Source organism: Podarcis cretensis (genome assembly GCF_951804945.1).
Source record: "Podarcis cretensis genome assembly, chromosome: 16".
In the NCBI taxonomy this organism is placed as follows: Eukaryota; Metazoa; Chordata; class Lepidosauria; order Squamata; family Lacertidae; genus Podarcis; species Podarcis cretensis.
Window position 1 is genome coordinate 35,371,619 of NC_137186.1, and position 253,881 is coordinate 35,625,499.

General features: G+C 46.4%; 1 protein-coding gene across 1 annotated transcript; it reads right to left on the minus strand.

The window, feature by feature from the left end:
* Positions 1 to 36,351: 36,351 nt before the first annotated feature.
* MMP17 (matrix metallopeptidase 17) lies at positions 36,352 to 190,201 on the minus strand. Its single transcript, XM_079956778.1, has 10 exons — positions 189,176 to 190,201; positions 85,788 to 85,920; positions 76,683 to 76,809; positions 62,511 to 62,794; positions 58,595 to 58,771; positions 57,829 to 57,928; positions 52,863 to 52,945; positions 44,350 to 44,502; positions 39,110 to 39,367; positions 36,352 to 37,093 (listed from the first exon to the last, which is right to left on the minus strand). Exons 1-10 carry the CDS (start codon positions 189,305 to 189,307, stop codon positions 36,768 to 36,770), a joined length of 1,773 nt encoding a protein of 590 aa, XP_079812904.1. The 5' UTR covers positions 189,308 to 190,201; the 3' UTR covers positions 36,352 to 36,767.
* Between the last annotated feature and the right edge of the window lie 63,680 nt (positions 190,202 to 253,881).

Sequence of the window (253,881 nt, forward strand, 5' to 3'; positions counted from 1 at the left end):
GGAGGAGACTCTTGAGAGTCCCATGGACTGCAAGAAGATCAAACCTCTCCATTCTGAAGGAAATCAGCCCGGAGTGCTCACTGGAAGGACAGATCCTGAAGCTGAGGCTCCAATACTTTGGCCACCTCATGAGAAGAGAAGACTCCCTGGAAAAGACCCTGATGTTGGGAAAGATGGAGGGCACAAGGAGAAGGGGACGACAGAGGACGAGATGGTTGGACAGTGTTCTCGAAGCTACCAGCATGAGTTTGATCAAACTGCGGGAGGCAGTGGAAGACAGGAGTGCCTGGTGTGCTCTGGTCCATGGGGTCACAAAGAGTCGGACACGACTAAACAACAACACTTGAGAAGAACGCGATTGACTATAACCCCATTATAGGAGACAGCACCTAGGGGCAGAGGACCCTTTGCCTCCTCAATAAAATATTTGAGGGGACCAGTCCCCCCAAAGTTGATGGGCTTCACCATTGAAATGATACTGTGATTGGTGATGTTGGCCTGTGATGTGGTCTATTTTATTTTTTTTAAGTAATATTTATTAAGTTTTTAACAAGAAAAGAGTTACAAAACAGTAAAACGAAAAACACACCAAAAAAAATACAAAAACCAAAGTTTAACATACAAAGAAAAAAGAAAAAGAAAAAAATAAAGATCCCTCTTTCTAATATCACTCATTAACTTATTTTCATGACTTCCTCACACCTCCCTTTTTTGTATTCCAATTAAAAATTTGTTCAGCAAATCCATACCCTCTTAATTTACCCTTAATTATTTATCCTCACATATTATAATTTCATATTTTCATCTAATATCAATCCATTCTTGCATATTCTTAGTTTGCCTTGTTGCTAGAACCACTTCGTTTCATTCCAACGTCATTAACATTCAATAATTTTACAGTGTTTCTGTAAATAGATTTTAAATTTCTTCCAATCTTCTTCCACCGACTCTTCTCCCTGGTCTTGGATTCTGCCAGTCATTTCCGCCAATTCCATGTAGTCCATTACTTGCATCTGCCATTCTTCCAAGGTGGGTAGGTCTTGTGTCTTCCAATGTGTCCTGTGATGTGGTTTAATCTATTAACAAAAAGGGCTGTTATCTGAAGAATCTGAAAGGGCTGTTATCTGAAGAATCTGTTATCTGTATCTGAAGAAGTGTGCATGCACACGAAAGCTCATACCAAGAACTGACTTAGTTGGTCTTTAAGGTGCTACTGGAAGGATTTTTTTTGTTTTGACTATGGCAGACCAACACGGCTACCTATCTGTAAAAAGGGCTGTGTGTAGCTTCCAGGATATAAAGCTGCTGAAAGCAGTGTGTGAGAAGTGTGAGAAGGGGAGAAAAGTGAATCCCTGCGAAGAGAAGCAGTCTGCAGCTGAAGGCGAAGGGGGCAAGACCACACATTGGAGAAGGACAGGCTGCCTCCACTCAGGGAGCTGGAGGTGCATGCGAGTGTGCAAGGAAGAGCAGCGGAAGCCTGCGGGGGTGCCAGGAAAAAGGGAACCAAAGCTTCGGCTGAATGTGTGGTGGGAGAGGAAACTGTGCCAGTGGGCCTGGGAACATGCTGGCGCTTTCCCTAATGGGAGGGAACACCCAGGAGCATAGCAAGGTTTTTGTGCCTGCAGAGCTGGCTGAAATAAAAACCGCCAGTGATTTTGCCCCAAGATGGCCTTGTGGGGTGGAGAATGGCCCCAATGCTAGGTGCAGCCACCTCCTCCCAGGATCGGAAGGGGGCAAGAGTCCTTGGGAGTGTTACCTGCCTTGGCTGGGCCCAGTGCCGGATTTATGTATAAGCTAAACAAGCTATAGCTTAGGGCCCCACTCTTTTGGGGGGCCCCAAATAATTTAAAGGAAAAGAAAACACTGGGTGTACATTTCCAAAATATAAGATAAAAAATAAATAAAACCTACATACAGCAAGGGACGCGGGTGGCGCTGTGGGTAAAACCTCAGCGCCTAGGACTTGCCGATCGCATGGTCGGCGATTCGAATCCCCGCGGCGGGGTGCGCTCCCGTCGTTCGGTCCCATCGCCTGCCAACTTAGCAGTTCGAAAGCACCCCCGGGTGCAAGTAGATAAATAGGGACCGCTTACTAGCGGGAAGGTAAACGGCATTTCTGTGTGCGGCTCTGACTCGCCAGAGCAGCTTCGTCACACTGGCCACGTGACCCGGAAGTGTCTGCGGACAGCGCTGGCTCCCAGCCTCTAGAGTGAGATAAGCGCACAACCCTAGAGTCTGTCAAGACTGGCCCATACGGGCAGGGGTACCTTTACCTTTACCTTTTACATACAGCAACAGAGTTTTGTGTTGTGTATGGACCTTGTGATAAGAATAAGTCTTAGATATATAATAAATGTTCATAAATGTACCAACCCCTACATACATTAAGCAAAATAGAAACATCGCCACCCGCCCCCACCCCCCTAATATCTCAACAAATGAAACTGATTTGTAAAAATGTTACATGGAAAAAATACGAGAGACATTACACGTCTGTAAAACAAGAAAATCTTTAATAAAATAAAAATAGAAATAAATAAATAAATGTACCAACCAAGCACGTACATTGATCCGCACAGGAACACCGACCTGAAACCATTTTTGATTCCCAAACTGACCAAATGTTTTCTCTGCAAGGTCAAAGGAAAATGGAAAAGCTTCCCCGTTGTCTTTTCCTTCACTAATCTTGTCTTAAGGGTATGTCTGTCTGTCTTTGAATAGGGGGAGCCTGTGACCTGGCTCAGGAATTAAGTACAAAAGATTGGCCAGGCTACCCAGGCAATCCAATCGAGTAAGCATTAACAAGTACTCTGCCAGACAGGAGGTAAACAATGCACTCAGATTTCTCTTGAGCTACACCCCTTTCTGGTATGTGGGGGGTGGTCTTGGGTTACACCCCTTCTGTGATGCAGGTATGATGTATGGAGGGGTGGTCTTGAGCTCCAGGACAGGGAATTTAAAATGTCTATATAAGGGCTGGCACACCTTTGTTCTGGGTTCCCCCTCCTTTCCTGCATGTGAGGGGAGCACCCTGTTGCAACAGATAAATAAAGATCAGGCTTACTTGTTGCTGTTTAGTCCTTTAGTTGTGTCCTACTCTTTGTGACCCCATGGACCAGAGCACGCTAGGGCACTAGAGCCACTTCCGGCCTGCCCAGGAGGTGGGGTTGCGGGCTTCACGCCCACCCCCACGTGAGCGGGGGCTGGTTTCAGCCCCCGTGAGAACAGGGGAATCCCGGCTGGGTCTGCCCCCCCAGCCAGCCAATCGGCTGGCTGGGGGGGGGGTGGCCTGCCCTATTTAGGGCTGGTGCAGAGGGAGCTCGCCCTCTTTTCACCGGCTCGCCCTCACGTTTTCCCACCCTCCCTCCCTCTAAGTAGGCTTTAGGTAGGTCTTTGACTTTGCTATGGACTTCAGTCTGTCGCCACAAGGGGCATGGTAGGAATTTTTCCCAATTGGCAATTTGTAGCGTTTTGGTTTTTCACCTACCTCGTAGCAACTCGTCACAACTTTTCGGCATTGCGGTAGGCATTGGTAAGAAGGGGTTAAGAGGATGTGTGTGGGGGGAGGAACGCCATCACCTCCCCCCCAGTGAGCAAAGGGTGGTCCGTTAAAGGACTCCGGGGGGCGTGGCCCTGTCCGAAGCCTCTGGAGGTGTGGGCCAAAGGCACGCCCCAGAGCGGTGACCCGGGGGAGCTCCTAGTCGACGTGCCTCGGCAGGAGACTCCCCCGATAAAGTGTTAACCCTTCCCCGTGTCTCCAGCAAATGGGCTGGAGCCGGATAGTCGATAGGACCAATGCCTAAGCCAATGCCTCTCATTCCTGAATTCAATAAAGTTGTGGCCTAATTCGCCCAATTAACCTTAATTATGGTGTCTCGTGTCTTTATTTATCCTGGTGGGGGGCGGGAACTCGCCACGCAACTACTTTGCTTCTCAATATTCTCTGGTTGGCCTCTGTTATTTTCTCCTACCAATAGGGAACCCATAAGGACTCTATATGGGCTCTTGGATACCCCATAAGGGAAAAAGGGCACATTTTGTTTACAACAACCTATTGGGTCCATAAATCACCATGTAGCATATATTCAACACAAAAAACAGTGGCAATTTGTTGTTGACCAAGGACAACTCGACATATAAAGGGCCTCATTACCTTCAGTAGCTTAGGGCCTAAATCTGGCCCTGGTTGGGCTCCCTGAAGTGTTCCAGAGAAGTTGGGAGTAGGCAGAGAGAGAAATTTCTGGCCTCCAAGGACAGGAGTGGGGGGTGGTCTGGATCAATCTGTTTGGAAGAAGTTTCCCTCCAACAGGGACTGGGCACAGCCTGGGCTTTGATACGCTTCTTAATTTGCTTCCACTGTGAACGGTGTCAAGATCCAATGAAAGAGGAATTCTGTGTTAAGCTACTTGAACAAAAAACTCTGTGGAAACCCCAAGCCAATGGATCACTGCCTGGAGGAGTGGGTGAAGGGTTTGGTCTATGGGGGCCGTTTGCTTTTCCTGCAGGGATCTTTCCTGCAAGTTAGTGTAGCACCCTGCTTGTGGTTAACGCTTAGCTGGACTGAAATATTCAATGCAGCAATAGAGAAATTAAAATAATAATTTATTTGTCAGACAAATAAATATGAGGCACAGTGGTATATGGTTACCAAGCTCTGGCCTGGCCTCCTGCCATTCTGGCCAGCACTTATATTTCCTTAATCCAGCCCCCTTGCTCCTCCTGTGGCTGCCTCTGTCCAATCAGCCTGGTTGAAATTCCTATTGGCTGTTTGCTAGAACCAATCACAAAAGATACACCCATTTCCTTCTGTCCTTTTATGGGAATCAAAAAGCTATATATTCTTCTATCTATAAATGACAAATAAGTAGTAATATATCTTACATGTGTCTCAACAAGGAACCTTAATTACCAGCTCACCTCGCCCTATTGCCCTCCAAAACAGATGGTTAATCTTAAATTTTTATCTTAAACAGATGTCAAGGATCATCATTGAAAGATCTCCTTCTCTTGACGGTCTTTTAAACAAAGGCCTGACAACCAGTGCTCTAATGATGTTTCCTGCTTGGCAGGGGGGGCTGGGCTGGTGGCTGATGGCCCCTGTGATCTCTTCCAACTATATGAAATAAGAATCTAGCATAAGGATTTAACATTTCTTAGCTTCTAATTCCTTTGCATAATTACATTTAAGCCAATATATTTAATACATAACATAAATAACCTTTTAAAAGGAAAAGAAATCTTAAAAGGATCTCAGTTTAAGAAAGAAACAACTTTAGAAAAAGACTTCCCAAAATATTCTCTTCCTTTCTGCCAGCTAGATGCTTTTCCATTGCTCTTGACCTTTCAACCTTAGGAAAATATGGCTCAAGTTTAATGGGAGGCACATGGTTTTATTTTACTATTTACCCACTCTTAATTATGTTTATCTCTGCTTTTTTTATCTTCTGTAATATGTAGGGTCAGTGTAACCTTGGCTGTCAGCCTGTAATTCCCTTTTTATGACTTTGAGAATTGTTTTCTGCTATAAATCAGGGGGCCCCCTTATCCAGGAGAATAAACATCTTGCCAAGGTTCTTAGGCAGCTGCTCTTCTGCCTGGCATGAACATTTGAAAATCTTTAAGCTCATTTTAAGATACAGGCCCTGATCAAAATATAAGCTTGATAAAAATGCAGGCTTATGATTAGATGCCTCATTAGCAGTGGTATTGTGACGCTGCTAAATTGTGCTTTTTTACATGTTTCTCATGGTCAGAGCTGGTGAATTATTATCATTTTATTAAAATTGCTCAGATAATCATTGTGTGTAAAAGTTGTCTTTGAAATGCAGATGTGACTGGAGTGTGTGCCCAGAAGAAGGAAGAGGCCTGGAGGATCCCTAAGGAAATAGAGAAAAATAGTAAAAGGAATCAGCACCATGCTGGGTTGTCTTTATTAACATTCTGATATTTTTCTATAGGAGAAGTATTTTTGTTAATAGTACATACGGAAGCAGGTGTGTCTTTCAAAAAGCGAGGTGATGAGTTTATGGGGTGGGGCAGATTCCCCCAAACTCTTAAATGTAGTAAATGTTAGAATTTAGCTAATATTTGGAGTATTGAGGAAAGGTGCCGGATGCTGAAATTAGCAGTGTAAAAATACAAACTATACTGGTTTTCCGTGTTCAGGAAATCAGCCGATACAGGTGTCATTAAGAAACAAAGAGAGCAGAGTTCTGGGCCATTAAAGGAGATTGACAAGGCAAATACTATCCTTCCCCTGGCCTTGGGAGTGGGCAGAGACAAAAGAGGTGGGAGGGGGAGGTTGCAGGGGGTATGATGTCACCACAGGAAAAAGTGTCATTTTCAGAAGGTTTTTGTCAAGGCTAAAAAGAAAGGTGAGGCAGAACTGCATGCAGGCTGAGTGGGAGAGGCTGTACCCAGAGCATGGCTGGCTTCTGCTCTTGAGGTGTAATGTTCTGCACTCCCCCTATCAAGGCTCAGGTGTATATACAGTGGTACCTCGGGTTAAGAACTTAATTCGTTCTGGAGGTCCATTCTTAACCTGAAACTGTTCTTAACCTGAAGCACCACTTTAGCTAATGGAGCCTCCCGCCACCGCCGTGCAACTTCTGTTCTCATCCTGAAGCAAAGTTCTTAACCTGAGGTACTATTTCTGAGTTAGCGGAGTCTGTAACCTGAAGCGTCTGTAACTCGAGGTACCACTGTATATGTAAATAAAGCCATGCATCTTAAAGACACTACAGTCTCTGCTGCACTGTGCCTTATTTTTCCAAAGGAAACACAAACCCTGGTTTAGTGCCAAGACCCTTTGGAATTGGCGTAGCTTGTAACAATATGTTTGAAATTATGTATTTTGTTATATTTATTGCTGAAGCTGTTATAACAATTTTAAGGTCTTAGACATGTAATAAATGTTCATAAATGCACCAAGCAAACACGTACATAAATATATAAACCACATGTCTGAAACTCTACAGAGAAAAGTCCTGAACAAATTGACCTCAAATATTTCTCTGCAAGGTCAAAGTGGGAAACCTCCCCATTGTCTCTTTCCTCACAAATCCTGTCTTAAGGGCACATTTAAGATATGAATAGGGTGTGAGCCTGTGACCTGGCTCAGGAACTAAGTATTTATCATTACAAAAGACTGGCCAGGCTCCCCAGGCAATCCAATCAAGTGACCATTAAACAGGTAACCTGCCAGACAGGAGATAAACAACACACTCAGATTTCTGTTGTGTGATGTATGTATGATGTTTCTGGGGGTGGTCTTGAACTCCAGGCTGGGCAATTTAAAATGTCTATATAAGGACGGACACACCTTTGTTTGAGGTTCTCCTTCTCCTGCATATGAAGGGGGCACCCTGTTGCAGCAGTTCAATAAAGATCAGGCTTACTAGCTGCTTTGCTTCTCAATATTCTCTGGTTGGCCTCTGTTATTTTTCTCCAACCAGTGGAGAACCTGCAAAGGACTCTACAAGGGCTCTTGTGTACCCCATAAAGGAATAAGGGCAGATTTCCATTTATTACAAAGCATTTCAAACCCTGGCCTGCTATGGGAGGAGGGGCGGAACATTAATTTAATAAAGGTATTATTATTGTTGTTATTACTATTGCTATCACTGTTATTTCAAGAGTTCAGCATTGCTGACATGGAAATTCTGCTTGCAATCGTGTCAACAAAGTCTCTGGAGGATCAGTCATGGGGTAAGGGCTCCTCCAGACTTCTATTTGCCCTGCCTCTTCCCCCCAGGAAAAGCCACGGATTAGTGCTGGATCAAGAACAAACAGCAGTTGATTTTTTATTTTTTTGGCAGATTGCTGTTTGTTCCAATTTAGCACCAAATTGTAGCACCCTGCTTGTGGTTAACGCTTAGCTGGAATGAAATATTCAACGCAGCAATAGAGAAATTAAAATAATAATTTATTTGTCAGACAAATAAATATGAGGCACAGTGGTATATGGTTACCAAGCTCTGGCCTGGCCTCCTGCCATTCTGGCCAGCACTTATATTTCCTTAATCCAGCCCCCTTGCTCCTCCTGTGGCTGCCTCTGTCCAATCAGCCTGGTTGAAATTCCTATTGGCTGTTTGCTAGAACCAATCACAAAAGATACACCCATTTCCTTCTGCCCTTTTATGGGAAACAAAAAGCTATATATTCTTCTATCTATAAATGACAAATAAGTAGTAATATATCTTACATGTGTCTCAACAAGGAACCGTAATTACCAGCTCACCTCGCCCTATTGCCCTCCAAAACAGATGGTTAATCTTAAATTTTTATCTTAAACAGATGTCAAGGATCTTGAATTTACATCATCATTGAAAGATCTCCTTCTCTTGAAGGTCTTTTAAACAAAGGCCTGACAACCAGTGCTCTAATGATGTTTCCTGCTTGGCAGGTGGGGCTGGGCTGGTGGCTGATGGCCCCTGTGATCTCTTCCAACTATATGAAATAAGAATCTAGCATAAGGATTTAACATTTCTTAGCTTCTAATTCCTTTGCATAATTACATTTAAGCCAATATATTTAATACATAACATAGATAGCTTTTTAGAAGAATAAACCTTTTCAAAGTAAGGAACAGTTTCCAGCCTCAAAAATAGAAAGAAAGAAAACCTATCTTCTCCAGCCAAGCCAGTTGCCTTTTTCACTGCTCTTGACCTTTCAACCTTAGGAAAATATGGCTCAAGTTGAATGGGAGGCACATGGTTTTATTTTACTATTTACCCACTCTTAATTATGTTTATCTCTGCTTTTTTTATCTTCTGTAATATGTAGGGTCAGTGTAACCTTGGCTGTCAGCCTGTAATTCCCTTTGACTTTGAGAATTGTTTTCTGTTATAAATCAGGGGCCCCCCTTGTCTAGGAGGAAAAACATCTTGCCAAGGTTCTTAGGCAGCTGGTCTTCTGCCTGGCATGAACATTTGAAAATCTTTAAGCTCATTTTAAAATACAGGCCCTGATCAAGCCTTAATAAAAATGCAGGCTATGATTAGATGCCTCAAAATTGCAGGCTTTCCAGTGAAAGCAGTAGGGCAAATGGCTTTAGATACCTATTAGGTCCATAAATTACCATATAGCATATATTCAACACAAAAAAAACAGTGGCAATTTGTTGTTGACAAAGGACAGCTGGACATATAAAGGGCCCCATTACCTTCAGTAGCTTAGGGCCACATCAAACTTAAATCCAGCCCTGTATGGGACAAGCGTAGAGCCACTTGGACTGATGCTTTCTAGGTATGAGACAACCAGAAGTGTCCCTAAGAATACAGGACTTATTGCAAAAAAAGAACAGGAAACAATAGGAATGAATGGCCATACTGGAAGGATCAACCGGGTCTCCAAAGGTTTGCTATTGGGACCTGTGCTTTTTAAGTTGTTTGCAAGCGAGCTGAACTTAGGGGTGAGCAGGCCAGATTTGCCAGTGACACCCAACTGTTCGAGGTGGGAAGAACAAAAGAGGGGTGGCAAGGAGCTCCGAAAGCATCTCTCCAAACTGGGCAAATGGGCGTTTAAAGGGGCTTTAGTGAGATTTAGTGCAAGCAAGTGTACAAGGATGCACGTTAGGGCAAAAAAAAAAAAAAAATCCTAAAGGGGTTTGCACTGGTCGTGACTGGCCAGGAAAGAGATCTTGTAGTGGCGGATAAAAACAAACAAACAAACAAACAAACCTTTATTTTTATTTTTTTTATATAATATTTATTCAAATTTTGAAAGTTACAAAAAAGAACAATAAAAAAGAAAAACAACAAAGACATAAAAAATACACACAAACAATTAAAAAAGAACAAATCAGACCTTTACATAACTTTCTTTCCTTTGCTTATTTCCTTGACCTCCTCACACCTCCCTTTTTTGTATTCTAGTTCAATTAGGTGTTTCAGCAAATCCTTTCCAGCTTTGTTTTTATCCTAATAATTTATCTTAATATATTGTAATTCTCGTCTTTCACCAATTAATAAATCAATTTTAACCTAATCCTTTATATCATTTCTGCTAAAACCACATTACTTCATTCCAACAACCTTCTAACATTCCTTAATTTTACAATGTTTCTGTAAATAAACTTTAATTTTTTTCCAATCTTCTTCCACCAACTCTTCACCTTGGTCTCGGATTCTGCCAGTCATTTCCACCAGTTCCATATAGTCCATCACTTTCATCTGCCATTCTTTCCAGGTGGGTAAATCTTGTGTCTTCCAATACTTCGCGATGAGTATTCTTGCTGCTGTTGTTGCATAACATAAAAAAAGTTCTGTCCTTCTTTGGCACCAATTGGCCGACCATGCCCAGGAGAAAGGCCTCTGGTTTCTTCTGAAAGGTATATTTAAATACCTTTTTCATTTCATTATAGATCATCTCCCAGAAAGTCTTAATCCTTGGGCATGTCCACCAAAGGTGAAAGAATGTACCTTCAGTCTCTTTACATTTCCAACATTTATTATCGGGCAAATGATAGATTTTTGCAAGCTTGACTGGCGTCATGTACCACCTGTATATCATTTTCATTATATTCTCTCTTAAGGCATTACATGCTGTAAACTTCATACCTGTGGACAAACAAACCTTTATTGTCACTTCACCACCTGTGTGCAGTGAAATTAAATGAGCCCCACCCCCAAATACACTCAGTCTTGTTCGCTCTCTGTGTGCCTGTCAGAAGTCAATTGCACCACTATTTTTTTCCATTCAGCAGCCCAACAGCCCACAGATAAAAACTGTTCTTTAACCTGTTGGTGCTGCTGACTATACTTCTGTATCTCCTGCCCGAAGGTAGGAGATTAAAAAAGTGCTGGCCAGGGTGCGAGTCGTCCTAAGAATTTTCTTCGCTCTCCTGAGGCAGGGGTCTCCCGCGATGTCATCTAGCGAACTCCGAGGACAGCCCATGATGTCATGTGCTGTATTCGCCACCCTCTGTAGGGACTTCCTGTCCATGGCTGTCATGATGAAAATGTCAAGCATACCTGCAGCAACTGTGGGGGTGTGTGGAAATGTGGGGTTCCATTTTGGGGGTTGTTAGGAAAAGGGATTGAAAATAAAAATTATGAAAATCTGTGGTTTGACTGCTCTTGGAATACTGTACTTAACCTTGGGTTAAGAACTTAATTTGTTCTGGAGGTCCGTTCTTAACCTGAAACTGTTCTTAACCTGAAGCACCACTTTAGCTAATGGGGCCTACCGCTGCTGCCGTGTGATTTCTGTTCTCATCCTGAAGCAAAGTTCTTAACCCGAGGTACTATTTCTGGGTTAGCGGAGTCTGTAACCTGAAGTGTCTGTAACCTGAAGCGTCTGTAACCCAAGGTACCACTGTATATAGTTCCAGTTGCCCCCACCTCAAAAAGGCTAATGTGGAGCTGGGGAAAGATGCAGAAAAGAGCTACCCAAGTGATCAAGGGCAAGGGCGTCTTGCCCATAGAGGCTAGTGGCACGGGGAGCCAGGGCGCCAAGTTCTGTAGGGCGCCAGGGAAGAGGCGGAGGCTGAACAAGACGCCTCCCAGGATTAGATCGCCGCCCTCGCCCACCTCCACCATGCTGCGGTGAAGCAGCGCCGCGTCGCGCCGCACCCAGAGCCTCCTTCTGCCATGGTCACAGTGGCACGAAGCGGCCAGCTGAGCCGGGAGGTGCCACGTCCAGCCTTCACCTCTTCCCTGCCATAGGAGCCGCCCTCCAGCCGCTGCCTGCCTCCTCCAGCCCCGCCGGCAGCGCCGTCCTCCCTAAAAAACTCTGGGAAATAGGGGGTGGGCACTGGAGAGAGCTTTGCACCCACGGCACCAGATATGCTTAAGACAACCCTGATCAAGGGCAACTCCTCTGTGAGAAAATGTTATAATTCTTTGTATTCTGATAGTTCTTGTTTTTTTAGTTTGTGCAGTAAATTTAAAGGTAAAGGGACCCCTGACCATTAGGTCCAGTCGTGGCCGACTCTGGGGTTGCGGCGCTCATCTCGCTTTATTGGCCAAGGGAGCCGGCGTACAGCTTCCGGGTCATGTGGCCAGCATGACTAAGCCGCTTCTGGCAAACCAGAGCAGCACATGGAAACACCGTTTACCTTCCCGCTGGAGTGGTATCTATTTATCTACTTGCACTTTGACGTGCTTTCGAACTGCTAGGTTGGCAGGAGCTGGGACCGAGCAACGGGAGCTCACCCCGTCGCGGGGATTTGAACCACCGACCTTCTGATCAGCAAGTTTGTGCAGTAGGAGGAGGCAAATAAGGAATATTATTGAAAAAAGCATGCATGGTGTGGAGTGCAGAATTGGAATAGAGGTTCATCTTCTCCCTTTCACAAGACACCTGGGGATATCCAATGAAGCTGAATGATGAAAGATTCAGGTGTGGGGAGCATACACCAGTCCAGGAAAACCAGTATCAGGAGGGAACTGTCGTATGCATGCCTCCCACCCAGTCTGGTGTAATGGTTAAGAGTGTCGGACTATGACTTGGGAGGCCAGTATTTGAATCTCCACTCAGCCACAAAGCTCACTGGGTGACTTTGGGCCCAGCTGCTGCCTCGCCTCCAAACCTACCTTGCCGGGTTCTTGTGGGGATAAAACCGGGAGCGGAGAACCATGTACGCGCCACCTTGAGCAAGAAATAAAATAATAAAAAAATTAACAAAATGGTGTGCTTCCCAGAGACATCTAGAAGGCTACATATGTGGAGTGGCGGGGAAGGTTGCCGCATTAGATGGGCTATAGATGTGATCTTGCGGACACTGACTTTTATCAACAAGCACAGAGCCACTAACATGAATACCACCCACTGCCCATGTATAAGATAACCTCCAACATTTCTCCAATGAAAATAGGGACGTCTAATAATAATAATAATACCAGAGGGTCTGCTATAGGATTGCTAGATGCTTACCCCCCTCCACACAGACACCTCCCTTTGCAGCAGTTCCAGGCAGGCAATTTTAAAAATGAGATGTTTCAGGACTCTCTGAGAGTTCTCCCTGCCTCTTCTGGCTTTTGACAGGATGATTTACATAGCCATAAAAAAAGAAAAAGGGGAAAAAGCCACTGTCACCTGGGGAATCTGAATGCTCCAGCCCATTGTGTCTACAATGTGTAACTTCCGGCTGTTGTTGTGCCTCAGAGAGGACTTTGCTAGAACAGTTTGGACAGAGGCGGAAGAGATCATCTCTCACTGATTTGCGATGGGGCTATTTATTTATTTATCCTTTTCAGAGGAGGACAGGTGTGTAATAGGTCACCAAATGTTTCCTACTCTTGACTGTGTAAAGAATTACAATGGGAAGAATTGTCCCTAAGCTAGTGATTAGGATACATTTATGGATGCCCAACCAAATTTAGAGATAGTTTATTCACTGACTATGACGGTCGTGGCCAATTATGTTTTACTCAGAATGAAGCTGCTGAGTGACATTAATGGGCTGTTGTTTTTAATGGGACTACTCCTGAGTAGGGCTAACACTGAACACCACTCTTTGTATTCCTCCCTTCAACCCGAAGGGTTATGATCATCACTACAATCACTGTAATATACCACCCAGTGACTAACTGTGTTTTGAGGTTTTTTAAAGTTTCGGATAGCGCTTACTGTACATATACAGTGGTACCTCGGGTTACAGATGCTTCAGGTTACATACGCTTCAGGTTACAGACTCCCAGAAATAGTGCTTCAGGTTAAGAACTTTGCTTCAGGATGAGAACAAAAAATTGTGCTCCGGTGGCGCGGCAGCAGAAGGATGCCCCATTAGCTAAAGTGGTGCTTCAGGCTAAGAACAGTTTCAGGTTAAGAATGGACCTCCGGAACGAATTAAGTTCTTAACCCGAGGTACCACTGTATGTTGAATTCTGTATCAGTTTGTGCATTCTGTGTTGATCCCTGCTTCGACTGACTGAGAAGTATAGTTATTTGTATATCGTTGTCATTAATTTGAATATACAAATTTATATACTGATATATATATATATATGGGACGCAGGTGGCGCTGTGGGTTAAAGCCTCAGCGCCTAGGGCTTGCCGATCGAAAGGTCGGCGGTTCGAATCCCTGCGGCGGGGTGCGCTCCCGCTGCTCGGTCCCAGCGCCTGCCAACCTAGCAGTTCGAAAGCACCTCCGGGTGCAAGTAGATAAATAGGGACCGCTTACCAGCGGGAAGGTAAACGGCGTTTCCGTGTGCGGCTCTGGCTCGCCAGAGCAGCGATGTCACGCTGGCCACGTGACCCGGAAGTGTCTCCGGACAGCGCTGGCCCCTGGCCTCTTAAGTGAGATGGGCGCACAACCCCAGAGTCTGTCAAGACTGGCCCGTACGGGCAGGGGTACCTTTACCTTATATATATATATATATATATATATATATATATATATATGCACACACACACACACACATATACAGCAAACACATTTAGAGCAAAGAATACAAAAAATGATACAAAATGTGTGTGTGTGTGTGTGTGTGTGGCGGTAGAGCATGAGACTCTTAATCTTAGGTTTGTGGGTTCAAGCCCCATGTTGGGCAAAAGATTCCTTCATTGCAGGGCAGTTGGACTAGATCAGTGTTTCCCAGCCTTGGGTCTCCAGCTGTTTTTGGACTACAACTCCCATCATACTTAGCGAGCAAGACCAGTGGTTAGGGATGATGTGAAGTGTAGTCCAAAAACAGCTAGAGACCAAAGCTTGGGAAACACTGGACTAGATGACCCTCACAGTCCCTTCCAACTCTATGATTCTATGAATTCATATCTCTCTCCAACCATCTATAATTTTATGTATTCTTTGTATATATACTATACAGAACAATATTATTAATACTACTAATAATATACAAAGTTATATATTAATCAAATAAAACTTATCCAAGCACTTAATGAGGAAGAATACAGAAAATGTGTGTGTGTGTGTGTGTAGGAATTTTACATCGTGTTATGTATTTTTGTGTGTGTGTGTGAATAAATTATCCAGAATAACTACAAACTCACATCTGGTCACAGGACAGGACATAACAGGGTATTGTATCTTAAGTTCTTAGAGTATCTCCATTGAAATTAATGGAGCTAACTTAGTCATGTGCATAAATTTCAATGGACCTACCAGGAGCGTGACTAATGTTGGACACAGTACACAAATCAATACAAAATTACAGTGTGTGCGTGCGTGTGCAAACAACCCACAATCACTCTTGGCATAGTTTAATAGAGTGGCAGGTCAGGACTGTATAGGCAAACAACTCCTCTTCTTCTTCCTACATATAGATCCCACCTTTTTGCATATCCAGATCTCTCTCCTCCCCATTTCATCCCCACAACTGTGTGGTAGGTACTGCTGACTGGCCCCAGGTTACCCGGTGAGATTTCTGACTTAGTGGGGATTTGAACTCGCCTCCCAGGCCCTCTTTGGGCCCTCTAGCCACAACAGTAATTCCCCGAGTATGTGCCACAGAAGAACTGCTAGTTCATTATCAAGCAATTAGCATTCAGCTGCTAAGAGAACCTGTGAGCAAGGCATCCAGCCTCAATTAGTGGCACTTAATTCCCACTGAAATGAATGTGAAAAGTTAATCATTATTAGCTTACACACCATCTATTTCAAGTGTGACTAACACTGCAATCCTATGCAGACTTACCTGGGAGTAAGACTCACGGAAATCAGTGGGACTTGCTTCTGAGTAGACATTCAAAGGATTGTGGTGCAACTTAGCTTGGACCCAACCAACGATGGTTGACCATTATTTCTTAATACCACTACTACTAATAAAAAACAGTGGTTGACCATAAAAACATAGGATGAGCAGTGATGGTTCAGCACACCCTCCAACATTTCTGTGATGAAAATAGTGACATCCTATATAATAATAATAATAATAATAATAATAATAATAATAAATAAATAAATAAATTTATTATTTATACTGCACTCATCTGATTGGGTTGCCCCTGCCACTCTGGGCAGCTTCCAACATATATAAAAACATTAAACATTAAAAAACTTCCCTATACAGGGCTGCCTTCCGATGGCTTGGGGGTCAGATAACTCCATACCCTCCAACATTTCTTTGATGAAAATAGAGACATCCTAAGGAAAGGTGAGACATTCCTGGATCAATTTAGAAACCGAGATGGTTTCTGTAAATCTGGAACTGTCCTTGAAAAATAGGGACACTTGGAGGGTCTTGATCAGGCCAAAGATCCATTATAGTCCAGCCTCCTGTTTTCATAATGGCCAGTCAGATGCTTGTTGTTGTTGTTTAGTCGTTTAGTCATGTCCAACTCTTCGTGACCCCCTGGACCAGAGCACACCAGGCACTCCTGTCTTCCACTGCCTCCTGCAGTTTGGTCAAACTCATGCTGGTAGCTTCGGGAACACTGTCCAACCATCTCGTCCTCTGTCATCCCCTTCTCCTTGTGCCCCCCATCTTTCACAATATCAGGGTCTTTTCCAGGGAGTCTTCTCTTCTCATGAGGTGGCCAGAGTATTGGAGCCTCAGCTTCACGATCTGTCCTTCCAGTGAGCACTCAGGGCTGATTTCCTTCAGAATGGAGAGGTTTGATCTTCTTGCAGTCCATGGGACTCTCAAGAGTCTCCTCCAGCACCATAATTCAAAAGCATCAATTCTTTGGCGATCAGCCTTCTTTATGTTCCAGTTCTCACTTCCATGTTTATAGGAAGTCTAAAAGCCGGACCCGAGTTGAGCACTCTTGTGATTCTCAGCATCTCATATTTAGAGGCTTAGCGTCTCCAACTTATTCCTTACTAAGGCTCCATCTGCTACAGTTTCCGGAGTGGAGTCAATCCTTCTGCTCAGGGCACTCTGAGAATTATAGCCCTATTAGGGAAACAGTTATCTCCTAAGAACTCTCAGCGCCCTTAACAAACTACAGTTCCTAGGATTATGCGGTGGGTGAGGGAGGGGAGCCATGTCTGTTCAGGGTGGTATGTGTAGGATTGCAGTCTCAGTGGTGCAGAAAAGTGGGTTTCATTAAGGGTAGGGACGCGGGTGGCACTGTGGGTTAAACCACAGAGCCTAGGCCGTGCTGATCAGAAGGTCGGCGGTTCGAATCCCTGCAATGGGGTGAGCTCCTGTTGCTCGGTCCCTGTTCCTGCCAACCCCCCGATAACCAAACAAACTTTCTACAAGTAGAAAACTAGCAGAACAGTACATCTACTCTGTCTATACTTTGCAAAACAGGAGCAGACAGTTGCTGCAAGTGCAACAGGCAGGGAACATTCAGTTTTTATAACTTAAGAACTAGTCTTGTTCTCAACCAACTAAGATGGTGGTGGAAGAGGAGGTGTTGCTTAGCAACCAGGCTGGGTTTACCTTTACCTTTACCTTTTTAACCCACAACCATTACACACCCCAAATACTTAAAAATCATGTCCAATTCCCATTTCAGAACTGGTGTTAAAGGCACAATTTGTAAGTACCTCCGCTAACAGAACCCTGGGGAACGTCTGCTGTAGATAAAAGAACGTTTAGAAGATCACAGTCATCCTCGGACAGAAGAGGAATAACTATACACCTGGCATTAGCTCACCTTTGTTCAGTGTGAATCAGAGGCATCGCTGCTTAATTTGTGGGATAGGACACGTTATGCTCAACGAGCCTGTGGTAGCTTGTTACCCAGTTATATAATACAATCGGTGACATAATGGAGGAAAAGCGGGGGGAAATGTTCATGGAGCATGGGACATCATTGGACATCCATGATCTTGGATGAGTTCCACTTGGGACTTTTGGGGGCTTCATGCAAGCTAAGATACTTCTGTGGCTGTTGGGTGACTCTTCTTTGGCTAGGCTAATAGTTATGGGAGGAGGTGCTGGTTAATGTTTAATTTCAGGGATGGAGCATCCTCCAGATATTTTAGGACTTCAGGTGCTATGAGTGGCAGACAGGGGCAAAACAACCTCACACCCTCCAAGATTTTTCAGATGTAAATAGGACATCCTATTCCACATTGGGACGCAGGTGGTGCTGTGGTGTAAACCACTGAGCCTTGGGCTTGCCGATCAGAAGGTCGGCAGTTCAAATCCCTGTAACGGGGTTCGAAAGCACGTCAAGTGCAAGTAGTTATATAGGTACCACTCCGGCGGGAAGGTAAATGGTGTTTCCGTGCGCTGCTCTGGTTTCGCCAGAAGCGGCTTAGTCTTGCTTGCCACATGACCCAGACAAATGTTGGCTCCCTCAGCCAGTAAAGCGCGATGAGCGCCGCAACCCTAGAGTTGTTTGTGACTGGACTTAACTGTCAGGGGTCCTTTACCTTTTTATTCCACATCAGGGAGCTTCTGCACTTGATCTCGCTGCTCACGTCGACGTCATATACACATCTACACTAGTCACCTTGAGCCAATTACAACCTCATCAAGAACATACCAGAGAGGAAATCTGAGTGAACTCAATGGGACTTAGTTCTGAGTAAAAATACTTGGGGATGCAGCATGAGGCTGCACAGTCTGTACCCAGTTACCTGGGAATAAGCTCCATTGAATACAGTAGGACTTCTCAGATGGCATATTGCATTTTTAAAAGCTCCTTTGGATTTCCCCCCAATAACCAAACAAACTTTCTACAAGTAGAAAACTAGCAGAACAGTACATCTACTCTGAGGTGCTAGCCTGCTACTTGTAGTAGCTTTTATTTTTTTGTCTATACTTTGCTTCTCTCTCTCTCTCATTTAAAAACGGCATCTTCAGCCCACATCCTGGTGCAATCCAGCCTACCATTTTGGGATTCTACCAAGAATAACCTGCATTTTCAAGGTGGCACTACAGCACCCTGCTCGAGAAAGACCTGTAGACTCAGCTGTGTTTCTCAGTGGCCCAGTCTTGTCCGCTCTTTGCAACTGTCCCTCTGTCCCTGCAAAAAAGCCAAAATTAAACTCAAACACTGGGGTGGTTGCCAGTTTACAAAGGAAGTAGCAGCTGAATACGCAAAGCTTGACTTAAAGCCTCTGTTTAGCCTCAGGGGCATCAGTCAACAAATATTTGAAGAGGGACAGAGCACCAAAGACAGCAAGGATGGACAGTTATATATGCAGCAGTAAGTGAAAGGGTTGAAAGAGTGCATTTCTAGCTCACAGACAGTATCTGAAAGACGGGTCGCTGTCTGCTATACTCCAGCGTTGTTTTATGGTGATGACTCCCTGTTTGTGGAAAGGCCTCACTGGTTCATCTGCTCTTGTTGTTGTTATCAATAATAATAATGGGCATGAATAATAATAATAATAATAATAATAATAATAATAATAATAATTGTTATTTATACCCCGCCCTCCCCAGCCACGGCTGGGCTCAGGGGGGCTAACAAGCAATAATAAAAACAAGTTGAATGAATACAACTTAAAAACAAAATTAAAATACAACATTATTGAAACATTAAAATATTAAAATGCAGCCTCATCACAGGGGGAGAAAGAAAAAAGAAAAAAGAAAAAAGAAAGGGGAGGGAAACAAATTGGCTCCAAGCCAAAGGCCAGGTGGAACAACGCTGTCTTTCAGGCCCTGCGGAAAGAAATCAGATCCTGCAGGGCCCTGGTCTCACGAGGCAGAGCGTTCCACCAGCCCGGAGCCAGTGTTGAGAAGGCCCTGGCTCTGGTTGAAGCCAATCTAACTTCCTTAGGGCCTGGGACCACTAGGGTGTTGCTATTTATGGACCTTGAGGCTTTCCGTGGGACATACCGGGAGAGGCGGTCCCGTAGGTACGAGGGTCCTAGTCCGTGAAGGGCTTTAAAGTTCAAAACCAGCACCTTGTACCTGACCAGGTACTCCACCGGGAGCCAGTGCAGCTGGAAAAGCACTGGGTGAATATGCTCCCATGGCAGAGACCCCGTGAGGAGCCTCGCTGCTGCATTCTGCACCCGCTGGAGTTTCTGGGACAGCTTCCGTGTAGAGCGAATTACAGTAGTCAAGCCTGGAGGTGACCGTCGCATGGATCACTGTGGCCAGGTCGGGGCGGGAGAGGTAAGGGACCAACTGCTTGATGCGGCGAAGGTGGAAAAATGTCGCCTTGGCTGTTGCTGTAACCTGCGCCTCCATGGAAAGGGAGGCGTCAAGGATTACACCCAAACTCTTAAGAGACATTGCAAAGCGCTCTCTCTCTCTCTCTCTCTCTCTCTCTCTCTCTCTCTCTCTGTGTGTGTGTGTGTGTGTGTGTGTGTTTTAAGGGGACCATTTCAGACTATTCGATCCTAAGGATTTCCTAAATCAGAACTCCTTTTCCAGTTAAAGATACTTGTGATTTATTGTTTGTTTGGCTAGTTTATTTGATATACCCACCCGGCCACCCCGATTTGAATTAAAATCAATGGGAATGGAAACAATTTTGGAAAATAACTGAAGCTTGAAGAGGGATGATTTGTAACACAAGGGAAACAAAACGTGAAAACAAACAAATCAGAATTTGCTGAAATTTATAAAAGCAACCAAACCCAGAATTGGCTTAAAATGAGAAATCGCATCCTGGGTGTTGAATTCAGGATGGAGAGGTTTGAGTTCAAATCCCCAGCTGCATTCCCTGGGTGACCCTGGATCACTCACTGCCCTGCCTCTTAAGCCAAGATACCTCCCCACAGGCTGAGTTCACAAGTCCCATAATACTGCACATGTATTTTCTTTCCTGGGTTGTTAATCCGCGTTGATGGTGACACGCTCCGGCACCTCCTTTTTTCAAAAGACAAATAGCATTGTATATGTCGTACTACTAGCACTCAGGGCCATTCAGTGAAGCTGGATGTTGGAAGATTCAGCACAGACCAAAGAAAAGAGAGGCACCAATTTTGATGGTTTTAAAAGAGGATTTTATTTCCAAATTTATATACTGCTTGATTGCTCGCTTTTGTTTACTGTATTTGTTTTTTAAATCCTCTAAGCAGATTGGACAAATTCACCTGACCCGGTAAAGTTTAGACAAATTCATAGAGGTTAAGGCTATTGATGGCTACTTGCCACAATGGATATGTTCTCCCTCCCTTGTCAGACACGGTATTCCCCTGAATCACATGCAGGGAGAATAATGTTAAATTCAGGTGCTGCTTATAGAACCATTGCAGAGTTGAAAGGGACCCCAGGGTCATCTAGTCTGACCCATTGCAATTCAGCTTTCTCATGGACATCTGGCTGGCCCCTGTGAGAACAGAGGGTTCGATCCACTGTTCTTTCTATTCCAGAGATGACCCACTGGAATTAATGGGTGTGACTAACCTACGAACATTCATTTTGATGATTCTTTGCTGAGTAGAACTTAGTTGAATACAACCAGGAGCGCTGGACTCAATGGGCCCTTGGGCTGATCCAGCAAGGCTCTTCTTATGTTCCCTGACTCAAGACTGAGACAGCTTCACTGAGTCCTAGTCCACTTTAACAATGTGATCTAGCACCACCCTGCATGTCTGGAACATGGAGTCTAGGAATTTAGTAAGGGAGGGAGGTTTGTGTGTGTGTGTGTGTGTGTGTGTGTGTGCGTTCGTGTGCACGTGAGTGTGTGTGCGCATGACAAGCTTCTGACATGACAAGCAATTTGGAGAACAGAGGACCTCCTTTAAACCAGATGATCCAATTTGTCTCCTCACTCCAGTGTCATCTTCTGGGAGAGCTGCAAATTCAGCTGCAGGGCCGTCTTACCCATAGGTGCTAGGGACGCAGGGCACCTGGGTGCTGGGTTCTCAGGGGCGCCAGGCTGAGACTCGAGAGTTGAGTCTGTGGAAGAGCCCACCCGTTGGTGCACCGTGACAGGCTCTTCTGCTGCAGGCGGCTTTGTGCCGCGGGCTTGGGGGTGACTAAACCAGTGAGACGCTGAGATGGCCGGCCAGCCGGCTCCGCCCTCCTGCACGCCTGGGACTGGGCAACTCGGGGGGGGGGTTTGCACCCCGGCACTGCATATGCTTAAGACAGCTGCTCACAATATGCATTTGCCAAGAGATTTTTCTCGATTCCAAAAGGTTCTGGAAGGCAAAACAGGAGCAAACAGGTGCTACAAGTGCAACGGGCAGGGAACATTCAGTTTTTATTACTTAAGAACTAGTCTTGTTCTCAACCAACTAAGATGGTGGTGGAAGAGGAGGTGTTGCTTAGCAACCAGGCTGGGTTTACTGAGGTACCACATACTCTAATTGCTTGCGTAGTTCTGAGGGAGTTTTCCTGTGTGTATCTGGTTGATAAACACACTACAGGGCCTGAGGTTAGAAAGATAAAACCCCTCTTTTCTTTCCCACAGGAATTATGCAGGGTCCCCCCCCCCAACTGTTATTAGGGTATATTTTCTCTCTGGACACTATGTTATTTAAGGGATTTAGCTCATGATAGGGGCATCACGAGTGACCTGTGTAAACAGGGACAGATGTAGGGCTTATGCCATTTTATAGAAGAAACTGCACATCTGAGTATTCCAGCATATTTTTTTTATTTTACCTTGTTTACTCAACTCCTCATCTGGTTTAACCTTGACATTTCTTAAAGGCTTTGTTTTTGTTGATCTGAGAGGTGTGGGTGGGAATTGTGCATATGTGTTGGAAATCTGCTTTGATGCAACCAAGTTAATATCTCTCCAGACAGTTCATAGCCTCCAGGGAAGGCAGAATTTGTCCACTCTCCTTTAGTGAGTCAGTTTCATTGAAATGTTGAGTCAGTTTCTTTCAAATGTCACCTGCCAGGTTCACAGTCTTTCTGACACACAATAGCCAATAGCCAGGCTGATAATGGAGCACAAGGTCCTGTTTCAAAAGCAACAGAGAACGTTTGCTACCCTTAAACCTCTGCTGTGATGAGGCAGGAAAAAGTTTGACCTGACTCATGCCCCTTGTGAACTAATTACATCATTAAATTAATGAATTGGGTACCAGCCTGGAGGTGTCCTTGATCTCAGGAATTCACTAAGTGACGTGGGTTGTACAGTATGTACCCAAGACAAGGCTTCTGGATCCTAAAAGATGAATAGAGAATCACAGGATTAGAGTAGAGAAGAGGCTGGAATATCTGAGAAGCGCCATGCGTTTAAAGCACATGTAAAGGTAAAGGTACCCCTGCCCGTACGGGCCAGTCTTGACAGACTCTGGGGTTGTGCGCCCATCTCACTTAAGAGGCCAGGGGCCAGCGCTGTCCGGAGACACTTCCGGGTCACGTGGCCAGCGTGACATTGCTGTTCTGGCGAGCCAGAGCCGCACACGGAAACGCCGTTTACCTTCCCGCTGGTAAGCGGTCCCTATTTATCTACTTGCACCCGGAGGTGCTTTCGAACTGCTAGGTTGGCAGGCGCTGGGACCGAGCAGCGGGAGCGCACCCCGCCGCGGGGATTCGAACCGCCGACCTTTCGATCGGCAAGCCCTAGGCGCTGAGGCTTTTACCCACAGCGCCACCCGCGTCCCTTTTAAAGCACATGACTTCCCCTCAAAGAATCCTGGGAACTCTGGTTTGTTAAGGGTGATGGAAATTTTAAACTGCAGTTCCTAGGACTCAAGGGGTGTGTGTATGTGTGTGTGTGTAGCTACTTGGTTCAGTTTTATGGTGTGAAAAGCACTGGCAGTAGGAACCGGAGGTAGAGCAGTCATTCTGTTTCAAGAGGGCTGTCTTCTGTTTCAGGGATAGGGAAGCCTTTCCCAAGCTTGAGGGCAGAGCCAGAGGCAAAATGTGTGCAGGGCCAGAGGTAGGAAAAGGGGGATTGGGTGGAGCACATGGATGCCACTGTACCATAGTCAACATCCCGGTCGTGCAAAAGCCAGAGGTTTCGATGCACATACACCTCTCCGTCCAGGCAAGAAAGAAGCATTCTCACAGCTTGAGAAGCACATCCTGGTCAGGAAACAGAACTGGGAGGTGGGGGGGCTGGGGAGGAGTCCTGCGGGTCTGCAAGAGAGGCCTAAGACTCTGTTTGTAGGGCTGTCATAGAACGGACCTCTGTTTATAGGAGTTCTCTATTGGAAGGTGTATTGGACCATCACAGTGCCTGAAGACAGGTCATGTATCCACAGCAGTGACCAGAGGAGGAAAGACCTCTGGGAGGACCGCAGAGAGAATGTCAGGAGTCCAGGTTCCCAGTTTGATAACACAGTAAGCATAGCTAATTAAAAAGGAGGATTTATTGCAAAAACAAACAGGTAGCTCCGGACGGCTCTAACAAAGCCTCCAGCATCATTACTCAAGATGACCCTTCTGAAGACTCCTTCCAGCGTCTCCAACAGATATTGAACTTATGACCCTTATGTCTCTTGTTTTGCTTCCTGTCTAACAACCCTCCCATTTGCCAACTCCTCGGACTTACTGGATCAGCTCCAACCTCTTCCAGTTCTGAGAGGCTGTCTCTGAGTTTATTTGCACCTGATTGTGCTTCTGGCAAGCTTTGGCTGTGTTCTAGCCTGCTCTCAGCTCCTGCCTTATCAGCCTCTCTGTCAAGGTCAGGAAGAGCCGAAGTCTGCAGCTGCTGGCTCTCCCCTGTCTAACATCAAAGCCTCTCTGTTCCTGGCTGCTTTCTGCCATTGGCTGCAAAACTTTGCTTGGAGCTGGCTTGTTCCTGACAGAGAAGAAATGCCATGGTGCATCTGCGGGAGCAACGTTGTTGCTAGCCTGTTCCTGCTGGCACCCTGTCCTGCTCTTCTGCCAGAGTTCCTGCCCCACCCGACTCCCCGCCTTGGACCCAGCTACTGCTTTGACGGACAGCCTCCATACCACACCATCGACTCGGACTGGACTCGGACCTCACCTCTCAGTTAGCCCCCGGGACCAGCACACGGAGTTTGCGACACAGGGTCAGGCAAGAGGCAGGGTCAGAGCAGTTCAAGGTCAAGTTTGGCACCAGCAGTGATCAGGTAGCAGGCAATGCTGGTCCTCCAACAGCTCCTGCAGCCCAGTGAGCACTCCACACCTCATCTTTAAAAGCTTGGTGGGTGGGTCATGGCAGCTGTTGGGACATCTTCGTTGTTTCCATTCAGTTCTGAACATTGCACCTGATTTCTGAACTTTGTGTTGCTGCCAAGTAAGTACCATTACTTACCTGAATAAAGACTTCTTACACACAAGAGCTCTTGTTGTTTGTGCAAGTATGTTATAGTATGATTGAGTAAGACTGCTTGGCTATAACAAGGCTGCTGCATCAGGTATGTTCAGACCATGCCCTGGGACCCAGGGCTGAGTTGCACTTCATCTAGTTGAAACACGTGATTTCCTCCAAAGAATCCTGGGCATAGTAGTTTGCTTCTCACCAAGCTAAAATTCTCAGCATACTTAACACACTATAGTTTGCAGGATTATTTGGGGAAAGTCATGTGCTTTATATGATGCATATACAGCCTTCGAAAGCAATGTCATGCTCCTGTGTGATGATGCGTTCGAGGAGAAAACCAGAGGTTACAAGGAGTTGAAAACTCTGGAAAGATAAATGGCCATTCTGTCATCCTGACATCATCCCATCAATTTTGTGTGACCTTATGAGAAATTAGGCGCCGTGGAGAGAAGGCCACCTGCCACAGGTAGAATGTAACCAGAGTTATGTCATCTGCAGAGATTTTATTTTGCGATACCACCCACGAAGCAGGTCATGACGAGGCTGGGAAGGGGAATGTGGCCCACGATCACAAATTACAGAGTATGAGGATTCTGATTCACAAGGACTTTAATCAGATAACAAAGAGGGAGCAAAACAGCCCTGCCCTGCTCAGGATAAATATTTTGAGCAGACTTTGGGGCCCCAGGAAGTCTGGGATGTTCAGTCACTTCCAGTATTTATCTTTTGTGTGTGTTTGCAGTTCTCTTTTTAAAACAGCTGCAATAGAAACCCTAAGTCTTCTTGCTCCTGGGGTGCTCATCCCAACCAATCAGGGATTGCTCATTAAGAATGATGGCGTCATGCTTTCACATAGCCAATCAGAGCAGATGGTGCTTCCTGCCCTCACTCTGAATGTAGGATGCAACATAGCCAATTACATCTTGTTATCTAAAATAACAATAATCCTGTGGGAGGTCTTTATTGTTTTGTTTGCTACTATGTTGTGTACTTTTTGTGTTTTTATATTGTAAACCGCCCTGTGATCCTCGGATGAAGGCCGGCATAGAAATGTTTTAAATAATAATAATGTTCACATCCTAAAGCCTATTCAGAGTGAGGTCAGGAGGATTTTTTTGTTTCGCAGTCCTCCCAAAATGGGGTGCGCGGCAGAAAGAGGTATTCCACATAGGTAAAAGCTTTTTGAAAAAGCCACCCACCTGCTTCCTCTCATCTCTATTGCAAAGTCACTCAGGTAGTGACATCATTTGTATAGCCAATTAAGAGCTATTTTATGCACTACAGTGGTACCTCGGGTTAAGAACTTAATTCATTCCGGAGGTCTGTTCTTAACCTGAAACTGTTCTTAACCTGAGGTACCACTTTAGCTAATGGGGCCTCCTGCTGCCACTGCGCCACCGCCACACAATTTCTGTTCTCATCCTGAAGCAAAGTTCTTAACCCGAGGTACTATTTCTGGGTTAGCGGAGTCTGTAACCTGAAGCGTATGTAACCTGAAGTGTCCGTAACCGGAGGTACCACTGTATGGTGTAGTGGTTACTATCAGACCAGGACCTGGGAGAACAGGGTTTAAATCCCTGCTCAGCCATGAAGCTCACTGGGTGATCCTGAGCCCATAACTGCCTCTCAGCATTACCCTACCTTACAGGGTTCTTGTGAAGATAAAATGGGGAGAAGGGGAACAGTGTACACGATCTTCAGCTCCTTAGAGAGAGAGAGATGGGATGGAAATGCAAAATCTATTTATTTATTTGCCTTAATGATGGACTTCCATTGTTTTCACCACCACCCCTTTTCTGTCTGGCAACAGGAGAAGGGTGGGGGTGGGAAATGGAATGGCAAATGACCACTTCCTAGACCTTATGCATTGTTGTTATTTTAAGCACTAAATAGGATGATAAAAGATAAATTGGAACCAACTAGGGAAGCTTGAAATCCATGGCAACATCTACAAGATTTTCTCATTGCAAAATTTAACAGGAGCCCAGACAACAGGCCAAAGTGGGGTTGTATAATTTAAGGAAGAGTAGCGGGGAGCAGAAACACGTTAGGAAGTGATCTAAAGGCTGCTAGATTAAGCACTGTAAGATAACAACTTGGCTGCTGTCAGCACTGGCACTTAATTGACTTTGGGTTGCTAGACCTGTTTGTGGCAGTGGTGATGAGTTGTCATCTTGGAAGAGTGATCCGAGCTGTCGTGACAGAAATGAGTACGTCACATCCATTCCCTCCAGCATTTCTCCAATGAAAATAGGGCCATCCTCTCAGGGGTTGACCAAACCATCGAGTCCCTGGATTCCTTTAACGGAATACCCTTCACATAGGGATGGCGAGAGCATTCTCCCATCCCTATCACCTGAACCAGAGCCTATCCGCAACTTTACAAGTTGTGACAATTTGCTACATGACAGGCGAAACCCAAATGGCAACAGCCAATCAGCCAAGTGGGGAAAATTCCTGCCGTGCCTCTGTCCCAACGACAGACAACACATGACAGCATAGAATCGTCAAGCGCAACAAGCCCTAAAAGCAGGGAGAGGTGGGTGGGTGTTCTGAATGCATGCACTGAAAGAGAAAGCTCTGGGTCACGTTGCATGGGCATAAATAGGTCCCTCAAACTGTTTGGACTGTGTCCCATTGGCCAGATTGCACCTAGCTTCGAGGGACCTACCAATTGGGTGTTGTGGCTGACCAATCATACCCACTCACAACACAGGGTGTCGGTTTTCCAGGTCTCGCCACAATACGTGCCCTCATTAAGGGAGGACCCAATTTCTCTTCCCCTGTACAGACATTTCTTAAAAGAACAGGCAAACGCCACACTTCCCTATACAGGGCTGCTTTCAGATGTCTTCTAAAGGTTGTAGAGTTACTTCTCTTCTTGGCTAGGGGTGGGGTCATATAACTCCATATCATCCAAAATTTATCCGAAGAAAATAGGAACGTCTTAAGGAAAAGCGGGGCATTCCAGAGTCAAATCAGAAACCGGGACAGCTTCTGTAAATCCGGGGCTGTCTCTGGAAAATAGGGACACTTGGAGGGTCTGCTCATCTAAAACTTGGCACATCACACGCACACACGGGGGCCTTCTCCAGTCACAAATGGTGGGTGGGGGACCCTGTTAAAGACGGCATCTTTCTTCAACAGCCACCGATGGTGACACTGGCCCCAAATCCAAATTTTGTCATAGCCCAAGGCTTTCCAACCAGTGCCATTCTCTTGCCCTGCATAATGGTTTCTAATGAAGTTGGAATCTGCACACTGTTGCACAACTAACTGATGAGTAAAAGTGGTGAAGTATCTGCAACATTAGCCTGACAAGGGAGGGCCCCTGCACTGCAATGCAACATCACCACGCAGGAAACGGGTCTCTCATGTCATGAGCCTGACATCATCTTGCCACGAGAGCAGGCCCAGGTTGCTGCTTCACACTCATCGCTGTCCAGAGGCACCAGCTTGTGCGGATGATTGAGGGGCTGGCAACTGTAGTGGAAATGTGGAAGACAATTGTATTTGAGGAGTTAGGTAGCATGTCCCTTTCCCTTTAACATCCCCAGTTTGATTCTCGTGTTTCACACATCTGTCGGGAGTTTCTTGGGTTCTTCTGTGTTGCAAGTGCTGTCTGGATGTCCGGCTGCAGCTAGTGGGAGACTCTCAGCCGCTCTGTATTAGTTCCATCTCAGGGTCCTGGACTAATCATGAGTAATTCCAGGTGCACTTGATTACATCAAGGCAGGCTCTAAAAGCCATAGGTGGGAGGGGCCTGGTGAGCTTCTGCCCAGATCAAAGGACCTGATGCTGGGAGACTTATGGTTGCGTTCTTTCTCCTGCTGCTCTACCTGGGGCTCTGGGCAGCTGAAGGGGAGATTGGGTAGCCCCTGTTGGGTATGTTTTATGTATGCCTGCTGTTTATTTGTTAATAAAACTGTTTTGGTTCCCCTTCCACCTCCTCATTTCTTTTGTCCTGATATCCTTGGAAAGAACTGCTGCATTTGGCAGCACAGCTACATAGTGCTCCTGATGTCAGGCCGTTGGCAACTTGGGGTGGAGCTGAACATGGCGGCAGCGCAGCTTCAATGGCCAGCAGCTCCTCTTCCGCTTCCTCTTGGTACCACCTTCAGTGAGAAGCTGCCTCTCTGTGGCAGCAGGAGAAGGAGTCGGTCACTGGAGCCATGCCATGCTCGGCTCTGTGCTTTTGGGACATTGGGGGAAGGCCAGCACCCACCACAAAAATATTTTTTTGGGGGGGAGCGAAGGGCTTGGCCCCCAGGAGCTGGGGCCCCTGCTTCCCATATAGGCCCACTGGATGCCTTTCTGAGACCCACAAACAGCAGCTGAGTGTAGCAGCTCTTTCCTCTCTTGTGAACCTCAGCTGTTGGTGTTCAGAGGCATGCTTTCTCTCCTCCTAGATAAAGGTAAAGGTAAAGGTACCCCTGCCCGTACGGACCAGTCTTGACAGACTCTAGGGTTGTGCGCTCATCTCACTCGAGAGGCCGGGAGCCGGCGCCGTCCGCAGACACTTCCGGGTCACATGGCCAGTGTGACATCGCTGCTCTGGCGAGCCTGCACCAGCGCAGCACACGGAACGCCATTTACCTTCCCACTATAAAGCGGTACCTATTTATCTACTTGCACTTTAAGGGTGCTTTCGAACTGCTAGGTGGGCAGGAGCTGGGACCGAACGACGGGAGCTCACCCTGCCACGGAGATTCGAACCGCCAACCATACGATCGGCAAGCCCTAGGCACTGTGGTTTTACCCACAGCGCCACCCGCGTCCCCCACTCCTCCTAGATATAATATGGTAAAAAGGTAAAGGTAAAGGACCCCTGGATGGTTAAGTCCAGTTAAAGACGACTATGGGGTTGCTGCGCTCATCTCACTTTCAGGCCAAGGGAGTCGGCATTTGTCCACAGACAGCTTTGCGGGTCATGCGGCCAGCTAGACTAAACCGCTTCCAGCACAACGGAACACTGCGACAGAAACCAGAGCGCAAGGTATTATAAGAATTTTAAGGTCTTATATATATATATATAATAAATGTTCATAAATGTGCCAAGCAAACACATACATTTATATATGAACCACATGTCTGAAACCCACAGAAAAAGTCTTGAAATCATATGACCTCAAATATTTCTCTGCAAGATTGAAGGAAATGGGAAGCCTCCCCATTGTGTCTTCATTTACAAGTCCTGCCTCAAGGGCACATTTAAGATATGAATAGGGTGAGCCTGTGACCTGTGACCTGGATTCAGGGATTTAGTAGTTATAATAAAAAAAGAATGGCCAAAACCCAGGTAATGCAATCAAGTAACCTGGCAGACAGGAGATAAACAACACACACAGGATTCTGTTTTAGACGGCCCCCTGTGATGTATATCTGCTGGAGACCACCTCTTTCTGTGATGTATGTATGGTGTTTCTGGGGGTGGTCTTGGGCTCCAGGGCAGGCCATTTAAAATGTCTATATAAGGGCTGGCACAGCTTTGTTCTGGGTTACTCCTCCCTTCTACGTGTACTGAGTGAGTACCCTGTTGAAACAGTTTAATAAAGATCAGGCTTACTAGCTGCTTTGCTTCTCAATATTCTCTGGTTGGCCTCTATTATTTTCTCCTACCGATAGGGAACCCACTTAAGGACTCTATACAGGCTCTTGGGTACTCCATAAGGGAAAAAAGGGCAGATTTTGTTAACAACAACAGAAACTCCATTTACCTTCCCATTTCAGCAGTACCTATTTATCTACGTGCACTGGCATGCTTTCAAACTGCTAGGTTGGCAGGAGCTGGGACAGAGCAACAGGAGCTCATGCCGTCACAGGGATTCGAACCGCTGACCTTCTGATTTGCAAGCCCAAGAGGCTCAGCAGTTTAGACCACAGCGCCACTGGGACTGGCAGCTATTGAGAGCCTTACTCTCCAGGAAACTGAGTGGCAAGCCTTTTGCAGAATGGGGATAATCATATGAATGGATGTGGAGGGCCTCTGGGCAAAGGCAAATTATTTTCACACCCTTTCTTTGCATCACATTCCAGGGGCAAAGGAAGGGTGTGAAAATAATTTGCCTTTGAAAAAGTTCAGTTTTCCCCTCATTGTTGCATGTTAAATGCCTCTTGCAAGCAGCCAGACAAGGTTTGGGAGCCCCACTCTCCTCCTTTGTGTTGGACTGCACTACAGAAAGGTCACCCAGTTCCATGCAGAGATTTTCCAGGAGGCCTCGTTGAGTTCCCCCTTCCCCCAGATAACCAAGCTCTCTCTTGAATGTTTACCTCATTAAAGTGCAATGCATCTTATCAGCACTCTTGTTAAGTGCATTTTCCAGGAATCCTTCCAGCTGCACTGGTCGTGCTGATTCCGAGAGTTATCGATTGACAGTTAGAAGCCCAGGTCTTCCTGAGGTGGCAAATCATACGAACACGCGAAGAGCCTTCCTGGATCAGACCCATCCAGTCCAGCATCCTTTTTTCACAGGTGCAGAACACAGCAGCCCTCTCCCTGCTTGTGATTCCCAAGCAACTGGTATTCAGAGAAATCCTGCCTCTGACAGGCGAGATAGAACAGTTGCTTTTTTAAGGGTTCTTGGAACTGTGAGAGGTCTCCTAACAACTCTCAGCATCCATAGCAAACTACATCTCCCAAGATACTTTGGGGGAAGGCCGTGCCTGTCAACGTGGTAAAAAGAAGGCTTTAACTGTCTGGTGTGGATGTGACCAGGTTGCTTCCAAAGCAATCTGTTCATTGAGCCTTCATTCTGACTTGAGGGGAGGTTAGAGGATGTTGTGTCAGGCAGACGTGTGCAGAGGAGGGCAACCAAGATGATCAAGGGTCTGGAAACTTAAGCCTTATGAGGAACGGTTGAAAGATTTGGGTATGCTTAGTGGGTGGCGCTGTGGTCTAAACCACAGAGCCTAGGGCTTGCTGATCTGAAGGTCGGCGGTTCGAATCCCCACAATGGGGTGAGCTCCCATTGCTCGGTCCCAGCTCCTGCTCACCTAGCAGTTCGAAACCAGGAAGTGCAAGTAGATACATAGGTACTGCTCCGGCGGGAAGGTAAACGGCAATTCCGTGTGCTGCTCTGGTTTCATCAGAAGTGGCTTAGCCATGCTGGCCACATGACCCGGCAGCTGTACGCCGGCTCCCTCGGCCAGTAAAGCGAGATGAGCACCGCAACCCCAGAGTCATCCATGACTGGACCTAATGGTCAGGAGTCCCTTTACCTTTAGCTTGGAGAAGAGGAGACATGATAGCCATCTTCAAATATCTGAAGAGTTGTCAGATGGAAGATGGAGCAAGTTTGTTTTTCTCCTGCTCCAGAGGGTAGGACTCGAACCAATGGCTTCAAATTACAAGAAAGGTGATGTCAGGGAACTGACATCGGAGCCAGAAGTGGAGGCAGGGCTCCCAAGCGATGCCGGAGAAGGGCCAAGCAGGGAGAGAGGGAACTCATCGGCTGGGGAAGGAAATCAGCGTAACACCAGGGATAAAGGGGGGCGGTTGGGGGAATCAGAGAGGGGTCTCCAGGACTCTTCACTGGAGACCAGCGGGGAGAGCACAGGTCCTCCTCTGCCCACACCTACCCTGCGCAGAAGACTTCCGCGCAGGGAAAGTAGGCGTAGACTTGGCGTCAAAGAGCTTTTGTGCTGGAAGAAGTTTAAGAAACGCCCACTGACGGATTCTGCTAGCGACTGAACAGCCACGAAGTGAAGGGCTGTCCAGGCAGGAAAGGTTTAACCAGGGTACCTAGCCAGGTGTGGTGGCAACTTATGCACGAGCAACCCCCATACATTCATTACAGGTGATTTCAACTAAACATCAGGAAGAACTTTCTGACAAGAGCTGGATGGGCTTTTCTTGGAAGATGGTGGACTTTCCCTCTTTGGAGGCTTTTTAAAGAGAGGGTGGGTGGCCATTTGTCACAGATGCTATGATCCCTGCATTGCAGAGGTTGGACTAGATGACTCTCATGTTACCTTCCAGTTCTATGAAGTGGCATCCCACACTTACCAGCACCTCTCTCTGTCACTTCTTCTGTTGCAAAAAGTCCAATCTTTTTAGAAAGAGGATTTGTTGTGCAGGCAACAATAATTGTGCACCTTGAGTTTATCATTATGCCACCTGAAAATAGTGACAATATGGAAGCAGTCTGTTTCTCTTTGCCCTGAATTGACCCCCTTTTTCTGCTTGGGGGGCTTTTGGAACGAGACTTGTAAAAGACTTTGCTCCATTCCATTTGGAGCTGCAAAACTGACAGCACTTAGCAGCAAGCCAGATGTCTCAATGTTCTTCCCAAGTGTCAATTCTGCTAGTGTAAAAGTCAACTAGCCAAGAAGGGGATGGACAAAGCTGTTGCTTAGCAACCAGGTAGAGTGGCGTGATCTTCACTAAGGTAGACCATGCTCTGATTGGCTGTGTTGTTCTGAGGGAGTTGTCCCTGTTTGTTTTAGCACAAATGTCTTCCTGCTATGTACAAGGCCTGAACTAAGAAAGACAAAACCCCTCTGTTCCTTTCCTTTCAAGTTAAAAGCTGTTATTGCTCAGGTTGCTCAGTAAAGCATCACAGGATTTCATTTCCCTCTGCAGTCTGCGTTCAGTGACTAACCCTCTTGTTGTTGTTGTTTAGTCGTTTAGTCGTATCCAACTCTTCGTGACCCCATGGACCAGAGCACGCCAGGCACTCCTGTCTTCCACTGCCTCCCGCAGTTTGGTCAAACTCCCGCAGTTTGGTCAAAGTTTGGACTAACCCACTACCACCTGCTAACAAAATCTGTCAGGTCTTTAAAAAAAAAAAAAAAAGCACTACAGCTGGCTGTTGAGATGAGTCTTGCCAAAGTTCCTGAAATACTTACCAGCATGTGAGACTTGCCTGACCATACATTGCGTGGAGGAGCAGAAGGGAGCAAAGAGGCCAAAATCAAACATGTAGGCCAAAATCAAACATGGAAGCGAGCTGGATCACAGAACATGATTCTGTAAAGAAAAATACTACTGTAATTTATTTATTTGCTTGTTTGTACTCCTTATTGTGGGGCAGTTGCCCTTGGTGATATATTTTTTGTGTGACTTTGCATTTTGCTAGTCTATCACTACCCTGTCTATCACAAACCCTGTTTGTTGAAGTGCCCTTTGTACTGACATCTAGCTCAGGGGGAGGCATTGCCTGTATGTTTTCTTCCTGCCCTGTGGAGAGCACAGCGTACAGAGTTTACAGAGAGGGATAGAATCTCTAGTCGGGGTATAGTCAGCGCTATTTTTCTAGAAGAAGAGGTGCCAGAACTCACCACAAACACCTCCCTCGTTCTCTTAGAACAGCAATGGCACCCACCTGAAAAGTGCCTGAACTGAGTTTGGGCTGGGTTCCAACTAAATTTCAAGGCATATTCTGAAATTTCAAGGCATATTCTGGCATCTGGTGTTGCTAAGGGACCAGTCACATTCTCTCTCTTCCCTCACACGCATCCAAACCCTGTTAGAAACTGAGATATGAAAGCTGGGAGCTAAACGACACCTTAAGCTGAGGTTGTGCTTGCAGCAATGGAATGTCCAGGCGCACTTTTTTATAGCAAGAATACAGTGCTGAAAATGAATGAACTGCAGCTAAAATATTATGTTCATGTGGTCTAGTCCTTTGCCTGCCCACCCCCCTGATATTCTTAAGAGGGTCTCTTCTCCAGTCTTCAGAGAGTAGCTAGAAGTGGGCAGGCAGAAAAAGGTCCCCCTTTCCTTCCACTCTGCAGTTTTAATCTGAAATCTTAGGCACAGTACTGCATCCAGAGCTCAGAAACTGCTCACCCTAATGAAATTCCCCATCACAAAAAGCGCCTAGAACAATGGGAGTTTCGAACACTGCTTCCAGAGTTCCAGATTCAATGGCACAGTGGCAAATTTCAGTTGTGCAGTTGAAATTGATTTGGTGCTCTTCTGCAGCAAACCTTCTCCGCCCTCAAAACCAGTCTTTTTGAAATCCAGAAAGTGACTGGAAAAGCCATGGAAAGTGTGGGACAACGATTACTGGGCACAACAGTGTCTAATCTCCCTGCAAACAAATCAGAATGAATCTTCAATAAACTGTCTATGTTGTCCAACCTCCATAGCAAACTTTGCGGGAACAAATCAGAGTGGATGTTCAATGAACAGCTTTTGCTCTCTCTACTGAATTGGGTTGTCTTTGCTGCCCCCGTCTGGCAAGAAATGAAATTTTCCAGAACCCCCTTTACCCTGGTTTTGAAACTTGAGGCGTCAGTTTTTTTAAGGATCCAGCTTATTTCTGTGATCATAAGTTGTTTAAAAGGACGCGGGTGGCGCTGTGGTCTAAGCCACTGAGCCGCTTGGGCTTGCCAATCAGAAGGTTGGTGGTTTGAATCTCCGCAATGGGGTGAGCTCCCATTGCTCGGTCCCAGCTCCTGCCAACCTAGCAGTTCAAAAGCACTTCAAAGTGCAAGTAGATAAATAGGTACCATTCTGGCGGGAAGGTAAACGGCGTTTCCGTGTGCTGCTCTGGTTTCGCCAGAAGCGGCTTAGTCATGCTGGCCACATGACCCGGAAAAACTGTCTGCGGACAAACATCGGCTCCCTCGGCCTGTAAAGCGAGATGAGCACTGCAACCCCGGAGTCGTCTGCAACTGGACTTAACCATCAGGGGTCCTTACCTTTTAAAAAGTTGTTTAAAACTGCTTTTAATATTATGTTTTAAAGTTGTGCAATACCCTGGGACTTCAGAGGGAAGGACAGGTCATCAATAACAGAAATAATATTGAGTCTACAGGCTGAAAACACAGGGAGGTCAATCTGTGTTTCAGATTGCATGATGATTCACATCAGCATGGTTGCATGTGTTTCTGAGTAGCCTGTGCTCCATGGGCAGAGATGGGGCCTTGCTTTGTCTAGACAGCTTTACGTTTACAAATCAAAACACATCAAAATGCAGGATTTCTCAGGAAAGCTCAGGGTAGGTGTGAATTGTGGCTACAATAATGCATGCATAGTTTCTCAAGCCAGAGTTGGGGATGCACTGGTTGGAGGATTCCCAGTCGCACCTGAAGATGCCAGGGATGGCACCTGTGGGCTTCTGCACTCAAAGCATATATCCTACCACTGAGCTGTTGCCCTCCGCCAGCTGCATCTGTGATAGGAGCCTTTGAGGACGTCACCACTTTCTGAAACAGATGTGCCAGGGCTAGATTTTTGGTCTCAGTCCTCCGCCCGTGGAACCACAACCACATTTTTGTAATGGTGTCTTTACCCCTTTCCTTTTCATGATTACCATGCAAACAGAATTGGCCACCAACGTATCCAGCCTTTCGCCTCCCACCCCTGCCCACTATAACCAACAGCGGTTTCCTTCTTGATGTCTTTCAAATGTCCAAAGCAATATAGACCTCTAATGAATATTTCCGATGGCAAGATGAGAGTTTTTATTCTTTTTTTTTTTGGGGGGGAGGGGGCGGTGTGGTGGGACAAGGAAGTGAGGGGACAAGGATGGCTGGGGAGTGAGAAACCCACAGATGCTGCTGTCGAAGCTCATTAACTTAAAATAACATTATTCTTTTTTTCATATTTTTTTTTTTACAAAAATAACCAGAAAGGGGAAATAAAATAAAATAGAGGCTGTTCACTTCTCATGGAGAATCTGAAACATTTTCCTTCACGTTCCTAGGAATGTTAACTGTGTCGCTCATTTTAACGGCGTGTTGCATCCTGTGATTTTGTTCTTTGTTTTGCTTTATTTCTAAAAAACCCTATTTCATCCCTTTTATTTGCATCCCTGAATTGCTGCGGTATGTTCTGGTCCACCTGACACCCTCTGTCATAGCCATCTCTGAAGCTGTGCCGCTGTCCAAAGGCTGGCCAAGGAGAGGCCTACGCAGAGTCTGAGAGCTGAGCCGGATGAGGGCCACCCAGGAGACGAAGACGTGCAGGAGCAGACTTCGCTCTCGGAGCGGCTCTCGTCGTGGTGACCCTGTCTGGACCGGCCCCCTGTCCTGCTGCTCTCGGCCGGCTCAGGCGAATCTGCCTGCATGTCGCTGCACACCAGCCAGTCTCTGGCAATGGATTGTGGGTAACCGGGCTCAGCTTCCAAGTCACTGTCCATGACTTTCCAGTATTCTTTTCCCTTGAAGAAGTAGGTTGCTCCTGGAAAAGGAAGCAAAAGGAACCTAAGAAGAGCCTTGCTGTCACGGAGCAAGTCAGTCAGTAAATCACACAGTTCAAAGCTGGAATTAACTCTTTATTAGAAGAACATGATTTTCACAGACTCGGCTGGGTTTCAGGCCTAATGAACACAGCAGCTCATACCCTGTAGGTCCTACGCCATGAAATCAGTTGCTGAGATTAGAAGTCTGCCTTCCTACAGCCATCTATGTCTCCTTCCCTCCAGGGCTTCTTCCAAGCTGTCAGAGACTGTGCCTGAGTGCAGTCTGTCTTTGCTCCACCCATTTCATCCCTCTTCTGGTTTTGGGAGTCAGAGGGAGAGGGGACCTTGTTGCAGCAGGAGGAGGGACACTTGTGACTCTTCATTCGCCTGATTCATTTCTGCCTCTTGACCTCCCTCCTCCCACTTGCCTGCTTCAGCTTCTGATTCTCGACTGCTGTCTGCCACGTACTCCCCCAGCTCACTGAGCCCTGTTACCCTTTCAGCTTCCGATAGCTCCTCTTCCTGGTCTTCTCCACTCATCATTGTCCCACCACTGCTTCCCGGGCTCTGAGCTTTCTTCCCTTCATGGTTCCCCAGCTGGTTCCTCCCATCATTCCTCTCTGCATCCAACAAGTCCATGCCACTTGCTGGACCTGATTCATCTAGTCTGGTCTCCTGTTCTTGCAGAAGACAACCAGATGCCTATGAGATGTCCACAAGGAAGACTCGAGCAGAACAGTGCTCACTCTTCCCTTGTCCCTATTCATTCATTCCCTTTTCTCAGAAACATGCGGACTGGAATCTTACTGTCTTTTCAGTGAAAGGGCAATAGCCTTGTGTGCAGAAGGCCCTAGGTGCAACCCCTGGCACATCTGGGCAGGGCTGGGTGGCACATCTGTCTGAAACCTTAGAGAGATGCTGCTAATCAATATAGACCAGCCTTTCTCAGCCTCAGGTCCTCAGATGTTGTGCAACAACTCCCATCACCCCTAGCTATCAGGACCAGTGGTCAGGGATGATAGGAGTTGTAGTCCAACAACATCTGGGGACCCGAGGTTGGGAAAGGCTGCTATAGACAATAATAAGCTAAATGGTGGAGTATATGGGAATTTAAGAAGAGTCCTGTTGGATCAGGCCAAAGGCCCATCTAGTCCAGCATCTTGTTCTCACACTGGCTGCCCAGATGCCTATGAACATGCTCAGTAGCCACAGAATGCTAGCTGACCTCTGGGTGGGGAGAAAGTTAAGGGGCTGAGCATGCAGGATAGAATGTTGGTTGACCCTTGGGAGGGGGAATGGAATTCAATATCCTGGCAATGGGCATGGCTGGTACCCTGCATCGATGTGTTCCATGCAGCAACCTTTTGTTGTAGGCCCTGCATGCATATTTGAAATATTGCAAATTTTTCAGTTTGAGTTTGAATTTGCAAACTGAAGGCAGACGGACACATACAGTGGACGCTCGGGTTGCGAACGTGATCCGTGCAGGATGCATGTTCGCAACCCGCATCTGTGTGTCTGCAAATGCGCGGGTTGCGATTCGGTGCTTCTGTGCATGTGCAAAGCACGATTTAGCGCTTCTGCGCATGCACGACTGCTGAAACCTGGAAGTAACTCGTTCTGGTACTTCCAGGTTTTGGCAGTCCACAACCCAAAAAAACACAACCTGAAGCGGACGCAACATGAGGTATGACTGTATTTCATAGGTTCCATTGCATAATTATTCTCCCTCATACTAGGGCTGCCACCATTTAACCTGGCATCCTATGGACAGTCGGCCATTTCATGCGTCCATGGATCAAAACAATTAGGCATCAAGAGGTTTGCTGTGACCAAAGCAAAAGCGTGTGCAGCTAGTTACACGGTGTTAATTATTTTATTTTAAAATACAAGTCGGGAGGCACACACACTCGTTCTGGCCTTTATGTTGTAGCATTCTGAGCACAGGGTGAAGCCTCGCCAGCTTCATGTACAGCCCCTCCCCCCACCCGTTTGATCCAGTGCTTAACACGTACCGTCAGACCACCGCGTGGCATCATCCAGCCCACTGGGGACCCCCTTCCACAACATGGTCTCCAAAGGATAGCCAGGATCCATCCTCCGCTCGTGGTCATCATAGCACCAGTAGAGAGTGTCCTTAAAGAAATAAGTCTTGTCATTCTGGGCCCAGGAAAATGCGGCGTCGATGCCTCCCGGCGGCAAGCCAAAATCCGAGATGGGCCGGGGGTAACCTTCCTCCACATTATTGTCCTTGAAGACCCAGTATCTGTCCCCTGGGGAGAAGAAACAGACAGGTAGGTAGCAATGTCATTCCTACTTCACAGCACAGAGCTAGCTTCTAAAAAAGAGAGAGGCTGTGGTAGTCTTTAGGTCTGAGTTCACAACATTCCAGGAGGAGCAAATGCCCAAAAGTTAAGCACATGCATGCACATGCACACCCCACTTGCTGAGGAGTCTGTTTTTATGAGGATGTGTGCTTATGTCTGTGCTTTTCTACTGATGTTGTGTGTTTCTTTATTGGCCAGGGGGAAGACATCCTTACTGGTGCATGAAGGCAAGCATGTTCCCTTCTCACAAGTTTCTAGTTAATACATATGTGAGTTTAAACCACAAGAGGGCACTCTTTGTCTAGCAATCCAGCAAGCACTTGTTTGTAAGTCTCTTTAAGTTAACTTCACCCCTAAAAGCTGAACTATTTCATTTGCTGTTCTCTACAGAGAAGAACTATGCTATTTCTCTCCTCAGCCACTCATTGTGCAGATAGTTCCTGCATGAATAAAGCCTTTGAGCTCCAAAACCTGTGAGTGATCTTTTCAATTTAACTCACTCAAGCTGTAGGTATGGTAAAACTAGAAGTATCACCTTACTCTTATATGCCCACTCGGCTGCATCAATCTGCAGAACTGCCCTGCTACAAGTGCCACACAATGTCCATTTCACACTTGTAAGGAGGCATCTACTCTTTGGAACTCCTTGCCAATTGACATCAGGCAGTCACCTTCAGTGTACACTTTTATTCAGGCAAGCCTATCCATATATATGTTTTAATCTGTCATTAGTTATTTTTTATTTTAATTATATTTTGAATTCCTAACTTTCTGTTTCTAACTCTTTCAACGACAATTTTAATTTTTTAATTTTTTTTTTAAGCACTTGAATGTTTTTTGTACAAGCGATATATCAAATGGTTAAATAAACTGAACTCAGCCTTTCCCAACTTGGTGCCTTCTAGATGTTGCTGGACTACAATGCCCATCTTCTCTGACCAAATGGCCATTCTGGCTATGGCTGATGGAAGTCCAGCAGCATCTATGGGGTGCTAGGTTCGGGAAGGCTGGAGGAACTAAACACATGTCCTCTAATGAGTTTCTACAGTGTGTCCTCCTCCACAGCAATATTTTAGAATTTATACATTATGAGATAGTAACTGCATTTGGGCATAATGCTAGACCATGGTTTAGCCTCTCCACAGGATCCCACTTTCCGTCTCTGTTTCCTGTAGCCACAAGGAGGAGATCAGAAGCTTCTGCTGTGGTTATCCATTAGCTGCAACTTGGCAGGTTTTCCTAAACTGTGGTTAATCTTAAACATCCTTAATATCAGCTTCATAAACAATGGCTTGGCTTGTTTTCACTAATTAGCCATAGTTTATTGTCCAGATTCAAATGACATGGCAAACTGTGGCAACTCAGAAATGGAAGCAAAGCTTTTTGATTTCAGCCTTACAGCCAAGGGAAGTCTAGGCTTGTTCCAAACAAGCCCATTAACTGGAAGAATGTTCCCAACTCGCTTAATGGCCACCCTTTGAGATAAATGCATTGAGATGGAAATGGGAAATCCATGGCCCTCCAAATGTTGTTGGAATACAACTCCCATCCTCCCTGACCAGGGGCCATGCTGACTGAGGCTGATGGGAGTTGGAGTCCAACTCTCTAGCCCTGCTGTTAGGTAAGCAGAGTCTACCTAGACAACTTGGAGACGTCTGGAGGACTGAAGGTCTGCTGTAAATTAAAATGCTGAGGCTCTTACTTAGATGATTAGCGGGAGATTTTGGAGTTGTGAATCTAAAATAGAAATAAGTAGAAATACTTTATTGTCACTGTACCACTTGTTTACAGTGAGATTGAACGAGCCCCCCACCCCCCCATCTCTCAGTCCTTGTTACACTCTGTGTGCTGTCGTACGACCACCAACCCAGAATGTCAACTGCAATGTTGCTGTCTTCCATTCAGCAGCCTCACGGCCCACGGGTAGAAACTGTTCTTTAACCTGTTGGTGCGGGCAGGAGATTAAAAAGGTGCTGGTCAGGGTGTGAGTCATCCCTGAGAATGTTCCTTGCTCTTCTGAGGCAACGGTCTCCTGCGATAACATCTAGCGGACTCAGGGGACAGCCCATGGTATAGTGTGCTGTCGGGACTTTCTGTCCATGGCTGTCAAACCAGCCTACCACACAGTAATACAGTATGAGAGAACACTTTCTATCGTGGACTGATAGAAGGAAATCATCAGTTGCTGTCTAACATTGTTCTTTTGCAAGACCCTAAGGAAATGAAGTCTCTGTTGGACCTTCCTAACCACCTGGGCTGCCTTGACCTTCCAAGTAAGATCTTCACTAAGATGGACTCCCAGGAATTTAAAGGAAGAGACTCTCTCCACACGGCCTCCACTGATATACAAAGGGGCTAGCTCCCCTCTCTTCCTCCGAAAGCCCAACACCAATTGTCTTGCCAATGTTTAGGTGCAGATTGTTCTCTGAGCACCATGTGGATAGCTTTTGAACCTCCACCCTGTACGCAGATTCGTCTCCGCCTGTAATTAAACCCATTATGGTGGTGTCATCAGCAAACTTAATAATTGCAGTAGATGGCAAAGAACACCTCCTTCTTACCTTCATAGACTAGGGCTAAGACTACAGTATTGTCAGGTGTGGAGGAAAGGGAAAGGTTGGGGACCAAGGAGACTTCCCAAGGCTGTGTGTGTTTTGCCTTTCAGTTCTTGCTGGTTGTGGTTGTCCTTTCCCGATTAGCCAGTGGAGGGCAGCATTGCTCAGTCAACAAGCCAACACCAGGCTCTCCTAACAATATCCTTGACACATGTATAATTCCATGTTTGTGTCGTGTTTCCAATAAAGAGGACTAATCCCTCTCCCCGTCAACTCCTGCCATGCCATCTGATTTCAAGGGGAAGAAGACAAAGATGCAATTTCTTATTGTGTCAGTGACTTTACGCAGAGGCTTTCTAGGTGAGTGAACTGCAGGGAGTGTGCTCACTTAGCAGTGGAGCACACATTGGCAAGCCTGCGTGTAATTGCCAGCCACCCTTCTCAGATGCTGGAAGAACAAGGTGTCTGGGTCAGAAGGAGGGGTGGGGGAGAAGTTTGGTTCAGTTTGCACTTAAACCTGTGTGATTCATAAATGAACCAAAATGCAGCAATCCTTTGAAACTTGCACTTTTCCGAGAATTTTGCAATGCAGTTCTCTAGCCAAGTGTCATGGGCTGGTGGATGCAGAGGAATGGTATGAGGAACCAGCTGGGAAACCCCCAAGGGAAGAAGGTTCAGAGTCCTGGGATTGGTGGAGGGGCGATGATGAGTGGTCAGAGGCAGAAGAGGACTCGGAGGAGGAGGTAGCAGAAGAGGGAACAGGGTTTAGTGAGCAGGGAGAGTCTGTGCCAGAGAGAAGTCCAGAATCAGAGGCAGAAGCTGAAGCAGAAGAGGAGGGAGGCTGAGAGGCAGAGGGGAGTCAGACTAGTGAAGAGTAATGGGTGTTTCCTCCTCCTGCTGTGATAAGCTCCCCTTCTCACTGGTCTCCCGGAACTAGAAGAGGCATGAAAAAGGCGGAGGAAAGGTTGACTTCAGGCAGGAACTGTCTCTGATTGCTGGGGGAAAGCCCTGGAGAGGAGGGGAGTTAGATGGCTGTGGGAAGGTGGGGATTTTCGGTCTCAGAAACTGATCCATGGGGAGTACTGGAGACGAGCTGCTGTGCTCATCAGGACTGGAACTCCACCAAGTCTGGGCAGATGCTGTTCTTGCTAATAAAAAGTTAAGTCCAACCTGAACAGTGTGATTTACTGATTGGCTCACTCCTGTCATGAAAAAGGAGGTGTACAAAAAAACGATATGTACTGGAGTAAAGTGCACACAAAAATGCATATATGAATAAAAATAGCAAACAAAACTGCATTGCACTAGAAGAGGAGGAGTTTGGATTTGATATCCCGCTTTATCACTACCCGAAGGAGTCTCAAAGCGGCTAACATTCTTCTTTCCCTTCCTCCCCCACAACAAATGCTCTGTGAGGTGAGTGAGGCTGAGATACTTCAAAGAAGTGTGACTAGCCCAAGGTCACCCAGCAGCTGCATGTGGAGGAATGAGGAAGTGAACCCGGTTCACCAGATTACGAGACTACCTCTCTTAAACACTACACCACACTGGCTCCTGGGGGAAAATTGTTTTGGGAAAATGTGTAGATTAGGAAAAATTGTATTAGAATAAATTTGCAGTAAAATACTAATGAATTTGCAGCAGGATATATATATATATATATATATATATATATATAATATATATATAATATATCACAAATTGATGTGGACATGTGAAGAACTGAACCTAAGATGGGAAAAAACAAGAAAGTGAAACTTACATTTTCGCCCCATCCAGAGTCAGAAGGAGTTGGTGAAATGTTGGCTGGAGGCATGTGGTGACAACACCCGGCGCAGGCCAATGATGTCATCAATCCATGTCAAGCACTATTGGCCCCCCAGTGATGCTCTTAGGACAGGACTTGAGGGCATTTTGGAGTAAATGAAGTGATGAACATTACCATCTAAAGTTAGAGTGGGGAACCTTTGGCCTTCGAGATGTTGCTGGAGTCCAGCACCCATCATCACTTCCCATTGGCTGTGAATGTGTGGAATGCCACAGGTTCTCCACCCCTGATCTAAAAAGAGGCTTCCTTGCAAGACCATGCATTCCAAAGTCTAAAATTACCCAGGTGAGCCACAGCTCACCACAAGACATTAGCAACATGCAGCTGGGAAAGCCCAGGAGACTACTAGAGTGATGTTCAGCCTGATCATCTGGAATCAAATCAAAGCTTGTCATTTGAGACAAGTAATTTTCTTCCAGCTGCGCAATCTGTACTCTAAAGCTTAGAGTTGAGGCTCAAAGAGGCTTAAACACAGTGGGGGAACAAAGAATCTGGGAATGCCAAAGAGAGGGTCACCTACAACTGTGTCAAATGCTTTCTCTTACCTTTGAAGAAGACAATCTTGTGGTCGTGGGTTCTCTCATAAACAGCATCCACGCTGTCCAGGTTCAGAGGCAGCCCTCGCCAGAAACGATGGATCTGAGCTGGCTGGAGGGAGACCAGATGTTTGTTGCGAGTCAGTCTCCAGAAGTATTTGCCTGGATGAAGAGGCATTGGTTAGTAGGAGATTGTTATGTACTGAGTTGAATAGGATCCAAAATGCAGCAGTCTGATTGGTCCTAGAACAATAGGATCCAAAATGCAGCAGTCTGATTGGTCCTAGAACTATAACATTCAGAATGCAGCAGTCTGATTGGTCCTAGAACAATGCAGCAGTATGATTGGTCCACAGGAGACACCCAATCCAGCTCCAGGTGGAAGTGAATCCACAACCTTATTGGCCTACAGGAGAATCCTGGAATTAGCCAATCACATGCAGCGCATTGTATAAATAATGTATATAAAGCAGATATTTTGGGGAAACTTTCATTCCTCCTCACCACTAGGAGCTGAATAAAGAGCATGAAATCCACACTCGACTCCAAGTATATTTCAGAGATGCAACTCTTTCTTCCCCAGGGGCACTTCTTTTTCTCCCTTGACAATTTTTTATTTTTGCAGCCCTCTGAACAACAGCTGGTTGAAGGAAGCTTGTGGAACTTGTGGTCAGAGCCCCAGCAGCCTTTGTGGTTTTGTTAGCATTCACATGGAAGAAGAAGAAGAGTTTGGATTTGATATCCCGCCTTTCACTCCCCTTCAGGAGTCTCAAAGCGGCTACCATTCTCCTTTCCCTTCCTCCCCCACAACAAACACTCTGCGAGGTGAGTGGGGCTGAGAGACTTCAGAGAAGTGTGACTGACCCAAGGTCTCCCAGCAGCTGCATGTGGAGGAGCGGAGACGCGAACCCGGTTCACCAGATTACGAGACTACCGCTCTTAACCACTACACCACACTGGTAACCTCCTGTTCGATGTACATGCAGCAAAAATCCCATGGGAGGCGGGAAATGCTTTGCTAACTCAAGATGGCCCTTGCAAGTCTGTATTCAAGGTGGCTTGGCTCCTTCCTGACTTCTGCAATTCAGACAGGTGGTGACGTAGTCTTTCAGAAAATTGGATCCTAGCCTAATAGTGCAGAAGGCAAAAGGGGGGGAGCCCACACCACAACCCCCTCTCTAAGCTCTTCAACATCTGCAGGGTGGTTCATTTTTTTATTTTTAAAAATACAGTTGTAAGGATTTATTTCATCAGCTGGTAATTATGCACCACTTTGCATATTTGTTTTATATGACACGGGCTGATGCATGAATAATGCATTGGAATGCAGTCTGGATAGCAGCAATTACAAATTCTTTGAAGATGGTGGGGTTTTTTCTTTTTTTAAAAGGACAGGAAAATTAAAACCTCAGCCTTCGAATTGGGTGCCCTTTGCATGTTTATGGGAAATGCATGCAATTAGATCGAGATGTTCTTTGCATCCCTAATGAAGCTTTTGCTACAAAAAGGGCAGCTTCCCAATATTTCTGGGAGAAATATCGCCGGGTCATATCGTTCCTCCCCATCCTCCCCCTCCGAAAAGGTATTAAACACCCAAAGTTCAAAGTGTTCCAAAGCTAATTTGTCATAAATGCTGTCAGGAACACAGGGGAAGTGTAGCTTAGCGGGAGAGAATATGGTCTGCATGCAGAAGGTCCCAGTTTCTTTTCTGGATAACCTAATCCAGGTTTCAGGCTCTTTCCTACATAGAGAAGGGCAGGAGGAGCTCTGCAGGCAGCTGACTAATTAAAAAGCTGCCAAACTTCAGAAGAAGACTATTATACTCTTTTGATGGGTATCCGTGCCCTTTCTTTGATTGCCTCCCTTGGGTCAATTTCTAGAGTGCAAGACGTACGGGACATGGGCCTGTCCTTTCATCACTTGCAAAGTATGATTTACGTGGGTGGCATTTATTATTCCTCCTCCCAGAGGAGCCAGCAAACTCCCGGCCTCACCATCTCCATCTGCAAAATGGGGCTAATAGTGCTGCTGTCCATTTCACATGGCTGCTCTAAGGATGTCAGGAACTGGGTGGTGGCTGAATGCTGAGGAGTGGGGCACCCGGAGAAGTGGGGGTTGGAGACTGACTTGGAAGAAGGGATTGGTGATCTGTAGGAGCCTGTTACAGCTGGGAGACAAGAGTCAGAGACAGGAGAAGGTGCAGGACTGGAGAATGAAGAAGAGGTGCAGAAGGAGAAAGAGATAGCTCAGGCTGATATAGAGCCAAGGGCTTCCACGCCTCCTCCTGACCCCACCTCTCCTGCCCCACTGTCTCCCAGGACCAGAAGAGGAGTGAAGAGGGAGGAGCAGAGGCAGTTTACAAGCAGGTTGCAAGCCAAGGTCAGGGGTGAGGCCTTTTAGTTGCGGCAACTGCCTCATTGGCTGCACATCTAGGAGAAATTGGGAGACATAGGACTGATGGACATGCCTTTCCCTAACCTGACAATAAAGATTATATTCCTCACTCTGGATATTTCGTGCCTGTCAGCGCCATGACAAAGGGCTACTACTGTAATACTGAACGTGAAATGTTCTGAACGCTCCATAAATACTAAATATGATGATACAGTTGTTGCTAATGATATTATTATTATTATTATTATTATTATTATTATTATTATTATTATTATTCTGGGGGGCGGTTCAGGCGGCAAAACGTAGAAATATAATGCGGGTTATGTCAGGCTGTCAGCAAGTCAGTAGAAAAGTGACGCTTGCTAGTATCCTATTAGAATGATAGTACACTGGAGGCAATGCATCCATGTAGGTTATTGGGGCAGGAAGAGATTAATATACTTCCGGAGGCGGCGCGAAACAGCAATGGCGGTCCTCTTCGTGCTCTGAAGAGGGGCTCCGCAGAAAAGGGTCGTTCGCTGCGGCATAGCGGCGACCCATCAAGAAAAACCACGGGCAGAGTGAGCTCGTGGCCGTGGGACTCGGCGGGCGCCAGAAGCCCCCCCAGAAACGGAGAAGGAACCCCGTAAGGGGCTCCGGAACGTGAAAGGGGGAGCGGCGCTGTGACTTCATCGCTCTTTCTGCGGGAAGCAAAGCCGTGCGGCTGCTGCTGATGAGCGCCGACCTTTCTTCTTGGAACATCAGATTTGCAACTACAACCCGTGAGTAAGGGGACTTAAAAATTATCGGGACTAAAGTATTTAATTTGGCTGAAAACGGGAAACGTAACCAGGAAGTCCGTTTCCCGACTGTGCTAAAGAGATCAAAGCAAAGTTTGACAAGCGGGAAGCGCTTTGAAAGAACTATAAAAAAGATTGGATTATCGTGCAGACTATTGAACTTTTGGCAGGGATTAAAAGAGACAATTTCGGAGTATCTATGCTGATTTTCTGACTGGATCTTCCTTCTTCCTTTGGGATTTATAAATAATTGAAGAAACCAAATCTGTGGGCTGCCAGGGTAAAGAAGAACTGTCAAACTGTCAAACTGCTGATATTGTTTTTAAGGTTGAAAGTGTTGCATGTAAACGTTACACCATAGAAGAAATAGGGAAACTGTTTCTTGCACCCTCTCTGAGACTTTGTATTAAGTTGGGGAAAGCTTAATGCTAAAAAGAAACTAAAAGACCTTTTAGAACTTCAGTTGTTTCTTCTTTGGATTATTGGGACTGTAAAGAAGGAAAAACCTCTTTCTTTCGGTTGAACTTTATTACTCCCCCTAGAGGACTTTCGATTTATAATTCTCTGGGAACTATATTTTGTTTTGATTCTCTGCTGCCTGGTTGTTTATACTTTGGAACTGTCTCTCTCATGGGAACACATACAGTATGACCTTGATACACAGACGGGATTGGAATGAGTGACGCAGGGAAAACAAGGCTGGCTAAAATAAAGGCAAAACAATTGGTACAAACAACTTTGACTTCCCAACCACGTAGATCATCTGTCCCAGCTGTTCTAGAAATACAAAAAGGGGGCTGTTGAGCAGACATCTACAGGGGATATGGCTTCAGGAGGATCTGAAAAAGTTTTAAATCAGATCCTAGAACAACTGGCTCTATACTCAAGGGCCACAAGAGGAGAAGGAGATAGACCAATTTTTGAAAACAAATGGTTTACCAAAACTTGCCCAGGAAAAGAGAACAATCCTGAATCATAAAATAACACAACAAGAAATAGAGGGTGCCATCCAGAATATGCAACTAGGCAAATCTCCAGGTCCGGATGGGCTTACCTCCAAGTATTATAAGATATTGAAAGATTATTTGATACAACCATTAATGGAGGTATGCAATCAGATTTTGGAGGGGAAGAAGGCACCGGAATCGTGGAAAGAAGCCTTCATCACATTGATCCCTAAAGTGGAAACTGAAAAGACTCAACTTAAGAACTACCGTCCCATCTCACTCCTAAATGTGGATTACAAAATTTTTGCAGATATTTTGGCAAGTAGATTTAAAAAAGTATTAAATGAAGTAATTCACAAGGACCAGGCAGGCTTTCTCCCAGGAAGACATTTGTCTGATAATACTAGGAATATTATTGATATTTTGGAACTTTTGCAAACCAACATTAATACAAAATCAGTGTTAATTTTTGTTGATGCGGAGAAGGCCTTTGATAACATTTCTTGGAGGTTTATGAAGAAAAATTTGGAAGGGATGGGAGTGGGACGGGGGTTTGAAAATGGAATAGAGGCAATTTATTCAGAGCAGAAAGCTAAACTGATAGTAAACAATGTGGTGACAGAAGAATTTAAAATTGAAAAAGGAACACGACAAGGTTGCCCCCTATCCCCTCTGTTATTTATTTCTGTTCTGGAGGTGCTTTTGAACATGATTAGGGAAGACCGGTTGGTACAAGGAATACAGGTCGGAGTGAAACAATTTAAATTGAAAGCTTTTGCAGATGATTTGGTTTTAACACTACAGGAGCCAGAATCTAGTACGAAGAGAGTGTTAGAATTAATTTATGAATTTGGTCGGGTAGCGGGGTTCAAACTGAACAAGCAAAAAACCAAGGTTTTGGAGAAAAATCTGACACCTTTGGAAATAGATGGGTTTCAGAAAGAGACAGAGTTAAATGTTGTTAAAAAGGTAAAATACCTAGGGGTAAACTTGTCTGCCAAAAATTTGAATCTATTTAAAGATAATTATGAAAAATGTTGGTCAGAAATTAAGAAAGATTTAGAGATCTGGTCAAGATTGAAACTTTCCTTGTTGGGTCGAATTGCAGCTATAAAGATGAATGTATTGCCGAAGATGTTATTTTTGTTTCAGACCCTACAGATCGTGGACAGAGTGGAGTGTTTTGGGAAGTGGCAGAAAGATATTTCTAGGTTTGTCTGGCAGGGCAAAAAGCCCCGAATAAAATTTAAAATATTAACGGATGTAAAAGAGAGGGGGGGGGGTTGCCCTGCCAGATTTAAGGTTATATTATGAAGCTGCGGCTTTCTGCTGGATGAAAGATTGGTTACTCCTTGAGAACACTGACGTCCTAGATCTGGAAGGGTATAATAATGTTTTTGGATGGCATGCATATTTGTGGTACGATAAGGTAAAGGTTCATAAAATGTTTAAAAACCATATTGTCAGGAAAGCTATATTTATGGTCTGGACAAAATACAAAGACTTATTGGAAGGTAAGACCCCGAGGTGGTTATCACCAGCGGAGGCCAAGGTTCGAAAAAAACCCAATATGGAGGCCGGATGGCCGAAATACTGGGAAATAATAGAAAAAATTGGAGATAATTGGAGGCTGCAGAGCTTTGAAAAATTAAAGAATAGGGTGCAAGACTGGTTTCATTATGCTCAAAAATTCAAGAGGTTTTTAAGTCAGACAAAAAAATAGGATTCCAGGTGGAAAAATAGAAATTAGAGACAGAACTGTTAGAACCTAAGACCAAGGCACTTTCGAGAATGCATAACTTGCTGCTTAAATGGAACACCCAGGATGAGATAGTCAAATCAGCCATGATAAAATGGGCTCAGGATATTGGGTACAACATTATGTTAGAAGACTGGGAAAGGTTATGGACCACTGGTGATCTGTAGGAGCCTGTTACAGCTGGGAGACGAGAGTCAGAGACAGGAGAAGGTGCAGGACTGGAGAATGAAGAAGAGGTGCAGAAGGAGAAAGAGATAGCTCAGGCTGATATAGAGCCAAGGGCTTCCACGCCTCCTCCTGACCCCACCTCTCCTGCCCCACTGTCTCCCAGGACCAGAAGAGGAGTGAAGAGGGAGGAGCAGAGGCAGTTTACAAGCAGGTTGCAAGCCAAGGTCAGGGGTGAGGCCTTTTAGTTGCGGCAACTGCCTCATTGGCTGCACATCTAGGAGAAATTGGGAGACATAGGACTGATGGACATGCCTTTCCCTAACCTGACAATAAAGATTATATTCCTCACTCTGGATATTTCGTGCCTGTCAGCGCCAACTACTGTAATACTGAACGTGAAATGTTCTGAACGCTCCATAAATACTAAATATGATGATACAGTTGTTGCTAATGATATTATTATTATTATTATTATTATTATTATTATTATTATTATTCTGGGGGGCGGTTCAGGCGGCAAAACGTACAAATATAATACGGCTTATGTCAGGCTGTCAGGAAGTCAGTAGAAAAGTGACGCTTGCTAGTATCCTATTAGAATGATAGTACACTGGAGGCAATGCATCCATGTAGGTTATTGGAGCAGGAAGAGATTAATATACAGTATATATAAGATCTAGAATACGTGGCTCAGTTAATCTCTTTTAAGAACCATGATAAGTTACAAAGAACAAATGGGTTGTCTTACATTGAATGATGTTGACTGCCTTTCCATGATGTGCATTTAGCATTTGGATAGTGTTTGTAGAATTATAAACAGGTGAATTTTTGTAGTGGCTGTTTTTCTTAAAAAATAGAATATTTTATTCAAAAACATTACTCCTAATAATCATATATCATCGTCATCAGAAAGAAGACTACAATGAAAGCAGAGGTGGCTTGGAACGAATGCTTTTGCAGTCAGAAAGCATCTTAGCCAAGGAACCATTGGAGATTCTCCAAATTTTGACTGCACAAGAGCTCTTGTGGGAGAGCAACCGAAGACGAGGCTGTACCCAAGCTCCTCTGCTTCTCTTCCTTTTTTCACTCCCGGACACGTCTTGCGAGCAGCTGTTGCAGAGTGTGATGCCAGATGGGTTGCATCATTAAGGCACACATAGCTGGAGTGTTAGGGACTTGAACAGAGTCTCAGGCTGGGGAGACAGAAGCCTTAGGGAAGGATCGGAAGGGGCCTCATCCATCCTAGAACAAGCATCAGGGCCCGACCAGGGCTTGCTGGTACTGCCATGGGGCTCCTGTGGCTGCTGCAACTCTTGCCTCTGCCTTGCTCATTTATGGCAGCAGCTGGCGGAGACTAGAGAGGTGACCCTTGCTTAGGACTCACACACTAGAAGTTGCCACCATCATTACACCATCCCTGCCCCTATATGCATACCAAGTCAGACCATTGATTCTTCTACTCAGGGCTGTTTACACGGGTGGCGCTGTGGTCTAAACCACTGAGCCTCCTGGGCTTGCTGATTGGAAGGTTGGCGGTTCGAATCCCCACGACAGAGTGAGCTCCCGTTGCTCTCTCCCAGCTCCTGTCAACCTAGCAGTTTGAAAGCATGCCAGTGCAAGTAGATAAATAGGTACCGCTCTGGCAGGAAGGTAAACGGCATTTCCATGCACTCTGGCTTCTGGCACGGTCTTCTGTTGTGCCAGAAGCGGTTTGGTCATGCTGGCCACATGGCCCAGTGTAGGAATGATCACTGGGTGCGGAGCACACTTCCCACCCGCAGGCAGCCTCAGCTGTCTGCACGCGTGACCTTGGGGTGTGGGGCACACTCCCCCTCACAGATAAAGCCACAGCTGTCGGAACATCTTGCCCTCTGTCTAACCTTTTGCGGTCTCAGTAGTCTGCGGTGTCCTGTCTGTGACCTTTGTCTCTGAGACCTTTGTCTCCTTCGTCATACACTGTGCAAGGGGAAAATGACACGGTGGAAACAGGTGCCAAAATAGCTTTGTACCACCCCACGATCTCGGGACTGGAAGATGTGTAAAGGTCATAGCCCAAAATGTATCTGCCTGGGTTTGCATATTGTGTCAATAAAAGGAGCCTCCACAGAGCTGGCCGGCAGCTTGCTTGCAGCTCACCTGTGCATAGCTCACCTGCATTATCAACTCGTGCCTCATGTCCTTCACTTCAGCCCAGAAAGCTGTCTGTGGACAAATGACGGCTCCCTCAGCCTGAAAGCAAGATGAGCGCCTCAACCCTACAGTCACCTTTGACTGGACATAATTGTCCAGGGGTCCTTTAGCTTACCTTTTTTTTACACTGACTGTCAGTGGCTCTCCAGGGTTTGAGACCTCTCCCAGACCTGCCTGGAGATGACAAGCATTGAACCAGCTATGATCTTTCCCCAACTAGTGTGGCCTGGAAGCAAACCCAAGCAGCGTGCTGTTTTTTTTAAAGGAAAAGAGCCACATGCTCACCTTTGAAAAAGAAAGCCTCTCCTCGAATCTGAGCCACTGCGTCAAAATGTGTGTTGCATCTGTTGGGCACGTCTCTTCTGAGCCTAGTGGAACACAAAACAAAACGGCGTTGCTTATCATTCGTGATGTCATAGGTTCTGTCCAATCAGGCAGGGCTACCCAAAGCTGTCAATAGCTAGGGTTCCCCCCTGCGGAACACTTCTTTATTGCACTCAAAAATGAGTTTTAGTTTCTTGATTATCTCTGAGAATAATGGGCATTCTCTTTGCTACTGCAAGAAAGCCAAGGGCATCAGGTCTAGGAAATTCAATCCCTGGCATCTTCATTAAAAAAAAATCAGGTTGTTGTGATTTAAAAATAAAATAAAAATGGCAGATGAAGATGATGGACTATATGGAACTTGCCAAACTGACTGGGAGACTCTGAGACCAGAGAGAAGAGATGGTGGAAGAAGATTGGAAGAAGTTTAAAGAATATTTGAAAAAAATATGTTAATATTTAAATCTTAGAATAGCTTTGGAAGTGGATAGAGGCTGTAGGGTTAGAAGTAGAAGATAGCATATTTTAAAATAGTATTATTTGTAAGTGACAAAATGTGAAGATTTTTATGGTAAAAGTAAACGTGATAAAAAATGGTTAAAAATTAGGATATATGTAACCTGCTAAAGATGAGGTAAAATGAAAATCAGATGGGGGGGACTTGGGGAAGCTCATCTAACAATGTTTAGAAAAAATAAGGATAATACAAGAATTTGTTTGCATTGTTTGTTTTTTCCGTTTGTGTTGTTTAGTTGTGTTATAAAATGAATATTTTTTTTTGAAAAAATAAAATAAAATAAAATAAAAAATCCTTTGTCCTGGAGATCCACAAATCTGAGCCAGAGAAACACCTCTCAGCTTTTTCTAATATGCTGCATTAATTAGTCTACCAGAAGCTGCAGAGTGGCCCACTTTGGACATTTTACATCGTATACCTAGTTTACGCCCTTTGGATCCGCATCTGTTCCAGTGCAAGAGATTTAGCAACGCATTTGATTCTGAAATCAGTGGGATTTGAAAAGGTTTGAGTTTGTCTGGATCAAATATACTTTGGAGTTCTTCTGGGTAAGGCAGAAAGTAGGAAGCCTCAACAGTAGATGGAGCCAGAGCCAATGACAGATGGAGCCAATTTATTCTACTTTTGTCAGCGTTCTCCTCCTTGAGTTCTACAAGGGCAACACTGAGATGAAGGAAGCTAACAGGCCAGCTCCAGGGGACCGAGGTGTCTTCAGACCCCTTGAAACCTCTGGGCAAGGGGCCAGGCTCCCTCAATGTTGAGGGGGCGGAGGAGGCAGCTCCCAAAGGTTGGCCTGCTCGCCTGTCGACCTCCTCCATGTATTGTCACATGTCCACTGAAGGTCCAGCACTGTGGCGTGACCCTCTGAGGAGCCCCGCGTGCTGGTGCCAGGTGTGTGTGATGTCACACATGTGTGATGGCCTGGGACTTGGGCTTAGACTCGGAAGCAGAGGAGTCTCAGTCCGCACCGGATCCTTTGCCTCAGGCATCATCTGAACCAAGTCTGGGGCCTGATCCTGAAGAGTCCCAGTCTGCACAGGTTCCCCTGCAACAAACACCAGCTGGGCCGAGTCAGGGGCCTGAGCCTGCCCTGGCTCCAGATGTGGGGATTACCTCGTTGCCTTCAGCTGGGCCATCACTTACAGCTGCTCCACTACCGGTTTGGTCATGGGAGGCTGAGGCGGCCCCTGAGTCTAGTAACCCACCGACGTCTCCCGAGCTGCAGAGACTCAGGTCTGAGAGAAGGAGAGACCTGAGTACTCGCAGGAGGAGTGCTCGCCTTTGGGTGAGACAGGGAGGTGAGTCACTGGGGGATCAGGACTGGCCGTTACCTCGACAAAGATAAAAGGCTGTCGGACCCCGCCCCAGGTTACGGGAGCAACATTGCTGTTTGCTAGAACCTGCCTGAGACCCTGCGCCCGACCTAGCCTGGTTTCCTGCCTGGGCCCTGTTGGACTGACTCCTCACGGAATCCTTGAATTCGGGACCGGACCTGGACCGCATTGCTCGGGTTAACCCTTGGGCCCAGCACAACATGCACAACAGCCCCCTGCATAGCTGTCAACCTTCCCTTTTTTTGTGGGAAATTCCCTTATTCCAGCGCCATTTCCTGCTGCTATCCCGGATTGTTATATATCCCATAGACCGTCCCTGGGACAGGTGAGGCTGCTGATTCCTTATTTTCAAATCTGAAAGTTGACAGCTATGGCCCCCTGCAATGTTGTGTACAACTCAGTTCCTCTGGCTGGGTGTAAGTAAGTAGGCAGGTAATAGGAGACTGGTTGGGCGCAAACTAAGGCTGCTGAGGCAGGGCCCAATTCACACCAATAGACCAGCCTCCATTGCCCTATCTCTTATGATCTTTGGAGAATCCCACATGACACACAAGAATCATAGAATCGTAGAGTTGGAATGGACCCCAAGGGTCATCTAGTTTCTTGTAGCTTGAAGCCACTGCTTCGAGTCCTACCCTCCACAGCAGGAGAAAACAAGCTTGTTCCCTCTTCCAAGCCCTTGAGATATTTGAAGATGGCTACCCAGCTTCTCATAAGGCTTGGTTTCCAGACCCTTGATCATCTCAGTTGCCCTCTTCTGCAGACCTTCCAGCTTGTGCAGGGCTTTTTTCCAGGGAGAAGTCATGGGAACTCAGTTCTGACACCCCTCAGGTGGACGCCATTACCATTCTTCTCCGCGCAGAAGACCTACCATTTGCTTGTTCTTCCTCTTTGCTTCAGACATAGACGAATAAACCTTTAAAAAATATTTTTAACCTCTCTTGCAGGCCTGAGCTCATTCTGAGCTTTAGCCAGCCTGACCTTCCCCTGCAACTGTTGGCTACTTGTGTAAACTCCTCCTTTGTGATTTCCCCTTCCACTTCTTATGCATGCCCTTCTTAGCTCATCTGTAAGCTCCTTATTCATTCACACAGGTTTCCTTAGATCCACTTTTTTTTTCTTGTTGGAACTGTCTGCATTAGGGCCTTCAATATTTCTCCATTTAGAAACTCCCCTCCATCTTGGACTCCTTTCTCTTTGAGTATTTCTGACTACAGGATGTCACTCAGTAGCTCCTTAAGCTTTTTGAATTTGGCCTTCTTAAAGTCCAGAGTGCATGTCAGACTACAGTCAGCTTTCCCTTTCCTCTGTATCATGAAACCCAGGAAGACACAATCACTTCCTCCCAAGTTTCCGAGTACAGTGGTACCTCGGGTTAAGAACTTAATTCATTCCGGAGGTCTGTTCTTAACCTGAAACTGTTCTTAACCTGAAGACCACTTTAGCTAATGGGGCCTCCTGCTGCCGCCATGCCGCCGGAGCACGATTTCTGTTCTCATCCTGAAGCAAAGTTCTTAACCTGAAGCACTATTTCTGGGTTAGCAGAGTCTGTAACCTGAAGCGTATTATAACCTGAAGTGTATGTAACCCAAGGTACCACTGTACCTTTATTGAACCCCCCTCCCTGCAAATAAACACCAACACCTCCCCCTAGATTTATTTGAGCCCCTCTAAACTGTGCCAGCCTTTCAGCCACCAAACTGTGCGAGCGGAGAGATCGTGCAAATTTCAGGTGAGGAAGGGCACCGATTAAAATTTCATGTATGGCGAGTTCCCCCGAGAGTGATGGCGGACGAGTTTTCCCTGTCGTGCTGAGTAAGCTGCTGTGATACAAGGTGACTTGAGGACATGGAGAGGGAGCTGAACTTCTCTCCACCCTGCTGGGGAGCAATTCATTTTGTCAGTTATTGAAAGGGTGGGCTCTGGTTCCCCCAGGAAAGAAGAGCCAGGAGATGGCGGTCCAGTCTAGAACAAGAGTAGCAAAACAGTAGCATGGGTGGGGAAGGACCATAGGTCAGTGGGAGAGCATCTGCTTTGGGTCTCAGGTTCAGTCCCCAGCATCTCCAACTCATGCTGGGGAAGCCTTCTTTCTGAAACCCTGGGGAGCAGTTGTCTCCAACCTGATGCCCTCTAGATGTTTTGGACTTCAACTCTCATCACCTCTAGTCACTAGCCATGCTGACTGGGGCTGGTGGGAATTGTCATCTGAAACATTTGGAGGGCACTAAGTTGGGGAAGGCTTGTCTAGAAGGCACTCAAATACCACTTCAGCTGGAGAGAAGTGGGTTCAGATGTAATTATTTTGTTTATACCTCACTTTCTGTGGGATGTGGGTGGCACTGTGGGTTAAACCACAGAGCCTAGGACTTGCTGATCAGAAGGTCGGCGGTTCGAATCCCCATGACGGGGTGAGCTCCCGTTGCTCGGTCCCTGCTCCTGCCAACCTAGCAGTTCAAAAGCACATCAAAGTGCAAGTAGATAAATAGGTACCGCTCCAGCGGGAAGGTAAACAGCGTTTCTGTGTGCTGCTCTGGTTCTCCAGAAGCGGCTTAGTCATGCTGGCCACATGACCCAGAAGCTGTACGCTGGCTCCCTCAGCCAATAAAGTGAGATGAGCGCCGTAACCCCAGAGTCGGTCACGACTGGACCTAATGGTCAGGGGTCCCTTTACCTTTACCTCACTTTCTAGGCAAAATGGGCTCCCATACCATGCTCATATGCCTCCTGAGTGATCCTGCTCACTCCTTCTCTTGCCTCCCACCCACATGATTTCTATCGTTCAAGGGGGAGGATGAGAGGTGGGTTCTTCATCATGTAGGGAGCCTACTTGAATAGCCGGGAAGAGCTGTAGCTTAGTGGTAGCACATCTGCTCTACGTGCAGATGGTCCCAGGTTCAATCCCTGGGAGGGGATTCAAATTCAGAATTTCAGTGTTTGCAAATGCGGATTTTGGAACTCCCACTCTTGCACTTCAAACTCAAAGTTTGATTTGAGAATTCCAGTTCTGTGCGCCACGCTTGCTTCTTTTCCACCGAAGAAGATGAGGATGGGTTGTTGACTCCTGAACTCAACTTACGGAACAGTGGAGCGATTCTCCGGTAAGTCTGGCAAGATGGGGTGGTCCTCTGTTTTCGATATTTCAGGTTTGGCTGTTGGGGACACAGACTCCCTGACCCCTGTATGCAAAGACAAGGATGCATTAGACCAGCAAGGGGTGGCTTATCCATCTTGGGGCAGAAGTAGAGAGAGGTCAGGCAAGCAGACAGACTGCCCAGCCAAGTTTTTCATGGGCTGGCAGGTCCCCTGCCTTACCATAAAAGCATGAAACCCTGTTCTGAGGAGAGTCTAGTTCTCCAGCTGAATTTTTCTGGGGGCGGGTGCCCTTCAAATGCAAAAAGAAGGAAATGCAAAAACTCAAAACAAAACCCAGAGGCTGGAGGAAATTTGTTATCCTATCAAATGCCATAGAGCCCAGGCTGCAAGCCCTATTGGTGAGGTTTTGATTGCATTTGGCCTGCTCTCTGTACCACCTCCTAGTGACTGAAGGAGGGAATTGCAAGCAGTTTAGGGTTGGGTTGAGCCGATAGTGTGGGCAAACTCATGGACCGCAACAGCAAAGAGGTCTATCAAACAGGTACCTGAAAATAACAGGGTGGTGTATAAATATCAGATCAGTGCGGAATCCTCTTGGCTATGTCAGGTGATGCCAATGAGCCAATGAGCCAATGGCATGCCACCGGCTGCTATATAAACCTTCTAGATCTGCTATGCTCCTCCAGTCTGGGCCATTCATAATTGACATGTGCACAACTTGACATGTGCACAAACAGACCCAGGCTCACCATAGAGTTGCCATATCCGGACTTTGTCATCATAAGGCAGGTCATACTTCAGGGGATCTCCGACGGGGCCCTGGTAGTACGGCCTCATGATCGACTCTATGGCAGAGATGTGGGTCAAGCCAATGGCGTGGCCAAACTCGTGGACTGCCACGGCAAACAGATCCATCCCATGGGTATCTGAAACAAGCAGGCAGGGAAAGATGCGCAAATAAGTAAATAAATGTATAACTGGTTGCCCTTCCCTTCCTTTTGCAAGCATACACATTGCAAATCATATGCAATTTCAAACAATAGAGTGGAGTTTCTTTCCCTTCCCTCCGAGTTTGTTTATGCAACAGTGTAAAATATAGAGGAGAAAAATTGTCAGCAGGGTATCTAGAATACAAAAAAAGCAACAAGATGACGGCGTCAATCAGAATGCAATCAAAAGAAAAATTAAGAAAGAAATAGAAATGTGTTGAAGAATATATTGTACAAAATCATTCTATTAGAAATCTCTGGATAAGTATAGATTGAACCCATTAAGTTAAGAAGCTATGTTTTTAATAGATGAATGATCATTCTAATGAACAAAAATGAACACAATATTAGAGTTGTTCTTTTTTTAAAGTAACAAGTTGGATATCACGTATGTGGGTGAAGGAAGTCACATGGGTATTTGGGTAAAAGGGGAGGTGGTTACAGGTGTGGGGAATTTGTAGAAATAATATATTATATGTTATGTACAATGTTGAATGTGTATGACAATTAACATGTACAGTCATACCTCGGTTTAAATATGCTTCAGGTTGAGTGTTTTCAGGTTGCGCTCCGTGGCGACCCAGAAGTAACGGAACAGGTTACTTCCAGGTTTCACCGCTCGCGCATGCACAGATGCTCAAAATGATGTCAAGCGCATCCACAGAAGCAGCTAATCGCAACCCGTGCATGCGCAGACATGGGTTGCGTTCTACTCAGGATGCAAATGGGGCTCCAGAACGGATCCTGTTTGCATCCAGAGGTACCACTGTAACATGAATTATTATTTTTTTTAATAAAAAAAAATAGCTTGCTATATCAGGCTAAAGGTCCACCTAGTTCAGTATCCTATTCTCACAGCAGCCAACCAGATAACCTGGGAGACCAGCAAGGAGGATCTGAGCACAAGAGCAATGCTCCCCTCCTTTTCTTGCGAGGAATCCTATTCGGAATAAGGGAAGCGTTGATAGCTATGCTCCTGTGGCTTCCAGCAGCTGGTACTTAAAGCATTGCTGCCTCCACCTGTGCAAGCAGAGCAGAGCTGTCATCTCTAAGAGCCACTGATAGCCCTCTCCTCCATGAATTTGCCCAAGTCCATGAATATGTCCATGCCATCTAAGAAGAAGAAGAGTTTGGATTTGATATCCCGCCTTTCACTCCCTTTAAGGAGTCTCAAAGCGGCTAACATTCTCCTTTCCCTTCCTCCCCCACAACAAACATTCTGTGAGGTGAGTGGGGCTGAGAGACTTCAAAGAAGTGTGACTGGCCCAAGGTCACCCAGCAGCTGCATGTGGAGGAGCGGAGACGCGAATCCGGTTCCCCAGATTACGAGACTAACGCTCTTAACCACTACACCACCTCCTGGCAGACTGATTTCCATAGTTTGACCATGTGGTGCATGATAAGTACTTTCTTTTATCTGCCCCAAATCTTTGGACGAAACAGAAAATGACAACCTCCTCCCAGTTATAATTAAATAATAATAATAATAATAATAATAATAATAATAATAATAATAATAAATTTATTTATACCCCACCCATCTGACTGGGTTTCCCCAGCCCCTATGGGCGGCTCCAAACAGAATAATAATCAAACATTAAAAACTTCCCTAAACAGGGCTGCCTTCAGATGTCTTCTAAAAGTCAGATCGTAGTTTATTTCTTTGATATCTGATGGGAGGGTGTTCCACAGGGCGGGCGCCACTACCAAGAAGGCCCTCTCCCAGCTCTCACCTGGGAGCTTTCTTTTCCTCTCTCTTACCTGGAGAAACTGCCTCTGACTTCCCTGTTTCTCACTCGGGGTCCTTCCACCATCTACAGTACCTGCCACTCTCATTTTATTCCCTCTCTGTCCTTGCCAACAGGCTTTGGCTTGCAAAGAACCCAATCTTATTGTCAACTGCAAGCTGCCAACTAACAGTACACTGCTAGTGCAACATCTCCAGCCCGACTCCTTGGCTGGACAGCTCCACTGCTGCTTCAGCAACTCTTACTTTGGACCTGCTCCTGCTGCTACAGCAGTTGACCCACTGGAAGCCTTTCCTTTTCTTTCTTTCTTGTAAATTAATAATAATAATAATAATAATAATAATAATAATAATAATAATTTTTATTTATACCCCGCCCTCCCCAGCCAAGGCAGGGCTCAGGGCAGCTAACAAGCAATAATAAAAACAAGTTGAATGAATACAACTTAAAAACAAGATTAAAATACAACAATTAAAATATTGAAACATTAAAATATTAAAATGCAGCCTCATCACAGGAGGAGAAAGGAAAAAGAAAAACGAAAGAAGAAAGAGGGGGAGGGAATCAAATTGACTCCAAGCCAAAGGCCAGGCAGAACAACTCTGTCTTACAGGCCCTGCGGAAAGAAATCAGATCCTGCAGGGCCCTGGTCTCATGAGGCAGAGCGTTCCACCAGGCCGGAGCCAGTGTTGAAAACGCCCTGGCTCTGGTTGAAGCTAATCTAACTTCCTTAGGGCCCGGAACCACTAGGGTGTTGCTATTTATGGACCTTGAGGCTCTCTGTGGGGCATACCGGGAGAGGCGGTCCCGTAGATACGAGGGTCCTAGGCTGTGATATACATATATCATTTCCAACAGTCATTTAACATATTTTCTTATCTTATACAATGTTTTAGACTTCCATCAACCGCATCTGAAGATTTTTCAGTCTTTGTCACTTAATCTACATTTCTTAATTTCTCTATTACTTTTAATTGTCCTTAACTAATAACTCTTCATAGTCTTCATTGCAATATTTTGCATAATCCTCCTTACAAAACCTCTTGCAATCCTACTAGTGTAATCTGTTTATTACAATTGCTTTTCAAATAATTCTAGAATCTACTCCAGTCTTCTAACAATCTCTGGTCCCGCAGGTTTTGAATCCTTCCTGTCATCTTATCTAATTCCGCATAGTCCATTAACTTCATTTGCCACTCTTCTTTCGTCGGTAATTCTTCTTGTTTCCATTTTTGTGCCAATAATATTCTTGCTGCTGTTGTTGCATATAAAAACAATTTACTGACCTGTTTGTTAATATCCTCCCCTACAATGCCACGTAAAAATGCTTCTTTTTTTAAAAAATAAATGTATATTTCAACATCTTTTTCATCTCATTATATATAATTTCCCAGAACCTTTTCACTTTCTTACGATCCCACCACATGTGATAAAAAGTTCCTTCTTTTTCTTTACATTTCCAACATTTGTTACTTACTTTATACAGTGGTACCTCGGGTTACATATGCTTCAGGTTACATACGCTTCAGGTTACAGACTCCGCTAACCCAGACATAGTGCTTCAGGTTAAGAACTTTGCTTCAGGATAAGAACAGAAATTGTGCTCCGGCTGCGCGGCAGCAGCAGGAGGCCCCATTAGAATCATAGAATCATGAGTTGGAAGAGACCACAAGGGCCATCGAGTCCAACCCCCTGCCAAGCAGGAAACACCATCAGAGCACTCCTAAAGTGGTGCTTCAGGTTAAGAACAGTTTCAGGTTAAGAACGGACCTCCGGAATGAATTAAGTACTTAACCCGAGGTACCACTGTACATTTTATACATGTATAGAGGTCCGTCCTCCTTTGGCCTCCCCCTTCTTCCCTCGACGCTCATGGAGGCAAACAGGGCACTCACACACATTTCCACAGCTCTCTTACCCTGACGTACCTGATGATCGGAAAGTCCAATATTCATCGTCATCAAAGTGAGTGTCCCCGGCGGTGTGGTGTTCCCCCGGGAAGAAAGCATGGGCGACTGTGCCGCCAGGACCGTCAAAGGGGTACCCGTCATTGTGGTCCGTTTTGGAGAAGTCAATCTGGATGTCGGCATTGTTGCCAGCCACTTCATGGAAATTTAGCGGCGTGATGTCGCTCCACACCTTCAGGGCGTAGTACATGAGGGCGCGGACTGTGTCGTGGCCCAGGTGAGATTCCTTGGGGAACGTGCGAACTCTGGGATGGAAAAAGGCAGCCCATGGTCAGAAAAGAACAGCCCCAAACTAAATTATACTCAGGGTAAGGTAAAGGTAAGGGGACCCCTGACCATTAGGTCCAGTTGTAGCTGACTCTGGGGTTGTGGCGCTCATCTCGCTTTATTGGCCAAGGGAGCCGGCGTACAGTTTCCGGGTCATGTGGCCAGCATGACTAAGCCGCTTCTGGCAAACCAGAGCAGCGCACGTAAATGCCAATTACCTTCCCGCCAGAGCGGTACCTATTTATCTACTTGCACTTTGACATGCTTTCAAACTGCTAGGTTGGCAGGAGCAGGGACTGAGCAACAGGAGCTCACCCTGTCGCAGGGATTTGAACCGCTGACCTTCTGATCGGCAAGTCCTAGACTCAGGGTACTCAGGGTAGACCTACTGAAATTAATGGACCCAAGTTAGTCTTGTCTGTTATTTTCAATGGAAGCAACCCTGGATACAGCCCCCTTTTTTGGGTGACCGTGACACATTTGTTATATATATATATATGTACAGTGGTACCTTGGGTTACAGACGCTTCAGGTTACAGACTCCGCTAACCCAGAAATAGTACCTTGGGTTAAGAACTTTGCTTCAGGATGAGATCAGAAATCGCGCGGTGGCGGCAGTGGGAGGCCCCATTAGCTAAAGTGGTACCTCAGGTTAAGAACAGTTTCAGGTTAAGAACGGACCTCCGGAACGAATTAAGTTCTTAACCCAAGGTACCATTCTATTTATTAAAGATTTCTTAGTTTACAAAAGTAATGTGCATTCTCTCTCTCTGCCCCCCCCAAGCTGCATTTTCTACAGATCAGTTTCATTTGTTGTGAGACATTAGTGTTACCTACAGTGTTAGGTTAAGAAGAAAATAGGGGGAAGAGGGGGAGGAAGGAATGGTGAGTGGGGTGGGTTCGGGTAGCAATGCTTCTATTCTTCTACTTATTGTATGTGTGGGGTTTTGTGTACTCTTACTATTCACTTGTTGTATTTCCTTGGTGGTGAGAGAGGTTGAGGGTGGTCTAGGGGGTGGTTGGTTGTCTTTGGTTGGCTATAGTGAGATTTGTTTTTGTGTGTGAGTGGGGTATGTGTGTGTCTGTTTGGATCAAGTTAGCCAGATTGATTCGTATGCTGTTGGTGGATTCTTGTCGTTGTCTTGTTGGGCTGTGTATGTGATAAAGGGGAACCATACCCGGGTGTAGGCGTCTTCTTCTATTTGTCCCCATGTCATTTTCAGTTTATTGGTTAGTTTTTCTAATAAGTCTGTTTTCCATCAAATGGTACAGTGGTACCTCGTGTTACATACGCTTCAGGTTGCATACGCTTCAGGTTGCAGACTCCGCTAACCCAGAAATAGTGCTTCAGGTTAAGAACTTTGCTTCAGGGTGAGAACAGAAATCGTGCTCCAGCGGTGCAGTGGCAGCAGGAGGCCTCATTAGCTAAAGTGGTGCTTCAGGTTAAGAACAGTTTCATGTTAAGAACAGACTCCCAGAACAAATTAAGTACTAAACTTGAGGTACCACTGTATTTGATACCATTGGTCCATGTTCACTCCTGACAGGTCTCTCCAGTGTCTGGCTATGAGGCTTCTGGCTGCTGAGAATAGGTGGGACCATGACACATTTGTTTACTTATTTTACTTTGCCCACCGACACACAACCTTGCAGCAGTCATTCCACTGGGTGGTAGCAGAGGAAGGAAGAAAAGGCATGCAGGGACACCTGCAGCTCTGCTGAGATGCTAGGATCATCAGCTGTCACCTGGCGCCAGCCGTTCCATCAGGGTGCAGCAGAAGCGAAAAAGGGAAGCAGGGCCACCTCATCAACTTTGCTGAGACACCAGCCACTTTTAGCTCCTCCTCTCCTTGAAAAGTTTCTGATCCCAATTGGTTATTAGAAGAGCTTGTAATGAAGATGTGGTACCTGAAAACTGGTACACAAGTTTACCTATTTCCTCCTCTCTCCCAATCCATTTTCCTTTCATGCTGTGACTTTTTTTTTTAAATGAGGGCAGAGACTGTCTTACTACTGATCTTTGCAATCCACTCTGGGAAGGTTTTCTGGCCAAGCAGTGGGGCAAAAACTGTTTAAATAACTAAAAGAAAGAAAGAAAGAATCCTAAGAATGAGAGTGTTAAAATTACCTAGGTCTGCTGCTTGTTTGAAGAAAGCTTAATTGATTAATTTGATGAGCTTTCAAGTGAGTGAATAAATCTGCATAAATGTGTGTGCAGTTTTGAAGAGGAAAAAGAGAGAGACACACGTGTTTTGTGTGTTTTTAAGATTGTGCATGTGAACACCCACACACCCACACACACACCCCTCATTCCCCCATGTGACAGTGAATGGCAGATGCCTCTTTTAAAATGGAGCCCTGCTTCCTGCAACCTTTGTAAACACTTACATTTAAAGTAATTAAGATTTGTTTTGAAAAAAAAGTCATCTGATGAATTAGAGTGCTTTTTCATTTGCTTTAAAGGGTTTTTAATTAATCAAGCCAGTGAATTAATTAAAGGCTGCAGCTCCAATTCAAATTCCATGCCACACCCTACTGTGATTTAAAGACAAAGAGAGGAACTCAGGGACCTGTAGCCATTGTTATAGAACCATGGAGATGGGAGGAAACTCTGAAGCACATCTAGCTCAACCCTGTTCAGCGCAGAAAACCTGCAAACTGGCATCCCTGACAGATGGATGTCCCTCTTCCCCAAAGGGTTAAGGGCTATTTTTCTGGAAAAAGAAGTGCTGGATCACACCATGAACTCCTCTATTGTTCTCTTAGAATGGCAATGGCGCTGAAATATACTCAGAGTCGAGAGTGGATTTCATGCTCTTTATTCAGCTCATAGTGTGAGGAGGAATGAAAGTCCCCTCAAAGTATCTGCTTTATATACATCATTTACACAATGGGCTGCACGTGATTGGCTAATTCTGGAATTCTCCTATAGGCCAAATCAGGTTGTGGATTCACTTCCATCTGGAGCTGGATTGGGTGGCTCCTGCAGACCAATCAGACTGCAGCATTGTTCTAGGACCAATCAGACTGCTGCATTCTGAATCCTATTGTTCTGGGACCAATCAGACTGCTGCATTTTGGATTCTATTGTTCTAGGACCAATCAGACTGCTGCATTTTGGATCCTATTCAACTCAGTACATAACAGGCGCCCACCTGAGAGGTGCCGGAACTGAGTTCTGGCAAGCCCCGGCTGAAAAAAGCCCTGAGCCTCGCTCCCTCCCTTTGCTTCTTTGATCAAATCCGGACCTCTCCACAACTGGAAGAATCTGGAGCCATTTTTCTTTGGTGCAAGAAGCAACTTTGCTTGTCGGAAATACAGCGAAGTAATTTTCCTGGTTTTTTTTCCTGTTTCTTTTTTAAAAAAATGAAAAATGACTGGTTATCTACAGGCAACAGTCTCCTGCTGAGACCTTTAAGATTGAAACGAAAGGGGGGAGACGGAGAGCGGTGGAGGATTTGAAGTGAAGAAGGAGAGCAGGAGAAAGCGAGCCTGGTCTCTGGAGGGGCAAGCGGTGTGGCGCTCTCAAAACCAAGCGCAGCTGCTGCCTGACAAGAGCAGCAATTAGCCTGAGAGAGTCCCCTTGTGTACCAGCCAATGCCACAGGCTCGGTCTTGTTGCGATAGAGCTGGTGAGTCCTTTTCAAGAAACCCGCAACTTTCAATTTGGCCTGAGCGAAGGCGACAAATCCAGTTATCTCCCAGTGCCACGGGTCTGGAGCCAGTTAGCAGTTGATTTGCGCAAAGTCCCTTAAGAATCCGATTGGACAAATTCATTAGTTGGAAGCGTGTTCGCTAATGAATCCCTGCAGGATACAGAGAGGATGGCAGAGGCTTAGTTATCTCTCTGTACAGGTGACGTGTGGCTTCTTCTGTTGCTGTTTGTGAACGTCCCTGCCCAACCGAACACACTGTCCAGCTTCTCAAAAGCGGGGCTGTGCAGATCAGAGTCTCTCATCCAAAATAAAAAGGAAGTATATAGGAGTATAGCATCTAGATCAAGGGAAGTAATAGTGCCACTGTATTCTGCTCTGGAGTACTGTGTCCAGTTCTGGGCACCACAGTTCAAGAAGGACACTGACAAACTGGAACGTGTCCAGAGGAGGGCAACCAAAATGGTCAAAGGCCTGGAAACGATGCCTTATGAGGAATGGCTAAGGGAGCTGGGCATGTTTAGCCTGGAGAAGAGGAGGTTAAGGGGTGATATGATAGCCATGTTCAAATATATAAAAGGATGTCACATAGAGGAGGGAGAAAGGTTGTTTTCTGCTGCTCCAGAGAAGCGGACACGGAGCAATGGATCCAAACTACAAGAAAGAAGATTCCACCTAAACATTAGGAAGAACTTCCTGACAGTAAGAGCTGTTTGACAGTGGAATTTGCTGCCAAGGAGTGTGGTGGAGTCTCCTTCTTTGGAGGTCTTTAAGCAGAGGCTTGACAACCATATGTCAGGAGTGCTCTGATGGTGTTTCCTGCTTGGCAGGGGGTTGGACTCGATGGCCCTTGTGGTCTATTCCAACTCTATGATTCTATGATTCTATGATTCTATGAAACCCACTCACTTAGAGGTTTTTATTTCTTTACGGCAGTGGTGGCCACTGTGGCCACACACCTTCCTGGTGAACCTTCCAGGGGCCACACGGCAATGGCGAATGAAGCCAGAGGCAAAAGCAGGTGGAGCAATGAGTGTGGAAGTTACTTATAAGATAATAATAATAATTTATTATTTACACCCTGCCCATCTGGCTGGGTTTCCTCAGCCACTCTGGGCGGCTTCCAACCGAATATTAAAAACAATACAGCATCAGACATTAAAAGCGTCCCTAAACAGGACTGCCTTCAGTTCTCTTTTAAAAGTAAAATAGTTGTTTATTGCCTTGACATCTGAAGGGAGGGCATTCCACAGGGCATGTGCCACTACTGAGAAGGCCCTCTGCCTGGTTCCCTGTAACCTCACTTCTCGCAGTGAGGGAACCGCCAGAAGACCCTCAGTGCTGGACCTCAGTGTCCGGGCTGAACGATGGGGGTGGAGACGCTCCTTCAGGTATACAGGACCGAGGCTGTTTAGAGCTTTAAAGCGCTTTAAGGGTCAGCACCAACACTTTGAATTGTGCTCAGAAATGTACCTACTTCTGTGCAGTAGGCTAGTTCCCACACACACACACACACACACACACACACACACCACATTTCTCTATCCAGGTGTTATAAGAGTTTTAAGGTCTCAAATATAGAATAAATATTCATAAATGCACACATATCTAAATATATGAATCAAGTGCCTGAAATAGTATGGGAGAGAAATCCTGGAGCCATTTTGACTCTCCCAGTGACCTCAAATATTCCTCTGCAGGAAGGGAGGCAAATGGAGAAAGCCTTCCCATTGTTTTTTTTGCTTGCACATCCTGCCTTAAGGGCGTATTTGTGTATGAAAAGGGTGAGCCTGTGACATGGATTCAGGAATTAAAATATTAACCATCACAAAACCATCTGCTGTAGATGCCTCCTTCTGTGATATATATATGGTGTTTTGGGGGTGGGGGTGGTCTTGGGCTACAGGGTGGGCAATTTCAAACGTCTATATGAGAGCTTGCACACCATTGTTCAGGGGTCTCCTCCCTCCTGCGTGTGGTGAGTGGGGACCCTGTTGCAACAGTTCCTTGAATAAAGATCAGGCTTACTAGCTGCTTTGCTTCTCAATATACAGTCATACCTCAGGTTATGAACGCTGCGGGTTGCGCATTTTCGGGTTGCAGACCACGCTGCACCTGGAAGTACCGGAATGGGTTACTTCTGGGTTTCAGCACTTGTGCATTGCGCAGAAGCTCAAAATGACATCACGCGCATGCGCAGAAGCACCGAATTGTGTCACGTGCGTGCGCAGATGCGGCACTTCAGTCTGCGAACATGGTCTCTGTTATTTTCTCCTACTGACAGGGAACCCACTTAAGGACTCTATACGGGCTCTGGAATACCCCATAAGAATTCAAGGACACATTCCAGCCAGGCAAAAGAAACTCGGGGGAGTGCAAGGCAGGGCTGGTGAGGGGTATGGTCTGGGGGGAAGAGTCTCCAGGGCCACAGAGAGAGAACCAGAGGGCCACATTTAGCCCTGGGGCTTGATGCTCCCCACACCTTTCTGGAAGATCTCAGCAGGCCTTTTGAGACCCTCAGGATTCAGTGGGTTAGGCTTCCATGCCTCTGAGTTCTGTGCCAACAAACAAATTTTTAACAGCTTGGTGGCCTTGATTTCTGCCTCCGCAAATCCCCCTTCTGCCTGCCCTTCTCCCTGGCCTTGTCACACAAAACAGACAAGCATCCGCAGCTCACTTGGCAGTGGCATGTTGACAAACAGCTCCAGCTGCTGACCTGGCTTTTTCTTAAAATGGCAGCTTCTAACAGCATACGAATCAGTATGGCTAACCTGAATCAAAAACACCCACCCACCCCACTAACACAAGAAAGTTCACCACAGCCAATCACAAACAAGCAACCGCTCCCTAGGCCAACCCCAATTTCTCTCACCACCAAAGGAACACAAGCAAATAGCAAACGACGCTGACACAAAACCCCACACATACATTAAACAAATTAGAAACATCGCCTCCTTACCCCACCCCCCCTCGCCTTTCCCCCCTCCACCTCCCCCCCCTTTTCTTCCTAATGTAACCCTAATGTCTCAACAAATCAAAGTGACCTATGGAAAACGTAAATTGAAAAAAGAGACACTGCGCATACCTTTGTAAACTAAGAAAACTTTAATAAAAATATTAAAAATAAAATAAAAATGGCAGTTTCTTGAGCAACACTAGTCCCTGGGACATGAGACATGTTTGGGATGGTGGGTTTGCCATGGATGTGGCACAAACAGGCTCTGTGGAGGGCACAGAGTCGCACAGGAATGCAATTGTGAAGCGGCAGGCATGCTCCCCTGCTTTGTGTTGCTACCTGGTCACACCTGGCTTAGCTCTTTAGTATGTCCTTCAGGACACTCAGCTACTTCAGAGATTTGACAAAAAGCAAAACAAAACAGATGTCCAGAGCAACTTAAAAAGCTCAGGTCTGATGCAAGAAGACACCATTTTCCATTTTCTACCTTTTATCTGTCACACGTGGCACTGTTTCCATTCCACTGCAGTTCACCCCCTGCTAAAAAGTATGCCATTCGCCTCACTGCCTCACCTGAGCGAAATGACGCAACTTGCATACTTTTTGTAACCCAATTAAGTACATGACGTAAAAGACGTTGCCATTAAATTGTTCCTCACTATTCATTTCAGCGCGAAGGAAACGCAACGCAAGCAGGAGGGAAACAAAACCAATTATGGACCAAAAGCAACAGCAGAGGACGTATTCGCTGGATTGATTCCCATTCGGGTTTGTGGGATGAATAAGCAAGCACTGGCAATTCCTGCTCCCACATTCCCATTTTTAATAGAAATCTCTGACATCCCGAGATCTGATTCATATGTTACCCAGCTGGTGTGGGTGCTGCTTCCTCATCTACGTATCTCAGAAATAATGTGGTAACAAATGAGTTGGCTTGAGAGCTGAAACAGAAGCTCAGCGTGAGGTTTTCTACTTCTGGGCGGAACAATGTTTAGACGGAAGCAGGGGGATCTTAGTGGTTCGAGTGTTCTCCTTGGGGCCACCAATCTTGGATCCAGCATCAGGGGTTGGCGCTGTTGGGCCCCAGTTGGGGGCACCCCCCCCATGCCTTGAGTCACCTGCCTTGTTGCTGCCTGTTTGCTTGCGGTTTCTCCATGGCAAGCAGAGAGAAGAAGGAGCAGGTTAGGCTGAGACCGGTGACCATAAGGTCACCCAGGGAGCTTCAAGTCTGAGTGGGAATCTGAACTCTGTTCTCCCAGGTCAAACTCCAACACTAACCATGGCACCGTTTGTACACAATCGGGTCCAGAGGGCGAGGCAAGGAGAAAGAAGAGATGCACGGCAGGTATATCCATTTGGGGCACTAGTCCAGCAACTTCTGGGGACGCAGCTGGCGCTGTGGTCTAAACCACTGAGCCTCTTGGGCTTGTGATCAGAAGGTTGGCGGTTCGAATCCCTTCAAATCCCATTGCACTTTCCCAGTTCCTGCCAACCTAGCAGTTTGAAAGCACGCCAGTGCAAGTAGATAAATAGGTACCACTATGGTGGGAAAGTAAACGGCGTTTCCATGCACTTTGGTTTCTGTCACGGTGTTCCGTTATGTCAGAAGCAGTTTAGTCATGCTGGCCACATGACCCGGAAAGCTGTCTGTGGACAAACGGCAGCTCCCTCGGCCTGAAAGCGAGATGAGCGCCACAACCCCATAGTCGCCTTTGACTGGGCTTAACCGTCCAGGGGTCCTTTACCTACCTTTTACCTTATCAGCAATTTTAGCTCACTCTTGTCTGCTCATTTTCCCTCAGCAAGCCCCCCCTTGCTTTTTTTCGGGGGTGGGGGGAGTTGTTTTGGGAATATCTCCCCCCCCCCCAAAAAAAACCCCCAAGTCTTTGGGCTTTCTGGGGATTTTTCAACATTTTTCTTTCAAAATCCACATGAACACCATTTTGACAGTGCGATTCCCGGACGTGCCTGGGAAAACCCAGACATATGGCAGCTTAAGGGTTAATTCTGTTAAAGTCACTTAGCCAAGAAGTGGGTGGGTAGAGGTGCTGCTTAGCAACCAGCATGATCTTTGCTGAGATAGCACATGCTCTCTGATTGGCTGTGCAGTTCTGAGAAGTTTTCACCTGCATGTTTCGTTGAATGTCACTCTGTACGTTTAAGGCGAGACTTTTGCTGTTCTCCTTAAATCATACACTGTTTTTGTTAAGTTTCCTCAGTAAAATGTTACCAAGATTTCTTTTCTCTGGACTCTCTGGTCTGCATTAGTTAAGGAACTTTGCCAACATGCCAGCCACTGGCTCTACCTATCACTGGCTCTGTCTGGCTCCACCTACTTCTTCTCTTTGGCTACTGCCCTATATGTCCCAATGGGCTTGCCAAGCACAACTGCATTTTGTAGTACCTTCACATGTAGCAGGAAGCAGCAACTGAACCACAGCTCCCTCCTCTGTGTGTGTGCAATTTGTTCCACAGTTAACACAATAGAAAGCAATTAATATTAGCATTAATATTCTCCCTGCCCCCCCTGCCTAGTAATGCAAGCTGTCTCCCGGGGGTGGGGGGGTGGGTGAGCGCTGTTGCTCCTTATTGTGACTCAGCAACCCTCCACCCGCTCTTTGCTGTAAGCCTAACTGGCATTTGAAAGCCGGCTGAGAGCCAAGCCGTCTGCGGGGATTGTTTTGGCATCAAAAGACCACGCAGAGTCGATGACTTGAAAAAACACAGAGCTCTTCCTTTCATTGAGATTGACAGCAGCCGGGTTGAATCGCTGTGTGGGGACGCTGAGTCAGCTCACAGGCCTTGCTCCTACGATTGCTGAGTCAGCTTGCCAGTCTGGGTATAACCAAGTCCCCGCTCGCTTCTCTGAGCAACGAAATATGACAGGCAGGGTTATGCCTGAGCAATTTCACGAGAAAGGAGAGAAATCTTTTCTCCTGCCCTCTCTGGCTCCAGCATACTGACTTCCCTGCTGATCAGAGACCATCTTCCTTTTCTAAGCCCTGCTCCTAGGAAATTAACCACCACACATCTCTTTGTGTGGGATGCTTTGTTAAAATGCTGTTTAGAGCAAGCGGCTAGATCAAAGTGATTGTGTTCTGGGGCTCAGCGTCTTCCCAGGGTTTTTGCAAAGGTGACTTTTCAGGTGGTGAAAAGTCTGAGCTGCTCCAGACTGATTTTTTATTTTCCACAGGTGTGTTCTGCAACATGCCATTGATGCAGTGATAGTGCAAAACAGTGGTACCTCGGGTTAAGTGCTTAATTCATTCTGGAGGTCCGTTTTTCCCCTGAAACTGTTCTTAACCTGAGGTACCACTTTAGCTAATGGGGCCTCCCACTGTCGTCGTGCGATTGCTGTTCTCATCCAGAAGCAAACCTCTTAACCCGAGGTACTATTTCTGGGTTGCAGTCCATGGGACTCTTGAGAGTCCCATGGACTGCAAGAAGATCAAACCTATCCATTCTGAAGGAAATCAGCCCTGAGTGCTCACTGGAAGGACAGATGCTGAAGCTGAGGCTCCAATACTTTGGCCACCTCATGAGAAGAGAAGACTCCCTGGAAAAGACCCTGATGCTGGGAAAGATGGAGGGCACAAGGAGAAGGGGACGACAGAGGTCGAGATGGTTGGACAGTGTTCTCGAAGCTACAAACATGAGTCTGACCAAATTGTGGGAGGCAGTGGAAGACAGGAGTGCCTGGCGTGCACTGGTCCATGGGGTCACAAAGAGTCGGACACGACTAAACGACTAAACAACAACACCAACACTATTTCTGGGTTAGTGGAGTCTGTAACATCTGTAACCTGAAGCATCTGTAACCTGAGGTACCAATGTAGTGGCAGTTTTATAGTGGACATAGTTTGTACATTGGCCATATCTACACCATACACGAAAACAGCAATGATACCACTTTAAACAGCCATGGCTTTCCCCAAAGAATTATGGGAGGTGTAGTTTGTTCAGGGTGCTGAGAATAATTAGGAAACCCCTATTCCCCTCACACAGAGACAATTCCCAGAGTTCCTTGGCTGTTAAACCACACTGGGAATTGTAGCTCTGTGGAAATGTAGCTCTTGGCAAAATGAGTAAAATCAACGGTTTAAAGAAGACATTCTAAACTAAAATTATAGATTAAAATAGGCATCAAATTTATTATACCGTCGTACCTTGGTTCTTGAATGCCTTGTGACTCGAACATTTTGGCTCCCGAACAGTGCAAACCTGGAAGTGAGTTTTCCGGTTTGCGAACATTTTGTGGAAGCCGAACATCTGACGCAGCTTCCGATTGAGTGCAGGAAGTTGCTGCAGCCAATTGGAAGCCGTGCCTTGGTTTTCAAACATTTTTGGAAGTTGAACGGACTTCCGGAATGGATTCTGCTTGAGAACCAAGGTACGACTGTACTGGGTATCCAGTATATTCTGTTCTTGTTTAACCATTATATGTTTGTATTCTGGTTACTAATTTTATACAGCCCTTTTTAAAAAATGTGAAAAATACACATCAACTTTACTTTCCCTGCCTGAACAGAAAGGTTTTGAGGAGGCACCGAAAAAAATAGAGGGAAGGCACCTGCCTAAAGTCAATGGGTGCAGGAGCTGCCGCAGTAAAAGACTGGTCCCTTAAAAGTGCAGAATAAATATTATTTGGTACTTGTTTTTAAAGTGCCAGTTGCACAGTTCTAAGTGCCTGAATAGGCAGATGGCTCCATGTTGTTCAGCGCACACAAGAACAGAAGACTCAGGAATATACCACTGGACAACATAAAGGAATATTCACGGAGGCCTGTTTATTTTTTATTACAAGCTGGGAATCCCTTTACGATTTCTGAGTCACTCCTGTCGGGCTTCACCAGCAGCTGATTTTTGCAAGCGGCAGCAGGGGGCGCTCTTGCCACACGGAGGTCCCAGAACTAAAGAGCATGAGCTGCAGAGCTTGGAGTTCCAACCTGCCTTTTCCCCTGGGGACAGCAGAGCTCCAACTACTGCGGTTGTTAAAAATCCAAACAACAGAATAAATCAAACGCAAAACCCCACATTTATCTACTTTCCACTTGATCTCGGTTCAACCTGTTGCGGACTCTGGTAGCAATGTTCTTCCCGAGCACAGGAGGGCCATTAAACGGAATTTCTCTCCTGAAAGTAGCCAAGTGCTCCTGCAAGATAAAGCTGCCACGATGGCTGCCGCCAACTGCTTGGGAACCCCAGTGGGGAGAGTGCCATTGTGCCCATGTCTGGCTCGTGGGCTTCCTAGAAGCAATAGTATACCACTTTATTTTTTAAAATTATTTTTTATTAAGGGTTTTCTTGTTTTACAGTGTAAGTGTAATGCCTCGTATTTTTTTCCCCCATGTAACATTTTTACAAATCCGTTTCATTTGTTGAGGCATTAGGGGGAGAAGAAAAAAGAAAAAAAGAAAAGAAAAAAAGAAAGGGGGGTGGAGGGAGGGGAGATGGATGGGGGTGGGGTCGGGTAGCGGTGTTTCTATTATGCTTAATGTATGTAGAGTTTGGTGTCAGCGTGCTTGTGTTGTTCACTTGTGTTCCTTTGGTGGTGAGAGAGGTTGGGGTTGGCCTAGGGTGTGATTGTTTGTTTGTGATTGGCTGTGGTGGTCTTTGTTTTCGTGTGTGAGTGAGGTGGGTGGGTGTTTTGGATCAGGTTAGCCATATTGATTTGTATGCTGTTGGTGGATTATTGTCATTGTCCTGTTGGGCTGTGTATGTGATAAAGGGGAGCCATACCGGGGTGAAGGTGTCTTCTTCTGTTTGTCCCCATGTCAGTTTCAGTTTATTGGTTAATTTTTCTAGTAGGGCTGTTTCCCATACTATTTGGTACCATTGGTCCATGCTTACTCCTGACAGGTCTCTCCAGTGTCTGGTTATGGTGTTTCTGGCTGCTGAAAGTAGGTGGGTTATGAGTTCTTTGTGGTGTAAATGGGCATTGTTGTCTTGGAAGATGTTTAGTAGGGCCAATTCTGGGGTGAAGTCTAATACTTGCTTAGTTATTTTACATATTTCTTGTATGGCTGTTGTCCAGAATAGTTGGATTTTGGGATAGTATACCACTTTAAACAATTGTGGCTTCCTCTAAAGAATTCTGAGAACTGTACTTTGCTAAGGGAGTTGTTAAGAGACCCCGATTCCCCTCACACAAGCTACAATTTCCACAGTGGTTTACCTATCAATTGCTCTTCCCAAGGAACTCTGGGAATTGTAGCTCTGTGAGGGGAATCAGGGTCTCCTAACAACTCACAGCTCCTTTGCAAATAGAAGGGGAAGAAATGGAGGCAGTGAGATATTTTACTTTCTTGGGCTCTGTGATCACTGCAGACGGTGATAGCAGTCACAAAATTAAAAGACGCCTGCTTCTTGGGAGAAAGCGATGACAAACCTAGACAGCATCTTAAAAAGCAGAGACATCACCTTGCCGACAAAGGTCCGTATAGTAAAAGCTATGGTTTTCCCAGTAGTGATGTATGGAAGTGAGAGCTGGACCATAAAGAAGGCTGATGGCCGAAGAATTGATGCTTTTGAATTATGGTGCTGGAGGAGACTCTTGAGAGTCCCATGGACTGCAAGAAGATCAAACCTATCCATTCTGAAGGAAATCAGCCCTGAGTGCTCACTGGAAGGACAAATCCTGAAGCTGAGGTTCCAATACTTTGGCCACCTCATGAGAAGAGAAGATTCCCCAGAAAAGACCCTGATGTTGGGAAAGATTGAGGGCACAAGGAGAAGGGGACGACAGAGGATGGGGTGGTTGGACAGTGTTCTAGAAGCTACCAGCATGAGTTTGACAAACTGCGGGAGGCAGTGGAAGACAGGAGTGCCTGGCGTGCTCTGGTCCATGGGGTCACAAAGAGTTGGGCACGACTAAACAACAACAACAACAACAACAACAACAACAACAACAACTTGCAGCATCCTTAGCAAAGCACAGTTCCCAGAATTCTTTGGGGAAAGCCACAATGGTTTAAATTGGTATGATACTGCTTTAAATGTGTAACTGCAAAATTGGCCACCATCTAACGTCCCCCAGAAACAAATCGGAATGTGTGCTCAGCAAATACCGAACCTCCCTGCAGGCTTTTTTTGGGCAGCAAACGAACAGGGATGAACGTTCCACAGACAGGCTACCTTGAATTGCCCTTCGATCAGCAGTGGCCCCATTCAAGTACGCAAATAACCACGGACGGCTGAATCAGCCCTTGAGCCATTCCTCCCCACCGGCACTGCAAGTGCAAAAGATTTAACAGCCAACCTCCAAGATAAGTTCCTTTTGTTCCACTTGGTTGCTGACTGAGCATGCCTCTTCCTCCTTGCCTCCGATTCAGCGAGATCAGGGAGAGAGCACCGAGGTGTCTTCATCAATTTTAGCGTGGCTTCATCTATATTTCAAAAGAGAAAAGTCACTCAGGCCGGGGGGATGGGGAGAGTTTCTGCCTTGAAACATCAACATCAACAGTGCATTTCCATAACAGCCATTTCAGATATGAAACATACCTCCCCACCATGCACTATAGGTAAAGGTAAAGGGACCCCTGACAATTAGGTCCAGTCGTGGCCGACTCTGGGGTTGCAGTGCTCCTCTCGCTTTATTGGCCAGGGGAGCCGGCGTACAGCTTCTGGGTCATGTGGCCAGCATGTTTAAGCCGCTTCTGGAGAACCAGAGCAGCGCACAGAAACACTGCTTACCTTCCCGCCTGAGTGGTACCTATTTATCTACTTGCACTTTGACGTGCTTTCAAACTGCTAGGTTGGCAGGAGCAGGGACTGAGCAACGGGAGCTCACCCCGTCGCGGGGATTCAAACCGCCGACCTTCTGATCGGCAAGTCCTAGGCTCTGTGGTTTAACCCACAGCGCCACCCGCACCCCCACCATGCACTATACAAAGCAACTAATATAGGAACGTGGTAAATATCCACTGATTCATGTAGCTCACTATTCCCTGCACTGGTTGGCAGCATTTCTTTCCAGGATTTCAGACAGGATTCTTTCATAGCCTGACCTGGAGATGCTGGGGACTGAACAGATGTCCTGGTGCAGAGCCATAGCTTTTCCCAACAGAGAAAACACGTGTCTGAATTTGCATATACCCTACTGTAGATGCAACAGGAGTATTTCAGAACTGTTTGCTCTGGTTGCTAATAAGATATCATCTCCTAAAGCAGCCTGGAGGAGTGTTGTCTAGCAATAAATATAATATGCAGAAAAACAACTCTATTCAGAAGTATGCAAAACCCCCTGAGTAAATCCATAATATAACTTGTGTTTGGCATTCATCTGCTGCTCTTTTCTTTTCCTCCTGTTAAGCGAGTTCTTATTTTATTTGAGTGTGTATTTTTTTATTAAAAAACCCCCAGAGCCTGTGTTTATTATTATTATTTGAATGCCCAGGTGCAGATACCCCCCTCCCCTTCCCACCCCCAGAAGTCAGACAACATATCAGGTAAAATGCAGGACAACATACTTGGGATTAAAACGGCCACAGCTTTCTTAATTTCAAATGTAGGAAAACCTTGGCTTAGGCATTGGGCATGTATCCCTCTCATCCCCCTTGCTGGGGTCTGAGGCAAGACAGGGTCAGTCGGGCGATATGGGATACTGCAAAATGTTTACACAGCTGGCCCCCAATCCACGTTGCTGAGGGGAGTTCTGTGACCCACCACCGTATTCTTGTGGTCTGAGACTCCCCTCAATACTCCCTTTAATGGGGCCCTGGTATTGCTGCTGCAGGAGGGGTGCGTCACCACAACACCCCTTCTATTGATTGACGGACTAGACTGGATTCTGTCCAAGGCCTAAAACCGCCAAGGTGTGATCATTGCTATGGGGAAGGCAAAACCTGCAGAGCAGGGCAAATTCCTTCCCGGCTCTGAAAGACAGCAACCATCATCCGACCGCAGCAACATTCACGGACCTGGAAAGGAGAAGGTTAGCCTGTAGAGAAAGAAACCGTTAGAGGGAGGGCTGGGTGGGTGATGCTCCGAGCCGGCTGCGCTGTCAGTGTCGGCTCCGTCCTTTTAAATCTAAGGAGCAGACCAGAGTGAAGCCTGCGCTTCCACGATCCGCTCCTTTAGCTCAGCCCCCTGGCCCGCTGCGGATTGGCTGATTCAAATATGGAGGTTCGGCGGGAACCCATAGGCCTCTGCCCAGGGATCAGAGTGATGGCCCAACAGCACGGCGTGGCTTCAGGTGGGTGGTGGGGCTATGTGCTGGGCCGCAAAACGTCGCCCATCGCTGGAGACACGGCGAGCGTCCATTATTAAATTTGTATACCACCCTTCCCCTGAAGATCTCAGGGAAGTTCACAGCATAAAAATACAAGAAAAAAACAAGACAAAATACATAATGGAAAAGGAACGAAAACAAACGAAAACAATAACCCCCTTCCCTGCTCTACCACCTCCCACAAACACAATTACAGTGGTGCCTCGCAAGACGAAATTAATCCGTTCCGCGATTCTCTTCATCTAGCGGTTTTTTCGTCTTGCGAAGCAAGCCCATTGACGGCTTAGCGGATTAGCGCTATTAGCGGTCTAGCGGCTTTTAGCGATCAGCTGAGAGGCGGCTTATCAGCGGAACAGCTAATAAGCGGCTTAGCAGCTTAGGAAAGGGGGGAAAAAAGCGAAAAAAACCTGCGGGAACTCGCAAGATTTTTTCGTCTTGCGAAGCAACCCCATAGAGAAATTCGTTTAGCGAAGCGCCTCCAAAACGGAAAACCCTTTCATCTAGCGGGTTTTCCGTCTTGCGAGGCATTCGTCTTGCGGGGCACCACTGTACAGTAAAAGGATATAGGATATTAATCAGCCAAAGGCTTTGCTGAAGAGGAATGTTTTCACCAGGCACTTAAAGGTCTTTAAAGAAGGCACCAGGCGAATCTCCCAAGGGAGAGCATTCCACAAATGGGGAGCCACTGCAGAAAAATCCTGCGGACCTCTCACGGAGGAGGCACATGAAGAATTATATATTTAGACATGTCTGCTGATATATAGAGTTTTTTTTAATGACATTGTTTGCTGTAATTGTTAGGACCGTTTTTCATTTGTATGGTTCATAAGCTGCCTTAAGTATGATTTATCATTGAAAGGCAGCGTATTGATGCAGAATCGATCAGTCTTTGCTCCAACAGGAAAGCGAACATATCCAAGATTTATTTCTGATACCCCAGACCATGGCTTGAATAATGGTCTAAACTGGCGCCCCCCCCCCCGCAGTCATCGCAGACTCCTGACTCATTATGCATTTATAAATGATATAATTACTGCGTGAAAAATGACTCAGAAATCTGCAATTTCATAACATCAGAACTTGTGGACACTCAATGAAGCTGAATGTTAATAGATTCAGGAACAGATGAAAGGAAGGACTTCATCCATGGAGGAGAGGGCCTTCTAGGGTTACTGGCCATGATGGTTAGGATATCTCTCCACAGTTGGGAGGCAGCAATGAATGCTTTCAAATGCTAGTTGTTGGAAACCACCGGAGCAGAGAGGGCTCTTGTGCTTGGATCCTGTTTACGGGTTTCCCACAGACATTTGTTTGTTCCCTGTGAGAACAGAATGCTGGACTAGAGGGGCCATTTGGCTGACCCAGCAAGCTAGTCTCATGTTCTTAAGGACTGGGAGATCTTTCCTCCTTACGCCTCTGAATACCAGTCAGTGAGGACTACGAGGAGGGCAGGCTTTTCATAGGCATCTGATCGGCCACTGTGAGATCAGGATACTGAACGAGGTAGACCTTTGGTCTCATTCAGGAGGGCGCTTCTTATGTTATACCTGAAGGAGCATCTCCACCCCTATTGTTCAGCCTAGATACTGAAGTCCAGCTCTGAGGGCCTTCTGGTGGTTACAGGAAACCAGGCAGAGGGTCTTCTCAGTGGTGGCACCTGCCCTCCCGTCAGATGTCAAGGAAACAAACATCTATCTGACTTTTAGAAGACCTCTGAAAGGCAGCCCTGTTTAGGGAAGTTTTTAATGATGTTTTATCATGTTTTTAATATTCTGTTGGGAGCCACCCAGAGTGGCTGGGGAATGATTTAATAAATTATTATTATTATTATTATTATTATTATTAGTAGTAGTAGTAGTAGTATTATTACACTCACTGTTTTTCTTTACATAAAGTTATTATTAATAATAATAATAATAATAATAATAATAATAATAATAATGATTTATTATTTATACCACGCCCATCTGGCTGAGTTTCCCCAGCCACTCTGGGCGGCTCCCAATCAAGTGTTAAAAACAGTACAGCGTTAAATATTAAAAACTTCCCTGAACAGGGCTGCCTTAAGATGTCTTCTGAATGTCAGGTAGTTGTTTACCTCTTTGACATCTGATGGGAGGGCGTTCCATAGGGAGGGCGCCACTACCAAGAAGGCCCTCTGCCTGTTTCCTGTAACTTGGCTTCTTGCAGTGAGTGAACCGCCGGAAGGTCCTTGGTGCTGGACCTCAGTGTCCTGGCAGAACAATGGGGGTGGAGACGCTCCTTCAGGTACACTGGGCCAAGGCCGTTTAGAGCTTTAAAGGTCAGCACCAACACTTTGAATCGTGCTCGGAAACGTACTGGGAGCCAATGCAGATCTTTCAGAACCGGTGTTATGTGGTCCTGGCGGCCACTCCCAGTCACCAGTCTAGCTGCCACATTCTGGATTAATTGCAGTTTCTGGGTCACCTTCAAAGGAAGCCCCACGTAGAGCGCGTTGCAGTAGTCCAAGTGGGAGATAACTAGAGCAACCCCCAAAGGTTCACACACAAGATACGTGCGGGGAATTGCTTCGAGTTTCCTCAAAAGGAAAAACAAAAACAAAAACAGGCACATCCTGCCATTTCCAAGCTGCTCTTTAAGAGAGAACAGATTACATGCTCTCCTTTAAATTTAAGTGGCGTGCACTTCCAATTTCAACGAAAGCGCGGGCCAACCAATAAAAGCAAACTGTTCCTTCTTTTCGCTCCTGGGCACCTTGGTGCATCCGATAAGATGGGGGAGAAATAATTACATGAATTTAATTAGGAACTGAGAAGGAGAGTCCCGGCGATGTGGCGATAGGGGAGGGGGAGGCGGAGGAAGGGGGGAGGGGAAGCTTGAAGAGCTGTTCAAAAAACGGTGGCTGCTGTTCAAAGCCTGAGTCACACAGAGCTGCCCTAAAAGCGTCTCTGCACTTGGCAAAGAAAGAGGGCATCATAATTAGCAGGTTCCTTCAAGCTTTTTCCGAAACCAGAGGGAGGGGAGCCCCTGGCCCAAGAGCTGCGAGCGGCCCTCACGTCCTCCCTGTCTGGCCCTCGGAATTCTCCCCAGGCCCTGCCTTTATAACCCAAATGGGTTTTTGCCTGGCTGCACTGTGTCCTTGAACTGTGGATGCTTCCTGCTCGCCTGGATGGAAGATAGCAAGGTCCGTGAGGTTGTGTGCATAGAAAGTAGCCTACTTAGAACAGTGGTGAAATGTACTCCCTGTTTGCCCCACCCACTTCTGCTTCTGGCTCCTCCCACCAGTGGCATACGACCCCCAGAAAGTTGCCCAGAAGGGAATTTTCCTCCCTTGGGGAGGAAAAAAGCTCTCTGTTCCTCTGAAACAGAGAGCCACTTTTTTTGCTGTGGGCAACGTGGAAATCCTGCGTTGAGAAAACTAGGTAAAGGTAAAGGGTAAAGGGACCCCTGACCATTAGGTCCAGTCGTGACCGACTCTGGGGTTGAGGCACTCATCTCGCTTTATTGGCCGAGGGAGCCGGAGTACAGCTTCCGGGTCATGTGGCCAGCATGACTAAGCCGCTTCTGGCGAACCAGAGCAGCGCATGGAAACGCCGTTTACCTTCCCGCTGGAGCGGTCCCTATTGATCTACTTGCACTTTGACGTGCTTTTGAACTGCTAGGTGGGCAGGAGCAGGGACCGAGCAACGGGAGCTCACCCCGTCGTGGGGATTCGAACCGCCGACCTTCAGATCGGCAAGTCCTAGGCTCTGTGCTTTAACCCAGAGCACCACCCGCACCCCTCCTAGCCTTCTGCAAAAATATGCACAATTTCCTGGGGAAGAGGAGCTACCCAGCAGCAGCAAATAAGTACTCAGGCCTTACGGTGAAAGGTGAAGGGGGTTGTTTATACCTGTGGAATGAATTCTGAAGGACGTTAGCAGTTAGAAAAGGATGCTTTCAGGTAGAGAGGGGGAAAACCAGCGGTTTTCCTGGGCTCCCATGGCAGTGAAATGAAACCACCTTTTCAGGAAGACAGCATAACTTGAGTCAAGGGGTCTACTCTGAGTAAAGCTTAGATGGCTACAACCCATTAATATTATTATAACATGAGACAGAGCTGTTCTGCCTGGCCTTTGGTTTGGACTCAGTCTGACCCTTATGTTTCCCTCCGCTTATGGTTTTGATCTATGGGCTACTTTTAAAATGAGACTGCATTTTAAATTGCACTTTAACATGTATTTTAAATTGTGTCCCCCCCCCCATTATGTTTTTATTGTAATTTTACTGGTGTTAGCGGCCCTGAGCCTGGCTCTGGCCTAGGAGGGCGGGGTATAAATAAAATTTATTATTTCTTATCATATTATTATTATTATTATTATTATTATTATTATTATTATTTGGTAATAACCACAATGCACAATCTGCCCCCCCCCCTTATGACTTTGTCACAAAGCTGTGGCTTGTCTTTCACCTAGCTCATTTGAGCTGTGCTTAAGGTCAACTTTGATAAAGTCGTTAGCAATCTGCAAAGCAATTATGCTGGGGAGGGGTGGGAAAGAAATAAAGCGAAACAGGGGCAGGAGGGTTTTTGGAGGAGGAAAAGGCATACCAGATGTCTGGACGGCTCACGTGTTTCAGAGGTGGGAAGACAGGCAGAGACATTGCGGAAACCCCCCACCCCAGAAGCGTGAGAAGCTGGCGAAATAATTGCCCGCCTCGGGTTGTCGGCCGCACGGGGCAACAAAACACCTGAGCCATGTAATTACTTCCCCGGGATGGCAGGCGAGCCCGTCTGCTTCTCGCACGCAGGGATCCTTCCTCTCCCAGCGGAAGCTGCCAAGAGGCCACGAGAGCAGCTGCGGAATGAAAGGGTGAAGCTTCTGCTTCTGGTTCCCTTCTGGACAGACGGCTGCAGTGGGGCGGGTGGGTTGGGGGGCAAGCCGACTGGCCTTGCAAACTCTCCTCCAGCCTTTGCATAACTTTCATTTCATGCGAGTCATTCTGAACATATGTTACCAGTAACAGCCTTTCCTCTTCTGACGGGACGAGGTGGTGTTTTCCAAGGAATGCCTGCACTGTTAAGCTTGCTCACATCATGGCGTTTCGGTCAGAGTGTCGGACGAGGGGCCTGGGAGAGTAGGGTTCAAATCCCCACTCTGCCATGAAACTCCCTGGGTGGTGACTTTGAGCCAGTCCCTGCCTCTCTCTCTCTCTCTCTCTCTCTCTCTCTCTCTCTCTCTCTCTCTCTGCCCAACCTACCTATCAGGGTTGTTGTCAGGATTAAGAGAGAAGGCGGGCGGAGAGAACCACATATGGCACTTTGAGCTCCTCAGATAGAAAGGCAGGATGGAGAAGTGCAATAAAAGATACACGGTTTGTATCCAAGCTGATTGTATCTCCCCTTTTCATCGTTTGGTTCTGCTTTGCAATGGTCTAATAGAAAAAAGACAGTGATGCAACCGAGAAATTGCACAAAGCAAATGAAATACCATGAAAATCCCTGAAATGAGAAGTAATCGACTAGAAACATTATCTTGTGGAAATAAACTAAATAATAAAAATCAAAAAGCTTAAGGAAAAAATTAGAAAAAACTAAAATAGAACAAAGCCTTAACGGGATGCCGGCTACAAACCTCATTTCACAGAACTATTCAGTTTCCTCTGAAGGAAATAGAAGAATCATAAACTTTAAATGACCAAATTTTTAAAAAAGGGTAGAACCCCCCCCAAAAAATTCTGAAGTATAATCCTAGCTCGACCTAGATAAAGCCAAGTGCATTAATAAAGGATTGAGGACTCAAAAGTACAGTTTCTAACCTTTTTCAGTATTAGAAATTGAATTGTTATCCACAAGATAATATTTCTAGTTGATTACTTCTCGTTTCAGGGATTTTCACAGTATTTCATTTGTTTTTTTGCAATGGTCTAAGGCAGGGGTCAGCAAACTTTTTCAGCAGTGGGCTGGTCCACTGTCCCTCAGACCTTGGGGGGACGGCGGGCCGGACTATATTTTGAAGAAAAAAAAAAGACGCAAGAGCACCATGAGCCCCGGTGACTGCTTACCTGTGTCTTGCGAGCGGCAGGGGCTGGTGGCAGCAGCGGTGGTGGAGGGATGATGAGCAGCCTGTGAAAGGGCTCCAGAGAGGGGCTGCTTAAAATGGCGACCACTTGAGTGCTGCTGCTGCTGCTGCTGGCACCAACAAAGCCCAGCCCCCTTCCTCCTCTAGTCACGGCGGGGAGAAGCCAGGAGGAGGGAGGGAGGAGGCGCCACTGCCGTGTGAGGGAGAGGGATGGAGAGGGAAATAACACACGCACTGGTGATCCACACGGCGATTCCCGGACCGTCTGCGGGCCGGATCCAGAAGGCAATTGGGCCTGATTTGGCCGGTGGGCCTTAGTTTGCCTACCCATGGTCTAAGGAGCCAATTGCCATCCAGATGTTTTGGACCGCAACTCCAACAGCCCTAGTCATCACCTTAGTCATCAAACATCTGGAGGGCATCAGGTTGGCAAAGGCCAGTCTACGGACAAACAAACCTGCACCTGAAATCTGAATCTACCAGACAGATTCCCACATTGCTTTCGTGTGATGTAAAAGCCGTTTCCAGAACCAAAGTGCTTATTTCTATGTTATTTGCTTCCTGAAATAAAACCTCAGTTGCAATTAATATGGAAATGAGTGCTAAGCTCATTCTGCATGCAAAGGATATGGTCAACCACTAAGCCAGGGTCTGCTAGCATGGCGCCTGGGGCACTCTTGAGGTCTTTATCCGGTGCCCGTGAAGTCTCTGAGCCCCCTGACACACTGCCCCCTTGGGTCCTAAGGTGGTGTAACGGTCACTCCCCCCCCCTTGCTTGGAAAGCCGAAAGAAGTTGAGAAGAATGATGCTCTTCTGTCAACTCTATGTGCTTTTCAAGCTCAGATGAATTCTGTTCAGTCTGACTTTTGCCTAGATTCCTTGGAAATGCAATGAGTTCCATCTCCCTCTCTTTCTGTCTCTCTTTCTTAGGGAGGTGGGTGGTTTTTATCAAAGGAAGAGGAAGTGAAATGACCAGATGGGGTGGCACTCACAAATACAAATGGGTCCACCAGCATTAAAAAAAAATGGCACCCACTGCATTAAGCTATGTTGGACACAACAAATGTTCTCCTCCCAATTCTCTACTCACCTAGAATCCCAGTGGTTTCAAGGCCACCAAACTGCTGCATGGCCACAATGGCTTTGGTGAGCTCTTCCTGTGCCTGCAGTTTTCCTGTGATGGGGTCTGGAGGGGGCAGGTAGCCAAATTTTGTCAGCCAATCCTGTTAAAACCAAAAAAAAAGGAGAAGGTTGGGAAAAGAAAGAAATGATTCAATACGTCAAAGGGTCTCTTTAGCTGCACCTCACCTAGTCTCTCTCTCTCACACATACTCTTACATGTTTACACTTGGCTTCCACATTGAATGCAGCATCCCTCGTTAACAAATGGATGTGTCAGAACAGATCTATGTACATTACTTTAAGTAATGGAATCTGATGACCTTCATGCATCCCGGAGCTGACATTTAATTTTCCTAACCAGCTACAAAACACTTTTGATTACATAGACGAGCAGTTATAGGAAACTCGGGGTTGCACTTCCATCTTGTTGCTAAAGGGGTCCATGTGCGTCTCGGTGAGATAATAGCGAAGGGGAAGGTGATGTTCCCTTCTCCCACTCCTGCTCCGGGCAAGAGACAGGGGTCTTTCAGAAACCCAGGGAAGGAGAAGATCTACTGCGAAACTAATGATGCCTAATCCTGAAGGGGCCCCAGAAACCATTTCAGTCCACATTGCTCAGGAGAACCCACCACCCTCTAGATCAGTGGTTCTCAACCTGTGGGCCCCCAGATGTTGTTGGACTACAATTCCCATCATCCCTGAGCTCTGGCCTTGCTAGCTAGGGGTGATGGGAGTTGTAGTCCAACAACATCTGGGGACCCACAGGTTGAGAAAGGCTACTCTAGATCTTGTTGGAGTGCATCTCCTATCACCCCACTGGGCGCGTTGGCTGGGGTTGATGGGTGATGGAGTCTAACCTTCAAGTGGAGGGCTTCAGTTTCTGAACCACAGGCCAGTCTGGGGCTGGCAGGACTTCTGCAACCACACCCATAGGTATCTGGCTTGCTTCAGCATGCCCACCTGAGATATTAGGGGTTGTGGATGTGATTTCTGTGGAGATACCTGTAGCATCAACAGTTTTGGTGAGAAGCTGAGGGTTGATTACGGTGGGGTCGACTGCTCTTCCTGAATGAGCAAAAGCAGAGGCTTCCAGAATAAGCAACCCCTCGCTACTTAGCAAAAAAGGTTGATCAAATGTTTACTAGAGGATGAGGATGCTGGATCCGTGCAGCACAATTCTAAGGGGGTGAAATGCACTCAATCATTTTGACAATTCACACCCATCTTCCATCTGCAGAGGAAACAGAAGGTTTGGTGGTGATTGGGGTGACAACGGTCATTGTTCTTGATCAGTACCTAAGAAGTATCGAAATATCGAGCTGTTAAGGGCTGCTATCAACCTGGGGCTTTTAACTGGGTCAATACCCCATTAAGTCCTCTCTCTTTGCAATGATTAATGTTGAGTGTCAACATCAGGTTAGAACAGCAGCGCTTGACCGCTTCATGTCTAAGTCACACCCCAGGAGACGGTTGGGACAGCACAGCAGAAAATTCGCAGGTTCTGAATTGTTCTGATGGGAAACTGGCCTCTGCACGTCTCCCTATCTTGGCTTCCCTTTGAGTTGCTTAGTATTTTGATCTCCGCCATCCATTGCAGCAATGCAGTGTCTGGGGGGCTACTGTAAGTGGTAGGGCAGAAGGCAAGGAGCACAGCAACAAGCGGAGCCAGAGACAATGACTGGAGGAGTCAACCAGTTACATCCCTCACCCCTTCCCACCTGTTGAGTTCTACAAAGGCAATATTCAGACCAAGGAGGAGGAAGCCAATGGGCAGTGCCACACCCTAGTAAGGGCAGAGCCCCATTTACCCTAATGGACTACCCTCCAGTGCACCACTGAGATTCTGATGCAAAAGAGAGCATGAGATAGATTTCACTAGTGTTTAGTGATGTTCCTGCAACTTCACTGTGAATCACGTTATATACGAAAGGCTATTTTAAAAATAAATAAATAGTTGCCACATGGCTCTGTCAACCATTGGCTGAGATGCTGTGATGCCACAGATTGTTCCAACTGCTTGTGGGAAACTGCAGTAAAACATAACTATGTGTGAGTGCCAGTTAGCGCATGAAGAGGTTTGGACTGCAGGGTTAGATTCCTAGACTCAGATAGGTCTTCTCCAAGTCAAGCCTTCTCTTCCTCTTCCCTCTCTCTCTGCACCATGCAAGTGACCAAGGAAGATGTGCCTAAGCAAACTCCAAGCTTAGAACATGTGTCTATTTCTGTATTTTCTACCCAAGAGTATTCTGCCTGTGTTCCCCTTGCTGCTGCTTAGATAAATGCATGAATCTGACCTTTGGGACACTTTGTAAGCAAAGCATTTTAAAACAATGTGTGGTCTGTTGCTACAATTATAATGCCCTGTGCTCGACGATGTTGGGGGCTTGAACCAGGGACTTCCCCCACGCAAGGCAGACGCTCTAGCATTGACCCATGATCCTCACAAGAGATATCACAATTGGTATTGAAACTGGGAACCCCCTTCCCATGTTATCGCTGGAGACATTCTTGTAAGTCTCCTTGTTTGTTTGTAAGCTGCTTTGGGTTGCTTTGGGCAAGTTAAAATGGCTAAAAATATCAATTAATAGTAAATTCAATAATAACAGTAAGTTTGCCGATCATTTGCATCCACCCATCTGTCTTGTTTTTGTTTTTTAAAATCAGTTATCCTTCTCTTTCTTTTTCCTTCATCCATTCGTCCTTCTCCTTTCTTTCATTACATGCACCATACCTCTTTACTTTCATCTTCTACATCCATCCATTCTTCCTTGATTCATTCATTTATTCTTCCTTCCTTCCCTTCATTTTTGCATAGCCATTCCTTCTTATCCAAGCCATTCTTTCTTTCATATTCCCATTCATCACCTCCCTTCCTATACAATCCATCCATGCTCTTGTCCCCTCCAATCTCCCATCTTGCTTTCTTTCCTGATTCCATTGGCAACCATTTGTTAGGAGCACGTCCCCCTGAACCAGCCCCTGGGAAAGCAACCTCTTCATCGCGAGGCAAGTATGGTCCAGGAGGCAGCCTGCCCGATCCTTGTCAGCTCCCTGCTGCAATTATTTGTTCCTTTGTACAGCAAAAGTAGCTGCGACAGAAATGAGATACACAATTTGCTGTTGATGGGTCCTGAAGAATCATCTCAGACATGCAACCCTACATTGGCCCACCGATCGCCAAGTCTTGGCAGAGCGCAATTTGGTTTTCTCGACATCTACGGAACCCATGTCCTTAATCCTCTAATTGTTAAGGAAGCTTTGGTATGCTACAGAATGGGCTGATTGTGGAGCATTTCTGGAAGGAAAATCATTGCAGGAACCTCAGCAAAGACAAAGACCGCACGCTCTTCAAAACAAAGAATGTGAGAGATGAAAAAGCATTTATAGCAGGGTGGTGAACCCATGAGTCAAATCTGACCTTTATGCCTCTCTATTCATGCCAAGCGAGGAGCGAGGGAGCACTGGCTGGGGGGTTATTCAGTGATGGGGCTGACCTCAACGTGGTGTGATCGAAAGGCAGCCTGGCCTCAGGAATGTGCCCTTGGGAGTGCAAGGAAGGCAGATGGAGCCCTCAGCCTGGCCTGCATGGAGCCTTCATGGTTACTGGCCACTTTTGGGGATGTGGCTGTGAGACCAGGATGAGCTCCAGGGCCCCGAGACCCCTGGTGGCAGGCAGACAGGGAAGGATGGGAAGTTGGGATGGAGCCTGCCAGGATGTGCCTGGATGGCAGCAGCCTCCCCATGGGCTCCTGGTGTGTGTGTGTGTGTGTGTGTGTGTGTGTGTGTGTGTGTGTGTATGTTAGGATTGGCAATGTTTAGATGCATCATCCAAAATCGGTTTGAAGTCCACATCATGTCAATGGTTTCATAATATCTGACATGGTGATATATCATGAATCATAATGTGTGTGTGTGTGTGTGTGTGCGCTATGTAAAAAAAATTGTGTTATGAGAAAAAACATGTAGCTGGTCATCCCTTCTCTCATGATTCCTGCTGCCCCTGTTGCTCTGTACTACGAAATAACAGCTGTTAAAGGCAAGTAAATATATATATATATATATATATATATATATATATATATATATATATGAGTTTTAGACCCCTAAGTACTAGCAGTTGCCAGGACATCACCCCGTTTGCCTCTACATAGTTGCATCCTTATGTCAGACATTGTGCTATATTAGTATATTACGATGTTTAGCTGGTGATGTACCACAATGTTGGAATCCAGATATTGCCCAGCCCTAGTCCCTAATGGCACCATGCTGTTCAGCTGCTCCAAGCAGCTTTAAAGTGTTAAGAATGAAAGAAAGAAATAGTGATTTGATCTTATCGAAGCTGGTCTTCAACTGATAGGGATCATGTTAAACCTTGCATTGCTCCAATGTGGAAAACCCCAAACCCTCAAATTGTAACAGATTGGCTGAAATCAACACCAGAAAAGGGACATATAATGGGGAAACTATTTGTATTAATTATCAAAATATATTAATGGAAAGACCGACCTCGTTCGTCAAATACTGGAATGACAAAACAGCAGGTTATGTGTCTCCTTATAATTTATTCACTGTAATTTAACTTTCCACTAAAATGTACTTTTCTGAGATGATTTATCCCCTCTTCTTCTTCATCATCTTTCTACTCTACTGTGGTCTAGCGGAATAGGATTGGCTAATCCAAACAGACCCAGATTCAAATCCACGCCCGACATCTACTCAGTTCACAGCATGACCTGCGATGTGCTCATCACTTATCTCTCAGCCTAACTTACCTCACAAGGATAAAATTGGACTCTTCCTTGTATGCATGATATCTAGAAGCTTAGTTTCAGTGCTTAAAAGAAAGTGAACAGGTGAACATATTTGAGGAAGGAAAACCATAGTTTTATAGAGGGTGAGATGGTCTCTAAGATTTGTGGGTTCTAGACTGTGTTGGGCTTTCATACCAGGACCTTGAATGGGCTGGAAGCCAACTAGTGATGAGGATATATTCTGAAATGTAACACAACAGTCCTGTGAGGTAGGTCAGACTGAAATTAATGAGGCTGCAGAATCTGAAGCAACTGAAGCTTTTCAATCGTCTTCAAGGGCAACTGCGAGCCAGCTGCACATTACAGCTGTCAAGCTTGAAGGTTACAGCAGCATGGCTCAGTGTGCTGACCTGTCTCCTCGACAACCTTATAATGGAGGCCAGTGGCTTGCCCAAAGTCACTGGGGCTTTGATCCCATGTCTCCCTACTCTAAATCCACTGCTCTAGCCACCACAATGTCTGGATCCAGAAGCCCGAGTTCACTGTAAGGTAAAGGTAAAGGGACCCCTGACCATTAGGTCCAGTCCTGACCGACTCTGGGGTTGTGGCGCTCATCTCGCTTTATTGGCCGAGGGAGCCGGCATACAGCTTCCAGGTCATGTGGCCAGCATGACTAAGCCGCTTCTGGTGAACCAGAGCAGCGCACGGAAACGCCGTTTACCTTCCCGCCGGAGCGGTACCTATTTATCTACTTGCACTTTGACGTGCTTTTGAACTGCTAGGTTGGCAGGAGCAGGGACCGAGCAACGGGAGCTCACCCCGTCGCAGGGATTCGAACCACCGACCTTCTGATCGGCAAGTCCTAGGCTCTGTGGTTTAACCCACAGCACCACCTGCGTCCCTGTTGAGTTCATTGTACATCCTAGCATATAACGGCCTCCTTTCAACAGCCTGTTTGACATGCTTCTTCTTCCAGTTCTCAAAACTTCCTCCAAGGAACCAACAAAAATATGCAACTTGAAAATAAAAAAAATTCAGATGTTCCAGCATTATTGCTGAACACTAAAAAGTTTGGAGAGAAAAAAGCTGTGCCATTGTTCCGGTGCTCAGAAGAGAATAATAATAATACTAATAAAAGTCAGAAGTGCTGGGATAGGCAGAAATGTCTGAGATATTTTCCTTCTTGCAGAGACCTCGCTTTGTGCCGCTCCCTGTGGTAAACACAGCTGGGGCAGAATCCCACTGCGCCTTCAGGTGCTGAACAAAAGGCTGCCTTCGACTGCAAATGTCTCTGGAACCAGGGTGACATTTGCGGCTCGATCCGATGCTCATTTTTCTCCAGGGGTGCAAAGCCTGTGACCTGTGGGCCATTCTTGGTCCACCAGAGGGGTCAGATAAGGCTTGCAAAGTCTTTGAAATAAAAAATCTCCACCCACCAATCAACTGACTTCACTCCGATGGACGGGGTTTGAGTCTGGGGTACAAAGCTCAGTGGGTTACAGCATCTGCTTCACACGCAGCAGCTGCCTGTTTGAATCCCCTGCATCTATGGGTAGAACAGGAAGAGAGACCCCTGCCTTGAAACCACAAATATGAGAAAGACAAGAAATCTTAGGAAGGCCAGGATGCTCTGTGTGTGTGTGTGTCACATTCACATACAGTGGTACCTCGGGTTAAGAACTTAATTCGTTCTGGTGGTCCATTCTCAACCTGAAACTGTTCTTAACCTGAGGCACCACTTTAGCTAATGGGGCCTCCCGCTGCCGCTGCACGATTTCTGTTCTCATCCTGAAGCAAAGTTCTTAACCCGAGGTACTATTTCTGGGTTCGCAGAGTGTGTAACCTGAAACATCTGTAACCCCAGGTACCACTGCATTGATCCAAAATGCCCAAACCTTTGCCTGCAGGACTTTCATGTATGGTCAGATACGAGGCATGCTGTTGGAGTTACAAGTATCTGAGCGACATTTGCCAAGTGTGCATGGGAATTATAACCCCTATCGTTCAGCCCAGACACTGAGATCCTCCTCCAAAGGTCTTCTACTGGTTCGCGCACTGTGAGAAGTGAGGTTATAGGGAACCAGGAAGATGGCCTTCTCAGTAGTGGCGCCCTCCCTGTGCAACACCCTCCCTTCAGCCTGGTGTAGTGGTTAAGACCGGTGGCCTCATAATCTGGTGAACTGGGTTCAATTCCCCGCTCCTCCACATGCAGCTGCTGGGTGACCTTGGGCTAGTCACACTTCTCTGAAGTCTCTCAGCCCCACTCACCTCACAGAGTGTTTGTTGTGGGGGAGGAAGGGAAAGGCGATTGTTAGCCTCTTTGAGACTCCTGAAGGGGAGTGAAAGGCGGGATATCAAGTCCAAACTCCTCCTCCTCCTCCTCCTCCTCCTCCTCCTCCTCCTCTTCTTCTTCTTCTTCAGATATCAAGGAAATGAACAACTATCTTTTAGAAGACATCTGAAGGCAGCTCTGTATCGGGAAGTTTTTAATGTTTGATGTGTTAGTATGTTCTGATATATGCTATGAGCCACCCAGGGTGGCTGGGGGAAACAAGCCAGATGGGCAGGGTATAAATAGTAAAATTATTATTATTATTATTATTATTATTATTATTACCTGCAGCCAGCCAGTATAGCATATGGTGTCCTGGTTAGATTCAGTCCTGGAGACCAGGATTCAAATCCCCACTCAGCCATGAAGCATAAGCTGTCAACTTTTCCCTTTTCTTGCGAGGAATCCTATTTGGAATAAGGGAATTTCCCTTAAAAAAAGGGAAACATTGACAGCAATGCCATGAAGCTCCCTGGGCGACTTTAGGTCAGTTGCTCTCCCTCAGCGTCACCTACCTCATAGGGTTGTTGTGGGGACAGAATGAAGACGAGGAGGAGTACCATGAGTGCCACTTTGAACTCCTTGGAGCAGTCTGGTCTCCTTCAGATGTTTTGGACTACAATTCCCATGCCTGGCTGGGGCTGGTGGGAGATGTGGTCCAAAACATCTAGACGCTGCCCGGTTAATCAGGGCTTAGCTAGACGGACAAAGAGCATGAGATGAAACAAGGCAGCTTCGTGCCGCAAGTTATTGAAGACCTACAGCAATGTTGAAAAGGAGAAGAGAGCAGCTTTTGTTATGAAATGCATTTGACAGCATTCATCGGACCAAAACGGGCAGCTCAGGTTTGGATTACAACCGTTTGTGGGTCTCCCAGCCGCTGCTTATTTAAAGGAGACTGTTCCCTAGGTTTCCCCTCCTGGTGTTCATTATTGGCACTGTTTAGTTTTGAAGCAACATTAAAAAAAAAAAAAAATCCTGCCAGGATGTAGTTTAATAAAGCACTTTGATGACCCCGGGCTCAATACATTTTTGCAAAGGCGGGACTGTCAATGGAAATGCTATAATTTTGAAACTGCTTGCTTTAATGCATTTTCTGTCGGCACTTTCCCCCCGCTGCTTTTTTGCGGTGGATGATGAATTATTGAAAAACACGTTTTCAAAGCAGAGCCTTTCAACCTTCAAAAACAGAAGAAAAGATGACCCCAAAAGAATGACCCTCCCTGCTCAGGCAGAGTTAAATCAGCTTGTTTTACTAACTTGAGTGAAGTTAGAAATTACTTTGTGTAACTTTGGTGTACACTTAGAATTTCTCGCCTTGTCAGATGCAACGGATGGTGTACCCATTATGCAGAATGAAGGGATGGACTGCAGGGATATACAGAGGGGACATATTCTTAACCTCCCCCCCCCCAATGTAAAGCACTCCTTGCCTGTAGTAAAATAGCACATTGCATTTTTCTATAAAATGCACGCTTACCGCATGCTGGATGATTTATTAATTTTTATTAACACAGCGGAAAGATTTTTAAAAATCTACCTCCCATTTCAGGCTGAAACAGTATAATCTAAAAGTTTCAGCAGGGGGCTGGTCCACTGTCCCTCAGACCTTGTGAGGGGCTGGACTATATATATATATATATATATATATATATATATTTGGGTGGGGAAAGAACGAATTCTTATGCCCCACAAATAACCCAGAGATACATTTTAAATAAAAGCACATGTTCTACTTATGTATAAACACACTGATTCCCGCACTGTAAAACACCATGTAAAAACACCAGGCAGGCCCCACAAATAACCCAGAGATGCATTTTAAATAAAAGCACACATTCTACTTATGTATAAACACACTGATTCCCGCACTGTCCGCGGGCCGGATTTAGAAGGCGATTGGGCCGGATCTGGCCTCTGGGCCTTAGTTTGCCTACCCATGGTGTAGACACGGAGTCCTCCTTCATGCTACACTTTCAGGTCCTTTTTGGAGAAAAAGACATTTGTTCCTGTCAGTAGAAAAGGTAGTCTATATAAGCTTAGAGACCTCTTCTTCAAGAGGTCAGATTTTCTGACACTGGTGCTTTTTGGGGAACACAGATACAATATATCTCTGTGAATGCACAAGGATTTGAATGAAAACCCTGTACACGTTGATTTTTACAGCTCTACTGTTGTGTACCCAGATACACAGACTGTATACTTGGCGTATACAGTTCACCGACTGTACAAGTGTACAGCTCAATACAGAAGGGGGTGTACGCACCTTTCATTCAACGACTGTACAAAATGGGTATCTGCACACAAACATAGTCATGATGTACACTTGCACAGCCACTCACATATAATGGCCCTATCATCAGTGTACCTCTGTACACAACAGCTGAGCCGTATAAATGAACCAGTGTACACCCCTTCATACAAACATTTGGACATGGTGTAGTCCAGCAAGTGTTCAGTGTCATATGTGAACAACCTTAGACCAACTCTAGATACACACAGATTGTACGCTTGTTGAATGCAACATGTAAACACACCCCTCAAGTCACAACTGGTTCACATCTGGACCAAACATCCCAAGTACTCTGGTTCTCAAAAAGAAGCAAATAAACTCTATCCTGAATAGGGTTAACTGTGTCCCTGAAGGACCAGGTGCAGCATAGGAGTAATTTTGGACTCACATAGAGATGTCAGGTTAATTCTGTGTCCAGGGCAGCTGTCTACCAGCTCCATCTGGTACACAGGCTGAGACCCTACCTGCCCGCGGACTGTCTTGCCAGAGTGGTGCATGCTCTAGTTATCTCCCACTTGGACTACTGCAATGCACTCTATGTGGGGATACCTTTGAAGGTGACTCAGAAACTGCAATTAATCCAGAATGCGGCAGCTAGACTGGTGACTGGGAGTGGCCGCCGAGACCATATAACACCGGTCCTGAAATATCTTCATTGGCTCCCAGTACCTTTCCGAACACAATTCAAAGTGTTGGTGCTGAGCTTTAAAGCCCTAAATGGCCTTGGTCCTGTATACCTGAAGAAGTGTCTCCACCCCCATCGTCCAGCCCGGACACTGAGTCCAGCACCGAGGGCCGCCTGGCAGTTCCATCGCTGCGAGAAGTGAGGTTACAGGGAACCAGGCAGAGGGCCTTCTCGGTAGTGGCGCCTGCCCTGTGGAACACCCTCCCAGCAGATGTCAAGGCAATAAACAACTATTTTACTTTTAAAAGACAACTGAATGTGGCCCTGTTTAGGGACGTTTTTAATGTCTGATGCTGTATTGTTTTTAATATTCAGTTGGAAGCCGCCCAGAGTGGCTGGGAAAACCCAGCCAGATGGGCAGGCCATAAATAATAAATTATTTTTATTTTATTATTATTATTTCCATTTCTTTAAAAAGCAGCTTTTCTGTTTGTCTGGCCCATATTCTTTAAAGTCCTTGCAGTGCTGCCCAAGGAAAGCTACTGAAAATGACTGCTAATTAGAAGGATGCCTAAGGAACAGATTCCCTTCCTTCCTTCCAAGGAAACCTCCTTTCTGGGGAGTTTCCTCTCTTTCTTCATCAACTTGGGCTCCAAAAGCGACTCCGCACCTCTCTAATGAGCAGCCGTCCGCAGTTCACCGGCCGATTAATTCATTAGGAGGAGAAACGGCGGCTCTGGAACAGGCCCAGGTCCTAGTCACTGGACAAAAGGGGAGGCTTCATTAGCAGGGGCCGGAGGAGTTTGCTCAAAGCCTGACATCTTTTATTTGATCTGAGCTGACTCCAAGAACGGGATGGCGGCAGGGGTGGAAATGTTCCTGCTAATGAACTTCCCCCGCCATACCCCAACCCCTTTCCAAGCATGCGGTGACTTTAGAAAACAGTGACAATGCAAGGGAGGGGGGGGCACAACTGGCACCTCTTGTCTGCCGTGCTGCAGAAAACAGTCTCTGATGATGCTGAAGATTCTCCTAAGGATGCAGTGATGAGAGGGGAGAGCCTAGTTTCTCATTAGCTAGCAGACGTGGGTGCTACTCATTGGGTTGGTCTCTATGTGAAAAGGATATGTTTGGCCAGCAAGCTTTCCCATCTGCTCTGCCCCCCCCCAATGCCTGGGGCCTTTATAACCTGCATGGGAGGGAGCAGTCTGGGAGTTTATTCCAATGCATTCTAACATTTCTTGGGGGGCTTTTGGGGAGGGAGGGGAGGGAAAAGGAACTTGCATTTTCTTGTGGCAAGAGAATGGGTGTATTTTGACATGAGACTCTTTTGAAGACATTGTTGCGGGGGCTGCTTTACATTTTTGTAAGCTGCGTTTTCTTGCTTCAGTGTCGTATATTTGTTAAACTTTGTGAGTTCCCCATGGGACATTTTTATTTATTTTTGCAAAAAGGCATAATGGTTAGAATGTCAGACCGGGACCTGGGAGACCAGGTTCAAATGTCTACTCAGCCAAGGTCACTGGGGGCTGGCAGATGTTGAACTACAACATCTGGAGGGCAGCAGGTTGGTGAAGCCTGCATTGGAGGGCAAACCATAGTTCAGTAGGAACTGATTTGCACTCAGAAGGTCCCAGGCTCAACTAGCAATGTATGCCATTCAGGTTTGCATTTGCCATAGGCAGAGGTGATTCCGTGCCACTGCAGTTTGGCTTCTGCCAAAACCTACATTATCCATCTCATTCTGCTGTAGCAAGATAACATAACTTTGAGTCCCTTAATTATGTTGTCATCACATTATTCCACCCCATTCATTTCAATGCACAGGGGACACAGGGCAGGGCTTTATTTCAGCTGCAACTCACCGGAACTGAGTTCTGCTACATTTATGGGGTGGCACCTCTTTGTAGCGTATTTGCAGCTGTATAGCGGCACGGCACGGCACACAGAGCTTGGGGAGATTGGGTGAAGAAGTCCCCCCCAAGAAAAGCTCAACAACTTTGGCTTCGCCATTTATGTCTTGTTTGCCAAAGTGTGTTCTCCTTCATGGAGAGCACGTGTTGCGGTGGGGGCCGAAAGGACACTCCAAAGTTGTGGGGCGGGCTAATTGATCATTGGCTACTGTTGTGATTGGGCTTCTCTTGTTGTTGAGAAGAAGTTAATGTTGCCATTTTGTGATAGACAGCCAGAAACGTTAAAACTCCCTGCACGAAGCGTAGAGCTTCCTCTTTTCGCTCTGTGCATCGGATTGCCCGCCCCCCCTATATTTAGGGTTGTTCGTGTTGACCTTGATATGCCTGTCATGAGGTTGTCTGCTCTTGGGGCAGGGACCCAGTAGGAATTTTGTCCATTTGGCTGATTGGCTGGTGCCATTTGGTTTTTGCCTACTGCGTAGCAAATCGGCACAACTTGTAAGGTTGCGGATACGCATTGGTTTTGGTTTGGTTGGTTGAGGGGTATGGATTGGCTGTGCCTGCCCCTCTAATGCTGCTGCTGCAAGGGTATTCCATTAAAGGAATACAGGGGCTCACCATTGCTTTTGTCCGAACCCTGTCAAGGGGCTAGGGCCACGCAAGAGCCCCTGGTTGCATTTGGGGAGGGCTGAGGGCAGGTTCCCTGCTCCGTCGCTATCCCTAAAATGTATTCCCCTTTTCTGACTTTCACAGGTGTGCAAAATGTCAGTATGTCCCCACCGGGGGCAGATAGTCGCAACCAATGCCTAAGCAACCACTCACTTCTTTTGTATTTTAATAAAGGTGTGGCCAAAATTATGCCAAAAACCTTAAACAAAAATTCTGTGTGATGTGTGAGTTATTTGGGGTGCCTTGAGGACCTTGACACGCAACTGCAAGCGGCAACAGAAGTGAATACCAATCGTAGCCACTGGATTTATTTATGTTCTGGATACACCAGGATTCCCCTGTTTCTATATTTATCAGGGTTCTCCAGTATCCCTAGGACTGACCCCCCAGCTTTCCCAGAGGAAGCAGGCAATGGGGAAAACCCTTCTCTACCTGAGACCTTGCTGAATCAGTGTGGACAACAGCAGGCTAGGGATGGATAAATAGTTCCCTTTGGGGCTAGGCAGTTTCCTTTTCTCAGTGCTGCAGGTAGTTAGCAATCCACTAGTCATCAGCAGTCACTCGGACAAGAAGCAGGCTGTTCTGATGACAGCCCATCATTTGTAATCATCTCACAGCTGGCAAAGAGAGAGAGAAGGGAGAGAGATTCAGAATCTTCCTTCGAGATCTCTCTCTCTCTCTCTCTCTCTCTCTCTTATGCTCAGCCTGCCAAGAGTCTCCCTTCTTCTCTGCATCACTCTAAGCCGCTCAATAAGAGACCTCGCAGTGACAATTTGTTTCTGTAAAAACAAAGGCAAAGTGACCTGGTCAATAAAGCTGGAAATTGCCAAGGCCATGTTACGAATGGCATGACCGGGCAACTACCAGGTTGCCCAACCTTTGCTGTTGTACATAGGAGTACAACTGGATCTTGTGATCTCGCCAGCTCCTCACAAGCTGCATGCCACTCTGGTTGCTATGGTAATCGCTTGTTATTATTATTATTATTTAGCTCAGGGGGAAAAAACCATTCAGGAGCTGGATGGAAAAAGCCTTCTCTGCCTGCAAACATACTACTTTCCTCCTCATCTAAAGGCTGAACTAGTCAAATCAACTTTTGCCAGCTGAGGTTCCTCTGGGGTAGAGATCACCGGAGAAGGTTTTTCCTTAAGAAATATCTATGTTTAAAGGCCGTGTTATCATTAAAAGGAAAGAGACACCAATAGCAGAGAAGTGTTGTGCCAAACACAATATATAAACTTCTCATTCATTTCTGACACTGAGGCAGACCATTGGTCTATCAAGCTCAGTGCTGTCTGCAGCAGAGCTGTGGAGCCTCTAACATATGGGTCAAACCCAGGCCTCCCGGCCATTTTGGGCCAGCCACCTGACACCACTTTCATGGGAACATTTGCTAAAACAACGAGGGGGAAATGCTTCATGTTACCAGTGCCTTGCTGCTTGCAACGTCAAAGCACCGGATCGCGAGACATCATCTGCCCACGTGCCAAATTTGTCCTGCGAGGCATCTCCTAATAAAAATATTGTGCAGGGTGCCAAAACAGGTTCCCCAACCTCCAGGGTCCCAGCCCTACCGGGAGATATTCTCCTGCCCCAAGCAAAGCTGATGAGGAAGGCTAAAGTTTTACTCACTAGCCTCGCCAGAGCAACAAAACGCTCACCATGGCGAGTGGAACAGTGGATGCCTGAACTTAAAAGATGCACAAAATGGGCAACACAAAGGACCCTACATGCTACCGACTGATTATACTGAACACTCCTGCTGCTGGCAATTTCTCTCTCCATCTCCCCTCCCAACTTCATGTGCATTTAACAATACACACTCGCACTCCCTCTTTCGCTAGGTTAATGAGTTGCTTTTAAACTCTGTGACTTTCCCCCTTCCCGACTCAATTAGCCACACATTTAGCAGTGTGGCAATTCCCTGCTAATGTAGGCTAATCGCCTCCATTGTTTGAGAGGACTGTTTGTTTCCCATCAGCCTTGATCGCTTTGTTCCCTGTGGCAATTTTCGCACAGACCCATTACTGCTCCTGGTGACACGGCAGCAGCGGGGCTGCCTCCCAAGAGAGGAAACTCACATTAAAATGCGCAGAAATTTGTGGGATGCTTCCAAACATGAAGGGAAGTGCCTGTGTGAGATCAGGTTTGTAAAACAGCAGCTTGGCTATGGCGGGCCAACAATGGTCTGCAGGCAACCAGACAGAGAGAGGTCAAGTTTCTGTTTCTTCCAAGCTGTTGGCATGTTAAAAGTTCCTTGCTCTGATTGCGCATGAGTACCAGGCGACCCTTGTAGGTTTCTTTGCAAGGCTGCACTGCAAGCCGTACAAAATGCAACAGGGAAGGATGTGGCAGGATATCAGCTTTGAGTGCAGAAGGTCCTAAGTTCAATTCTCAGCAGGTAATAATAATAATAATAATAATAATAATAATAATAATAATAATAATTTATACCCCCCCTCCCCAGCCAAGGCCGGGCTCAGGGCGGCTAACAAGCAATAATAAAAACGAATACAACTTAAAAACAAAATTAAAATACAATTTTAGGAAAGACCCCTTGTCTGAAACTCAGGTGCTGAGGAGTGCAGACATTCCTTATTTTGATGGCCTGGTGGTCTGACTCAATATAAGGTTGGTTTTTGTGTTCTTAATGGCCCACAGAAACCAGCAGGAGACCTGCCTACTAGGCTGGCTCTTGATAGCACAGCACACATGCGCAGTTTTAGAGTTAGGATGGGCACAAAAGGATCCTGTGCACAGACAAGTATCACGGGTGGAGCTGAAACACATTGAAATGTGCAGATGTGGACAGCAGCCCCTTCTAATGTCCCTATTTTCCAGGGACAGTCCTGGATTTACAGAAGCCGTCCAAGGTTCTCATTTGATCCCAGAATGTCCCGCTTTTCCTTAGGACATCCCTATTTTCATCAGAGAAGTGTTAGAGGGTATGGTAGGTCAAGGGACCTCTGACTATTAGGTCCAGTCGCGGACGACTCTGGGGTTGCGGCGCTCATCTCGCTTTATTGGCCGAGGGAGCCGGCGTACAGCTTCCGGGTCATGTGGCCAGCATGACTAAGCCGCTTCTGGCAAACCAGAGCAGCACACGGAAACGCCGTTTACCTTCCCGCCAGAGCAGTACCTATTTATCTACTTGGGCTGCGTGCTTTCGAATTGCTAGATTGGCAGGAGCAGGGACCGAGCAATGGGAGCTCACCCCATCACGGGGATTCAAACCACTAACCTTCTGATCGGCAAGCCCTAGGCTCTGTGGTTTAACCCACAGCGCCACCCGTGTCCCTAGAGGGTATGGTAGGACGTTCCTATTTTCAGTGGAGAAACGTTGGAACTTGAAGGGCACAGAGTTATGTCACCCCCAAGCATAACATACCCCAGAACTGAATGGTGTCATCTTCTTACAGCAGGCCCCAACAACTGACCTAGATGCAGCCCCACGTCAATTTTGGGGCAGCACTGTGAGTAGGAGGGTTCAATCCTGGTGGGTGCATCTCCACCCGATGCCGCACTCCCTGATAGACCCAGATCACTCCAGGCAGCCTGACCTAACCCAAGGCAATTTTGGGTTGTCTCTGCCTGACTCAGTCAAAGTTTGGATCCCTCTGAATCAGCCCAATTCTGTTTGGCTTTGGGCAAAATCTGGTGCACAGGCTTAATGCCTGTAAGGAGAAGGTCTTAGAATCTGGGCATCACACGGTCCCCTCTTGTCCAGAACATTTTGTCTTGCTACAGTCATCTTTGGGCCGGACCACACGCTATCTTTGGGGAAGCTGGCTAGGAAAACAATGCAATCTGTACCAGTGTGCTCACACTAGACAATATGACTCTGGGGTGCAATTTCATCATAATTTATTTCTGGCACTAGATTTGAATGAACGTGTCAAAAGAACAACATCTGCACATTGTTGAAATCCTTGGTTGTTTTCCTGAGAGGCATCAGGCTTTTTAAACGCCCATCACAACACTCTCAGAAGGCGGGTATTCTCTTAGGTCTAGTTCTGTTTGTTTAAAGACACGGGAAGCAATTGTGAGGCTGATGTCTCTCGCCTGAAACGCCAAGAGAATGAGGGTGGAATCTAATCATGTCACACAGAGAATCTGTTCTTGCAAACTACTTCAGCTACATGCACTGCCAGATGGAAGCAGAAGAAATACTTGCAGTTTGCCAAAAAGAGAGAGAAAGAAAACTGGCCAGTAACTGCTGTGCTCACAAAGTTCGCAGTTATTGCACGTACTAGACAAGCTTAAACATAAAGATTGCTTCCTCTTCACTGAGCATTCGTTCTGCAGGGAGGTTAGGTGACACCAACTATTTAAATGAGCATTCATTGTGATTTCATGGTGGGAGGTTAGATAAATGCACTGTGATGCTGTGGTGGCAAGTCATATTTTTTACAAAATTCTCCCCCACATCATGTCAAGTATCTAGGGGGTCTTAGTAGACTGCAAGCTTAACATGAGTCAACAGTGTGACGCAGCAGCAAAAAAGGCAAATGCGATTCTAGGCTGCTTCAACAGAAGTACAGTGACAAGATAAAAGGAAATAATAGTATCTCTCTGTTCTGCCTTGGTCAGACCTCATCTGGAGTCCTGTGTCCAGTTAAGTAGGATATTGATAAGCGCTCTCTCTCTCTCTCTCTCTGTGTGTGTGTGTGAGTGAGAGAGAAGATAGAGCATAATAAAACATATATTAATGAAAATAACATATAAAAATGCATTAAACTAGGGAAATAATACTAATACTAATACTAATTATTTATTATTTCTACCCTGCCCATCTGGCTGGGTTTCCCCAGCCACTTTGGGCTGCTTCCAACAAAAGATTAAAAATACATTAAAACATTGCAAAAATGTGTATATGGGGCAAATTTGCCCATAAATTAGGAGCAATTTACACTAAGATGAAAATGAATTTTCACAAGTGTTTTTTTTTTTAATTTTAAATAAAATTGCAAATTTTAGAAGAACAGATCGGAAAAATAAGAAACTGAGAAAAACCACTGTAAGGAAAGCATGTTGGTCTAGGTAGGCCAATGGCCTGATCCAGCACAGCTCTTCTTATGTTCTAAACTGAAATGGACAGATTTACCCAACCCTACAGAAGGTACTTTGTTGAGGGCCCCTTCAAACCTAAACATTGAAGATATTCCTCAAAATCAAGGCTCATCTTCATTCATGCAGGCAAAGTTGCCACAACTGAAGCAGATGAGCTGCTGTTGCCCAATTATGTTCATTTTTCTGCCTGCTGAGCCACAGGTAAAACCTGAAGCAGCAGAAGAGGTGGGAAATGTTTCCCTGGCTTGAGGAAGAAACAAACTTGGCAGGCAATAAGAAGGATGATTTAAGTGTTTGAAGTGCAGCACATGTTTCCTTTTATTTTAAACATGCTGGAAAAAAACCCCCACATAATCAGCGTTCAAAACTCCCATTGTTCTAGATGCGTTTTGCAACAGGGAATATCATTAATGCGAGCAGTTTCTGAGCTTTGGGCTCAGTACTGCACCGAAGTTTGCAGATGAAAACGGCCACTGCTGGAAGGAAAGGAGGAGCTTATTCTGCCTCCTCATTTCCAGCCACTCTCTGAAGACTGGAGAATAGACCCTCTTAAGAATATAAGGGGGGTGGGCATGGGAAGGACTAGACCATGTGAAAAATGAACATAAGATTTTAGCTACAGTTAATTCGTTTTCAGCTTTGTGTTCTTGTTATAAGAAAGCACGTCTCCATTGCAGCACCATTAGGTTTAAAGAACCATTTAGCTCCCAGCTTTCATATCTCAGTTTCTAACACCACACAATTCATACTTTTTTGAGGTACAAAACTCCCTGTGATGGGGGAGGGGCACATTTTTGTCGTTCTAATGACAACTCTCTCTCTCTCTCTCTCTCTCTCGTGTGTGTGTGTTTTAAGACAAGGTGATTTGTAATAGCCAAAAATCCCAATGAGAATGCGTGTTCAAATACGTGGATGTTGTTAGCTGGGGTCGCTCAAATAATGCATCCAGCGTCCAGAGAAAGAAGAAATCCTGATAATACTTTACTGAACAAATTGAGTAAAACAGTATATAACTTGAGGAGAGAGAAACAGAGTGATCCTGTGTTTTAGGGGGAGGGTTTGTTGAGAACAGGGTTAAAGTCAACTGTACCTCCAGGGGAAAAACCAGTTAGAGACAGAGAGCATGTGCTACCTCACTAGAGGTCATGCCACCTACCAGGTTGCTAATGCCTCCCCTTCCACCTTCTAACAGTGATAGAATTAACCCTTACATTGCAAATGGAATGATCCTTGCTGCTGCACTGCCAACAGATGTACGGTAAAGTAAAAAGTTTCTAAGAATATAAGGCAAGCCTGTTGGATTGGCCTGGCTAGTCCAGCATCCTCTTCTCACAGCAGCCAACTTGATGCCCATAGGAATCCTGCAAACAGGACATGAGTGGCCACTCTGCCCGCCTACGATTCCTACCAAATGGTATTTAGAGTCATCCTGCGTCTGATGCCAAAGAGTAGAACCTAGCCTTATCCTCCTTCATGGATTTGTCTACTCCTTCCAGGGACGGCAACCCCATCTAGAACAAACCCATCTTCCACCCACCTGGACTTGAGAACTCCAAATGCATAACACTGCTGTCTTTTCAGATTTCAGTTTCAATGTTTGTACCATCTACTGAACAGACCTGGCCCTGCTTCTCCATTATGCATCTGTATTGGTGGCTGACAGATGTTGAGGTTCAACCTTCCCTACTCATAGTCTACCAGCAGCAATGGGTAGCCTGCAGCAACCTTTACATCAGGGGTCAGCAAACTTTTTCAGCAGGGCCCACTGTCCCTCAGACCTTGTGGGGTGTTATGTACTGAAGTTCTCACCCTGGGCCAGCAGGGGGATACTGTAGATAGTTATGCAAATGAAGGATCGAAAGTGACGTTCAGTGATTGGATAGTTTGTGTGCAAATGAAGGATCGAAAGAGACGTTCAGTGATTGGCTAGTTACAGAAAATGGTTACTGTTGCATTCTAGTGGAGCTCTATATAATCAGGCCGACTGAGCTCCTCGGTTCAGTTCTGTTCCAGCTTACAAATAAAGAGCTGCTTTGGAAGAATTGCTGTGTCGTCTGATATGTTCGCCCACAGCTTAACATGGGGAGCCGGACTATATTTTGAAAACACACACGAATGAATTCCTATGCCCCACAAATAACCCAGAGATGCATTTTAAATAAAAGGGCACATTCTACTCATGTAAAAACACCAGGCAGACCCCACAAATAACTCAGAGGTGCATTTTAAATAAAAGGACACCTTCTACTCATGTCAAAACAAGCTGATTCCTGGACCATCCATGGGCCGGATTTAGAAGGCGATTGGGCTGGATCCAGCCCCCGGGCCTTAGTTTGCCTATCCATGCTATACATCCTTTAAAGCCTTTTTTGGCCAAAGGCACAGTGAAGTGCAGGATTATGGGGACCAAAAAACCCACACCAACATGTAACGTAATTCACTATCCCACCTTACTGCTGTTAATTGGGCAAAAACTTTGCAGAAATCAATAATGTCAAATTGCCAAGTGTGGATTGGTCCCATGGCCTGTTTCAAAAGGCCAAAGGATGAGAGCACCCTTCCCAGACTTTGATCTTAATTGGAAGTCAGCTATGGGAATAAGAAGAGGCAGGGGTAAGCTGCAAATAATCACAGACTTCTAGATTTTTCTTTTCAACCTACATTCACTGCAAAGCTTAGAGTACATTTAGAGAGTTTCTGGCAAATCATATAATTTAGGTTCATTACTGGAAGTTCAGGCTAATTCACACTTTGTGTATTCAGGTAGAGATGCCAAAGCAAAAATATACCCAAGTGTTGCAATCTGCAGTGGGTGGCACATATTCATTTAATTGCTCTGGTATTTAAAAAAGAGAGAGATTTACCCCATTCCCAATAAAGCAAAGCAAAGCAAAATACAATTATAGCCAATGTAGCACTAAGCTAAAGTACTTAGTGGCATAATTTTTTCACCTGCAGAAGATGTTTTTTTTTATTTATTTAAAAAAATCATATCCCATTTTTCACCATGAAGGTCTCAAAGCAGCTTACAACTATGAAAAATACGACATTTAAAACATTAAACAACCCACCCACCCCCCAAATTTAAAATATCCAGAATTTAAAAAGTAGGATATCAGAGAAGTCAAAGAAGTCAGGTCCAAAGGAGGAGCCAGGAGGTGAGATTGAGAATCCCACCTGAAGTCAGGGTGGAAGAGTAAGCCAGGTCAAGAAGGGCAAGTCAATAGGCAGGGCTAAAGGGAATGGGAGACTCTAAAGCGCAAATGGAACAGCAAGACCTCTTCTATCCTTTCTGCCAAATAGGATTCAATGGCCAGTCTGAGTGGATGGAGTCAGCCCAGGGCCTGAAGTATTTTTGTTTTGTTTGCATCTGTCTGTCTCAAGAGACAATGGAGTGCACCTCTGGAGGTGAAGGCTTACACCCTGAAGAGATCGCTTTGGTGCTGCTAACACAGCAAAAACAACTTCAGAGGCAGCATTTACGAGTTACTGGTCTCTGGAGCCACAGCAGGTGCTTTCCTGGAGGCTTACTCCTGAAGCCTTTCTCATGAATGAGGATAGCCACAAGTTCCTTTCTCTGGTTAATTCATAGTCCTGTTGATTCATAGAATCACAGAGTTGTAAGGGATCCTGAGGATCATCTAGTCCAAACCCCTTCAATGCAAGAATAAGCAATTGTCCCAAACGAGGATTAAATCTGCAAACATAGCATTATCAGTACCACGCTCTAACAAACTGAGCTATCCAGGGGGGAAAACCCCCCTATGGCACTCAGTATTCCCAAGCAGTCTCCCATGCAAGTACTAACCAGGCCTAACCCTGCTTAGCTTCTGCGATGAGGCATGTTAAGTGACGCGGGTGGCGCTGTGGTGTAAACCGCTGAGCCTAGGGCTTGCTGTTCAGAAGGTCAGCGGTTTGAATCCCCGCAACAGGGTGAGCTCCCATTGCTCGGTCCCAGCTCCTGCCAACCTAGCAGTTCAAAAGCACGTCAAAAGTGCAAGTAGATAAATAGGTACCACTCCAGCGGGAAGGTAAATGATGTTTCTGTGCGCTGCTCTGGTTTTGCCAGAAGCGGCTTAGTCTTGCTGGCCACATGACCCGGAAAAACTGTCTGTGGACAAACGTCGGCTCCCTCGGTCAGTAAAGCAAGATGAGCACCACAACCCAAGAGTCGTTCGCGACTGGACTTAACTGTCAGGGGCCCTTTACCTTTAACTTTAAGGGTAGTACAGCCCTATTTGCCCCTCATTTCCCTCCACGACAGCCTTTCTCAACCTGTGGGTCCCGAGATGTTGTTGAACTACAACTCCCATCACCCCTAGCTAGCAAGGCCAGAGCTCAGGGATGATGGGAGTTGTAGTCCAACATCTGGGGACCCACAGGTTGAGAACCGGTGCTCCACGGCATGTGCAGTTACCTCCTTCTTTACCACTGGATCCACTTGTCCACTCCATCTGCCAGAGCCTGTCTTCACATGCAGGGGAAGTCCTTAACTCACCAAGGGTTTGAGATCCATCATCTACCCTCACCTGGTTTAGCCAGCCAGTTGGAGCCATTTCCTGGGGGGTGGCCACTGTCTCATGCTCCTAGGAGACACAGGTGAGAGCTGAGTGGACCAAAGGTGGACAAACTGCCCCAGAAGGAGCATATAAACTACAGAGCCACATGTGCATTGGATAAGGTTCGTAGTATAAGACCCAGATCATGTGACAACAGTTTATTCTGGCTGCAAAATGTGGGACTCAGAATGGGGAGGAAGCAGGCCACCCACAGGCCTTTTTGATGTGTTTTATTAATGGGACACACAGCAGAGAGATAACATAAGTTCACTTCCCAACCATCAATCTTGATTAAGCGGAGGGAAGTGGGAGGGAAGTGTCAAGGCAACTTCGTTGCATCTCTTGTTGGTCGACTTCAAACGTATCAAGATAAAGGCTCTCTCCCCCAGAAAGTCTACTCCAGTGATCATTCTTCAAGAGACTGGTTAGAAACGAAAGTGTTAGATATGTCTTAATGAACTGTTCCCTTGAGAAATCTCAGGTCGGCAGCAATTTGGCTTTATGGATATGTAACAATTTTATACAGGTGCTTTCCAACCTGATGGAAAGTTTTTTTCACTAGGTTTACAATAGGATTATTACATTTTGTGAGGGAGAGGATGGGCAGAAATGCAGTGCCTACACCAGTGACCTGGTATCTAGGGAAGTGTAATGGAAAGGGAGTGTTGATGGTAAAGCTGGTCCATTCTTTTACTAATTCCAAACTTTCCTACTAATCTAATGGATGTCAAAGGGCTAATGAGATTGACTATAAGCTTGCAAGATTCTGGTCTGGTCAGTTGCACAAATAAGGAGAAAAGGAAGAAGGAAACTCATATGGACGAGGAATGATGAAAGAGCGAATTACTGTCTAAACGAGCACTTCCTTTGGACTGTTACGAATCTATTGCCAGTCATAACTTTATATACCTTGATCATGCCATACTTTTTCCAAACTAAAAAGTCACAAATGCCTTTAGGGTTGGTGCTCCAACCAGCACTCTAGTTACCGTATTTTTCGCTCTATAACACGCACCTGACCATAACACGCACATCGTTTTTAGAGGAGGAAAACAAGGGAAAAAACATTCTGAATGAAACAGTGGATGTATCATTTTTGTGCTTCATGCTGTGGCCACAGACATGTGATCTGATGGTGAATTTGGGGTGACCCAATGCAAAAATCCTGAGAATCCCTGTGGATCCATGCTTTGTAACCACGTTTTTGCACCATTGCAGCCCCAGGCAACAGTGGGTGCGTGATTTTTGGGGGGCAGGCTGTAGCCATGGACATGCTATGTGCTCTGATGGTGAATTTGGGCTGACCCAATGCAAAGATCCTGAGGATCCATGTGGATCCATGTTTTGTAACCACGTTTTTGCACCATTGCAGCCCCAGGCAACAGTGGGTGCGTGATTTTGGGGGGGCAGGCTGTAACCATGGACATGCTATGTGATCTGATGGTGAATTTGGGGTGACTGAATGCAAAGATCCTGAGGATCCATGTAGATCCATGCTTTTTAACCACGTTTTTGCACCATTGCAGCCCCAGGCAACAGTGGGTGTGTGGTTTTGGGGGGGCAGGCTGTAGCCATGGACATGTTATGTGATCTGATGGTGAATTTGGGCTGACCCAATGCAAAGATCCTGAGGATCCATGTAGATCCATGCTTTTTAACCACGTTTTTGCACCATTGCAGCCCCAGGCAACAGTGGGTGCGTGATTTTTGGGGGGCAGGCTGTAGCCATGGACATGCTATGTGATCTGATGGTGAATTTGGGCTGACCCAATGCAAAGATCCTTAGGATCCATGTGGATCCATGCTTTTTAACCACATTTTTGCACCATTGCAGCCCCAGGCAACAGTGGGTGCGTGATTTTTGGGGGGCAGGCTGTAGCCATGGACATGCTATGTGATCTGATGGTGAATTTGGGCTGACCCAATGCAAAGATCCTGAGGATCCATGTGGATCCATGCTTTTTAACCACATTTTAAGTGGGGAGGGAAGGAAAAACACAGAAGGGACAAGGAGCAGGAGAGGGGTGTGCAGAGAAGCAGCTGGCTAAGAATGCAGGAGAGGGGTAGGGAGGAAAGGAAGGCAAAAGTTTTCCCTCACCTACCCACCCAAGCCAGCCAGCTCGCACTCTCTCTCTCTCTCTCTCCCTCCTGCATGTTTCCAGCTTTCCCCTCTGCTTGCCTGGAGGGAGGGGCTTTCCCTGCTCTTTCTTCCGTTTGAGCAAACACAGCAAGGAAACAGAGGTGGGTGGGCAGTAAGACCCTGAGGCAGAATGCCGGAAAGCAGCCGCTTCCTCTTTCAGGTTTCCCTTCTAGGAGACGCGCGATTTGATTTTTGCCTGCTTTTTTTTGCCTCCCCTTGCACTATTTGGCTCCAGGGACCACACATTCGCTCAATAACACGCACAGACATTTCTCCTTCCTTTTTAGGAGAAAAAATCTGCGTGTTATAGAAGGAAAAATACGGTATTTTAGTTGCCCTTTTCTGCACATTTCCCAACTCTACAATACAGTGGTACCTCGGGTTACAGACGCTTCAGGTTACAGACTCCACTAACCCAGAAATAGTACCTCGGGTTAAGAACTTTGCTTCAGGATGAGAACAGAAATTGCATGGTGGTGGCGAAGTGGCAGCGGGAGGCCCCATTAGCTAAAGCAGTAACTCTGGTTAAGAACAGTTTCAGGTTAAGAACGGACCTCCAGAACGTATTAAGTTCTTAACCCGAGGTACCACCGTACTTGGTTTTGTCTGTCCCGAATCTCCCAACATTCATCTTCATTGATGACCTTGGGTTCTACTATTATGAGAGAGATAAGTGAAGAGTTTGAATTATGGTGCTGTTTTGAATTATGGTGCTGGAGGAGACTCCTGAGAGTCCCATGGACTGCAAGAAGATCAAACCCATCCATTCTGAAGAAATCAGCCCTGAGGGCTCACTGGAAGGGCAGATCCTGAAGCTGAGGTGCCAATACTTTGGCCACCTCATGAGAAGAGAAGACTCCCTGGAGAAGACCCTGATGTTGGGAAAGATGGAGGGCACAAGGAGAAGGAGACAACAGAGGACGAGATGGTTCGATAGTGTTCTCGAAGCTACCAGCATGAGTTTGACGAAACTGCGGGAGGCAGTGGAAGACAGGAGTGCCTGGCGTGCTCTGGTCCATGGGGTCACAAAGAGTCGGACACGACTAAATGACTAAACAAAACAAAATGGAAAAAAGAGACTTGCATCTAGATAACTGAAGTTACCCCAGACTGTTTTCCTTTCTCCCTCTCAATGCAACTTAAAACACTTATAGGTCACCAGCTAATTAGTCCTTTAAAGGGGTCCATGTGAGTAACTGAAGGCCGTTTCATGTGTCTATCCTACTGGGGTCACCCTGGTCCCATTCTAATTTGGGTGCTGTAATGAATCATTGAACACTGGAACAAAGGAGCAGCAGTGTTCCTTCAGTGTTGAAATAAACACTGTGTTAGCATTCAAGTTTATTTCTAATGCACAACATATAGCATCTTGATGTCACAGAAGCAGACATCTCCCACCACCCACTGTTAGTCACAAATATCAACTCATTTAATTCCTTTTATTAGCTCATTACCACATGAGCCCTTGTCAATGAAACATTCTTGTCACCAGCTTTCTCTGCCTCTTGTTGCCTTTTATGTTAATGTCACAAGATGAACATTTGGGCAGAATTAGTCAGAGGTGGGCTGTGGGATCTTTGTCGTGTAGTAGGAGATCACATGAACATGGAGGTCTAGGACTGAAGTCGAGAAGGAGTGAAATAAACGGAATGGGCTGGGTAGGCGTTAAAATTGAGAGGCTGTGCTGGAGTTGGTGGGCAGACAGACTGACACAGCTATAAAAGCATGGGGGTGGGTATTGTTTTGGTTTGCAGCCAGACACAAAATGTGTAGTTGGAAAGATTTATGTGCAATTGGAAAAATGACCGAGTGCAAGTTGGAACATGGGTGAATTAGACATGTTAGATATACAGTGGTACCTCAGTTTACAAACTTAATCCGTTCCGGAAGTCCGTTCTTTTTTTTAAAAAAATGTTTTTATTAACAATTTCAACATAGCAAAATATCAAAACATATCATATTCATTATTTCCCCTTCTTTTTTCCCGCCTCCCCTTCACCCCCCCGGGACCAGAAGTCCATTCTTAAACCAAGGCGTGCTTTTCCTAATGAGCCCTCCCACCACCATTCAGATTCTGTTCTTAGGTAAAGGTACCCCTGACCGTTAGGTCCAGTCATGGACGACTCTGGCGTTTCGTGCTCATCTTGCTCTATAGGCCGAGGGAGCTGGCGTTTGTCTGCATACAGCTTCCGGGTCATGTGGCCAGCAGGACTAAGCCGCTTCTGGCGAACCAGAGCAACACACGGATACACCGTTTACCTTCCCACCAGAGCAGTACCTATTTATCTACTTGTACTCTGATGTGCTTTCAAACTGCTAGGTTGGCAGGAGCAGGGAGCAACGGGAGCTCACCCCATCACGGGGATTCGAACCACCGATATTCTGATTGGCAAGCCCTAGGCTCTGTGGTTTAGACCACAGTGCCACCTGCGTCCTTTCCGGTTTTGCGGAGTTTGTAAACCAAATTGTTCTTAAACCGGACTGTTCTTAAACCAAGGTACCACTGTATATGCTTGATGAGCACTTGATGGGCAGGCAATGGCAGGGATGTCAATCAGTTTTGTTTCCTGTATACTATTCAGGTCACTTCACCTCAAAAGAGATATTGCAGAGTTGGAAAAGGTTCTGAAAAGAGCACCAAGAGGATGGAGCAACTTCCCAATGAAGAACAGTTGCAGCCTTTGGAACTTTTTAGTTTAGAGAGCAGGCCAGTAAGAAGTGATGTGATAGAATTTTAATAAAATTATGCATGGCATGCAAAAAAAACCCCCCACAACCCACAACAATTTGGGTTTTCCACGGAGCACTCGCCGGAACTTTAAAGCACAGACTGTGCCTGGAAATTGTGGAGGAATGGTATGTGTGGACAAGCCCTTCTGCTCCTCCCGTGCCTGGAAAGCACAGGCCTGACAAGCTTTCCCATTGCCTGGCTCCTTTCCAAGGAAACACCTGCTCTGTAGTGCTAAATCGTAGCAAATGCCAATCCGGAGAAAACCCGAATTGCCGTTTGCTCTGACTGGTCACCAGGTAGCTGCTTTCCCCAGGAGAAAGCCATAGGACGAGATAAGCCTTCAGAAGAGGATTAGAGAATTTAATGGAGGAGAGGGCTGTCAAAGGCTGTTAGCCATGATGACTATGTTCTGCCTCTAAAGTTGGAGGAAGCAGAGCTTCTGAATACCACCAGATCCAGAGCCAATGGCAGCCAGGTGCGGAAGGCCGACAGGTGGTGGATGCAGAGACACTGGCAGGAAGAGTCAACTAACTCTAGTTTTGCTTCCATCCTCCTCCCTGTTGAGTGACACTGAGGTGGATGAGGAAGAAGCAGACAGCCAAGGACACCGCCTGGACCTCTTGTAAATAAGGAGGCAGGCAGGTGGGGAATGGCTAAGGCAGAGTGAGGTTGGTGGGGCAGGGTCACCATTGTCCTAATGGACCTCCCCCCACTGCCTACTGGACATAGTCCCAAAGGATAGAGGAAGCAAGAACAAAGAGGAAGGCGAATGGAGCAATGTCAGCTGGGAAGGGAGGTTACCCTCCAACCCAAGTATCTCCTCAGAGATACAATTCTCAGAAGGGTTCTAAGATAGCCCTTCCCAGGGATTTTTTTAGTTTTCTGAGGGGAATAGTGGTCTCCCAGCAACTCCTGGCACCCATAACCATGGGATTCTTTGGGGGTAAGCCTTGGTATAAGTTAAGTGGAATCCTACTGCTCTGAAGGCAGAATGTAGATGGGGATTCTGTGTTTGAATGGACGACATATCCATCTTGAATTCAAGAGTGAGAGTTATGCCTATTGGCTTTTCTTTGGTCCTAGGCATTGCTCTGCCGATTAAAGCTCAGCTCCGCTAATGGAAATTTAGGGGAAACAGATTTACTGTGATGGGTCCCAGTGTAGTTAATACAGAGTGAATTTATGCTGCTTTCAGAGAGCATTTAAGGGAGCACTTAGAGCCATGTGTGCTTGGCAGGCCAAGCACGGTTATGCTGACCTTACGCTGAAGCCAAGTATGCCTCTTTCTCTTCCCTTGTTTTGCCCTTCTAAACTACTCCACCTCTGTGCACACCAAATTCACACCAGCCATTCATTTCTTGGTTCCTCTTATAGAAGTTGCAACCACTCTCACCACCCTATGACCAAGGGGGCAGTGAGTGTGGGCAGAGTGGGGCTCAGAGGCTTTGTGGGTCCCCACAGACCTCGAGGTCCTCCCCAAGCACCCAGAAAGTCTCTGAGACCACCCCCATCACTGCCTCCATTGTCTCATGAGACATAGACAGATGCCCACAACAACCTGATGCCACTGCTATAAAAAGGCTCAGTCTCAGCTGGTTCTGGCTGGAGCAACTTTGGAGCTCTGCATCCTACCAGTTGTCCAATCTGACCTTCAACTTGTCCTACACCCAGTTGAGCCTTGCCACACCACAGAGCTGGGTGATTGCCTAGGTGTGTTTGGAGCAAGCCTGCTCTGCAATGAGCTGTGCTTTCCAAAGTGTTGCTGTGCTGTTGGAATAAATGTATGGGTGGTGGGATCTAATTCAGGAGCCCTGGACAGAGCAGGCCAGCAATGTTGAGAAAATGTTGTAGGTCACAACATTGTTGGCTTCTGATGGATGTGTTTAAGGGGAGCCAGAGGAGCAAAGTGTGTTCAGTTCGTTCTGGTAGCACTTAATCTGGCTAAAAGCAATTAATGCCCTCTTCCACAAAGGGAGACACCAGCTGAAAAGAAGCATGTGGTAACTCCAGCCCACATTGCTCAGTGGGATGAATTTTAATGGACTTCTCAGCCTGAGTCAGAAAGTTACCTTCTGACAGGAGGCGGTTCTTACTGCCTCTAGGTGAGGAACCTTGTCTCAGAAATAGGTCAGGAATAGAGGAGAAATTCAATTAAGTTCACTTTTAAAGGCAAGCCCCCCACTCTCCCCGGTCTGTGCTTTCCAAAACGGTACACAAAGCGGAGCTATCCTACAAATTTCGCACTTGACTGAATTTTGCAATGCAGTTCTCTTTCCCAATTTTTGTTTTGCAGTCCCAGGCGGGCAGAGAAAAAAACAACTAACTAACCAACCAGGAGGCTTATGAAGCCCCTGGTGAGATGCCATGCATGACTGGCAGCCTGCAGTTTTCTCACTGGTGGATGGATTGGGCAGACCTGGCACAGAATCAGGCCTGTACCCCTGCCAGCCTCTCCTGCACTGCTGCTTCTTTCCAGGCTGATTGGGGTGGAAGGAGGGCCATGGAATGGGGCCGGGAGCTGCACCAGCATGGTGCCATATTGGAGGTTGGAAACCACTTCTGGCCTGCGGTCTGCATTGGAACACAACCAACATCTTGAAGTCCACAATCCAAAGGTGGGGGTGGCCAAAGTGGACGACTCAGGCCTCACACAATGCCTGGCATGGGAAAGGCAAAGCTGTGCCTGCAATGGGGACTGCTGGGAGCATCTGATCCCTGCCGAAAGGAGCGTGACATGGAAAGGCACCAAGTTCAACTGGCAATGGGAGAATCAGTAATGCGCTCTAAAACTCAGAGTGTGCTCCTGGCTGTTGCTTTGCAGCTGTGGGCTTTATTCTGCCTGTGGCTGACATGACAGGTGATGGACATGTGAGCGGCTTGCCTGGGGCAGCTTTGTGGGCCAAATGACAGCCTAATTAGTCTGTGGGCTGAAGGATCACCAGCACTGTGCTATGCATGTTCTGAATTTTCCAGCACAGACCCCCAAGACTAGCTAAGGGGCAGTGTCTGGCAGGAGGGGGCGGAGTCTGGTAGGTTAAAGGCAGACTCTGGAGCTGCCTGCAAGGGGAAGAAACCAGGACCTACCAAGTGAAGGGAAGAGACTGGCTGTTCCTGATGCACATGGGTGGTGGAAGAAGCAGAATGAAGAAAAACTATCAAGCTAAGCAGAAACTGCCCTGCTCTTCTCCTCCCTGATCCTAATCCTTCACCTTGGGGGTGCTGATATGGAATTTCAGCCCCCTGGAATTTCATGTCAAACCATAAGCCACAACTGAATAAGCATTTGCACCTCTCAGAAAACCAGAAGCACCTCAGCAGCAGTGGCAAATGTACAGTTGAATTAATTGAACTGCGCTAAAGTACACTGAGCGGGACGCGGGTGGCGCTGTGGGTTAAACCACAGAGCCTAGGACTTGCCAATCAGGTCGGTGGTTCGAATCCCCGCAATGGGGTGAGCTCCCGTTTTTCAGTCCCTGCTCCTGCCCACCTAGCAGTTCGAAAGCACGTCAAAGGGCAAGTAGATAAATAGGTACCGCTCCGGCAGGAATGTAAACGGCGTTTCCGTGCGCTGCTCTGGTTCGCCAGAAGCGGCTTAGTCATGCTGGCCACATGACCCAGAAGCTGTACACCAGCTCCCTCGGCCAGTAAAGCGAGATGAGCGCCAAAACCCCAGAGTTGGCCACGAATGGACCTAATACCTTTACCTAAAGTACACTGAAGTGCGTAGCATGATTGTTTTTCTGTCTGTCAGCAAGTGGCACCAGCACCTTCTTTGCTTCTATCACAAAGAACTTCTCACATTCAAGGAAGAAAATGTACATTTCCCCAGAGTGGCTGGGGTGTAAATAATAAATTATTATTCTAAATTATTATTACATCTAGGACCAGCAGTAACATTTTCACAGCTACCGAGAATTCAAACTGGACACACCAAAATCCATCGTTTGCTAACCAGCTGAAAACCAGTGCTAAATTTCGCTATTTCATTTGCAGCCAACGGAAACCCTGATGGATGATTCCCGGACATCAAATACTGTTGAGAACGAAACAGAGAACACAGTCTGAAAATAGCTACGCCTTGCTCCTGAGCATGAAAGGCAGAGGGGCATGTCATCTGGTATAAAAGTGGCAAATCTGATCAGGAAACTAATCTGAGCCATACGGACCAATTTCACACCAGCCTGCTCCCAAAAAGATGTCCATCTCCACCGGAGCTTGCCTAAGCACTCAGAAAACCTGCTCAGCCCTGAAAAGGAAGCAAAGGGATGCTTGGCGAGGAATCAGAGCTGCAGGCAGCATGTCAGTATGTATGCAAACTCTGAACCATTCAGTACAAAGCTAACTTGTGGCCCAGGCAGACAAGGGGGCACACAGACGATAGGATTTGGCCGCTGGGAGAACAGAGTGCTGGATGAGATGGGCCTATGGTTTGATCCAGCAGGGCTCTTATGTTTGATTCAGACCCCAGTCAGGTACTTTGGAAAACCACTCGCCTCAACCTAAGGCACTATGCAGCTTCAATGCTGCTTAGGGTCCATCTGTGGCGGAGTGGTAGAGTACCTGCTTTGCATGAAGGAGGTTCTGGGTTCAATCCCTGGTATCTCCAGGTACGGTTGGGCTCTTCCACTGTCTGAAAACCATGAGAGCCATGTCAATATGGACAACACTGAGCTAGATGGTCTGACCTGACCAGTATTGGGTTTAGGGAGGTTCCCTCGCACATGGCGCTGAGCTGAGGGGGCTTAAAACCGAGAAGATCCAAAATTGAGAGGATCCATTTGGGAGTGCCAAATTTTGGCCTCGCTCAGGGTGCCATATTACCAAAGATTACTAAAGTCTGCCCTGACCTGACTCAGTATAAGGCAGCTTATGTTTCCACTTCAGCTTCCTCCCTATATGACTGGTCGGTCTCAGAAATGCCTGCTCCCTCCACACATTTCCTACATAGAGCAACATCCCTGTGGCTGTGGCTTAAGCAACTTTTCAGCATGCCTTAACTTGGTCCGGAGATGTCTTTTTGGTCCATGCTGTAAAGACCTAATCTGCTATTCCCGGATGCAGTTGTGAATCAGACTGCTGCTAACAAACGAATTTAATTTTCCACTGTGTACAAAAATGTGCATTTCATGGGGGAAGTGCTTACAAAGCTGCATATTTTAAGGTGGAAATGCGTGCAAAATTTGTATTTTAGCCGAATGTGTGCACAAAACCACACATTCAACTAGGTTTGACTAAACCCACTGAAGTTAATTTCAACGGGTCTACTATGAGTCAAACTTAGTTGAATGCCATCCATACAATTTGAATGCAAATTCCCTGTTTGTTTACTTAATCCCCAGTTAACCACTTGGAATGGCCCCTGCTGTTTATTTGATTCCATTTGTGGATCGCTTCCCATAACATATCTCATACCAATTGCTGAACACATGCAGGAGTGCCACAAAATGGAAATAAACAGATCTGACCACCCTGGTTCTGAAGCAGGACTGAGGTTGATCAAGATTTCCTTTGAAAGGGCTGGTTCCTCACCAAACACTGGCCTGACCATGAGGCAAAGTAAGGTGACTGTCTCCAGCAGCAGGTCCACAAGGTGGCACTCCTATGGGTGCCTCATCTACCCAATTGCCTCCACCATCAGTGGAGAAACAGTGTCTTCATTGGCACTAGTTTCTGGTGAGATTTTGCAGGAAGCCAGCACTCTGGATGGTGTTTCTTGGGAGCCACCATGCAATGCAGATAAGGCAGGCTTCAGCGGTGAAGCAGGATGCACCGACCCTGCCCTGGTGGACCCTCCTCCTTCATCAGTGGACTTCCTGTCACTGCAGGCTTTCCTGGCAGGAGTAACACACCAACGGAGCTGTATTTAAATTCCCCACAGTGCCTGGGAGCAATGCCATGTCAAGGGCACAGAAGGAAATTAAATTAATGAGTGTGGAGGGGTCCCGCCAGGTCAGCAGGGCCTCAGCAGCTGCCTGAGGATGCTGTCTGCCAATGCTAGACTTGATCTTTAACCTAGGACCTGAAACGCACTTGAAAGCATCAGATAAGCCAGAGGCATCATAGGAAATGTAAATTCTGATGAATGATGTGGAGTGGGTGTGGGTGGGCTCCCTCAAGATGTCCTTTCTGTTTTGCTGTGATGACTTGTGCTCACGATAGTATCATGATTCTGCTTTCAGGTTTTGTGGTAGACCTACGTGCTGTTTCATTTCTAGATGGTGGATACAAAGTTATGTTCTTTGAAGGTAAAAAGAAAGAACTGCACAGTGGTACCTCTGGTTACAAACTTAATGCGTTCTGGAGGTCCGTTCGTAACCTGAAACCGTTCTTAACCTGAGGTACCACTTTAGCTAATGGGGCCTCCCGCTGCTGCCGCGCCACCGGCGTGTGATTTCTGTTCTCATCCTGAGGTAAAGTTCTTAACCCGAGGTACTACTTCCGGGTTAGCGGAGTCTGTAACCTGAAGTGTTTGTAACCCGAGGTACCACTGTATACGATCACATGACATTTCTTTCTTTCTTTCTTTCTTTCTTGAACAGTGTAACAGTTTATTTTAACAAGCAAAAATGAAAAACATATACTATATAATTATAAGCGTTAACAATTAAAATTCCATATATACTTATTTAAGTATTATTATAATTATTAATATTATCCAAGTATATGTTTATTTTTAACCTACTATATTTTGCATAAATGCATTCCAAATATCATTATAGTTGCCCATCCAAAGTCTACGTCTAAAGTGGAACCTCGGCTCTTGAACGCCTTGGGAGCTGAACGTTCCGGCTCCCAAACGAACAAAAACTGGAAGTAATTGTTCCAGTTTTTGAACATTCTTTGGAAGCCGAATGCCCGGTGTGGCTTCCGTGGCTTCTGATTGGCTGCAGGAAGCTGCTGAAGCTAATCAGAAGCCGTGCCTTGGTTCCAGAACTGTTCTAGGAATCGAACAGACTCCCGGAACGGATTAAGTTGAGGAACCAAGGTTCCACTGTATAACCAATCCATCCCTAAACTGCAGTTCTGAACCTGACCATCTTGGAAAGTAAACAAATGGGAAACTTTCATATTACATGAAAGTACCATGAACAGCATAGGAGGTGGCGGCACCTCCAATTTCCTGAGCAAAGCTTACAAAAGCATTTCATGCTGTTTGCGCACTTGGAAACAGTCCAAGAAAGCTATCGCCTCCCCTCCCTGCAGTCCCAATCTCCTCCCTAAACTTACTATTTAAACAAGTGTGTGCAAGGAGTGGTTATCAGTGGCAGATTGCTCTTAATGGGGTCCATTATACCCACAGAAGAGTGCCAAATGACCAGCATCGTCACTGCCTCATCTGCCTCTGTCCCCCACAATCACAGTACTTTGCAGCATTATCCTGAGGGCTGGTAATTGGTGGCTGATTGACGGCGCATGTCATGCTTTCTGCAAAAATGGACTGTGATGACTCCCATAAATAAGCCCCAACCACGTATGTGTCCCCCAAATGAGCCAGTGTGGAGTAGTGGTTAAGAGCGATAGACTCATAATCTGGGGAACCGGGTTCGCGTCTCCGCTCCTCCACATGCAGCTGCTGGGTGACCTTGGGCCAGTCACACTTCTCTGAAGTCCCTCAGCCTCACTCACCTCACAGAGGTATCTGAAGAAGTGTGCATGCACACGAAAGCTCATACCAAGAACTAACTTAGTTGGTCTTTAAGGTGCTACTGGAAGGAATTTTTTTTGTTTTCACCTCACAGAGTGTTTGTTGTGGGGGAGGAAGGGAAAGGAGAATGTTAGCTGCTTTGAGACTCCTTCGGGTAGTGATAAAGCGGGATTCTATACAATAAAATAAAAGAAGAAAAAGGAAAACATAACAAAAAGGCAAAGTGTTATTAGCCTGAAAAATATAGTGCCTCAACATGGCCTTATATATCAGTTTTACTATTCATCCCCTGCCATGGGTGTTAATGATCATAAGTTTAGTTCATTGCCCTTTCCAATTGTCTTTCTCATCTTCCAGACCTCATCCCCTCCTCTGTTCTCTCCTATGGACTCACCCTTTGCTTCTCCTAAAATATTTATAGCAATTCTATTACTCACAAGGAGGAAAGAAAGGAACCCCCCCTCACTTCCTGCACTTTTATAATACAGCCAGCCATGCAATGCCGAGGATTTATGTTTCAAAAATAATAATAATCAGGCTTAGACATCTGTGCAGTGCAGAAGACATTCTCTTCATTTTAAGATGTCAAGCGGGATTAACCCTCCAAGGTTTCTTTCTAAGAAATGATGTCCAAACATCCCAGCTTTTGGCTTCTAAAATATTCACGAAACACCTGTGCCATCTGCCTTCATTTTCACTCCAGGCTTCTGAGTCTCCTTCCCCACCCTTCAGTCAGCTAGGGTTCAGTTTGGTGCAAGGCATGCTTTGCAACCTTAATGGAAAACCGCTCCAAAATACTCCCAAGCACAGAGTATGCAAGAAGCTCAGCAAAAAAAATTTTATAAAAAAAAATCCTAGCAGATTATCCTTTATTATTTATATCGAAAGCTTCTGGACAGACACTTTATAAATAATAATTTCACAGTTATTTGTTTTGAATATTCACCTGCTACTTTTCAGTCAGACAGCAGAATGCTAAGAGGATGCCAGGGGTGCAGTGGGGAGAATTAAAACACAACCAACATAAGGAAATGTGATCATAATAAAGAGTCGCCTGAAATAGAATCAGGAAGATTCCTCCTGCCACAGGACTGGACTGGGGAACCTCTGCCCCTCCCAGATGTTGCTGAACGAAACCCCCCAATTGTGGTCAGTGGCCAGGGATGAAGGATGTTGTAGTACAGCAACATCTGGGGTGCAAATGGTTCCTTACACCACCCCTCAAAGGATGCTCCCTTTTAACTATTTTGCCTTAAAAATAAACGGAAGTGGGGTGAAAATGAGATTCATGGGCTGGTGGGTGGGTGAGTCACTGGCCACCCTATCGACCTCATTTTTCACCTCCTCCATCCAAGGTTGTAATGGTTCTAGGGGTTGCTCGTGCGTAAGTCGTCGTCACACCTGGCTGAGTCACCTGGGTGAACCCTTTCTGTCCGGACAGCCACTCATCCGTGGCTGTCTCAATCGCTGGCAGAATCCGTCAGTGGGCGTTTCTTGAACTTCTTCCAGCAAAGAAGTTCTTTGACGCCAAGTCTCCGCCTACTCTCCCTGCGTGGAAGTCTTCTGCGCAGGGAGGGTGTGGGCAGTGGAGGACCCGTGCTCTCCCCGCTGGTCTCCGGCGAGGAGTCATGGAGCCTCCTCACCGATTCCCCTATCTGCCCCCCTTCTCTACTGGTGCTACGCTAATTTCCTTCCCCCGCAGATGGGCTGCCTCTCTCCCTCCTGGGACGCTCTCTGGCATCCCTCTGGAGCCCTCCCTCCTCCTCTGGCTCCAATGGCAGTTCCCTGACAAAGGGAAAGCATTCCAGATTTTGCTTCTATTTCAATAGCCCTGGTCCAATCCCAATTATGAGTCTAGCTGAGGACAGAGGGAACCTCTGGGGTCAAATCTGGCCTTCAGAACTCTTTCCAGGCCTGACCCCTCACCAGTCCTGCTCCACATTCTTCTTAATCCTGAGGGGCAGTTCAGTGAGTAGAGAATGAGACTCTTAATCTAAGGGTTGTGTGTTTGAGCCCCAAACTGGATGAAAGATGCCTGCATTGTAGGGGGTTTGGACTAGAAAGGGGTCAGCAAACTTTTTCAGCAGGGGGCCGGTCCACTGTTCCTCAGACCTCGTGGGGGGCCAGACTATATTTTGAAAAAAAGAATGAATTCCTATGCCCCACAAATAACCCAGAGATGCCTTTTAAATAAAAGCACATGTTCTACTCATGTAAAAACAGCAGACAGGCCCCACAAATAACCCAGAGATGCATTTTAAATACAGTGGAACCTCAGGTTGTGAACGTGATCCGTGCGGGAGCCACGTACACAACCTGCACCGTTCGCAACCCGCAGCGCCGCATCTGTGTACTTCCGGGTCGTGATTTGGTGCTTCTGCGCATGCTCAAATCGCGACTTTGTGTTTCTCCGCATGCGCAATTGCCGAAACCCAGAAGTAACCCTGGTACTTCTGGGTTTGGTGCGGTGCACAACCCGAAATCGCGTAACCTGAAGCATCTGTAACCCGAGGTACCACTGTAAAAGCACATATTCTACTCATCTAAAAACACGCTGATTCCCGGACCATCCATGGGCCAGATTAAGAAGGCGATTGGGCCGGATCCAGCCCCCGGCCTTAGTTTGCCTACCCATGGACTAGATGATCCTCGTGGTCCCTTCCAACTCTAGAATTCAAGCTTAACTGTTTTTGCCTGGCTGGAAAGTTTCATTGAACTTGGGCAATGTTTTCCTGGATGGAGGACAGAGAGGGGTGTGTGAATGTGGATAGAAGCTAGTTTACTGTACAATGGGAAGCATCAAAAATATTGTTCCATCCATTTTTGCCTCTGGTTCCATCCATCACTAGGATATGGCCCCTAGAAGGTTGCCCAGATCAGAATGTGGCCCTCTGTTGGAAGTGCCAAGAGGTGGAAGGCACTTTCTTCCACATGTGGTGGACATGCGACAAAGCAAAAACATATTGGGAAATGATCCATGGGGAAATGAAAAAGATGCAGAAGATGGCGTTCCCCCCAAAAGCCAGAAGCCTTCCTTCTAGGAATAACAAATTTGGATACCCCCCCCCAATGTACTTGATCTATTTTTTTATACGCAACAATTGCAGCAAGAACCATGTATGCACAAAGGTGGAAAGATCAAGAGATATCAGCTAAGGGGGAGTGGCTAAATGAATTGATAGAATCTGTGGAGTTGGCGGGTTATGACAACAAAAATCAGGGACCAAGAAGAGTCATTGTTAAGGGATGAGTGGAAACCCTTTGTAGATTAGTTGAAGAAGTATAATAGTCAGATAAACTTACAAGTAGGACAAGGACTCAGAGCAGCTGTGGAAAACAGATAGTAAGTCAATAATAATAATAATAATAATAATAATAATAATAATAATTTTTATTTATATCCCGCCCTCCCTGGCCATACCAGGCTCGGGGCGGCTAACATCAAAGTATATAATACATTAAAACATAAAATCCAGCAATTGACTGAAATACAGCTTAAAATCAGATTAAAATCAGAATAAATCAAATGGCAACCCACAATTTATAACTATAACTATAAGGGTTGGGAACATTAAGTGCTCACCAGGCTCAGCTATTTGTACGAGCCAATGAGAAGAGTTAGAGAGGTCACTTATATGCAAGGTCTTGTAAAAAGAGGGTGGGTGGACAGAAATATAAATCTAGGAAGAAGAGGGTGGTTAAGAATGATATGCAGCAAGACGAGGAGGCCAGGGGAGGATGGTGGGGAAGTACACACATAAGAGAAGGAAATAAAAAATGGATGGTTTGAATCTTGAATATAGTAAAAAAAAATGTGTGTGGGGGGGGGGGAGACAGAAGGTGACCCTCATGCCTGCCCTTGCTCTTCCACCGCTAAAGGAAAGGAGGTGGGTGGGGGGAAGAGAGAAGGGAGGGAAACACGCAACCCCTCCACTACTGCTGAGTTAAAATGCTGGCCTGCCGTGTCCCCGCACAGACCCCTCTGCGTCAGTCCATACATCCATGTAGCTTGATTAAAGGAGCCAGCCTCCATTTGCGGAACAGCATTTAAACAGAAAATTAGCTTTCCAAGCACTCCTGCAGAGAATAAATAGTCTGTCACAATGCATTTGCCAATGGATTGAACTTGATTGAATGCGACAGCTGAGCTGGTTGGCTCGAGCCAGGAACCCAGAGCCAGATCCTGAGAATGAGTCCCCCTCCCCCCATCACTTCTCAGTGAGGAAAAGCCACACAGCCAAGTTATAGATAAATAATGAAAACACTATTCGCCCTGGCAAATCTGCGTATCTGGCAGAGAAAGCGATGGTGGGGAAAGAAGGACAATGGTGGAGAGTGGCTGGTAGCGGTTTACTCAACCTGAGTGAGAACTGCCGGCCGGGGAGGACAGGGTCTATGTGCAGCTCCTCTGTGCAGCGAGCTGCTGAACTGCAGGGAGCAGTTCAAAGAAGTACGATACGATACGATAATCTTTATTGTCATTGTCCCATACAGAACAACGAAATTGAAAAAATCTACATCAGACATTCAAAAACCAACAAGCCTGCTATCCCAGCCTGGTTAGCCCCCTAAAAACTCTGATACCACATAATTAAATGCAATATACTCCCATAGAGACTACCTTAAAAAGGTAAAGGGACCCCTGACCATTAGGTCCAATCGTGGCCGACTCTGGGGTTGCGGCGCTCATCTCACTTTATTGGCCAAGGGAGCCGATGTACAGCTTCTGGGTCATGTGGCCAGCATGACTAAGTCACTTCTGGCGAACCAGAGCAGCGCACAAAAGCGCTGTTTACCTTCCCGTTGGAGAGGTACCTATTTATCTACTTGCACTTTGACGTGCTTTCGAACTGCTAGGTTGGCAGGAGCTGGGACTGCGTTTAAAACCAAAATCACATTTGGATAGTCCTAGTTTTTATAACCCTGTACCTTCTTCCAGAAGGCAGAAGCTGAAAGAGATCATTTCCGGGGTGCGCATCATCCTGCACTGTCTCTGCAGCTTTCTTATGGCACCTGGAAGCATAGATTTGATCCAAGGTGGGAAGAGTGCACCCAATTATTCTCTCCGCAGTCTTCAGGCCCTGGACTGATGCTGCCCACCCGGGCTGGCAACTGAGTCATAGAACTTCAGAGTTGGAAGAGACCCTGAGGGTCATCTAAACCAAGCCTGTGCAATGCAAGAATCTCAACTAAAGCATCCTTGGCAGATGGCCATTCAATCTCTGCTTAAAAACCTCCAACGAAGGAGAGTCTTCCACCTTCCGAGGGAATCCAAAAAGTGCATTGGGAAGTCAAGCATTGGGAAGAGACATGCAAATTCCAGTTGAGCCTTGCTTGAGCAAGTTGGTCTTCCTAAGCCCCATCTAGTCCAGTGTCCTGCTCTTACAGTGGCCAATCAGATGCTTGTGGGAAGCCCAGAAACTAAATATCTGAGGCATACTGAATGGTAGAATGTAACCAGGATAGCTAGCAGTCATTAGGGATGTGCTGGGGTGGGGAGGAATTCAATTCAGTTTGCATTGAAAGCTGAATCTAACAATTCTATACTTTCTGAAACAATATGAAAACTGAAACCCAGCTGTCCTTCAAAATCCGCACTTTTTGGAATTTTGCAATGCAGCTCTCCAACCAAGCAATATTGACAAACATGCATGTGTCAGGGGAGAAAAAGTGCACGACAAAAAAGGAATATATTAGTGAAAGTAACATACAGAAATGCATTTCATTAATGAGTTGCAGAAAGGTGCATGTTAGTCAAAAGCTGCATTCAAAAAAGTGTTCACTAGAATAAATTTGCACTAACATGCTGGGTGATTTTCAGGAGGATCTGTAAATAAATACACTGCAAGCTGCTGCAGAAATGCGGAGAGCTGGATTTAAGATTGGGAAAATGAGAAGCTGAGAGAATGGAAATCGACAGGATCTGTCCAGTCCTAGCAGCCACTGATAGCTGTATATCGTCCATGAATTGGTTGAATCCCAGGGAAGGACTTTGGTAATATGGTGCCTCAACAAGGACAAAATTTGGGCTCTCAACCCCAAATATTTTATTATTATTATTTTCACAATAATTCCTTTTGGATCAGAATTTGTTAAAGTGCCCTCCCTGCCTACCATTCTGTGCATGCTTTTAAGTGTACAGTTGTACCTCTGGTTACAAACTTAATTCGTTCCGGAGGTCCCTTCTTAACCTGAAACTGTTCTTAACCTGAGATACCACTTTAGCGTAGGGATGCGGGTGGCGCTGTGGTCTAAACCACAGAGCCTAGGGCTTGCCGATCGGAAGGTCAGAGGTTTGAATCTCCACGACGGGGAGAGCTCCCGTTGCTCTGTCCCAGCTCCTGCCAACCTAGCAGTTCAAAAGCACACCAGTGCAAGTAGATAAATAGGTACCACCCCGGAGGGAAGGTAAATGGCGTTTCCGTGCGCTGCTCTGGTTTTGCCAGAAGCGGCTTAGTCATGCTGGCCACATGACGCGGAAAAACTGTCTGTGGACAAATGCCAGCTCCCTCGGCCAGTAAAGAGAGATGAGCGCCACAACCCCAGAGTCGTCCGTGACTGGACTTAACTGTCAGGGGTCCTTTACCTTTTTAACTTTACCGCTTTAGCTAATGGGGCCTGCTGCTTCCGCCACGCTGCCGCCGCACGGTTTCTGTTCTCATCCTGAGGTAAAGTTATTAATCCGAGGTACTACTTCCAGGTTAGCGAAGTCTGTAACCTGAGGTGTTTGTAACTTGAGGCACCACTGTATTATTTTGGGTCCCCTTGGCTTGGCGCCCTCTGCTGGGGAAAAATCCACACCTGGCTAAATCTGGCATTCTTTTCATCATTTAAAGCAGTCCAAACTGGAGGCCATTGCTGCTTCTTGAGGAAGAGCACATTCCATAGTTGAACTACGAGCTGAGCAAAGAAGCCATTTCTTTTGTCTGGCCTGACTTTTCCTGCATTCGGCGCTGTTGGATGCTGCTTGGATTCTGACCCCATAACTTGGTCGCACTCTGCATCTTAAGAGCGCTGTCAGTGGCGTAGCGTGGGGGGTGCAGGGGGGGCCGGCCGCACCGGGCGCAACATCTGGGGGTTAGGGTTAAAGGTAAAAGGTAAAGGTACCCCTGCCCGTACGGGCCAGTCTTGACAGACTCTGGGGTTGTGCGCCCATCTCACTTAAGAGGCCAGGGGCCAGCGCTGTCCGGAGACACTTCCGGGTCACGTGGCCAGCGTGACATCGCTGCTCTGGCCAGAGCCAGAGCCAGAGCCAGAGCCGCACACGGAAACGCCGTTTACCTTCCCGCTGGTAAGCGGTCCCTATTTATCTACTTGCACCGGGAGGTGCTTTCGAACTGCTAGGTTGGAAGGCGCTGGGACCGAGCAACGGGAGCGCACCCCGCCGCAGGGATTCGAACCGCCGACCTTTCGATCGGCAAGCCCTAGGTGCTGAGGCTTTAACCCACAGCGCCACCTGCGTCCCTGGGGTTAGGGTTAGGGGGCGCAAATCCACGGGTTAGGGGGCGCAAACCACGGGTTAGGGGGTGCAAATTACTTACCTTGCCCCGGGTTAGGGGGTGCAAATTACTTGCCTTGCCCCGGGTGCTGACAACCCACGCTACGCCGCTGAGCGCTGTGCACCATGTGTCTCTCTGAAATGCGCAGAAATCTGGATCTGGGCATGCCTCCAGATTCTGAAGAGAAAATTAAACATCCAGGTCCCTATTAGCAAGTCTTGGATAGACTTCTCCAGGGCAATATGGTCTGAGTCATTCCTAGCAGCCATGAACCACGGTGTTGGCGACACCTTAACCCACACAGAGAGCACATCTTTTGTCTGCTCTAGTCTCCTCCGCAGGTCAGAGAGGCAGGTGGGTGCCTTCCATTGTGATGGAGATGGGAACCTGTACCACTTTTGCATTTTTTATGAAGTGAAGGTCAATTAAAAATTGAATCGGGCTGCCTCCAGGGAGGAAAACTCATCCAGTCATCTAGTTGCGCTGCTAGGCTCAAAGCAAGCTGTCATTAAGGGGAAAAGAGAGAGGAGGAACTGGGTTATTTTCCACCTGTCCATTTCCACCTGGCAGCCAAGACAGATGCAAAATAGAAGACAGGACTTCAGCTGACAGCCTGATTGACTTTGATCTGGCTCAGAAATAGCTGCCAATTGGAGTACTTATAGAAGGAGACATTAAGCTGTGGTGGGAGAGGGAAGGGGTGGAAAGGCACTTAGATGGTTTGAAGATCTGTTCTTTTCAAAACTTCTGTGTTCTTAAGCCTTTCTGTGGAACTTGGCAGCCTATCCCAGCCACCCAGCAAGGCAGATTCTTTCAAGAGAGAGATGGCAGAAGACGGAATTGGGAAAAACAGACAAAGCCTTTCATTGTCCTGAAGCAATAAAGGAGGCCAAAAGGCCTCTCAATGCCTGCATCTATTTCTTTATTTGTGCCACAATCCCCAAGGCACACTCAGCTAGGGAAATAAGGCCCATTGAATAAAGGATCACACTGAAAGAGGATTTATGCTGCTTCAGATGATAGCTGCTCAGAAGGATTAGCGATGTTTTAAAACACCGCGGCTCCCATCAAAACCATCTTTTACAAGTGCCACATAATGTTCGTTCTGCAATTCTGAAGAAACCAATCTTTTAGCATGGTGGCCCCTATTATTTGAAACTCCCTTGGAACTCCCTGCCTATTGATATTAGGCAGACATATGAACTGCACAGTTTTCAATACCTGTTCTCATCATGTTTTCTTTTTTGCTCCAGCAAGCCTACCCAGACTCTTCTTATTATGCACATTTGTTTTTAAAATCTATATTTTGATGATTTTATTAATCTTCTGCTTTTATTACTATTCTTAATGAATATTTTATATCATCTTATGCAAAATATGCTGAGAGGAGTTTTTTTATATAAAAAAAATATTAAGTAGAATATAAATCTTGCTAAATGAATAAAGCAAATAATTAAAAGAAGATTAGGCAAATTCTTGGAAGATAAGGCTGTCATGGCTGTTGGTCATGATACCTATGTACTTGCTCCAGTATTGGAGGAAGTGTCCCTCCAAATACCATTTTGGTGCCAGCGTCAGAGCCAGCTTGGTGTAGTGGTTGGAGAATCGGACTAGGACCTGGGAGACCAGGGTTCAAATCTGTACTCAGCCATGAAGCTCACTGGGTGACCTTGGGCCAGTCACTTGCTCACAGACTAACCTAACTCACAGGGTTGCTGTGGGGGTTAAATGAGCTGGGGCTGAGCCACATACGCGGTATAGAAATGTGATTAATTAATTAATTAACCCAGTTGCTTGCACATCTGGCTATTGATCAAGTCATTTTCGTTGGGGGGGGGAACTTAAGGAAAGCTGACAAGCCAAGCAAGGGGCAGCTTTTCTTTGTAATTCAAATTACAAATGGATTGTAAATGTCCTGCTCAGGTGAAAAATCTCAATATTCATAGAATCCTGGAGTTGGAAGGGACTGTAAGGGACATCTAGTCTAACCCCCCTGCAAGGCGGAAACCCAGTATAGGGTTCAAACCCATAACCCTGAGATTATGAGTCTCATGCTTTACCGACTGAGCTATCCAGGTGTCCAAAGTACATAAGAGGCAGTTTATACCTAGTCAGACCATCGTTCCATCTAGCTCAGCAATGGCTAGTGGCTCCCCCAGCCCCACCTGGAGATGTTTGAGACTGAACTTGGGACCTTCTGTATGCAAAGTGTCATGGACTGGCTGAATGCAGAAGAATAGTGGGATGAACCAGCTGGGGAACAACCAAAAGAGAAAGGCTGGGGGATTGGTGGTGAGACAACAATGAGTGGTCATAGGAAGAAGGGGAGAAGATTGGGAAGAGGAAATGTCGGAAGCTGAAAAGGTAACAGGGTGTCTGTGAGAGTCTGTGGCAAGGAGAAGTCCAGACTCAAAGACAGAAGCTGAAGCAGGAGAAGAGGGAGGCCAAGAGGCAGAGATGAGTCCGCCTGCTCGAGAGGCATGGGTATCTCCCACTCCTGCTGCAACAAGCTTGCCTTCTCCCTTGGACTCCCAGAACCAGAAGAGGCATGAAAAGGGCAGAGGAGAGGTTGGCTTAACTCAGGCGCAGTCTCTGGTTGCTTGGCGGAAAACCCTGGAAAGGAAGGGACTTAGAAGGCTGTGGGGAGGCAAGGACTTTCAGTCTTGGCAACTGATCCATGCCATAAGACCTACTGGGGATGAGCTGCTACGCTCATCAGGCCCAACACTCAAGCCAAGTCTGTGCAGATGTTGTTCATGCTAATACAGTGGTACCTTGGGTTAAGTACTTAATTCGTTCCGGAGGTCTGTTCTTAACCTGAAACTGTACTTAACCTGAAGCACCACTTTAGCTAATGGGGCCTCCTGCTGCTGCCGTGCCGCCAGAGCAGGATTTCTGTTCTCATCCTGAAGCAAAGTTCTTAACCTGAAGCACTATTTCTGGGTTAGCAGAGTCTGTAACCTGAAGCGTATGTAAGCTGAAGCGTATGTAACCCGAGGTACCACTGTAGTTAACTCCAACTTGAGAAGTGTGATTTACTGCCGGCTCATTCCTGACCCAAAGCAGATACTCTACCATTAAGCTATTGTTCTTCTCCTCAACATGGGTACACAAAAAAAACTGCCTGATGCTGAGTCAAGACCCACTGCTCCATCTCGCTCAGTATTGCCTACACTGACTGGCAGCGACTCCCTTGGATTTGAGGAAGGGGTCTTTCCCAGTCCTGCTTGGAGATGCCTGGGATTGCACCTGGGGGCTCTCTGTGTGAGGCTGCTACCCTGCCCTGAGTCATGGCCCTTTCCCAACTGCATGATGGCAAAAAGCAAGGCTTTGGGGGGAAAAACACAGATCCTTGGAATCAGCAAGCTTTGTCCAGCCAGGTGCACAAAGAAGGGAGGCTTAATGGGAAGGGACAGCAGTGATGAGATGTAGAAAACAGGTCTGGGCAGCAGCACCCTTGTTATTTCTAAGGGGGACAGGGAAGCGGTTAGGAGTTAATCGGTTTACATACTGCAGGTGCACCACGAAGGAATCCTAGAATATAAATCATTGGTTACCAATCAATCTTCATCCCTAGGATGCCTAGCAAGGGAGAGATGCAATTTGAGGCAATCCACTGGCTAAAAAGTTACCTGCCTCTTTTGGATTGATATGTCTTGTAATCCCCAAAGGCCAACCAGGGAGCTGATGCAGTGGAGAGAGTGGAAGAATAGAGACATCAGGGGAACAGGGAAAGAGAGATGGAAAACTTGTGGGAAAACGAAATGATCTTGATCTCCTGGGCAGCTGCCTTACGTCAAGTCACACTAAAAACTCCTTAAGCTCCATATTGTTGGCACTGTCTGTCTCTTAGGATCTCTGGCAGGGGGTCTTTCAAAAGACATCTAACCTTTCCAAAGACCTCTAACCCGGGAAATCTGAGGGCCAGGGGGTTCATGGCGTCCTCCATGCCTCTTGGCTTGTCTTTTGAGACTTTTCCCAGGCTGACCTGCTCACTGGCACTGCTGTAGGCCCACTTCTAGTGACTCTGCTTGGCTGGAATATGAGTTTTGGGTGTTAAGATGGGTGCCAAAATTATGGAATACCGGCCTAAAATTTACAGCATGTACATTGTTAAAAGAAAATCTGTTAAAAATGAATGTCAGATGGTACCTCACGCCAATTAAATTGTCAAAGATGTATAAAACAGGAAATAAAAATTGTTGGAAGTGTGGGGTGGAAGAAGGCAGTTTCTTCCACATGTGGTGGACTTGTGACATAGTGAAAACGCATTGGGAAAATATATATAACGAATTAAAGAAGATTTTTAAGTATACGTTTTTGACAAAACCAGAGTCATTCCTGTTGGGAATGGTGGGAGAAGACATAATAAGAATGACCAGAAACTGTTCTTATACACAACAACGGCGGCGAGGTTGTTGCTGGCTCAGGTATGGAAACAGCAAAAATTACCTACAATAGAAGAATGGCAGTACAAGGTTATGGAGTATGCAGAAATAGCCAAATTAACAGCAAAAATTCGACATCAGGGGGATGAAACATATCAAAAAGAATGGGGAAAATTTATGTTATATATAGAGAAGATGATGTGAAATAGGGAAACCAGTAGAATTAAAATAATATCTCATAACGGGAAAATACAAGAAATTTACTGGATAATAATATCAAAATGAATTAAAAATGTATATTAGGATTATTATTGAACAATATTTGTAAATGAATATAGACAGACAGCAAGAATTTGTATATATAGAAAGATTTATTTGTTTACAGACATTTAATGAAAAAATGAAGAACAATCTTGTGGAAAATGGACAAAGACAATGCGAAAAGTCACAAGAGGACACAAAAAAGCCAAAAGAAGGAAGGAGGGAAGTCAGCTTGGGAGAGCAAGAACAAAATGTGAAATATAATGTATGTATATGTACAGCATGTAACTAAAAATTCAATAAAGATCATCTGGAAAGAAAAAAAAAAGATGGGTGCCAGACCCCTTTAATCTCTGGATCCAGTAAGTGTGAAAATATAATCTAATCAAGAAAATCTAATCAAACCAAGCTAGTTTCCTGGCTAGGGGAAAGCTCAGAGGTCCAGAGCTTAGAGTTGAGGGTGAGCAGTGATGTGAGCTGGAAGCAAAGCAGCAAGCAGAGAGAGAGAGAGAGAGAGAGAGAGAGAGAGAGAGAGAGAGAGAGAGGGAGGGAGGGAGAGAACCATGCCAGATCTGTGTTTGAATGCAAGGCTGTGGCTTTGGGGAAAACAGGACTATTTTGGGGGGTGTTAGCGCTGTGAGCCCCTCCATCACAGGCTCAGGTTCTATATATGTGTGTAAATAAACCATTTATCCTAAAGACACCACAGTCTCTACTGTGTCTCATTTCCAAAAGGAAACACAAACCCTGGGTAGCGCCTGGAACCTCTGGAATCTCTCACTTTTCTGAGATTGTGGTGGCATGCAAGAGTATCTTCAAATTATAATAAGGCATCTTGTTTATCTGGATGGGGGATGGAGGCTGTGTGTGTGTGTGTGTGTGTGTGTGTGTGTGTGTGTGTGTACCTCTGGCATTCACATAACTGGAATGTAACTTACCATGCAAAGTAACTGTTGCTCCACCCACTTTTGTCTCTGGCCCCGCCCACCACTAGCATGTGGTTCTCCAAAGGTTTTCCATGAAGCAATGTGGCCCTTGGGCTGAAAAATGGCCCCCTGCTCCTTTTCTACTTGATCTAAAACAAAATAAGCACCAGAATATTTCCGGTATATATGATACGGGATTTCAGCAGGAAGATACAGGATATGAACTGATAGGCAACATAGCAGTATGCCCATCCCAAAAACCTTTGCAGGTGGAAGAAGTGTTAAAAATGGATGGTGTATGAGTGCCCGGACACAATCATGAGCACAAATAATCATGAATGCATAATAAAATTATGGTGCCTGAAGGTCTTTCATTCAGATTTAGGAATCAAGCCATTCACGTTGCTCCTGCAAGATGAAGGCATGGCTGCGAACTAAAACAAACTGATGGGTTATTTGAAAATGGACAAACCTGAACAAACATACCACAAAAGCACAGAGGAGCATCATTCAACCTGCAAACCCTCCATTTCATAGCCATTCTAAGAAATTAATTTCCATGGGCAAAGGTGGGGAGAAGAACCTGGAAAAGAGAAGACTGAGAGGTGATGTGGTAGCCATCTTCAAATATGTGAAGGGCTGCAACACATGGAAGAAGGAGCGAGCTTGTTTTCCACTGCTCCAGAGGATCAGACTCAAACTAATGGATCAAAATGACAATAGAAGATCCCAACTCACAATAGGAAGAGCTTTCTGATGACAAGAGCTTGTTCAACAGGGCAACGGACTCCCTTAGAAGGTGGTGGACTCTCTTTCTTTGGAGGTTTTGCTTCTCGGCTCTGCTGAGAAGCCAACTCCATCAGGTTCCTCCTTTCACCAACTGCCATCCGGGAGCAGACTTCACTTCAGGCTGCTGCTGAGGGAGAGAAGGGGCACTACATCCACTCTGCCAAAGGAATAGCACAGGCATAGGCAAACTCCGGCCCTCCAGATGTTTGGGACTACAATTCCCATCATCCCTAGCTAATAGGACCAGTGGTCAGGGATGATGGGAATTGTAGTCCCAAACATCTGGAGGGCCAGAGTTTGCCTATGCCTGGAGTAGCAGCTCTCGGTGTGTGTCCCTTCCTTAAACCGTTTCCCTTCTGGCTGGCCTTATGGAGAACTTGGAGTCATAGAAATGTAGAGTTAGAAGGGACTGCAAGGGCTGTCTACTCCAATCCTTTGCAATGTGGGAATCCAGCCACAGCTGTCCCTAAAGGTAAAGGGACCCCTGACCATTAGGTCCAGTCGTGGACGATTCTGGGGTTGCGGCACTCATCTCGCTTTATTGGGCGAGGGAGCCGACGTACAGCTTCTGGGTCATGTGGCCAGCATGACTAAGCCGCTTCTGGCGAGCCAGAGTGGTGCATGGAAACGCTGTTTACCTTCCCGCCGGAGCGGTACCTATTTATCTACTTGCACTTTGATGTGCTTTCGAACTGCTAGGTTGGCAGGAGCTGGGACTGAGCAATGGGTGCTCACCCCGTTGCAGGGATTCAAACCGCCGACCTTCTGATCAGCAAGCCCTAGGCTCTGTGGTTTAACCCACAGCGCCACCCGCGTCTCACAGCTGTCCCTAGCTGGGCTCAAACCACCAACCTTCTGGTTAACAGCCAAATGCACTGATCCACTGTGCCATCTGACTCTGAACACAAACTTTGTAACTCAGTAACTACATTTCCTCATCCCACCCTTCTGGTTCCTTGTGGGTTGGATCTTTCTAAATGGTAAACTTGAGGGCAGGGACTGTTGTTGTTGTTGAAGTGGCTCTGGATGCAAATTTTTTTTTGGGGGGGGGGCTGGTGGCTGGAATTTTTGTTTTAAAAGAACTACAAATAAATTAATAATAAATTGTCATCCCAGGTGTAAAGTTCTAGTCCTATGCACACCTAACTATGAGAGTGGGAGCAGACTGGGAGTAGCTTACTGGTACAGTGGTACCTCGGGTTAAGTACTTAATTCGTTCCGGAGGTCCGTTCTTAACCTGAAACTGTTCTTAACCTGAAGCACCACTTTAGCTAATGGGGCCTCCTGCTGCTGCCGCACCGCCGAAGCACGATTTCTGTTCTCATCCTGAAGCAAAGTTCTTAACCTGAAGCACTATTTCTGGGTTAGCGGAGGCTGTAACCTGAAGCGTATGTAACCTGAGGTACCACTGTATTTATTTCATGTACCTCTTGCTTTTAAGTAAATGAGATACTCCTAAAAATGCTAGTGGAAGTCAAATGCATTTGTCTGATCACAGTCTAAAAGATACATGGCTTCCGGAAAGGAAAGTAGAATATGTACCATGTTGAAGATATACTGTTGACAAGTTCAGTGTTATTATAAACTTATTCAAACATCCAAATTTATTGGTAGCCCTTAATTGCATTATAGGAATATTTATTTTCTGAGCTTTCTGCCTAAAAATATGAGTTCCATCTGTTTTGGCATCATCGCATTGAGGTCCGCATACGCTTTCTGAGCCCACATAATAAAACCTTGCTTTGTTTACTTCAGTGTTGACAGTTTCCATTTCAACTTGGTTTTTTTCACCCCTATTTTCCCAACCGGCAAAAACAAAGATGTATTAGAGGTTCCATAAGCCGAGGCAGCTTGCGGCTCTCTCTCAATGACACGGGATGCATTTTTAATTGGTGATTGAAGAACATTAAGGGATTTATACTTGTCAAACTCTAATGGTACAATTGCTCAAGTAACTGAGACATATACAAGGCATTTCATATTTGTAGGATGCAAATATGGCCCCTGGGACGGTGCAGCATGGCATCAAGCAAAATGGCTGCCATGGAGGCATGGCATAACTCAAAATGGCTGCCACGACCAAAGAACAGAAAAAGAGACAGAACCACGAAATGGTGTGGGGATGCCCCTACACCAGCCACCCATCAATGGTGGGAAGGAGAAGCACCTACACCAACCACAATCACTCAGAGAGAGAAACTTTTTACACCTTTGTTCATTACAAAAGGGTGAGCAGTTGTCCAAACTTGGCATCCCATGAAAAGCAGAAATGTTTAAGCAATATGTGCATGTTCAACATGGGTGAAGGCCAAGTCTGTGCATTGCATTGTGGATTCTCGAAGATATATTTCACTGAGACCATTAGTGGGTGTCCCAGAAAGTGCTTTGGGGCACACTAGCACCTGAAGTGGCCGCAGAGACCATATAACACTGGTCCTGAAAGACCTACATTGGTTCCCACTACGTTTCCGGGCACAATTCAAAGTGCTGGTGCTGACCTTTAAAGACCTAAATGGCCTCAGCCCAGTATACTTGAAGGAGCGTCTCCACCTCCATCACTCAGCCCAGACACTGAGGCCCTTCTCCAAGGGCTGTCTGGTATTCCCTCACTGCAAGAAGCGAAGTTACAGGGAAGCAGGCAGAGGGCCTTCTCGGTAGTGGCGCCCTCCCTGTGGATTGCCCTCCCACCAGATGTCAAAGAAATAAACAACTATCTGACTTTTAGAACACATCTGAAGGCAGCCCTGTTTAGGGAAGCTTTTAATATTTGATGAATTATTGTACAGTGGTACCTCGGGTTAAGAGCTTAATTCATTCTGGAGGTCTGTTCTTAACCTGAAACTGTTCTTAACCTGAGGTACCACTTTAGCTAATGGGGCCTCCCGCTGCCACCCTACCACGTGATTTCTGATCTCATCCTGAAGCAAAGTTCTTAACCTGAGGTACTATTTCTGGGTTAGCGGAGTCTGTAACCTGAAGCGTCTGTAACCCGAGGTACCACTGTATTTTAATATTTTGCTGGAAGCTGCCCAGAGTGGCTGGGGAAACCCAGCCAGATGGGCAGGGTATAAATAATAAATGGTGATGATGATGATGATGATGATGCAGGCAGCACATTGACAACTAAGCCAACAGCAGACCGGGTTGCCATAGCACAGCCAAGGAATGCTGTGGTGTCAAAACCAATTACCCATTTGCCAGGAGGCAGTTGCAGCAAAGACCTGTTGTCAGGGGCTCAGGAGCAGAGGCACAGGGAAGAGAGGAGATGGAGAGCGAAGGGGAAGAATCCGAGGGGAGCGTAGAAGAAGAGGACAGTGGACCGAGGGATTCCATGAGCCTCTCCAGCGAATCGGAAGATTCACAGAAGGGGGCGCCAGTGGCCAGGGGTAGGGGGTTCCCAAGGGGAACGCCCCAGGAGCAAGGGGGCAGCAGGGACTCCCAGAGCAGTAGTTGGAAATCAGGACCAGCTTCCCCACCAGAGCAGAGTGGGGGGGAAGAGTCCCAAGTATTGGGGCCAGTGCATCACCCACCAGGGAGAGAAGACGAGGCAGGGCTGACCACGCCTCCATCAGAAAGTCGGACAACGGAGGGGAGGTCAGATCCGGCCAGTATCCCGGAAGAGGGAAGCCGTGACCGAAGTAGTGTAACGGTTAGGAGAAAGGTCACTGGGTTGGCGCGAGAGGCAAGTTCAAATGTACAGGAGCGCGGGACAGCAGAGAATGAGGATTGGGAACCAGGTCCTAAAGCCCGCAGGAGGCAGGGGGAGGAGCTAAGCGACTCAGCGTCGGAAGAGTCCAGAAAGGGCAATGCCCCAGCGGGCAGGAGGACCCAGAGGAGGAGAGAGCAGCGGAAAAGGTGGAGCAGGGCTAGGATCTTAAACTGGTGTCAGAGGAGAGGAGACTCAGACGGGACTTCGCCGATCTAGGGTTTAAGACGTAGGGCTGCGCGCTGCGGCTTTGAAATGGAAATTGAACTTCAATAAAGACTTTTGTACATAACGACAGCCTGGCGTTGGTCCTCTGTGAGCTGGGACCTAGAGGCAGCTCTGACACCTGTGTACCGGTTATGTTTCATTTATGTATGCAGCTTGCGCAACGACATGAGGCTGACGTCACAGCGCACAGGTCTGCCCCCTACGACAAGGGACGAGGCAGCTGTCACGCAAACTGACCTTGCACTTTTGTGCAACTGAGAATCACAAGCGTTGCTTATTCAGTCCCATTCTCTGTTGAGCTGCCTGCAGCCTGTAATTTGTACGTTCCTTCCTCTCCTCATCCTACATACGGCCGGCATTACTTATGTTCGGGGAGACAGCTATTTTGTAAATTATTCAACCCAGGAGCGGTTTGACTGTAAACAAGAGAAAGCGGTAGTGGAAATGGGAACATACAATTTATTGCAGGAATTAAAAAAAACGGGGTGGGGGAGAGAGAGAGATACCTAAGCAAAAGGAGTTTAAAGAATAATTATAATGTGCCTGGTGAAAGGAACTGTATTGACTCTGCATTGAATACTGACAGCTGTTTACTACCCAGAACTGGAAATAGTAATTTGTGGCTAAAGCTTCTGGATGTTTTATTTATTGGATTTTAATTCCCCCTTCCTTCAAGAGAAGCATGAGGAAAACCCAACTGGATCAAACCAAAGATACATCAAGTGTGGGATCCCATCTACTGGAAGCCCACCAGCCACAGCCATGCTCCCCAGTTGCAATTCCCAGTATGTTGCCCCCCACAAGCAGAATATAGTTATACATCATAAACTCAGTTAATAGAAAAAAGCTTATTTCAAATGCCTCCTGCAAAAATAAAGGAAAGTCTTCACCGAGCGCTGAAAGTTGAACAGGGAGAGGGCCTGTCTGAACTCATCCAGAAAAGAGTTCTGCAGAATTGAGACCACAGTACTGAACCAGACTGTTCAAGTGTCCCTATTTTCGAGGGACAGTCCCTGATTTAGAGAAGCCATCCTGGTTTCTGATTTGATCCCAGAATGTCCCGCTTTTCCTTAGGACATCCCTATTTCCATCAGAGAAATGTTGGAGGACATGTTAGGTAAAGGTAAATGGACCCCTGACCATTAGGTCAAGTCGTGACCGACTCTGGGGTTGCGGCGCTCATCTCACTTTATTGGCCGAGGGAGCCGGCATACAGCTTTTGGGTCATGTGGCCAGCATGACTAAGTTGCTTCTGGCGATCCAGAGCAGTGCACAGAAACGCCGTTTACCTTCCTGCCGGAGTGGTACCTATTTATCTACTTGCACTTTGACGTGCTTTCAAACTGCTAGGTTGGCAGAAGCAGGGACCAAGCAACGGGAGCTCACCCCGTCGTGGAGATTCGAACCCCCAACCTTCTGATTGGCAAGTCCTAGGCTTTGTGGTTTAACCCACAGCGCCACATCCTTATTTTCATTGGAGGATATGGAGTTATGCGACCCCCAAGCCAAGGAGATAAGTAACTTTACAACCTTTAGAAGATATCTGAAGGCAGCCCTGTACAGGGAAGGTTTTTTTAAAAAAATGTTTAATGTTTTATTATGTTTTTATATTAGAGGGACGCAGGTGACGCTGTGGGTTAAAGCCTCAGCGCCTAGGGCTTGCCGATCGAAAGGTCGGCGGTTCGAATCCCTGCGGCGGGGTGCGCTCCCGCTGCTCGGTCCCAGCGCCTGCCAACCTAGCAGTTCGAAAGCACCTCCGGGTGCAAGTAGATAAATAGGGACTGCTTACCAGCGGGAAGGTAAACGGCATTTCCGTGTGCGACTCTGGCTCGCCAGAGCAGCGATGTCACGCTGGCCACGTGACCCGGAAGTGTCTCCGGACAGCGCTGGCCCCTGGCCTCTTAAGTGAGATGGGCGCACAACCCCAGAGTCTGTCAAGACTGGCCCGTACGGGCAGGGGTACCTTTACCTTTACCTTTATGTTTTTATATATGTTGGACGCCTCCCATAGTGGCTGGGGCAACTCTGTCATATGGATGGGGTATAAACAATAAATACTACTACTATTATTATTATTATTATTATTGAATAGGACGCCCCTATTTTCATCAGAGAAATGTTGGAGGGTATGCTGAACTCACAATCCTGGTGGAAATGAGCTGTGTGTCTGACCCACTGGGGTCCACTAGCAGTGATTCCTTCCAAAACCTCGGTGGTTGGGTAGGGATATAAGTCATCAAGCAGACCTGAACGTATCTTGGGTCCAAGTTGCAAATGGCCTTGTATATTAACACAAGGACCCTGAACTTGGCCTTGTAGCATGTGGGCAAGCCAACACAAGATTTCCATGCTCTGAGGTCAGAACTGGGAAAGGAACCTGTTAAAGCAACTTCCCAGGCTACCAGTCTGTTTCTCGACACAATTCCAAGTGATGGTTACGACCTATAGCAGGGGTCAGCAAACTTTTTCAGCAGGGGGCCGGCCCACTGTCCCTCAGACCTTGTGGGGGGCTGGACTATATATATATATTTTGGGTGGGGGGAATGAACAAATTCCTATGACCCACAAATAACCCAAAGATGCTTTTAAAATAAAAAGACACATTATACTCATGTAAAAACACGCTGATTCCCGGACCATCTGCGGGCTGGATTTAGAAGGTGATTGGGCTGGATCCGGCCCCTGGGCCTTAGTTTGCCTACCCATGACCTATAGTCATATGGCTTGGGCCCAAGTTACCTGAAAGATTGTATACCCCTTTATGAACCTGCCCTGGTGCTAAGCCCCTCAACATAAGAGGCACAGTTAGTGGTGACACAAGAGAAAGCCTTTTCTGGGGCTGCTCCCAGATTCTGGAATTCCCAAGAGAGGTTAGACTGGATGCCTCCTTGTCATCTTTCCAGCAACAGGCTAAGATCTCCCCATTCAGACATGTCTTTGGAAACTAAGGTGCAGGGGATCCTGCTCCCTGGGCAAACCATGCTATAATGCTGTTTTTTAAATGTGTTTTATTGTATGTGAACTACAGTGGTACCTCGGGTTAAGTACTTAATTCATTCCGGAGGTCCGTACTTAACCTGAAACTGTTCTTAACCTGAAGCACCACTTTAGCTAATGGGGCCTCCTGCTGCTGCTGTGCCGCCGGAGCACGATTTCTGTTCTCATCCTGAAGCAAAGTTCTTAACCTGAAGCACTATTTCTGGGTTAGCGGAGTCTGTAACCTGAAGCGTATGTAACCTGAGGTACCACTGTATTGCTTTTAACTCATTTGTTTTCATTCCTTTGCATTTTATAATGATTTTTTTTTAATGCTGGAAGCCACCTTGAATCCCAACTTAACAAAGGCAGGATTATAAATATTAAACAGAATCAGAGAATTGTACAGTTGGAGGGGACCACAAGGGTCAATTACTCCAACTGCCTGCAAATCAGGAATCTTTTGCCTCACGTGGGGCTCAAACCCACAACCCTGAGATTAAGTGCCTCCTGCTCTACTGACTGAGCTATCCATAAACCAAAAACCTTTTTTAAAAAAAGAAAAGAAAAAGAAAACCCCTTTTGAGTTAAATAAATGCTCTATAGAACATTTTAGGATAGGAGGCAAAGATTCCCTCTGCTCTGTCATTTGTCTGAATAGCAGTGAAAGAAAAGATTCCCGTGGCAGAAGGCGAGGATTTTAAACCTTCAGCTACTGGCATGTTGGGAAGAGAGTATTATCTCCTTCAAACCGCTTTGACACACAGCACTCTGTCTCTTCTGCGGCCTGCCATGGGATTTTTCTTCAATTAGCTCTCTCTCAGCCTTGGCTCCTTTCTAGGGAAAGCCTCCATTTGGAGGGAACGAACCATCACCTCGCTGGAGGGAGTTGCTCCCGAGAAGCAGCAGAGGCAGAGAAATGAGTCCTCGGGTGCCTCTGCTCCCACTGAGAGCAGGAGTTTCGTCAGCGCCAACTGATGGTCAGCGGAATCCCAGCGGCGGCCGCTTCCCCTGCCATTTAGACCAAGCAGAGCCTCTCAAGTGAAAGAAAAATGAAAATAATTTGTTCTCTCTCTCTCGCGCTTGTGCTCGTGTACAGAGACACCAACCAACCCACCCTCCTGCTCAAATGAAAGCCAACCAGCTGTGTCCCCCGTGTCTGTCCTGCTTTCGGCTCATTTGCTCAGCAGCACACGGCAGCTCCCTTTCCCACATGCTGCTGTCTGTCCACAAATCCTTTTCCGCACAGCCATCTCGCCTCAATTCCCAGGACACCACAGGGCCAGGCAAATGACATCTTCTTTTCTTAAAAAGTGCAATTGCGGTACAAGAGGGGAAAGACTCCATCAGGCAAGGCCTCCTTCCACCTGCTTTGCCCCACCCTCCAGTCTCTGCTTCTCATTTTGTATTGAATTATGTTGTGCACCGTGGTTTGCTGTTGTTTTATTGATTGGAGTTTAGAAATTACTAATTGTAACTGTTGAGTGGATTTCTGTTTAATTTTGAAATGCTGATATTTAATATTATTCTATATTGTTTTAATGAATGTTGAATGTTATTTTATTTGCATATTGTATATTGTATTATGCATATTGTCTTATTTATATGATGTTAGCTACTCTGAGCCTGGCTTTGGCTGGGGAGAGCGGGATACAAATAAAATTTATTTATTTATTTATTTATTAGAATCATTTCATGGCGTTTCATTCGGGAGTTTGGCTCACCTTCTGCCCATATAACAACAACACCATGGGCTGCATGGAGTTTCTTTCAAATGTAGTGCAGTGGTTAGACTTTTGGACCTGGGAGCCCAGAGTTCGAATCCACATTCACCCACGAAACTGGCTGTGTGACCTTGGGCCAATCACTGCCTCTCAGCCTACACTGGGTTGCTGTGGGGACTAAATGAGGGAGGAAAAGAACCACATCTAGCTCAGTATAGTCGATCCATGGTCTGCTTTAGGTAAAGGTAAAGGGATCCCTGACCATTAGGTCCAGTCCCAGACAACTCTGGGGTTGTGGCGCTCATCTCGCCTTATTGGCCAAGGGACCCAGCATACAGCTTCCGGGTCATGTGACCAGCATGACTAAGCTGCTTCTGGTGAACCAGAGCAGTGCACGGAAGCGTTGTTTACCTTCCCGCTGGAGCGCTACCTATTTATCTACTTGCACTTTGACATGCTTTTGAACTGCTAGGTTGGCAGGAGCAGGGACCAAGCAATGGGAGCTCACCCCATCGCGGGGATTCGAACCACCAACCTTCTGATCAGCAAGCCCTAGGCTCTGTGGTTTAACGCAGAGCGCCACCCACGTCCCATGGTCTGTTTTAGTATATGGCAATTTCCTATGTTTTATTTTCTTTTGCTGGGGAGGCAACAACTCACGGGTAGGGCACTTGCTTCGTAGAAAACGAGCTTAAGCTAAGTCAGCAGTGTGATGCAGCAGCAGCAAAAGCTAATGCAGTTTTAGTCTGCAACAGTGGAAGTATAGGGTCCAGATCAAGGGACAAAATAATATTTTGCCTTGGTCAGACCGCATTTGGAGTCCTGTGCCCAGTTCTGAGCACCACCGTTTAAAAAGGATGTTGACAAGCTGGAAAGTGGGCAGAGGAGGGCGTCCAAGATGATCAAAGGTATGGAAAGCAAGCCTTATGAGGAACAATTGAGGGATCTGGGTATGTTTAGCCTGGAAAAGAGGAGACTGAGAGGAGCTATGATAGCCACCTTCAAAGATCTAAAGGGCTAAATTGCATGGAAAATAGAAGAAGCTTCTTTTCTCCTGCTCCAATGGCTTCAAGTTATGAGAAAGGAGAGTCCAACTAAATATCAGGAAGAATTTCCTGATGGTAAGAGCTGTTTGACAGTGGAACGTACCTCAGGAAGTGGTGGGCTCTCCTTCACTGGAGCTATTTAGACATGACCATCTGTCAGGGATTATTTAGCTGTGATTCCTGCATTGCAGAGGGCTGGACTAGATAACCCTTGGTGTCCATCTCCACTCTAGAGTTCTGTGCTCTGTGCAAAAGGTCCCAGGTTCAATCCCTGCCACCCTGAGATGGATCTAGGATTGTCCCTTGTATGACACCTTGGAGAGCCTCTGCCAGTCTGTGTAGAGAATACTGAACTAGATAGACCAATTGTCGGACTCAGTATAGGGCAACATCCTATTCTCTCACATTCCTTGTTTATTCAATGGCTGCTTTGGGATTCAATATTTCAGCTATGCGGCTGGGTTTAATTTGGGGGCTGTTATCTGGTTATCTGTTTCGTAGCATTCTGTTAACTGATTTGGATGCCACTTCTGTACAAAATTAGGCAGGATAGATTTATTTTTAAATAAAAGCATGAAACAAAATTAAGAGGAGCCCTGCCATTCAAAAGTCACAAACCATAACAGGAGAAGAGGAAGCCAGCAGCTGGTTAAAGCCTTGGAAGAGAGAAAATGAGATGCAAGAAGAAAGCCCACTGGCATGTGCCAAAAGTGGAAATTCTGCCAAAGCCCCTAGATAATGGTGGTAATCCAGAATAATTAGTTCATGTCCCAGGCATTGTTGCCAGTGCTGCGGGTTAAGTGCATGTCTAAAAGCATTTTGAACAGCAGCAGTTGATCTGCCAAAGGGGGACACAAAGACATAACATCAGAATTGCCCATATGAATAATCCTGCATTGCAGAAGCCCGGGTGCCAGGTATGCTGGCGTGTTCCTTATAGCTCTTGCAGACACATACGCCGGTCATCAGCCTCCTGTGTATTCTCTAAACAGACAGAGATCCAAGAGGATGCCTCAGCGAAGGATGTTTTCTGAGCCCAGGAAATGCAAGGTTCTGCTTTTCTTAGCATGAGAATCTCTTCTGCCGTTGCTCCAGGGGACAGCAGGAAGGGAAACATAACCGAGAGTGTCACAAGAAAGCAGAGAGTTATCTGTCTCGACTTCACAGATTAGCCACTTTAAAAATGCAACAGGAAGCAGAGGCTTGAGGGAGATGGAAAGCAGCTCTCGCTCTCTTTGGCCAGTTTTCTAAGAAGCTTGACACAAACTGCAAAATTCCTTGCATGGCGGAATGGCTACAGCAAGCTTCTCTCACCTGGTGCCTTCCAGATGTTTGGACTAGATTAGGAATAAGGAATCTGTGGCCCTCCAAATGTTGCAAAGCTACATCTCCCATTATTTTTGATCATTGGCCACGTTTGCAGGGGCTGGTGCAAGCTGGAATCCCATCACGTTTGACTAAATCAGTGGTTCTCAACCTGTGGGTCCCCAGATGTTGTTGGACTACAGCTCCCATCATCCCTGAGCTCTGGCCTTGCTAGCTAGGGGTGATGGGATTTGTAGTTCAACAACATCTCGGGACCCACAGGTTGAGAAAGGCTGGACTAAAAGATCGGGGGGACCGAGCATCTCCCCTATGAAGAACGGATGCAGCATTTGGGACTTTTTAGTTTAGAGAAAAGGTGAATCAGAAGCGACATGACAGAAGTTTATAAAATTATTCATGGTCTTGAGAGAGTAGGTAGAGAAAAGTACTTCTCCCTCTCTTGGACATCTAACGAAGCTGAAGATTTAGGACAGGTAAAAGGATTTCTTCATGCAATGCATAGTCAACTATGGAACTCGCTCCCCCCCATGAGGCAGTGATGGCCCCCAATTTGGGTGGTCTTAAAGAGGACTGGGACATGGGTGGCGCTGTGGGTTAAACCACAGAGCCTTGGGCTTGCCAATCAGAAGGTTGGCAGTTTGAATCCCCACGACGGGGTGAGCTCCTGTTGCTCGGTCCCTGCTCCTGCCAACCTAGCAGTTCGAAAACATGTCAAAGTGCAAGTAGATAAATAGGCACCACTCCGGCGGGAAGGTAAACGGCGTTTCCGTGCGCTGCTCTGGTTCGCCAGAAGCGGCTTAGTCATGCTGGCCACATGACCCGGAAGCTGTACGCCGGCTCCCTCGGCCAATAAAGCGAGATGAGTTCCCAGAGTCGGCCACGACTGGTTCTAATAGTCAGGGGTCCATTTACCTTTTTAAAAGAGGACTACAGAGATTCCTGGAAGAGACGGCTATCACAGTTGGAGGTAGCAATTCTTCTGAATACCAGTTCCTGGGAACCACAAGAGGGGAAAGTTGCTCTTGTGCTTGGATCCTGTTTGATGGTTTCCCAGAGGCATCTAGTCAGCCACTGTGAGAACAGGATGCTGGACTAGATGGGTCATTGGCCTGATCCAGCAGGCTCTTCTTATGCAGATTGTGGTTGGGCAACCTGTGGTCCTCCAGATGTTGCAGGGCTACAACTCCCATCACCCTTGAGTACTGATCATGTTGGCAGGAGCTGATGGCAGTTGGACAACATCCACAACATCTGGAAGGCCACTGTTCCTCCTACTCTGGAATAGATGCACCCCTTTGTCCCCATTCAGCAGGGACCGTCTTATATTTTTTTATTCAGAAGTGGTGCAGTCTGGGACGTTGGTGTCAATTTATAACATCCTTTTATGGATAAAACGCCTCTTAATAGAAGTTATCTGGGTGTTTACAGATTTCTTTATTTTTTTAAAAGCATAACAATAAAACAACACTGTAATAAAAACCCAACACAGATTCCAAAATATCCAGCCAGCAAAAGCCAAATATAAGTGACCGGCACAATAGAATGCAATGAAAAGCGGTGAAGCTAAAACCATTATCAAATGTAGGAGTCAAGAAACACCAGCCTCACCATCAGCACTAAAGGCTTGTGTGTAGGTGGGAGGGAGAGACTTGGGATGCTGCCCACAGGACAACAATGTACATAGGAAGCTTCTGCCAGGGCATCAGGGACTGGGAAATGCTCCAAAGAGCGTGTGGCAGAAGCAGTGTGGCCAGAGGCTAATCCAGGGGGAGGGGGTAGCGATTTATGGGCTTTTGTGTGAGCCAGTGTGGTGTAGTGGTTAAGAACGGTAGACTTGTAATCTGGGGAACCGGGTTCGCGTCTCCGCTCCTCCACGTGCAGCTGCTGGGTGACCTTGGGCTAGTCACACTTCTTTGAAGTCTCTCAGCCCCACTCACCTCACAGAGTGTTTGTTGTGGGGGAGGAAGGGAAAGGAGATTGTTAGCCGCTTTGACACTCCTTAGGGTAGTGATAAAGCAGGATATAAATCCAAACTCTTCTTCTTCTTCTGCCACGAGGCAGGAGCCAGGGCTGGAGGAAGGGCAGGACATGCCAGGAGTGGAGGAAGAGATGGTGTCTGAGAGGAGGGGACTGGCAGAATCCCCTCTGTCCTCCAGACTAAGGGGGTGTGGGCTCCTCTACTGCATAAGAGAAGTTGCCTGTTACTTGTGTGTGTGTGTGCTGTCATGGACTGGCTGGGCGCAGAGCAATGGTGGGAGGCATCAGCTGGGGAAGAAGGTTCAGAGCCCAGGGATTGGTGGAGGGATGACAATGAGTGGTCAAGGGGAGAAGACTGGGAGAAGGAGGTGTTGGAAGCTGGAGAGGTCAGGGCTTAGTGAGCTGGGAGAGTCTGTGGCAGAAAGCAGTCCAGAATCAGAATCAGAAGCTGCAGCAGGACATTGGGACGAGGGAGGCCAAAAGAGGCACCAATGAGCTAGGCTGGTGAAGAAGCACAGGTGTCACCTGCTCCAACAAGCTCCGCTCCCCCTGGTCTCCCCCTCCACCCCAAAACCCCCACACTATTTTTTTTTTAAGGAGAGTTCACCCTTAATTACTTACATCTGACAAAGTGCACTGTAGCCCAAGCTTCTGCAATAATAAAAACCCAAGGACCATACGATTCTATGTCTTATTATTTTGGGAGTCTCTGAATGGACAAGGCTAGCCACATAAAAGCACCACCAGAATATTGTTCCAGCCATCTATCCCCACGCGGAGCATGACGTATTTCCACTGGCATCTACTACCCTTCTTATTTTTTTAAAAAGGGCTTGAAAGCATATTCTCATTCCCGCAGATGGTCCCTCTCCTCCCGATTACGATGGTAGCTGTCCAATTTCTGCAACATGTTGCAGTTCCCTCTCCCTGCCCCCGCCCTCTGAACAACTTCCGATATACAAACCAGTGCCAGAGAGCACCTGAGTCAGAGCGTCACCTGGAGATGATGAATTGGCCTCTCCCTTCTCTTTTACACAGATTCTCACTAGTCTGGAGGGTACCATTTGCCCTTCGATCCAGTTCTGCATTGCAAAATTTCCTTTCCCTTTTAGGAATCACCTGTCAGTGGGGACAGGGGAAAGAGAGAGCCTTCTTCTTAAACCTAAAACAGAATCCCTAGGAGAAGCTTACTGCTGAAAGGTATTTATTATCAGTTGCACCAGGCTTAGGACATGGCCAGGGGCAGACATTCCCAGTATGTGCCAGAAGACCTATATCTCAGGGGTGGGAAAGTGGATCTGGATCTGGCAGGATGGAACCTCATCTCTCCCCACCCCCCACTCCCTGATAGATCAGGCGACCCATTTTTGCTTGTGCAGTTTGAAATCACTGGGCTTTGCGCTGGGCTTTCCAAATGCCACCAATCAGCTAATCCGAGAATCCTGGGCTGCTTCAAGGTCATGAACAAACAGCCCCCGACTCCCTGCCTTTGCTAACGAATGACATCACAACTAAAAGAGTGGGAGCTGCCGCAAAAATGTTGCTGCGTGAAGTCCTGCTGCTCAGGATTCCAGCCACTCCCACCCAATCTTTCCACCCCCTGGGCATCAGCCTACATGCCAGAGTTACTGAATATGCTCAGTCTTTATGGCGCTGTTTTTGGAATCCTCCCTTTGCAAGTTTTTTTCCTCCCTAAGATACACTTGCCTCCACTTCTGCACACCTCAGGTTTCCCTCAAATGTGCAGATTTCCTCCCACTCATGTGGGGGTGGTGCCATTTTGGCAATTAAGCGAACGGGAACCCACCGCTTGCAGATGAGAAATAGATGGATATCTATAACTGTATCTCTCTATGCACACAAATATATGTGGGCAAGTTTCCACGTACACTGTGACATTCTTGGACGAGCAGATAATGTTTGAGCATGATCAAATGACTGAAGGTTAACTATTTGACCGATCAATTCATTTATTTAGCAAAATTTATATACTGCTTGATTGCAGGGGGGGGGGCGAATAAACCCACACCTCTAAGTCCTTTATAAAAATAGAAAGCAAAACATTACAATTCATAGCTGTCAAGCGTCCCTTATTTGGCGGGACAGTCCCTTATCCCAGCTCTGTGTCCCGCTGCTGGCCCTTATTGATGATGTCCCTTAAATTTCCGGGGTTTCAAAGGAAGCAGCTCCTCTCCCTCCCTCCCTGCCAGCCAGGGAGGAGGGAGGGTCCAACTGTGTTGCTTGGCTGTGTTGCTCACCCAAAAAGAAGTCTAAGAACGACTGGGGGGTGGGGGTGGAGCTTGCATGCCTTGTGCTGATCAAATCGGCTGCATTGCCTGGGGACTCGCCTTTGCTCAAGTGAAGGTGGTTTTCCTTGCTGCATCCCCTTTGCCTGGTTGCTGTGCTATGGGAACCACCACTTGAGGCTTCATTTGGCTGCTGGTTGTCTAAAATCCCTTATTTTGGCTGATGATCCCTTATTTTTGAGGCTGCTGGTCCCTTATTTTCAAATCTGTAAGTTGACAGCTATGTTACAATTCTAGGTTTTTTAAAAAAATAAACAGTTTGAAACAGGTTTATAAAAGCATTCAAAAGATGAAAACGAACAGTAGCTAAAAAGAGATAAAAGTTCTATGTGTCTGGATCAGCTTGCTTGAGCAAAAAAATATATGTGTTAAGCAGGTGTTGAAAAGAATGCAGCAAAGGAGCCTACCTGGTGTCACTAGGAGTTGCAGAGTGCAGGTCGTGTCACACTAAAAGAATAACTTCTTACAACAGCCAAACAGGTATTACGTGGCAGCTCTAACAGCGCCAGCTCTGCAGATTTTGAAGCAGTCCATCTAAAACATTGCAGCCCAAATTCCTGCTGCTCAGGAATTTCAACCACTCCAATCAATTGAAACAGGCATGTATGGGATAGGGCGATCCCGCAACAGAGGAATCGCTCATCGTATCAACCGGAGTCCAGCATCCTATTTCAAAAGAGGCTTACTCCAGCCTCCCCCAACACAGGCTGGATCTAGACTCACCAAAGAAGCGTTTCAGTTAAATGCGTTGCAAACTTTGTGTTGGCGAAAACAGGAACTCCACAACGCCATCTGGTGTCACAGTGTTATAATGCATATACAACGCATATAAAGGGCTTTTTCTTTGCCAATGTAGCTGAGGCCAGGGTGTTCTCTAAATATTTTGGACTACAAATCCCACCATCCAGTGCTTGCTAGAGTCAACGAGAGCCACAGTCCAACAACAGCAGGAGGGGGGTACCTCTTAGCCAAATGGAAACCCACAAACGGTGTAACAGACCTGCTGTGTTAGTCCTCCCAGCAACTGGTAGTCCTGGCTCTGTACAGCAGGGATGGGGAGCTTGCTAGACTCAATCTCCCAACAGCCCTGATCATTGGGCCATGCTGGCTGGGGCTGATGGGAGCTGGAGTCCAGTAACATCTGGAAGCCTTCATGTTCCCCATCCTTACTATGGAACATTTGGTGTTACAGGGCAAAGGGCAATTGACCAGCACACGCCGACTCTTCATGAGGTGTTGGTATCTGTCTGTCTCGGAAGTCAGTGGAGGAGTGTGCCCTTAGTGGTGAGGTCTAACTGTTGGAAGGCTGCATCACCTGCTATGTCTGTAGAGACTGATGTGGGAGAGAGATGTTTTGTTGCAGCCGGGGCAGATGAAGGCGTCCGGTTGTGCTGCTGCAGATGCACCATTACATTTATTCTCTCTGCATTCAGTGGTCATTTCTTCTCTGGTCCCTGCTGTGGATGCATGACCTGTGTCTCTAGGCACAGCAGTAATCTGCAAGGGATTCCCACACAGAGGGGGTGATGTCAGGGGTGCCATCTGGGTGGAGGGATGGACCAAGCCCCCCCAAATTTTCAAGGAGAGGGGCCTGGCCGCCTCAATATTCTCAAGGACCACATCTTTCCATAGGGACCTACCCGGACAATGAGATCATCTGCTGTGGCCCTCCTTTGTGTGCCTCCTCCTCAAGAGGTCCGGAGGGTGGCAACACAAGAACGGGGCCTTCTCTGCAGTGGCTCCCCACCTGTGGAATGCTCTTCCCAGGCAAGTTCACCTGGCGCCTTCATTATACACCTTTAGGCGCTAGGCAAAAACATTCTTTTTTAACCAGGCCTTTGGTTGATCTGATTGACATCCTATGCCCTTTTTAAAAATGTGTTTTTTTTGGGGGGGGGGCTATTGGGTGGTTGTTTGTATTTTTATTATGTATTTTGTGGTTTTATATCTTGATTTTATTCTTTGAACCGCCCTGAGACCCCTGGGTATAGGGTGGTATATAAATTCAATAAAGGTAAAGGTAAAGGTAAAGAGACCCCTGACCGTTAGGTCCAGTTGTGGACGACTCTGGGGCTGCGGCGCTCATCTTGCTTTATCAGTCAAGGGAGCCGGCGTACAGCTTCCGAGTCATGTGGCCAGCATGACTAAGCCGCTTCTGGCTAACCAGAGCAGCGCACAGAAATGCCATTTATCTTCCCGCCAGAGCGGTACCTATTTATCTACTTGCACTTTGACGTGCTTTCGAACTGCTAGGTTGGCGGGAGCAGGGACTGAGCAACGGGAGCTCACCCCATCGCAGGGATTCAAACCGCCGACCTTCTGATCGGCAAGTCCTAGGCTCAGTGGTTTAACCCACAGCGCCACCCGCATCCCACATTCAATAAATAATAATAATAATAATGTTCAGCAGCAACATGCACACGTTGTGTGCTCATACTGCGTGACATGCTCGCATCACACACGCAAGTCACACGGCATGCTCATGACCCGTCAGCATCTCATGTGGCATGACGTGAGCCCGGGGGGAGCTGGTGTGCGAGGTTGATGTTGTCAGCTTCCGTGTCACATCTGCAGACACCTTCAAAAGTGCTCCAGAGGTGATTAGCAGCCCCTTCCATTGCAGCGAAGCCAGAAAACTCCCTCGCCACCAGAAAGTTTGCAACAGTCCTGGCTTTCCATCACAGCCCTTGAAGCTTGATGCTCCCTGCCTTGGCAGCTCCTACAGGAAAGCACGACCGAAAGGGCAGCGGCTGGTAAACTGGGCAAACATAAGGAGGCACGGTTGGGTATTTAAGTGGGTAGAAAGGATGAATAAACGCACAGCTCATCACCGGGGGCTGTGCTCTCTCTGTGTGGAGGATGTGTTGCGTTAAATGGTATTTGCAAAAACAGAAGGGAAAACTGACTGCGACATAACCCCTTCCGGCAGGCACAGATTTCGTGCGGCACAGAAAAAATGCCAGTATAAACAATCGTGCACGGAATCTGCAGGGCGGCTACCATGATAATCTCCCCAGTGTTTATACTAAAAGAAAATGCTTCACCATTTTTGTCGGCCTCAGGAGGATATTAAGGTTGCAAACCTGCCACCGTAACCTCCTTGCAGGCCCAGTGGTAAGGAGTTTAGCGTCTCACAAAAAAGGAAAGGGGAATGACAGGCAGGCTACAGGCCATTCATCCACTTAGCTCAATATTGCCTACACTCACTGACAGCAGCCTCCCCGGGTTTCAGAGGGGATTTCTTTCTGCAGATGCCAGGGACTGAACCTGGGATCTTCTGCATGCAAAGCAGATGTTCTGCCGCTGAGCTATGACCCATCGCCAAGTGACTTTGCTGCCAGAATCACCAGGAGGTTGTCCCCAGCTGGTTTCTAGCCTAACCTACTTCACAGGATTGTTGTGAGGGTAAAATGGGGATGTGGTGGGAGGAACCCCATCTTGAGCTACTTGGAGAAAGGGCAGAGTTTAAATGTCCTGTATAAATTATGATTACATTTATTTATTCCCTGCCTTTCCCCATTGATAGGACTCAAGGCGGGTTAAAGGTAAAGGTAAAGGGACCCTTGACCATTAGGTCCAGTCATGACCGACTCTGGGGTTGCGGCGCTCATCTCGCTTTATTGGCCGAGGGAGCCGGTGTACAGCTTCAGAGTCATGTGGCCAGCATGACTAAGCCGCTTCTGGCGAACCAGAGCAGCGCACGGAAACACCGTTTACCTTCCCACCAGAGTGGTACCTATTTATCTACTTGCATTTTGACATGCTTTTGAACTGCTAGGTTGGCAGGAGCAGGGACTGAACAACGGGAGCTCACCTTGCCGCGGGGATTCGAATTGCCGACCTTCTGATCAGCAAGTCCTAGCGCCACCCGCGTCCCTTAAAATAACGATTGAAATCAAATAGGCAAGGTTGCCCTCGCAGAAAGGGAGAGAGAACTTGGTGCCTTCCTGAACAACAACTCCATGCTGCCTCCATGGTAGCCTTCCTACTGCTCTGATCCATCACTAACTGACAGTCCCCATCCTACTAGGAGACTGCTCTTTACATCGGGGTTGGGAATATGAGGCCCTCCAGGCATCACTGTGTGGCCCTCAGGATTACCCCCAGGCCCCTCCTTAGCTACACACACTCTCCCCAGGCCACCCCCCTCCCTGGCCCAACTTTCCTCCTTCTTGAGTATTGTCTACAGCAGATGTTGTTGGACTACGACTCCCATCATCCCTGAGCTCTGGCCTTGCTAGCTAAGGGTGAAGGGAGTTGTAGTTCAACAACATCTGGGGATCCACAGGTTGAGAAAGGCTGGTCTACAGTCACTGATTCTCAAACTTGGCTTCCCACCAGTTGTGGGACTACAACTCCCACCATCCCCTGGTCCTGCTAGCTAGGGATGATGGGAATTGTAGTCCAACAACTGTCAGGGACTCAGGCTTGAGAAACACTGGCCTACACTGACAGCTGTTGAGGGTTTCAGGCAGGAGTGTCTCCCAACCTTACCTGGAGATGCTGGGATTTGAACCTGGGACTTCCTGCTTGCAAGGCAGATGCTCTACCACTGAGCTATGGCCCTTGAATCTGGTGGTGCCTCTTTCCTTGCTTGGATGTCAGGTAAAGTGGTGCGTGTGGAAACCAGGTTGCTGTACAAAAGTAGGATGCCTATTCATTGCTCTGCTCACTTTTGCCTTTGGCATGTGGCCCTCCGGAGGTTGCCCAGAAAGGAATGTGGCCCCTGGGCCACAAAAGTTTCCCTGCCCCTGCTTTTCATGCTCAGGTCCCTGCAGTCCAGCACCAGCAGCTCCTTTGCTCAGAAGCATCGAGATATTAGCAGCTGCTGCAGCTGCGAAGAAGAACCAGGAGGCATCCTTCTTGCAGAGAAGTGAGACCCACAAGGGGGCACCACAATACAGTGGAAAGGCACCTTCCTCTCGCTTCCTCACAGAGCCTTGTTTATTTCCCTCTTTTCTCCTTTGCCTCCCCCTCACCCCCCCCCTCAAATCCCAGCTTTCGACACACATGCAAAAGCCCTTCAAGATTTATGGGAGTTGTAATCCAAACCTCTTTGGCTCAAAAGCCTTGAGCAGCTAAATCACAATATGGCTTTGACAAGCATGTGTGGGTGTTAAGCACACCAGAGTTCAATGCAGACCTGACAGTGCTTTGGGGACCCTCTTAAAGTACAACCAGGAAACCCTTCCCATGGGGTTCCTTAAGATGGGGTGGGTGGGGTGCAGAGTCCAACGGATCCCTAAAGGGTTTTATTAAAAGAATAAAAACAACAACACAACAAGGGGCTTGGGGACTGACCTTCAATCCTGCCTCCTAGTTTGTTCTTTGGGCTTGAGGTAAAGGGAAAGGATCCCTGGACGGTTAAGTCCAGTCAAAGGTGACTATGTGGTTGCGGCGCTCACCTCACTTTCAGGTCGAGGGAACCGGTGTTTGTCCACAGACAGCTTTCCAGGTCAGGTGGCCAGCAGGATTAAACCACTTCTGGCGCTTCTGGCGTGATGGAAACCAGAGCGCACAGAAATACCGTTTACATTCCCACCACAGTGATACCTATTTATCTACTTGCACTGGTGTGCTTTCAAACTGCTAGGTAGGCAGGAGCTGGGACAGAGCAACGGGAGCTCATCCTGTTGTGCAGATTTGAATCGCCAACCTTCTGATTGGCAAGCCCAAGAGGCTCAGTCATTTAGACCACAGCACCACCCACATCTCTTCTTTGGGCTTGGCCACTGGCTGGTCCCATGGCTCTTGGCTCACCCTGCCCCAGATGACTACTAACTACTGCAGCCTAGCCCTGAGAGGATTGTTAGCTGCAGTGGACACCTCCATAGTCAGCCACAAGATGCTTCTAAGTTCCATATGCTGGAAACAGCAGGAGGGGCATGTGCAGTTGCCTTCAAATTCTGCTTGTGAGCTTCCTACAGGATCCCGGTTAGCCACCATGAGAGGAGGATGATAGACTCGAGAGGCCAACTGGCCTGATCCTGAAGGGCTGTTCTTACATTCTTACTTCCCTGAGTAAAATCATGCAAAAGATTTCCTCCTCAAGGCTCGCTCCCAAATCTCTGTTGCATGCCCCTCAGGAATCAGCATTACACAGAGACACAGGGAAGGGATCCCCTTTCATCTCATGCCCACCTAGAAACTGCCACAGTTTGCAAATCATCCGCCCCTGAATACCTCAACGCCCGGATCAGGCACAGAACAATGAGGTTACAGAACGGAGATTCGTGAATACGTGCAGCCCAACCACACGGAGTCATCGCTAAAGCGCTTTGCAATGTGCAAAATCACTGACAAGCTGGATTTATTCTCCAGAGCAGTGCTGCAAGATAAAGTCCCTGTTACTGCCAGAAGGAGAACTGAAGGTGAGTGCCTTGGCTTCCTTATAGCACATCAAAGAGCACCGTCTAAGGCAGGAGTGGCGGACCTGTGGTTTCCCAGAGGTTGGTGGGCACCAGCTCCCATCAGCCATGCAGTAATCGAACCTAGAGGCTACCAGAGCATAGACAGCAGTCCCTGTGCAGGTAGGGGCACAGCTGAGCCAGCAGCCAAAGATGATGTATAGCATCTAGATCAAGGGAAGTAATAGTGCCACTGTATTCTGCTCTGGTCAGACCTCACCTAGAGTACTGTGTCCAGTTCTGGGCACCACAGTTCAAGAAGGACACTGACAAACTGGAACGTGTCTAGAGGAGGGCAACCAAAATGGTCAAAGGTCTGGAAACGATGCCTTATGAGGAACGGCTAAGGGAGCTGGGCATGTTTAGCCTGGAGAAGAGGAGGTTAAGGGGTGATATGATAGCCATGTTCAAATATATAAAAGGATGTCACCTAGAGGAGGGAGAAAGGTTATTTTCTGCTGCTCCAGAGAAGCGGACACGGAGCAATGGTTCCAAACTACAAGAAAGAAGATTCCACCTAAACATTAGGAAGAACTTCCTGACAGTAAGAGCTGTTTGACAGTGGAATTTGCTGCCAAGGAGTGTGGTGGAATCTCCTTCTTTGGAGGTCTTTAAGCAGAGGCTTGACAACCATATGTCAGGAGTGCTCTGATGGTGTTTCCTGCTTGGCAGGGGGTTGGACTCGATGGCCCTTGTGGTCTCTTCCAACTCTATGATTCTATGATTCTATGATGGAAGGCACTCCAGGACACTGAGGCCACCTGAGGCTCAAGCAACAGGATCCAAAAACACGCCCAAGCTCCATGCCCACTCCTTCAGAGGGAGTGTAACCCCATCAAGAGCAGGCAACCTCTTGGGAACCACACCCACTAACTGTGCTGGTCCCGAGGGTGGGGGGGTACCGTGAGGCGTGGTCAAAGTCTGGTCCTGGGCCGAGGATCTGGAGACTGTCCACCAAGGGGGAAGCGGGGTCCAAAGCAAGAAGCCGGGCGTGGTCGGGAACTCCGGAAAAACAGGTGTGGGTACTGGCAGAAACAGGTTTCCAACGTCGTTGCTCCCACAACCTGGGACTGGGTTGACTGGCCTTTATCTCCTCTGAGGCACAGGGCGGTCCCAGCCCACAGGTGACCCGCCTCTCCTGGCCTTAAGGCGAGCACTCCTCCTGCGAGAACTTAGTTCCCTCCGCCTCTCTGCCCTGAGCCTCTGCAGCTCAGGAGAGGCTGGAGGGTTACTGGACCCAGAGGCAGCCTCACCTTCTCCTGACAGAGCTGGGAGAGGAGCACCTGCAGGCAATGGGTCCTCAATCACCTCCGGAGCCAGAGTGGATTCACCTGGTGCCTGCTCCTGAGGATCCGGCACAGGTGCAGGCCCTTCAGATTCAAGGACCTGCCCCAGCTCAGCCGGCCCTGGAGGCGGGGACTCCTATGCAGGCTGGGATTCCTCCGGTTCAGCCTCTAAATCAGATTCCCAGGCCATCACACTAACAGTGCCTGAATCTTATGTGGACTGAGCTTCAGTTTGTTGGCTCTCATCCATTCCATCAGTGAGGCAAGGCAATGGTCCAGTACATCCACAGATGTAAAGCAGAAGGAGAGCTGTGTTTCACCAGCATATTGCTGACAACGTTCTCCAAAACTCAGGAGAACCCCACTCAGTGGTTTCATGTAGATGTTAAACAGCATAGGGGGGAAAATTTGAACGCTGAGGAACCCCACACTGAAAGCTCCATGGGGCCAAAGACCACCCCCCAAGCACCACCCTCTGGAAATGACCATCCAAGTAGCAATGGAATCACCACAAATCAATGGCACATTTCCACCGCCTGTTTCCCACAAGAGGTCATCATACATGGTGACCAAAGTAGCAGGATCACATTCACCCAGTGCTATACCAGCTGCACTGGCTCCCAATGGAGTACAGGATCAGGTTTAAGGTGCTGGTTTTAACCTTGAAAGCTCTATATGGCCTAGGACCCTTCTACCTATGGGACCGCCTCTTCTGGTATGCCCCACGGAGGACCTTACGGTCTGCTAACAACAACACCTTGAAGATCCCGGGCCCCAGGGAAATTAGACTGGTCTCGACCAGAGCCAGGGCCTTTTTGGCTGTGGCCCTAGCCTGGTGGAATGCTCTCCCACAAGAGACCAGGGCCCTGCGGGATTTGACATCTTTCTGCAGGGCCTGCAAGACGGAGCTGTTCCGCCAGGCCTTTGGGCAGGATGTAGTTTGACTTCCTTTCCTTCGTATAAAACAAGCCTGAAGGAGGCCTCCAACCTTCTCCTTGTATGATCAGTGGAAACAGTTGGTCCTAACAAGTATTAACCCCTCTCAATTCCAACCTGATAATTGCCACCTGCCCAGATTTTAACTTGTCTGAATTAATTTTAAGATGTATTTTAATTAATTGATGTCTGTTTTTATGCATATTGTGTTGTTTTTATGATGTTAGCCGCTCTGAGCCTGGCCTCGGCTGGGGAGGGTGGGATACAAATAAAATTATTATTATTATTATTATTATTATTATTATTATTATTATTATTCTGTGGCAAAATCAGACCATGGATGAGGGAAGTCTAACTCAGAGCTGGCATTCAGAAACAGCAGCTGCAGACCCAAGGGCTGGCTGATAGGACAACCTCAGTTCCCCAGGTAACCAATTCCAGAAAGGCTAAAGCTGTAACACTAAAAGTCCAGTACTCTCAGCACTGTTCCATCTGAAGAATGCAGTTGCCAGGCAAGAATATATGAGGTGATGTGGCCCCTTGGTATATAAGCTGTTATTCCTTGGTTAGTGTGCACACTCTATGGCAAACCTGGGTTTACTGTTGAGTAATGGATAAAACAGCCCAGAGATAACAGACCTGAACATTTGCGTATCCTTGGTTGTCCCAGGTCAAGGTGACCTAGAAGGCAATGCAGTGCATTTTTAATTTATAGATGAATTAGTCACTACTCTACTTAAAAAAAAAAAAAACCCACAGTGACTTGCAAGCATACACCCGGGAGCTGTTTACACAGAGCTTTTCTGTAAGTCATCAATATTACTGCATGTTCCCTATTTCACCAAGGGATAAGACATCTCAGGGACAGCACTACTCTGTTTAAGCTTCCTTTGAAAGCGAGAGGAGACTAAAGACTTATAGAGGACCCAGCTGGATGAAACACTCAACTTAGTTTAGCATTACAAGAGCAACTCTAGGCACCCCTTGGGCTCCTGGGCTTCTACCTCCCTGCTCATCCTCTAGCTGAAGTTGGTAAGAGGAAATCAGAAGTTTCCACTTCTGTTTCAGATTTACTAGTGTCTTGCCTGAACCCTAAACTATGGTTTCTCCTACGATCAGTAAAACAAAGCCAGCTCCATGTGGGAATGTTCAGGGATGCAGGAGAGGATATCTGGTTTATTTATAGCCTTTCCAACTTGTGCTAACAAGTTCACAATTTAGCAGAGTAACATTCCCCTTTTTAAACTCACAGCGGATGCATTTGCTCAGGCTCGCTAAAGCCTCTATAATAACTGTCCTGGTATTTCCCCCTTATTCCTTTATAAAAGATAAGACACGACACAGTCTTCTATAAAAGTACAAAAAGAGTTTACTCACATTCTGTTCACAATCGGATCCCAGAAGGCAGACTTATCTTAGAAAAATAACATACACCTGGAAACTATCTCATAAGGAGACAGTCCCTTTGTCCTTTCTTGGCTGGAAGCCAAGAGAGCATCTTTGGCTAAGCAGATGTTGCTTCTTTGACAAAAGCAGTCACAGAGAGAGAGACGGCTGCCCTGCCCTGTGCTTTTGTTGTTACCTGCACAGGTGGGGCCACGCCCACTTCTAGTCACATGCAGAGGAAGTCTGTCCCAGCCCAGAAGGAAACAGGAAGTTTACCTGCTGGCTGGACAAACATTCCTCCCCTTGTGTAAACTCTAGGAATGTTGTACTTGACTGCTCTTATGTTTCACATCCCACACTCCACAACTATGGTTTAAAGCTAGGTTGTTTCCACAGTTTCAGCAGTGTCTGGGTTCAGATGGCATAACAAGCTGCACTCAATTTACTGGAGGTGGAGGAGGTTGGGTGCCCACGAGGCCAAGGCTTGTGAGCCAAAGGAGTCAGGTATCTTTGGAACATTTGCAGAATTTGCAAATATCCAAGCTGATCAAAACAGTGGAGGCAGATGGGTACTACCACAAGGGAGGTCCCCAGAGAAGAGATCCTGCTCCTGGAGGTAATATATACACGACTAGTAGCCACTGATAGCTGTATCCTCCATTACTATGCTTAATCCCCTTTTAAAGCTATCCATGCTGGTACACATCACAGCATCTTGTAGGAGAGACCTCCATCGTTCAACGATGCAGAGTGTGAAGAAGTACTTTATTTTGCCTGTTCTCAACACTGAGCTTCACTGGGTGGCTCTGGGTTATGGTATTCTACAAGACAGAGGGGGGTCCTCTCCATTTTCTCCAGTGTGCTGTAGTGGTTAAAAGCGGTAGACTCGTAATCTAGTGAACCGGGTTCGATTCCCCGCTCCTCCACATGCAGCTGCTGGGTGACTTTGGGCCAGTCACACTTCGTTGAAGTCTCTCAGCCTCACTCACCTCACAGAGTGTTTGTTGTGGGGGAGGAAGGGAAAGGGGATTGTTAGCCGCTTTGAGTCTCCTTACGGTAGTGATAAAGCGGGATATCAAACCCAAACTCTTCTTCTTCTTCTTCTTCCAATCCATCCATCATTTTATATATCTCTATCATATGCCCCACCTTTCTTGCCTTTTCCCCTAGACTAAAAAGCCCCTAGGGACACGGGTGGCACTGTGGGTTAAACCACAGAGCCTAGGACTTGCTGAACAGAAGGTTGGCGGGTCGAATCCCCGCGATGGGGTGAGCTTCCGTTGCTCATTCCCAGCTCCTGCCAACCTAGCAGTTCAAAAGCACACTAGTGCAAGTAGATAAATAGGTACCATTCCAGCGGGAAGGTAAACGGTGTTTCCATGCGCTGCTCTGGTTCTCCAGAAGCAGCTTAGTCATGCTGGCCACATGACCCGGAAGGTGTACGCCGGATCCCTCAGCCAATAAAGCGAGATGAGCACCGCAACCCCAGAGTCGGCCACAACTGGACCTAATGGTAAGGGGTCCCTTTACCTTTAAAAAGGCCCTGATGTTGTAACCTGCAGAGGCGCTCCAGCCCCCTGATAAGTCTTTTTCTGTACTCTTTCCAGCTCTGTAAAATGTGCTATTTTACGTGAGGGCTATGCAAAAAGCTGAAACTCTTTTTCTGTTCTGGAGCCAACTGGGAGCCAGGATCTGTCCAAGGCTGTTTGGATGAACTCAGTCTGGTTACTAGGTCCCTTTACTTTTTTTTTGGGGGGGGGGGGAGTTGGCCTCTCAGCCTGCCTTGTTGCTGAATGGCTGCTCTGGGAAGACTTGGTTTCAAATGCCCCTTTCTCCTATTCATTCCTCCTCCTGCCATGCGGAAAGAAATTAACCCAAGAACAGTTTCCTGGCAACAAGAACAATGCCCTGGTGAGGTCACTGCTGGGCTGGCTGGCAGACCAATGGGCAAATTACAAAAAAGGAAAAAGGGCACAAGACACCAAAACAGGGCATTGCATCGACCTCCCAGGAATGCTCTCACACATGGTTGGTGGTGGAAACAGAGGTTCATGCCGCAAATGGAGCAAAGCTTCTTTTTTTATAACAGGGAGAAACAATCGCAGCAGCAATAAAATTAACATGGGGAGCCTGTGGCCGCTCAGATGATCCTCAATGGGCTGCAGCTCTGTGGGAGACCATCACCTTTCCCTGCTGATGGACCCGGGTTCAGTCACCACCCTCTCCATGTAGGACTGGGAACATCCCCTGCCTGAAACCCTAGAGAGAGGCTGCCAGTCAGTGTAGACCATGGGTAGGCAAACTAAAGCCTGGGGGCCGGATCCGGCCCAATCGCCTTCTAAATCTGGCCCACGTATGGTCTGGGAATCAGCGTGTTTTCACATGAGTAGAATGTGTCCTTTTACAGTGGTACCTTGTGTTACAGACGCCTCAGGTTACACGATTTTGGGTTGCGCACCATGCCGAATCTGGAAGTACCGGAACGGGTTACTTCTGGGTTTTGGTCTCGTACATGCGCAGAAGCGCTAAATCGTGTGTGCAGATGTGGCGCTGTGGGTTGCGAATGTGCCTCCCACACGGATCCCGTTCACAACCCGAGGTTCCACTGTACAGTGGTACCTCGAGTTAAGTACTTAATTCGTTCCGGAGGTCTGTTCTTAACCTGAAACTGTTCTTAACCTGAAGCACCACTTTAACTAATGGGGCTTCCCGCTGCCGCTGTGCCACCGGAGCACGATTTCTGTTCTCATCCTGAAGCAAAGTTCTTAACCTGAGGTAATATTTCTGGGTTAGCGGAGTCTGTAACCTGAAGCGTATGTAACCTGAAGCGTATGTAAGCCGAGGTACCACTGTATTTAAAATGCATCTCTGGGTTATTTGTGGGGCATAGGAATTTGTTCTTTTTTTTTCTTTTCTTCAAAATATAGTCTGGCCCCCCACAAGGTCTGAGGGACAGTGGACCAGCCCCCTGCTGAAAAATTTTGCTGACCCCTGGTGTAGACAATACTAAACTAGATGGAAGACCAACAGTCTGACTTGCTATAAGGTAGCTCCCTTCGTTTCTGTGTAACGGGATAGTTCACAGAAGTAGTGGAGAGGGGCGATACTAAAAAAAGGCATTTCTTTTAAGTGCTCAGAAATAAGGAAAGCTCAGCCTGATGCTTATTTCACCAGTGATTTGGGCTTATGAATCGCACTTTCTTAGAAGAGGTTATCACAGCAAGCTATTGTATCTCTTCAGGCAAACAAGAAAGATCGTGGTTGAGGCGTGTGAAGTGGACATGTTAATAAAATGCTGTCAACAAACGGATGAGAAGTCTCTGGAGCCAGAAGCTCCTTCTCTCCTTCAATCCCTTTCCCACAAACTTATACATATGTGTCTTCAGCGCTTGTTTGCTTTAAATACACCGGTAGCATGAAATAATGAAATGGGTCAGGCGGCTACGCAGCAACCTATAGGGATTTTACGTGACGGAGGAGCACTGGATACGAGACAGGTGGAAGAAAAGCCAATTTTAACAGAGAGAATTTATCAAAGCAAGCAAGATTTCTCTTGAGAGGCCTCAGCTACCACCGTTCTGTATCCTAACCCGCTAAATGGGGACCAAAGAGGCGACTCAGATAATAAGGTCCCAATGCAGTCGCAAGACTATCACTCAGCAACAGAAGCAAGGGCTTCCATTCCCCAAACCGCTTTGCAAAAGGCTCATCTCTTGGCAAAGCCCATTACCATCCTTGGGATAAAGAGGTCTTTTGAATTACTCATTCACAACCCCCCCCATAATAACATTGTTGGGAGTAAAGCAGAAAGGCTCAGGGGGGAGTTTGCAGTGTAATTCTCCTCAGACAAGCTGGTGCTTGCGTTTGAAATAAAGAATTACACTGCAAACACACAAACACCAAGGAGCTACTGGATCTTCCCTATGTAATGGACACATCCTTCTACCACAAATTAAATGGTCCCTCCCATAGTGAATTTGAAGATGCCACAATGCCATCTTAGTAACCCATCGCATGAGGTGGCACGGTAATGCCGCTTAGGGCAAGTGAGAGCTATGCAAATGTTTTCAGGAGTGTGGAAAAACACAGCGAGATGATTGTATGGAGCCCTTATTGCCTTGGAAAGACATATCTTAAAACTTGGCACATTCATGGAAGATAATGGTCACTAACCATAATGGCTGTGTTGGAGGCAATATGCCTATTTTATTTTATTTATTGAAATCATTTTTATTGGTTTTACAAATACAAAATGCAAATAAACAGAGAATAAAAAGGATATCCATATAAAGAGATTCTCCAAATCTCAAGACTTCCCTCTATCCCCTCCATGGAGTCTCATTTTAAACATCTACTACTGCATGTTCATCAGTAATCAATTTCTTATATCAAACCATATTATCCATTGTAATTTTTACACTACAAGCGAAATCAAAATCCGCCCTTTGCTTCCATCTGCTTACAGTGGTCTCCTAAATAGCTTATAAAGGTAAAGGTAAAGGGACCCCTGACCATTAGGTCCAGTCGTGACTGACTCTGGGGTTGCGGTGCTCATCTCGCTTTATTGGCTGAGGGATCCGGCGTACAGCTTCCGGGTTATGTGGCCAGCATGACTACGCCACTTCTGGTGAAGCAGAGCAGCGCACGGAAACACCGTTTACCCTCCCACTGGAGCGGTACCTATTTATCTACTTGCACTTTGACGTGCTTTCAAACTGCTAGGTTGGCAGGAGCAGGGCCCGAGCAACGGGAGCTCATCCTGTCCTGGGGGTTCGAACCCTAGGCTCTGTGGTTTAACCCACAGCGCCACCCGCGTCCCTAAATAGCTTATAGTCCCCCCCCCATTCTTTTCTAAAGTTTTTGCCCTCTTGGTTTCTGAGTTTACCCCTCAGTTTTGCCATCTCAGCATAGTCCATCAGTTTGGTTTGCCGGAGGCAATATTCCTCTCAATCTCAGTTGCTGGGAATCACAAACAGAGTGAGTGCTGTTTCTCTCATGTCCTGCGCATGGACTTCTCATAAGCATTTGTTTGGCCACTGTGAGAACAGGGTGCTGGACCAGATGGGCCTTGGGCCTGCTCCACCAGAGCTCTGCTTTTGTTCTTACACATGTCTCAAAGTGATGTACAGTGGTACCTCGGGTTAAGAACTTAATTCATTCTGGAGGTCCGTTCTTAACCTGAAACTATTCTTTTTTTATATAAATGATATTTATTAAAATTTCAAATAATACAAAAACCTGAAACTATTCTTAACCTGAGGTGCCACATTAGCTAATGGGGCCTCCTGCTGCCGCCGTGCCGCCACTGTGCAATTTCTGTTCTCATCCTGAAGTAAAGTTCTTAACCTGAAGTACTATTTCTGGGTTAGTGGAGTCTGTAACCTGAAGCGTCTGTAACCTGAAGTGTCTGTAACCCGAGGTACCACTGTATAGTAGAAGCAGTGGACATTTATTTTTTTTAAACAAACAACAAACAAAAATCCAATTGCCTTCAGAAAAAGCAACCACTGCCATCAGAATGCCTCCCGCCAAACAGACACAATGTGAGAACCACGCAGAAAGTCTGGTGAGTCGGGAAGAGAGTTATTTCTCAGGCAAAGTGCCAGCCAAGAACAAGGAGTCATTGATCCCACTTCCTGTTCAAGAGGGACCAATGGTCAGCCAGGGTGGGCAGGGGTCAGTCCAGAGCCTGCAAACAGAACAGCAGTCTTTGTACCACATGGGGCAGCTGACCACAGATCCAACCGCCAGCAGGCCCCGGCCCCTGAAAACATCCTGCCCCCAAATGTTTCTGCTCCCAACAAAATCTGAGTCCCCTCTGGCTGCTTTAGAGTTAACAAGTTTCATTGCAGCATCTGGGTTCCCAAGGAGGCTGTTGCACTGCTTCCTGTGTTACATTTCCCCTGCTCCCCTTAGGGAAGAAAATCTCTGCAGGTGTGAAGGGGCATATGATGGAGCCTTGCACAGAATCAGGCCACTGGTCCATGCCATACTGCACAAGTATCCAGTTTTGCGTGGGACATGCCAGATTAACAGAAGCCACACTGCGGTGGTGACAGTGGCTGAGGCTGCAGAGGTAGCAGAAGAAGAAGAAGAGGAGTTTGGATTTGATATCCCGCTTTATCACTACCCTAAGGAGTCTCAAAGTGGCTAACAATCTCCATTCCCTTCCTCCCCCACAACAAACACTCTGTGTGGTGTGTGGAGCTGAGAGACTTCAAAGAAGTGTGACTAGCCCAAGGTCACCCAGCAGCTGCATGTGGAAGGGCGGGGAAGCGAACCCGGTTCACCAGATTACGAGTCTACCGCTCTTAACCACTATACCACACTGGCTCTCAGCAGAGACTGTGGCAACAGGGAAAGAGAGAGAGGTCCACTGTTGGCGCTGAGACACCCACCCAGGATGTCCACATGCAGCTGCCATAGCATAAGTGCTCTAAGAAAGCCTCAGTTGGCAATGGCATGAGCTGGCAAAGATAAAGTGGCAGCAGTATGTGTGTGTGTGGGACAGCAGCTTGGAGCGGGGGTGTGTGTGTGTGTGTGTGTGTGTGTACAGGGCCGTCTTAAGCATATCCAGTGCCATAGTGCAAAGATCCCTCCTGCGCACCCCCCCGGCAAGTCCAAAACAAGGACATGTTGTCCAGCATTGGGGCGCTTGAGAAGGCAGCCCAGGAAGGCTGCATGCCGCTTTTCACCAGGAAGCAGGAGGAGCACGGCGGCTGGGATCAGGGCCATCTTTAGCAGATGCAGAGGCTTAGGAGGGAAGCTGCGTGCCCCCCAGCCATATAGTTGGCGGGGCGCAGCTGGCGGGTGTGCAGGAAAGGGGAGGCTGCCGGCAAAGCCGCACAGCTCCCCCACTTGCTAGGGCGTCCCTGGGAGGTCGGCGCCATGGCGCAACGAACCACTAACACCAATGGGAAAGACGGCTCTGTGTGTGTCCCAATTTGCCCTTGCAAAAGTTGGAGAGCATGTTACCCATCTCTACAGCATAACCTTCCCATGGTGCACCACATAAACAACAACAACAACAACAATAACCAGTCCATCTAGCTGGGTTTCCCCAGCTACTCTGGGCAGCTTCCAACAAAATATTAAAATACAATAATTCATCAAACATTAAAGGCGTCCCTAAAAAGGGCTGCCTTCAGATGTCTTCTAAAAGGCCAATAGTTGTTTCTTTCTTTGACATCTGATGGGAGAGGTTTCCACAGGGCGAGAAGGCCCTCTGCCTGGTTCCCTGTAACTTCGCTTCTTGCAGTGAGGAAACCACCAGAAGGCCCTTGACCTGACCATTCAGCAGTGGGGCAGCACGTCTGTGGCTCTCCAGATGTTGCTGGACTTTCAACTCCTTCCAGCTCCAGCCAGCAGGGCCAGTGGTCAGCGATTATGGGAGCTGTAGTCTGCCAACTCCTGGAGGGCCACTGGTTCCCCAACTTTGCATTAGGTCACGTTCAGGAAGAAAGAATCCCTGTGAAAACCAGTGAAATAAAGATCCTTTAAAATGTGTCAATACTATCTGAACGTTTTCTTGCCATCCATAGCAAATAGCTTCCCTCTATACTTGCTTATCATGCAAAGCTTTTTTTAAAAAAACAAAAACAACAATGAAAACATTCCATTAACTAAGCATCCTCATTGTGCAAATTGCAAACCACTGCATGACGAACAAAATTATAGGTTTGAGACACACTCAATGAATGTGTGGAAGAGCACTTCTGAAAGGGTTGTACTAAGGTCTTTGGGAGTCTTTCATGATGCAATTGAATTCTTCCCCCTTGGTAGAATTCCCATTGTTCCAGATTTGCAGCCTGAAACGCCCCACGTAACTAGCTTGTGAGCAAGTGCCCAATTGCTACAGAGCCAAAAGGTAACTATGGGGAGCCTTTGGCCTTCCAGATGTTGCTGACCTACAACTCCCATCATCCTCAGCAAGCCTGGTCAATAGCTAGGGATGATGGGAGCTGTGGTTCAGCAAGAGGTCCAGAGTCTCACACTTGGATTTTGGACTCTGCCAGTAGACAGGCCATCAAGGGCCACAGGACAGCTTCCTCTCAAGAACAACGTCATCACAAGACCCACCTGGCTGCATCCACCAGCCAGTGAAGCTGCATCCCTGGAGCAACCGCAAGAAAATAATCCGGGATGCTGGGCTGGCATCTTTAGTATGGAAAGGCTGCATAAATCATTATTGCCAGAGTGAGACGTGCTGCAGTAAAGTGACAAATGTGGGCTTGCATCAGCTTGTCACTTTTCAAACCCACAACGTTGCTCCATTTTGTGGGGCCTCTTGCAGGACAGAAGCAATTGCCGGTCTGTGATGCTCGTAATCCACCGCTTTCCCGTCTACTTGGCTTCATTTTATTTTATTTTTACAAGTCCACCTTGAGTGGTGATGCTAAAAGATAGCAGTTAAAGACAACCTGCAAAGCAAACTGCGAGTTTGAGGGGCGGAATAGAACCGTTTGGCAGAAGAAATAAAGCGAGAAGCAGTTAACTTTTTTGCCTTCTGGAAAGAATGACCCCCAGAAAAGAACAATTATTGCCTATCTGTTGTTGTTGCTGTTTTTTTTTTAAGGCAAGCGCCTACTTTAAGAATGATTTGTAGGTTGTGGGTTTTCAGAAGGTGCAATCAGCTGAGGAACTATTTTGCATTTTGCTTCTGGTCGTCTTTCTTTTTCCTTTTCTTTTCTGCTGTACTTTCAGATGATGTTGGAGTGTATCACCCATATTTCACCCCAAAGCATCTTTGTTTGGTTTTGTGGAGACCATGGAAGTAGTGTAGAGAAGCTGCCAAGGCTCATGGCAAATGTGTGCATTTATTTTCTCTTTCTTTCTTTCTTTCTTTCTTTCTTTCTTTCTCTCTCTCTCTCTCTCTCTCTCTCTCTCTCTCTCACACACACACACACACACACACACCCTCCACTTCCATTGAGCAAACCAGATTTGCACATCTCTGTAGGACTGCAAGCTACCCCATGGGAAAACTTACTGACACGTACATACAATTTATAGGTTGCCCTATAACTAAAGTTCACTGAGCAGCTTGCAGGGATTAAATCACATAAATTACAATAAATGCAATACCATCTCAAACCCATTCTACAATCTTTCCAAGACTGGAGGGGCAAATAAGATTGCTAGCCCCAGGGTGGGCATATTCCTCCCCACCACCCTAAGGCTGTACTGGGGAAACAGAAGGGGATCTTGCCATGATTCACCCCCTGGCAGGCAGAACACCACCTCATACTGAGAGAGATCCTTGGTCCATCTACCTCAGTATTCTTAACACAGGCTGGCAGCAGCTCACTGGGGTTTCAGGACAGGATTCCTTCCCAGCCGTATCTGAAGATGCCAGGGATTCAGCAGACGCTCTCTCCTTGATCTACAGACTCTCCCCACCAGCTGTAAGGCTTTCAGCAGCTGCTTCAAGGAAGCCTCCAGGCACCAAAGGATTTCCCACCCCCTTATTCCTCCCTCCCCCCTAAAAAAAGTTGAGATTCCAAGAATGTTTGCACCCAATAGGAAATAGCTGGTGCAGAACCCTCAGACATGTGCAGAGGGGGAGCCACACCAACAACACTTGGCCTGCACACTTGTTTTTTAATGGCATCCATTTAATTAATTTATTTGCTTAACAGGACGTATATACTTGCTTTATCATCAAAACCTCTAAGTGGCTTCCAGAATAACATACATTGAAATCACTAAATACAATCAGATTTTGAAAATGAGTTAAGGTCTTTAAGGTAAAGGGACCCCTGACAATTAAGTCCAGTCACAAACGACTGTGGGATTGTGGTGCTCATCTCGCTTTAAAGGCCGAGGGAGCCGGCATTTGTCTGCTTCCGCAGACAGTTTTTCCGGGTCATGTGGCCAGCATGACTAAGCCGCTTCTGGCAAAACCAGAGCAGAGCACGGAAACACCGTTTAACTTCCTGCCAGAGCGGTATCTATTTATCTACTTGCACTGGTGTGCTTTCGAACTGCTAGGTTGGCAGGAGCTGGGACCGAACAATGGGAGCTCACCCCATTGTGGGGATTCAAACCACCGACCTTTCAACTGGCAAGCCCAAGGCTCAGTGGTTTAACCCACAGCAGCACCCGCGTCCCTTTACCTAAGTATAAATAAAACCAACTTATTATTTAAAAAACCACATACATTATCAAATAAAATAGCGCATAAAAATTATGCCTGGGGCAGGCTTGCTTAATTATTATAATTATTTTTAAGGCAGCAAAAGCAGGACAGTGAAAGCACCTGCCGAATGTCAACAGGCAGGACCAACTTGTAGCTGTTGCCACGATGATAGATCGATCCCTGGCAAGAGTATGTGGAAAGTGTCACTTGGGAATGTGCGCGTTTCGGCCGACCAAAGCGGTCAGGTGGGCATATGTTGGATAGAATGAGAAGCAATTAGAAGCAAGTGCTTCAAACAGGCAATTGTGCCATACCCTACCCAATCATTAAGCCTGACTTAAGGTGTCAGCCTCTTCCTTGAAGGCCTCCCTTCCTGGTGAACCTCATTGTCTCCTCTTTGCTGTGTCACCTCGATCCCTTCTGCAAAATTAAAGCACCAGGCAGATGCAAGGACATTACAATCCAAATCTCAACAGCGTCTCCATCTCTTTTCGCCCCCGCACTGTTGCACTAAACCTTTTGTTTCTATTGGACTGAGGAGTTGGTGGCAGGGGGAGGGTTCAGTTTGCTTCCCCTCTTTTCTTTTTAATATAAACATCAAATCTCTTAATTCTCTGACCCAGAAACCACAAGCAATCCTCATAATAAAAAAAAAAATCTGGGACAAATGCTCTCTCCCTCTAAACACATATTCCCAGATGTACAGACTTGAAGATCCTCTGAAACTCCCAAATCTCCCTATTTAAAGTGATTTTGATTGATTTTTTTTTTTAATGTTTGTATGCTCATTCTACCCCGATTATGGAGTTGTTTTCTGGTACCACCAGCTCCCTGCTATTAAACAATATGCACTTCTCCTCCTTGCAAGCAAAGTAGTTTATTCTTTGCTGCCTTTCCCAGTGGCTGGGAAGCAGGGGTGCTTCTGGAATTTGGGCTTTGCAAATATCGATACTACACCCTCCAACATGTCCAGACCAAAAACCAGGACACATGAGAGCATGGGTATCAAAAAATGTGTGTTTTGGGGAGCCGCAATCTCATGCAACCGGATCCCCAAAATAGGACAGCTGAGGGTTGTGTTGATACAATGGTTCTGTGGACCCATCTCCATCCAGCCATAGAAACTCTCTCCAGACTATGCCCCAGCTCCCTAAGCCATGGCCCTTGCCAGCAGTGCTCCATTGCCTTTGCCTAAGTGGAATGTGTCCTTGAACACTGGTGTATATGTCCCTTGCTCGCCTGGATGGAGCAATGGGCGAGTGAAGAATCTACTTGCAATTGTAGAAGTGGAGGAGGAAGAGACTCACAACACCGCTTCTGTGCCCCCCCCCCACTATGTGAACAGCCACTCATCTTGGGTGAGTATAAGGTCCCTCCAGGTAGTGAAACATTATAAAAGTTGCATCACCAACACACACACACACACACACACACACACACACACACACACACACACTTTTAGGGCATCTGTGAGTAATGTGGGCACAGGTGAGCAATTTGGACAGCAAGAGGGTTTTTGTTGGCTAGTTCACTTCCGCGGAGTGATTTGCAATGTTGAGTTTTTCCATCTCGCTCTACAGAAAAGATTTGCAGAGTTATGACACAGCAGGCAGCAAATCCATAACAGCAGAAGTGTTGGAAGCATCGTCGCATAATTAATAAATCCTGACTAGAAGCCTGCGACTCAGGTTTGGCTAGTTGGTGCAAATCACTGTGAAATCCAGCTCTCTCCCGCTATCCATTCTATAGCCTGGAGGTCTCAGGGTTTTCACCTTGTAACATCAGCCTGACACTTGTGAAGCTCCAGTGGAGATTTGCAGTAAGGAAAGTGTCAGCTGCTTAAATCAGCCTTTCCCTGGTCCTCTTGCGATTTCCAGCTTATCACACACACTGCCCTCTTCCTTCTTGCCCCGCCTAGGGACTCCTTGCATCTCAGCTTTCTTACAGAGTGATATCCTGCCAAACTGACGACTTGTCCTTCCATCACAGAAGCCAAACTGCATATATTCCGCTGCCTTTTTTTCTTTAATTCCCTGTGTGTCTGGAATATTGGCGACATCATAGCAGATCAGCCAATAAGAGGATTTGTTGCCAGGAACCTGCTACACAATCTTGGAGACATTTTTGATGACGGTGGCGCACATGGAATACAGATGGTCCCAGTACTTTCTGATGAGCTTGCACAGGTGCACAGTTTAGAAGGTGCGGGGGACGCAGCAAATACACTTATGCTGACGCTACCAAAGGAATTATTGGATTCTCTCAGGGCTTTGCTGCCTCTTTCGGACTAAGCAGAACATACTCTTAACCCAGACATTGAAGTCAGCAAATCGGATTGCTGAGAGCATACATCTTGAGAAAGTGGCATGTTTTGAAACTAGGTTGGAAAAGCAGAAGCCTCTGCCAGGGGAGATTTGGCAGCTGGTTCACTTATAGGTTGAAATATTAACTTACATTTCTGCAGCACACTGTAAGCCATGGTGCTTAAGCCATGGGAAACTGAACAGTCAGCAGAATCACAAGGGCTGCCCATATCATGTACCACCCATTAGGTACTGACCCAAACATCTACTGTATAAGTTAGCAGACACAAAATATAGTAAACCATGCTTGCTTGCACTTGAACCATACACATTCTCAAATGTGATGGATGAGCTGTTCCATCTCTCCCCACCATATAGCCTGGATCTCCAGAAAGATGAATGTATGAACCAGCGTCCCTCAACCCTTGTATACCCCTCCCCATGTGTGTCATGCTAGTGATGTAGTGATGATGTCTCAATGATGCTGCTCAAAGTGTATTCTGGGGGAAAGAGGGAAGTTTTAAAAGAACATGTCACCACATGCCCGGGGTTCTTACTCCTGTGGGGACCTGTTGCACAACAATAAAGATCATGGTCTACTGACTGCTGTTTTGCTCCAAATTACTTGGCGGGAACTTCCTTCTTTTACCGACTGCATAGACCCACAGGGGACTTGCACCCCGATGAGCTGGGCTGTTGAATAGTCTCTCACCCTGGAATTTTCTCCATAACTGTTATGTACCGAGTTGAATAGGAACCAAAATGCAGCAGCCTATTGGTTCTAGAACAATAGGATTCAGAATGCAGCAGTCTGATTGGTCCTAGAACAATGCAGCAATATGATTGGTCTGCAGGAGCCACCCAATCCGGCTCCAGATGGAAGTGAATCCACAACCTGGTTGGCCTACAGGAGAATTCCAGAATTAGCCAATCACATGCAGCCCATTGTGTAAATGATGTACAGTGGTGCCCCGCAAGACGAATGCCTCGCAAGACGGAAAACTCGCTAGACGAAAGAGTTTTCCATTTTGGAAGTGCTTCGCAAAACAAATTTCCTATGGGCTTGCTTCGCAAGACGAAAATGTCTTGCGAGTTCCTGCGGGGTCCCCCCCCCTTTTTCTAAGCCGCTAATCCGCTTATCCGATAAGCCGATAAGCCGCTAAAAGCCGCTAAACCGCTAATAGCGCTAATCCACTAAGCCGTCAATGGGCTTGCTTCGCAAGACGAAAAAACCGCTAGACGAAGAGACTCGCGGAACGGATTCTTTTCGTCTTGCGAGGCACCACTGTATATAAAGCAGATACTTGAGGGGACTTTCACTCCTCCTCACCACTATGAGCTGAATAAAGAGCATGAAATCACTCTCAACTCTGAGTATATTTCAATAACAGTGCCAAACTGGGTCTTTGACCAGGGTAAAATAAAGCCTAGTTTCGCCCTTGGCCAAACAAATATCAACGACGGATCAAGAAGGCTTCTCCCGTGACAGACAAAGAGGGGAACATCACTCAGGGATTCTATAGAAAGTAGGCAGCCCAAATGATGTCCTTTCAGGATCAAAGCACAAGCTGCCCATCAGACACTGCCAGAGTTTGGTCTGGTGTGAAAATCTGGCCTTTTCTAGAAAAAGAGAGAGAAGCTTTTTTTAAAAAAAGGAACACTGGCAACTTTCCATTTCCAGAGCTTCGCCGGCTGGCTCTCAGGAATGCTCATGGAAAGCAAAGTCTCATTATCATGAGTAATTTAGCGTAACTACCCACAGAAATTCGTAAGGCCAAGCTGGCGACAGCAACGCAGGAGAGGAGCGAATTGCATCGGTGCATCTTGAGATCAGCCATTCCCAGAGCTCAAAACGAAGTTGCCATCTTAATGAGACAGAGCCTTGTTCCCCCCTCCCTCCCAAAATTAAAACACAGGATTTAAGTGCATCTACAGATCCCAGGCCTGCTTGAGAAAGAACCCAGCCAACGTTTTGTCAAGCTGATTTACCCAGCCCCGCACCTTGGCCCCAAAGCTCGCTCTTAAATCGTAGACTGCATTTTGACAAGCGACGCTTAAAACATACTGGGGGAAGTGCTTGGGGAAGAAACAGCCAGCACCACTTCTTAGAGAAGCAGTAAAAGTTCCAGTGGCACCAAAGGCCGAGGGCTGGAGGTGGAGTACAGGGGGGCTCATTACTGCTCATTTTAAAGACCGGCTACATTATTCATGGGAAACGGGTGGCACTGTGGGTTAAACCACAGAGCCTAGGACTTGCTGATCAGAAGGTTGGCGGTTCGAATCCCCGCGATGGGGTGAGCTCCCGTTGCTCAGTCCCAGCTCCTGCCAACCTAGCAGTTCGAAAGCACGTCATAGTGCAAGTAGATAAATAGGTACCGCTCCGGCGGGAAGGTAAACGGCATTTCCGTGCGCTGCTCTGGTTCACCAGAAGCGGCTTAGTCATGCTGGCCACATGACCCGGAAGCTGTCTGCGGACAAACGCCGGCTCCCTCGGCCTATAGAGCGAGATGAGTGCCGTAACCCCAGAGTCGGTCATGACTGGACCTAATGGTCAGGGGCCCCTTTACCTTTACCTTACATTATTCATGTTTCTACATTTGAAAAATGTAGTGGTGGTTTGCGATTCTGGGGGGTTACTTGGATTCTGGGTGCAAAGGGTGCATCCTTTGAGCACCAATTATAGTGACTAGTTCCATATAGAGTTCACGATGATGATGATGATTATTATTAAGCAGCTATTTGATCAGTGAGGAAGGTAATAAAATACTGCACTTGCCCTCTCCATTTGAGTTAGCAACATAGGAAGCTGCCATCTTCTGAGTCAAGCCATTAATCCATCTAGCTTAGTACTGTCTACACTGACCGTCAGCAGCTCTCCAGGGTTTCAGGCAGAAGTCTCTTTCAGCTGTGCCTGGGATTGAACCTGGGACCTTCTGCATGCAAGGCAGACAATCTTACCACTGAGCTGCAGCCCAGTGGTAGAGCATCAGTTAGGCATGGGGGCAGCTTTTGCAAAGTCTGAATTCTAGAGTCAAGATTCAACAAGCAACACATGGTGTCAGAAGTTGGTCAGCAGCCTCAACCAGAAACCGGTGCAAAGAGAAATAAATGCCACATTCAGATTGTTGAACTGGAAATATTACAGAGAAGTGGGCTTAGAAAGAAGGAGCTGATCCATACAGGAGAAGAGTCTAGAGGTTTACAAGTCCACAGTGCTACTTATTTCTAATATAGATGGGTCTGAAGGGCAGGGTTATCTGTAGACGAGTGCGAGTCGCCAGAGGAAAGACTGCAGAATTATACTGGAAAGACCTGACATTTTTGCTGCCTCTCTAATAAAGCTGATACTTGGGGTGAGCTAATGAAATGGATAAGGAGCAGATTCAGACCAGACCAGTGAAAGGACTTCTCCAAGCTAGACATCATTAACTTATGGACTCTGCTCCCTTGAGATGTGATGGTGGTTCACATGGCTTTGGAGGAGTACTCGGCAAAAACATGAAGGGTAGGCTTACCAAACGCTGATTATTCCCAGCAGACAAGCAGAACCTCCAGCGTCAAACGCAAATCTGCCTTGAGTGCCAGTCGCTGGGAACCAACAGAAAGAGAAGCCTACTGCAAGTTGCTCATCTAGATATGGGGTGGGTAACCTATGGCCCTCTGAGCCCCTCTATCTGGCCCCAGGGACTCACCTCAAACCACACACCCTCTTTCCCCCACCACCCCTGCTTTGTGTGGCTGGAATGTGCCCTCGGACTCTGATAATGTCTTTTGCTGGCCTGGGTATAAGATAGAGAGGGGTGCATGGATGTGTGCAGAAACTAGCCCCCTGTACAAAGGAAAAATCTACATTTATTCCTCCACTTGCTTTTTCCTCTGGCCCTGCCCACCAGGAGAATGTGGCCCCTGGAAAGCTGCCCAGGAGAGAATATGGCCCTCGAGCTGAGAAAGGTTCCCAACCTGTAGTCCTGATGGACCTTTGGCCAGACGCCACAGCCCTCTCCCTGTGTTTCCTCTGTTCTCCAGCTTCCCTGGAGCAATCGTCTGTGTAAAAGCAAACACACACAAACCTCTTTTCTCCCCCTTGAAGTTCCAGTACAGATGGATGAATGTCAATCCAATGCACAGTTCTGCCCCCAAACCTGAAGGAACGCCAGCACAAATACCAAGGAACTCCATTCCCACAGATTGGAGCTCTCTCTACCCATTTGTCTTTGATCACGTCCACGGACGAACATCTGAGCTTTGCTGTTGTGCCAAGCAGCACTGGGGATCGGTGGGAGTGAGAGACTCAGCGAGACACCTGCTTCTCCTTCCATCTTTGTCGCCCAGCTAAAATGCACAGACAAAAGCCAGCTAGCAAGCACAACTCCTTTGGGACAAAGCCATCGGAGAAAAGGAGTCTGGCAGAGGAAGATTCTTTCCCGTGGCCTCCAGTTATGAATACAAATGTTTGTATTCCCTCTTAGAACTTAAATTTGCCGAAAGGGCAGCCGGCGATGGCATGGAGAGAAGCAAAATGAAAGGAGGTATTGGAGCAAAGAGGATATTCAGAGCAGAAGAGGGACTGAGGCTTTCCCCCCAATGTGTGTGTGTGGGGGGGGGGGAGAGAAACTTTGAAGAGAAACTTTGCTCTAGCCTCTCTCTAGCAGGGGTTGAACTAGATGTGACAGCAACAGAAACCTCTGTTTAACAGGAGGCAAATGTTGAGACTAAAATGGGGCATTGTACGTTTACATTTTAGAAAGTTCTATAAATCGCTGTGTCAAAAGTGTGCATGACAAAATTACAGATAACACAGCTAAAACCCGTGAAACTATTAAGAGAATAGTTTCAGCGGATGGTCTGGGAATCAGTGTGTTTTTACATGAGTAGAATGTGTCATTTTATTTAAAATGTATCTCTGGGTTATTTGTGGGGCCTGCCTGGTGTTTTTTACATGAGTAGAATGGGTGCTTTTATTTAAAATGCATCTGTGGGTTATTTGTGGGGCATAGGAATTCGTTCATCCTCCCCCTTCCAAAATACAGTCCGGCCCCCCACAAGGTCTGAGGGACAGTGGACCGGCCCCCTGTTTAAAAAGTTTGCTGACCCCTGTTTTAAAACAAGCATAAGTAACTGCATGATAGGTCTGGGTGGGCTTGCTGAAATCAGTCCAGAAAAAGTTCCTATCTCCTTGAATCCATCTCCAGCAAATAATTTGGCCTTCCTTGAGGCCAGTGCCTTTTGAAGCAGGATGCGCTAGCTTCCATTTCATTGAGCTGGCAAAGTGAATGCAAAAAGGCAAAAACATTGTGATTGCTTAACTGGCTCCATGCTACTTCCAAAGTCGGTGCAGGACAAAAGCCCGCATAGTAAATTCACACCAACAGCAAGGGCTGCCAACCTTTCTGCTGACCCCTGTAAACTGCACACTCCATCATGGTGTGTCTCCATCATTTCTTAAGAACCAGCCTGTTCCCTAATGGCTGATGCCTTCTGCGTGTCTTGATGATGTTTCATTGCACAAAAAAATGTTTTGCCACGATTGCATTAATTCGTTGTTGTAAACCGCTTTGGAATATATTGTTTAAAAAAACAAAAACAAAAAAGAGTTTCCTTATGAATAAATAAAAAAAACCAGAAAATAAGAAAAGGATTTGTAGCTAGAATGATGGAGACCAAAGAAAATAAAAGCAAATAAACATTTAAAGGATGAAACACACAGACACTAATAAGAGAATATAAAAAGTTTCACAACACTGGGAAGAAAACATATGCTGGTACTTCATTGTGTTAATTATTGTTTTGACAAATAATAAACAAAGAGAGAATCGCTCCAGTTTTTGAAAATATGTTCTTGTCCTCCCCCCTTATTAAACAAATTGGCTCATAGTTTCACACTCCCCCCTGCCTCCCACTCCGCTAACTTCTGATTAAAATCTGGTAGGGTCGTGAGTGTTGGTAGTATAACAGCAGGGATCACTCAGTATGCAGCTTTAACATTGATTCCGCTAATGATAAAGTCAAGTAGACAAGAAGGGGACCAATGGGAGTGTTGCCTAGCAACCAGAAAGGATGGGATGATCTTTGCTGAGCTGGCACGTGCTCCAATGGTTTGGGACAGTTCTGAGGCAGTTTTCCCCTGTAAGTTTGCATGTATGTCTCCCAGCTACGTACAAGAAAGACAAAGCCCTTTCTCTTCAAATTATACACTGTTTTTGTTCAGTTTGCTTAGTAAATCGGAATCAGGATTCCTCTCTCTGGACTCCATCTGCGTTAGTTTAAGTGACTTTGTTAAGAATGATCATCCAGATAAAATTACCCTGGAGACTTAGGAACATAGGAGCCCTGTTTAGACCAGACCAAAGGCCCATCTAGTCCAACATCCTCTTTTCCCCTGTTACCAGTCGGATGCTTTCAGAAAGCCCAGAAACATAGCTGTCAACTTTTCCCTTTTCTTGTGAGGAATCCTATTCGGAATAAGGGAATTTCCCTTTTTTAAAAAGGGAAAAGTTGACAGCTATGCCCACAAAACAGGCACATTGATGCATCAGTTTTCATGTCCTGTAAGTCCCCTATGTCCTGCAGCTTCTAGGAATAGTGGCTTCGTACAAGATGGAGGCTATTTCCTAACCATCAGTTACAAGTAGGTAGCGATGTTGGTCTGCCATAGTCAAAACAAAATTTAAAAAAATCCTTCCAGTAGCACCTTAGAGAACAACTAAGTTTGTTCTTGGTAGAAGTGTGCATGCACACGAAAGCTCATACCAATAACAAATTTAGTTGGTCTCTAAGGTGCTACTGGGATGAATTTTTTTTATTTTGTTTCATCAGAGACAAGGAAAACATGAAAGGTGCACAGATGGATTAGAGAAAGGGGTTGCCTGTCATTATTTTGTAGGAAAGATCCAGGCGCATACCTGGAAATGTAGGTTTGCACAACTGAAATGGATTAAAGCACTCTGGACCACCAGCAAATCAGGATGGGTGTTCATGGTCATATATGAGCTCCCTGTAAACAAATGCTCATTGAAGACTGCACATGGTCTATCTTCCACCATGGGAGCAAATCAGGATGGATGATCAATAAACAAGCCACCTGGAGGAGCCTATGGTCCACATAATCCAGCATCATGCAGACGTTTTCTGGAACACCCACAAGCAAAGTGTGATGGCTAAAAACACCCAACCCTTTCCAAGTGGTCGCCCTCCAGAATGCCACCTCTGAACCTCAAATAGCTAAAAGCAATAAAGGCTGATTTGCTAGGTTGATCAGCTGGCTCTGCCTGTGACTCTGCCTCTGGCTCCCTCTACGGTTGGTCTCCCTGGCTCCCACCCTACCAGCCTCAATAGGCACCAATCACCATGAGCTAAAAGCCATTCATCTGGCCCTCCTTGAGCTGAACCACCTGAATTCAGAAGACGAAGAGAGGAGAGGGAGGGATGGGTGCTGAGCACCAGCACGATCTCTTCACATTCGAGGCAGGCTCCAACTAACCATTTTGTTTTTGCTCCCTCGGCTAGACCGCCTACTGAGGAATATAGCAGACTGCAAAGCAACCTGGATTCAAAGGCAAAGCGGGAGAATGACAATGCGAGCCATCCACCAGCTTTCACGTTGCTTTGGGCAGCTTATTAGGAAGTCGTGCCATGAAATTAAAATTCAGTTAGGGGGAAGGGAAAGGAGGCAATCCCCAAGTTTTAATCTAGCTAACATCATTGGAATACTTCACCCCAGTCTGTCACGGCACAGGAAGAGTCTATGACTCTCCTGCAAGCTTCGATTCTCTTGCTCTTTTTCTTCTAATCATGCAGAATGGCATCTTAGCTGCAATTTTCAGTGGAGAGGAGGGGGTGTGAGAGCCATCATTCTAAAGTGCAAGAGCTCTATTCACATTGTATTTACTGCGGAAAGTACTTGGAGACATAATATTCCTCCAAAGGTTAGCACAATTCTCTATCGCTGTCGTTTCATGCTTCCTGACTTTCAAATATGATGGGGGGGTAACGCTTCAGCAGCCTTGGGGTTTATTTGTGTGCGGGAATGGATTCCAAAACAGGATGTCTTCGAGAGAGAGCGCTGCCTCTCTAGGCAGGGATTCGCAAACACACTTGCTGCAAACAAGCCACTTCAGTAACTGTCTTGTATTTTCCACTCATCACTGCTGAGACCTCTGCCAAAACAAAGACCTCTTTGTTCTCCCGCTCATCGGCAGCCTCGTTCCCACCCAGTCGAGATGACCCAATGGATTTATGGCTTCAGCTGAAAGTCACTGTGGTGCAGTGGATGGAAACATAGGAAGCTGCCTTATACAGAGTCTGGTCGTTGGTCCATTTGTGCTCAGCATGGTCTGCACTGACTGGCAGCAGCTGTCCAGGATTCTAGGCAGCATTCTTTCCTGGCCCTACCTGGAGAGGCCTGGGATTGAACTTGGCATCTTCTGCAAGCAAAGCTGATGCTCTACTACTGAGCTAGAGGCCTTCCGTGGACTACAGACACACAAGAGAAGGTCCACATCCTTGTTTAGTCACTGGGCTTCCCAAGTGGCCATGGGTAGGTGCTCTTTCTCAGCCAAACCTACTGTATTTTTCGCTCTATAGGACACACGTTTTCCCCTCCAAAAATTAAGGGGAAATGTGTGTGTGTCCTATGGAGTGAATGCAGGCTCCTTGGCTTCAGCAATAGCAACGAGAAGCCTCCGAAGCGCAGAGGGAGTGCTCCCTCCATGCTCCGGAGGCTTCGCGTTGCTTTCGCTGAAGCCTGGAGAGTGAGAGGGGTTGGTGCGCACTGACCCCTCTCGCTCTCCAGGCTTCAGGTATAGCTGCCTGAAGCCTTCAGAGTACAGCGCAAGTTCCCGCTGAACTCCGCAGGCTTCAGGTTCCTTTCGCTGAAGCCAGGAGAGCAAGACTCTCCTGGCTTCAGCAGAGAGGGAGAGCTGCGCAGCACCCCTTCAGCCAAGTGGGAGGAGAAATGGAAGGGGCTCCGTTTCTCCTGCCGCTTCGCTGAAGGGGCGCTGAGCAGAGAGGGGGATATTTTTTTTTCTTGTTCTCCCCCTCTAAAACAAGGTGCGTCCTATGGTCTGAAATATGGCACTTTGCAGAGCTGCTGAGGAAAACAGTGGGAGTGAAGGAAAGAGGAACCTAGTGGGCTGCCCTGAACTCTTTGGAGGAAATGGGGAGATTAAAAAATGTTGTTGTTTTTTTTTAAATTGCCGCAATGACCATCTGGTCCAACATCCTTGTAGCGTTTGCCTTCCGATGTGTGTGACATCATAATGGGTTCATAGGGAAAGGATTAATTAATTGTAAAATGACTAATCAATGGGAACCCAGGGGGCAGAGTTAACTGTGTATATGGTTTAAGCACAGAGGGTTTTTTGAGAGAGAGTTAGAGTTGTGGAGAAGACAGTCTGGAGTTAGAAGAGACAGATAAGACAAGTCTGTGGGTTGGGCTAGTCTGGTGGGAGAGAGTGAGAGAATTTGTTAAGAGGGGTCAGTCAAACAGTTGAGATAATCAGTCAGAAGGTATTAGGAAGGTATAGGCCGGTAAAGAAACTAAAGTTAAGATACTGACAGGAATATTATCTGAGAAACCGTAAACTTGTTAAGGTTGGTAAAATAAACTTGGCTTCTTTGGTTCACATTTAACAACTGACTGGACTCAGTGTTTTACCAGAGAGTAACTGGTTGGTGGCAGCGGGAAAGCGAGCACAGTGGTGGCACAGGGATCAATAGACCGTTAAATGTCCAGGGACCCTGTATGATCGCCACAATCCTGTTCTCACCTGGCCAACCAGAATCTGAACGCAGCATCACTCTCTCCACCTGTCACAGCGTCCTCAGGCACAGAATGTCCAGAGCAAGGAATTAACTCTTCATTGTCAAAAGCACACCGCCTACAAGTTAGGGAGAGGCATGTTCACCAGTCTTACATATTTCAGCTATGCCTAGGTGGGCAGCTAAGGAGGCTGTTGCTGCAACAGAGGGGCCCTGTCCCCAATCTGCGCATCGCCCCCAGCTGAGCTGCAGGCAAAGCAGGGACAGACTCTGCCTCCATGTAACCTTCTGCTCCTCCTGGGAGACGGTGGAGTGAGAGAGGGGTGGGCAGCAGAGGAGGAAGAAGAGGCATGGAAGCCCTTGACTTTACACCAGCCTTCATCTCTCTCCCACTTCCTGCACCTGTTCTTCACTCTCCAATCCTGAAGCTTCTCCTGCCTGATCTCCCAGCTGTTCCAAGCTCCCCAAATCCCTGATTCCTTCTTCCCCGCCCCCCTTCTCCAGGTGCTCACTCTTCAGCAGCCGGTCAGCACTCTGCAGTGTCCAGCCAGTCCCTGAAACCACCTGTGATTCCCAGCAACTGCTCTTCAGAGACATCCTGCCTTCAATGGAGTGGAGGTGTGATCATAACCATCATGGCCACTAGCCATCAAAAATCTTATTTCCCATGAATTTGCCTAATCTTTGTTTACAGCCCTCCATATTTGTGGCCATCACTATCTCTTGTGGGGAGCAAATTCCACAATTTAACTAGGCACTCTGTGAAAAGTCCTTTTTTGGTCTGTCTTGAATCTTCCAGCATTCACTGGATGCCCGCAAGTTCTAATATCACGAAAGAGGGGGAAGAAAAGGCTCTCTACTCAATTGCAAAACTGCATACACTGTTATACATTCTGGGGTTTTTTTTGGTACGTGACATCCCATTCAACCAAACACCCTCCCAAGGGAAGACAGTTAAACCCATCCTGTTGGGGGAGAAAGTCAGAAAACTATCCCTCCATATGAAACTATTTAATAATAATAAATCATACTTGGATTAGATTAGGCTAGAGAGTTTGCAGCCCAGTTAAATACATTTTATTTATCCAGTTCCCCTTTTACTTGATTTGCAGCCATATTTCATAGTGGCCTTTTAATCTCATTTCACAGCATAAACCACTTTGGGAATCCCCACAGAACCATAGAAGCAAGGTGTACATTTGAGAAATAAATAATAAATAAATAAAAAACGAGGTCAAAGGTGCAGTTGAAGCCCTGGATTTCTCCTGCAATCAGCACAGCCGTTCCCAGGGGCTCACAAACTGAACACTGTATTCCCTACTGAGTTTTAAGAGGAAGAAGTAGCTGATTGACTTTCTGCATGGTTTTGAGAGTGTCTCTCTGAACGCCAAGGCAGCCACTGTGATGATAGAGATGTTAGCTTAATGATCTAATTAGACAGGAAACAGCATTTCCAGAGGGCTTACCTATTACATCTATCGATTCCCACCCATTTTAAAGATATCTCCCTCTCTCTCAGGAACCTGCCTTATACAGAGTCAGACCACTGGCTCATCGAGCTCATTATTGCCTGCACTGACTGAGAGTGGCTTTCCAGGATTTCAAACAGAGGTCTCTCCCAGCCCTACCCAGAGAATGTGGGACCTTCTCCATGCAAGGTTAATATCAACCGTTGCTTAGCATTATGTGCAAATCCAGACCAGCTTCTTAACTACGGCTAAGGTGTGTTCTGTGAGGTGATAAACCAAGGTTTAAAGGATTGTCTGTCAGATATGCCTCTGCTTTAACCATGGTCTATTAACCATGGTGAGCATTAACCAGGATTCAGCACTATGTGCAAACCAGGCTAGTGTGAGTTTCATGGCTGAGCGAGGATTCAAAGTCAGGTCGCCTTATTCCTAGTCCAATGCTTGCAACTGCAGTGCCAACTGGCTGAGCTCTATCCCCTTCGCAGATATGAGAAAACAACACAGCAAGCTATGGTAACAGTTCCTGCCCCAATAAGTGCTTCAATTTCATTAGGTCTTTTGGGGCTCCTACAAAGATGCAAAATCGATTTGAGCATCTTCTCAGGTGACTGTACCACTTCAAAATGTGAAAAGTGGAGTTTGATGGCACTTCCTTCTATTACGAAAAGCTTACATGTCAAGGAAGTGGCTGCAGAAAAAGAGTCAGGCAGGCAGGCCTTCCCATGGGGGAAGACGCCAAACAAGAATTCCCCTCTACATGGATTTGAAAGTGGTACAGTCCTCCCAGAACAGTGAACTGCCTGAGTGGTTGGATCACTGAATGGACTCTTAACACAAATGACAATTCTGGAGTGATTCTTCAGTGAGTCCCAGACCCATCTACTCCCAGTGATTTCCCAATATAAAAAGACACACCTCATTGATTCATTCTTTCTTTCTTTAAAAAGAAGAAAAGGGCTACTTTAAAAACTACCCAGGAACAAACCCAACACCTCTAGTGGAGTTGTTCATGTCATCCCATTTGCAGAAAGTCCCACACAAACAGTATAAGCAGGTGAGGTGCTCCATACCAGAAATGTAGGCAAAGATAGACTGTTGCTTCCAGAGTCAGGTGTTGGTCTGATGCAGTAGAAATATAAAAATAAAATAATAAAATTGTCCAGTAGCACCTTGGAGACCAACTAAGTTTGTTCTTGGTAGAAGTGTGCATGTACACGAAAGCTCATACAAGGAATGAACTTAGTTGGTCTCTAAGGTGCTACTGGACAATTTTTTTGTTGCATCCAGACAGCCAGTATATTGCAGGAGGGAATCGGGTAAACACTGGGAATTTAGATTTGCACAATTGAAGTGGATTAAAGCGCTCTGTCAACCCAGCACAACAAATTCACCACTGTTTTTGTGGATAGGAAAGTAATGGGGGGAACATGCTGAAAAGCATGGGATGAACGATTAACAGTAAGACCAATAAACCCCACACAAGCAAACCAGGATGAATGAGCACTGTTATATAACCTCCCTGCCAACAAATCAGAATGGAAGCTCAATAAAGACTGGGCATAGTTTAACCTCCGCATAGGTTCCCTGCAAGCAAATCATGATGACCACTCTGCAATTTGGAAGAGCCACTGGTGTGCTCAGCACATTCCATTAGGAATTCTTGACCATGCAAGTGGTCAAGAAGCCCAAACAGGATATTTTTCCTGCAGAGAAAAAGACCAGTGCCAAGCAAACCAGAGGGCAGATCTGGAGGGACGTGGGTGGGCTGGCTCCTTGTTGCTTGCATGCCAAAACAGCAGACTCCACAAGATCTCTCAGCACAAAAAAATGAGAGCAAAGCTTGGATGAAGACAGAGCTATGAGACAGAGACAGGCGCAGTCAGAAGAAAAAGGCTGGGATGGATCTGCAGCTTCTGCCTGCAGAGCAGGGAGTCCCCCTTCCTTCCATGGATCTGCAGCTTTTGCCTGGCGGTGGGGTGACTGGTTCCAGCAGCTGCTGCTGCTGGAACCAGTCACCCCACCGCCAGGCAAAAGCTGCAGATCCATTCGAAATTAAAACCAGTCTTTTTCATTCTGCCTGCATTCCTGCCTGCTTCCCTTGATTTAAAAAGGGGGAGTGCCTGGCACCCCCAGCACACACCCCACCCCATGGATGCCCATGGGAGGGGCCCTTTAAATCTGAAAGCAAGCCTAAGTCATTCCTCTCCACAACACACCATTTAAACCCTGTCTCTGATAGAAGATGAAATTCAATCTATTTCGTTTCAAAAAAATAATAATCATGTGCCTGCCGTCTTTCAGTTTACAAAATAAAATAAAATCCCAGGACAACCACCAGCAAAGTAAAACAATATTGAAGACACAATCAAGCGATACATAAAAAAAAGCTTTGCACTGGAGGAACAGAGCAATAAATGGTGGGGCAAACCAGACTTGACACTAAATGCATCTTTGCAACTATGGCGCAGAGACTGGTTGTTTTTACATGCAAATTGCATCTCCTGGGGGGGGGGGGCAGCTGATAATTAAGATGAGAGGAGGCATGGAGAGGGAGTCTAACCCTTTCTTTCCCTGTTGCGATCCTGAGAAAAATACCTCTCCTGAGGTTTGCATTTGCTGTTTTTTTTGGGGGGGGGGAGAGAAAACCATACATTGGAGGGAGTTGCCTTATAATGAGTCAGATCATTGGCCCTTTGAGCTCAGTATTGTCTGCACTGACTGGCAGAGGCTTCGCAAAGTTTCAGGCACGGGTTTTCCCCAGCCCTACCTGGAGGCACTTAAGATTGAACCTGGAACGGACCCTCTGTAAAACCCTCTACAGGTTTTGTTGCTAAATCACATTTAAGGTCAAGCATAGCTTGCCCAGCAATGCAAACCACCAGCTAAAAGTTAACTAGGTAACATGCTAGTTACATAAGAAGGTTGTCGAAAAGTACATCAAATCTCATGTCAGGTGAAGTCTCTTGGCACCCACACATCTAGGAGGGAAAGACATGGGGGAAAATAGAATAATCTGTAGGAATTCCAACAGAGATTCAAAGCATCCGCACATAGAGCCAGGGAATCAATGTGATGTTGCGTGTAGAGTATCAGATTAGGATTTGGGAGATCAGGTTTATTAGCTAATTCCTCTTCCATGGAAACTGTAGCTCAGTGAGGATGATAGGGGTCTCCTAACAACTCTTAGGACTCTTCCCAAAGAACAGTTCCCAGAATGCTTTGGCAGCAAGAGGGCGGGGAGCAATCACTGCTCAAAGTACGATACTGCTTAAATGTATACTGGAGATGGGGTCTCAGTTACAGGTGATCCCTAGCAAATCCACACCAACTCCCATAACTTTTCATATCTTAATTACTGTGATTTCTGGGTTGCCTTCCTAGGAGCATATGGGCAGAAATAAGAAACACTTCTACACGATAGGTAGGCCCTGAAACACTCTAGCTGCTGGCTTTTGTATTATTACTACTATTATTATTAAAATCAGATATGGAGCACAGCTATACCACCTGAGTGATCAAGAGGTTTTACACCCATTGTCTCAGAATTTGTTAACACCACTTAAGTGAGAGTTTCTCCCAGTCCCACAAATTTATCTTGGTTAAAAGCCACCAGGTGCATCCATCAGAGGCAATTATCAAACCAGAAGCATCTTGGTTTATGACTCACTTCCTGAGTTTATTTATTTCATAGATCTATAGCAGTGATGGGGGACCATTTTCCACCTGAGGGACACTTTCCCAACTAGGCGAACTTCTGAGAGCACCAGGTCAGTGTTGGGCAAGGCCAGAAGCAAATGTGATCAGAGCAATGGGTGCAAATTCAATCTTTGTACACCAGGCTTAGTTCCTGCACACACTCATGAAGGTTTCAGATCAACTCAGTGTTTGACTTGCATGGCTTGCATTTCTCCCTTTAGGATATATAGAGCTCAACATTCAACTCAAGTCTACTCTCCACCAGATCAGAGTTGGCCAAACCAAGACCATTATTATCCAGTTTCTCTGAGTTGGCCAAATGTTTCCACAAAGACGGAATGAAAGTTTTTGCTCAGTTCTGAAACATCAAACTGGCTTCGGAAAGTTTCAGGCTCGCTGTCTCATACTTCAATATGATTGCCTCTCACTTTGGGATTTTCCGCCTCAACTGCCCTGAAATTCAATAGCTACTTGGATAAACAAGGCTCTCACAGACAACAAGGTTCTTACAGCTAGGTGACTGAGTTTATTACAGAACACGGTCATCATCCATGGGGGGCGGGCAGAGCCTGTGGCAAACTGCAGTTCTGTCCCCTAAAATGGCCATGAGTGCAATAGAGCAACTCCTATAAACACAGAAATTGGTCATTTTTTAAGGTACAGGGCAGCCCTGCTTTGCATCTCTGGAGGATGCCGCTAGCAGTAAGGTGGCAACTATCTAGGCCAGGTAACTCCAACTTTCTCAGACCTAGGGCCCACTTTGAACCCAGGCACGCATTTGGAGACCTATTGTATGTTGGATCAGGCTGCGACCCACCTGTTGTTGGCCAGTGAGCTAGGCCAGCAAGGGAGATAACCACCCATCACCAACAGGCTCAATAGCTTCTGCTGCACATATACAGACCCGGGTTAGGGAAGAGATTCCAACAAATGCCCAAATAAGGATGGGTTGATTCCAGGGCATCAGCTGGTTGAGGGGGAGCCTTCTTGACGTCTTTGACTGAAAAACCAAGAACCAGAATCATCTTTGCCTAACGCCTACCATGCAGTGAAGGAGGAAAGAACCACACAGAGACAAATAACGATAATAGTGGCATTATTTTTTTAACCATTAGTATTAACCACAGACAGAGATATTTCCTCTTTGCCTTTTCACAGCAGACCAACAGGTTACTAAATCAGCAAAGGACTAGAAGTGGCAGCAAGACCATTGCTTTCCTAAACACGCCCCACCCGCACCCCACAAGGCAAGGGATTTAAAAGCCTGGGGGAACTGGTGGGCACCACTAAGCAACTGCAGTGTTTTCCCACTTTCTGGCCACCGCCGCCACCACCAAGCGGCTGACTCAGACCGCAATCGTACACCCACATTTATTAGCGGTGAGCCTCCATCCTTCCTCTAAAAACAGCGAGACTTACTTCAGACAAGAGACTGCGCTGCAAAAGCGGCAGATTCCTGCGCCCTTTCCCGGGAGTAAAGTCCCCGTTGAAGGAGCACTGAGACTTACTTCCGAGGAATCAGACCAGAGGATGGCTGCAATCCAAAACAAACACGCGCGCGTACACACGCACACACAAAAGGAGAACGCTCCTTGGAGAGCTGCGTCGTCTCCTCTCAAGTAACCCGCGCCGCGCTGGCAAGCAACAACCTGTCCCCCTGCTCACGCCACCTCTCCCCCTCTTTTTACCGCTGGTGACCAGCTCCATCCCGCGGCACCTCAAACATACACACGCCACAAAAACCCGCGCACGCCCCCCCAGGAAATAGGAGGAGCCCTTGTTTGATCGTGCGCCCGCAGATACCCCAGAGCGCGCAGCAAGCTCCGCACACGCCCAACACAACTGCGCTGGAAATGGGGTTCGCGGGTGATCTTTGGCTTCCCGTGATGATCAGAATGGCGTGGGAGATTAAATAAAGAGAATACCCCCCCCCCCAAAAAAAAAACAGCCGCCAACTTCATCCTTGCAGCCATTGACAGCCCTTTTCAGCTGCTTGGCGTACGACTCACTCGCGCTGTTTCTTCGGATGCCCCCTCCCCTTCATCTCCCTCCCCGGGCAGAAAACCCCACGAAGAGCCCGGCAGGTGCCAACTCACAACTCCCAGCGTGATGTCCTCAGCGGTCGGAGTGGGCGCTGCCAGGGTCCGCCGCGAAGCCAGGCAGAAGGCGAGCATCAGAAACATCTCCTGCGGGAAAGCACTCTGCCGGGGGCCCCCGCTCCACAGCATCCCTCCTGCGCTTAGTCCGCCGCCTCCTGCAGCTGCCGAGGCTCCTCAGAGGAAGGGGGCAGAGAGCGTCCAGCACCACCGAGCCGAAGCGGGAGAGAGGCGGGCGGCGACATCCGAGCTCCGCGGCCTCCGGGTAGCGCCGCTGCTGCTGCGGGAGCTGCTGTTGGCCACGCCGCCGCCAGCCCGCCACCTCGGGCGTCAAGAGGCAAGCAGTGGGGAGGACATCGTACGTCCTTGCTCTCCGGCTCGCTTTCCTGGCGGGAGAGCGCAGGGAGTCGAGGGCGAGGGGGGAAGGATTTAAAAATGAAAATAAAGGACAGATCCGAAGGTGTAAAAGAAAAAGGCAGCCAAACGCTCCAACTTTTTTACGCGCGCCGGGCTCTCTTCGCAGCGCAGCCGCGCGCCTTCGGGGAAGCGAGCGGGAGATGCAAGCCAAAGCGACGGAGCCCTCGCTTCTCGAACCGCAAGAAAACAGAGAGAACCTGTTGGCAGCGGGTCCCTTTCACCCGGTCCGCCCCTTCCCTCTTCTTTTCTAAAAAGGGTAATATAATAAAATCCAGCTCCGGATTGCGCTACGCGCCAGCCTCTCCAAGCAGCGCGAACACCGGCGAGCAAACCACGTCGAGGAACCGCCGCCGCTCCGCTCTCGCTCGTCTCTGAAGGCGGCACAGCTCCAGCCGGGGAAGTCCTTCGGCTGAGGAGGCGGCGAGAGGCGAAGGAGGGCGGCGCTAAGGGGAAAGAGGAGGGGCCGGCTCAGTCTCGGGAAAACGCTCCCTCGGTGGGCAGCGAGAAACCCAGGCGGTGGTGTGTGCTGCTGCCGCCACCGCCACCAGCGCCTCCTTTTCCTCCTCTTCCAGAAGCAGCCATTGGCTACGAACCGAACCCACGTTTCCTTGGGGGTAAGGCACTCACCCCCACCCCCGTTCTCACGGAGGTTCGCTCTCCGCCTCCAGGGGCTCGCGGGGCTGCGATCCGACGCGCACTTTTTTGGAGAGCTCCATGGAATTAAGGGGGACGGTCGACCTCCGAAGAAAGGGGCGCGCGGGATCAAGCGGCGCGCGCGTCTCTTCTGGGAATGCACTGGGGCCGCTGCTGCAGTTTCCGCGAGCGAGGCTTCGGGCACCTTGGACTGCTTCCCAGCGCGGCTGGTTTAGGCCGTCGAGGTGCCAGGATCAGTCCTTGGGCCAATCCCTGGCTGTGCCATGAGTCCCCCTCCCTTCCTCCGCTGTCCTCCATTTTTCTTATCAACCATCTCCAAGCGCCTGGGGGTTAGCATTTAACTCAAAGGTGCGATACTCACAGCGCCATCGCACCTATATTTGCTTAAAAGGAAGCCACGCTGTGAGAAGAATTTGCCCGTCCTCAGCGTATTTCATGTCCATTTGTGTGTGTGTGTGTGTGTGTGTGTGTGTGTATTTGGTTCAGCTTCCTGTATTCTTCACACTTTCCGTGTTGAAAACAGGGACGTGTTGGTGTAAATCCCTTACTCTCACTCCCAGAATGATTTGTTGAGCCTCCTGTTAAGGGTTGTACTGCACCTTCTCAAACTGTGTGATATAGAAGCCTACTGTCCCCTTATTTAAGTGCCAAGAACATCTTTGTTCCTTGGGTGAGATTACAAACGTATATAGAGCCAGTGAGGTAAAATGATTAGAGTGTTAGACTAGGACTTGAAGCTCCCTTGGTAACCTTGGGCCAGTACTCATAATCTCTCAGCCTAACCTACCTCACTACCTGCTGTGAGGATAAGATGCCACCCTCATTAAACTTACTACAGGGCCAACTGCATAGGACTGGGTTCATATTCCTAAGTGAGAATGAGGTTTGCAGCCAAGGGAGACATGCAGTTCTATGCTTAGGTATTCTAAGTGCCATTTAACTTTGCAAGGGTTGCCAGTATGGGTTTTAAAAATACCCAGAGAGGAAATTTTGATTGGGGTTGAGCCTATGCCTGTGTTTGCATGTCCAGGAGTGGAACCTGGTAGATTAAGGGTTCAGTCAATTTAGTATTTTATTTGTTATTGGTTGTGTGGATCCTCTATGCTCAGAAGCAGGAAGGTTGCCATCATAACACCACTTACTTAAGAGTAAGCTCCATTGAGTTGACACACACAATAAGCCACTAACTAACATTTGTCAGATGGCAACACATTGCGGGGGCTATTACCCGCATGTCCTACTTGTGGGCATATGATTGGCCACTGTGAAAATCAAGATGCTGGATCACATTTGGTCTAATCCAGCAGGGATCTCATTAGTTTTGTATTTCAAGTGGTAAAGAATACACATTTGATAGATTGGGAAACGAGTAGAGTGAAACCAACAATGCACACAAAAATGTTAAGCATGGTATATATAAGATTAGTAACATTGCAGAACATTCCTAAGTAATAATATAATAACTTTAGACTCAAAGGAACTCCAGTCATTCATTCATTCTTTAAATTTCTTTACCGCCCTTCATCCAAGGATCACGGGGCAGTTTACAAAAATACATAACAGAATAATGAACAGAATACACCCCTGCAGAGATAGACGTACCCTTGTTGTCTATGAAAATCCTTCAATAAAAACAGTTGTGTGTTTTTTTTAAAAAAAGAACAATTTACACCCCCCCACCCCAGTTTAATTAGCCAAAGGCCTGTCTGAAAAGAAATGTTTTCACTTGGTGCCTAAAGATGAAGGTGCCAGGCAAGCCTCTCTGGAGAGAGCATTTCACAAACAGGGGGGCACTACAGAAAAGGCCTGTTCTTGTATTGACGCTCTCCATGCTTCTCATGGAGGAGGCACATGAAGAAGGGCTTCAGATGGCTATCACAGGGTTCGGGTGAGACAGTCCTTGAGATATTGCAGTCTGGAGCCTTTTAAGGCTTTATAGGGCAATGCTAGCACTTTGAATTGGGCCCAGAAACTAATTGGCAGTTCCTGCAGTTTGGCAAAAAAAAAAAAACATCTTGCCCTGGCCACAGAATTCTGCACCGGTTGGAGCTTCCAGACTGTCTTCAGAGGCAGCCCCACATACAACACATTGCAGTACAGTGGTGCCTCGGGTTAAGAACTTAATTCGTTCTGGAGGTCCATTCTTAACCTGAAACTGTTCTTAACCTGAGGTACCACTTTAGCTAATGGGGCCTCCTGCTGCCGCCGCGCCGCTGCCGTGCGATTTCTGTTCTCATCCTGAAGCAAAGTTCTTAACCCGAGGTACTATTTCTGGGTTAGCGGAATCTGTAACCTGAAGTGTCTGTAACCCGAGGTACCACTGTAACCCAAGGCTGGATTAAGACATTTAAAGGCCCTAAGCACTTAAAATATTTTGGTGCTTCTATATATATTTATAGAAGGGGACGCAGGTGGCGCTGTGGGTTAAAGCCTCAGCGCCTAGGGCTTGCCGATCGAAAGGTCGGCGGTTTGAATCCCTGCGGCGGGGTGCACTCCCGCTGCTCGGTCCCAGCGCCTGCCAACCTAGCAGTTCGAAAGCACCTCCGGGTGCAAGTAGATAAATAGGGACCGCTTACCAGCAGGAAGGTAAACGGCGTTTCCGTGTGCAGCTCTGGCTCTGGCTCTGGCTCTGGCTCTGGCTCTGGCCAGAGCAGCAATGTCACGCTGGCCACGTGACCCGGAAGTGTCTCCGGACAGCGCTGGCCCCTGGCCTCTTAAGTGAGATGGGCGCACAACCCCAGAGTCTGTCAAGACTGGCCCGTACGGGCAGGGGTACCTTTACCTTTACCTTTTATATATATTTATAATTCAAAATAGAAACAATAGTACAGTGGACACTTGGGTTGCGAACGTGATCAGTGTGGGATGCATGTTCACAACCCGCATCGTTTGCAATCCATGTCTGCACACGCGTGGGTTGCAATTTGGCGCTTATGCGCATGCACAAAGTGTGATTTAGCGCTTATGCATATGCGCAACCGCCAAAACCTGGAAGTAACCCGTTCCAGTACTTCCAGGTTTTGGTGGTCCTCAACCCGAAAAAACGCAACCTGAAGCGTTTGTAACCCAAGGTATGACCGTAAACTGTAAAATATTGGCCTCTACCATTATTTTATAAAGTTCAGCATAACTGAATATTGTTTTTACATTCCCCCCCCCCCTCACTGAACTTGTGACATACATATCGTGGGAGCCTTTTTTGTGAAACTTGCTTCAGCTGCACCATATGATCGATGGTAAATCTGGCAATGGAAAATTTCTGGGGTGCCCCTCTTCCCTTGATGCCCTAAGCATGTGCTTATTTTGCTTAATGGTTAATCCTGCTGTTAATCTAATCTTCCCCTTAATATCAGTGGTCTTGTTTTAATGGATGCAGCAAGTACCCATGGGTTAACAAGGCTTAGCATTTTTATCTCAGGGAGTAAAATAGCCTTAACAGTTTTAAATCCTCTCACACACAAACATAAGCCCCACTGAGTTCAAGGGGGGCTTACTCCCAGGTAGCTGACTAAAGGTGCCATTTTAGAATGTATCTCCTACCCACTGACCTGGGAGCGAGCCCCACTGAATGCAGGCGGATTTACTTCTGAGTACCCGGGCTGAGGAACCATTTTCAGCCCTTCCAGAGGCCGCTTACCCATGAGGGATATGCAAGAGTCGGAGGAGCAATATACATACACAATACACATGTTTCCATACATACTCTCACCCTTTGTATCCTCTACCCAGACAAGCAAGAGACACCATCACAGTCCAAGGACACGTTCTAGTCAGGCAAAAGCACTCAAGGAGGGTGCAAAACAGGGGCAGTAAGGGGTGTGGCCTGGGGGGGAGATCCAAGGGTCTGGCAGAGAGGTCTGAAGGTTCCCTACCGCTATGATCAAGGACTGTACAGTGGTACCTTGGTACTCAAACAACTTGGAACCCAAACACTGCAAACCCGGAAGTAAGTGTTCTGGTTTGCGAACTTCTTTCGGAAGCCGAACGTGCTCCGTTTTGAGTGTTACGCTTCTGATTTGAGTGCCACACTTTGAGTGTTATGCTGAGGTCAGTCTGTTTTTGCTATTTATTTTGCGTTTTTGTTTTTGCGGCTCTTTTTGTTTTGTTTTTGTGACTGTGTGGAACCCAGTTCAGCTACTGATTGATTGATTGATTATGTGACTGCACTGCATTGTTTATTGCTTTCATTATATGGATCAATGGTCTCAGAGGGTAAAATTCATGTTCATTTGCTGTTTTAGGGGTTGTTTTTAAAAGTCTGGAATGGATTGATTCATTTTGCATTACTTTCTATGAGAAAGCGTGCCTTGGTTTTGGAACGCTTTGGTTTTGGAATGCACTTCCAGAACAGATTAAGTTTGAGAACCAAGGTACCACTGTACCGTAAAAGAATGTGGCTCCATCCCAGTGCAACATGGCTGGGTTGTGAGGAAGACAGCAAGTCGGAGGGGTGGGGGACGAATGAATTGTTGCTCTTGATTGGCAATTCACTTTCTTGCAGCAGACGAAAGCAAGCCGCATTTGTTTCAGCTGTGCCAAGGCAGATTTATTTTAATAATTCAAAATACTTCCAGGGCAGGAGATGCTTGCCACAGGCTAAATGTGCAACTGCTTGCACTCGTTCAAAGTGCTCCTCTCTGCCTTCTCGCTCCCCAGTGTCACAGCCCTTCACTCTGGCAGAGAAATACAAGCTCTCCCTGATCCCAAAGAGCCACTTGCCAGCCCACAATGCAACCCTTCCTTCTCGGATAAGCCTTTGGTCTGGCACTGTTTGGAGTTACAAGGCACGACCTGCCAGCCAGCGATTCTAACGAGCTTTGGGTATCAGCGCACAAGGAAAGCGTCGGCAGGCCTCATTACATCGTGTTTATATATGCTGGAAGGAGGACAATAGCTCCAAGAGCTCAACAGGCACATCGGTGCCTTTGAGACTGGCTGAGTCTGGGCTCAGCAGTCACAGAGACTTGATGCAGCTGGTGAAGGAGGTAGATGTGAGCAAATCCCCCCCCACACCAATGCCCAGGCTACAATATACCACTTAACCCCCACCAGTGCCATCAAACTGTCTCTCACTGTGCCATTATGAAAGTGCCACCAGTATAGCTCATAACCTGGGACGAAGAAGAAGAAGAAGAAGAAGAAGAAGAAGAAGAAGAAGAAGAAGAAGAAGAAGTTGTTGTTATTTATACCCCACCCATCTGGCTGGGTGGGGACGCGGGTGGCGCTGTGGGTTAAACCACAGAGCCTAGGACTTGCCGATCAGAAGGTCGGCAGTTCGAATCCCCGCAACGGGGTGAGCTCCCGTTGCTTGGTCCCTGCTCCTGCCAACCTAGCAGTTCGGAAGCATGTCAAAGTGCAAGTAGATAAATAGGTACCACTCCAATGGGAAGGTAAATGGTGCGGTACCTATTTATCTACTTGCACTTCGTGCTTTTGAACTGTTAGGTTGGCAGGAGGAGGGACCGAGCAACGGGAGTTCACCCCGTCGCAGGGATTCAAACCGCCGACCTTCTGATCGGCAAGTCCTAGGCTCTGTGGCTTAACCCACAGCGCCACCCACGTCCCTTATTAATGTCTGTACTTATTGACAAACACTATCTCTCCAAGGTTTCTGGCAAGGGTCTCTCCCTGTCTTAACCGAAGATGCCAGGGACTGAACCAGGGAGCTTCTGCATTCAAAGCAAATGTTGAGCAGCAACCTTTCTCCACAACGCCTTGTGGATTTTCTGGAGTTACCGGAAAGCCGATTCTCAATCTTCCCAGGAAAGTGGCCTTACCCAGAAATGATTAAACATTCATCTTTCATATCCTCTATTATTGTGAAATTGCGCTAGGATTCTCAGCAGGTTTTTCCGCTTGCCTGTACCTTTTAATTTCTCCATTCTCTTCTGCTATCAATCTTTCATTATAACCGTGTTATTTAACCAGCTAACATTAGTTAGCATACGAGAGGTGTGGGATGGGAGTCGAATCATGTTGAATGTGAATAACATACATTTTTATATGAAGTTACATTAGGCTGTGCTTGTCAGGAACGATTATGCTGTAGGGGAAAGTGCCAAGAAGGCCCTTCTCAGGGGGGCTGTTGGACTTCTGCTGTGATGCAAAGAAATCCTGGTAAAATGGAGCAGACAAGACCTTCAGAATTTCCAATTAAAAGAAACTATAATTTTGGATCCAGGACAGGGGACCCTTATTTTTCAGCCTGGCGCAACAGATTGTAATGAAAGGGCACAAGGAATCTTCTAATCCAGTGGTTCTCGACCTATTATAGTCAGCATGACCTCTGACAGGAAGGATAACAGAAGCAATTTAAACCATCTGCACTCAGCTTCCCGGAAGGAATAACCCAAACATCAGAAACCTGCTGCCTGCTTCTTTCACATAGAAAGAAACCTTCCAGAACACTCTTGAACTAAGTAGAACAGGAAAGATCTCTACACATCAGATCAATACTTTCTGTACTAAGAAATGCAAACTGACAAAATTATCTGCATGAAACTGCAGAGAGTTGCTGCTAGTCCAGTGTAGGCAATGCCGGACTAACTGGACCAATGGTCTGACTCAGCCCAAGACAGCTTCCGAGGTTACAGAGTAATAGAACTGTAGAATGACCCACAGGGGTCATTTAATCCAAACCCCTGCAATGCAGGATTCTTTTTGACGAACACGGGGTTCAAGCACACAACCCTGAGATTAAGAGTCTTGTGCTCTACTGACTGAACTGTCTCTCTGGCTATGCTTCTTGCTTAGGACCTGATTTGCCTTGCCATTATATTTCAGGAAGGAGGCAAATTTCCCTGTTTCCCTTCACAATGGCTGGCTGGTTGGCTGAGCACAACTGCTGACGGGCTGGGGGTTGGGGAAGGGGCGGAAGCTATCATTGCTCAGCAGATTAGCTGATTAGAACCATCCAGAATTTAACAGCGAGAGAAGGCATGATCACAGAGCAGTCAGTGGAAAAGCTGAGGCACACATTTAACGCAACAAATACGTCCGGCGCGCGTCACTGTAATTGGAAAATTAAATTGTCCAGTTGTGGTGGTGTATGTTGATATTATCATCACACTTAAAATGGGCAGATCTGCAGCACTGGAAGTTAGATTTTCTTCTCCTCTGCGATGAAAGCAAACATGTCTGTGCAGTAACTTTCAGTCAGGGTTGTCAAGAGTTCAACAAAAGGTTGGTTTAGGGTTTGTTTGTTTGTTTGCAGGGGGTGGTGTGTTGTTTTTGTTTTGAGGGACTGTGTTTTGTGGGGGATTTGCTTGGGGAGAAATTAGCACCAAAATGCTGGTGAATTTTCATGAGGATTTTTCAAATTGGTGGAGAAATGTGGAGAACTAAATCTACACACCCTTCCGTCCCTGTTTGTGGACACAAAGTGCTTGAGCAACAACTTTGCACCCCATGCCCTGACTTGGGCCTCGGAGACCAGGGTTCGAATCCCCACTCATGAAACTCTCTGGGTGTGACCTTGTGCCGGTCGCTGCCTCTTAGCCTACCTTACCTTCACAGGTGTGCTGGGCCTGGGGGTAACCCGTAAAATGCGGTCCAGGACCGAACCAGCATCCAAAGGTTCCACTAGGAGTCAGTCCGACAGGGCCAAGGCAGGATACGAGGTGGGAAACCAGGCAAGGATAGGTACAGGATATCATGCATACAGCAATATTGCTCCTGTAACCTGGGGTGGGGTCCGACAGCCTTTATCTTTGTCAGGGTAGTGGCTGGTCCTGATCCCCTGGCGACTCACCTCCCTGTTTTGCCCAAAGGTGAGCACTCCTCCTGCGAGTACTCAGTTCTCTCCTTCTCTCAGACCTTAGTCTCTGCAGGTCAGGAGACATTGGTAGGTTACTAGACCCAGGGGCCGCCTCAGCCTCCCCTGACCAAACCGGTAGTGGAGCAGCTGTAAGTGATTGCCCAGCTGAAGGCAACAAGGTAATCCCCGCATCTGGAGCCAGGGCAGGCTCAGGCCCCTGACTCAGCCCAGCTGGTACTTGTTGCAGGGGAACCTGTGCAGACTGGGACTCTTCAGGATCAGGCCCCAGACTTGGTTCAGATGATGCCTGAGGCAAAGGATCCGGTGCAGACTGAGTCTCCTCTGGTTCTGAGCCCGAGCCCGAGTTCCAGGCCATCACAACAGGGTTGTTGTGAGGATAAAGTGGGGAAGAGGAAAGCTATGTACACCACCTCGAGCTCCTTGGAGGAAAGGTGGATTATAAATGCGATAAATAAATAAAACACTGGTCCTCTATTTTGACTGGACTGCTGTAAGACTGTGATTCTGGGATTGCCCCTGCTGCATCTCAGTGGTCAGAGGGTCAAAGGCGGCTCCATGGTGAAACTCCAGGTGCCAAAAGAATATGTGTCCCCCTTCCCCCGCAAACCAGAGCTAGAGTTGCCAAACATGGCGACTTCTCTGCAAGTGACCATCCCTTACCATCATTACTAAACGCATTTGCCTCCGGCATATGCATACTCACTTTGCATCCTTCTGCAGGGAAATGTTGATCTGCCAGGAGTCATGTCAACTGCCAAGTGATGCAACTCCTATTAAGAAAGAGATTCTGAAGCTACTTACTTGAAACTTCACCCTGCGTGGTGTTGCTAAGCAATGTCACGCCGCCACAAAAATGCTCCAAGATAAATGCCTTCTTACAACTAGAACGCAGTTGGTTTGTGTGTGTGTGTGTTAAGGCTGAATGGTTTTGACAGAGCAGTTGACTGAGAAAAGTCAGAGTCTTGGCTGCTAAGAGGAGCTAATAATTGAAATAAGTTCATGGGAGGGAATGGGGGGGGGGCAGAAAGTGGGGAGTTCAAGTGCTAGGTTGGCAGGGCCGTCTTTAGCATATGCGCTCCCGGGGTACAAAGATCCACCCAGCGCCCCGTTGCTTTTCACTGCCGCCGATCGAGAGGGACTGGTATGCAGTAGGTAATAATTTGGTGTCCCATAGAATTCGGCGCCCGGGTGCACCACACCCCTTGCACCCTAGGTAAACATGGCCCTGGTAGGCAGACTTCAAGCCAATGACAGGCACAATCAACTAATTGTAGTTTTCCCCACCTATGTTCTGGATTATGATATTGGCAGGGTTATGTCCCCCCCCCCAATTCCATCCCCAACAATCCCTAGCATGGAATTTGCCTTTCAATGGCCATTGCACACTGGGTTGATGCCTTCATTAAACTATCTACTATGACCCTAGGGTCTTGTTCCTCGTCCATCAGTGACAGTTCAGAACACCCAGGCATGAGACCTCATGAGCGTATATGTGAAACTAAGATTTTATGCCCCCACATGCCTCACTTTTATTTTACCACCTATTTGCTCAGTTTGAAGAGATCCTTCTGGAGCTCTTGACAATCTCTTTTTGTTTTAATAACCCTGGACAAATTTCGTATTGACAGCAAACCTGGCCACTTCACTGCTCACCCCTAACTCTAAATCATTTATGAACAAGTTAAAAAGAACAGGCCCTAATATTGATCCTTAGGGGACTCCACTTTCTACATCTCTCCTGATATTTAACCAATTCCTGATCCACAAGAGGACCTCTCCTCTTATTCCATGACTGCCAAGCTTACTCTGGAATCTTTGGTGAGGTACCTTGTCAAAAGCTTTTTGAAAGCCCAAGTACACTATGTCAACTGTCTATATGGTTGCTGACACACTCAAAGAACTCCAACAGGTTTGTGAGATGGAACTTGCGCTTGCAGAAGCCATGCTAACTCTGCTTCAGCAGGGCTTTTCCCTCTATATGCTTGGTTAGTTCATCCTTAATAATACTTGCCACCAGTTCACCCAGGACAGACACTAAGGTAACCAGCCTGTGGTTTCCAGGATCCCTCCTAGATTTCTTTTTAAAAATTGGCACTACATTGGCTACTGTCCAGTGCTCAGGCATGGAGGCTGATCTGAGGGACAAGTTACATATTTTTGTTAGAAGATCAGGAATTTCACATTTGCCTTCTTCACTTTTGCCATACAGACCTGGTGATTTGTCCTTTCTTATTTTGCCTATTAGGCCCAGAACTTCATCTTTCATCGCCACTACCTACCCCAGTTCCTCAGACTCCCCTCCTGCAAAAGTTCCTTCAAAAATTGGTTCAGCTTTCTCGGCAAAATGCCAGGTTGCTTGCTGGGTCTAAGGAACAGAACAGCTTGCCATGCTAAGTTGTGGCAGGGCGTGTGTCATTGCTGGATCAATGTCTGTTCTTGCATAGCTCTTGCTGTGCCTTTGGACTGCATCTTGCCTATGCACCACACCAATCTGGGCATTCAAGATTTTGGTAAGAACCACAACCTGAGTTTGAGTCCTTCATAGAAGGCAATTATAATGGTCTCCCTTTTTCATTTGTAAAAAAGCTGGATGGTACTTGATGCATGAATTATTGCCATAAGGAACCCAGGAGGTCAATAAACCAGAGGCGGAACTTCATCTCTTCCCCCTCTTAATTCATCCTTGGAAATAAATTAAGTGCAAACATTATGTCAGTGTGTGTGTGTGTGTGTTTCTATTTGTACGTCTTTGCTTGCATATGAGATTTTACATGAGGCTACTGATGAACTGTTGCCCTCTCATTATGGACCTTTAATGGGCATTTTGCATCTTCTATTGATGGGGAGAAAGATAGAAAATTGCACATTGTGCAGAGAGGGACAGGAACCAATTTAATTGTCAGATGCTCCATGTCACCTTGTGGAAATGGCAGTCTTGTTAATGTGGCTTGTCCACTGGCAGAGCGTGTCACACCAGTATGCTTAAGGGGACATTTTTATCTCCATAGCATCCATTTAAGTGTTCCTTCGGCAGGGGTAACTGAGTAGCTGATGTGTAGCATTATGGGAAGACTTTTCTCTCTCTCTCTGCCAAATGCCTTTTGATTTCTTTTCTCCGGGTGGATTCCAGCAACCTCCATCCTGCCAGACTTCAGGCAAAGTTAGCTTCAATCTGTTGGGTTCCAAGGCCAAGGGAAGCCAACTATTAAAGCCTGGGCCATGGGTACCAGTCTGAGGTGAGCCAAAAGCTGGGAACCAGAAGCTGTGGGACAAGTCAGGCTGAAGGATAAACTAGGCGGCAGGGTCAAAGAGCAAGCCAGGTGTCAGGCTCACATCATCATCATGGATGCAGGAGCACAGCAGCGCTCAAGAGGACCACATTTCTCAAACAAAACTCAACTGGGACAGGAAGTCTTCTTACACACCTCTCTGCCCAGAAGGATCCAATGGCCAGCCTGGATGAGCTCCTGCAGAGACAACCCATTGGGCTGACAGTATCAAAAGCCACAGAGAGATAATGAAGAATCAACTGGATCACAGTGCAATACCAACTTCATGGGGACGGGGAACCTCAAGCCCAGAGGCCAAATGCAGTCCTGCTTGCCTTTCCATCTGGCCTTCAGGGCTCTCTGCAGGCCACAGCCCTTCCTCAGCCACACTTTTCACCATTCTTGACCTGCAACCTCCTTGAGTGCTTTTGCCTGCTTGGAATGTGTCCTTGAACTCTGGTAATGCCTTTTGTTTGTCTGCATGGAAGACAGAGAGGGGTGTGTTCCTGTGTGCAGAAATGAGGCTCCGCCCACTTTGGCCCCTCCCACCACTAGCATGTGGCCCTCAGGAGACTCTCCAGAAGGGACTGTGGCCCATGGGTGGAAAAAGTTCTGCTCTGACTGCTCGTAAAAAAAGAGAAGGCTAGATTCTGAATGTCAGAACATTAAAAAATACATCAATGTATTCATCCCTGTAAATGAATTAAGTTGATCTCACTTTTTGTAGTTACGGTGCATCTCAAAAAATACATAGAGGAACCATTCAGAGAAGTCTGGAGTTTACCTGATGGTGGGTGGCAGACTGGCTGTAGTTTCCCTTCAGAGCATCTAATCCAGTGGGAGATACAGTAGGTTGTCCTGTATAGATATAATGCTTTTGGAAGCATTTGTGTTCCTTATTTGAGTTTTTCTTTTACTCCCCAAACACAATCCTCTTCACTGTTCATTTCTTGGCTTATTTGATTTACCAGAGGCTTTGGCTTGTTTGTTCTTCTTTTGCTTCAGTACATCACTTTAGCGGAATAATTCTTCCTGCAAAAAAAAGGGGGGGGAAAGGGTGGCAAGTCTATTTTCCTTCTGTGAAGTATGCAGTTTTATGGAGGGAATTGCCTCCACTGAATCAGCAGGAACTTTTTATTTTTTTTTTAATTTTTGCACTAACGGGTCTTATCCCACCTTCTCGATTTGCTTGTTTTATCTTCCTTCTACTGTATTTAATTTACATTTATCTATACAAGTATTTCTATACCACCATATCACGCGACATCAAGGCAGCATGCAAGAATAAATCTGGAAACATAAACCACAATGGAAAGCAACACAAATAGCCATTAAAATGACTGGATAAACTACTTGAACAGCTGCAAAGCCCTATCAGCATAAGAAGGTGGGGAGCTTCTGCTAGGCAGGGACTCCAGGGCCAGTAGCGGCAGTAGCCAGTACATACCAGTAGCAGCCAGTGGATACCAGTAGCAGCAGATCCAGATCCAGAAAGCAGAGTCAAGACCCAGCAAGACAAGCTCAGACAAAGCAAGGGTCAAAGTCCTAAAGCAGTGATGTCCAAACTTTTTTCAAAGAGGGCCAGATTTGGTGAAGTGAAGGGCCATGAGGGCTGACCAACGGTCTGACCAAAGTTGTTGACCTTTTTTTTAGGATTGAAGTTGTTGAGCTTCTTTTAGGGTTGAAGTTGTTGCAGTTTCTTTAGGATTTTACCCCAGGAACTAAACTGCCACAGGGGCCGGATTAGGCTCCCGAAACGGACTTTGGACACGCCTGTCCTAAAGGCAAGGAAGCAAGGTATTCAGCACCCTGGACAGCTCCAAGCGGTAATTTAGTCTGCAAATCAAAGAAGGGAAGCTCCAACATTGCTCCAACACCCAGAAAACTCCGGCTAGGTCTTAAGTAGGAAAGCATGCATGGAGCCAGGAATAGGAAACAAAACGAAGCTGCTCTCTCTCTCCTCACTCTGTGTTTCTATAGGAAATAATTGGAACATTTAATTGCTTGAGGGCATGTGATTTTTTTTTATGGTCACCCCAGAAAGCCCCATATGCCAGCTAGTTGGTTGTGTGACGCTACGTTCATATCTGCTTGCTCTGGTGCATGCTCTGGTTATCTCTCGCTTGGACTACTGCAATGCGCTCTATGTGGGGCTACCTTTGAAGGTGACCTGGAAACCACAACTAATCCAGAATGCGGCAGCTAGACTGGTGACTGGGAGCGGCCGCTGAGACCATATAACACCGGTCTTGAAAGGCCTACATTGGCTCCCAGTACGTTTCTGAGCACAATTCAGAGTGTTGGTGCTGACCTTTAAAGCCCTAAATGGCCTCGGCCCAGTATATCTGAAGGAGCGTCTCCACCCCCATCGTTCTACCTGGACACTGAGGTCCAGCGCCGAGGGCCTCCCTGCAAGAAGCCAAGTTACAGGGAACCAGGCAGAGGGCCTTCTCGGTAGTGGCACCCGCCCTGTGGAACGCCCTCCCAGCAGATGTCAAAGAAAAAGACAACTACCTGACATTTAGAAGACATCTGAAGGCAGCCCTGTTTAGGGAAGCTTTTAATGTTTGATGCATTACTGTATTTTAATATTTTGTTGGAAGCCCCCAGAGTGGCTGGGGAAGTCCAGCCAGATGGGCAGGGTATAAAAAAGAAATTATCATTATTATTTACTTCCATGGAAGGGCCACAGCTCAGAGGTACAGTACCTGCTTTGCATGGAGAAGGTCCCAGGTTCAATCCTCAGTATCTCCAGGTAGGGCTGGGAAAGCCACTGCCTGCCCATCTCAGTATCAAGCAACTCCCTGTGTTCCTATGACATACGCAGTATGAAAACTAAAACACAACAGAACAAAAATGAACGTGTGTTAACTCTTATTTCTTTTACCAAGAGCAAATGATTCGGGTTTTTTATTTTTGTTTAAGAAAATGCATTTGCCGCTGGTCTGTAAGAAAAGTGCATGCCAATTTACAACAATATGATGTTACAGAAACACTGACTGATGCTGCAGAACCATCGAACCAAATTGCCTATGACCCTCCTTGCTTGAAGCCTCTTGTAAATCTTTTTGTTTATCACAATATCCAGAGAACGAGAAGATATTACACGCCCTTAAAGACTCGCTGGAAACTCCTCCACTGTAACTCAATCACAATCCTTTCCCCCCCTCCGTGTCTGTTGCCACTCCAATGTTTTTTCTCTCTCCTTTCTTTCCCCCAGCTCTGGTTATCAAACCATATTTTAGCTCCATTTCTGGGCTTGTGGGTAGAGACAGGAGAGCAGTCGTCCATTAGTAAGTCTTCCAATAACACATATATATTTCAATCCATTATATAACCCAGCGTTTCATGATAGTTATCTAACAAAAAGCTGTCCACAGGGAGATTCTATATTTTATGACACTTAGCAAAATCATCTTTGTACAACTCAATGGATTTCTTTCCATTTTATTTTATCTTTAAAAAATAAGTTTCCTACTTAATATAATCTCTGTATGGCAGGGGTGGGGAGGAACTGACCTGGTGGCTGACCTGGCTCACCCAGCTTTCCCCAGTGGCCTGCCAGTCCCAGCCCAGTACAGTGGTACCTCGCAAGACGAAATTAATTCGTTCTGCGAGTTTTTTCGTCTTGCGATTTTTTTCGTCTTGCGAAGCACGGATTTTGGAAAAGCTTCAAAAATCACCAAAGTCTTCAAAAACCTCAAAAAAGGCTACCACACGTGTGCTATGAGTTGCTCCTCGAAGTCAAGTCGCAACTGCACCCCCTGAATGCACGGTTTTAAGAAAAAGGAAACAAACTTGCAAGACAAAGGAAACAAACTTGCAAGACTTTTCCGTCTTGCGAACCAAGCCCATAGGGAAATCCGTCTTGCGAAGCAACTCAAAAAACGAAAAACTCTTTCGTCTTGCGAGTTTTTCGTCTTACGAGGCATTCATCTTGCGAGGTACCACTGTATTCTGTCATGCATGACTATATCAGCATTGCAGAGTCAGGCATGACAACACTCCATTTAGACTTCCATTTAAACCACCTAGCCCTATAAAGACCCAGTCTCAGAGCTTCTTGGTGTGAGCACCTTGTCCATGTTCTTAGTCTGTTTCCTCGACTGCTTATTTGGAACTTGAGCCCTGCCAGGTTTTGCACCTGGTTCGAGAACTCAATCCCTGTCTGTTTTGGACCATGTATCTGCTCCTGGGAGATGTATGGGGTGTTTTGGGAGGGGTAGTACCTCTGGTGGGGGACACATTGTGCTCCTTCTGCGGTAGTTTGTCCACCTTTGGTCCCTGCCCTGCACTCAGCTCTCACCTGTGGCTCCTAGAAGCTGTCAGCATGCAACAGCGGCCACCCCCGGGAATGGCTTTGACTGGCTGGCTAAACCAGGTGAGGGTAGCTGATGGGTCTCAAACCCTCAGTGAATTAGGGACTTCTGCTGCATAATAATAACAACAATAATAATTTATTATTTATACCCTGCCCACCTGGCTGAGTTTCCCCAGCCACTCTGGGCGGCTCCCAATCAATAATAATAATAATAATTTTTTATTTATACGCCGCCCTCCCCAGCCAAGGCTCAGAGCGGCTTACAAGCAATAATAAAAACAAGATGAATGATTACAAACTTAAAAGCAAAAATAAAATACAACATTAAAACAATGGAACATTAAAATATTAAAATGTAGCCTCATCGCAGGAGGAGAAGGAAAAGAAAAGAAAAAAGTGTTAAAAACAATACAGCATTAAATATTAAAAACTTCCCTAAACAGGGCTGCCTTCAGATGTCTTTTAAAGATAGGATAGCTGCTTATTTCCTTCACATGTGAGGGGAGGGCATTCCACAGGGCGGGCACCACTACAGAGAAGGCCCTCTGTCTGGTTCCCTATAACCTCACTTCTCGCAGTGAGGGAACCACCAGAAGGTCCTCGGCACTGGATCTCAGTGTCCGGGCTGAACGATGGGGGTGGAGACGCTCCTTCAGGTATACTGGGCCGAGGCATGTGAAGACAGGCTCTACCAGATGGAGTGGACAAAACCTATAGTGGGTCCAATGGTCAAGAAGGTGGTTTCTGCAGGTGCTGTAGAGGGGTCTTGTAGTTTGGGCAGCCTGGGACTTCCATGCACACTGCCCAGGCTTGTGCCCTGGGGAGGTCACTTCGGTGGTGCTAAGGCAGTGGTTTGACTTCAACACCAGAGGTACACTCCTTTGTCTCTCTATATCAGGCATAGGCAACCTCTGCCCTCCAGATGTTTTGGGACTACAGTTCCAATCATCCCTGATCACTGGTCCTGTTAGCTAGGGATCACGGGATTTGTAGCCAAAAATATCTGGAGGGCCGAGGTTGAGGAAGACTGCTCTAGATATGATGGATGGATGCCAGCAGTCATTTGCTCCTGGCTCACTTGAGCTGAAAACAACCCCTTTTGAATCCAACTGCCTGGAGCCTGAGGTTATCATCACAGAATTTGGGTGATTCAGTAATTCGTTCTGTCACTTCCTCAAAAGTGAAGGTGCAGAATCTCTGGCCCACAGGACTAATTAACCGCACAAAGCTGCAAATGATATAGGTTGAATGTGCACAAAATGTTACGTGGAATATTGCATTTGCAGAGAATTCTAGCAAGTGCAGGAAGGTGCAAAAAGAGGGTGGTGTATTTGTTTCAATTTTATGTTATTGATTACTCAATCCTGGTTCTCTTTCAGAAGCTGCCAGCATGTTGAAGAAACAATTGTTTATCTGAATCTCTCAGCATGCTGAAGAAACAATTGTTTATCAGAGGTGCGGCTTGTGGGGCTTTTGAAACTCCAGGGATCCAGTGAGAACTGGCAGAACTGGAAGATGCCTGGGGACTCACACGAAGGATTCTAGACAGCGGTACTTCCTGCTTTATTGGGGCAGTTTTCAAGCCAAAGGAGGTATTAACCTCATGTTTGTTGTGTTGAAACACCATCCATGTAACAGCCAGGAAAAGCATCTTTGTATAACAACAAATATAATGTTTTTCGATATCTGACGAAAACCAAAGAAAGAAATACAACAGCTTGGAACTGTGTGTGAAGAAATGATAGAGATAATAATGCAATGAGTCTAATCGGAAGTCAAATGTGTTTCTTTTCTTTTCCCTTTTTTCTTTTCCCCCTTCCCCTTTCTTCTTCCTCTTTTTATTTCTTTTTTGTGTGTGTCTCCTTTCTTGGTCTTTTTCTTTTTGAAATGTTAAGAAAGAGATAAAGAGATAAAAGTGTAATATGAAAACTTCAGTCAGTTAAAAATGAGGTTGTGTAATTATTTGTATTACTATTTATATATTGTTAAAATTGGTTAATTGTAATACATTAATGTAGCAACTACTGTGGGGTTTTTTTTGGTTAGCGTTGAATTCTAAATAAAGTATTTTTTAAAAAGAGCACCTGGCTGGCTCTATATAACTGCTACTTCAGGTTTTATTCATCAGTCTAGAGCAGGAGTGGGGAACCTCAGACCTGGGCCCAGCAGTGGAGCATATGCCCACGCTGCCCAGGGCAGGCACTCTCTCGAGGGGCCTGGAGGGATATGGAGGGTACCCTCCCAGTCCCAGGATAGCCGCTCAGGTGCATGGAGTGGCACAGGTGCCCTGTAGCCAGGGACAGAATGAGACACCCACGGAAGTGGAGCGAGCCGCCAATGGCGGACATTCAGCATGCCGCCCCCCCCCCCCGCGACTCCCAAACCTCCCCCAGCTGTCAAAATGAAAGGGGAAGGGGGGAATGCCACCGGCAAAGTGGCACAGCTCATCCCTTACCCTGACGGCTTGGGGTAGGTTTGGGAATCGTGGGCGGGCGGTGTGCCGAATGTCACCCCCCTCAGCGAAAACACCCGGGCCAGACCGCCCCCACCGCACCCCCTTCCTCCACCCCTGCCTGGGCCACCAAATGTGGCACCAAGCTTCTCTTTCTGGTCCTGTCCAGAAGGCTCCAGTGGCCAGCCTGGGTGGGCAGAGTCCAGGGTTGATTTGATTTGACATCCTATGCCCTTTTAAAATGTTGGGGTTTTTATGGGTGTGTGTGGGTTATTGGGTCTTTGCTTTTATTTTGATTATGTATTTTTGTGGTTTTATATTTTTATTTTATTCTGTGAACTGACCTGAGACCTCCGGGTATAGGGCGGTGTATTATTATTATTATTATTAATAATAATAATAATAATAATAATAGACCTGAAGGTACTTCATTGAGAAGCTGCCAACTGCAGTTCCACAGCTCACCAAGGAGGGGAGCTGCACACAAACCCAGCAGTGGGTTTCTGCTTGAGGACAAGGAAGAGCTGACACCTTTTTTTCTTTTCTTTTACAACTTATACCTGCACACACAAAAATGCCAGGGAGTTTGAAAGCCCACCTTCTTCCTTGGTCATCAGTTGCTCTACGACACATGGCAGAAGAGACACTGCAAAGTGGGACATCATGAGAAAGCCATTTTCAGCTACGCCACCCCCTGCCCTTGGAAGCTCTATAAGAAGCTACTGCAAGAGAAGGGCTGTGAGCAACATCATGCGAGGGTGGGAACACAAAGCTGTGAAACGCCCTTGTTATTTTTGCTATTAGGTGTTGCAAGTTGTTCCTGTAATCTTGTTATATTTATAGGATTGAAATGTGGGTCCCCCCCCATAATTTTTATTAAATTTTCTCTTTTACATTTTAGAATATTCATTTAAACAACCTTAAAATATCATTGACTTCCCTTCTTCTCTTTCCATGGTTCATTTTGCATAACATAAATCCCTTCATATCTTATATAAACTAAACCATTCAGTATTCCATTATTACATCCATCAAAACCCATTTACACTGCTGAATTTATCTTAATGTTGCCCACGTTTTTGAACATACACAAATTCCCCCCACATATTCAATAAACATTTTCCAATCTTCTCTAAATGTACGTTCTTCTTGTTCTCTTATTCTATATGTTAGGTCCGCAAGCTGCTCATATTCCACGACCCCTGAAATGTGGGGTTTTATATGTTATTACAGTGGTACCTTGGGTTAAGAACTTAATTCGTTCTGGAGGTCCGTTCTTACCCGAAACCATTCTTAACCTGAGGCTCACTTCCGCTAATGGGGCCTCCTGCTGCCACCACGCAATTTCCATTCTCATCCTGGGGCAAAGTTCGCAACCCAAGGTACTACTTCCAGGTTAGCGGAGTCTGTAACCCAAAGTGTTTGTAACCCGAAGCGTTTGTAACCACTGTATTGGTTGCATGATTCCTCACCCTTCACTCCTTGCACAGGACAAAATTCTTGGCAATTTAGTGGTTCTCAGTGTGGCTGTTAATAAATGAAAGTGCAAATATATTTTTTTCTATTCTGTGCTAGTCTCTTAAATAGCAGTAATGATGCCCCAAAGCCATTGCGGGGGGGGGGGGGGGTTGTCAACAAAAGCTCAGAGCTGATACTGTCTATGATGAGAGAAGTCGTGGGTGCTTTAGCTGAGATTCCTGCATTGCAAGCTACAGCAAATACTGACTGGAGTGAGTGTGTATTTGCCATAGATTAGATGGGGGAGAGGAAACAGTTTATGGATAAACAAGAAAGCTGTAGATGGCATTAAGATGGCTGAATGCTCTATAAACTAAGTGACTAGCTGCAGCCAATTTGAAAGTGAGAACATTTCACATTTCACATTTCAATTACAAATGGAAAAATATTATGCGGGAGTATTCTTAGAAGTGTGATTATGTTCGAGAGGCACATTTAAAATGCAGCAATCTCGACGCTTGATAGGGAAATGATACCGTGGTAGCCGTAATCAAAAATTAGAGGAAGTGGGTGTTAGGGAGGCTACCAATTGTGAAGCTAAATGCTACTTTGAAACAGAGGCATACTGGCTGCAAAGCTCAGATTTTTAACGAGCAATATTATCGGAAAGGAAGTGGGGGAACTTCAGAAAGCCACAGGACTGAAAAGCCAATGGAAAAGGGTGTTAAAAATCACAGCAAGTCATCTGTCCAGCAGTAAGTCCCATGGGCAGGGCAGCCTACTAATGTCTAGAGGTAAAGGGACCCCTGACTGTTAAGTCCAGTCACGAACGACTCTGGGGTTGCGGTGCTCATCTCTCTTTACTGGCTGAGGGAGCTGGCATTTGTCCGCAGACAGCTTCTGGGTCACGTAGCCAGCATGACTAAGCCGCTTCTGGCGAAACCGGAGCAGTGCACGGAAATGCCGTTTACCTTCCCGCAGGAGCCGTACCTATTTATCTACTTGCACTTTGACGTGCTTTCGAACTGCTAGGTTGGCCGGAGCTGGGACCGAGCAACGGGAGCTCACCCCGTCGTGGGAATTCAAACTGCCAACCTTCTCATTGGCAAGCCCTAGGCTCTGTGGTTTAGATCACAGCGACACCCACGTCCCCTAATGTCTACTTAGAAGTAAATCCTATTGAATCCAATGGGACTTACACCCAGGAAAGTGTATATATAGCCCCGGTTCTTCAGTAGGATTGCTTACCATGCTAGCATGGGACACATGTTTCTATATACAGCTGCAAGATAACTTTTCCGTGTGAGGTATAAGCTATCCTGGAACATGACTGGCGAGGAGGAAATAACTCAAGTACTTCAAATACTTATGTATTTATGCAGCAGGACTGAACTAGATGACCTTACAAGGTGCCCTCCCAATTCTATATGCCACTTACTGGTATTCTCAGATACCTTGTCCAGAAGCTTCCAGATGGTGCTGAATGGAGAGGCCAGACTTCTGATGGGGCATCTGGTCAACAACATGTGACGCCATGCTTAAGATATCTGCAACTGGCTCCCCATCTGCTGCCAAGGGAGGTTCAAGGTCCTTGTATTGACATGCAAAGCCTTGAACAGCATAGGTCCAGGGCACTTTTGGAACTGCCCCTGGGTCCTTATGCCCAACTTCAGGGGCAGCCCAAGATGTTTTGGGACCTGGGGTGAAACACCCCCCCACCTCTGTGATGGGGGGGGGGGATGCGGCTCTGCAATGGCTTCTCCAGTTGTTGAAAACCACAGGAGGGGAGAGTGCTGTGGCACTCAGGTCCTGCTTTTAGGCTTCTCATGGTTGCTACTGTGAGAATATTGGTCTTGATGGGCTTTTGGTCTGATCCAGCAGGTTTTTCTTAACTTCTTGTTCATGAAGAACCTCTGTATACAGGCACGTAGCAGATGCAAGAGGAAGGGAACTAGGTGAGCAAGGCCTAAACTAGACTTTTGCCCAGGCATACATCAAGGTGAGTTGCTAAGTGAGTTGCTAAGACCTTGAAGACATCCAGGACAGCTAAGAATCTCTTTCTTTCTTTCTTTCTTTCTTTCTTTCTTTCTTTCTTTCTTTCTTTCTTTCTTTCTTTCTTTCTTCTTTCTTTCTTTCTTTCTTCTTTCTTTCTTTCTTTCTTTCTTTCTTTCTTTTTTCTTTCTTTCTTTCTCGTTCTTTCTTTCTTTCTTTTTCTCCCAAGCTCTGTGTCATTGACACAGTTCAAGAAGGTGCGAAATAATTCAAGGAGGTCAGTAAGAAGTGTGGCCAGAGGCACTGAGTTGCGCACAAGAGTGGAGGGGGCAGAGTGTGTTGTGCGTGTGTGATGTCATGCGTGCTCTGCATCATTGGGAGGAGGCCAAATGGGGAGTCCAGCACGGCGCAGTTCAATGGCTGGCTCCTCCTGAGCATGAGAGAGGAAGTTTTGTGTATGAAATCACACACACAAGCGATGTTGGGATGAGAATGAGTGGAGAGCCCAGCGCAGCATGGCTTCCTTCAGTGGTGAAGCTGCATGCTCCGGCACTGGGGGTAGAGAGCAGGCGGGGGCGTGGCTGGCACACATCCCGGGGGGCATCGTGCATGTCCCGGGGGCATGGCACATCACCCGCGGGGCATGGTGCGCATCCTGGGAGCGTGACACCCGGTGCAGTGGGGGGGGGGTTCAGGGGTGGCTGTGATGATACCCCCTTCCCTGATGTTGCTGGGGTGGTGCGCTCCCCCGCCCCCCCATTCCTCCACCAGTGGCTTCCTCTCATGCTCAGGAGGAGCCAGCCATTGAACCGCATCACACTCAGCCTTCTCAACACCGAGGGGGCCCGGCCCCCTGCCAGAAAATATTGAGGGGAACCGAAGACCCCACCACTCCTAGGAGTTGGTGCTCCTGAGTGTGACCCAGGGCTAGAAGCAGTCCTAAGGACCGGAGTGAAATCCCTGCATACAGCTGCTCTGAACTCTTATTTCCACCCATGACCTTGACAATGTTTGTGCCATGTCTAGAAAACATGCATGTTGCCTCCTGCACTTCATTCGTTGTTGTTTTTAATCATGCTGCGTCATTGGAGGAGGCAGCACTGTGATCTTGGTTCACATTCCCAGCAGTCTAATAAATTGAAGCTTCCTCCATAGGCACTGGTATACTCTGTTCCCTGCTTGGGGCAAGGTTTCTGAAGGAGCATGAAGACCACTAAGTCCTGCCTTGACCTGCTGCCCTTCGGACCTCTTCCAATATGGCTTCGCATGACACAGGCGTGCATGCCTTCTGCCTCATGCTGCTGCGATACCACAACCATGCAAGCTGTAGGAAAGGAAGGAGGCGGCAGCAGCTCCTTTTGTTTTACAGCCTTAGTGACTGAACCCTCCCCTCGCCTCGTTGGGCTTTACGAGCCATAGGACCTTTTGCCTCATGAGCATCTCTGAAATTAACGCTGTTAAAAAGTGTGCAGAAGGTCTGTGGAGGTGGGTGGCCTGCCTGATTAAAGGTAAAGGTAAAGGTACCCCTGCCCGTACGGGCCAGTCTTGACAGACTCTGGGGTTGTGCGCCCATCTCACTTAAGAGGCCAGGGGCCAGCGCTGTCCGGAGACACTTCCGGGTCACGTGGCCAGCGTGACGAAGCTGCTCTGGCGAACTGGCACCAGAGCAGCACACGGAAACGCCGTTTACCTTCCCGCTGGTAAGCGGTCCCTATTTATCTACTTGCACCCGGAGGTGCTTTCGAACTGCTAGGTTGGCAGGCGCTGGGACCGAGCAGCGGGAGCGCACCCCGCCGCAGGGATTCGAACCGCCGACCTTTCGATCGGCAAGCCCTAGGCGCTGAGGCTTTAACCCACAGCGCCACCTGCATCCGCCTGATTAAAATAAGGCTAAATAAAAGGGTCATCAACATCTGCCACAGAGGGGCAGAAGAAGAAAGGCAGCAGTTGGGGCAGAGGGGCAGTGTGTGTGTGTGCATGCATGTGTGCATGTGCGCACAGCAAAGCAAAGCCCTGACTGGGAAGCACTGAAAGTCCATCAGCTCCCGCCAACTTGCTGGCTCCCCAGGGAGAAATATTTCTAGTTTAATGATCACCATAAAACGAACAGAGCTTCTTCAAAATGCAAACCTCTCCACCGAGTTGGTTTTCTGGATGAGAGGGGATGTGGGGACCATTAAATGGGATTCTGAGTCATAGCATAACTAGCTTAAGAAAGGAGCTTGTAGGAACATTGCTTTGAATAGGGCAGCATTGCTCAGCTTTAGGCTCCCATCTGGGGAACCAAAATTGGGGAAGCCCAGCTTCCACCTAGAATCATAGAAATGCTAGGTTCTCTGGCTGCAGTGGACCATCTGTTGTATTGGAAGACTCGGAGACACAGAAGGCAACAGCACCCCACCCCCAGACATTCCGGGCCAGAGACTTTGGCTCTATGTGACTCCCCCAACTCAGAGGGCATGCCCATGCAGCCCTAACCACTTCTGTGATATAGGAGCCAGCGGCTGAAGAATTGTGCAATGCCCCTTTAGGAAACAGAGAGGAGCTCCTCAGAGAGGGTGGAGCTAATACCTGGCCCAGACAAGGGTGCCATTGAAGCATTAGCCACATTGAAGCTGTCCAGGGTACTGAATTATGATTCTGCATAGTTCAGTGATGGCCAAACTTGGCCCTCCAGCTGTTTTGGGACTACAACTCCTGTCATCCCTAGCTAACAGGACCAGTGGTCAGGGATGATGGGAATTGTAGTCCCAAGACAGCTGGAGGGCCAAGTTTGGCCATCACTGGCATAGTTTGTGTCAACTCTGTTCTGATGGGTGTTGCTCTTTCAGTAAGCAACATTGCTTTAAATCAGGGGTGGCAAACTCTCAGTTCAAAGGCTTGATCTGCTCCCCCTCATCAAATTTCCCATGGCAGCTAGCACTCCACTGATTTTAGTGACAAGTCCTCTCCTCAGCTGATCTGCATGGATCAGCTGAGGAGGGGGAGGGGTGTGTGTATGTGCATGCATGGGTGCCCAGGTGTGCCTGGCTTTGTGTGTATGCAAGAGTGTGGGGTAGTCACATCCTGTAATAGCACGCAGTTCCTGGAAAGCTGGCTAAAGGTGAATGTGGTTCATAAGCCAATTAGTCACCCCTGCTTTAAGCTTGGCTTCCCTACGAGCTTTGAACTGAACTAGGGCAGGTCCCAAATTTCCGAAATTAAAACGGTAGCATATTGTTCAGCGCCGTCAATTTCAATTAATTATTATTATGTCATTTATGTACCACTTAATGTTAAAATGGGTTTCTAAGGGGTTTCCAAGCATGAAAATCAATGATGCAAACAGTAAAATAGAAATGTCCATAGCTGAAGCATTCAATAGAACAATCCCATCAAAGCAACATGCAAATTAAAACAGGAGACAGATGTCCAGAGATCAAGGGGATTCCTGTGTAAACAGGTGCATCTTCAAAAGCCGGTGGAATGCCAATGCAGATGCGACTGCTTGCATTTTAGCAGGGGGTGCATTCCATAATAGGGGTGCCACCAGCGAAAAAACCCACATCTGGAAATTAAAACAGAGACAGAGCTCCAGACAATTAGGCCTTGACAATATTAACCAAGCTCCATTTGTTCAACATGAGCAATGGAAGGAAAGTTGATCTTCAACGGAAAATGCATGGAAGTTTTATTTCTATAACAAACTTGGCAATTGTGCTCATCAGTCGTCAGAAAGGCATGTCCCCAGGTGGGCAAGATTTGCTAAACTGGGTGAGATTTTATTGCCCATTTGTTGCTGGCAGTGGCTGGGACCCATTCCTGATGAGTAGGTGATGAATAGACTTGGGAAGAGCAACAGTATAAATATGTTGGGTGACTCTCTCCAATCCCTCCCCAATCCTTTTCCCTGTCACGGGCGATCAAAGTCCTGGCTGAGGACGTCGGGACTGGGAGCAAGATGGCGGGGTGGGAGCAGGAATGAGAGTCCAGAAGCCAGGGGTCTAAGGGTCAGGAAGCAGGGAGTCATGAAGTCAAGGTTCCGAGGGTTGAGAAGCAAGGAGTCAAGGAGTTGAGGTCCGGGGATCAGGAAGCAAGGAGCCAATCGCAGCAAGGCAGGCAATGTGTTGCTGTGGCAAAGAGCCAAAGGGAAATGCTGACCTTATATCCCTTCCCGGCTCTTGCCACCAGGTGCAGTGAGTTACCAATTGGCCTCACCTGTGTGACTGTGTCTTGCCTCTCCAGAGCAAACTTAGGAAGGCCCCTGTCCTGCAAAGCCCTACCAGTCACAGGGCCTGGCTCCTGCACGCACTCCTGACATTCCCGTCATCCAAATTCACTTCAGGCTCATATATGCACCGAAACAGCTTTCTGAATGCACATCTCTAGCGTGATGGAGGAAATGGCACGTGTGCATGGGTGCTGCAATTCCACTGGGGATGCATGCATATATCCCAGGTTCCGTTAAAATTTTTCAGCAGGGGGCCAGTCCACTGTCCCTTAGAAAGGGCTCCAGAGAGGGGCTGCTTTAAATTGCAGTCACTCAAGTGATCACGCTGCTGCTGGCACCAATCAAAGCCCAGCCCCCTTCCTCCACAGGGCGGAGTGAAGCCAGGAGGAGGGAGAGAGGAGACACCACCCTGTGTGTGTGAGGGAGAGGGGGGGAATGGCGCAGCCCGAATGATCAGAATCTGATCTACACCAATCCATGCAGCAATTCCCAGACCGTCCGCGGGCCGGATCCAGAAGGCAATTGGGCTGGATCCAGCCCCCAGGCCTTAGTTTGCCAACCCATAATATATCTCCTGTTAAAGAAGTTGGGCATTGTCTTGGCTCCTATCCCAAAACATGCAAGTAAAATACAAGCTGAGCAGTAGACAAAGGGATCAGGAGTCATGGTATAGGAGTTCAGGAGCAGGGCCATTGGGATGGGTGGATCTGCTCCTTTCTGTGAAGATGGTGCCTGGTTCTAGGCTACTGTTCAGTTTAGTTGCCACCACCTTCTGTTTTGCATCCCCACTCAGCTGCTCAAAGCCCTTGCCAGCCTCCAATGAGTCTCTCTACTCAGTAAAGAACAGGCACCCCCAAACTCGGCCCTCCAGCTGTCTGGGGACTACAAGTCCCTGTCGGAATAACACAAGGGGGTCCACGCAGCCCCTGGGGTGAGAGAAACCTCTCTGGCGTCTTCCTGATAAAGTGCAGCTCAGGACGTCCATATATCTCCAGTTCTGGCACACTTCCAGCAACACATAACAGAAGTCTATGTGCTCGCCAATCACTCAACTCAGCAGAGTATAGCAGAAACGAGGTGGAGCTTGGAGTGTGCATTCTAAGTATTTATTAAGCAATATATACAGGGCAAAGGAATCATGGTGTCCTCTGCCTTCTTCTCCGAGAGAGAGAGAGAGAGAATAATCCCTAGCTAATATCATCCCTAGCTAACAGGACCAGTGGTCAGGGATGATGGGAATTGTAGTCCCCAAACAGCTGGAGGGCCGAGTTTGGGGGTGCCTGGTATAGAAGGTTGGAGTAAGAGACAGCACCTCTGGCTGAAGTCAGGGAAGGAAGAGGAGATCCCCTCCTCTAACCCAGGTTTCCATAATCACTCCCCCTCACCTGTTTCTTCCTTCTACTGTGTTAGAGCCTTCCAATCCATACTCAACCCCAATAATACTTTGTAGGGCTTATAACAGGCCTCTGAAGACCCGAGATGAGAAGCAGGGGTCTGAAGGCAGGCTCCCCTCCACACCAAGCAGCTGATTTGCATGATTTTAGATTCATTTAAGGGGCTACGCTCCAGAAGGACATTGAAATATCGCATGTACACACTAGAATAAAAATTGAATGATACCAGCCTAATGGAATTAAGTTGGTTGCTGAGAAATCTACGTTCCTTCTCAAGCAAACTTAACATTCTTCTCCCCCGATGCAGCCATCCGTGCCAATGCAATTTAGAGGCAAGGAGAGATGTTACAGTCATAATGCGATTATGGCATTGAAGCTCATTTGAATCTTGCTCTTAATGCAATCAGCTACATCCAGCAGATACGGGAAGGATGTAACTTACAAGAAGAGCAGAGAGGGTAGGCCATTTTGATGGGACAGCTGGTTTGCATTGCATTTCCAAACATGTCCTACTTCATTTTAGGGGTCAGGAGCCAAACTTGCTACCAATGATCTCTGTTTCTAAAACTGGGTGCCTGATCCATTGAGGAGACACAATTTTGAATCTCATGTTAGGCATGAAATTGTCATTGAAAAATGCTAAAGAGGATGATAATAGCTTAAAGCCACATAACTAGCAGGTTTTAAATGAATGAATGAAGTGGTAGATTTAGACCAGGGATAGAGAAGCTGAGGTCCTCCAGATGTTGCTGGACTTCTACAACTCCTGAGAACATCACTGAATATTGGCCATGCTGGCTGGGGCTAATGTGAGTTGAAATTCACTGATATACATTTAAACAAAAATAGATGAGGGAACACTTAGAACAGATAGGATAGAGGGATAGGAGTAGCAGTTACACTTCTTGAGGCTTCATTGACAGCCACAGAAATGCCAGTTTTCCTTCACATATTCTTAATTGAAAATTGCAACCCCTCCATATACTAGGAATACATACCAGCTCTGGGTGAGAGCTGAATACTGCAAAAAATAGGGATGATATTGCGGATTCTCAGCCTCTTGAGTCAAACCACAATGTCAATAAACCCTGAGTCTAGTCTAGTGCCACTCTGTTCTTGTGCTTTTCTGTGTTATATACATGGTTTCCATATCTACTCCTGAATGCTACATATTTCCTCTATACTAGTCAATAAATTCGATTTAACCTATTTGTCTTAATAATTCAGGCAAGTCCTGCTTGCGTTTTCATCTCGCTACAGTAGTTCTTTAAATACTCCATTAAAAGTTTCCAGTCCTCAATGAATTTTCCGTCATTTTGATCTCTAATCTTTGCTGTCAGTATTGCCAGCCCTCCTGAATCTAATTATTCCATGATGCATAAGGCTGGTCATGTTATGAGGTTACATTTTCAGATGGATCTTTAAATTACTGTAGGTCAACCAACATCTTCAAAAAGAAAAAAGGGAAAGGGAAAAAACCAGAGTGTGCAGCAGCCAGAAGGGGTTCAGCCAAATACTTTCCCAAATGGACGTTCTTTGAGGATCAGTTGATGCAGACAGACACATGCACTTCCATCAGGCCCAATTAGGCCCATGAGCTAGATCAGGGCCATGGCTTTTATAAAGTGTAATGTACAGGCAAGCACTTTTGTCTTTCTGTGTCTTGATGGCATAGGCAGTCACTTGCTTTATTTTTAAATGCCCTTTGCCGTTGTCCCTGTCAGAATTTCCCCACATTGCGCAAATGCTCAAACACTTCTGTTTTCCTTCCTTCTCAGTGATCATGGTCACTGCTAATTCAAGCATGCCAAATCTTAAAAGGGAAGAGGTCTGGAGCGGAATAGATACTAACGTGACAGGAGCAAAGTGGGGAGCAAGTGAGAGATAAAGGTTTGTGTGTGTAGGAAATGGGTGTCAGAAGCCTCTCCCTCCATCTTTTCTGTATTTCACGTCTGGGCCGAACTGAAAGGAGGTGGGTGTCTTTTTGATCATCTCACGCTCTAAGAAAGTTGAAAAGTGGATTAGGAAAACTTTTGTCCCCCTCTCTCATAAGACTAGAACCTGGAGGGTTAATCAATAAAGCTGAATGCTGGAAGATTCTGGACAGGCAAAAAGAAAAGGCTTCTTCACACAGTGTTGAAGGAGTTGGGTATGCTCAGCCTGGATAAGAGAAGACTGAGAGGTGTTATGTTGTTGTTGTTTAGTCGTTTAGTTGTGTCCGACTCTTCGTGACCCCATGGCCCTCCTGTCTTCCACTGCCTCCCGCAGTTTGGTCAAACTCATGCTGGTAGCTTCGAGAACACTGTCCAACCATTTCATCCTCTGTTGTCCCCTTCTCCTTGTGCCCTCAATCTTTCCTAACATCAGGGTCTTTTCCAGGGAGTCTTCTCTTCTCATGAGGTGGCCAAAGTATTGGAGCCTCAGCTTCAGGATCTGTCCTTCTAGTGAGCACTCAGGGCTGATTTCCTTAAGAGTGGATAGGTTTGATCTTCTTGCAGTCCATGGGACTCTCAAGAGTCGATGGCCATCCCCAAATATCTACATGGGGGATGGAGCAAGCTTGTTTCCTCCTGGTCTGGAGGGCAGGACTCAAACCAATGGATTCAAATTACCAGAAAAGAGATTCTGAATAAGCAGTAGGAAGAACTTTCTGACACTGAGAGCTGTTCAACAGTGGAACGGACTACCTCAGAAGGTGGTGGACACGCCTTCATTGGAAGTTTTTAAAGAGCGGTTGGATGGCCATATGTCAGGAATGCTTATCTGTGAGTCCTGAATCGCAGGGGGGTGGCCTAGAAGACCTTTGGATCACCTACAATTCTATGAACGGGAAACCTGTTGCTCTCTGGATGCTGTTGGAATCCAGTTCCCATCAACCTCAACCAGCATGACCAATGATCAGGGATGATGGGGGCTCGATTCCTGCAACATCTGGAGTGCCATAGTTTCCTGCCTCAGAGAAATGATCAGCGTGCCAATATAGGAACCTAGCATTAGAAACATGAGTGTGATGAAGAAGATGAGCCCTTATTGCCACTGAAATAAATGAAAATCGATGTTTTGGCTGGAATGTCAGAGAAGTGTTCTCTCTCACTCTCTTAGACTTCCCTAATCACATCAATGAAGATTATAGCTGCAATGGACAAGCCCCATTCACTCAGGCTATAACTTTAATTAAGAGGATTAAGAGAGATTTAGTGGTTGGAATTAACATTGCGAAGACAGGTGATTCCCCCCCCCCCCCGAAAATCATATAATAGTAACAAGTCCAAAATCTTACATCTGGGAATCACACTTTCTGCCCATTAGAACAAAGGCTTAGAGAATTCCTCTTTGATACAGTGTGTGTATATGCACTGAAATTGGCTTTTAAAAGGAGGCTCCTGCCATTACAATTATTATATGTGATTGGGGACTACCGATACCTGCAGCAGTTAAAAGGAAGGATCGTATTGCAGTGGTACAGCCACCTGCTTTGTATGCAGGAGGTTCGTGGTTCAATTCCTGGCTCAGAAGCTCCAGCGGGTGCAAAACTCTGTGGCTAGACTGTTGATGGGGACAGACTATTGCCAGAACATAACTCCAATGCTCAAAAACTCTGCATGCGCTGCCCAGATGTTAGGTTCAAGGTTCTTGTGTTCATCTACAAGATCAGCAAGTCCTAGGCTCTGTGGTTTAACCTACAGCGCCACCCGCGTCCCACCACATGCACAGCCCTACCATTGGCCTAATCCAGCAGGCTCTCCTTAACGTTCCAGTTCGGGATTTGTAGATTTGCATTCAAATCCCAACGCAACCATAAAGCTTGTTGCGTTGACTTTGGGTCACTCACACTCTCTGGGCCTAACCTACCTCACAGGGTTGTTGTGAGGGTTCAAAGAGGGTGGAAACAATGCATGCTGCCTTACTCCTGGAGGAAAGGTGAGATATAAATTCAAAGAGCAGTAACATTGGCCTGTGCATGCAACATTTGATAGCAGTCTGTATTCTGCAGTAAAGGATAGTCCTGATACCACTGTGTTGTTTCTCTGTGGTCCTAATTTGGCTGCAGTCCTGTTGGCACTCACCAGCTGCATTCATTATAAGGGGAGCAGCAGTAGAGCAATGATTATTATAAATGAGGCTTAGTGATTATTAGCAAACTGGAAAGGCAGACTCTCATATGCTAGTAGCAAATTCCTTCTCCACTTATGGATGACTAGGAAGGCATAAATGACATACAGTACAAGAGGGGCGTATCAGGGATGGGTGAATCTGTCAATTTCAGTTTCTCCTAGATCTTCATTTCCCCCTGGTGTTGAGTTCAGTTCTCCACATTTCCACAACAGTTTGCATTTTTTTTAATGTCCTCATGAAAATTAATCAGCATTTAAGTTCAAATTTCTCCCCCCTAAAGCTTCTAATGTTATTTTGCAATTTAGCCTAATGTACATAATTTTGCAGGGACGTGGGTGGCGCTGCGGGTAAAACCTCAGTGCCTAGGACTTGCCGATCATATGGTCAGCGGTTCGAATCCCCACGGCGGGGTACCTTTACCTTTTTACATATTTTTGCAAAGTCATTTCACCTGATGCAAATGCATTTTTGTATGCTGCTTTCACTAATATATGCATTTAGAAGCAAAATGTCACCTGGTAAATGCATTTCCTTGGCCAGGGAACTGCACTGCAAAATTCAAAAAAGCATTAATTTTGAAGGATGGCACCATTTGGGTTCAGGCATTGCTTTGTAAAGTGCAGATTTGGCTAGTTTGCCTTTACATGCAAACTAATCCACATTTTATCCTGTCCCTAGGCTTGGGGAATCCCAAGGTACCAAAGACCATTAGCAGAAAAACCTAAATGGGAATTCTACTCCCCCAAAGGAAAAAAAATAGCCCAATGAGCATCTTCAGTGCATCCTGAATGTTGACTGACTGTTGGGTGCAATAATTGAAAGCCAGGTAGGATAGAGATTGAAGAGAAGGAGTGTCCTGGAAGAGAACTTGGCTGGCTGGCTAGAACCCTGAACAGGAGCATTCCCCATTGCAACATTTTGTCGTCAAGTCACACTTGTGGTTTCTTGTGCACTGCTGATGCTTTAATCCATAGCAACTGAAAATAATAGAGTGGGTTTCACCTCTGTGGCTTAATCTTTCTAGCATCTCCTCTGTGCCCCTTAACAGATGATTATCCCTGCCATGCCACTGTAATTTCCATGCAGCGAAGTATGTAGAAATCTGTTGCCTCCTGTTTGTTCTTCGTATGGATCATTGCCTTTCCACCCCCTTTCAGTAAAAGCCAGCCATAAAATTTAAAAAAGAGAGAGGGGGGGATGAGGCCATCCCATAGGATGTACTGGGTACATTCAAGAAGTGTCTGGCAACAGATGGTTACGATCAGATGCCAAAGCAGGAAAAACCCCGATGAATCCAGGAAACACAATGGAACTTTCGGTTTCTGTTCCAGAAGAGAACCACAGTCACTGGGGGACAGAAGGGCAAACCAGGTGCCAGAATCAGGGCTCTATCTATCCAAAGTTCTCTGCCCACTAACGCAAGAGCCCAGTGCAACAATTGTGCCGACTAAGGCTTGTTACACAATAGCTGACCCTTGTTGTGCAACCCACTGCACAACAATCTTTGTTAATCTACTTGTGTTTTCCTTTATGCAGCAATGCTCTGCCAACATGACCATAAAATATATTTAACGTAGAAACCTACAGTGTAGTGCTGGCCATAGCTCAGTGGCAGAGAACCTTCTTTGGATGCAGAAGGTCTCGGGTTGAGTCCCCAGCATCTGTCCTCCATTAATGAATGAATTGATCTTTATTTGCTTCAGACATCGGCCATAGCAATAAAACAACAATGTGATATACAAAGAACAGAAACAAAAGTCAGTTATATAAAGCACACATTAGGGTCCTGAATCAACAGTCAAATAGTGGATCTTATTCTGATTGCCCCAGCTAAAAACCTTGCAATCTTTGCTGTCACCTGCTCATCTTGATCTGCCAAGAGAAAGGACACTGTGGCAGTGGCTGGGTGACCGGTAATGGACACTAAAAGAAGGGTGATAATTTCGTTCCTCAAGTTTTTATAAAGAGTGCAAGCCAGAAGGGCGTGTGCCACCGATTCGGTACTGCCATCTCCACAGGGACATAAGCGTTTTTCGTGTGGAATCTGTTGGAATCGTCCCTCAAGTACTGCCGAGGGCAGTACATTCAATCTTGCAAGGGTAAAAGCGCGTCTATATTTTGGAATTGCTAGGTTATGCAGAAAGGGTGCCAGAGAGTCGAAACGGGAAGGTGGAAAACAGTCATTGTGGTGTAGTGGTTAAGAGCAGTGGACTTGTAATCTGGTGAACCGGGTTCGAATCTCTGCTCCTTCACATGCAGCTGCTGGGTGACCTTGGGCTAGTCACACTTCTTTGAAGTCTCTCAGCCTCACTCACCCCACAGAGTGTTTGTTGTGGGGGAGGAAGGGAAAGGAGATTGTTAGCCACTTCGAGACTCCTTAGGGTAGTGATAAAGCGGGATATCAAATCCAAACTCTTCTTCTTCATACCATGGGCAAAATTTCCTTACTGTGGCCAAGTTGTTCTGACGCAGGGAAAATCCCCTGCCTGAAAACTTGAGGAGATTATTCTCATCAATGTGTATCTCAGCTCTCCTCCAACCAAGTGGCCCCCAGCTGTGATGGACCACAGCTGCCATCATTCCTGACCATTAGCAAGCTGGGGCTGGTGGCTGTGGTCATTCAAAACATATTGCGAAAGCCTTGAGGAAGCCTTGGGTAAACAGGACAGAGCTAGATGGCAGAGCTGTGCAGCGACCATCACAAGATGCATCTTGACAATTTCCCTAGTACCCCTAGCATTTGGAAGCTATTCATGATTCAGGCCTGAATCTGATCAGTTAAATGTGCAGCTCTCTTTTGTCCCCAGTGCCTGTAATGGGCAACCTAAAAACAGCTACAACTCCTTCCCTTCTTACATAAGTGGATGAATATCTTAGGCAAAGGAGCCCCTCCAGAGTGGATTAAGCCTGTCAGAGTTCAGTCCACTCCACCCAGGGGTTTTCACGCAGGGAACCTTTTAACTCTCAGATGTTTTTATTTGGATGCAAATTGCAGGCACGGTCATCCTTTCCGACAGTATGAAGGCTACCAAATTTCAGAGAGATAGCTGCAGCAATTCAACCTGCAAGGGCAAACTTTGCCTTTTTGTGGGGTGGGGTGAGGCAGGCAGGGTAGAAATAATGGGTTTTAACCAATGCTAGTCATAGTAGACTCATTGGAATTAATGGACTAACTTAGGTTCATTAATTTCAATAGGTCTACTCTGAGTAAGACTAGCAATGGATACAACTCAAAGTTCCCTCTACTGTTTTTTTTTTTTTGGGGGGGGGACGACAATCCATCTGGAAACTGGTGGTGTGTGGGAGGTGGTCCTGTGTACAAAACCTGCCAAAGTTCAAACCAATAGTAATAATAATAATAATAATAATAATAATAATAATAATAATAATAATTTATTATTTATACCCCGCCCATCTGGCTGAGTTTCCCCAGCCACTCTGGGCGGCTCCCAATCAGTGTTAAAAACAGTACAGCATTACATATTAAAAACTTCCCTGAACGGGGCTGCCTTAAGATGTCTTCTGAATGTCAGGTAATTTTTTATTTCTTTGACATCTGATGGGAGGGCGTTCCACAGGGTGGGCGCCACTACCGAGAAGGCCCTCTGTCTGATTCCCTGTAGCCTCACTTCTCGCAATGAGGGAACCGCCAGAAGGCCCTCGGCGCTGGATCTCAGTGTCCGGGCTGAACGATGGGGGTGGAGATGCTCCTTCAGGTATACAGGACCGAGGCCGTTTAGGGCTTTAAAGGTCAGCACCAACACTTTGAATCGTGCTCGGAAACGTACTGGGAGCCAGTGCAGATCTCTCAGAACCGGTGTTATGTGGTCCTGACGGCCACTCCCAGTCACCAGTCTAGCTGCCGCATTCTGGATTAATTGCAGTTTCCGGGTCACCTTCAAAGTTAGCCCCACGTAGAGCGCGTTGCAGTAGTCCAAGCGTCCAGTCATTATTGTGATAAGGTGATTTTAGCTTAGTTTATAAAAACAGCAAAAGTCAGTGGGTTTCCCCCTTCACCACTTCCTAAAAAGTGAAAGGGGGGGAGGGTGTGATTATTTTAAATGGTTTACTGTGGGGGTGGTGGTGAGAGAATGATTGGGAAGGAAGCAGGCCACCCCAGTAGTCTACTGCTTAGGCCCTGGTCTCACAGCCAAAATTCATAGTATGGTGATTCTTGAGGGGGAAAACAACTCTGTTTATTTTCTTCAACATCCCTCCTGCAAATTGCTGTGACTGGAGTGGCCTCAGAAAACAATTCACTGTGATTAAAAGCTATGTCTGTCCACTTCTCTGCCCCAACCCTCCACCTCCGCCTCGAGCTCGGAGAATTTCCCTAGTCACACTAGCTTTGTTTCTTTGGGGAGGGGGGGGGAGCTGGGGTCAGAGAATGTCTATGCATTTATCTTCATGGAGAAACTGAGGTAACAGAGCTATTCAGAAGATTGATCCTCCTCCCCGATACGCCATGTTAATGGTGGAATCCGACTTACAAATGAGTGTATTCCCTAAACCCAGTGGCGGAGAAAGGAGTGTGCGGTGGGGGCATTTCGGCCTGGGTGTCATCCCTGAGGGGGGTGACAAAATCCCCCCTGGGTGGATCGCCGTCGCACCGGATAGGGACGGCCATAGGGACGGGACGCATGGTGCCTATAGGGATGGGGCATGTCGCAGGGCCTCAGCCGCCCTACAGCTGGGGGGGGGGCAGCAGACAGATGGGACAGGCTGTCATGGGCATCCCTCTGGGAAGCCATGCACGCCGTGCCCCTATGTGTGGTTTGCCCCGCCCCTGGGCGCACCTCCTCAAGTGCCTGAGAGGCTTCCTCCGATGCTGCCTAAATCACACCAGTTCACTTCATTGTTGGGGTATGAAAAGTGGAATGGTCCACCCCCTCAGATGATTGTGGGCACGCCTTCCTTGGAGGTTTTCAAGCAGAGGTTGGATGTCCATATGTCATGGATGCTTGAGCTGACTTTCCTGCATTTCAGGGGGTTGGGCTAGATGACCCTTGGCTCCCTTCCAACTCTACAAGTCTATAATCGAATCGAAAATTTAAAAAAAAGGAGTGGGAATGTTTTGATGAATACAATGGTGCCCCGCAAGACGAATGCCTCGCAAGACGAAAAACCCGCTGGAAGAAAGGGTTTTCTGTTTTTCGAGGCGCTTCGCAAGACGAATTTCTCTTTTTAAAAAAAATAAGATATTTATTTATTTTTTAACAGAAAAGAAAAAAAAACATCAGAAAAATACAAAACAGCAAAAACAATCACAAACATGGATCAGATAAGAAAAAAGAATAAAACATAAAAACTCCAACTTTTAAATTCGTATTTACATAACTTACTTTCTTGACCTCCTCACACCTCCCTTTTTTGTGTTCCTCTTTGTCCAATCAGATACAGCAAATCCTTACCCTTTTTCAAAACTGGTTTCCAATTATTAAAATCGCTTCTATTATGTCTCCAATCTTTCCTCCTTATGTTTAAACACCTTTAACATATTATTTACTTTGACATAATATAACTTTAATTTTTCACCCTTTTTCTATTACGTTTTAGCATACTTCTTAACACTATATCCCTTGTGCCATATTATTTTTATATCCAGCATCATTTTAACATTCATAAACTTTGCAGTATTTCTGCAGATAGGTCTTAAACTTTTTCCAGTCCTCTTCCACTGCCTCTTCTCCCAGGTCTCGGATTCTGTGCAAGACGAATTTCTCTATGGGCTTGCTTCGCAAGATGAAAACATCTTGCGAGTCTTGCGATTTTTTCCGCTTCCCCCCCCTTTTTCTTAGCCGCTAAGCCGCTAATAGCCACTTAGCCGCTTTGCCGCTTTGCCGCTAATAGCCGCTAAGCCGCTAATAGCGCTAATCCGCTAATCCGCTAATGGGCTTGCTTCGCAAGACGAAAAAACCGCAAGACAAAGAGACTCGCGGAACGGATTCTTTTCGTCTTGCGAGGCACCACTGTATATGGGAAACCATTGCACAAAAAAAGATATGCTAATATGCCTAGATTAAAATGTAAAGTATCTGAAGGAAGGTAAATTAGTAAGGCAAGATAATAAGAATATATAGAAGAGTGAAGAAGATTGTAAAATGCAACGATAAATGTAATCCCAGAATGTAGAGGAAATTGGGGGGGCGGGCGGGCGGGGGGAAGCGGGGGAGGGACAAAAGAATATTAGGTTTGATTGATGGATATATGGGGGGATGGGGAGGATGTGGTGATGGCTTTGGTTTATTTAAATTGTGATGTAATATGGAAAAAACCAATAAAATATTGTATTGAAATTCAAAGAAAAACAACAACTCTACAAGTCTACGATTTTAAGAGCTGGTGCCCATCCCTCCTAAAAGGGCCAGTGGTCTGGCTGCGGGTGGAGTAGCTTCCATACTCTCATACAGTGTTGTTTATGCATTTGTTCAACTTTTGGATACTTTCTCTCTCTCCTTTGTGGCCCAATTGACAACATTAATGCGCGGTGTGTTTGCACACCTTTTCCCTTTTCACCAGAGATGATGGATTTTCAAGCGCCGCAATCCCTCACACCATTTGTGGCACGGACACTGGTGCTGTTTCTTCCCCTGTCGATAACAAGGATAATAAGGAAACAAATGAACATTAAACACAACACTGGTCATGTGGGGTATGAGTGATGGCTCAGTGGTAGAACATCTACTTTGCATGCAGAAGGTTCATTCCCCCGCATCTCTGGGTTGGGATGGGAGATGCCCCTGCCTGAAACCCTGGAGACCCCCCCCCCCCGCTAGTCAGTGTCAGGGGCTGGACTGAGGAGGAATGGGGGGGCCACGCCCCTTCTCCTGAAACCTTCCCGAGAACAGGAGGACAGTATAGATTTAGAACAGCCTTGACAGTCAGTGCAGACAATACTAAACTATAGGTAGGCAAACTAAGGCCTGGGGGCCGGATCCGACCTGCACATGGTCTGGGAATCAGCATGTTTTCACATGAGTAGAATGTGTGCTTTTATTTAAAATGCATCTCTGGGTTATTTGTGGGGCATAGGAATTCGTTCACCCCCCCCCAATATATATATATATATATATATATATATATATATATATATATATATATATAGTCCTGCCCCCCACAAGGTCTGAGTGACAGTGGACTGGCCCCCTGCTGAAAAAGTTTGCTGTCCTCTGGTCTAAACAAATAGGAATATAAGAAGTCGCCTGGTTTGATTCAGTGCCCTTGTTCATGTACAGAGTGCTGCTGCCACCAGTATGTCCCTTTCCTGTCCTCCCTACAGAATTTGCATCCAGAGAATCCACTAGTTCTATTTTTTTATGCTAACAACAACAACGACATGTCGCCCATCTGACTATGTTTCCCCAGCCACTCTGGGCAGCTTACAGCAAAATATAAAAATGCAGTAAAACATCAAACATTAAATATTTCCCCATATCAGTGTGGTTCTTCCATTTTGACAACTTGGCTCAGAAACTATCAGGTCAGATGGACTGACACCCACATTGCGAACCTGGATTTTCAGGAGTCAGGTAATTCGAGTCTCACTTTATCGTTTTGGAACAATCAAAACAGCAAATCCGAGAGAGACAGAGCTCTGAAAAGTAACTGTGCAGACTTCTTTTGTAGGAAAAATGAAACGAAAAGACACCAGAGGCACTCCCTTGCCATTTTCCGTGGGGGGTGGGTGGGGGGAATCACTGTGATTTTAAAATGACTGCCAAGTAATGCTAGGAATTTTCAACAAACTGCAAATATCAATGTCCTAAAATGCTTCCATTTTTATTTTAGTCTGTTCCACTAACAGGTGCATTAGCTATCCTAGCCCACTTAGGGAAAGTAGAAAACCGGCCCATTTTCGGAGGCGAAAGAAGTACTCTGACTGTTTCAAGTTAACCTGCCTGACAATCCACAGTGATGCATTTGCTGCCATCCCCAGGCACTCTGGTACTACGGACAGTTCTCATCTGACAGGAATTCTCATCTTGAGTCTTTTCAAGGCCAAATGTCACTCAGGAAGCACAAAAATTGCCTCCGAAACGTCCAACTCCGAGGCAATTTGAAATTATCCAGCCTAATTCACCGGCTTCATTTTGAAGCACTTACTCCACTCTCGGGCTGGGAATAAATGTGGAACCTGGAGGGCAAACATGCTCTTTCTAAAGGACGACCCACTGCACATTTTGAAAAAGTGCTCATCTCCCCTTTGCCCAAGCCACTCGCCTCAGCAGTTCTCCTCTTCTGGCACTCAGCTCAGAGTCCTTCCGGACGTTCCAGTTTCTCTGTTCAGAACTGTACTCCTTCGAGATGATGAAAAACCCCAATTTAGGCCCAGTGGACACATATACAAATCAAAGGATAAAAGGGGCTCCAGCAGAGTTGTCACTCATTGAGGTGGACTTTCATGTAACACACAAACAAACGAAACAGATCTGGAAAGCTATGGTGACTCCAGTTGTATATATTGTCTGCAGCTGCTCATGGCTTCCCCCAAATATTTTTGGGGACTGTAGTTTGTTAAGGGCACTGAGAAATGTAGCTCTGTGACGGGTAAACTACACCTCCCAAGAAGTTGCAGGAAGTCATGTGCTTTAAACATGTTTTGAATTGTTATATATGCTCCAATTTTCCTCCCACATGCATCGAGTTTCCTTTGAAAGGAAAGGCTTGCACATTGAAATAAATGGGGCAGGTTGACGCAATGAAAATGTAATTAAGTTATTAAATGTATGAATTATGCATGTTAAATAATTTTGCCACAGCGGACAGTGAGATGGATAACATTGTTTTTGGTGGAAGATGAACTGCAGCAGAACTCAAACAGTAGAACCTGCAATGAATATGGAAAACTAAGCTTGGAACGGAAACGAGGGCTCCTTGCATCTCTTTGGGGAGAGTAAACAGAGAAAGAGGCTCAAGGACTAAACAATCAGAGTCAGGAGAACGACAAAACCTTTGGGGACAGACACATTTTTTGGTGAAAAACTCTGCACTGCCCCAAGGAGTATTCCACCACTGTCCTGCTCCACCCATAACTTCGTGCTGCTAGAACGGCCATCTTGTTATACCAAGCAACCATCTTTGGTAACTATTTCCCTGCAGACCATCTACGAATGAATAGTATGACAGGGAGCTCTTGACATATTAACAAATTGTTTTTGAAAATTGGTTCTTGGACACTGTGCTTTCCTCGTCCGATTCTGCATTCCAGTCATGACAATGGGTCCTAGCACACCCCTTCAGTTTGGCTTAGTAGACAAATACTGAGCTAGGTTTGGTCTGACCAAGTGAAGTGGTACCTTGGTTCTCAAACACCTTGGTACTCAAACAACTTGGAATTCAAACACCACAGAGCTGGAAGTAAGTTTTCCGTTTTGCAAACATTTTTCGGAAGCCGAACATGCTCTGTTTTGAGTGTTACACTTCCGTTTTGAGTGTTATGCTGAGGTCAGTCTGTTTTTGCTATTTATTTTGCGTTTTTGTTTTTGCGGCTCTTTTTGTTTTGTTTTGGTGACTGTGTGGAACCCAGTTCAGCTACTGATTGATTGATTGTGTGACTGCACTACATTGTTTATTGCTTTCATTTTATGGATCAATGCTCTCATTAGATAGTAAAATTCATGTTCATTTGCTGTTTTAGGGGTTGTTTTTAAAAGTCTGGAATGGATTGATCCATTTTGCATTACTTTCTATGGAAAGCACGCCTTGGTTTTGGAATACTTTGGTTTTGGAACAGACTTCCAGAACGGATTAAGTTTGAGAACCAAGGTACCACTGTATAAGGCAGACTCCAATGTAACATTTGCTCCACTCCCCACAAATGCTTGGATGAAAGCTGTTTCAGGCAGAAGTCTCTACCAGTCCTACTGGGAGCTGTTGAGGACTGAACCTAGGAGCTTCTGCATATATGGGAGATGCTCTGCCACTAAGGTGTGACCTTTCCCCTAATGATAGGGCCAGTCCAAATTGGGAAACCAGCCGTTCTGCAGCATCCTCTCATGGAACTGGCCATCTCTGCAAAGTAAAGTTTCAGAAGTAGCTGCACTTGACCGGATTCCAGGGTCTTGTTCGTGCCTTTCAGTGCAGGGAGGGCGAACTGCTCAAGATGTTCCCCTGCCTTTGCAAATGAGCTTTCCTGAGTAGCCTTCAGATTTGCCTCGAAGCAGTGCAAGAGTGGGTGGCTCTTAGAGGGAAGTCTGCCCTCTCTCAAAGTCTTAATGGAAATATGTGTGGGCAGCAGCTTCAATTATGACAGGGCACATTTAGACAAATTTAAGGGTCAACTAAGTGGTTATTAATATTGCATGGGGATGGGAATTAGAGGCTGAGGCTCTTCATCCCTTGTCTTAGCAGTGCCATGAACACCCCCATTGTGTTATTGAACATCTCTCTCTCTCTCTAACGGATCAATTGTCAAAGGCCCATTAAGAGAGCGAGAGAGAGAGCTTTTGCCGCTCACTTGTTTCAGACCCTCCCATTCAAGCTGAACAGCAATATTCCTCTTGATCTTCTCCAAAGAACGAACGAGAGAGGGCAAAAGCCAAAGGCCCCCCCCCAAGTGGTGGAAAGGACAAAGGGGGTTTTAGGGGAATAAGGTTTGTTTGCTTGCTTTGTTCCTTCCAAATTAAAGTCACTTTTTAGATGGTAAGCAAATCTCCCCTGCCCCACCCCCACCCCCCAGTTTCTGGATAAGGCAATAGAAATTGCATAAGGTGGCAGAGAGAAAGAGAGAGAAAGGAGGTGGCAGAGAGGGAGAAAAATGGGGTGGCCAATGCAGGGAGGAGCCTGGTCAGTCAATGTGTCCTGTGGTGCGCAACCCCCCCCCCTGTCTGCAAAGAGGAGGGCTGGGCTGGGCTGGGCTGTACAGCATGAGCCTGGGCTGCTCCCATCGCTGTCCGGGAAGCATGGTATGCTGAGAGAGGAGTGAGTGAGCACTGACTAGTCTAGGGGTCTAGGGGGGACAGTTCCTTACAGGTGGCATTTAGGCAGAGTGAGATTAGGGTGCATAACACCCCCCTTGAGCTTCCCTGGTCCTCTGCCTGGAACCGCTCTCACTGCATATGTATAGTATCCTTCCAATGATGGGTTTTCAGCCGTCCACGTCTCTTGGAGAGCGATGATGTTAAAGTTTTGACGGTAGAAGGGAATATCTGTAGAGTGGGAGAGGCATATGGACCAGCCGGCAACATTCCAGGAGATGATGTTTAGGACAGCAGTTGATTCTTGGGTTTTTAGATTCCAGGAGTGAGCACTGACTGGGCAGCCATTCAGCCCAACCTGGAGACCGAAGGGCAGCCTGGCCTCAGGAATGCCACCCTTGGCAGTGTGAGGTGGCTGAATGAAGCCCTCTGCCTGGCCTGCATGGAGCCTCTACGGTTGCCGGCCTCTGCCAAGGATATCGGGGTGACACCAGGTTGGGCTCTGGGGCCCAGAGACCCTCGGTGGCAGACAGGCAGACAGGCAGGCAAGGACAGGAAGTTGGGGGCCCACCAGGACACACATGGGCGGTGGCAGCAGCCCCCCAGCAGGCTGCTCTACCGCCTTCACCAGGGTGGGGCTCTCCGCTAAACCTGGTGCCTTTGTGGGGGCGCCTGGCAGTGTCTCCTCATAACTTTGCATCTAGGGCCAGAGGCCCCCTGCCTCTCTTCCCTCCTCCCCCCTGGATTCTACACCACTGAGGAGGTGGCTTGCTCTGGGAAGTGACCCAACTGGGAGATGACACTGGAATTATGATACTCGGTCATTGTTTTATGTAAGTCAGATGTTTGTGGAAAGATAAATACCATTTAAGTCCATCAAGCCTCCCACTATCTCTTGGGAAACCCATCGGCATGTGCAATTCACAGAAGGGAATTTGGAAACCAATTCCACTCAAAACAAAACCCTCTCCCCTCCCCTTTCACTGTTTAAAACATAAGATGTGTGCCAAGGACTGGTTTGGGGGCCTCAGCGGGTGGGTGGGTGGGAATTGTTAGGAAATAGCTGGTTGAAATGACCATGACAGCGGCACTAATGGCTTTTCCCTCGCACAGAAAAAGAGTTGGTTTTTGTTTGCTGGAATGTTTATGCTGACAACGTGAGTAATGTTGAGAACGTTCTTTACAAAATTAAATTGCCACAAATTGAGGATAATCAGCCTGTGCCCTGAGGAAGATGGTAGCATTAGTATTAGCGAAAAGCAAAACACACACATAATAAGCACAACTTGGAGTGCGTGAAGAATCCTTTGGATAATGTGAATGTTTCACTTATTTTCCACTTTCTCCTCTTCTGTCCACTCTGTAAACATTTGGAGCCCAAGGCTGAAGATGCACCATTGTCAGAATCTCTATTAGGTTGACGTCTATATCTGACAAAGGCTTCAACGTCCGATATTGGTGTCACAGGAAGCCGGCAATTCTCAGCTGGGAGTAAACTCAATTGAAAACAGTGTGACTTGCCAATATAATAAATACAGTGGTGCCTCAGGTTACAGACGCTTCAGGTTACAGACTCCGCTACCCCAGAAATAGTACCTCAGGTTAAGAACTTTGCTTCAGGATGAGAACAGAAATCGCGCGGCGGCAGCGGAAGGCCCCATTAGCTAAAGTGGTACCTCAGGTTAAGAACAGTTTCAGGTTAAGAACAGACCTCCAGAACGAATTAAGTTCTTAACCCGAGGTACCACTGTATATTTATATCTCTTACTTCTTTCTTCCTTTCTGGAGTTTCTGCTTTTATTCTTTTCTTTTTTGCTCTCACTACATACATTTTTGTATTTTCTTTTTTTGTTTAAGTTTGTGCGTTTTGATTTATGTATATGTGCCATATGATCAATCAATCAATAAAAGAAAAAAAAGGGGGGGAGAATATTTTTCTTTTTTTATGTGGAAATTGTTCTGCTTGGTTATGTAGTTTTTAAGGTGCTTTATTTATTTTTATGACTACTTTGCTGTGTTTGTAATTACCTAAAATGATGATGATGGGATCAGATTTTCTCAAGCTGTTCCATTTCCTGCTGCAGGTGCAAAAGGGAAACCTTCTGCCTGTGACATCACAAAATGCTCAGCCAATGGCTTGAGAGGACAGACCTTGCAAGCACTGGCCAGCTTCATTTAGCTTATGATGTAACATTTACAGTCTCCAGAGTCCATGGTGAAATTCTCAAGGACTTCAAAGATATAACCTTCTTCTTTGGTTTTAAAAAGAACTTTGGGTGGCTTGGTGTTTTTTGAGCCCCTTTGTACACAACGTCCTTTGTTACATGAAAGACAGATCCAGATTTTTGCAAGCTCCTTTCATGTGGAAATTTACAACTGTCTGTAAGGAAGCAATTTCTTCCAACCCTCATTTACGCTCAGAAAAGGTGTCTGCCATGGTTGCATTCTCTGACATTGTAAAGAAGCTGAGTGATGTTTTCCCCCACCTTTCCAGTCAATCTGCCCACTTTCATCTGCGTTTCGCTGTCGCTGTTATTTGCCATTAATGGCAGTTACAGCAAACAACCAAACAATATTTTAAATAAGCAGAAAGGTGAAGCAGTGCTTATGTTACAGATATCTAAATTATACAGTTATCTAAATTATTTGCCTCCCATTTGATTCTACACAGAGTTTTGACACGTTGAAACAGCTTGTGTGTGTGTGTGTGTGTGTGTGTGTACACAAAAAAATACTGTGGTGAACAGAGTATTGTTTCTGTAGCAAATCGTTTCAGCTTCCTCCATCAGATGTTCTGAAGGAGGAAACTGAAACATTATACCACACACATATATATAAAATGCACTGTTCTGTTAATCACAGAAACAACATATATATTATTTTAGTGATTTACTGAATCCTCAAAGGGAACCAGAGCAAACTTGTGAGAAGCGCTGTCTGATGTTTTCATAAATGTCTGGGAAGTGAGATTGGATAACACCTATTGACAACATTTGGGCAGAGAGTCTGTTCAAAGGCGCCTTCCTTGCTGTTTCAGGCAATCAGCAGTGAATAGAACAAAACGAAACAGTTCATTTGATGCATTATTCATTGCTCAGCTTTGCAATCTGCCGCTTCTTTCAAGAGAGATAACTTTTACGACGTGCCATTCTGGAGAATTCAGAAGGAAGCAGATTGTTTTATTGCATTCAGAGAATTTATAAACCGCTTTCCAGCACAATGAAGTACCAAAGGGGTCTGCAAAGCAAACAAAAGCAACTTAAGAGTAAATGCAGTTTAGGGGGGAGGGTAAATGGGTGTGCATTTCAGTGGCATCAGCTTGCAAGGGCGATGGGGGGGGGGTGTCAACGTCGTGCGTGTGATGTCACGACATCAGGAGGAACTGGGTGTGGAGCCGAACATAGCGGCCTCATGGCTTCAATGGCCGACAGCTCCTCCTCTCCCTCCTCTAGGCGTTGCCATTGGCCGGAGGCTGTCTTGACCCTCCTTCCTATCCACAGCAGCAGGAAGAGAAGAAGAAGCCGGATGCTGGAGTCATGCTTTGCTGAGTGCCATGCTTTGCGTCTGCACTTTTGGAACATTGGGCGGGGGCCCGGCCCCAACCCCCCAAATACTGAGGGGGCCTAAAAGGGCTCAGCCCTTGGGAGCTGGTTCCTCTGGTGCAGTAGATGTGTAGCTCCATCTGGTACCCTATTGTCTCGCCAAAGTGGTGCATGCTCTGGTTATCTTCTGCTTGGACTACTGCAATGCGCTCCACGTGGGGCTACAACTAATCCAGAATGCAGCAGCTAGACTGGCGACTGGGAGCAGCTGCCGAGACCATGTAACATCAGTCCAGAAAGATCTTCATTGGCTCCCAGTACAGTGGTACCTCGGGTTACATACGCTTCAGTTTACATACACTTCAGGTTACAGACTCTGCTAACCCAGAAATATTACCACTGGTTAAGACATTGCTTCAGGATGAGAACAGAAATTGTGTTCCTGGCAGCGCGGCGGCAGCAGAAGGCCCCATTAGCTAAAGTGATGCTTCAGGTTAAGAACAGTTTCAGGTTAAGAACAAACCTCCGGAATGAATTAAGTACTTAACCCGAGGTACCACTGTATGTTTCCGGGTACAATTCAAAGTGTTGGTGCTGACCTTTAAAGCCCTAAACAGCCTCGGCCCAGTATACCTGAAGGAGCATCTCCACCCCCATCATTCAACCCAGACACTGAGATCCAGCCCCGAGGGCCTTCTGGTGGTTCCCTCACTGTGAGAAGTGAGCTTACAGGAAACCAGGCAGAGGGCCTTCTTGGTAGTGGCGCCCACCCTGTGGAATGCCTCCCATCAGATGTCAAGGAAATAAGCAACCATTGGACTTTTAGAAGACATCTGAAGGCAGCTCTGTTTAGGGAAGTTTTTAAATGTTTGATGTTTTATTGGTTATTATTATTACTAATAATAATATTCTGTGGGGAGCCTCCCAGAGTGGCTGGGGACACCCAGCCAGATGGGTGGGGTATAGGTAAAGGTAAAGGGACCCCTGACCGTTAGGTCCAGTCGTGACCGACTCTGGGGTTGTGGAGCTCATCTCGCTTTATTGGCCGAGGGAGCCGGCATACAGCTTCCGGGTCATGTGGCCAGCATGACTAAGCCACTTCTGGCAAATCAGAGCAGCGCACGGAAACGCCGTTTACCTTCCTGCTGGAGTGGTACCTATTTATCTACTTGCACTTTGACATGCTTTCAAACTGCTAGGTTGGCAGGAGCAGGGACCGAGCAACGGGAGCTCACCCCGTCGCGGGGATTCGAACCACCGACCTTCTGATTGGCAAGTCCTAGGCTCTGTGGCTTAACCCACAGCGCCACCCATGTCATAAATAAATAAATAAATAAATAATAATAAAGCAACTTAGATATTTTACTGACCAAAGCCAGCATGCTCTGTTGAGCCTAAAAATAAAGTCCTTCACCTGTGACAGCATGTAGTTGTCAGTCTAATCTCCAATGATCATTTCGTGTCCGGTGAGACTTCACAGGCACGAAAAATGCACTGGGGTCCTATCATACATTAAAGCAGCCTCACATTGGTCAGTGTCTCCAATTGCCAAAACAGCCACAGACAGAAAGTGCTTACCTCTGTAACTAACTTACAGGTGGGTGGATTGGCTCTCAGACGTGAACACTGCCAACAGAGGGAACAATGGCGTTTTTATTGCAACGTTTGTTTCTATTGGCAGTTGATATTTGGCAGTCTTTTGCAGCTGTCCTGCAATAGTATTTAGGACATTACTGTATTTGAACGGTGGCATGCGATGTTGTCTAGTATTTGACAGCTGACAGTTTATGAGCTCTTATGGTTGACGCCTGCCAAAACAATCAAGCGATGCCAACAATTCTTTTTTTATACAAAGAAAAGAAGGAAAAGCACTCTTATTTCCAAAAACTACTGATGGGTGAGCACTGCCTGGCTTGACTCAGAAATGAACTAGCAATTATGAGTTACCTTCGATAATGTGTTTGTTTTTTTAAAGCCACCCGCCCCACAAAAGTTCTAAATTAACTTATAATTACCCCTGTAAATCTCTCAAGTTGCTTTACCTGCAGGAGGTGTTGCACCCCCCCCCATCTGCAGTATCTGGAATCATCCCAGCCTCTGGGGACCCTGGGATATGTAGTTTTCCCTGAGCCACTGATTTCTTATGGATTTAAGGTAGCCCGGGAAATTACCTTCCTTCCACCCTACTGTTACAGCAGCAGTAGCAGTAGCAGCAGCAACAACAACCAGTAAGTGGATGGGGAGAGGTTAATATTCATCTCGGTTTGCAATAGCTTTGGGGAGAATGGGACTGGTTTGGAATACGGGCTTACATCACTACAGCATTAAATTCATATTCTGCTCCGGGTATTTGCTTAATTTGATGGCACTTCTATTCAAATGATGCCCCTCCTTGAAGCGGAAAACCTCTCTCTCTCCCCTTAAAATAGATTTGTTAGTTCTTTGATACTAGAAGTGCAACAGGCATGAAAATCCCTTTGAGAAAATGGAATAATGCACTTATTCCCAGCCCAGCTCCACATAAATGTATGAAACTGCCTTATACGGCAACAAAACGATGGACCCGCTAGCCCAGTGCAGATGTTGGAGTGCAACCCATATCCTCCTTGACTCAGTGCCCATTGGAAGGGGCAGGGTGGAAGGCAGTGGAGGGGGCAAACAGGAGGTGGTGCAGGAGCAAATGACAGGCAGAGCCAACTAATACCATTCTCCCATCTTCCACTTCCCTGTTGGGTTCTACACGGGACAACGCTGAGATGAAGGAAGAAGCCAACAGCTAATGTCACCCATGAGACTGGTTGCACATAAGGAGGTAGGCAGGTGTGGGCTGGCTGAGTGCAGACTGAGCTTGATGGACCAGGGCCCTGCAGGATCTGATTTCTTTCCGCAGGGCCTATAAGTCAGAGTTGTTCCACCTGGCCTTTGGCTTGGAATCAACTTGATCCCCTCCCCCTCTTTCCTTTTTCCTTTCTCCTTCTGTGATGGAACTCCTATTTGGGGACTTCCCTGGCTTTTTTTCTGGCCCACGTAGGTCCAGTCTGGATAGTTGGCCTTGGTGAAGATTTGACGTTTTCATCCCCCAAAAGTTTTTGATTTGAGTTTCTACTGAAATGAGGCTGCATTTTAATGTTGTGTTTGTTGGGTCTCTGGACCATAATAAAGATTGATTGATAATGAGTATTTTAATCTTTTTAAGTTGTATTTTAATCAATTGTTTTTATACCTGGTGTTAGCCGCCCTGAGCCTGGTCTTGACTGGGGAGGGCAGGGTATAAATAAAATTTATTATTATTATTATTATTATTATTATTATTATTATTATTAGCCCTTGTGGACCAGAGTTCACTGCCATTGATTATGCTGGCTGGGCCTTGTGGGAGTCAGAGTCCAAACATCTGGAAGGCCACAGGTTCTCCATACCTGTTTTAAATGATGGTGGTGTTCTGCCTCCGCAGTTAGGGGCAGTAATGCTTCTGAATACCAGTTGCAGGAAACTGCAACTGGGGAGGTGTGGTGCTCTTGTGCTCTGGTCCTGCTCACAGGTCCCCCAAAGTAAGAATCATAGAACTGTAGCGTTGAAAGGGATTCCGAGGGCCATCTAGCTCAACCCCCTGCTATGCAGGAATCTCAACTCAAGATTCTGTGAGGACAGGATGCTGGGCTAAGATGGGCCATTGGCCAGATCCAGCAATCCCTTTTGCATATCTTAATGGACGCAGGTGGCGCTGTGGGTTAAAGCCTCAGCGCCTAGGGCTTGCCGATCGAAAGGTCGGCGGTTCGAATCCCTGCGGCGGGGTGCGCTCCCGCTGCTCGGTCCCAGCGCCTGCCAACCTAGCAGTTTGAAAGCACCTCCGGGTGCAAGTAGATAAATAGGGACCGCTTACCAGCGGGAAGGTAAACGGCGTTTCCGTGTGCGGCTCTGGCTCGCCAGAGCAGCGATGTCACGCTGGCCACGTGACCCGGAAGTGTCTCCGGACAGCGCTGGCCCCTGGCCTCTTAAGTGAGATGGGCGCACAACCCCAGAGTCTGTCAAGACTGGCCCGTACGGGCAGGGGTACCTTTACCTTTTTTAATGGAAGGTGTTCGGTTTTGAACCAAGGGCCTCCTGTACAAAATGGCGTATATCCTGCCACCAAGTCAAGGCTCCTTCCAGTTTGATTACTCCCTTGTAGGGAACGGCCATGGCTCAGGGGAACCTCCCATTCTTTACGTGCAAAAGGCTCAATCTCTGGCAACTCCAGTTAGAAAAGGGGGAAAGGTCAGGCAGCAGGTGATTTCTGCCAGAGATCTATACAACCTGATGCTAGTCAGACAATCCTGGGTTGGGTAGATGAATGGCAGCTTTATGTGCTAGAAAGGGACTGGAACGAAGCAGTACAGCTGGAGTTCAATTCCTGACATGGCCGAAAAAGAAAAGATTAGGAAGCAGTTGACCTCGCCTAAGACCCTGGAGCCTTTGACTGTGTCGACCACAGCAAACTGGCAAGTTCTTAAAGAAATGGGAGTGCCTGATCACCTCATCTGTCTCTTGAGAAATCTCTGTGTGGGACAAGAAGCTACAGTTAGAACTGGATATGGAACAACTGATTGGTTCAAAATTGGGAAAGGAGTACCACAAGGCTGCATATTGTCTCCCTGCTTATTTAACTTATATGCAGAATTCATCAAGCGAAAGGCTGGGCTGGATGAATCCCAAGCCGGAATTAAGATTGCCGGAAGAAATATCAACAACCTCAGATATGCAGATGACACAAGCTTGATGGCAGAAAGTGAGGAGGAATTAAAGAATCTTTTAATGAGGGTTAAAGAGGAGAGCGTAAAATATGGTCTGAAGCTCAACACCAAAAAAACGAAGATCATGGCCACTGGACCCATCACCTCCTGGCAAATAGAAGGGGAAGAAATGGAGGCAGTGAGAGATTTTACTTTCTTGGGCTCCATGATCACTGCAGATGGTGACTGCAGTCATGAAATTAAAAGATGCCTGCTTCTTGGGAGAAAAGCAGTGACAAACTTAGACAGCATCTTAAAAAGCAGAGACATCACCTTGCTGACAAAGGTCCGTATAGTTAAAGCTATGGTTTTCCCAGTAGTGATGTATGGAAGTGAGAGCTGGCCCATAAAGAATGCTGATGGCCGAAGAATTGATGCTTTTGAATTATGGTGCTGGAGGAGACTCTTGAGAGTCCCATGGACTGCAAGAAGATCAAACCTTATCCATTCTTAAGGAAATCAGCCCTGAGTGCTCATTGGAAGGACAGATCATGAAGCTGAGGCTCCAATACTTTGGCCACCTCATGAGAAGAGAAGACTCCTTGGAAAAGTCCCTGATGTTGGGAAAGATGGAGGGCACAAGGAGAAAGGGACGACAGAGGACGAGATGGTTGGACAGTGTTCTCAAAGCTACCAGCATGAGTTTGACCAAACTGCGGGAGGCAGTGGAAGACAGGAGTGCCTGGTGTGCTCTGGTCCATGGGGTCATGAAGAGTCGGACATGATTAAATGACTAAACAACAACAACAAAGACCCTGGAGATCTGCTGCTAGTCAGAGTAGACAATACTGGGGTAGCTGGACAAGTGACAACTTCTGCTGCTGTTGCATATTACAAAGATAACACATTTTCAATACTCTCTGTTCATCACAACTCTGGCTGCAGTTTCATATTCATGTGTAGGTTTGCATATAGAGTCGCTATAGCTTGCAGGAAGGAAGCGCACAACATAATCTATTCTGACTATACTTTCTATCTGATTTCCACAGACAGCTGAATTTATTTTTTTGCAATGACGATAGGTGACACTGAACCAAGGCTATGATGAGGACAACAGCTAGCTGAGAAGTTTTGTGTGGGTTTTTTTAATTGAGTCTGTACTTTCTGCAAATACAGACTCAATTTTCTCCTTTGATGAAAAAACCCACCATCCAGTGTGTCAGTCTCTTCAGGCCCCCCGAGGCAATAGAAGTTAACATTTTCAAATGGAAAAGAAGAAGCAAGAGGGAAACATCTGCTTGAAGAACATTTTTAGAGCTTGTCCCTCTTGCAGCCTTCAGTCATGATGATTAAAGTCAGTGACAACTTTGGGCAGAATTGTGGATGTGGAGTTAGGGAAGCAAGGAGGGGCCATTAATTTCAGCTCTGGGTATAACTTCCAACCCCCTGTCATTGGTAAGTAAAATACTACCTATAGTGTGATTAAAAACAACCCAGACACATCCAGATTTAGTAAACTGCTTTGAGGGGTTCCTACCCCCTGTCAAGCTGTGTATAAATTTTATGAAATAAATAAATATGTGATAGTATTGAACTTCCTGGTGAATTTTAATTCACAAATTCCCTGTTGCAGTCTCCCTTGAACTTTCCTTGTGCTCTGATGTCCACCTAATGATCAGGTACCAAGTGTCCTGGGAGATTGAATTGTTCCTCCACTGGTTTTTGGATACTGCCATTACTGATGTCAGATTTGTGGTTGTTTTTACACATTTTTATATCCACCATCCAGGCAAACAAGAAGCATTAGCGTTCTTCAAGGACACTGTCATGGTCCAGTTTACGGACGGTCAAAGTCCCGGCTGAGGACGTCGGGACCAGGGGCAAGAGGACGGGGTGGGAGCAGGAATGAGAGTCCGGAAGCCAGGAGTCCAGAAGCCAAGGGTCCGAGGGTCAGGAAGCAAGGAGTCAAGAAGCCAACACAGCAACGCAGGAAGCGTGTTGCTGTGGCAAAGAGCCAAAGGGAAATGTTGACCTTATATCCCTTCCCGGCTCTTGCCACCAGGTGCTGTGAGTTACCAATCGGCCTCACCTGTGTGGCTGCGCCTTGCCTCTTCAGAACAAACTTAGGAAGGCCCCAGTCCTGCGAAGCCCTACCAGTCACAGGGCCTGTCTCTTCCAGCCAAGAAGAAGAAGAGGAAGAAAATTCAAGGGTTTAAAATAGGGACACACCCAGTACCTTTTACCATATGTGGTGGATGTGTAAGGTAACAAAAGCATTCTGGGAAATGATATATAATGAACTGGGAAAAAATGTTCAAAATATCATTTAAAAACAACAACCCAGAAGCCTTTTTATTAGGAATTGTAAGTACTGAAATTCCAAAGGAACAGAAAAGACTCGATGTACACAACAAAAGGCACATGGATGCCACTAGAGATGGAAAGAAGACAAAGCCCCTACCAGAGAGGAATGGCAAAGCAAGCTGATGGATTATGCCAAAATGGCAAAGCTGACCGGAAAACTCAGGAACCAAGATGACCAAAACTTCAATAAAGAATGGGGAAAATTCATAACTTACTTGAGAGACCACTGTAAGCAGATGAAAACATTAGCAGAATTGTAATAACACTTGTAATGTAGAAGACATTGTGGACAAAATGGAGAGTCATAACATTTGGATGATGAAATAATATTCAGTTGAAAAGGTTTATAATAGAGGGAAAGGTGGGAGTCTAGAGATTTGGAGAAATCTCTAAATATTGATATGTATTTTGTATTGTTATAACTTTATACTTGTAAAATCAAATACGAATTATTTCAGAAAAAAATTAAAGTGGGGATACACCCAAGGGCCAGGCAGGAACAGCTGTAGCAGTTTGCAAGGGGCCAGATGGGGTTGAACAGGAATGTTAAGAATCTCAAAGCAGAAGCTGTCCAGCCCATTGCCATTCTCCCTGTGACCCTCTTCCAAAATCAGCCAGTATACTGGATATACTAAACGATTTATTTGTGTGGACTTATGAACTGAGCGGGAGAATAGCATGCAGTCCCCAAGGGATAGATAACACAGCGGCGGAGAGAAACTCAGAGCAATAGGATAATTGGCAGTGAGCAAAATGTGTTATATTCTGTGATGGATTTTAAGCATGGCGATTGATAGGAAATTATGATCAATGCCAGCAGAAATGAAAAGACATCACTAACAGCTGCCAGAGAACTCCCTGACAGGGAGCGGGACGTTCTGATCAGTCAGGATTGATTAATGGCATTGATTTGAAGGATGACAGTTTATGAGTGGATGAATACAGTATTCATGGGTGCATATAAAGTCATTTCTGGAATAACTTTTCCACACCCATTTCCCTGCATTTACCATTTATGCAGATCAAACATACACGATTCCAGGTATTCCTTTAAAAATGAGTGATTCTAAGCTGGTTAGATAAAAAGCACAATTGATCCTTGAAGACCTTCAGGGTCACCAGACTTAGAGCATCCCCAATCTCTTATTGAAGCCCACCATGGAGGAAGACCCCACCCCCCTTGTAGGAAGTTGCTTCCATTTGCCATGCTGCTCTTTCAACCAAGTTTTTTCCTGGTGTTCAGTTGAAATCTACCTGTCCTTCAACTAGGGATGGATCTGACAATTCCATTTTCTTTCCCTTTTCCAATCTTAAATCCAGTTTTCCACACGTCTGCAGCATTTTGCATTTTTTTTTTTTAAAAAAGAATCTTCATGAAAATTGAGTCACATTTTAGTACAATTTTCTCCTAGTATACATATTTTTCTATGCTGCTTCGATTAATATGCACATTTTTGCAAGTGCCCCCCCCCGATTCCATTATGCTATTTTCAGTAATATATGCATTTTCATGCAAATTGTCCCCTAATATGTGCATCTTTGCACACATTGTGTGGCGTCACATAATTTGGAGGACATTTTGGTTTGAGACCTGTGATTTAATTTCTCATTGAAACACAATCAAAATTTGAATCACTCCTCCGGCCATTAGATTGAATCTTGCCCACTGAGACCTTAATTTTCTACCTTTGACCAAGAATGGGTGAATAACAAGCTTGAATATCTGAGTCCACATCGATTTGTACCTAGGCCAGGTGAACCTCTTGTACTCCTGATGTCCTTGAGCATGGGTAAGCAAACTAAGGCCCGGGGCCTGGATCTGGCCCAATTGCCTTCTAAATCCGGCCTGCGGATGGTCTGGGAATCAGCATGTTTTTACATGAGTAGAATGTGTCCTTTTATTCAAAATGCATCTCTGGGTTATTTGTGGGGCATAAGAATTTGTTCTTTCCCCCAAAAAAATATATTCTGGCCCCCCACAATGTCTGAAGGACAGTGGACCGGCCCCCCGATGAAACAGTTTGCCGACCCCTGTGACATTGAGCTACAAATTGCATCAGCTCACAGACAGCAAGGCCAATCATCACGGATGATGGGAATTGTAGTTCTGCAAATTCTGAAGGGATGCAATTCTCCCGCTTTTGACCTAAGCAGTCAAAAGCTGTACGTGGATGATCTCTGAATTTCCCCCTAGTTCTCTTGAGCAAAGTAGGTAAGTGGTTATGATGACTCGAGAGCAAAAGTCCCAGGGGAGAGAGAAGCATTCTGGAGGTCAAAAGCTCAACACCTGCTGTTTATTTTTTTTATATATATAATAATATTTATTAGTTTTCCAACAATTTAAACACTACAAAAAGAAGAACAATACAATACAAAAACACAACATAACACTAACACATTAAACTAACAAAACAAAACAAAAACAGTTTAAAAACACATCAAATAATTTTAGTATCTTATCATTCTTTCACTTATTTCCGCGACCTCCTCACACCTCCCTTTTTGTATTCCACTTCTGTTAATTGTTTCAGCAATTCCTTTCCATCTTCCTCTGTTTTCTATCCTATAATTATCTTAACACATTCTAACCTTATTTTTTCCTTTAATACTCTATTAATCTATTAATCTATTTATACTTAATTCCTTATAACATTTCTACTAAAGCCATATAACTTCATTCCAACATTTTTCTAGCATTCATTAATTTTACAGTATTTCCGTAAATAATCTTTAAACTTTTTCCAGTCTTCTTCCACCGACTCTTCTCCCTGGTCTCGGATTCTGCCAGTCATTTCCACCAATTCCATATAGTCCATCAACTTCATCTGCCATTCTTCCCGGGTGGGTAAATCTTGTGTCTTCCAATACGTCGCAATGAGTATTCTTGCTGCTGTTGTTGCATACATAAAAAATGTTCTATCCTTCTTTGGCACCAATTAGCCGACCATGCCGAGGAGAAAGGCCTCTGGTTTCTTCAGGAAGGTATATTTGAATACCTTTTTCATTTCATTATAAATCATCTCCCACAATGTCTTAATCCTTGGGCATGTCCACCAAAGGTGAAAGAATGTACCTTCTATCTCATTACATTTCCAACATTTATTATCGGGCAAATGGTAAATTTTTGCAAGCTTGACCGGTGTCATGTACCACCTATAAATCATTTTCATTAAGTTTTCTCTTAGGGCATTACATGCCGTAAATTTCATACCTGTGGTCCATAACTGTTCCCAGTCAGCCATCATTATGTTATGTCCAACATCTTGTGCCCATTTAATCATATCAGATTTCACCATTTCATCCTGGATGTTGCATTTCAACAGCAAGTTATACATTCTTGACAAATTCTTAATTTTTGAATCTAACAATTCTGTTTCCAATTTTGTTTTTTCCACCTGGAAACCAACTTTTTTGTCCAAATTGTATGCCTCCATTATTTGATAATAATGGAGCCAATCTCGCACTTTATTTTTTAATTTTTCAAAACGCTGCAGTTTTATTCTGTCTCCATCTTGTTCCAAAATTTCCCAATATTTCGGCCATTTGGCCTCCATATTGAGTTTTTTCTGTACCTTCGCTTCCATTGGTGACAACCATCTTGGGGTTTTCTTTTCTAACAAATCCTTATATCTTACACAAACATTAAACAGTGCTTTTCTAACAATATGATTTTTGTAGTTCTGCAAATTCTGAAGGGATGCAATTCTCCCGCTTTCGTCCTAAGCAGTCAAAAGCTGTACGTGGATGATCTCTGAATTTCCCCCCAGTTCTCTTGAGCAAAGTAGGTAAGTGGTTATGATGACTCGAGAGCAAAAGTCCCAGGGGAGAGAGAAGCATTCTGGAGGTCAAAAGCTCAACGCCTGCTGTTTAAGCCAGGATGCAGCTCTATCCAAGTGATAAAGGCAGAAACAAGGAGGACAGGACTGCTGATGGTTTTTTACTCCCCCTGCAGCTTCTGCTCTATTATTTTGGCTTTGATTACCAGTTTTGTGACGACCTGTGATACCGAGAAAGCAGAAAACCTGCAACACTGAGAGAAGTAAATGGAGAAGCAAAGAAAGTGTCAGTTCACACTTTCAGCCTGGGGGAGGCGGGGAAGGAGGGGAGAAACTGAAGCGCCCTTTTCACTTTCGGTTAATTGAAGTGGGGAAGAATTTGATTCTCCCCACAGCACCATATGTCAGCTATTGCAGACAGCTGTTAATAGGAGGAGGAAAGCTGCAGAGGGCCAAGGCTAAACAGAGCAGCAACAGATCAGAATCCTAAGTGAAAGTTTTCCAGAATGCACTTTGAAACTTGTGGGGCCTGTGCGAAACGGGAATAAAGAGCTGAAGGTGTAGGATGGCAGGGGTGAAGAATTCTTCTGCACAGAACTCTTCCACAGAAGCACACTGTTAGTTGAAAAACTTGGCTCATAATTTAGGAACAAGGAAGCAAATTTCTAGCCCTCAAGACCCCAAAGATATGAACTACAGTGGTACCTTGGGTTACATCCGCTTCAGGTTACAGACTCTGCTAACCCAGAAATAGTGCTTCAGGTTAAGAACTTTGCTTCAGGATGAGAACAGAAATTGTGCTCCGGCAGCAGCAGAAGGCCCCATTAGCTAAAGTGGTGCTTCAGGTTAAGAACAGTTTCAGGTTAAGAACAGACCTCCGGAACGAATTAAGTACTTAACCCGAGGTACCACTGTAAAATACAAAATCTCGGGAGCAACAGCAGTCCCTGAATGAGATGCACAGTAGTTTGTGGTGTGCAAAAATGCACTCATATGCAAAACTATTTAGTTTGGAATGGAACGGACAAGGCTCCTATATGAGTCCGCCTACTAAAGGAACCTGCCCTGGGCTAAACATTCTGAATGCTTAACCCTAGATAGAGCTCCCTGTGGTTTTCAGATTCACTCATCTGTATAGCAAAGGGATGGGAAACCTTTGGTCCTCAAGATGCTGCTGAACAACAACACCCATCATCCCTGGCTATTGGCCATGTTTGCTGGGGCTGAAGTAGGGACAGTTCAGCAACATCTGGAGGGTCAGCGGTCACTCACATCTTCTCTAGCATCAGGCAACGTGACAATAAGAATTGAGCACACTTTCAACATTCAGACAAATAGAAATTCCATGTTAAAAATAATTTCTAACCAATTGATGGAACATTTTCTCCCCAGTCCCAGTGTTCGGTGAGTACTTACAAGAGGAGGGCGTATTTTCTTTATACAACAGAATGCATCCCTTAATAACACTTTTACCTGCATATTTTTTGAAAAAATGGAGCCTGCGTATCCAAGAAGGTAATCAGCTCCCAAATGTTACAAGCAAGTAAACATCTTGTTTTATCCCTCAAGCTAAGAAGCATTTATGAGGATGGTCAAGTGCATTATAGTAAAATGCCTTGTGTTTAGGGAGAGTAGGAAGAATACATTTGTAAGCAGCATTCGCCCCTCTAAATGGGAGCATATCTACAGAAATGCCATTAAATATCCCTTGGAGAACGCTTAAAGCAATGCATTTAGTAGGGGGGCTTTTTCGGGGGGTGGGGGAGAAAAACAGCCACCCACGCCTGGGGAGTACGTTGAATTCACAAGAAAGCCTGCGCAAAGACATCAGGAACACAGTGTGAAAATGAAGGTAAATGTTCCATTATGCTGGAGCTAATACTCCATCTTGTTTTGCTATAAAATGTACTGTGAGGGTGTCAAAAACTATGAGTCACAACCAAGTTTAAGAAGAAGAAGAGTTAGGACTTGATATCCCGCCTTTCACTCCCTTTAAGGAGTCTCAAAGCGGCTAACATTCTCCTTTCCCTTCCTCCCCCACAACAGACACTCTGTGAGGTGAGTGGGGCTGAGAGACCTCAGAGAAGTGTGACTGGCCCAAGGTCACCCAGCAGCTGCCTGTGGAGGAGTGGGGAAGCGAACCCGTTCACCAGATTACGAGTATACCACTCTTAACCGCTACACCACACTGGCTCTCTAGTTTAAGAAACTAATAGTAAGTAGCTGCTTAAGGCAACCATGGTGGATGGAGATCTTCAAGATTTGTAATTGCTTGTGTCACAAGACATCCAGGAAGGCACACTATTGCTAGTATGGAGTTCCTAAATGGTTTATTGCACCTTCTGTCTTCCTGGCTCAAAGAAAAACAAAGCCAAAACAAAACAAAACGCAGGCCTATTCCTCAGGTGTTGATAGCTTTCCTCCTCTTCTTCTTCTTCTTTACAGAGTCATTTTGCTCAAAAGCCCCTCTGAATAAGGCATCACTGTTTAGTTCCCAATTATTGCCGGTAAAACAGAGGGGAGCCCAGTGGGAAACTATATGATGAGCACTTTTAGGGCAGAGAGAAAGTTCACAGCAAGTAGATTGAAACGTTCTCCTGACTGTGGATGAAGCCTGATGCGTCAGATTAAGTTCAAGATATCAATTCCTTGTCTCGGTTGAAACTGACTTGGAAAAGATTATGTTTGCAAGGGCTCAAGACTTGAGATATTGAGGCTTTAGCTCCTCAAACGACTGCACTATTTAAGGACATCCTGTCAGGGGGCACTGCCCCCCCCAAAAAAAACCCTCTAGAATTGTATTAATCCCTAAACCTAATGCCAGCCCCATTGTGGTGGAATCATATAGACTTACAGCATTATTGAATGTTAATGCAAAATTACTATAATCTGCAATGGCCCAACAACTCAATGTGTTTATTGGCAATTATTAAGCTCTGGACCAACTGGTTTTATTCCTCAGAGGATAATTTCTTATGCTATGAGAAGGGCTCTCAATATAATTCACCATGCATGCAACTTTTAATTTCACTAGATGCCTTCAAGGCCTTTGATTGTATTGAATGGAGCTATCTCAAGAGACTCTTATCAAACATGTTGTTTGGGAATAGATTTTTACATTTAATTGAATAATTTATTTGGAATCCTTGGCTTGCATTACCATTAATGGGGTTAACTCTGCTCATTTCACAAATGACGGAACAAACAAGGCTGTCCAGTATCGCTCCTCCTATTTGCAGTGGCAGTAGAGGTTTTCATTACGATTCTGAGATTCTCCACTGAAATTGAAGATATCTAAATTCAGGGAACTGAACACAAATTAAATATGTTCGCAGACAATCTGCTATTAATGCTCTGTCATCCTCTCTTGCCACTATAGCAAGGTTCTTAATACGTTGGCTAAGGCTGCTGGGTTAAAAATCAATTACAACAAATTGGTCATATTGCCTATAATTTCCATGACTTCAGAACACAACTGGTTAAGGTCCAACTCTTCTTTTAAATTGCTGTGTGGTGGATTTATCTTGGTGGAGTTATGTCAACTTGGCTGAAGGAACTTTGAGAACTGTCACAAAAAGACCACAAACAACTTCAACCTTGGAAGTGTTTAAATTTAAGTGGGTTAGGCCGACGCAGAAGTGAAGATATATATTTCCCCTAAATTCTTCTTTTTCATTCAGACCCTGCCCATACCTATCCATAATTCTCAATTGGCTTGATGGCAACACTCGATTAAAATTTTATTTCAGGAGGTAAAAGAAGCAAGGTGAGCGGTCTAACCCTGTATTGACCAAGAACTAAATAAGGTATTGGTGCCCTAAATCTTAAGTTGTATTATGAGACTTTCCAATTAAAAGTTGACACATATGATTTGACAACTCGGCTTCAACTCTTATGTGTCAAAATGGAACTGGAACCCTCACCACCCTTTCTAATGCCGTAACCCTTTCTGAAAACTTATTGGGCATGCATTAACAAAATAAGCAATCTGACTCTCCAAATCTGGTGTGAATGGCAATCTTTAGCTCTGATTTTCAACCACCCAGCCTTTTGCTTTAATGACAAATATCACCAGTTCCTATTTTGGAGAAAAAGGAGAAATCTGTACAATTAAATATATTTTGCCCAAAAGTCAACTTATTTCAGAAAGCTCACTTAAGGACAAATTAAAGTATGTCTCACTAGAAATCTAACATATCCCCCTCTTGGGAGGAGTGGTTTGGAAGAATTTGGGACATTTCATTGCAGAACACCTAACGCTGCAAAGGAAAGCACTTAGAGGCGAGTCAAAAATAGACTTGTTTTCATTTGATGTGGCACAAACACTTTTCCTTTGTCAACGCAGATGCAAAACCCACCAAACCTCCACAATTTCCTAGGTTACTATGTGGAGAGGCTTCATAAAAGTTTAGCCTACTTTCTTATTCCTCTCCCTGTATGTTCTATTTATGATCACTTTGTAAAGTTGCATTGCATGCTTCTGCAACATCCTGGTTTCCCCCATTGGGAAAAGTCTATGTAACTTGTGCTTCTCCTCTCATTAACAAAATGACAATGAAGACCTTCCTTCCTTCTTTCCTTCCTTCCTTCCTTCGAGATCTGGCTTAGTCTAGTCTATATTTCCCACCACTCCCACTATTGCTTTAAATCAGGGATCATGAACATTTTTCAACCCTTTTCAGGGGGCGCATGCCAGTGTTGGGCAGGACCAGAGACAAAAGTGGGCAGAGTAGTGAATGTTAATTTTACCTTTACACACTTGTACACCCTTCTGTATCATTCAACCAAGCAAGCAAGTAGTATTGTCAGCATTCAACTCATTTCAGCCAGATAAAAGCACTCAACTAGGCTGCAAAGGAGTCCAAGTAAGGGGTGGGGTCTCTGAGAATACCACACAGCACTGGCCATCTTGAGCTTTTTAGACAAAATGCAGTGTTTGTTCATATAGCCGATACATTTGCAAAGATTAATTGCGCCCAAGCAATTCATGCCGTACCTGAAGCTAACGCACAACATGAACAGGTGGAACAGATCCTAAGCTAAGCCACTGCCCGATACCCACACAGCTTCTCCCACCAATGCAAGTCAAGTTGACCACCATGTGTTAAGAGGTACACTCTCTTTAGAACAGGCATGGCCAAACTTGGTCCTCCAGTGGTTTGGGGACTACAATTCCCATCATCCCTGACCACTGGTCTTGTTAGCTAGGGATGATGGGAGAGTTGTAGTCCCAAAACAGCTGGAGGGCCAAGTTTGGCCACGCCTGCTTTAAAAGGACTAAACCTGGATTAGATGACCATGCTTTTCATGTAATTATTAAAATTGGTTGTTGGAAGTTTTCCTCATATGGTGACGCACAATGAGCTAGCCTTTCCATCAGCCATAAAAAGCAACCTGTCCTCTGATTCCAGTCTCCCTTTTGGGGAGAGGCAAGATATCTTTTTGCATGGCTGGGCTGCCCGAGGCTGATAGGTGTGGTGGTCCAAAATATCTGGAGGGCAAAAGGTTGTTGAAGGCTGCTCGAGCAGAGCTTTCCCCTTGCATTTCTAATTGTAAAAGTGCAATGAAATTATCCCTGAGACAACGCAGGTGATCACATGCTAATCCACTAGAGATGCTGGGGATCAAATCCATGTCTTTCTTGGTAGAAACTGCAAAGCAGCATGTGCTCTACCACTTTAGCCATCTCCTTCAATTCTTCATGTTGCTTAGTTCCTGATTCAGCAGAGAAGGAAACTAGGAAGGCATCTCCCACTGAAGAGTGTGGAAAATAACTGAAGACTTTGTTCAATGCCATTAGTAAGACATGTAGTCTTTCACTGTTGTTTTTTTAAAAAAGAACACACACTTTTTGCACAAGTATTTTGGTTGTTGAACTGATGGTTTCCCACTCATTTTAAAGGAGATGGAAATGGCTGGTGATGCTGAATTGATGCTGTTTAGATTTTACGCTCTGGTTTTGCATGGTGCATTTGGAACATTTTAGAAGTGTGACTGCAAGCTGCTGTAAAACTCCCGCAGGCTAGCGGCACATAAATTTTAGTAATAAATAAAACAATTAAAGGGGTTTTAGCAGGTGGGAAACTTCCTTTTGAGGACTGTCAAACTGCGCCCTTCCTCACGTGATGCTAGTTCGCTCTGTCTGAGCAACATATTTTTGAGGATTTTTGCGTTGATCGTCATCTCAGATATTGATAATGAAAATAGTTTTGATAGACTAAGCTGTCTTGAAACAGAGTATTACATGGATCATTTCCTTAACTGGATGTAGTAATGGTTAATCCCACTCTTTCCTATTATCAGTTTCACAATGTGAAACATTCCACCTGCTCTACCAGTTGAAATAAATTAACAGGAGGACAAAATACTTGACCTTTTAATTAAGGGAACTGTTCTTTCTATAGATCATATCCAGCCTAAAGAACTGGTTGTCTTCTCTCTTACTTTTAAACAGTCAAATTTAAAGGGTTATTATCACACAGTATACTGTAAAACTATATTGCTTAAGAACTATGGAAACAGGCCACTGATTAACATTTTTATCTCCTGGTCCCCGTCCCCCCCGCCTCTAAGCCACTGTTTAAAATATTGCCATTTTATTTTGAAAAGGGTTATTGCACTGAACTTCAATCTGTATGATAAATGAATTTGTAATTATAGGAAGCTCACAAGATTTAGCATATAATTGCTATTTGCCACTAGCCATTTATAAAAGCAAGATAGCATCTTCACTAACTTTCAAGACTATTTCCCCGTTTAGCATGGAGTGGGGAGTTAAATAAGAGAAGTCTTGGATCTCTGGAGAATGGTAGCTGTTTTGCATTTGGGGAAATGATGGCAGATCTAAGAACATGTCAAAGAAAAATAGGTCAGTGACTAAGGGTACGTGAAGTGGTATGCTTCAATGACACACTGAACAGTTTTTCATATTTCAAAACGGTTGATGCTAAAAGCTTTAGGAGATTTTTTTATATTTTAACCGTCAAAGTCGGATTAATTATATTTTTTTGTATTCATGTTATTATAACTCTTATTCCAGATGGAATTCACTCTTCCATTGACTACAGTTAGTACCAAGTGGCAGAAGCTCTAATAAAATTGGTTTCAGACTGTACACCTTTGATATCGGAAGGGAAATTAACATGCCTATTTTATATGAACTCCATTGGCTGCTGACTAGTTTTCAGGCTAAATTCAAAGCGCTGATGCTTACCTTTAAAGCCCTTTCTAATCAGAATCTGGTATATTTGAGGAAACTCAATTCTTGTTCAAGAGTGGAACTATTGTCTTAGGGCCCCCAGCCTTTTTAACAACAAGATTCCCCAGATATGGTCTT

Bases quoted from the DNA above. Each gene is read 5' to 3' on its own strand.
- MMP17 (XM_079956778.1), bottom strand. From the start codon at position 189,307: ATGCTGTGGAGCGGGGGCCCCCGGCAGAGTGCTTTCCCGCAGGAGATG. The intron at 85,921-189,175 runs GTGAGTTGGCAC...TGGTTTTAACAG, and splicing joins AGGACATCACGCTGGGAGTT to GATTGGCTGACAAAATTTGG. The intron at 52,946-57,828 runs GTAAGTTGAGTT...GTGTTCCACTAG, and splicing joins GAGAATCGCTCCACTGTTCC to GCTCAGAAGAGACGTGCCCA.